The 288,358-nt window shown below is 41.8% G+C and overlaps 4 protein-coding genes across 4 annotated transcripts; 1 reads left to right on the top strand and 3 right to left on the bottom strand.

The window, feature by feature from the left end:
* Positions 1-39,549: 39,549 nt before the first annotated feature.
* On the bottom strand, positions 39,550-43,111 carry TRIB1 (tribbles pseudokinase 1). The gene is made up of 3 exons (XM_086609562.1): positions 42,803-43,111; positions 42,056-42,348; positions 39,550-40,018 (listed from the first exon to the last, which is right to left on the bottom strand). Exons 1-3 carry the CDS (start codon positions 43,109-43,111, stop codon positions 39,550-39,552), a joined length of 1,071 nt encoding a protein of 356 aa, XP_086465688.1.
* An 11,438-nt stretch (positions 43,112-54,549) lies between these two features.
* On the bottom strand, positions 54,550-189,805 carry NSMCE2 (NSE2 SUMO ligase component of SMC5/6 complex). The gene is made up of 7 exons (XM_086609561.1): positions 189,779-189,805; positions 186,592-186,739; positions 158,982-159,088; positions 127,412-127,565; positions 58,634-58,734; positions 58,207-58,313; positions 54,550-54,875 (listed from the first exon to the last, which is right to left on the bottom strand). The coding sequence occupies exons 2-7, from the start codon at positions 186,722-186,724 to the stop codon at positions 54,725-54,727; spliced, it is 753 nt and encodes a 250-aa protein (XP_086465687.1). The 5' UTR covers positions 186,725-186,739; positions 189,779-189,805; the 3' UTR covers positions 54,550-54,724.
* Positions 189,806-191,201: 1,396 nt separating this feature from the next.
* On the top strand, positions 191,202-220,238 carry WASHC5 (WASH complex subunit 5). The gene is made up of 28 exons (XM_086609559.1): positions 191,202-191,456; positions 194,954-195,099; positions 196,194-196,278; positions 196,551-196,651; positions 197,592-197,784; positions 199,096-199,248; positions 201,767-201,880; positions 202,982-203,153; positions 203,964-204,091; positions 204,943-205,072; positions 206,203-206,315; positions 206,935-207,101; positions 207,729-207,804; positions 208,500-208,610; positions 208,726-208,866; positions 210,291-210,371; positions 211,006-211,107; positions 211,756-211,935; positions 213,963-214,087; positions 214,529-214,691; positions 215,440-215,542; positions 215,650-215,729; positions 216,761-216,864; positions 217,341-217,470; positions 217,586-217,682; positions 218,091-218,244; positions 218,549-218,636; positions 219,812-220,238. Exons 1-28 carry the CDS (start codon positions 191,271-191,273, stop codon positions 219,866-219,868), a joined length of 3,480 nt encoding a protein of 1,159 aa, XP_086465685.1. The 5' UTR covers positions 191,202-191,270; the 3' UTR covers positions 219,869-220,238.
* A 16,863-nt stretch (positions 220,239-237,101) lies between these two features.
* On the bottom strand, positions 237,102-252,544 carry SQLE (squalene epoxidase). Its single transcript, XM_009977795.2, has 11 exons — positions 252,241-252,544; positions 249,859-250,111; positions 248,683-248,863; positions 245,960-246,056; positions 242,815-242,928; positions 241,045-241,216; positions 240,665-240,760; positions 239,932-240,074; positions 238,720-238,816; positions 238,115-238,202; positions 237,102-237,330 (listed from the first exon to the last, which is right to left on the bottom strand). Exons 1-11 carry the CDS (start codon positions 252,532-252,534, stop codon positions 237,138-237,140), a joined length of 1,728 nt encoding a protein of 575 aa, XP_009976097.2. The 5' UTR covers positions 252,535-252,544; the 3' UTR covers positions 237,102-237,137.
* Between the last annotated feature and the right edge of the window lie 35,814 nt (positions 252,545-288,358).

Raw genomic sequence — 288,358 nt, 5'->3', positions numbered from 1 at the left:
GAAAAACAGAGCAATATACGGGTCAAATTCCCCCACCCAACCTGCCTTACCGTGCACCAGGCTCCACCTCACAAGGTTGTATGTGTCCTCCAGTGTTTGTGGCCTCGTACCTCTGCTTTCTTGCTGAATTTCCTCAGCAGATGATACAGCATGATCATTGCAGAGCTGCTGGCAACCTGCCTGGGTCTCTGCCTCGTGCAGCACGCAGGGGCCATACAAAGCCAGCAGATCCTCGGGCCCTTTCACCAGGTGCTGAGAGCCTTTCGGTGCATCAAGGTGGGCATTGCACCGTGTGCAGAGCAGCCCAGCGTGCCACCAACGTGAGTGGCATGGGGAGGAGAGCAGCTCACCCTCTGTGCATACAGCAGCCACGGAAGCGAATGGCTGTGGGTGGGTTGATTAATAAGAGCTGGGATGTGCAGCTATCCTGGTGAGAGCCAAACTGGACTGCAGTACGGGTTACTGTTTGCATATTTGCATGGAGAAAGGATGGTGGTAAACATTTCCAGGGACAAGTGGACATGACCACAGCCCCAGCTGCATAACCAGGTGCCTTTGGGAGCCCCAGATGCTGCAGCTGCAGGCAAGCAGTGGAGGAGAGGAGCACTGAGGGCTAAAGCTTGGAGGGACAGGGGCAGACAATATTGCCAGCTCAAGAGCTGGATGGCAGCAGTGGGACTCTACAGCTGGCACTTTTCCTGGCTTCAGGGCTCGATGTGGGCCAGCCAGGGCCCCCCATCAGACACTGCGGCTACCACGGGCCACAGGCACGTGGGACAGTGACACAGCTGCCAGCGCCGAGCAGCCATCTTCCCTCAGGAGCGGGAGAAGGACCAGCATCTGCAGAAAATTGAATCTCCGGCTCCTGGCAGGCAGCCTGCCCTCCTCATACTGTGCTCCCGTCGGATCACCTCGGAGGAAACGGTTGAGTGCCGCAGCTGGTGCCCAGGCAGGACAGCAAAGGGCGAGCGTGGGTGACTCACCCATGGTGCCAGATGGCTCCCTCCCCCTGCAGCAGCACCCTGTGCGGACAACCATGGCACTCGCTCCACAGGGACCCTCAGACATGATTTTTAAGGTTTTAATCCCATCAAACTGGCACAGCTCCAGCATAAAGCCATCGTGACCAACGGGACCCTCCCACCTCCCCCAAGAAGCGCCCAGCCTCATCCACGGGCCAACTGCTCTCTGCTCCCACCACTGCCCCACTGCCGCACACAGCCCCACTTTCTGCCCCAGGCTATGCCTCCGATGGGCCATTTTGAAGAAGGAACAGGAGCAGATTGCTTTTAATTACGTTGCTAAGTATTTGATTTCCACAGTTTTGTCCTTGTGTAGCTCCTACCGCAAATCCCCAGCCCCTGCAGGGACCAGGCTGCTATAATTAGTATTAGGTAAGATTAAGATAAAGAGCAGCTAACTAGCCAATTTATCAGGGATCCAAATAGGAATACACCCTGAATGTTGATGCACGTTATAGTTAAGATCTCTCGTTCCTCATATTTTCACCATCTTCAGTATTTGGGGTATTCGTTAGAGCAGAAATTTCAACAAACTTCTTCACTGGGCATTTGAGACACTCATCTCTAAAAGCACTGAAACAGCACTCCCACTTTTCCATCCTATTTCTCAGCAGTCTTTATGTAATGTATTACCCAGCTTTCAGAGAGGCACAGACGAAAGACTAGGAGAGGAGGTATACAACCTCCCTTTTAATGGAATTTAAAATCTTGAGGTTTCTTCAAAATTACAGAAATGAGAACAATTCAAGTAAATGTGTAGATAGTCAGAGAAGCAGAAAGCTCACAGCTGGAGAAATTTTATGGAACGTACATGTCATACCAGACATTGCATCAATACAGATCAGTGACTAGATAGTCCCAGATAATCCTAGAGCCCCAGCCTTCTAACCCAGAAGCCCATGTTTTATTCACTATATGTCCAACGTTTTGAGGCTAGTACAGTTACATACTATAGTAAACATACATACACATTTCTATTGCATTGTCATTATCATATTTCTACCTCATACATAGATATAGAATATTTTGTGTTCCCTGTGGCTATGCAGGTACTTCTTAAAATCAGAATATTTTACAACATTGCTGTACCGTGTTTTCACAAATAGATGTATAGTAATAAATTATCCTACTCCAATTTACATCGAAGCATCTTTTGCTTCTGGCTGCACGCTTGCAGTGACTTCACAACCTCTTAAACTCTATAAACACAGCTATACATCTTCTCCAGAAAAAATCCAATCTGCCATGATTTATGGGTAACTCTCTCTGTTAATCCTAATGATAGGGTTAAGAGAAGCAATTTGCAACCTACTTTAACCTTTAGATTTAAGGATCTAAAGGAGTGTGTCCTTCTGTTGCTCTTCAGCTCAAAGGCAAATGGGCAGTGAAAGAGGAGCAGCATACTTGGCCATCCAAAGCCAGGACTTCCAGACGAAAAACAGGAAACCGATCCGGTTTAAGAGCAACAGCGAACTGTAAATACGCATCTCAATGGAAACACGTTCTCAATCTGCAATGCTCTGAGCATACACCCTTATGCTTCACAAATGCCTGAAGGAGGACAGCGACATTGTAAAACTGACTCCAAGCAATCTCATCTTCTGAGCTACGGCCTGGCAGCCATATAAATGGCGCAAGAATGACATTCCTCCGTCCCTCACCACTGAGTCACTGATTCCCACCTTTTAGCTGGGGAATGGACACACAGTCTCTTCTGACCCTATATTTTATGTTCCCTGACCCCATTAATGCCTGCACAGCCCTTACAGTAATACGGAAGGGACCAAGCATAACCTTTGCATGAAAGTGAGTCTCTCATCTGTCTCCGTACCGTCTGTCCCAGCTAATGTCATTTACTAGCCTCATGCCTGCTTCTTGCTGCATGAGCTAGACTCCCTGGCTGGAGTCCGTCTCCGTAATGCACTGCAGTCATCAAATTGCCATGATGCATCCTGTCACTGTAGACAGCACGGAGACTACGGTGTGGTAAGTAAGGGTAATGTAATGCGGCCACGGGGCCAAGAGGCCCAAGAAGAGCCGAGACTGGAAGCACAGGAAGCCTTCTCCATGAGGCATTAGAGATACTCATGCAGCTGCACTGATTAATATTGCCTCTCCCAAAATGAAATATGCCATCTCAAGGTCAGTGTGAACGAAAAAACACACCAGGGTAAAACTCCCAGCTTGCTCAGATTGAAAGAAGGAGAAAAGGAGTGCAGAGCAGAGGGAAGCAAGCAGTAATAGCAATAAAGATTATAGAGGAACTTAATAAGGATTACTGCTTGTCATGTAGTAAAGAGGGTAGCTTTTTTTCTCCCTTTTCCTTTTTAATTATTTCTAAAGAAACAGCCTAGGCTGATAATTCTGCAGATGGACATTGAACAATTCGCCGATCTCAGTTCAAGAAGAAGTTCCCATTACAGATGGCAAGACATGCAGACGGAAGAAAGTTCAAATGCCTCTGCAGGAAAATTGGACAAATGGTATGTGAAGTACAGAAGTTGCCTTAAATAAGGACCTCTAAAAGTTACAGGAGGCCCTTAGGCAAGGGGAAGACAAATAACGTACAGAGAGAGGAAGGAATGGAGTAATACAGCAGGTGAGGATTTTGACATGTTTTTGCCTCTGAACTCCTGGCAGGAACATTTTTAATGGTCTGTGGGGGTGAGGTATTTTGCAGGAAGTCCAAGGAGGATACAGGAATTGTTAATTGCTTGCATTAAATTTGTTTCAATAAGTGCTGTGGTTTCACTACACGTCTGTAGATCAGGCCCCATCATGTTTGTAAGTGATCATCAGCTCACAACGCTGTCCATATGCAGTAGTTATTATTAGCACCCATGCACCGTGGATGCACAAGCTTTAACCGCTCAGGCTCAGCCTTTGGGAAGAAACAGCCTGTGTTTAGCTGTGTACATTTGCAATGATTCATGAGATTGTCTGCAATCGCTGTAAAAATAGTACTTACGCAACTCAGGAGCTACTACTGAAATCTTGACATGATTGGGTCTTCCCCTCTTAGTCACACTCATTTCAATTAATTTCCATGCCACCAAGAGAACTTCATACAGAAAAGGCATAAACCTGAAAGAGGAACTGGGGGAGTTAGGAAATGCAGCGAAAGGGGATGATCATTTCTTTGCAATTGTGATGAGGAAAGATTGCAGCTGTTATTCCCCCTGTAGAAGTGAAATGTGCAAACTCAACGAAAAAAAGGAGACGAATCTGTAGAGACCTGTTTTTTTTTCTTTTTGTATTTTGCCAAGCTGATGTTTTTCTTTACTTTTAAACTGAGCAGCTAAGGCATGGCTGGAAAGTATGAAGGAACATATGTTTTTCCACCCATTTGCTAGCAGTGCTGTCCAATCCTTTCTCCATTTCCATCTGGGCTCGGCTCTGCAGCACCTCGATGGGGACCACTTGAAGGATGGCTCCAAGCACACATAAGCACATGGGGTTTAGCCCTTTCACACATAAGCAACCTGACAGACCTCATCCACTGAGCCTCACATGGTTCACGCATGGGGACCTTGTCCCCCACACCTTGGGGGTTTTCCTGGCCCAGGCCCTACGCTTCCACTGCACAACCATAAACGCAGAAAGAGAAGAGACCTAGGGGTTTGGACAGGGTCAAGAGCTTCTTCCAGGGTTCACAGCTACCCTTAAAAAACTTTCAGAGTAGAACCTGTAGGGCCAGTGATGAGCCCCTTTCCTATATTGGCAAAAAAATTACAACTGCTACTTGACCTGTTGAACCTATGAGTATTTTTTGGTGCAGGAGCTGCTTCCTAATGTGAGGAACACCCAGAGTATCCCACAGGACCAGGCCATCAGGAGAGGGGCATCTTTGTCACGAGAACTCTGTGGATTCCTGTTCACTCTCACATTAACTCAAACCTGTGCTGTTATATTTCCATGGAGTTACACTGGTGTGAAAGTTTAGTCTCAGCACTGCAGATTGGACTGGATTTGTTCCTGGTTTCTTTTCAAGTCATCTGAAATCTAGCTGAAATTGATAGAGCTCTGTGCATTGGGCACACTGGAAAACAAGGCTTTTGGACTGCGTTCTCTCAAAATGCCCATTTTCTAGGACAGGGGTGGATTATCATTTGTGTGTGCAGGACTACTAGATGAAGGCTTTCAGAAAGTTCTTGCCATAAAGTTTGTCACACACAGCAAAGGAAACCCAAATGACAAACTGCTTTGTAGAAATCAAGCCTGAAGGATTACTGCTCAACTTCTCATTCGCAGCGAGGCAGGTGTGCAAAATGGAATTGAAAAAACAATGTACCTGGGCCAACTTGTACAATAATATGTGGTACAGAAGCCAAATTTGGGTCTCTTACCACAGTAGGTGATAATGGTCTAACATCTGCTTGAATCTCACTGTAGCCTTGCTGAGGCAGCCAGATCATTTATTCACTTTCTCGCTCTGGGATTCTTCCTAGTTCTTCATCCTGGCATGGAAATGGGATTTCAAAGCTCAAGGTGCTCAACATAAGAAAAAGTAGTGCTGGCTTCTCAGTAGGTTAAATACAACTTATACCTCACTGGGCCAACAGTTTGCCTCTTCAGGGTTACGTAGTAGAGGATGCAAAGAGACACATAGGTTTTGTAGAAAAACAAGAACGTAGCAATCAAGCACATATACTCAACACATTGGAAGATCCTTTACCTGTAACCCTGAGATACCTGCTAGGTCTCTAGGTGTTACAGAAAGGAGCACTCAGAGAGGTGCAGTCAGGGCAGAGCATTGAGTTGAAATGCAAACACTGAAAAGAGATTCTTAGGGCCTTCATGTCAGGCTGGCACCTTTTACATGAGCACCGTTTCAGAACAATTTACAAGACTAAATCACAGCCTCTCAGAGTGCATCATCAGGCAGCAGTGTGAAAAAGCATAGCCCATGGATCTCAGGAGCCTGCCTGAAACAATGAGCAACAGCAACGAGCATCTAGCTGTGAAAGAAGTAGGTAGGACATGGAAGAAAAAGCTGTTTTCTGGTGTTTCCTGTCCTTTCTAGCAATGTGATGCAATGTGATGTTAGTTAAGGACATTGGTGTAATTTAGCTCCAAAACGTGTATTTGCTTACTCTCACAGAACAGAGACAAGAGATGCAGCAGGTCAACATTCTTCTTACTCAGCTCTCTGCATCTCCTGATACTGAAACAGAGGGATGTCCTTCAGAGACATGTCCCCTGTACCCATTCAGTCTGGTCTCTAATGCCAACAGAGGTGGTGATTTGCATATAGACAGCTTTCTGCTGGAAAACTGCCTTTTCTTCTAGAGCAGAGGAGCAGCCTTCAGTTGGTAATTAATGATCTGTGTTTTCTGCAGTCAGTCAGCACTCAGTGCAATGACGCTGTACAGGCACAACCATTCAGAGGTCATGTTTTTCTACCCCACAACTGGCCTTCTGCAAGCAAGCCCCCACATCTGAACAAATCTTAAAAAAAAAAAAAAAGCCTCAGGATTGCAGAAGGAACAGAGGAACAGGAGAAGACCAAGAAGAACAGGAAGGATGACAGGGAAGGATACAGATTAAGAAACATCTGGACAGCTTAATGTGAAAATACTCCCACGTGTGAGACAAAGTGACAGAAAGGAAAGCATAAATCTTGCTTGTGCCCCACCTGATTCTCAATGTAACTGCCTAGCTGAGCTCTATCTTTTCCAGAATGCAATCATCAACACTTAGTTCATGGCAGTCAAAAAGGCCAAAAGTATGAAGGAGTAATCAAAACCTGAACTGGCTGAAGAAAGTACAAGATACTGGGTTTTCTCTGCACACAAGTAAGTTTAGGTAAGGAGCAGACATTCACAGAGGCATCCATTGCCCCAGATGCAGGGACTCCCCTGAGTGTCAAGTGCTTCCTTTCCACTCTGCTCCCAAGAAGGGTTCCCACTGATTCAACACTCAGAAGCAAGCCTGGAATTTCCATGTGGTTTGAATCCTTGTTGCATGAGCTTCTTGCTTCAAATCTCATTGTCAGAAAGCTTTCTCCTGAAATCCGTCTTCATGTTCCCTTTCCCTAACTGTCTGCCATCTTCCCATGCCGCACATTTTCCTTTGGCCGAGGGAACTGAAAATTGTGTTTGCCCACCGACCGTATTCGCTCTCCTTTAAAGGTGAAGCCATCATTCTCACCAAATAACACAGGCATGGGGAGCTCAGGGCAGTGGGAAAGAGAGCTGAGGTGTTCATGGCACAGCAGTGAGCTGTACCGCTGGGTACCACATAGTACTGGAGGGCCCTAATGAAATCCACTGGCACCAGTATAAACCATTGTCTCTCTGATTACAAAATGGCTGTGTTGAAATGACTACCAGGCCCTGCTAAAACACCAAGCTCTTATATACCACTTGTCAGCCATCGTTTTCAAAGCACTTTCAGAGGGTGGGAAATGATTTATGCAAGGTCACTGAATAGAAGCAAAATTAAACCCCTCTGTGCCTGAGTCATCTGCCAGCATCCTCACCACTGAGATACTCCAGGAAACCCTGGCTTCTTTGTCGTGTTAGCCGTCCACAGGGCAGGGTAGAGCTAGAGCAGCAGCAACAGCTATACGGCTGGGATTTGCTTAGACAGAGTTATCAGGACAGCTTTAAGCAGGGCAGCTCTGAAGCACTACTTGTGAGAAATAGATCTTCTTTTCATATGCGGCAAAGCAATGCAAGTCACAGCATATTTTTTCTCTGGAATCTATGGGACAGAGGTGCTCACAAAGGCCATGCTAATATCGCACTTAAAGTCATCAAAGCAGGAAACGAATAATTTGTGAGGTAGGAGAAAAATTGCAGACTCTACAGTTCCGTGTGGTTAATGATCTTTCCATGACCTTTCAGTTTTGCACCTCATCTTTTATTTAAGCTACCTATTTAGAGTCACAGGGCTTTGTACAAAGCACACGTCTGGATCCATTTTCTTACAGCATTTCAAGATTAAAGTGAGAGTTTTTGGTAAGGAAGCCAGAGGAAGAGGCACTTAATGTTTGTCTCTAAGCAGTTTTACAGAGCTAAGCAGGGATTCTGCACAGTAAGGCACAAAGGAGGCTGGGCAATAAGACTCCAGTCTTTGGCTTGCCAAGTAGCATCAGGTTAGGCACTTCATCACTCAGCTTTTGGTACTTTCATAAGCTGGGAAAATGGTTACCTCAGCTCCTTGTACTGTCAATGGAAAGAGGTAATAATGCTGAATTATTACGTAAACTCAGTGGCCATGGAGAAGTTAGGGTAATGTCTCTATCTGTTGTAGGGACACCCACTACTGGACCTGGATGTCCTGGCCTCATTCCTTCTGTGTCCAAGGTCACTCCTCTTGAGTCCCTCCATTTGTTTGACAAAAAAGGATTGGGAACCTTAAAATAGTTCTCAAGATACCAGAAAGTATTCTCTTAGAGGAATACATGAAGGACTGAATTGGACAGGATTAAAAAGACAGACAACTAAACTTTGAGTCAATCTCCACAGTTTTGAGAAGTGAGGAGCACTGGAAAGCTCTTTCTAATCTGCAGGGTATTTGCACAACACGTCACTTAACAGGGGCCAGAAGCCCAGGCTGAGGACATCACTTTGAACATCCCCTTGGGAAATGGCTTGGCCCAGCATCCTAGCACTCTCAGTCCCACCACACAGCCGGCACTGAAGTGCTGTGTGTCACTTCCTCGGTTTGCTGGAGCCATAAACTTATCCCATTCAGTCTTCTGGGAACTGTTTCGCAATTAAAAAATGTAAATAATAGTAGCTAAAAAACTAACCCATAAAAAGCTTTGAAGTTTGCTTACAAACAAAATACCTTCATAAACTCTCCCAATCATGTTTGTGCTAAAATATTGACTTTTCAGGGAGGTAAATATTTCTCCATTGCTCATTGCATAGTAGCTTGTTCCTGCCGTTTATTCACATGCCAAGGCCAGTAAGTACTGCTACAGTGTATATAATCCCAGTTTAGAGGCTGCAGCGCAGTTCCCAGCCTGTTCCGCAGGAAGTTAGCCAGTGGCAATACTTTCATTAACTTCATGGAGAGCCAGGATTTGTTTGCCTGCCTATAGTGCTACGCTGTGCCTTAAAGCGTGCTTCAAAGGCTGTTGTGGTCTTTAGAAAGACCTCTTTTGCAAGTAGCCTCCTGATATCTCCTGTGTCCTGTTGCTGGGCTCCAGTGCCTTGCATATGCCCTTCTACAAAGTTTGATTCATTTGTTTTTCCAGGTGACAATCAATTGCGGATGATGTTTGCAGCTGAGTCACTTCTAGCAAGGGCAAAAGGTAACGCCTGTTTGTGCCAGAGTAAGCCATATCTCTTCTTGGGGCTGTGCCATTTGACTATGAAGAGTGATAATGTTGTCTGTCCTCCTCTCCCTCACATCTCATTTAGGTTTTATTTTGCATGTTTTATTTGCAGAACAAGGAAATTCTGTTTTGCACTTTTTTTTTTTTCATTCCTGCAACTGCACCTCAGAGCAGCCATCTCAAACAGTGGACAACCTCATGTAAAGTGCAGCTGTCAATGCGGAGGAATAACCTCTCCTATCTGCCTAAGGAGAAAAGAAGATATTTCCCTGGAAATAAGAAAAATAAAATAATTTATTGTATTTCCTTGACCAAATCACTTACGTATCTTCCAACTCATAGAATCATAGAGTCATAGAATCATAGAATGGTTAGGGTTGGAAGGGACCTCAAAGATCATCTAGTTCCAACCCCCCTGCCATGGGCAGGGAAACCCTCCACTACACCAGGTTGCCCAAAGCCTCATCCAACCTGACCTTGAACACTGCCAGGGATGGGGCATCTACATTATCTTGTCCATACCCAGCTTCTCAAACATCCTCCCTCTCTGCTAAGCCAGGAAAAGAAGAAAGGCCACTACATCACTGAACTCAGGCCATTCCCAAGCACAAGGAAGATGGACCAAACCTGGTCCCCTGCAATGGAAGTCCAATGCTCAGCCAGAAGATCGCTGGGGCCTGAGATCACAAACTTATTACAAGAACAAGGAAAAGCTCCGGCAGCAGACAAGCTTACACAGCTGGTTGAGGCAGACAGGGAAGAGAGCTACACAGCCACATAACTGCAGACCTCACGTGATGGGAGACATGTGCCTACCGTGTGCAGGCTTAGCAGTGTGGAGGCATAGACAGATCTTCCTTGGTCAAAACCTTCCTCTTCCCTCTCCTGCCCTCAGCAATTCTACAGCTGGAGGGAGGGGTCAGAACAACCCAGAGAAATGATAGGGCTTAATTAAAGATATTTTCTAGGTCAGTGGTGGAAGTATGACTTGAATCAGCCTTCTGGATCACAGGGTAATGGGATAGGAAGGTTTTCTTGCCCTGCTTTTTCTCCTTTTTGCCTTCTTTTTGCCTTCTTTTTGCCTTTTCTCCCTTACTCATGCCCTCTCCAATCCTCATCCTCACCATTACTCTAGACCCCTTACCTGCCCTTACAGTCCCAGCAGAAGTTTCTGATAATTCTCTTTGCTTAGTCCAGATGGAGGATTTGGGGAAAAGTGAGTCAGATTGTTGAGATGGTGGAGACAGGATCCTGAGAGGAGAGAGAAGGGCAAAAAGCAGGATCACAACCTGGACTTCAGGTTTTCTGCAGGTATATCAGCAGCAAAAGGAATACTAGGGAAAATGTAGGCCTGGTGCTGAATGGGGCAGGGGACCTGGTGAAAAGGGCATGGAAAAGGCTGAGGTACTTGGTGCCCTCTTCATCTCACACTTCACTGGTAAGATCTCCCTTCAGGAGTCCCCAGGTCCTGAGATCAGAGTGCAAGTCTGGAGCATAGAATACTTACCAGTGGTGGATAAGGACCAAGTCATGGAATTTGAACAAAGTGAACATACACGCGAGTCCATGAGACCTGATGACATGCACCCATGAGTGCTGAGGGAGCTGACCAATGTCATTGTGAGGCCAGTCTCAATTATCTTTGAAAGGTCATGGCAACTGGGGAGGTTCCTGTGGACTGGAAGAAAGTGTATGTCGCTACTATCTCCAACAGGGGCGGGAGGAGGAACTGGGGACCTACAATCTAGTGAGCCTCACCTCAGTCCCTGGGAAGGTGATGGAGCAAATAATCCTGGAAACCATTGCCAAACATACAAATGGCAAGAAGATGACTAGAAGTATTCAGCATGGATTTATGAAGGGGAAATGGTGTTTAACAAACCCAATAGGCTTCTATGATGAGATGCCTGGCTTGGTGGATGAAGGGAGAGCAGTTTATGTTGTTTATCATTACTTTAGCAAGACTCCTGACACTGTCTCCCATAACATCCTCATAGATGAACTGTGAAGTACAGACTAGATAACTGGACAGTGAAGTGGACTGAAAACTGAACAATTTCCAAGTTTAAAAGATTGTGGTCAGTGGCACAAACCCAGCTAGAGGCCAGCCATTAATGGTCTACCCCAGGAGTGGATACTGGAACCAACACTCCAAGAACTTCATTGGTGACCCGAATGACATAACATCATCAGGGATTAATCCTACCCCTCTGCTCAACCCTGGTAGGACACATCTGGAGTGTTGTGTCCAGTGCTGAGTCCACTGGCCATACTGAAATGAATTCAGAGAAAGGTCATGAGGTTGACTAAGGGATTGGAGCATCCGTCACATGAGGAGAGGCTGAGAGAACTGGTACTGTTCAGCCTGGAGAAGAAAAAGCTCAGGGGCATCTTATCCATGTGAATAAATACCTGAGGGGGGGAGTTAAGAAGATGGAGTCAGAATTTTCTCAGTGGCATCCAGTGACAGCATAAGAGGTGACAGGCACAAAGTGAAATGAAGCAAATTGCATTAAATTAAAAAAAAAACCAAACCACTTTTTTTAATGTGAGAGTGGTTGAACACTGGGAGCAGGTTGCAAAGAGACATTCTGGACTATAAATCCTTGGAGATATTCAAAACCTGACTGCACATGGCACTGAGCCACCATCTCTCATTACCCCCATTTTGAGCACCAGGTTGAGCTAGACCATCTCTAGAGGTCCCTTCCAACCTCAGCCATGATGTGATGCTGTGATACTGGGTTACCTAAAATATACTGTCTGATACCCCAGGTAAACTGGAAGGGGAAGAATCTCTAAAGATGATCCTTCTTGTTTCAAAACAAGATCCTTTAAAAACAATAAACTGTACCTATGTAATTCTTGTCATGTTTGCTTTGCTTGCTTGCCCTTAAAGCTCTACAATTTATTCCAGTGTTTCATTATCTTTGATCATTAGGGTTTTTTTCCCAGTGACTACTCTGAATCTTTTCTAATGAAATTTAAGCCACTGTTAATAGTGCACTATACATTCAAAAAAGATTAACTACTCTTTTTGTATTTGGAGAATGCTATTGTGTTCCCCTTCAGTCTTGTCTAAGCTGACCACATTTTCTTCAGTCTCAGCATGATAAAGTAACTCTTTTCAGATCTCTGATGATTCCTGTATCTCTCTTCTGGGCTCTCCCTAGTTGACCCACATCTTTACTGAAGTGCCCCAGACTCAACATAATACCCCAGCCAAGGCCTCACCAATGATAAGTAGAGCAGAAGGATGACTTCATCTGTCTCGCAAGCTGCATTCCTGTTACCAGAACCCAATACAATGTCTGTCTTTTTTGCAATCCCATGACACAGCTGATTCATGTTCGGCATGTGATCTACTATAACCCCAGAGTCTTCTCGAAAGAGAACTGCCAGCTAAACAATTGTTCCCTGTCTCAAATTAGTCTAGTTACTCTATTTCTGCTCACATGTAGCATTTTGCACCTGCACTCCTGAACTCTTCCTTTTTCAGCCCATTTCTCTTACTTGTCTCAAACATGTTGAATTCTGACCATGGCTTCCAGCATACATGCAGCTCTGTCATCACCCAAGTTGTTACAGAAGAGGGTGACCCAGGACAGACCCTTACAGAACTCCACTGGCTACCGTTTTCCATATCAATGGTGATTAAGTCATAGTTAAGCTAATAGTGTACTTTCCAAGCACAAGCCATTTTGCTAGCTCCTACGTAGTGATTTATTCTAGAGCGTATTTGCCTATCATGAGGGACTAAGACAAGACAAAAATCAAGATGGAAGACCCTTACCTTCTCCCCATCCTCTAAACCTTTTACCCTACTATAAAAGGAAAGATCCGTTTTACACAACTTGCTTTTAACAAATTCATGTTGACTGCTGCCCATCTCTTGGGCTTGCAAACAGTTTGTTTGATACTTTTTCTAGAGTTTTCCAGGGTTTGGGAAGCAGCCATCCTTCCATCTCTTCCTTCTCCTCTCCTCTGTTCTCCATTTTAAACATATAGCCAATCTTGATATTGCCTAAGCGATGCTTACTTCATGGAAGAGTCTAGAGGGAAATGGTGCAGGAAGATGTGTCAGAGCTTTGAACTGGAACCACAGGACTGGCCAGGCTGTGAGACTCTTGTCCCAGCATCAAGTCTCCGATCTGTGAGTTGGCTCTCCTGTCTGGCATAAGACAGGGGACAATGGCTTATTAATGTATGGGTAAATTTCAGCAACACTTTCAAAATGCCCACCTTTAAATGTCAGCACTTGGAGGACAGCATCTGACCAGCAGAAATCGATGGCTCCTGTGCCAAAACCTGGAAAGACCAAGACTTTTATTATGCAGATACCTTAGACTTTCAGTACTGGAGAGTAATTGGTTTCAGAATAATATATCTACGTCCTAGCATTTTGTTATTAATCTTTTCCTGATTACTACTCTGCTTTATGGCTTTCTTGAGATAAACTGGTACATTATATCATGGGTCTTATTTATCAGATGTAGTTTTAAAAGTAAATCATGCATGGTCTTGCAGAACATGTATACTTCCAGGCCAGACTACCTTGAGCAGTCAAATCAAATCGAACTGCTCCAGGCTCTGTGCTGTGAAGGATCTAATCAGTCACAGAAAAGGCCAAAATCTCCCACTAAACCTTTCCCCTCTCTCACCTTTCCCCTGGCTGGCAGGTTTTCCCTCCAGTATTACACTTGCTGGCTCCCTGTCAGGCTTTATTTTCCAGCAACCCGCCTGTCACCAGCCCTGTTTCCCCAGAGATAACATTTCTGTACGTCAATGTTCACTATCTATCTGTGTCACATTTAGCTTTAATCCTTTCTTAGACTTTTGTGCGAGGCCTTTGCAGTCACTACCTGTTGCAATGGGGGTCTTGTAACATTTGCTTGCAAACTTAGTTAGGCAACCTGATCGTGTTTGATGGAAGTATCTTGAGTAAACAGCTTGTTATGTACATGGCCACTTGCTCAAGAGGTTGAACGTTGCATTACTCATTTACACATGGGATGTTTTGAAAATAAAACCCAAAACACTGCCTTCTTATCAGATAGCGTTTAACTCATTCATGTTTGCAAAGGATGATTCTGAAATTCCCTTTCTATAGTTCCTTTCCTCTTATGACTGTTTATAAAAGACAATCAAGCTTATGACTACCTCAGGGAGGTAACTGTAATTAATCAAAGCACAATTGAGGTACTTACATCCCGCCTATCTGAAATCTCCCTCCAGTTTCAATTGAACAAGGCTTTCCTTTCCACTTCCTAGCCTAAATCGTTGCTCTGGAATGTTAAATATTTGCCACGGATCACTCCAAAGCTGGCTGTACTTCAGCAGGAGATAAAGTGACCTCTGGGAAGTATTTGTGACATTTTCAAGAGGTTCCAAAATCCTCCAAGGAGAGGAAGAAAGGATCTGTATACAGAATAAGACTTTTTTCCATGATTAATTAATTAGCATTATATTCATTTCGCAAACAGATACACTGAATCAGAAAACCCTCAACCTTATCTGCACACCTAAACTAGATCCAATCGGAACTGAGGAACACTTTCGAAAATTTGACACTAGCACTGTGATTCCCAGTAAAAGGGTTCAAAAGCCCAACTGGAGGGTCTGCAACTACAAGCAGGGTCATGAATCTGACAGAAACTCAGTGTAATCCAGGAGTAGTGCTGAACGACCAGCACAGCAGGAAAGAGTTTGAGGAATGTAGTCCCCAAATAACCAGGCTGATCAAGACAGAACATGATAAATCACATCAAGTTGCATTCAAGATCTTCCTTGCTATTGATCTAATGTGAATTAAAGAACAGTAGGTAATGTAATGAACAGAAGAAATATGAAAAAGACATTTTGCTAACAGAAAAAAATCCTATTATGATCCTCAGTGGAAAAAAAAAAAAAAGGTTTTCTTTATAGTGTTGATTAATACTATTTAAATATTCAGTTTGAATCACCTGCTGCCATGATTCTAATGCTGTGGACCAGGTCTCCAGCAGCCAGAGCTCATGATACTCCAATAGCCCCAGGCCTCCATTTTTAACCATTCCTGTTCTTTATCCCTTCTGGACTCTCAAGGATTCCATTTATAGCTTGGCAATTTTCTCTGAAAAATGTTGAGCAGCCAATTTTCTTTACTCTCACATCCATCTGGCCAGCCACAATAAGCCACAAATTTCAGAAACTGTAATAAAGATAAAACAAACAAACAAAAAACCCCAACCCAATCCACCATGGAAATAGCAAAGTCAACTGCTCCTGTTGAATTCTACCAGCCCTACACACACCCCTGAGGCCAGGTTTTCAAGTGCTTATTATGCACCATTACTGCTTCTTTTTTTAAAAAAATGGCGCATATTGGGTGCTGAGCACCCACCTTTTGTTAAAGATCTGGCACACACAGTTAATCCGTGCGGCTATTGTTCAATCCTAACTACCTGTTTACACTCATTTAAACAAGTGGTCACAACCAAAGGCTGTATCTATACTGGTAAAATAAATGTGCTTGGGACCATTTCTGGCCCTGAGGCCAACTGGCACGGAACAGCATGTCTGTACAGTTAAATTCCCTTACCCATCAAAACAGGGTAGCCATGTCCAGTCTGCCCATTGAGAGCTGAATAGCCTGAGTTGACTCCCAAACAACGGTGCCTGGGAATTGTTTGGAAGCCTGCTAGTTAACTTCGGCCAGCACTGCACGAGGTAATATTTTAACTATTCAATAGCATGGATAATTGTGTATCAGGGCCCAGGAATGTGAGCTGCTTAATAGACTAATATGGACACAGCCTGAGAGTCGACTACTACCTGAAATCTTTTTGTTAGATGGTAGTTTTTTTTTTTATTCAGAACAAAAATAAATGTCCCACTGTAAAACGAGTGAAGTCTGTCTATGCCTCTCTATGGACTTCATTCAATTTTGGCTCAGCTGCTAGAAAATACATATTTATAGTGCATATTGTTAGCATTTATGTTGCAGTACTGCCAAGGATTGCCAGTCAAGGACAGGGACCTTTGCACAAGCTGCAAACACAAAACGAGATGTGTCTCCTTCAAAGGTTTTGGGAGATAAGCGTTCTAGCAAATCCAGGCTATATTATCAACATCTACGGGACCGACTGCATTGGCTGTTGCAGATAAATGGGAGCTTTCTCTGCCCGCATGGACGTGTGGGAAGCATGGCGTTGAGAGATTCATTCGGGCTGGCCAGGAGCCAGATCGAGTCCAGATGTAGTCTAGACAAATCAGACTGTAGCTGCCAAGAGCCAGGGCTTGGGAGCTCGTAGGCAGCGCCGTGTAAATACAGTCGGGCTTCTCCAAGCCGGAGCCAGCCAGACCCTCGCTGTCCCCCGAGGGTGTGCCAGCTGGGTCCTGGTTACCTCGGGCAGCCCCACACTGAACCCTGTTTCACAGTGTAGTTGTGCTCTTGCTCCACATCAGTCTCCTGGTGCAGCTCCTGGCCACCGTGGTCTGGAAATGTCCACGTTAGAGCAACTTGCCTGACTCCAGCCAGAGCTCGGCGCAGGCTGCAGAACTCCCCTGTGGAGCTTTCCCAGCTATTTCTGTGCTACGGGCAGCACCGCAGGACTGACCACAGCATGAAGACTGTGTCACTGTTGGGGAGAGCCCGTGGTTAATGCATGTGGCTGAGGCAGTGAGTGACAAGTTTGCAGCTGCACAAACCTAAATTAATCTTGAAGTGTGCGCATAAATGAGGTTGAATTGCTCCTGACCCGTGAATGAATGAGAATTATATTTTACCAGAGGCATTAGGTTTGTTTTGATACTGCAAAAGATATATTTTATAAAAAAAAAATAGGAGGGTCTTTGCCCTTTATCATATCTTTTGAAAGCTATTGCGTTTTTTTTCCTGTCTGTGATGAAAAAAAAAGCATCACCAAACGATCTGGAAATATTATACTGTCTGGTCAGCAGAAACCAGTGTGCCCAGCCTTCGGCAACATAGCCTTAGCTGCTGCTGGCCTATTTGCAGCCTTAGAAGGCACTGATTACATCCTCTGTATCAATTCCTGGATTCCATTGAGCTGCTGCTCCCGAGAAACTCCTGATCTCATAGCTCAGCTGTGAAGCCCACATCCACGTGAGTCCCCTCCTACGGCTGTGATGTTGGGGCTGCTGTCAGCCCCAGGGCAGCTCATCCCACAGTCTCCCCGGGAACCTCTGCTTCCCACTGCTTCCTCACCAGGAAAAGCCTTTTCATCTTAACTCCTCACCTGAGCTCAGAACGGAGCCTTTTGATGTCCTCCTCTACTGTCGAGGAGCTTTAGGGAGGTCTGAGCCCAGGTGAGAGCCACCAGCTCTGCCCCACCGGTGCGACTGCATTTCATCTTCGGAGCTTCGTTGCACTACTGCAGCTGCTGAGGTTTGTGTGCTCAGTAACACCAGCTGCTAAACCCAGGCTTGCAGCACCACAGAAGGAGAGGTTTGGAGTTTGCTCATTATTCCCTCTAATTCCAGTGCTTCTGAAGGAGCTCAGAGTAATTAGTATTATTTACAAATACAGCAGGAGATGTCTTAGCATGCAGCACACTGGGGTGTCTGTGCACCAGATGGAGACAGAGAAATGCCGCCGCTCCAGGACTCTCCCATGAATCCGGTGTTCTTGAAACTTGTGTTAAGCTCTGCCTGGAGGAAAAACATCAGAGTCAGGACTCCCTACGCACTCTCACAGTGCATCATCTCAATCAGGAGCCAGCACTGAGACACACATTTATTACATTTAAATTTAATTTCAAGTATGGTATTGTGTCAGGGGCTGTAATGTGCTGTTTGCAGGAAAGGGTGATTCCCACTCAGACGAGTACCTGAAGGAAGGGAGAAGGATTGGCCATTAGTTTGTGAAGTACATACAGCGACAGAGCTGAGTCCCGAGGAGGTGAACAGGGGCTTAATTCAACCAAGGGCTACCAGCCCATCCCCTGAAAAATGAAGAAATCAAGTAGTTTCTGGGAAAATGGGTAAATGCTGCCAGGTCCTCTAAGTGGATGCCCAGGGGCCGGCAGGCTCTGAAACTACCCCAATCCACCAGGAAGGCAGATGGTGTTTCCAGGATGCCCCAGGGATGTAAGAGCCATGGAAAGATGGCAGCCTCCACAGCAGGAGAGGGAGCACACAATGGTGGTGTCCATTGCAACTTCTGCAGCTTCATCCTGGTGTAAGCATATAAGGAAGAGGGGTCTCCACCTCTGCCCATTAGAAATGAGTCCTGGCTATTTTTTTTCCACTGTGCATCGGAGCTTTTGTCTGCGTCTCATGTCACACTGGCTGGCGTTGCAGGTGATTTTGAGATAACTGGGAACAATAAGGCTTTCCTCACCCAAGGGTGTGGTGAGTGAACAAACGGGGGTATTGGGACACCTCGGCAAGTGTCCTGGTCCTCAGCATGCCTTGCCCAGTCATGCCACCTCAATGAAGGCATCTCCAATGACCAGAGGCAGCATGTCACTCACAATGCAGCAGCTGCACCCGAGCCCTGGGAGGATCCCGGGGGGGTCCCTGGGAGGCTCTCCCAGCCCTGCCACAGTCTCTTTTGGTTATTACCTTGACAAGATCTGGATGGGTGCGTGCTGGGATCTCCAGAAAAAGCCAGCCACTACCACTACAGGGAGATGACCTGAGATTCAGTCCTGTGCTGGGACCTCAGGAGGCAGCAGCAGGGTGTGCCAGCTCTATACCTGGTTTTCATTGCAGTCATACAGCTGGAGGGGTTAGAGTTTCTGCTGATTTTCCCGGGCGATTGGCTGTAATTACAGCATGGAGAGTGCTGTTACTGATAAAAACAAATTCAGGACATACTGTTACAAGGCTGCAGCCAGGTAGGGCTTCCTGGCTGCCCTCTGAGCTCGGCACCTCGGCTGCCATGTGGGCAAGTGCCGAGTTTCAGCTCCCCTTCCCCGGGGACACCTGTGCCCAGAGGGGATTTCTATCCACCTCTTCCTTGCCACTGCTCCTGCTGCTGTTCCCAACACCACCGGTGTTGAGGACAGGGGGGGACCTACCTTCCCTAGGGGTGGGAAATGGCCTATTCAGGGAGGCAGGCACTGGAGCCCAGCACTGGACCCTGCCCTTCCTGGATCACCCGCAGTATGATGCTTTCTGCCCTGTGTTTTGTTTATTAATCATAGGTGGTTTTTTTCTCATGAAAGGCCCAAATGGGTCCAGCTGTCGCTTATTCCTGCTCTCAGGGTTGTTGATCCTAAGGGAGATGTCATAGCTGGCAGCTCTCCCACATCAAGCAGAAGCACTGCAGAGGAAATTAAATGAATCTTGCTGGTTTCCAACAGATAATAAAATATTTGCAAACCAGTTACTTTACTTCATTTCCCTCTTATTTTTTTAATAAAGACTGTCTCACCCTCGCCTTGACAACAGCTACCGCTTCTCACTCTCCCATGCACAAGCCTGGCAGGGAGCAGTGCTGGAATGGAGGGTGCAGGGTGGCTCTGCCATAAGCCTCATCGGCCCAAGGGGTTTCTCATCTCCTCTCCAGCCTTCCCAGGACAGAACTGGGCTCTACTTGCAGCCTTGTAGACAGCCCCCAGCACTAAACCAGGTACCAGCTGCTGAAAGGTTACTGGCAATCTCAGATACAAGCTTTTTTGCTGTGCTGGCTGTAGAAACAAAAAAATAATGCACATGATGAAGTTTACCTTACCCGACTTCTTCCTACAACGCTGTTTAACTGTCACATCAGCCTGTGTGGTACTCTGCAAGCTGATGTTTCCTGTGAACAGTCAAGTTGTTAGGAGAGCCAACAAAGCAAGTGAAGTGGTAAATTAGGAGCAAACACTTGATGAGTACATTAGCATACAAGAACTTGTTTCTTTAATCTTCTATCAAACATTTATTCATAGATTTCTAGGTTGGAAAAGACCTTAGAGATCATCGAGTCCAACCATCCCTAATCCCCATTAAACCATATCCTCAAGTAGATCATCCACCCTATTCTTAAACACATCCAGGGACGGGGACTCAACCACCTCCCTGGGCAGCCTATTCCAGTGGCTGACAACCCTTTCAGAGAAGAAATACTTCCTAACATCCAACCTGAATCCCCCCTGACTAAGCTTATACCCATTTCCTCTTGTTCTATCACCCAACACTAATGTAAAGAGCCCTTCCCCCACCTCCACACCATCCCTTCTCAAGTATTTGTAGGCTGTAATCAGGTCTCCCCTCAGCCTCCTCTTCTCCAGGCTAAACAGCCTCAACTCCCTCAGCCTCTCTTCATAAGTTTTATTTTCCAGCCCCTCAACCAGTTTAGTCGCCCTTCTTTGGACTCACTCCAGGAGCTCAATATCTCTCTTAAAGCGAGGGGAGGGTTTTTTAGTAACGGAGGAAGGGTTTTCTTTTCTTAACGAGGTGCTGGTCCAGTTGTTTGATGGTAGAAGCTGATGTATGTGCTGAGAAAAGAGCAAACAGTCAGTGCTGGCCAGTGAGAGAAGTTCTTTTGGGCTCTGCTGATGTCAATGCCTGCTCCCTGCATGGAAGAGATGCAACATGTGTAAGATAAGTGAGTCATCACGGGTCAGGCCTGGACCCAGTGACTGCTGAGCTCTCTTCCCAGCCTGCTACTAATTTGCTTGATGGCCTTGGTGGGTTTGTCAGGTCAGAAATTTCATATCGCCTGCCCAAACTGCCCCTTAAGAAAGCAGCTGATTTCTCAGCATCCACTGTTTCTCACAGCTTCCTAAAATAGAAGCCCATCTCTGTTACCTCCCTGCTTTTCTACCTGGATAACAGAATCATAGAATCATGGAATGGTTAGGCTTGGAAGGGACCTCAAAGATCATCTAGTTCCCATGGGCAGGGAAACCCTCCACTACACCAGGTTGCCCAAAGCCTCATCCAACCTGTCCTTGGACACTTCCAGGGATGGGGTATCTACAACTTCTCTGGACAACCTGTTCCAGTGCCTCCCCACCTTCAGAGTGAAAAATTCCTTCCAATCTAAATCTCCCCTTTTTCAATTTAAAGCCATTGCCCCTTGTCCTATCACTACACGCTCTTGTAAAAAGTCCCTCTCCAGCTTTCCTGTAGGCCTCCTTTAAGTACTGGAAGGCTGTAGTATGTATGTACTATGTACTATCTGCATAATGGAGATAGTTGCTTGGATGCATCCTAGAGCTGTACAAACAGACAAGACCTTGCCAAGACAAAAGTGCAACATTAGGCACTCCAATCTTTTACTGCAGGATGGAGATGTTTGGGTTACCCAGACTGAAGCTATAGAAACTCTGAGCTCCAGGTGACCAACTTTACCCCTTCGAACATCCCTGGCCTGCTGTTATTTCCCCATTAATCACTACTTTTTTACATCTGTCACTCAGACAACATTTAATCCAGGTAGTGGGTGCCCTATTCATCCCGTGTAATTCGAGTTCATTAAATCAACCTGTCATGTGGTGGAGAAAGCCAAGAATACCATTTCAACCAGGTCTCTAATCTTGTCTGAAGAAAAAGACAACAGGTTTCTTTGTCAAGACTTACTTTCCACAAAACCCTGCTGATTAGCATTGGTTTTATTGTTAGCCTCTAATGCCTTGTTCTTGGAGGCCTGAATTAACTTTTGGCGATTGTGTCAAAGGATACTGTCTCACTATTGCCCCCCCAGAGTGTCCCTTTTACGCCTATGGGGTCCTGGAGCTACCCTGGCAGTCTCCCATGTATTTTGAATTTTCTCAGATTTGTAAATATAAAACTTCACCGAGTATTTTAACCAGCTCCTTAAAGACACAAACATAGCCAGGCCAGACGATGTGAAAAATGTCTAATTTTAGCAGATGTTGCCTCACATCCTCCTTTGTTCCAGATGGTAGATGCTGTACTCCATCCGCGACATCATATGGGATGAATATCCCGCTCCTTTCCAAACGCAGAGCAGAAATGGCTGTTGAACATTTCTGCCTTTTTTTTTTTTGCACCACTGTTTTACCATCTGCATTTAGCAATTGGTCTATACCACCATGGGGATGGGTTTGGGAGAGAAAGCAGCATTGTTCCTGAGATGATTTTTTGAATGTTTTCTGCATTTCTTTCACTCCACTAACTGTTGATAGTCTATTAATCCTTTGGTTTCCTTTTATCAATCACATTGTTTTAACTTGTAATTTATAATTGTCATCATTTCTTTTCCCGGGTTTTTTTGCCTGCTTTATATGTAATTTCTTCATGTTATTATTGCTCTTTCCACGTCTCTTTTTAAATAGGCTGTTTCTTAACCCACATGTCTATTTTCCATCTCCATGATATCATGGATTTTTGAACATCCAGCAGAATTGGATGATTTCCAATTTTATTGACACTTCTCATTTTACATTTATGTTCCCAGTCAACTATGCCAGCAACTGCTTTAAAGATGTGCACACGCACACATACATGCACACATAAACACAACTTAGACACAAGGAGACCACAAAAAAATGGTCATGTTAGCAATAATTTGTATGAAGTGGGAAGACCAAAGAACAGGCTTGGCAACGCGTTATAATGACACCAAAGTGAGAGAGCACATTTAACACATTCTTGATATGGTGAGCAGGCTTTCAGTCATGTCATTACTAAAGAAAGTCAATGATCTTTGTCTCCAGGATGATGCTCTCTGCTGCTCTGATGAGATCTTGGTTCCATCAGTCACAGTGAAGTAATGTGATGTACCAGCCTGTGTCTCCAAGAACCGACAAAGTTTGTCAGTGTGTGCGTGGGCCTCTGACAATGATACATGTTCTTCAGGTCTGCTGACTTCAGCAAGGGCACTAGCATCACTTGAATTTTCTCCTGAAGAGGATACAGCTACAAGTTTGACCATAAGGTCACAAGGGCTTAACTTGCCCCATGGCTACTAATGTTTCATTGGCAGAAACCCAAACTTTGATGAAATCTCTACAAGTCCTACAAGGCTATGCACTTGTCCATGGCTTAACTGTTGTTCCGTCACCACCGTAAGCTTTGCCAAATGCTCCACCTCCAAGATACCATCTTTATGGACAAGTCCAGATATCTGAAGCATCAAAAGCCATTGATGAAGTAGAGATTGTCCAGCACCACAGATGTGGAGATCTTCCTCCCCGTGCAGGGGAGCATTAACCACCACTTGGGTTGTGTGTTCAACCTTGTGTGTATTTGTGAACATAGAAAATTATGGGTGTTTATGTTCACAGATGTGTGTGCACACTGCATACATACACTGATAATTAATGCTCTAATCTCCTTACATGAGATAAATTTAATTTGATTATAATCTGTGGTACAAAAACAACTTCTAATTTTTTGATTGAGTGATTAATCCTTCCATTTCCATCAGCAGAAGTCTCTCTTTTGAGTTATTCAAAGCTGTCTGAAGTTTAAGAAATGAATCCCTATTTTTTAAACTCTGGGGAACCGCCATTGGCTGGATGAAGTGACCCAGCTAACAGTGAATTAAAATCCTGGTGGGGTTTCCTCCTCTTAGCCGTGAAGAGGTGACTGGAGGACTGAACATCTCGTTCTCTTGCGCAGTGAGGTGGTCTTTTCACAGCCACCCATCGGTATCTCATTTCCAGTTTTGTTAAGTAGAACTTTACTCCGTAAATCACATCTTGATACTTGCAGTACCAGAAGAAAGACATTTCCTGCTGGTACTGGGCACAAATGCTGTGCAGGCTTTTAGAGCTTGGCAACTGTACAGAGCCCAGTCCTGGTACAGAAGCGCAGAGATCCTGGGTTTCCCAGGACATCGGAGAGGGTCTGATTCTGCAACTCTACAACTGGTCTCAATAGAAAGCATGAGTCGATGTGGATGCTGTTCAATTGATTCAAATCAAGAAGGTAGGACAAGCTAATACCAGTAGGAGAGAAGGACAACAGACAAGCTCCTCTGGCCTGCCTCAGTGCCCAGAACATCTATGTACGCTTTGGAGTTGAGTTTCCATATGCTTCCAGGTTGAACATTTACCTGTGCTTAATGACCGTGTGACAGTAGCTGCTGCATTCCCCAGTACAGTGTTCCAAGCAGCCCCCTCAATAGTACAGTAAACAGTTGCTTTGTCTTTTGTCTTTATTAGTCCCACAGGAGACAATATTGCTTATGACCCTGTGCTCTTGCTGGTACAGCTGTCTTCCTGCCAGAGCACGTATTAGTTCCTGAGCTCAGGGTGCATACAATGTGTTTTGTTATGTGTTGACATAGACACACACACGCTGGTTTACCCTAATGATCTAGGGCCCTCTGAAAACTGAGAGCTAAATTCCAGGCAGCCATGCAGGATCTCCCTACATGTCAGAGCCGATTTTGGAGGGACAGGGAGGCCAGAGCAGGGGGTAAAAAAAGAGAGGAAAGAAAAGATTATTTACAGGCCTAAATAGTCTTCTAGCATCAGTGGTCATGACTGAGCTTTCCCTTGCCGGGAGATGGACTTTGCCCAATGGAGCTACCCATCCTGAGAGCATGAGGGCATCTGAGCTGCCCTCGGGTGCTGCTCCAAATCCCTGGGTCACAGTGACATGGCCCTGCACTCCGCTAGCTTCAGTTTCGTCATTCCATGCATCTCCTGGCGCAGGCAGGCATGGGCAAGCAATTCTTGGCAGCTGCCTCTGGAACCACATTAGTACTGTACTATGGGAGTCACTGCCACCGAGATGTCCTCGTCTTCATCTGGCCCCCACAAAGGGCACCGCTGCCCTTCCGCTGGGAGCGGTTGCGGTGGTCAGCAGCGCAGCAGGTACAGAAAGCGAAGCCTAGCATCCGCAGGGAATAGACATCTGCTTCAGCTGGGAAGCCTGGCTGCCTACAAAGCAGCTTAAAAGGTTATCCTAGGTAAAAGAAGGCAAACAAAGCAAACTTGTGGGCTTGTTTCCGTGGATACTTGCCTGGAAGTGGAGGCATCCTTTAGAAGTCTTCATGGCCTCAGTGCCACAGATTGTTATGAATCACTTGGGACAAATATATCCTCAAAGCAACAATGACTTTTTAGTCCATTGTAAGTAGCTCATGTGTTGATGTTTTAGAGAATAACATTGCTTAATGTGTTTATACTTTCTGAAGGATGACGCAACAAAGTCTCTTTATAAGGTAACCAGCTCTTGTGGAAAGACCCATATGGCAGGTACAGCATCCTCGGCACTATTATCCAGAGCATCCTGTTGTTGTTTGCACAGAGTTTTTCTTTTGGGTGTTGGGACATACGTTTTTCTCCCTGTTACTTTCTTACACTCCAGCAGATACGTGCATGGCACCCATTTCTGGACGATCCCGATTTTGCTTGCCGCAGGGGCAAAAGTTTTTTCAGAACCTCTAAAAAAATTTAGTAAACTCCCTTACGTGTGTTTATGTAGCCTTTCATCAAAGACTATAGAAAGAGGCCATGTGGTCTTGTGGCTAGATCAAAGCTAGAAAGCTCCTGAGATCTAATCTGGGTTGAGCCCATGACTCACTGGGTGGTTTTGGCAAGTCACATGATCTCAGTTTGCTTAAGTCTATCCAGCTGAAAAATGCAGGCAAGAAATACATGTTGAATCCAATCTGAGCTTTCCAGCACAGATGTATTTACAGGAAAGAATCTAAATTGATATGCCACACATGCAGGCTAGAGTTAATACTCCATAACAAACATGCCAGGCTCTTGGTTATACGTATTGACTTTGGACCTGTCGCTCTTGCTTTGCATTTGCGGTTCTCAAACAACCTCATCATACGTAGGATTACCTTAACAAAAGGCTGCATGTATGCATGAATCCTTGGGATCCTGTGCTGCAGTCACACTTTTCACTCCATTCTTTAACCCACCTCCAATAGCGGGTATCATTCGTTGTCCGCTTCGCTGGCAAAGGAGTGTGTTCGGTTCTTTTTTCCATTATTTTACTAACATTTTACCAGAGTCTCTCGGGACGCGGTGTGTGAGTGCAGAGGCAGTTACCATCATGCACGCATGCAGCGGCATTTTTGCTTTGCACGGGCGGGCAGCCCATAATGCTGCTCCCAGGCTACCTCCGAGTGGGAAAAGCCCAGCTCAGCAGCTGCCTGATCCCAATCTCCAGTTAGTATTTATCCAACAATTCCTCCTAGGGAGATTCTCCACTGGCAAATAATTTTCCTCACGTGTTTTCCCCTTACACCTGTTTTGAGGCTGAAAACATTAGGAAGGCAATCCTGATCCTAATCTATATCGTAATCCTTTGAACCGAGCATGGGATGGAGTGAGCAATCTGTTTGCCTGATAGTTGTAATATCTGGAGGACGATTGTGTGCCTGGAATTATGCTGCCGTGCGGCAATGGTGTTGAGTCACAGGTGGGGTGGTAAGGGGAAAGTAAAAGGCTAAAAGTAAAAAGTTCCTACACGAATCTGAGATTTTTGCTATTACTGAAACCCTCTCGTCCTCTGTTCACATTTGCAAGCCCAGAGAGTGAGTCAAAGAGCCCTCCTTGGCTTTCAGTAGGCTGGGTGCAACCTCGGAGTCATCCAAACACGTGCCCTGTCACCTTCTTTTCTCCCATCCCTGGTCTGAATCAGCCTGCGGGCTGAGCTGCAGTCACTTACTGAGGCAAGGGGCAGTGGGAGCAAAGCGGCCGGTGGCCTGGATCACTCACACAGTGATAAAACATGACCAGCAGCCTGGGGAACCCTGGCATCACCCACAAAATTCCCATCCTCAATTGCTCCAGTGGCAGATGTCACCTCCACATCCACACTCTTCCTCTCCCTGCCGCCATAGGTCCCAGTCTCACCCTCGTCTTCTGCTGTGTCACTCGCAGCACGAGGCCTAGCACCATGAAAGGCCAAGTGCAAGGTCCTGCACGTGGGTCGGGGCAATTCCAAGCACAAATACAGGCTGGGCGGAGAATGGATTGAGAGCAGCCCTGAGGAAAAGGACTTGGGAGTGCTGGTGGATGAGAAGCTCAACATGAGCCGGCAATGTGCGCTGGCAGCCCAGAAAGCAAATCGTATCCTGGGCTGCATCAAAAGGAGCGTGGCCAGCAGGTCGAGGGAGGTGATTCTGTCCCTCTACTCTGCTCTCGTGAGACCCCACCTGGAGTACTGCATTCAGCTCTGGGGCCCCCAGCATCAGAAGGACATGGAGCTGTTGGAGCAGGTCCAGAGAATGGCCACGAAGATGATCCGAGGGCTGGAGCACCTCTCCTATGAAGACAAGCTGAGAGAATTGGGATTGTTCAGCCTGGAAAAGAGAAGGCTCCAGGGACATCTTCTAGCAGCCTTCCAGTATCTAAAGGGAGCCTACAAGAAAGCTGGAGAGGGACATTTTACAAGGACATGTTGTGACAGGACAAGAGGCAATGACTTTAAACTGAAAGAGAGTAGAGTTAGATTAGATCTAAGGAAGAAATTTTTTCTGATGAGGGTCGTGAGGCATCGGAACAGGTTGTGTGAAGAAGTTGTGTTCAAAGCCAGACTGGATGAGGCTTTGAGTAACCTGTTCTAGGGGAAGATGTCCCTGCCCTTGGCAGGGGTGTTGGAACTAGATGATCTTAAAGGTCCCTTCCAACCCAAACCATTCTATGATTCTGTGATTCTATGATTCTATCATCTTTAATCTGCCTTCCAAACTAAATCATTCAATGTTTTTATGGAATTGCTTCGTGGGGCAAAGGTTGCCCAGACATATGTTAAATGCACAATCTATGATCTCACCTGATGGGAGCCACAAGGGAGAAGCCACGTTCTGACTCAAAGCACCGATGGGTTCCTGAGCATCTCTCATACCATCACACACATCAGCACAACACAACGCTTCCAGCACCAAAATATCTCAGAGAGCCAAGGCAGGGTGTCCCTGCGTCTCTTAAACCTCAGTAGTTTTACTGCCAAAATCTCCATTTTTCTCTTATTTTCAAGGTCCTTTGCAAGGGAAGCCACAGCTGAAGATCTCAAAGGGATGTCTCACAGTTGGAAGTGTTAAAAAAATGGAGCCAACCTTTGAAGATCTTTTAGGGGGCAAAAAGAAATTCAGACCTTAAGTCTGAATCTCAAAAATTGCTTTGACACACTAAGGAACTACCCAGATTCATCTGCAGTAGAAGGGAAGGGAGTTTTGAATGAAAACTAAGCAGAGCACTTAAACACATATTAACATCCACTCCTAATTAACACCCTGCAACTGGCCATCCTGCCAATTTTATTCTAAACCCAAAAGAAATGATGCATGTGTTTGCCCCAGGGGAAATAAAACCAGTTTTCCCTGAAAATACGTTTGGTTTTGCCTAATGGGCACAACGGGGCTGCAAGTGACTTCTCAGTACTGGGCTCGTCCTTCCCATCACAGCAGCTGCCACTGTAGCCGGACACTTGTCCCTGGCAGCTGCTGCCTGGGTTAGATCCAGAGCCGTGGGACTGCCCTGTGCAAGGTCACAAGTCAGGGTCTGAGGTGAAACCAAACGTCAGCAGGCTCCAATGGCGTTGGCACCTCTTGTGCTCTATTAAATATGTTAACAAGTAATGGCATAGTAAATGCCAAGATGCAGTGGAGTAATTAATACAATAAAATCTTTAAGGCTGAAATGATGCCTTTTGTTGTGGGTGGAAGGTGAGCAGGAAAAAAAAGAGCTTTATATCTCCATCAACTCTTTGAAGGAGATTCCTGAAAACAGCCTGGGAAGTGGTACCCTTTCCCTGCATAGAAACAAGAAGGGACGGAGAGGAGGTGAGTCCTTAAGGTAAAGCACATCCCTCTGCAAGGGTGCAAACATGTCCTACTTCTTCCCATCTTCCTATTCCTCTCCAATAAACCTTCAATGCTGGGACTCGTCGGATCCAAGCAATGAGCAGTCCTTGCTTTTTGCACATGGCTGAATTTCACTCCAGTGACTGAAAAAAAAACCCCAACGGTTGAATTTGGTAAAAGGAACTACTGCTCCAGGGTGTCAAACATGGGAAGAGTCACAACTTCTGCCCTGGGCTCGTACAGCTCTGCCCTGGACGGAGAGCCCAGAGCAGTGCCGCGCTTTGCACAAAATGCTGATGCCAACAAATACCGTAATAGTGGAAGTAACTTTAACAAAACACTGCTGGCTAGCACAGCAGTTCTGAACCCTAGCTGCTTTTTTTTTTTCCAAGCTGTTTTGAAAGTTAATTGTTGAGCCTTACACGAAAAAAAAAAATATTGAAGTTGGGCAACTATTTATGCCAAGGTTAAATTGGGTCAAATCCTGAAATCTTGACTTCAGGCCAGACTCTACAGTTCCCATTGATTTACACAGGAATGTTGCATGCACTGGAGAATTTCTCCCTGGGTTGCTCCTCAGGCTCTGCTGGGTGAACACTCAGTTAGGATCTCTAGGTCTGACCCAGCACACAGTAAGCAGGATGGCAATGCAGTGAGCTGCTGGGCAGGCCAAGCCTGACTCTGCTCCAGATTACAGTGGTTGCATTATAATTTATGCCAGAGCAAAACTCCTGAGTAGATCCTAAACATAGTTGTGTTACGGTTCATGTCAGAGCAAAACTTCTGGATATACCCTCATGGTCTGGCTGGGGATTTTCTGCATGCGGGATCTGAGGGACCAGATGCCCCGTGTATGGAAACTGTCTCATCCCTGCAGAACAGGCAGTGGGGCTGCCAGGGTTTGATTGCAGCTCTCTGCTTTCTCAGAGGCATCTGGTTCCAGTGAAGCCTTTCTGACTTGCACCGATGGGGTGGGACCCACAAGCGCTCACAGCAGACAACCCAGCAACGTGCTGGTCGTTCCCATCCCCGGTTGTCTTTGCCTCTGTAACTCCCTGGCAGTTTTTGACACTTTGCTAGCAAAGGAGGAGCAACTGGGATATGAGATGGCTCCACTGGTATCATGCTGTGTGTCCTTGTCATCAGGAGCATCCTCAGCTGGCCCATAAAGGGAACTCCAGCTCCTTTAGGCTGCCCAGCATAGCAAGCAGAGATGAGATGAGAAGCTGTTCTGGTGTGTTCTCAGACCATGCATTTTCTATACACACACAGAGTGATTTATTTCTCCGTACTTTGAACCGCTGCAGCAGCCTGGATCATGGCTGTATCATTATCTGCATACTTTTTCTGTTTTGGTTGATTGCTTTCCAACTTCACTCCTTCCTATTAGATCTTTAACTGAAGAATTTCTCCCTTTGCTTTTGAGGGCTACACACGTCCTTCAGCGGCTGCAAACATACCAAAGGAAAGTGCATTATTCAGCGCATTGATGCATTATCCTGTTGGGTGTTTTATGTGATGGTCACTGGAAGAATCTCAGTGCTGAACTGTACTTTGTCTATGTTTGGCACGTGGTGAGACTAAATAATCCTGTCTGTTACGAAGTCATTCCTGCTAGTTGTTTCCGAATGAATCAATAACCCTTTTAAAGCTACAGCTGCGGGACCGTGATCCATCCACTGCTGGCTTTTGAACTGCCCACAGTCATACCCGGTGTGTGTTACTCTGTGTAAGTCATCCCATTGACTCTGAGAAGCACTGGGGACATTCAGGGCTTCGTGTTTAAATGCCAAACCATGGACACACTTCCACTCACCCGGTGCTGGGACTCCATTGCAGCCGAGGTGCCTTCCAAAATGATTCATCCTGACCTTTGCTTGAGACACGCAACAACTTCCTAGCAAAGATGAACTTGATTTCTGGAAGAATCACTCTAAGACTGTAGTGGAAAATTTCCAGAAATAATTAAATGCAATCATTTGCAGGGGTAAAAAGATCTGGACACCTGTTTCCTGGCAAGGCAGCGAGGGGTGCTGGACTATCGCTCAGCTGTCCCAGTGCCTGAGAGAGATTAACACCTGGGTAAAAAGAGCAGCTGACAGGTGCTGACGATAGCAAGACCGAGGTCAGGCTGGTGGGAGGAAGAGAGGTAAGGACTGCATTGCCTTTCCAGAGGCCTCCGCCCAGCATAGAGTCATAGAACGGTTTGGATTAGAAGAGACATTAAAGATCATCTAGTTCCAAACCCCCTGCCATGGAGAGCCTTCTGCTTTGTCAGGTTGCTCAATGCCTCATCCAATCTGGCTTTGAACACTTGGATGGGGTATCCACAACTTCCCTGAGTAACCTGTTCCACTGTCTCACTACCCTCACAGTAAAGGATTTCTTCCTTATATCTAATCCAAATCTACCCACTTTCAGTTTAAATCCATTGCCCCTTGTCCTATCACTGCATGCCCTTGTAAAAAGTCCCTCTCCAGCTTTCTTGTAGGCCTCCTTTAGATATTGGAAGGCTGCTAGAAGGTCTCCCTGGAGTCTTCTCCAGGCTGAACAACTCCAGCTCTCTCAGCCTGTCTTCATAGGAGAGGTGCTCCAGACCTCATCTTTGTGGACCTCCTCTGGACCTGCTCCAACAGCTCCATGTCTTTCTGATGCTTGGGGCCCCAGAGCTGAATGCAGTACTCCAGGTGGGGTCTCATGAGAGAGGAGTAGAGGCAGATGGAGTTGAATCTGCTCAGCCTTGCTGTGCCTTCTAGCTGCGAGCAACAGGCAGTGACTTGAGACGTGTGTGCTGGGAGCTCCCAGCAACTCCTTCAGCTCTAAGGTACACAGAAGCCTAAGGACAGTCTCTGAGCCACCTCTACAAACTCATCCTGTAGCGTTTGCATTGAACCTCTGACAAGACGATGGGAGACCTGGTTAGGTCCAAGTCCCCTTCCCTGTGCCACAGGTGCAGGGATTTTGCCAGGGGAGGCTGTCAGCAGCAATAAGCAGTATCTCCTCCATCAATGCACAGCCCAAGCTCCCTGCACCGCTTTGCCTGCCGCTGGGTGAGGCCTCTTCCTCTCGGGCTCTGACTCATGCCCACATGTGTGCGCAGGATGTGCATCACGGGCCAGCCCCGGGCCACCAGCTCGGCCTCCGGCACCCTGTGGGAGCAGCCCTGCCTGTGTCCGGCAGCCAAAGCCCTGCCAGAGACCCCCAGCCATATTCAGCGCCAGGGACCGAAGCTAGATGCAACTCTAGCATCTTCCCTCCAGCATAAAAAGACTTCCCAGGATGGACCAGCTCTTGGCCATGGCTATTAAAGGCGGTGTTGCCTCCAGCACGCATGGCTTGCCCGATGAGCCTGCAGGCAGGGGGGTCCCTCCTGGCTGGAGTCCAGGTCCCACCCAGATGTGCCAAAAGCACTCTCCTTGCAAAATTGCCCTCGCCTCATGCTGGAGATAGATTTTCCAGGGCTTGCGCTGCAGTTGGCACACGCACATGAAGCGCCTGGGCCCCAGCACAGCAGGAAAAGGTGCTCCCCCTCCGACTGAATCACAAATCCTGCTTTTCCCCACGCGCCTAGAGAAAAAGAAGAAGAGGAGATTGAGAAAAATGTTACCAAGTCAGGAAATCATTCTGGAGGAGGGGGAGTAGTTCCTCCAACCTTGCGCATGGGGAAAGAAAACTATTTGCTGACTTCGTCGTATTTTTTAATTTACTGTTTTGCCAGCTGCTCAGATAAAAGGACAAAGCTCTGCCTGCTGTAATGAGGCAGCCAGTCAAGCATGCCTTTGCAGCACTGAGCATCCGGCCAGGACACCGGTGATGAGCGGGGAATAGTCCAAAGAGTTCAGAGGACACATCCTTTCAAATCCCTCTTTGCAACAGTGAGGACTGGACACTTGCTCGTTCTTCCTCACATGAAAGTTTGACATCTCCTGGAGATCATTAACTTGAGTGGACAAGGTTCTTACATATTAAGGATCACAAGACCCATGATAAAAAATCCTATGAGTTTGCTGATTAAGCATTTCTGTCTGCTGGGCTCAAGTCCCCATCACCCCGAGCACCACGGCCGACTCCGAAGGCTGTTGCCCTGCACAGAGCATGGCCACTACACGTCACCTCTCGTCCCCATGAGAAGCGAGGGCAGCACGAGCACGAATTCCCTCCAAAATTGGGCCAGTTGGTCCTTTTCAGCAGTTACAGTCATCTCCTTGTGTTTTGGAACACATCCCCTTTCCAAGGAAGGTAATTTAACTGAGCAGCACCAAGCTTAGCTCTGGAATTCACTGGCACAGGATTTCGAGACCCCCAAAGTACAGACACGGTCGAAGGCAGCCAAGCAACTGATAGGAAGGTCTTCAGAGGATGGTTGAACACCACAGTGGGCATCAGTGGGTCATGGTGTCCCTGTGCTGCAGTGGGGATGTGGCAGGGGGAGCCCAACAGGCACCTGCCCTGCTCCCATCCACATCTGTAGGCATCTGCTGTTGCTTCTCCCAGCGCTGAGTGGACCTCTTGGCCCGACAGCATCCTGTCTTTCTCCCCATCCAGGCAGCTCGGGCACAGGCATGAGGGTGGGAGGAGCATGGTCCACCACCATGCTTGCCAGCCAACAATTTCACACAAGCGCCAGGGTGGGTTTTACCCTTTCACCCGGGGCTTGAGGGCTGTTGTCCCCCTGCTTTGCAACGAAGGCTGCCAGCTGACCTTTGGGAGCCTTATTCTGCCACCTTTACTCACCGGGGAAACACTTAGTCACACCAGGCATCCACTGCTCATCTGCAAAGTCATTGTCATTGGGCATGAGAGCCTTGCGCAGCCTTTCGCCCCGAATTCTGTCGGTACTTCGCCCCCCGGTTGCTAGCACCGTGAAGAAAACTCGCAGTGTCGGAACCTCAGCGAGACTACGAATCTGACAAGTCGAGACTTGACAGGGATGTTATCACAAGGCCCCGCAATGGCTTTACACTCAATTACATTTATGGTTTCTGTGATTCACCTGAATGTTTATAGCTTTGTCACTACTTGGAAGTTAAGAAAAGAGAAGGAAAATGAAAAGAAAAAAAAAAAAAACAGCCCTGTAATGAACAATTTTCTGGTGCAAGACACTGGGTGACACAGGAGAAGCTGAGCAACTACCTTAGGTGGTGGGGAAGAGTCATTTTCTGCGGTGACCGGAGCTATATTTGATTTCTTAGGCAATGTCAGCTTTTGCATGCTACATTCTTTGGCTAATCGCCAGCGCGATGTGTAATACTTTAGCCACACTGTTGTTACTTAATCCTTTCCTAATCTGCAATTTGCGCAAGAGGAGTAAAATCTAAGCAAAGCCACTGAGAACATCTCCACTAATAATTTATCAAACTCGACTTCTGTTGTTGGCAGGAGACAGTAGTCGGTGGAGGTGGACGTTTCCCCACAGCAGCGCCGTACGATAAACACGGGGCAGCTGATTCATGCCGCACTTATTTTCTGTCATCCACCCTTCGTGTCACCCTGATATTCCCTCGGACGATAAGCTCAACACACCACCGAGGCCCCGGTTTCGTCTCTTTCTGCAAATTACACGTCAATTACCCATTAATAACAGGGGGAGTTGCATGCAGAAATCCACACCCGCCGTGATGAGACCGTGCCCTCGGTGAGCAAGTGCCTGATTAATCACCTGCGCTTCAGCGCCGGAGCTGCCGCCGCAGCCCCGGAGACGAACATCCCTTGGGATCAGCCAGCCCTGACCCTGCCGTAAAGAAAAGCGTTACCTCTTGCTCTATGAATTTTATTTATTTTGGTCCTCTGGGCAGTGCTTGCTGTTGTTAGAAACATGATTGCTTCATACAGTTATGCTAATGTTTTGCGTTTGACAGCGTGTAATTGATACTTCTGCTGCTCCGGCTTCAAAGCCAAATTAGGAAATGAAGTGCTGCGCATTAGCTTGTTTAGCTGGTTAAATACTGTAAATAAATACATACAGTGCAATGAAAACTAATGAGTTTTCTTTAAGGCATTTTCTAAATAGCTGGCTTCATTAAAAAAAAAAAAAAGTTCCTGCTGTGAACTCATATCCTGAAGGATTTGTCGTTTTGCTGTAACAAAAATCGATCCTGGCTGAAATCTGAACTCTGGATTTCACTTGGAGACCAGGATTTTGCAAGTTACAGAGGAATCATGGTAAGAACTGTTGCAAATTTCACAGTACTTTTACCAACAATAGTTTTGAGAGATGTTGCATTTAACAAAGCCATTTTTCGCAAGGAATTAATTCAGACCGTGGTTATATGTCAAGCTATTCTTAATGCTTGCTAGGAAAGCACTGTATTTGTAAGAAGCATTTGCATAGGATATTTCTTTGTGCTGCTTAAGCTGTGCAATGCCATAAGGCTGAATGTTGGGTTTTTTCCCTGACAGAGTGCAATAGCATGAAAAAAGTGGAAAAAAAATCTGCTTTTGTATAAAGAGATAATCTGAAGAGATTTGCTTGGCAGAACGCACTCAGCACTGCTCAAATAAAATGTGTTTTTCAAGTTATCTCTCAGCCCTACATTAAAGCAGAGCTAGAGAAAAGCAGCACACAGGCTTTGCCATCCAGCCAAGCGCAATGAATCTTCGTCTTGCACATCTTTATAAGAAATTGCTCTTTTCCCCCTTTTCTTTCCTAAATAACTCAGTGATAAACAAGCACCTTCGACTGACTCCAAGGTGTTCTCCTAAAATCAGGGCACTCTTTAGCCTAGGTAGAACTGAACCTCCACCAATCCTTCTTAAATAACTACAAATAACCTCAGCAGTATCACCTGCTTGGCAAAGAGATGCTGACCTTAAACCTGAGCTTGCTGAGTTGGCTGTTTTACCTGGCGCTTTTGAGAGGAAGCTGGTTTATAAATTCTGCTGTGCTACTTTAAAAAGAAAATTATTGAACTGATGCCTAAAATGCAGCCAAAGAGTTGATAAAAATATATATCTAGGATATAAGATTTATCCTGTCTGAGAGGTGGTTTGATGCTGGTTTAGGATGGAGCCCAGGATGTAATGAAAAAACTCTTTTTTTTGGTGTTTTCAGCAGCCAACAGAGGAGGACTGAAGGCTCTCAGCACTTTTCAGAGAGGCCAGCAATATCTTGCAACTTCAAGACGAAAATGGTGACCAGCTCTGAGAAATACGTAAGAGATTAACACAGTCCGCATCCAAAAGGTCCATTTAAAAATAGCCAAATTATGACTCTCTCAAAAAGAAATGTATGCATTGCATAAATCAAAGTTCTCACACCCACCATCAAAGTTTAATCACTTAATATGCTGGTTCTTTCAACATGCTCTGAAACTTTGTATACAACAATACAAACGATGGGGTTACGAAGCAATAGCAATTTATTCTGCTGTACAAACGGATGTTGCATTATAATCCCTAAAGCAACACAGAGGCTGCTTGCAGATGTTACTACAATTTGGCATTTATTTTAATTGCTCTGCAGCGTAGCTCGTGTGAAATAAAGTCATGGGATGACCTACACGTTTACCTACTCAAGGTGACTTAACTGCAAGGAAAAAAAAAAAGAAGTGGTTTGAAAGTTTTCAAGGTTTCGTCAAAGCGTGAACCTCCCGCCGTTGTTTGAAGAGGATGCATCAGGGCTTCTGTCCAAGCCCGAAAGCGTGGTAGAGCAGGGGGTAATTTAATCAGCCAGGCTATGTGGCGCATGCATTTTTACAAGTCTTGCAAGAATAACATCAGTAAAGTAACTTGAGATATTTTGGTGTCTGACATTCACTCAGCAAGTGCTAAGAAAATATGCTTACTGCACAGATTGCTGCTTTCTCGGAGTGGGAGTCAAGGTGCCCAATGAAAGTCCTCGGTGCACTTTGCCTCATCACTGACCAGGTCCCTGTTCTCTCATTTTCTCTTTCCACTCCACTTCTAAAAGCAGAGCCTATTTAAAAGCTACTCCAGCCCAAAAAGCTGCCTGGAAGCAGTTGCTCTGGTGAACAGATTTCAAGCAAAAGGACAAAGTTAAACATGAGGCAAAGTATAAATAAAAATCAAGACTCTCTTCCTCCTCCTCCTCTCTACTTGTGAGCGATGATCTCACCGCTCCGGGTGGATTACAAGGGTGGCTTGATCTCTTTCAGGAAAGCACATTCTCTAACCTTGATACTGCTGCTATTTATACTCTCTTCTCACCACAAAGAAAAGCAGCGCTAATAGTCTTTCCCTTCATTTTTAACGGGAGCACCGGGTGGCGCCCACGCTGCCGCCCGGGAGCCGGGTCAAGCTCTGTCCCACCAGCTCCGGCTCCCGGTTAAACCCGACGCTCTCGACCGCTGCCTCTGCTTCTGGCTGCTCACTTTTAGACACCCGAGATGTGATTTTCCACCGGCTCGAGCATCCCACCGCCGTGTGTGCAGGTGCAGGGTGACAGCCCCGCGGTGCCACAGCGCTTTCTGCTCGCGGGGCGCGGGTGGAAATGAATGCATGTGCTGAAAGGCAATAGAGCTCCTGAAGTTCAGAGGCAGAGCTGTAGCCCCTCTCCCCTTCGTTTATCAAGATGAATAGGATACCTCGTTTCATATAGCCCTTCCCATCCTGCAAGAGGCACGAGCCATCCCCTGTCCTCACTCATCTCCATGGGGATTCCTCCCGGGCAGAGCTATGGGCATCAGGGCTTAGACCCAGCGGCTCAGGCACAATGGGGCACATCCTCTTCAAGGCCAAATCCTTTTTTTTTCAGATTAAACCAAACACGCTCGAGCCGCATTCCCCTCGAGACACCGAAAGAAATGGGGACGAACATTATGAAACCAAGTTTATTAAAACTTTCTACAAGTCAGACTTTATCATCCAGGTTTCCACATACATATACATATTTACAGGATGGACATAGTGTTTTTAGCTTTTCTGGCAGAGTTTTCTACCAATATATACAAAGGTACTGTTTTTCATAGAAGGGTTAAACTGTATCACAGATACAAATGTCAAGCAATCATGAGAGGTTTAGTGCAACGGAGAGCTGTAGCGCCCTGCTCTTAATGCTCATGATTCTGTCAAGTTAGTATTGCCAACAATAATTCACATTAAATTGCTCTTCGACACCTCTTATTAGGACAAACAAAATACAACAAAACAAGAAAACAAACCCCCAAACAGTCAGGTATGTACAATGTACACAGTCCATGAGGTATACATGGTATTCTCGCAAGGTGGTGGGACTGCAGCTTGCCAGGGATTAACCCTTACAACGGCTTCATTCAATCTGTGCCGTGTCGGGACTTACGTTACCCACCTCACGGCCATTTCAGCAGCCGCGCTCTCGCCTAAGGCGAACAGACATCTCTTTGCATAAGCCACTGGACACAAATGTGAAACGAAGCAGAAATTTTAGGCAGGACTAAGCTTTACTTACCCCCAACCCAGGAAGCTAATGATTTAGATATATTCATTATCCATGCACATTGGAAAGATTATGAATAATCATGCAAAAAAAAAAAAAATTTAAGAGGGGGGAAAAAAAAAATGTAGCCAGAGGCAAACAACATACCTGAATAATCAACTAAGGGCATATGGAGATTTTACTCTTAAGACTGAGTTTTTTGGGGGTGGAGGGGGAAAGAGGAGAGGGGATGTGATGCTTTTAAGAGTTGAGCCTGTAGGAAAACACGACCGTGTTTACATGTACTGTACAAGATACCCCTTATCGTTTTCCAAGGGAAGGCGTCCCAGCCGATAGTGTTACGGTTTGGTAAACGGATATGTTTTGGCACTCGGAGCTAACGAGACCTGCTACTTGACAAGCTCACTGAGGGCACAAAGTTACATAGGCTATGCCATGGTAACACGAGGCTTAAGTCTATTTAAAATGCTTTCCCGGTCAGTGAATGGAATTGGAGGTGATCTGGCTGGGAGATCCACCGGTTTCTGCTTCAGAAAGAGCCACAAGCAGGGATTTGTCTTACGGGTGGATCTAGGAGCTTCACGTCTCTGCAAGCAAGATGAGCTGGAGCAGCAGCAGCGAGCGGGCGGCGGGAGAAGGTTTCCTTCCCTCCTCCAAGTGCGCCTTCCAGTCAGAAAGCCACTTTGCCATCCAGTCGGTGCGGCGCGCCGAGTCGATTCCCCTTCTTCCCCATTTGTGTCAGACTGGCTCAGTCAGAGGTGCCCCTCGTGCCCCCCCACAACCTACGCACCGTGGCCGGGGCTCCGCGCCCCCGCAGCCAGCGTGGGAGGGCAGAAGGGGCTGCCTTTCTGCCTCACGCCTCGCCAGCCCTAAGGCTCTGCGGCCAAGACGCGGACAGTTACGCCGGTGGAGGATGTGGGATGCGGGAGAAAAGTGAAGCAGCTCTGGCAGAGCCGCTCGGGTCCTCCAGGGCTGGCGGGACAGACCTGCCGGCGGAGCAGGAGGATGAAACTCTGAGCATGCTGAGGGAGCGGAGATCTACGTGTTGGTGTTCGTTTTGAACAAGGTCACTTTTCTGACCATACTGGCACTTTAAGATGCTTTTGAGTTTGCAAACGTGGAAAAATGAAACCCTATGAAGATGCCGGAGGTGAGAACCGCCGAGGTTTTTGAGATTTCAGGGTTAGCAGAAGAAGGAACTAATATCGTCACTGTCTCCGTGGTATTCTGGAACCATTTGATCCGAAGTTCTCGTCTCCTGGTCTGTATATCCAGGCTCCAAGACCGCCTCGAACCAAGGGTGAAGCAAGATCTCTGGAGCAGTGAGTCTTTCAGAGGGCTCCCGCCGCAGGAGGCTGCGGATGAGGCATCGGGCCTTGGGGGAGACGTGGTCGGGAATACAGAACTGCCCACGCCGGATTTTGGAAAACAGAGTGCTAGGGTCCGAGTCATGGAAGGGATAGCGTCCCACCAGCAACGTATAGAGCATCACTCCCAAACTCCACACGTCGGCCGATTTTCCAGAGTAAGTCCCCGTGGTGTTTAGGATCTCGGGGCTGACGTACGCCGGGCAGCCGTGCTTGTCTGAGAGCGCATCGTCTTCGCCTTTGATGATGTGCGTGTCTTCCAGGCTCTCCAGCCGCAGCTGAGTCCTAGGGAGAGCAGGAGAGGAAGCCACAGCTTAGAAATAGCAGCACGCAGGCACAGGCAAGCACGACGAGCCCCCCGCCACGGTGAGCCCCACTCCCCTTCTTACATCGGTGTAAAGAAAAGGAGAGGGAACACTTTTTAATTTGCAGCGGAGAAGTCGCCCGGACTCCTGGACCCAGGTAATGGAAGCGCAGCTACGTGCATCGCGCAGGTGCTGAGGAACACCTGCTTAATGAATTTACTGAGGATTTTAACAGCACAGAGGGCTCTCGAGGAACACCAGCAAGTCACCTTCTGTCTACGCAGGCTGCACCGCAGCTGCCTGGGGGTTAATCGGCCACAAGGCACCGCACGCACCGCTGTTTGCGGTTCGGGCTTGGAGCAAACGGCGCCCGGCCCCGCGTGACTGTGCAAACCGCAAAGTCCGTCTCCCTTCCACGCTCACCGGCTCTCCTGAGTTTTGTACCTTATTTTTCAATTTTATTTTTTAATTACTATTGGTTTTGCCTTTCCAGAGGATACCACTGCACCTGTCACCTCCTGGGTGGGGATGGGTCCACCCCGACCTCCCATTCTGGGGGGAAAAGGGGGTTTGGCACCAGCGCGGAAGCCCTGGGAGCCCTGGAAGGGCTCGGCGCCGCCGTGCACCCGCCGCCGGGGTGTAGATGCGTTGGCTGCAGCCTGTCCTCAGCGTGACCTCGTCAAATACCCATTGGTTCTGCAAACGGAAAATATGACTCAACACGACCCGTGGGCCCGGGATTGGCTGCGGGAGCCCTGAAACTGCACCTGTGCCGGAGAGCCCGAGTCCGCCTGCCATTGCTTAACCCTCTTCTTGCCAAATGGGATGCACATGACACTCGCCTGTGCAACGCGTTATTTCCAAACGAGCGAGACTGTGTGCAATGTAACATTTCAACAAACGTTTCAGCTTCTTATGGGCGGGAAAAGCTGCAATAGTTTCCTTCAAAAGAATTGCTTTCTTTGCATGTCAACATACGGTTGTTTCAGCTCAAGAGGGGCAGTGCTGGTTAATTTTCTTATCATGTTCATAAACGATATCCTGAAGAAGCGTTAGCCCAGTGAAAAAAAAAAAAAAGAGTTTCTTCTGCCTCAGTAATATAATCTCCAGTTTCGTCAGATTAAGCACAACTCCATTACAGCTTTTACTTATTTTTTTAGCTTTCCACAGGGTACACAGCTCGTCAGTCAGTTTCGCTGATTAAAAATGTATTTCTGGCTCTGCCACGTGTGGTGAGGTACTACAAGAGCAGCAAACACTCCAGGGAAACACTGAATTATTTCCATAATCTAAATTTAACAACTAGATCTCCTTTCCACAAACCTAGGCTTTAGGCTAAGTTTTACCAAAGTGCTTTTCTTCCTTGCAGGATTCCCAAAGCAGTAGTTAACCGTGTCCCACCTTCCCTCCTGCATGTGCCCACATCCATGGGCTCAGGGGGCACAAAAACCACTGTCACTGGTAGTGGAGGAGGGATAAAAGCCTGGAAGGACGCACTTTCATTAGCAGCATCACCCTGACCAGGAGGGGATTTCAGCAGAGACCCCTCCTGAGCACCAGAGCTTGGCCCCGGGGCAGCTCTCCCAGGCCTGAGGAGGGACCAGAGCTCCAGCTCCTCACCCCTCCTGCTCCCCTAGCCCCGGCACAATGCCTCAGCCTCCCTCCTCTCCTTCTCGCTGCCTTTCAGTCACTCCACACTGAATGAGTGGCACACATGACATCTTCTGGTGCTACGGAGCATCCGAACTATTGTCCCTTCCTCTACCAGTGGGTTTCACTGAACTTCTGCTGAATGAAAAATCGAAACTTTCATCAGACGAGATGTAACTAAGAGTAAGCGCGCACTGGTTAGATCCATGACCTACTACACACACGCAACAGGGTCCTACTCGGATCCCTCACAGGTGATGCCCATCCGACACGGCCGTTTCCACTCCTTGGGACGCTTTTTGCGTCTCTGGATGTGGCATTGCTCTCTCCCCCCTCACCCCAGGGCTGGCTGGTGACAACCGCTTACCTTTCTTCATTAGAGAAGACAAATTTCCTGAGCTTGAGGTCACCAAGTACGATGGCCGACTGGTGGCAGTGGGCTACAGCGGAGACGATCTGCTTGAAGAGCCGGGCAGCCTCCTCTTCCCTCAGCCTCTTGCAGCTCCTCACATAGGAGTGCATGTCCCCAAAGTCCTTTTCAAAGAACACATAGGCCTTGGTGTCCCCGAGGATGACTTCGACAACCCCGGTGATGTTTCTGTGTGACGGCAGCTGAATGTAAGGCCGGATCTTGTCCTGGTAGTGTTTGAGGGGGAACACCTGTAAAGAGGAGATTAAACCAAAATTCATTCTCAAGGGCGTTGAAAGCAGCCGCTCGCGTAGCAACTCTCCCCAAACAATGACGAGGGAGCTGGAGGGGAGCCAGAGCTCGGCAGGAGCGCGGCTCAAAGCGGTTACCGAGACCCTTCCTGTTCATTTCATATTGAAAAAGGGGGAGAAAAAAAATAAATAAAACAAACTCCCATCCCCAAAGCCTTTTGGGGAAGCTTACTCCGAGGTAAACCCGAGTTACAGCTTACTTCCCGAGCACGTAAACCCCCACCGGCGGTGGGTCAGCCGTTTCTAACCGGGGAGCGGCGGGAGGATGTTTCACAAGGCTCTCCGCCGGGTCGAGCGGCTACGGGGCGCTCCGAAACACCGGCAGGATTCCCCCCCACACCCCTCCCTCCTCGGACACGCTTCCCCATCCGCGGCCGCGGAGCTCCGCGCTCACCTTGCACCGCAGCTCCCGGCCGGAGCTGACGCTCAGCGCCCTGGACACCTGCTCCCGCTCGGCCAGCGGCAGCAGCAGGTAGGAAGCGATGAGGCTCGGACCCGCCGCTCCCCCGCCGGCGGCGGGAGAAGCGGGGGAACAGGGTGAGCCGGGAGCGCTCAGGCAATCCGGGGGTCCGCAATCGGCGAGGCGAGGGCACTTGGCGGCCGGCGTTTCCTCGGCGGCGGGGCCGTCGTGGAGAGGTTGGAGCCGCTTAGCCGGAGCGCTGCGGCAGCGGGCGGCCGGGAGGAGAGACGCGGGGCGGCTCATGGAGGGGAGCGGGAGCGGGCGCGGAGCTAGAGGCGGGCGGTGGGAGCTTGGCGCATCCCTTCGTTGTCCCCGCCGAAACCTCGGGCCGTGTCCACCATCTGCCGCCGACTCGGCGCTAAAGTAAGTTGGAGGCTTTTTAAAAAAAAAAAAAAAAAAAAAAAAAAAAGAAAGGAAAAAAAAACCCACCATGTATCTCCTCCTCCTGGCTCTGACGCATGGGGAAATGGGAGGAGGGAGGGTTGGACACGCCTGCTCCGCTCCGCCCGCTGGCTCGCTGCGGTCCCGGAGCCAGCGGGTCACGCAGCCGGGCGGGGCGGCGGGGATCCGCCGCCCCGCCCGGCTGCGTGACCCGCTGGCTCCGGGACCACGACGGGGACCTCCCTCCCGTAGTTCTTCAGCCGGTCTGAAGCAAGACCGTCTCACGTCCATCCATCTCCTGAGGATGGCAGCGCTTGGGGGGGGTCACCTTTTGCATTTGGGGTTCTCCCCTCGCAAGCTCAACGTGCTCATGAAACTCTCAAGCTTCCACCACCCGCTTGTAAGCACAAAGATAAGAGGCAAGGAGGCGTTTCCAGCAAATCTGAGTGAAAAGAAAGTCACCAGCACCTAAGATGAGGGTTTTTTTTTCTGCAAAGGAAGCCCTGGGAATGGCAGCAGAGGGTTTATCCACGACCAGCGTGTGCCGCTGGGAAAGGGGCCCAGAATTTTCCAGTGCTGCTGTAGTGCTTTTGAGACAGCGTTGCCTTGTGATGTGTAAACCCAAAAAGTTAAGCCAGAAAGCGAGCCCAGCTCCATGCCCAGGAGCTTCTCCTTCATACATTTGCCACAGCTTCTCCCCAGCCCCAATTCTTGCTTTTCACTAATGAACCATTGTTCATCCCAAGGTTTGCATCATGAAGCCGTTGTGTATTCACCACCGGACTTAACGTGCACCAGCAGAAATACTCAGCGCTGGGTGTTTCCCATGTTAAAACTAACTGCTCTTCGAAAAAGGAATAGCATGGAGAGCAAGCAGCAGCTGAAGTGACTCGTGAGGAGCAGAGAGTCGAGCTCAGCAGCCACCATCGAACTCAGAAGTGTGGGTTGAAACGAATAGTAAATAGATTTGCAGCCAGGGCTGTTAGTAAGCGGAAGAAAAATGAGAGAAAACCAGACAACAAATCATCCCTGGAAAAAAAATGCAGACAGCTGTAGTTTTGACAAGAGTGCTTCAGAAGGAAACTCTCCAGCTTTTCTGTTTACATACATGCAAATTTTCTGTAATTCAGTGCCGAGGCTTCCCTAATAACGCAGGGAGCCTGCATTTTATTATTCTGTAGGATCAGTTCCTGTCCTGTTCTGGTTTCCCCAGCCCTGGTCTGTTTAAGCAGCAGAGAGGGACCGGGACGGGCCCCCCCAGCTCCGAAGCCCGTGATGCCACACGTGCAGGTATTCGCTCAGATTCCTGACAGATAACTGCACGGCAAACCCGTGCATGCCTTCAGCTACTTCGAGTGTATTTTAAGAAACACATGAAACTCTTGTGCAGGATGACTCATAGCATAGCAGTCCTATTAATGCACTTAAACATAAAATGCATATGCCATAAAGGGATATCTCAGGGCTTGCATTTTCCTTTTCTTCTCCCCCTCCCTGAAATGCAATTCTGTCAATGTCTGCAGATTGTTTCTGAGCAACTCACCACAGCTCTCAAAGCGCGTTATTTTGTTTCGTCCCTCTCATAGGTAAAACACGCGCGAGCATCCATCAGACCTTTGTTTTACTTTTCCCTTCCTGGAAGTTTTGTGATCAGGATGCTGCTGCCGGGTGAATTTAGGTGAATTCTGCAGGCGTGGGCTGCTTCCTACGTCTGAGATAGCGTGAGGCGAGGGGGAGGGTGTCAGTGATTTTGGGGACAGAGGAATGGTGTAGACATATCAAATTAGTAATAGGCCTATATAAATGTCCTCACAGGTGTTAGTGGGTCACAGCGTCTCAGGCTGAGAAAGTGCACCTGGTGTAAGTATGTGCCTTTGGTCCTCGCCCTCACAAAGATCCCCCTCTCTCAGCTCCTGTGCCAGCTCACTCTCCCTGTTGAGGAGAAGGGCCATACGCATCGTTGGAAGCTGTATCCTTCATCTTCCCAGCCTCCCACCAGTTTGAAGCCTCTTGGAGTCCATGGCTGGTCACCTCATGCTGGCCCCATGCCACCAGGACCAGCACAGGTGCTTGGTTCAGGCTGCTGGCAGCCAAAGAGGGGATGGCACCCATTGGTCCTTACGAAGGGCAAAAAGTCCCCCTCATCATCCTGTCCCCCAAAAAAAACATCTGGAGGGTGAGAGGAGAGCAGAGCACAGAGGGACACGCAGCATTGCACCCCACAGCACTGCCACAGGCTCCTGGTGTCTCGGCAGCCTCTTCTCACAGGGATTCCCCACATTCCACGCTCTGAGGGGGTGTCCCTGCCAACTGGAGCACAGAAACTGGCCATACAGTCCCCAAAGACCAGGAAAAACATAGCCACTGGGCAATTCATCCCAGAAGTGCTGCTAGGTGCCCTCTCTCAGCTGATTGTAGAGACTAAATTTCAGTCGTCTACATCTGGCTGAGACGAGCCCAAGCTTAAATCTCCCAAGTGTCAGGTCTTTGGAAAATGGGAGCATTTCCTGATCTTAACATCGGGAAACCTTCATTGCTTCTTTAAAATGCCTGGCAAGCTTTCGGAGCATTCATGTCATGAATAAACATATAGTAGCAATTATTAACCGAATTAATAATGCTTACTACCTTATTCTCAGTCCTATGTTTTGGGTATGGATCATAAGAAAAGGTCTGCACCCATACTCCTCTCCATCCCCACCAGATTAACTCCAAAAGGCAGAGAAGTTACTTGCACTTTGGATTTTTTGTGTTTTCTAATTTTGGCTGATACACAAAATGCCAAAAAAAAAAAAAAAAAAAGGATGTTAAGGATGGTGTCTGGTGACCTGCACGACATGGTGCTTCTCAGAAGGTTGAAACGTTTCCTCCTTACCCATCTCCACCTGTGCTTGCATGCAAGCCTGGCTTGGTTATGAACCAGTGCAGAAGACAGGAGGAACTCCAGGGAGAGGTTTGTGAAGAACAGAAGAATTGCAGCAGCATTTCAGTATTAAAAGATTTTTTGCAGAATGTGGGGCTACCCCACTTGCCATAGAGGTCTCCTGTACATTGTAGGTCACACCACAGGCTTCTAAGCATCTGGGCATATCTCCTGCATTAGTCTCCTCCTGAAATCAAAAGCCATTGGGGGTCTTCCTTTATTCCCTGCACAAGCCTTCATCACTCCATCTCCCCCTCCCCCCAAAAAGATTTTTTGGGGACTACCTGTTTAGCATACACGAGATGAATACTAGTATGGCAACTCTCGGCTGTGCCTGTGGTGAATTTGAATCTGGATGGCTTTACAGCCCTTCCAGTCGAACCAAGGCAGCGTTACACGTATCTCTGATGGACAGCACGGTACATCATTGCAGAGCATAGATCAGTGCAGAATTACACTCACAGACCTAACTTTGGGGTAAACCATTGACTCTGTGGATGAGTCTTGCTACCCAAGTGCCAGATAAATCATAGAATCATAGAATGGTTTGAGTTGGAAGGGACCTTAAAGATCATTTAGTTGCAACCACCATTCCATGAGCAGGGACGCCTTCCACTAGACCAGGGTGCTCAAAGCCTCATCCAACCTGGCCTTGAACACTTCCAGGGATGGGGCATCCACAACTTCTCTGGGCAACCTGGTCCAGTGTTTCACCACCCTCAGAGTGAAGAATTTCTTCCTTATATCTAATGGAAATCTCCCATCTTTCTGTTTAAAGCCATTGCCCCTTGTCCTGTCACTACACGCCCCTGTAAAAAGTCCCTCTCCAGCTTTCCTGTAGGCCCCCTTTGAGCACTGGAAGGCTGCTGCTATAAAATGAACCGGTGAGCCAGCAGGCTACGAGGGACCAAACGCCCATCCTTGGATGCTCTGACAGGGACCCGGTACCAGGGAGGTGGGGCAGGGATGGCCTCTGGGAGCACAGATCAGCTGTCTTTGTGCTTGGCAAAGGACAACAGTGTGCAACAGGCACCTTCCAAATGCTCAGGAAGTCTGATGGGCTCCCAGTCAAAGGATATTACAAAACTATTATGAAAAGTAGATCCTTGGAAAAGGGTGGCCCAAGCAAGCAGGACTGCCTGCTGTCTCCTCTCCTCCTGGAGTCCTGGCTGCTAGGTGAAGAGCTGGGACTGGAGCAGAGATGAGATCCTGTGGGATGTGTATCACAGACCTGGCACGTGCCACCAAAGGGAAGGGTCTCGCCCAGCACAGATCTGCCAGAACTGTGACAAGCTGAGTGTTGCTCTTCATATATTTTTTCTCTCTTTTTTAAAACAGACAAGCAGTGCTATTGCATCTGACAGATGAAGAATCCAGAATTTCTGGTGGTCAGGTATCGACATTTTCTCTTTTCCTGGCATATTGTTTTATTTAAGGGGATTTTCGTTACATGGTATTCAAGCCTGTCTTGCCCTCAGCCAGTCCCTACACTCACCTGATCAGCTGCTTTTCCTTAGATGCTCACAAAATTATCTCCGCTGCTCCAGTTCTCTGACCCTTTATCTTTGTAACTAGAACAGCCGGAGGGAATGAGAATTGTGTAACCATCTCCCCACTTCCCAAGTGCTTGGGACAGGTCTGGTAACTTTGATAATATGTCTCATGGGATACACACAGAGTAAATCTCTATTAGATTAGGCCACTTATAAATAAACTGGCTGCATGTTATGGGAAGAAAATGAAAAAGTCATTATTTTAGCTATCGGACGAGAGAGGCGTGACACACAAACACTTCAGCTAATATTAAACTATCAGGCGAATGGTGGAAAATAAAATCTTTAATAAAACTTAAACTACTGCTAGATTGAAAGCCAACAATTTAAAACCAGCGTGTTGTCTATCATGTGCTGTGTGCAGAATCCCCCTGCACAGACAGGGCTCGAAGAGCAGCTGTGTGGCCAGGTGATAAAGATCTTAAAAGTAAAGTTTTTTGTAGCAGGAATGGCATCTGTGATAAACCCACAACCATCCCTAGACACTGCGGAACTCAGCGGCAGATTCACTGTTAAGATATAAAACACATGATGAGCACATAGTGAGTGACATCAAAAGAAGTGCGATGTAATGGTGTTCAGATGTCTCCCCTCAAGGCCGCACAGAAGCTGCTCTGAGGGTTGCTGTTGCAAGGAACTCCAAATAATTCCCTTCTGACAAGCCAGTTGTTATAAAATCCAAGGAGTCTCATGAGCAGCACCTCCTGACTTTCTTCCTTTGCAGACTGACGAGTATGAAGGCTTCTTCTGTTGCTTGGAAGACGTGTGAAGGCTCAGGTTTTAAACCTCAAATCCTGTTTTCACTTCAGAAGTTGATTGCACAAGCGGACAGTGAATGAGTGTCTCCCCATTTCCCTTGCGGTCAGAGAAGATCCTATTCATACCGAGTTTACAAGCCAGCACTTCCTTTGGTAAGCTTCCCATGCAATCCAATTCATGTGCGTGCTTTCAAGCTCTGTCTTCACGTCTGGACTGGCATGAGAATAAGCGAGTGAGGCGGGCTCTCTCCTCAGCCCACTGCAGCAATATTCTGCAGCCTTTTGAAAGGATGAAACCCAGTGTTTTCCGTAGGTTGCTGCGGCCCTGTTAAGTCGCTGAGATGACTCGTGCACCAAGAGGCTAAGCACACACACGGGGACCTACTGTGCGATGTACACGCACCCCAGAATTTTAGTTGCTTAACAATCAATCTAATGTTTTTACTTCTTGTACTTACTGGCTGGCAGCCTAGAATCCGCTGGCACCTACACACAGGATTCTCCTCTGAGCATTGCTGTGACCACGTCGTGTGTTTGAAATACTACGTATTAACAGTAAGTATTTTATGACCAGAAAATAAATCATTATTTACGGAAGACCTGGAATCTGCAGTCAGTACTAGTCTGTACTTGTAGGGAGGAGCCATCAGCTTAAGGCTTTGGTTGTAGCAAGAGAAAGGCAGACCTGTCCTTGGGATATTCTAACATTTTCCACCCCAGGAAGTCCCTTTCCTAGGTGTATCTTCTTCACTGCGTAACGGAGCACTATCCATTATGGAAATGTTCAGTTAATGGACCACACAGTACCTCAGGGTCCATATATGGAGATTTTTAGGGAAGGTGGAGATTAACATTCCCTTCACATGGCAGCGGAAGTTAACCAAGTTGCACAGTGAATTCTAAGCTAGTTTTGGCCACCATACCAGAACTATTCTTGAGAAAAACGTCATGAGGTATTTGTGACCATGGGTAGGTGTGGTGGGTTGATGCTGGCTGGACGCCAAGTGCCCACCAAAGCCGCTGTCACTTCCCTCCTCAGCTGGACAGGGGAGAGAAAACAGAACAAAAGGCTCATGGGTCAAGATAAGAGCAGGGAGAGATCACTCACCAATTACCGCCACAGGCAAACCAGATTTGACTTGGGGAAATCAGTTTATTACCAATCAAATCAGAGTAGGATAATGAGAAGCAAAGCCAGATCTTAAAAAGCACCTTGCCCCACCCCTCCCTTCTTCCCAGGCTTAACTTTACTCCCAAATTCTCTACCTCCTCCCGCCACAGCGGCGCAAGGGGATGGAGAATGGGGGTTGTGGTCAGTTCGTCACACGTTGTTTCTGCCTTTCCTTCCTCCTCAGGGGGAGGACTCCTCACACTTCCCCTGCTCCAGTGTGGGGTCCTCCCACAGGAGACGGTCCTCTACAAACTTCTCCAATGTGAGTCCTTCTCACAGGCTGCAGTTCTTCACAAACTGTTCCAGCGTGGGTCCCTTCCACAGGGTGCAGTCTTTCAAGAACAGACTGCTCCAGTGTGGGTCTCCTGTGGCGTCCTAAGTCCTGCCAGCAAACCTGCTCCAGCGTGGGCTCCTCTCTCCACAGGGCCACAGGTTCTGCTAGGAGCCTGCTCCAGTGTGGGCTTCCCACAGGGTCACAGCCTGCTTCAGGTGCATCCACCTGCTCTGGTGCGGGGTCCTCCGTGGGCTGCAGGCGGATCTCTGCTCCTCAGTTAACCTCCTTGGGCTGCATGGGACAGCCTGCCTCACCATGGTCTTCTCCACGGGCTGCAGGGGAAACTCTGCTCCGGCACCTGGAGCACCTCCTCCTCCTCCTTCTTCACTGACCTTGGTGTCTGCAGAGTTGTTTCTCTCACATATTCTCACTCCTCTCTCCTCTGGCTGTAGTCGTGCAGCAACTTTTTCCCCTTCTTAAACAGGTTATCCCAGAGGCGCTACCATCATCACTGATGGGCTCAGCCTTGGCCAGCGGCATGTCCGACTTGGAGCCAGCAGGCACTGGCTCTATCGGACATACAGGAAGCTTCTAGCAGCTTCTCACAGAAGCCACCCCTGTAACTCTCCCGCTACCAAAACCTTGCCATGCAAACCCAGTACAGTAGATAGGACCTTTGTCATCAGCCACTCATGAGGAAACATGAGTATGTCCAAGAGGACATTGTCTAAAATAAGGCAGTGTGTTGGCCTTGGCAGTTGAGTCATCGGTATCACTTCCTGCAGCCCCTGCCTTTGCTCCGGGTATTTCTCAAGGGAGCACTGACTTAGCCTAGTCTTTTTGATTCTTCTAGAATGAATAAGATCACACCTCCGGAGCAGTAATGATGAATATGTCCTTGATTCAGAGGAATGTGCACTCCTTTTAGCACAAGTGTGCTAAATCTTCCATGAGATGCCTGCCTGATTAGTTTTTATCTTTACACGTCATAGCTCCACTGATTCGAAAACTTCAGAGTCTCTAGTTGTAAAATGGAGAATTCTGCTTCATGGGGAGAATCTGTTCAAGTGAGCGAGCCGCGTTAATGGCTCGTGCCTTGGGGTACCACTCAAAGCTCTTGCATATGGATCTCTCCTGCCTTTTCTTTATTTTAATGTTTGATTAGATATTTCTTTAATCACTCAAAATACTATGTGGAACTTCTCCGGCAGAGACATTCTCACCAGGTTGCCGTGACAGACCCTTCTCAGCCACATTGAGGTTTGCTGCATTTGTGAAGCACCCCTTATGGAAAAGAAAAAAACAAACCAAGCACCTCACCTCTGAGTTTATTTCCTTAAATATTGTTGCAAAATTTCTGACGTCAAACAATGAGACAGAAATTACCCTGTGAACTGTTAACATATGCCTGTTTACATATGATATCTTATAGCCAAAACAGATTAAGATTTGAAGGCTTAACTGCTGTTGAGTTTCCACTTCTGTGAATCATACAGATCAGCTTATTCATCACAGATACTTATTTTTATTCTTTAACTCTTTCAAGCTACTTCTATCCAGAGCGGAGTTTATGGGGGACATGGGACACATGGGAACAGAGAGGTCACAACTGTGTAACAAACCTCAAACTTCACAAATGGAAGAGCAAAGAGCTGTCAGTAAGTACAGCCACCCCAATGAATCAGGACCGGTTTATAACTTCCATCAGGCCAGTTGACAGTCACAGAAGCCTTCCCCAGTTGCCAAGGCTAGTCTGTCCTTCTACCTAGTAAAGTGCCAGCTGCAATTCATGCTGATGACTAAGCCTGTAATATTTCAATTTCAGAAGGAGAAAGAACCAACAACAAGAGAGAACCAGACATGAAAAAATCAACAGGATGGCTCAAATTTCAGCTTCAGTGAAAAAAAATTCAGTCATCATACCAGGATTCCTTAGATGTTATGATACAGCTTAAATTCAGAAATGCCAAATGTTTTGGGGATTAATTGATTTCAGTAAATACAGGCAGTTTTCTCTAGCAGTTGAATCTAGGTGGTACATCCCTGATTTTGAGGATACTTGTTTAAGTACTCTCCTCAGCAATCCTCATGTAAGCGCATGAAGTATTTGTCTTTCTCTGGATAATATGGCTGTGGCCATACTTGAAAGGAGACATCTCTGATGATAAAAGAAAGAATCATAGAATAGTTTGGGTTGGAAGGGACCTTAAAGATCATTTAGTTCCAACCCTCCTGCCACAGGCAAGGACACCTTCTGCTAGATCAGGTTGCTTAAAGAAACCTACCTCTGTTTAAATACACATGCCTCGTCACCTCATATGTGATTGTTATCAAACCCAAGCAAGTAGGTGCTGCCAAAAATCAGCTCATTCCTTCCAGCTGAAGACTGAGAAGGATTTCAGGATGTAGGCTGCACCCGTGCTTGCTGTTCAGGCTCTCTGATTCACTGATGCTGCCTAGCTCAGACTGGCAAAGGAGGGGAGGAAGATCACGTATTTTGAGGCAGGAATGTGAACATTCAAAAATACCTTTCCACTTAGAGTAGCAATAAGTGAGTGCTTGACTATTTGTTCTCTTCTCATGTAAAGTGTTGCTTCAGATTTGATTGTTTTTCCTCCCAGCTGCATCATCTTAAGCAGGCAGTTCACATTATTACCTGTGGATTAGCTAACACAGAGACAGAGTGCAGCTTCCACTAGGGCCACGAGCACTTCTATGGGTCAAGCCTCTCGTTAACGTACGACAACAAGGTGTAACCAAGACAGCAATCTCCCTTACAGCATTACTCATTGGAACATGAGGGTAATGACTGTATCAGGAACTGCAGCTATCAAGGGTACACTGGTACAAACACCACACGTAGCAAACCAAACCTGCTGCCACCAGTTTGTCGGTACGAATTAATCTGGATATAATTTAGTATTTATAATGCTGTGTGTTATTGGAAGGCACGCTCAAGCATCCAGACACCTACACGAACTAAATCTGAGGTGTGACACTGTGGCCATGTAAAATGCATGTACATCTTTGCATCTGAAAGCCTGGGAGACTTGATTACCACTAGGGATTGAATTAGATCCATGAAGACAACATTAATGCACCTCTGTCAGAAACTGCAGAGATTGTTTAACTAACGCAAGTTTCTGTTTCTGAGTGTTCTGCCTATAAAAGGCACTGGAGTAAATTTAACCACAAACTTAAAGATGAAATAAAAAGCTATGAACAGTTTACGACATCTCCCCCCCTTCTTTTTTTTTTTTGGATGATTGCTATAGTTAACATCCTCCCTTGTAGTATTTAACTGAAAATCGGTGACCCATCTTAAAAACCATAGGTTTGAGACCTGAGATATCTTATAAGGGATCTGATTTTTACACACAAAAATACAGACACGTATGCACTGCTCAGCTGCCCCCCAGTCTCTTTCACACTGAGCTTCCACAGACAGAAACACTCATGATCACTGCTCAGTTTTGAAAAGATGGACCTTTGGGGTTAGACCACATTATGAAAATTACCCAGCTAATTCCCAGGAAGTGTTTTGAACACAAAAGCTCAGTGCAAATAATAATGGTTCAGTTCCCTTTTTTAGCTATGAAATCAGTTTGCAGATTAATATTCTTCAAATACAAAATAACAATTTCAGTTTGAAGTGGTTTGCACTCTTAAGTGCAATTGGGCTTAATAATGGTCTACGAAAGGAAAGCTATTAGCAAACTAACCCAGAGTGGAAAGCTTAGCATTTAGGTACCTTAGCTACATTTTACACTAAATGTTAGACTGTAAATTCAGAAAAATGACCTAGGAAAATACCATCTAACCTGCTAAGGATCCCAAAGCTCAAAGAAACCTGTATTTTCTGCTTCACATATGCCAAGAGATAATTGCCATCTGACCACGAAGGCAGCTCCTTTTACCTACGGCTATTTCCAATTCATATATGTAGTGCCTTATCTGCTAGATGTGTTCAGATCAATTTAGGTAATAAATACAAAGTGTCACAAAGTTTAAGTCCTTTTTTTTGATCTGTGCCCAAATTATATATTTATTATATAAAATGCAATTAACTGCTTTTCAGCTCAAGGCATATGGTTACAATGTATCTGTATTATCTACAAATTATTTACTGAAATAAACTTGTAAATAATTGTAGTATCCTAACCTACAGTATTACCTCCTGGGACTTCCAGACGCAAAAAGCCTGAAATAAAAGCTTCTGAATCTCAAAAGAAAAGCGTAAGTTAGGGCAGAGTGTTAATAATTACAAGAACGAGGCCAAGATGCTCAAAGGTGAGTGATAATTTTGTGTGTCCACACACAAGGTACAGATGTGTAGCCCTTCCTGCAAATTAAGCTCTATTAAAGTTTCTTGAGGTTTGTGTTAAAACATGGATGTGCTTCCAAGCAGGATATGTGACTTGGGTAAATCCTTGGTGAGAGTGCCTTACTCCGAGTATTCCCAGCCGTTTCAGAGACAGTAACAGAACTGTCTGCAATATTGAGCAAAGCAATCACTATTACAAGCCTGCAGAATCTGTATCTCTAACATGCTGAAAAAATTAGCACACTGACAAGCAAGGTTAAATGCTGCAAAACACGTTTTATTTATCAAATGCAAGCTTTTAGAATTTCAGGAAGGTTAAAAAAACAAGTTAAACTGGAATTCCTCATATTCAGCAGTTTAAAAATGCTTTCAGTGACAGCTGAGACCTCCAACTTTGCCTATAAATGAAACACTTCAAATAACAATCAGTTACACAACCTACTTACAATCAGCAGCTTATCTCACAAGACCTCTAATAACAAATTTCCTTTGTGGCAGCATCTGACTTGTCCAGTGTTGACCATCTTTGTTTATTCTGACTGTCAATCGCTCTTTTAAGTGCTTCATCTGGCACAAGATCTGATTCTTTTACATCAACATGGCTGCAGCCAATTTTAGGGCATCTGTTAAAAAGAAAAGAGAAACTCCATTAAATCAAAAGAATTGTATTTGTCAGATATAGGCTTTTACATAACATCTGCTGGTTTATTGTATTTATCGGGGACTCACTCCCTCTGTCAGCCCCTCGTTACTCCTCTTCCTCTTCACAAGCACTCTGTGGGGAAAAATAAATTCATTTATCTAAACTGGTGGGAATCAAGGACTGAAGAAAGGAAAGAATATGGCGACAGACAGAGCCTCTCACCTGTAGATCACTCTCTCGCTCCATGTACACAAGCTGCCTGCACCAGAAATGATACTAGCATTGCATGGACATCTTTCTGTGTTGCTTTCTCTCTTTGCAGTCCTCTACAAACTGCAGGTAACTACCTCTTACTTTATGAATCTGCAGTGGAGAAGTATAATCTTCACTGACAGATAAATAGGGAAATAGATCAAAGAGAATGAGACTTGCAAAGGCTGACTGGTGAATCAGTGGACTTTCTAGTCAGTGTAAAAATTTACCTGGCCTTTTATGAACTGAGAAGGCACAGAAAGGAGACATGAGGTCAAATTAACAGCCCCTAAATGATAATCAAATACAAAATGTCTTACAACTACTTGAAACAGCCAGATAAAGACAGCAGGGTGAAAGACATTCAGGAACCAAAGGTCATTTTCCTTTGGCAGTGGCCCAAACATGCATGGATGGTACCTGTAGTCAGAAATAACACTTTTTCTGAATTTTTCCTCTATTAGGAGTAACTTTTGTCCGAGGCATTGAACTTATTTACACTCAGTACTCATAGCTTTTGCTCCAGATTTCTCCACAGTTTACTGTGTTTGTCATGGACAAGTCACTTAATTGCTCTGTGCCTCAGTTTTCCCATTTATCACCTTATTAGAGCAATAGCTTGCCAGATTAATGAATAACAAGTGCTCAGAAAGCTTCCCGTGTTTCCTGTAAGCATAAAGTATTAGTATGTCCTTCCAGGCAGTGGAAAACAGTGAGCAAACCGAGACACGTAAGAGTTGCCTAAAGGAGCCTACGGCGAGTCTATCAGCACAAAACCGGTGGCTGTGCGTACGTCAGCCGAACAGCTGACGTTCAGCCAGCGCAGTGCCAAGCGCACCGAAGGCATCCCGTGGATTCAAGTCGGAAAGTACGTGTGAGGAAACAGCCACTTCTCTAGCTCCAGAGCGAGCAACAGCCTTGATTTCAGGGACAGGACAGAGAGGATGCCCCTAACCAAACTCTGCTCTGTCAAGCCACCTGCTTCCACTTGAATGTCGCTGGCACGAGTGCAGCCAACTAGCAAAACCACGAGAACAGGGTACTCGAATGAGGAACTTGTTGCATCAGCTGGCCTCTCTTCCCACCACAGCAGACTATGGTTTTTCAAAACTGACTGCATTTTCATGAGAAAGGTTAAAATTACAGCTGGTCAGTGAGACTGGGTAGAGAAAACCAAGCAGACTTAATTTAGTTAACAGCAAAGCCGACGTACAGCTCTGCGTGTGTTTTTCTAGCATACTGGAATAACTTCTGTAAAAATTGTAAGGTTGCAAGCCAAAAGCTCAAAATTAAGAACTGCCAGCATTCAGACTGCACAAATAGCTTCAGTTTGGGTAAAAGGCAGCTTTTGAAGCTAGATGTTGTACTGCTTACATGCTTACTGGACCCTGACAGTGCAGGGTGAATGGTTGAACTTGATGATCTTGAGGGTCTCTTCCAAACAGATGATTCTACAGTTCTATGATTTTTTTTTAATACTTTAGAATTGCTTCAAGTTTTTAATTTCTTAAAAGGTAAAATAAAATTCAATCACTCTATTAGTTTTTCAGCAGTGCTGAAACTTTTGATCCACCATGACAATCTCTACTACCATGACATTTTCCTGATGTGTTAATAACACAGAGAAATATTTAGATATGAACATCCTAAATTCAGCTCCGTATTGCAGAAGGTGTTTTTGTTGTGGCTTTGGGCTGTTGAGCACATGCTTCCTAGCTTGTCCCTATCCTCCAGAACACTTACTTTCTTCTCTCCAACTTGTGAGCTATTTTCCAACTCCCATTCATTTTTCCAGCCAAGCTTCTGTCCATCCATGTTGCTGGTTTTGTTGTTATACCCAGGATATTGCACCCACTGCACTTTTTGTCCCTAGACCTCATAACACAGGCAAGGTACTTCCATCTTGTTCTTCAAGCTGTCTTGACACAAAGGTAGTGGCTGGACATCCTAACTGATGCTTGACTTCATAGCAGTGCTTTTCTGCAGCCAGGAAGGAGCATGGAATAAAAAGTCCTTCTCCACCTTTGTACCCTCTGTGGTGGAGTATGTAGAGTCTAACAGAAATGCAAGAGCAACAGACAGAGGAAGTAGGCTGCCTGTGGCATTATCTTTGGGGAAATCAGGTTGCTAGTCTCTGACAGACCTTCCTGAGCATGTGCAACTGCACATTTATTAACAAGTCCACAGCTGGTAAGTTTCTATGAGGTCATCAACCCCAAAGCATGAGACTCTAGCATATATGGTGTAAAAACAAATGTGAAATTAGTGATGAAATGATATGTCCTCTATACTTGCTCTAAAAAGTGTTTGAGCCCCTTCCTCTTCTCCTTCCTTTTTTTTTTTTTTTTTTTTTAAATCAAAATCATCCTAAATTTGAAATTTACAGGGGAGAATTTCAGGTTTAAAAATTCAACTGTTACATCTTTTCATCCAAAAACATATGTCCTGTGTGGAAAGTGGCAGGCTGCTTTGCTGATATAAAGTAAGAATTATTTAATTTCATCGTAGGAGGAACTGCACAATCCTGTCTGATCATTCTTAAAGCTCTGCCTGATCATTGTTAAACTCTGTACTACTTAAAAAGTTGTGTATTAATATTTCTCACTCTAACACTCATTTAAGTGTTTTAATATTTCTCAGTTGTACTGGAATGTAACTGCAAGAGAGAGTGCACAGAGGAGACGTTTATTTTTTTTCATTAACTTCAGGGCTTGCTAAGTAAGCAGCGGGAACAAAACGAGCAACGGAATTTCAGGAAGCTGAAGTTTCTCTTTGTTGTTCAGGGCTATACGAAATCTCTTTGCTTCTGTTGTGCAGGTACCATGAGTAGCTGTAACTTCCCTGCACACTTCCTGAATATTTCCTTACACATGGCTTTCATTAAAAAGAAAAGCTCCTTCACATCTACAGTACTAATGAGGAGACTGTGACTTGGGCAGACACTGAAGTATTACTTCCTGCAGCCTTGCCAATCCAAATACATTTCCTAGAACAAGTGGAGTAAAATTCCACTTACACAGCAAAGCAAACAGCTTTTCCACACATTCTTGTTAGCTTACCGGACTTTTTTCTTTTGCTGCTTTCGATTCTGGATAATTTTTAGAATGGCGTCTTCTTCGTAAGTATGTCCGCAGACTTTGTTTCGAACTGGCTTCTTCATCTCCATCTGTAATCAATCAGGTTTGATTTAAAGGAACTGATAATGCCCATGAAAGTGCTTCTTATGAGATTTTATGTAAAATGGCAGGAAGCATGTTTGCCATTCACACATGGCATTCCACTGAAATTACGGGGTCAGGTCCTGCACGGTAAACTGCATTCCTACTTACATGGGGGTTCTTCCCAAGTAATGTTGCTCTTCTCTGATAATGCTTGTGATTTATACTGCCTGATTTTTAACAAGTATTGCAGACTTGTAATGAACAATCCAGTGAAGAATATGAAATAACTATTTCCCAATCGATTACAGTAGCAGTGATAGCATACCTGTGTAATGGGACAAATAAAGTTCATCTGACTCTGAGTCACGGCTATATCTTCATCGATTTGTTCAATGGTCTCATTATCATTATCTGATTGACGACAAACTATAATGGGAAACAAGACAATTTTCATTTAATATTTAATATAGATAGCCAATACTTGAAATAAGCAAATAAAATCCAGCATTTGCCAAGCATTATCCCACACTGATATCTAAGATGCCATGACATATTTCTGTACCACTCCCTGAACAAGATACTGCAAAAAAATACTGTACTGTGGTCTCTGCTAGAAAATGTGGGGTTTTAAATGGCAAGCACTTGTGTGTGTGTTTGTGTGTGTGTGTCTGTTTATAGCCAATGCTAGAAAGGAGGGCTTGGAAGGAAAGCAAGCTGGCCTGAATATATGCAAAGACTTTTCCAATCTCTGTTCAAGTTCATCAAAAAACAGTAACATTCAGATGAGTCCTCAAAATCTAACAAAGGATGAGGTGGAGCTTTTGCAGATTCAGCAGTCCTACCCTGAATATCAGTTTGTGTTTGAATGTCATAAATGAGCTTGCTATATAGCCTGTATACACAGTATATACCTTAAAAGGAATTTGCACTATTTATCATACTGCATCATTTGTAAAGTAATGCCACTGTATTTTAACAAGGCTATAATTAGTGACAAACAAAAGCCAAGAAAGTGTTATTTGAGACGGACAATAGAAACGTTATTGAAGCAGCCTTAAGGAGGAGGGGCCGAAATGCTGAAATCTCCCAGAAAACACTTGATGGCCCAATGCCAGGGAATGAGGGGCATACAAACAGGAAGAAATCCACCTTGAGCTAGAGAAGATGCAGGTCCCCACCTTTACCAGTTACCAGAAGAAGAAGGCAAGGTGTAAGCAACTCTCCGTACCCAGGGGCACGCCAGCACAGGGCTCCGTGCAGAAACTAATTAGCCAGAGCCAAAAGCTGAGACACAGGAGCAGCTAAGGAGGATATATGGCTAAGTGTAACCTTAATAAATGTATACATCATGTTTTATCTTTTCCTAACCTTCCTCTGTTATTGTGCATCTAGGCTTTTAGTTTAATGCATTTGTTTATCTTTAAATCTTATCTGGTAATAATAGCAAACTTAACACCTGCCATACTTTCCATTCCTTTGGGATAGTTCTGCAGTGTTTTTTCAGCAGTGCCCTGGGTGTAGCCCTCGAGCTGAACAGAGCATTTTTCTCTCTAGCTGCACAACCTAGTTTGCAATGTAGCGACACACATGGCCTACAAGTACTTGAGAAGGGATGGTGGGGAGGTGGGGGAAGGGCTCTTTACATTAGTGATGGGTGATAGGACAAGAGGAAATGGGTATAAGCTTAGTCAGGGGAGGTTCAGGTTGGATGTTAGAAAGAATTTCTTCTCTGAAAGGGTTGTCAGCCACTGGAATAGGCTGCCCAGGGAGGTGCTTGAGTCCCCATCCCTGGATGTCTTTAAGAAAACGGTGGATGCACTACTTAGGGACATAGTTTAATGGGGGATTAGGGACGGTTGGACTGGATGATCTCTAAGGTCTTTTCCAACCTAGAAATTCTATGATTCTATGATTCTATGACACAGGGTTCGGAGAGGATGAAATCCTTCAGTGGCCTGCGATGGCTTGGACTGCCAAGAGGGCAGCGAGAAACACAAGTGAACACAGAGGGTTTAGAGTTACTTCATGATTTGCCTTCTGCCAAGTCTCAGCCTTGGTCTCCTTTGCTGCTGTTGCACACTATCAGCCAATCTTTGCATTTTTGCATCCCTGGTATTCGGTCTCCCACATCTGTTAAGGACCAGTGTTTCCTAACTTATGGTCAGTCCTGCATGCCTGTATAACACCATCACCTTCCGGGTGGTAACAGCAGACATCACTCCTGGAACAATCACAATGTCTCACACCCAGTCTAGACCGAGCACGCTGCCCCGTGAGCCAGCACATCTCTGCTTGAAGGACTCTTGGCATTGGTGTTGCAGCCATCGCTCCACCACAGCACCTCTTGGTACGCCGATTTTATTTGCCTATTTTTCCTTCCTCCTTAACAGAGCTTGCCCTTCTCTCCATTCCAATATACCAAGAGTTTTCCAAGTGTTCAGGAATGTTTCTGACCCAGGTAGTCCTGCAAATACTTAGGCAATACTCAGGCAAGCATCATGGGTATTTCTGTTTCTATTAGTAAGGCCTCACTCAATCAATAAGGTGTGGATGCAGGGGGAAAAGGAGCTCAAATATCCAGTGTCAATAATAATTTTAAGGCCTTCATCTGCAAGAATATTAACGTACCTTTATCAGATACTGATGGCCCTAACAAAACTAAACACTTGCAAATCAGAAGGAAAAAGTGGGCACAATTTAACCATAAACACCAAAACTGAAATGGTATTGGCATCAGAAAAAGACTTGCATCAGATACCAGTTTTCAGAAAAGAAAACTTTCACATATTATTCTTAGATTGCTCATATATAAGGTTTATTCTATCATAAACACCTAGTATTTTGAAGAAAATACAACTTTTTCAGGGAAAAGTGTTTTTTTTTTTAGTGAAGCTTTTGAAATACAAAGCAATGGGTGAAATCCCACTGAGACAGCAAGGCTAAAGAATATTCCAAATATTGGTAGGTGCCAGCTTCTGCATGGGCTGCTTTATTTAAATACCATACTGATTTTTTTTCTGAGAGTAACACCAACAAAACCCAAGAGATTCAGAATTTCCTTAAATTCACGTATCTGCAGATTTTGACATACTGCAGCTCCAACCTTTCCTGCTGAAAACATCTGCAAACTCACATTTTCCTATGTTGTACTTTGTTTCAGCTCATGAACTTGGCATGTAGTTCCAGTACACCAGTACGTCATGTTGGTCAGTACGGTTAGAATGCAGCAGTACTGGCCAGATCTTGGACAGGTGATTGATTACAAAGGATGATTTTTTTTTTTCTATCAGTAATATGTAGATACTAAAGAAGTTGGGTAAAGTTTTAAAATGTGGGGCTTGTGCCTGTGATTTTAGTTTTAAAGCTCAGCACTCCAAGTTAGGCATGTAAGTGGCCTCTTCTGGAAGACTGTTCACCTTGTGCAGCACCTTCTGACTTTGCTAAGGAGTCACCACTTCACTCATCACTTCTGTGTGTACTCAGGTACCAACACAAGAATTTAGGAGAGACTACGCTGAAGCACCCACGTTTGAAAATATGAGCTCAAGCTTGAGTACTGGTGCTTGAGTCTCCCCTGAAGGTCTCAGGTCTCTAAATTGTGAGGGCTAAATCACAGGCTGAGTTCACCTCTTTCTTGTACTGGCTCTGGAGGTGATTTACATGCCTCATGTTTAAAGGCTGAAATTCCGTGAGTTGAGACCCACTCCTTGCAGATGGGATATATTAATCTTCCTGGATTCGAATCTTCCTCTTGCTGCAAGCTTATCTTAAACACTTCAGGTTGCACTTCATTTGCAATGATTTTGTATACAGTCTACCAGAGCGGGGCCCTGGTTTCAAGAGGTTATCATGGCACAAATGAATAATTAGTTAAAATATTTCCTTTTCATAAGCAGCTAATATTTTTAATATGCAAGACTGGGATGATGCAAGTGATACCTCAAACATGTCAATAGCAAATTAGCATAAATCAGCTAAACCACCCACAGATTTGTTGCTATTGCTTGATGTTCTAGATCACAGGAGGAGAGAAGAAAATATCTTTTTTTCATTAAATTTTTCATTAAATTTTGCAGAGATTACTCAAGACACACATACATCCTGAACTGGTCAGTAAGATGCTCTAAACTGTAGATCTATACCTGTAAACTCATATTGGAAGGTGTTTTTATTAAGGTCAAAGGAATTTTTTTAGCAAAGGAAATGTATAAAAGTTTGGAGGATCTAACTTGCAAGTCTGACTATTCTATTGAAAGAAAAAGTAAAAACACTGGGTCATACATATTTCAGCTAAGTCAGGTTACATATTTCTAAAATTGAGTTTTCCTTGCAAATTAAAACCAGATGCAGAAAACACTAAGTTATTGTTCCTGAAATTCAGATCTTGCCTTAAGTAACAGAAGTACATACATCTGTTTTGGAAGTCTGAGAGATTACATTTTAGGAGTCTTGACAGTTTCTAGTTTTCCATTCCAGCCAATTGAAACCTGTTATGAGTATTAGTAACACATTTTCTATCTGGCTATCTCAGCAATGATGTTTACAGGTAATTAGTGCCCACTGTTGTAATAAAACTGCATTCTCATAAAGGTATCTATTTTTGGTAACACATCATAATGAATTTTGCAACTGCCAACTGTTTTTTACTTATTCAATTTTAATTAAAAGCTGGTAGTACTTTATATCTCTATCGCTTTCATCTCTTGATAAAAATGTGACTAATATGTCTTAGCTCAGTTCTCCCCTACTCTGCTGAGAGAGACTGAGAAGTTTTAAGCCAACTTTAAAAAATAAGAAAATCATAGTGTGGAGACATTAACTGCTATATTGTGATTTATACGAAGCACGGATAGTATACGCATTAAAAAAGTGTTAGAGGGAAGATTTTCTCCGTTGTCATTGTCACTTCTGTGACAGACAGACTGCTGTCTGCTCCCTCCTTCCAGTGCCAAAAACGTCCTCTACCCGACTCCTGTTTCTCTAACCTGGCCCTGGGTGAGTACATGCTGCAATGTAAACTCAAGTGATTTCTCTCCTCCCGTGCCGCGCCGTTCTGCCTTCTCACCTGCCATCAGCCAGACACTAATCCCGGCAATCAAAGGGCAACGTTAAGCACGCAGGATTGAATCTTTGTAAGGCTGAGCCACTAGACCGACAAGGTCTTGGCTCCCAAGAGGGTCTATTGTCCTGCTGACTCTATAGAAATAACAGCAACTCATCCAGGCTGGGACAAATCCTATCTCTGAGAGCTCCAAGAAAAACATGACTGTTACGAGGGCAAGTCAAATGCCAAGTGTTCCTGCCAGCAGGACATAGAAAATAATGAAAGGTGGGGGAGGCGAGGACATCATCACATCCAAGAGTTTTATTTTAAGAGTCAGAAGGAGCCTGGGGCACTGCTAGCATGGGGTGAGGAAGGTCCAAGGAGAAGTCTAAAGGAAGGAATGAGCCCAAACACTGCTTTCCACAAAACACACTGCTGAGAGCAACGTGGGCAATGCTTAAAAGTTGCCCATGCTTAAGAGTGGGTCAGGATGCCCATTGGTGCTCTGAATGAATTTGGGTTAGACTTCAGATCTGGAGGAGCAGACAAGAGCAGCTGTCCAGTGTCCTGCCCCTGGGACGGATCCCCAGTAAACACTGTAGGAGGAGTGAAGAAGAGGGGAGCACAGAGTAACACCTTCCTGGCAAACATTCCCAGTCTCTAGCAATCTGTGGCCAAGGACTTCCTGAGTCAGAGGTAATATCTCTACTTAATAAGCCCTGGAGTTTTCCTCCAATGAATTTGTCTAAACTTGGAGAGGGGAATTTGGGCCTGGACTTTTCAGCTTGATTAGAGACAGTTATCTTTGCTAGAAAGGTTAGCAACAGTTTAATTTGCCTTGAAACTTACCACAGAGGCTGCAGGTTACAGTTTAATTTGATTTTTAAGAGGGAAAATAAGGTGTGCAAGCTACAGCTGCAGTCAAACAGTTCAAAGGCTTTCTGCTTTTGCCAGAGGCATGTGATAGTTTAATTTGCCAACCAAGCCAAACTAGGCTTTGCATTAAAGTGCATTACAATTTGATTACGTGCTGGTGTTGCAATACACAAGTTGATCTAAGGAAGGTGGCCTTTAACACGTTGCTCCAGATTGCAATTGCAAATTTACTTGCTTCTGCCCAGACCAAGCAATTTGCTGGTAATTTACTGACAAGTCCCTTGAGTGTGCCCTGTTTTACACATACTTGTGTAAGAAGTACACAGACATGCATTTGGTCAATCCAAAACAAAATGGCAATCCTGTAGATATAAACCATTCTGATTTTCCTGGAGTGTGAAAGACAAATTAGATGAACAAATTAGCAAATTGTTAGTTCCTTTACATAATAAGAGTGGAAAAGGAAAGGGCAGTATCCTGCACTAAGCAACAATCCTCTAAAAACTCCTTTAATGCCATCAAATTCACAGCACTTGCATATGTTACAGTATTTTGTTCCACTAAGCTACAGGTGCTCTAAAATACACTATTCCAAATGGAAATACTGTTCCAGTTTTATCCTACAGTTGGTTGATGCCAGTTTTCCAGAATGACCTTAAAATGAAGAGAGACTATGATTTGATGGAAATGTTATGGGACACGTTACAGAAATGTAAGTGAAGGAGATGGAAAGATGCTTGAAGTTAGACACAGTTTGCTTTTTAACGCATTCATAAATAAAACGTGACTACAAATCCCACCAAAAAAAAAAAAAAACAACCACAAAAGAAACTCCAGAGGTGCCCTGTGAAACCTTCAACTTACACACTATTTGAAGTGAGAAGTAAGACATCATCTCTGCCTTTAGATTTTTGGAAATTCAGACTATTGTGCAGTGGGACTCGTGTCCCTGGAAAGGCAAACAGAAAGGATATCTTCGATTATAAACCACGCAGCTCAAACAGTTTGGTAGGCGAACACACAGAGGCAGCTTTTTTACTCCCTCATTATTGCAAACAAACAAGAATCCACACTTCAAAGTCCGTGGGTTCAAACAGCAGTTTCCTCATCACTGCAGTCTGGACTCGATCTGAAGAAACTCTTGAGGGAGATGAAGATTACCCAAAAAGATGCCATGAGGGCTCATCAGTAAGCTCAGAGGAGCCATCGTTTCTGGAAAATCTAAAGCAGCCATATTCTTCCTTCTTAACTATCATCACCCACAACGGCATGTAAACTTCATAAGCAAGGTAAACACCAAAGGCTTGCTCAAAGTAAACCCAACTGATACAAAGATACTTCAATGACCAGGAAACTCTCAGTCTACATGAAAGCGTGCCAGGCATGTGACAATAGCGCAACAGTGTTAGGGCGCAAAGCAAGACAAAAACTGGAATATCTTATGAGGAAAAAAGATATCAGACACAAGCTACTAAATTGCAAATACATGTAAAGAACGTTTTTATTACTTGGATTTTCTCCTGCTCTTCAGAAGGAAAAAGGCTGAACAATCACTGCTTCATACAGCATACTGTATAAAGGCAATTTCCATGCTTAGAGAGCATAATTTCATGTATCAGAGATGAAAGAATATCACACACATGTAAAAAATGAAGAAATTCTCTCCAGACACATGAAAGAAAAAGTTGCAAAAGATGCAACCAGAGAAAAAAAAAAAAAAGGCCTACCATTTCATTAGGAGATGAACCACTTTCCATTACTAACGTTGTGGTCAGAATCTGGAATGTCACTGATGCAATGCTAACCATCAAATGACATGAACATGTAGGGCTTGCCTACACAGGGAAGCTGTTGCAAAATAAGCGAGGGTGTGAGTGCAGAATGCATTAGCTGCTTGGCATCAACTGACTGTGCGGACGCTCTCATTCTGCACGAGGAGCGGAGCGCCTTTGGGCTGTTCAGCCTAATCCACTTCCACAGTGGACTTGAGAAAGGCACTGTTAATGCTGGGGAGCAGCAGTGAGGGGAAAGCTGTCAGTACTGACAGCAGTTTAGAGCCATGTCCGTTTAGGCATGAGTCCTTAGCAGTCCTTGGATGGTCCCTTCTGTAAATTTAATTCAAATTTTCTCAGAACAATCCATGCCAAGTATTCTCTACATATTAGCTCACAAGCAGAAACCATGTCTACGACATCTCTGAACAAAAAGTGACATCATATATCTTGTTTATGGTTGGAGGTCGCTTTACCCATTTCAGTATGTCATTCTTGTAGTCATTCACTTCGGAAAAGCTGAACTGGTGACGGATTTTCAGGTGGAACAAGCTTCTGATAGAAAACACTCCTGGACAGAACTGTTCCAGGGTAACAGAGAGCAGAAGACAAAAGGAGCAGTGCTCAGGCAAGCGGACAAGGTAGTGTAGCTTCCCAGCAGTCCATCCAACAGGCTGCTATGGAACCAGTGAGCAGAAAAGCCCCTAGCTAGCTCAAATGGTCACACCCCTAGGAGATTATCATTCTGATTATCGTTTCAATCTGTCTCTTCATGTTCTCCTCACAAAACTTTTTGACAAAGACTTCACTGTATTTCTTTCCTAAACAGCCCTGTTGAAGAACACCTTTAAAAAGTCACCAAAATAATGCCCCCAGCCCTGGTGCCAGGAGAGTGATGAACACAGATGCCTGTCCCTGCCCATGGCAGGGGGATTGGAACTAGATGATCTTTGAGTTCCCTTCCAACCCAAACCATTCTGTGATTGTACGATTCTACACAGTTTGTCAATCATTGGGGCATAGGTAGGAATATTTATGAGGTATATTGTGGGAAGGCATGAAGCTATAATCCCTGAACATTAACCTGTTGACTTTGTCATTGATGAGGATGGCACTGACTCAGCAGCTCTCTGAAACTGCAGAGAGAGCACAGGAAAGACCAATCTCTCACTTTCGGGAATCAGCAGGTTTCTAGTACACGAAACCAGCTCCACTGCCTCCTTCACCCAAAGGCATCTGGAGAGACAGATCTGCCTCTCTTTACCAGGAAAAGGCAGATGTACTATATATCGCTCTTGACTAAAGACATGAGCATGAATAAGAAAAAACAAAACTGATATGGTGAGGACAAAATATTCTCTTCTCCACCCCGAAAGCCCAATGTTGAAACACTTGAAAGAAACTTTTGGTGAGATATTTTATTTCAAAATTAATATTAATGAAGAGAGCAACATTTGCAATTCTGTTCTTAGTGAGGCATTTCAATCCTTCAGAGTGCTTTCTAAAACTCTGAATTACTTCAAAAATGAACTTACTTCCTTTAGAAATATATGACATCAAGTGATTACAATTCAATGTGAAGCACTATATATATCCACATAACTTACTGGAATTATATTATTGAGATATATAACAAGAGAATTTGTGTTCATTTCCCAAGCTTTTTCTGCAGAAATGAATGTCTTCTCTATTTTACATATAAACTTTACCACTCTACTTATTCTGAATTCTGCAGCTTTGCACAGCCCGAAATGCCTCTATTGAAATGGCCCCTTGGATGGGCAAGAAGACTCAGCTGTCCACCTGTCATGGTCATTACCCCAGCACCTCCTCAGAGCTCGTCCCTGCTGCAGTCACTGCTCTGGGCACTGGCTGGGTACCCACTTGGGGCTGCATCTCCCACTCTGCTCCTGCCTTTGGTCATCAGCCTAAGGCCCCAGCAACTTCCTCAGAAGAGGAATTTTCCTAAAGCAATGATTCATTTGTGGAAGTAAGAACACCCAATTCCTTCTTCTCTTGAACACAAAGCACTATAAAAACCGTCAGTTTTACTTCCATGACTGTTTCCCTGGTGGGAGACTGAGGCACAGGGCAAAGATACATCCACAGTCACTGGCACACTTTGTGTGCTAGACCGTTGTCTTTCCCATTAGACTATACTGCCTTCCCGCTGAGTAACTAAGGCTATGCACAGTCTCCAAATACATTCTCAATGAATGCACCAGTTCCATGTTAAAAGCAAAAAATACAGTACAGAAACCAGTATCTTCTAGTAATTGCACAATGTCTGGTTGTTTATTTTGAGAAAACTAACACTTGCACTGAAAAACACATCATGATTTTCTGCTAAGTCATATTTGTAAAATAATGTTTCTTTGCTAAACTACATGAGAAAAGGAAAAAAAAATCAACATTTACTATCATATCGAAACAAGTTAAGAAATGAAACTCACAGGTTGGTTGTTATTTTAAAGAGGAACTTACAGATCTGCCATTGCTCAATCGTAAAACTGCAAAGTTTTCATTTAGGCTAAGGCAGAGTGACATATTGTGTGTGTGTGTGTACTAAACTGTGCTGTGCACACTGAGCAGATCTTCACTATAATCACCTCGGTAAACTGTTCCCTAAAAGAAATAAAAAATATTGCTAATCCCAATTTATACAGCATCCTCCAAAACAATGTCACAGGGGGTTCTGCAGCTAAACACAACGCTATCATCAGTTAGGAACAGCTGAACAGTTATTTTTCTCAACCTGTCCTGTGATGTAAGATTAGGCTTCTTGAATGGCAGTCAGTAGAAAAAATCTAATGCTAAAGTCCTGAGCTATAAATACTGCAGCAGCCTAGTAGCTTCGGATGGTAATTAGTAGTTAATTTTAAATCTGATCGATATTTATTTTAAATCTCTTTCTGCAGATTCTCATTTGCCAGGAGTGCACTGGCAGAGTGCATCTTCATTAATGCTACATGCATCAGAAAATCATTACCATTCTATAGGTGTCATTTATATAGCAACACATGCATTTCCGACTTCACCTTGACATTTCTGCATGGTGGAGATATAGACAATCTGGGAATGACTGTGCTTTACAGGAAGACTGTGAGGGGCTTAACTAAGGTCAAGCACAAGACAAAGTCTTTTAAACGCTCAAGGTCTCTCTATGTCTACACTTTCCTCTCCAGATCAGGTTTAATAGGGTAGTGAAATGGGACAGAGAAAGGACCTGAACACCCACAGCAGCAGAAACAAGAACAGCTAGGCAGGACAAGCAGATCAAGGGAAGCTCATGTTGAATTGATGGGGCAGCAGTTGCAGTGTCACTTGTGCTTCTTAATAAGGATAACGGGCACATAGCTAAATCACCTGGCATTCTGCACAGTCTTCATCTTTCCAGCAAAGCCGTTAACGTTACCCTCGTTATTTCAATCTTATCATTATTACCAGGATGAAGTAACATTACAGCTGTCCTCTTAAGAACTATTAACTGCCCTTGCACTCTCTGGCTGGAACATTTGCAGAAACACATACAATCCCTACATGTATGCTGAGAAAGATCAAGAATTTCTATCTCGAAATAAACAGCTTAATAAAAGTGAAACAATCTAACTGCACCAATTAAGGAAGGAAAACAAAACTGAATATAACAGAGCTACACTAAGGAATCACCATTTCAAACAGTGAAGATAAGGCACAGCCCGTTTTTGTCAATGCTCCTTTCCCATCAGAAATCAAGCACAGCTCCACAACCCAGAATTTAGATTAGGTCAGCGTTACTGAGACTCTGGTTTGTACAGGTAATTGAGATTCCTCCTTTTCTACACGCTCGGCTACAGCTAGTAAAAATATGTGGGAATTGGGTCCAGTGACTGGAAGGAATGGAAAACCTTCAAGGACAGAACCAATGCATAAATGGGGATTATAAGAAAGACGGAAAGAGACTTTTTACCAGGGCCTGCAGTGACAGGCCAAGGGGGAACGGTTTTAAACTGAAAGAGGGTAGATTTAGATTGGGAATGAGGGTGGTGAGACACTGGAACAGAGAAGCTGTGGATGCCTCGTCCCTGGAAGCGTTGCATGGGGCTTTAAGCAACCTATATAGTGGAAGGTGTCTCTGTCCATGGCAGGGGGGTTGGACTAGGTGATCTCTAAAGGTCCCTTGAACCCAAACCATTCTATAATGTTTCTCTGATTCCAAGCTTTTATTTGCAGATATCAGCACTGGCAGTTACAGCTCTTTGGGATCAAATACTACGTTGACATGGTGCGTGTGCCAATACACAATACATGTGTACAATACAACGTGTACATCTAACACAATTTAGGAAATTATTTGTTAGATTAAGAAGCTGAGAAGCATTTTTAGTAAAGGCCATAAAGGGACTCTATCATTAAAAAAATGCAGCAATTGGAAATGCTAGTCACAGACAAATGACATAGTTAAGCTCTCCCCATGACAAACCACACTCAGCCTTAACTGAATACAGACACTTACTACAGGTGTCTTGCTAGCTTTTTCATTGCAAAGCTGATCATGGCACAGCTCCTCATTTCATATAAAGGAAAACACACGAAATATCAAAAGAGCTCTTCAGAGGGCACATACTTGAACAACAAATAATTCTAGCCAGGGAGTACAAGGGAATCCGGAAAACAGCAGCAAGTCACATGCCAATTTTGTAAACATAGGAAATGATCGCTTCAAAACTTTCAGCTGCTTGAGGTGCTGTCCACCCATACATGACAAACCTACCAGAGAAGAGTCACCATGTTAGTGACACCCACAGGTATGTGGAAAGGGCAGTCATTTAGCAGCAAGCAGAGTTCCTTGGGAAGTGACAGTCTTTGCAATTACGCATTCCTGGGTTACTACATTTGGCCTCTGGCTTGTACAGCACAGAGCTTGAAACCAGGAGCTCGATTATCACTGACAATGCTGATCTGGAATTTCAGGAATGGGTTGTAGTGGGTCCCGGGAAGCAAACAGCATTTATGAAGCAAAGAAGCACTCTATACCTTTGCCAACAGAGAATGTTATGTTGCTCCGAGATGTTGCAAGAGCATGCAAGCAGTGTGGGAAAAGTGCAAACAGAGCTGGTGCAGTAAGAACTACAAACGGCATCACGTTATTTACCACGGGGGGCAGGAAGGTGTACGGAATTCCACACTGCTCAGCGCCTGAATATATTCTTCAGCAAATTATTAAACAATTCGACTGTAAGCAGCTAAAGGATAACAAGGTAGTAAGAGGCAGTCAATATGTTTCTTGCCAGATCAAATCATGCCAAACTGATCTAACTTGCTTCTCCGATAGATTAACTGCCCTTACTGGACGAGAGAACCCAGCTGACATATATATGCTGACTTTAAATACAGCTTTTGATGTTCTCCAGATGACATTCTCCCAGGCAAACTAAAGAAATCAGCGCAGAACTTCACCCAGATCCGAGAAACAACACAATAATTAAGCTTTCTTCTGATTAGAGTTTCTTTTTTTCTAAAACAGATCACTGGTGTGACAATCATTACAGTAATGCCTAAAAACCATAATAGAGATCAAACAAGTCTGTAGAAGACACTATGCACATTCATGGAAAGACAATTTCTGGCATTGCAGAGCTACAGTCTAAACAATAAGGATAGACAAGGCAAATATCTTACCAACACTGTCAGAGACGGGAAACTGAGGCAGAAAAAGATTAAGAGCCCGATTTTCAAATGAGCTCAGCATATTTGTTGCTGAGCTTGTTTGAAATTCTGGCCATAATCAACACCATGGAAATCACTAGATATTGAGCTCCTTTGAAAATCAAACTTCAATATGGAAATTTGGCCCAGAGGTCTTTTGAAAATCTACATCAAGAGGCTTACCCAAGGTCACCCAGGAAGTCGGTGGCAGGGCTGGCAACTGAACTTACATCTTCTGACTCCCACTCTGGTGCATAACTAATGTCACTCTGTGTTCTGCTTTAATTAGCTCTGGGGAGATTGCAACCCAGAGAATGCTTTTGAAATGAAAGAAAAGAAAACCCTTGCAAGTGCGTTCAGTTTCCTTTTAGAAGCACCAGCACAATGGGGTACCAGCGACTCACAAGCAGTAGGGATTTCCAGCTTCTTTAACAAGCTTCTGTTTTCCTTGGAGAAGATAAATTGTTTGTTGTTTTCTTCTCATATTCATCTCAAAGGGATTCATTGGAGAACTGTTCATTTTTTCTCTAGTAATACTTTTTTTGACTTGCACTATGCCTCTGACCCATACAAATATTTTTCCAGTGACAAATGAGGATAGAAAAAGGAAGCCTGCAGAGTGCAAAGGCTCCTAAGGATTAGTAGACAACCTCTGGGGCAAGGAGTGGAGACTTATGCTATTGCTTATTATTACTACATTTTTCCTTAGGTAGAGAGAGTTGTTTGAAGTGGTTTCCTTGCTAATGCAGTGGCAGAGCAAACTATTTACTTTGCATGTATATGTGGTTGCCTCAGTACCTCTCTTGCTGTTCCTGTGGAACACCTAAGATGCACTGTTTTCAGCAGTCCACAAGTTCTTTCTGGAACATCTAGATTCTCCATATTTTCCCTGGCTTTGGTGGCATCCCTAGGTCTCTAAGCATCTTCCCTGACAAATCTTTGTTGGAGAACTACTGCAGCCATCTCACGAAGAACAGAATATAGAAAATTATAACAAAGGTGGAAGCTAGAGTAGGTGTCTGTAGCAGCTTCTTTTAGCCCAACACACTTAGCTAAAACCTAGATGTGGCATTATGTTGTCAAAGACAGAATAATAGGTTAGTATTTCTATTAATATTTTTGCCCTCAAAAGCTTCAGCCTACTTTCCTGTAAAAGGCTATGCAGGTTGATATGTTGGAAGAGCTCTTCAAATGGAGGAGCAGGTCATTTCCTCAGCTCTCTGACCCTAACACGCTATCTCTGAATACAGAGGACTTCTGAATTCACTTTGTTGTACATTGGGAATCTCACTGATAAAAACCAATGAGAATTCTGCCCAGTTTTCCTCAGACAGAAAGCTACGTGGTGGATAGGATCAGAAATCCTGGTTGGTGCTAACGGCTGGAGATTTCATAAAAGAGGAGCTGCCGAGCTCATTATTCCCAGATTTCTGTCAAAAGTAGAAAAATGGCTGTATTCCCTCTTTCCAACTCTCAGCCTTCTTGTACTTCTTTAGTGCTATTTTCAAATCTGCTGCCTCCTTTGGGGTATGTTTCTCTTGAGCTCAGAATAGTATCTTACTTCCCTGTCATATGCACCTTCCACTTGACTTCCTCACCATTTTTTACTGCTGCAACTTTATGTGTCCAGCTGCAAAGCTTTGTAAGTTCCAAAACTACTTTATCTAGAAAAACCAAGAAACGCTTCACTAAAGACAAAACTTAGTAAGTATGTGAAGCAAACAGATGGTGGAGTGAGAGAGATGGTGTACAAGCAGTATGTTTGTTTCTACAGATTAGCTGGGCACACAGTTTCTACTTACAGAGCATTTTTAGTTTCTTTCAATCAGTAAAAAGATATTATTAGCTTTAGTTTAGCACTGGTTCAGGGATTACTAGTGTTCCTACAATGGAAGTCATTAAAGGAGGGGCTTTGAGGGAAGGCAAATTTATTTCACAGGGCTCCCTTCCTCCTGGAGAGTGTTTCTCACTTGAGGGGTGGCACAAGAAAGAGCAAAGGGGAGCTTCGGGGAAAATAAGCGAAGCGATGATCGAGGTCGGCAGCTCTGCCCAAGCAAGGGGAAGCAGGTGACTCCACCAAGCCCCAGAGTGCGCAGCTGGGTGCAGCAGCAGCCCGAAGGTCCTCACCGTGAAGCATTCCCAGAGCCTACTCCTGCAAGAGTCCTATCTGGCAGGTTCTTTTTCTCCATCTTATCTGACTCTTGTTTCACTCCACGCCCTCCTTTTCTTGTATGGCTTTCTCATTGTCTCGTCTCACTTATCTTGGATCACAAGCATTCTGGGGCAGGGAAGGCATCTTTAGATAGTAAAGAGGCAGTGCTTTTATGGCACTATATGCATAATTAATAATAATTCACTCAGTACATAAAGTGAAACTTCTCAAATAAGCATTAAAAATCAGTTGTCTAGAAGAGGGGATCTCTTAATTTAATGAAAAACATTACTGAAAATCTTGGGGTTAACCTTAAAGCGTATGCTTAAAACAAACCACGACCACTGTTAAACACGCAGGTTGCACATGTTCTGGAATGCTGATTGAGCAGGCTTATGTGGGATCATCCAATACCTTGGCAAGCTGATGAATCTGAATAATTAAGCTCTCCCTCATTATAGGTCTCCAAAGCACACTAATCAGGTCTCCACAAGAGTAAAGTTCACTCCAGAGACAAGAATACATCTTTGACTAATTGGGTGTTTTGATCAGCTGGATTTGGTAAACTGAGGCTGCATTTGAGATATCAGTATCGACAATACATGGTATTACATTCTGCCATATAAGTTATGCATCCTGCTGTCTGCTGACCCAGACAATAGATCTTACTGACCCAGCAATAGATCTGACAATGTACAGGTGACTCTAATCCTCTGCTCTGCTGTCGGGAGACCCCACCCGGAGTACTGTGTTCAGCTCTGGGCCCCCAACGTAAGAAGGACATGGAGTTGCTGGAGCGAGTCCAGAGGAGGGCCACGAAGATGATTCGAGGGACGGAGCACCTCTCCTATGAAGACAGGCTGAGAGAGTTGGAGTACTTCAGCCAGGAGAAGAGAAGGCTCTGGGGAGACCTTCTAGCAGCCTTCCAGTACCTAAAGGGGGCCTACAGGAAAGCTGGAGAGGGACTTTTTACAAGGGCGTGTAGTGATAGGACAAGGGGCAATGGATTTAAACTGAAAGAGGAGAGATTTCCATTAGATCTAAGGAAGAAATTCTTCACTCTGAGGGTGGTGAGACACTGGAACAGGTTGCCCAGAGGAGCTATGGATGCCCCATCCCTGGAAGTGTTCAAGGTCAGGATGGATGAGGCTTTGAGCAACATGATCTAGTGGAAGGTGTCCCTGGACCATGGCAGAAGGGTTGGAAATAGATGATCTTAAAGATCCTTTCCAACCCAAACCATTCTATGAGTCTACAATTATTTTACTCGACCTCTTTTCATTTTTGACAAGTGTGAATTTCTAAGGATCTTACGAAATACTTTCTTCTCTTCCAATAAAATCACAAATGAAGTGTTTTGTTTCTTGTTTGTTTTTTTTTGTTTGTTTGTTTTGGTTTTGGTTTTTAACTAGGAATTTGACTCTATATTATGATCCTGACCATGAAACGAGCTCCACAAGGCCGGAACCAGCAGTCTTGTCAATTGTGCTGAAGAATCATCTTGTTGTCCCCAAGCTCACTGAAGGATGGAAATTCCTCTTTACATATGCTGCTGTCATAGCTAACACCTTGACAAGAATTTTGTGTAGTCAATCACACAAAATTTAGAAACCAAGTAACACTTTGACAAAGCATATCCACGCATGAAATATCAAATACAACTACAAATATCAAATAATACAAAAATGCTTTTGAAGTTGCAGGGGAAATTTTATTTGGAAGAATATAATGAGAATCCTGCTCACACTGATCTGAAACCCTGAAAAAGGAACAGAAATCAGACGGTGCTAACATACTAAAACTTGTATAAACCAGTAGCATTAGTAACACTCCGCTGCACTCTTGCTTTAACCCTGCAAACTTGTCTGGCATAGGTAGCCACAGGCATCTTTTCTCATATGCAACACCGTAAAGATCTAGTTATTGGATGCTTGAACATTTAAAGTGAGTTGAGCATTACAATATTGTAAAAACAAGTTTGTAACTGAAATCTTAGTTAGCAGTACATCACTCATTTCTTTCCAAAATGAATTAACGATCTTGAGATAATGCACAGCTCTAATGCTTTATGTAAAATTTTTTGAGATAGAGCACCAACCAAGAGCAACTTATGCTCAAATATGATTTGAAATGATGAAAACTTCCTTATCAGAGGCCACCATCAGATTTAATCCATTGAGCAATACTTGTGATTAGTACACAAATAGATGGGTGGAAATGCAGGGAGCTATTAACATTTGAGAAATCAGGAAACCTTATAACCAAAACATTATTTTACAAATTGATTTAAATACAGAAGAGGAATATGTTCTGGCAGGTCTTCTATTTCAGAGGTTTTTCCCTTTGAAACTTAAAAAGAAGAAGAAGCAAAAGAAGACGACAGACATGTCAGTGGCTGAATGGGTGGGTGGGTCTTCCTGTGAAATTAATCATACTTTTCATTCAGTTTTATGAAAGTTTTGCTTCAAGCATGCCTGTAATTACTATTTGTTGCAATGGCACACCAGTCTGCCATGCAGTAGAGTTCACCAGGCTTTGCTAGTTTTCTGAGGGCACAAATCTCTCTTGGCAACACAAATTGCAATGCAGGTCCCTTCCTCAACATGCACACATGGGCTGGGAGAGCTGATAAAGAAATTTTAGTATAGGATGGTCAGGAAGGTTCTTTGTTACAATAGTCTGAATTGCTAATTGAAGATCTATAGTAATCATCAGCACAGACTGAGACAACTATCTAAATCCTGTGGCTAACGTTAGCTCTGCCTTGCAAGCTGCTAGAGCAAGAACACACAAACCAACTCGGATTATGGCCTGTCTTTGTCAGTCTTGATGTTTTGAGTAACTTTCTATTAATGCCTTGCTAGAGTACCTGCTATGCAAAATTCAAAGTGGTTCTTTTACGAGCCATTCCACCAAAGATGCCCAGCCACTGCGTTGGCAGAGAGAGCAATGAGCTAGGTCTTGAAGGGTCTTACATAGAGCTTCAGGAAAGTCAGCTAACTAGCAAAGGGATCTACAACTATCACCGACCTTGACACTGCTGAAGATACCACACAGCACATGTTGATGACAGCATTGCAGACCTCTCATATTTGTGAGTCTGATGCTTTATTCTGCAAAAGCCTCCTACGACAAGAGATTTCGAGTTCTGAGACTCCTCTGGAGTTCAAAGATTTTTCTTTCAAAACAATAGGAGACAATATTGTTTCTTTCAAAATATGTCAGGAAGAGTAACCAATAGCACCACTCTTTCTCTTTCTTTCAATAATGAAGAAGACAGAAAAAAAAGTTCAGTTATTCTTGGGTAGCTTGCAGCCCTACTAAGGAAATAGTAGGGGGCCACTCTGATGTCTTCTGCTGAAGCTGGACCATTGTGCAGCTGGAGCAACGGGTTGAAAACGAGAGCCAAAAATCTAGAGCATGATTTTGCAGCTCTAAGAACAAGGCATTCAACTGAGAGGGAGAAAGTTCTGAGCTTCTCCCTTAGCTCCCTGGGTTATTTCTAGTATCTGTTCACATGCTGTCTAATGTAAAATGCAGCCCTCAGTATGCTGGGAGCAGGACCGGTGCCAAAACCTAGCTGCATGCCCCAATCACTACAAAGCAAAAACGTTACTTTTTGCTTGGTCTCCTCCGACCACTCCTGCTCTTTTTGAAGAGAAGACAAAGATGGAGGTCTACATCCAAATAAACAAACGCAGTGTCTCAGTTCAGGCTTTCGGATTGCTCACTGGAGATACGGAAGTGTCTCTCAAGGGAACAGTATATGGCATGACATACTAGCTGCATCCCTGAACAAGGTACCTGTGTCTAAGGGACAGACACTGTGTCATCTCCATGTAGCAGTCCAGATCACTGAGGTGTTCTAAGTATCCTGCTGCTTAAGCTTGTTACATGTTATAAATCCTATCCTTAAAGGTCTGTTTTCATTCATTGTACAGAACGTGTAGGACCCTAACTCAGCATCTGGCACTCTATTACATGATTTGGTCCTCTGATGTTTTTAAGAAACATATATCTAAATCTAGATATGTCTCCCTAATCACTCTTTCTTTTTTGTCTCACTCTTTCAGGATCTAAATCCTTAATGGACTTCATGGAGTCTATGGCACATCTCTCTTCTAGCACAGATTCGTGTTTTCTATGGCAATCTCATTTAAAGCGCAGATTTGGTGTGCTCATTACAATGAAAAAAAAGAATGAGGGGGAAAATAATAACAGAAAATCTTATAATCCAAAATTACACTTGCTTAGAAACTAATTGTGGAAAACATCCAACAGCTGAGCTATAGTGAACGTTTTTTACTGTGTTGACTGATTCATTCAATTATCTTTTTTTTCTTTCTGCAACTACAAATACAGGAACATACTTTTTAAAAAAGATTTATTCCTTTTGCGGGTTATCTGTGTTTTATAGATTCAAAATATATAAGCTATTTAATGTAAAGTTTTAATCGCTGTGTCCTTTTAGGTTGCTTCATTAGTATGCAAACAACGACAGATCCTTTAGAGGTAGTCTGACAAAAACCCAAACCTTTCACAGACTATAATTACAGAACTCTGCTAATTTAACATTTCTGTGTCATGGAAACAATCCATAAACTTTATTTTGTCACCATACTTTTATCAGTGAGTGACCTCAACCACCCACATAGCTTCAACTACTACCTGTCATTCACACATGTGTCTTTCCTCTTCTAACCTTCCTCTTTTCATTTGGTCCTATATCTCAACTCATCTCTCTCCCATCTCATTTCACATACCTCAACACTGAGATCAACATAGAAAGGTCTGAAATACAATTTTTAGGCCAGAATCTATTGTTAAAACAGATTTGCACAACAGCCTACAAAATGCAGAATAAGAAAGTAAACAATATTTAAGCTCTTTAGAGTCCAACATCAAACATGAATTAGAGAAACCACATTGTCTGCCTGATCTTAAACAGGGCCACCAATGACACAATGGGCTATTCTGGAGCCTGGTGATGACAAGAACACAGAGATGCCTTTCCAATGATGGACCCTTACTTCCAAGAAAGTGACAGAAGTATCTGTTATGCTCCTTAGAACTGGGAGTCTAGTGAGTGAATAGCGGTTTTACACCACTGAGAGAGAAAGCATCCCTTACATTTCCTCTCGAACTCCTATACTTCTTCCATTAACCTTAGTGTTCCATCTTCGATAACCTGTTTTCCCATGGGCATGTTTGCCTGAGCTGGGCTAAAAATTCTGTTATCAGGATTTTCACTACCCAATTTAACAAGCTGCTTCTGCTCTTGTTGTGATCACAGCATACACACACTCACTAGGACAAAACCAACATCTGTGTCTTTCAACATCTTCTCTCAACTGCTGACAAAACTAATGGGGAAAGGGAAATAAAGATGAGAGATACTGTTCAACAAGCAAACATGGAATACAAACTCATTAGAGCCAGAAGATAAAGAAAAGTGTGTAAATAGAAAACCTGTAAGAAAAAGAAAATTATCTGTAAAAATAGAAAACCTACAGAAGAAAGATCAACACCTCGAAATTTGTCTAACATATTATTGCAAACCATTTTTTAGGAACCTGAACAAAAACGTCCTGATTCTCAAGGCTCTCATTAAGCATAATTCCTTTCATTCGGGCCTCAGTGTTTCTAGAAATCAGGACATCTACTCACATGTCTACACTCTGGGTCAGTTTATGCCAGTAAATGCCGTAACAGCGAATCGGCATCTCTTCTAAGAAACAGTATTGCCAGTTACCTCATGCATTGAATGAAACCTTATGTTAAAACTGGCCTTTGGATTAGAACATTAGTTATCTACAAGCCCAAAAGTAACTATCCATACATTATTTTCCTGTCTTCACATAAAATGTTCCAACAAAAGTAATTCTTTATCCTCATATGAATGCAATTATTTACACAGGAGGAACACAAAGACTGCTACCAAAAGACCTTCTTTACTTTCCAGAAGTCCACATTTTCTCAAGTACAAAACAGATCCCTTTCTGCTTATTTTTTGGGCAAGAAATAAAGACAAAGAATATAAAATAGCAGTATTCTCCAAAGACATAATGAAGTCATACATGTCATTAAAGTTTCGTCAATCTGCTCAAAATCCTCTAAGGCAAATACATCCAAGGTTAACACAGTCAGCTCTGCTCTTCTACTGATTATATGACTTGATCTCCTCTGAGAAATGTAGATTTGACCTTCAAATTCTGCAAGTGACTAGGAATTCCACATTGAGCATACGTAGCCAGTTTTTCACACCAAGAAATCTTTTCCAGTAAAGTAGCTGGGTAGAATGAAACAGACTCCCAATTCTGATTTTGTGTTTTCCCAACAGCAATTTTCAGTTATCTAAGTAGCTTTTAAAGCAACTTACCTCAGTGTTTATCCATCTTTCTCCCATAAGTCTAGAGCTGCTGACCTAATACATTTAGCTTTTTAATACTTCTGGGCTAGAAATATACCATACTGTATCATAGATTTTACTCCTCACACTGACCCTGATTTGTCTTAACCTTAATAACCAGACTGCAACAACAGTGCAAATAAAAAAATCAGATTAACTTACACATTTCAATTTTCAAAATAAACACACAAAAAAAGATGAAATAGGAGAGCTGTAAAGCTGATGGAAATGCACGAGCTGTAACAACAATTATTACAGTGTGGATTTCACCAAATCATTGTAAACACACTTCATGTTTTCAAGAAAGGTTTTTGGTTGAATAGTGGATTTTGAGACTCAGGGAATTCTGGCTTCAGCTCATAATTCTACTACAAAATCCTTTTCTCTTGTTCAATAAATAATCAGTTTCTCTCAGACATTTTTCCCCGTAAGTAAAACTGGGAGCATAAAAATTTTCTTCCTCACAGAAGTGTTCTCCTGTTGAGGAGAAGTTTTGGGCATGAATGAGCTAAGGGTTTAGATCAAAAGCAGGAAAATTAGTATTCCTCGGTTACAGAGAGAGGTATAGAATAAGCTTTAACAACCAGATCTTTAATAGCTTACCAATTCTAGTGTTACTGAGAATAAAACAAGATCTCTAAAAGTAAACAGTTACAGTTACCCAAGCATTTTTGCAGTGCAAGAGTGGATTAACAGAAACTACTGATCTCAGAGTGCTCAAGATCATTCCTAAAGTTCAAGGGAAAACAGCAAAGAAAGTTAAGTATTCCTGCCATATTTCTAAAAGCACAGTAAAAAATGTTTGAACTTCTCCCAAGCTTTTAAATATTTTTGTTCGCAACGCAAATTAGCATTCTTTGCTCTTGATGATCCTCTCTTGGAGGATCTGCTCTCTGCACCCTGCCAGTTGTTTCTGGCGAAGCTCAGCAGGGCCACGGAGCAATCTTGCTTTGCCGTTTGTGGAGGCCTGCCAGAAGAGGCCAAACAGGAGTTAAGACTTGATTTAAACAAGTCTCAGTTTCTGTACAGCTCCCTGATTAGCTCCTTTGGCTAGTTACCACCATAAATTACATCCAAGAATTATGCTCTGGAGTGGGCAAAGTGAGAGGGGGGAAGGTTCACTATGTATTTTACCTGGTAGATACATGAAGAAGGATTTTAAGTGCGAGACTAAAAGTGAATTAATTTGTCCTGCTGAGATTGTGAAAGGCCACTTTTATACAATTCCAGCAAATATAAAGACCCTCTAAAACTCTCTGCTCCTCTAAACTCTCTGCCCTTCTAAAACTGTTCAAGTAACAGATGACTTTTTAAGGATTCCTGGACCTCCCTTAGACCAGAATAATTTTCAAGAATGATACTTCATCTGAATTAATTAAACCTCACACTATCACTGTAAATCAGCTACCTTTCTTACCAAATTATATTTTTAAAATTTCATACTTTTAATCCTTTGCATCACTTCCCAGTAGAAGGCAGGCTCTCTTGTAATGTGAACTTAAAACCAGAAATTATGGGCAGAATGATAGCAATTTTCAGCAGATATAATGCTGTTAAATCATAAGAGTTCAGACGGAAATTTTCTGAGCCAGCTGCCTGACTCTGGATGATACGTATATTTTGATACCAAATCCAGCAAATGTGGTACAAATCTGTTCTGAGATGAAATTAGGCCAAGACACACAGCGAGAATTTCAAAGGTTGGCAAAATTGTTTTGTAAAAGATGATTTCAAGAATCTCCAGTATCAGATATTTGGCAATGAAAGGGACACCATCACGTTATGGATTTGGCACTTGGCATCCCCACAAAAAACTGGGCCTATTAAAAGCTCAGCAAAAATAAAAAATAAAAAATTTGCACATATCTTAACATATTATCATTACTTAGGAAGTTAAAATTTCTAAGGATTTCCTCACAAGCAGGTGCTGAGGTGTAGAAGGTTCCACTCCAAAGATTATTACAGAAATTACGTTTCTGCAGGACTGAGGAAAAAGTCTTTTACGCACTGAAAGTTGGAGAAGAGTCAGCAGTAGGATCAGTGATCGCTCCTAGGGATCTCTGCTGGAACCAATTGTATTCAACATCTTCACCAGTGACCCAGAGAAGTGACAAGGTGGTGAAATCTCTGAGTGTGAGGATGCTATTGAACTCTTTCAGGTAGTCAAGTGATATCATTCCTGATAAAGAGGAACTACATTCAGACTTTGCAGAAGTAAATGGTCAAAAAGGTGACAGAAGAGCTTCAATGTAGACATATGTAAAGTGATTAATCTAGGGAAAAATAATCTAAACCATGCCTGCACAGTGCTGAACTCAGGCCTTGTAGTTACAAATCAGGAGACAGATCTGCCACTGTCAGTCCGGAAGCAGCTCGATGTGCAGGACAAGTCAAGGAAGACAAGAAGCTGCTGAGCATCACCAGGAATGGCATTAAGAACACGACACTGGGCGCCTGCCTGCCTGTGCACAGAACATCGGCGCACCCACATCCAGGGTACCATGTGCAGTTCTGTTTTTTCTGATTCAAGGACAAAGTGAAGTTACGAAACATACAGAAAAGGGCAACTAGAGTGATGAAGAAAAGGGACAAACTGCTTCACATGGAGAGACTAAAAATGCTGAAACTCTTCTGTAGCCTAGAATCTTGAGTCTGCAGAGACTTCGAGTGAATGAAAACAGGAAACTAGGAATAGGAACAGGAAGGGGAAGGGAGGCAGATCTGGGTACGAAGTAAGAGAAGTGGCAGGACTGCACAACGCAGATGAATTGGGCAAGAATTAGGATGGAAAATATAGTAGCAGTCGGGTTGAAGAAGAAGAGGTGGGAGTGACAGGCACAAGCAGGGGCTGGGTTGCAGAATGTCAGGAAAATCTGGAAAGGGAAACAGGGAGAAATATTCAAGGCTGCAATAGGAGAGTTTCTACAAATATAACATTTTTTCCCTGAGTCTGAAATTAATCTTGAAATTCTGGAACCTCACCACTGGGAAAATCTCTCACGAGTGGCTGGTCAGAAAAGATAACCATAAACTGTTGCTTCTGCTGGTATTTCTTTGCCTTTGTGGCAGGGGACACCACATACTCAGACGTTCCAAGTCAGCTGATAACATGCAGGCTCAATACAATTTTATCTTTTCAATCTTTTCTGTATGGTTCCACGTGAATTAATTTGCCTGTAGCAACACACTGAAAGGGAATTTCTTTGACAGTTCTTGATCTACCCCCCAGCAGGTTTGGGAGCATCTTCTTGAGAGGTGAGGACAAGCCAGTGGCACCATTCTGCTTTACTGCTTATACTGGAATACAATTATTCAAACATTTCTGGCATTTCTTTTCACCCCCGTGCTGTGAAATTAAGTCAAATTTACTAGTTTTTATTCTGAGTGAGAATAAAAAGTTAGATTTTTTTTTGGTCAACCAATTCTAATCTTAATATATCTGACATCAGATCAAAACCAATTTAGAAAAAAAAAACAACACAAAATGCAAAATCAAATAAAAAACAATGCCAGTTCTTGTATTTCATAAGTTTAAGTGCTAAAAATTTAATCTTGCAAGTCTTGTAGGAGTTTTTTCATGTTCTGGCATGATACTACATATGAAGTGGGGTAGTGGGCTGGCAGAAGGTTGGTAGGTGGAAAAGAAGGGAGGAGTAAGGCATAACAATGAGACATATTTCTGAAGTTTTATAAGGCTATTTCTGTGACATTTCAATGAATCATTTTCCAACATCAATAAAACTTACAAATTACTCAAGCCTGTTTATAAGCTGTTGCAATAATGGATAATAAACTAAGAAGAGATTCCTTACATCCCGAAGCGGGAGTTGCGTAACTCCACACAGGCTACTCAGTATACTGTCTTCATGGAAATACAATAGCTTTTGTTACATTTAAAAAAAAAATCATATATTAAGACTTAAAAAAACCAGTATCTCCTTGTTGCAGTTGAAATACTAGTACCATTTGTGGTAAGCACTCCTTATCCTCTGTAGAAAAGTGGGAAGCTCTGTATAATTCTGATAAGATCAGTTTTACAAAAGAGTATGTCTAAACACTGCTTACATGAAAGATTTCAGTTTACAGGAAAGAAAGGGAAATCCCCACTGAAGGAATTGCACAAGACATGCCAATTACAAGGTATAATGTTATGACATAAGGATATGTTTTTATTTTGGTTTCTGATGACCATATGAACCGCAAAGACAAGACTTCAACAGGTTGTACTCTGTTCATCTAACTGGCGTCAGGAGGCAATAAACTCACTACAGCCACCTTATATGGACAGGGATTGTTAGCACTGGAATAAAAAAAATGGGTATTGAAAAAGAGAAGGAACACTTATGAATACAAAATGCAAACCACCAGGCATAACATTAACTTTTTTTCTCATCAGAAAACAGATTTACTCTGATGAAAACTGGGACAAATCTAGTTCTATGAGCTGCTTATGTGCTCTCTAATAAAAAATACTCCTAAATAGAAAATAACACTTTTACTATAATGTACATGGCTGAGAATTTTATTGAAAGCAAAATCAAAAAAGCATGGAAATTAAAAATGTTGAGCTGTGTAGATATATTTGTGGTTTCTCTATGCATTTAGAATTTACCCTTTTGACCTCATGTTTGAGTAAATAAATGTCTTTATTCAAGATATTATCAAACTAAAAATTTTCTAAGTTGATTAGCCACATCCAAATACAATTCCGTTCATATTTATTCATATCTATAGTTTTGACTTGAATAACAAAATATTTCGTAACAGCAAGCATGATTAAATACTTCCACCTTGAAGTGCTGGAATTGTGCAATATTATTCTGAAACATCTTGCTAGAATACTCCTTGACGCCACTTGTGTCCTGTCCTTTATTTTAAAATCATGCAATTAAAAAAGTATTCATATGAATCTTTCAGTCTTGTGTGATCCTATATGTTCACTTAGAAAGACATTATCCACCCCAAGTAGCCAACACAAACTACTCTCTGTATATATTTCTTCTCAAATTATGATTTATTATGCTGCCTATATTTATATTTCCAAGACTATTTTCGTAAGTCTTGGAATCCAAAGAAGAGAGTAGGAGAGATCATATCGAGAATATTTGTTAACAGGATAACTGTCTAAAGTTAACAGTATTTCTACACACTATAAAACTCTCAGGCAGGAAGAGAAATCTATTCTCTTGCTACAAAGAGAACTATAACGTCAATTAACTTCTTCCTGGGATTTTAATGACTACCCATCTAAAATTCAGTGATGTAAAACATCAAGTAAACCTTAATAATAGCTGCACTGTATTCACGACACGAGAGTCCTCCAGTCTTCTGTTCCCATTACTGCCCAAGTATTTCACAATCATTTGGACAGATGAGTGCGAAGAGCTATCTAACTCTGACAGGGCCATCATCTCCTACCAGGACAGATTAGGATCTGTTTAATAGTTTTGATATTCTAAATGCCTCAAACATAACTTCATGCATCAGTTGTTTCACAACTATCCTCTCAGGTTTTGTCTTGACTTTTTCATATTAAAAGCTTCTATGTAAGCCCTTTTTTTTTGAATTAAGTCAATAATTTAACTTTTAGCCTTATTTTCTGCTTTATTTTAGCTTATTCCACTTATTTTTGCCTTATTTTATATTTCCATTTATCTTTTCAGAAAAAAAAAAGAGTTGTTCTTGTCTCTCTCTTTCCTGCACTGAGATTTTTTTAAAAAATAAAGCACAACAACATTAGACTGCTTTAACACAATGAAAAAGAAACTCACTGATTTTACCATTTTATTTGCAGAATCTAAATTTGGGAGATTAGCCCTTGTCCACAAATTCTTCGGGAAGTTATGAAAAGAGAGAAAGGTGAAGATTCTCTAATACACATAATTTATGTTTTTGCTTTTAAAAACCAAGTGCATTTGGCCTTTCAACTTGAAGCTAAATGAATATTTTATACTTGTTTTACAAATTTTGAATTTGTTTATTTGCATCTTCTGAAGGATCACAGTGGAGCACATCAAGAGTTACTCGTTCTCTTTTAAAAAATACTCTAAAAACATCAATGTTCCTTGAAGATAACCTGTCATGTGCATTACAAAACAGTCTTTTAATTACAGTTTCATGCTTTAAAAAAAAAAAAGTCTGTTATTGACAGCAAAAGAGAGCTGCAGAGCAATAAATAGATCAGACTTTAACATTTCCTTGTATCATCATGACTCAGTATGTGGTTCAATGTCTCATCCACTAGAGCCATCAAAACCAGAATTATGGAAAGATTCATTTCCTCCTAGGCTTTTTCTTGCCATCGGGCTGTATTCCTGATGCTGCACCGACTGGTGGGGTGACCTCCAGAACATAACTTTCTCTTTCACTATCTGAATTTCTTCATTTGAGATGCCTTTAGTGGTAAAAGACATCAAGACCTAGTGATTAATAACAAGGTATATATGCAGAGTAATTAAGTAAAAGCCAGTTATCTTGTACGTACAGTGAACCGGCCTGTAAAGTCACCAGCATGCCCACCAGTCTTGACAAAACGGTACCCATGATAACGACCACTGTTACTGTTAATACATGAACACCCAAGAAGCTATTTTCTATATATACGCTGACAAATAACTAGACTAGAGTGAGGAAATTCAACATCAGGTAAAGACAGATACTAAAAGCAGTGGAGTTCTGAAAGTGCATTCATCATCTGTTATGTGCTCTAAGTGAATCTACTGACAAGGACCTAATTTTGCTAGTTTTTCTCTGGTTTCCAGCCTTTTAAAGAAACTCCAAAATATATGCAATATATTTAATGGAGTTGTATGTACAACCAAAAGAAAAAAATAAAAACAGTAGCAATGACAGAAAATATTCAAGTAATGGAGTTCATTGCTGGTTCTCATTCTAAAAAGCCCATTGGTGCACGGACTCTCACAATGGCAATAGTGATAGACAGAGGTGTAAGAGAGAACAGAAGAGCAGCAACTTGCCCTGTTGCCACCAGGGAAGATTTTGCAGATGCCCTCCATTAGACCCCCATAGAAGATTATCTTTTTGCATTAAAATATATTCTGCAGTGCTAATACTTTCCGTACAGTAAAATGACAAAATTGCTGCTAGAAAAACGGACGGCTGGATATTTAAGTGTATCAAAGAGAGCTCATATTACAAAAGACTCAGAAAGGATGTGAAACCTCACTTCCAAGTACTTATGAAATAAAGCATGCTTAATGAAACTTCTGCTGAAAATGAGTAAATAGCACATGATTACGCTTTGCTTCTCTATTTTAATCTAAACTCTTCAATCTAACGAGTTGACGTCAATTGAGAAATTATTTCTGTGACCCTTAGTGTTCTGTCTTACAGTTTCTTACAGGATACTTTTGCTTGGTTAATTTAGATTTGGATCTTCCATTCACCATTTTCCACCTTGTTTTCAGCACATCACTTCAAAGTGTGTAACTAATTAGTTACAAAACCAAACAAAACTTCTTTTCATCTCCCTCTTCTCCTCCAACCATTACAAAGTAATATTAATGAAAAAAACCTCAAATAAAAAATTAGTAGTGGCCATCAATATTTCTCCCAAGGAGCACCCCAAAGCAAGCATTGTCTTGTTGCAAAGGAATAGTTTGGGACTCAGAAGACCTGGGCATTACCACATGTAATCTTTGGGATTTTGCTTTACAGAAATTAGGAATAGTAGTGAATTTCTCACTGTCTGCTCTGCATCTAGACTGTAATCTATTCTAAGCAAAGATAATTTCTCATTACGCACAATACGTAGCACCCAGTATGATGGGACATAGATCTTAATTGAGATAAATGGAATTTATTCCTGTGAAAATCATGAATGCATACATAAATATGAATAGTACGGCTACAGGAAAAGATTGGTGGGTGGAGAGGAACTTGAAAATAGATGCAATAGGAACAACAAAGCAATCCCTCAAGAAAACCCTCCAAACAATACTGAAGATTTGCCTAATAAGCATGCAGACCACAAAATATTGGTAGGTGGCCTTAGCTTCTGCAAAGTAGAAATACAAACACGCGCACAAACAGTGTGCTGCACGGCGCCAGTGACATCGCTCGCAGTATTTCTACAGCGCAAATGTACGCAGTGCTTGCAAGTTTCACAGTAAAAACCAAGATATTGAATTCTTTTTCTTTTCTTTTAATTTATAAGTTACATCACATCTTTTTTAAAGTACGTTGATTCTCTCTTTCGAACCCTCCAACAGTTTTCTTATTGCAGCAAACATCTACAAATGTCAGTTAAAGATTCATTTATTTCCTGGCTGATTTCCTGTAAAACTTGTGACTCGGCACGTCATCTGAACCTGTAACCTCTGTGTACTGAGAGCACATCGAGCACTTCTGCAGCCATGCTCCAGCTGCACACTTTCCACCTCCTTTTCCGTGAGCAATGCAGAAGTCATCCCTGAACGGGGGTGATCACCACTGCGTCACTAAACTCAGCCCCACGTGTATGAATGTGTGAATGCACACACGCTTTGCCAACTGTGCTAGAATTATTGGTCATCTTTATTCATGATAGATGAAAATATTTTTTCTTCTATTCACTAGGGAAGAATGTTTTTTTTTCCTCTCAATAGTTCTGATGTTAACTACAATCTTGAGTAATTCCCTTGCATCACTGTCCTCCAATACTTTTTGAATGAGATCTACTTTTAAAAATGTAGCTATCTTTTCAAACGCAACCCAGAAGCATTCATGTGTTAATTTTTGAGTATTTACTAGAAATATTTGTAAGACTTTCCTTTTCACATATTTATGTTGAACTCTTTCAGTCTGAGTATCTGGCTATTTCGCATCATAAACTTTGGAGTAAAATCGTTACGCCCTTAAAAAAACCCTTCTCACATGACTTCTTCCTATTTGGGCTTTGAATTTCTGTAAAGGTTTGGCTCCTGGGTTTTTAGAATATCTTTTGTTTCCCAATGTTACTACACTGGTTTCTGGAAGCTACTTACAAGGTTCTTTCATTTTATTTGAGGAGGTATTCAAAATACATAGTTTAATTTTCGCTTTTAATATGGAATTACTCTAAGCCTCTGCATTTAAAATGAAGTGAGTGCTTCGCTCTGCAGGTTTAAACAGAACCCACTTGAATATTGTAGAGTATATCTCTATCTGAAATGAGGAGTAAATTGTGCTAAGTTGCTTTCTTGGCATGATTCATCACTTTACGGGCCTCTCTTCTGTCATTTCATTTCCAGTCTAAATTCTTCATACAAGAAAGTTTTTTGTGCCTTTAATAGCTTTTCCTCTCTCTCTCTGAACTTTACTTCAACTGGCTTCTCTTTGAAGATAAGATCCCTGCAGAGGAATACAGCATTCACTGGGAGGACACATAATTTGTATATAATGTCTCAGCTTTCTCTATTCATTTTTAATATGATCCTTTTCCTTTTGCGGTACTGGGCTGATTTTGGGCACCCAAAATCAGAAAGCACTTACTGTTTTGGGCCTTTCTTGTCCATTTGTTAGTAACAAAACAAGGCAACATCTAGCTGGAGAGGTTTAGGCTGAAATTATTTCTTCTCCTAAAGAGTTTGGGAGGAAAAGCCTGCGATCAAGGCGGCTTTATATAAGAAAGCTAGTGTGCTGCCGGGATCAGTTCTTGGGAAAGTCTGAGCTCTCCTCCACACAGTTATTCTAAAGAACAAAAGTGCAGAGCGACAAAGCCATCTGTCTGTAACATCTACTTGACCTCATGAGCTAAGTCTGTGTTTTGAAAGTGTACTTTATACTGACTTTAGTAAGAAAATCTCTTACAGAAAATAACAATTTCTCCTTCTGAAATGCCTTGATTTTCTGTACCAAGTCCTTTGGAAGAGGAGACTGCTGGCTGCCAAGCAGAAGCACCTCGTTCCACTCCTTGTGCTTGTGCCAGGCTGTGGGACTCAGGCTGACACTTCCCAGCTGTCCTTCAGGCAGACAGAAGGTTTGGAGTCTAATCACACGTATGCATACTTGAAGTTCTCTTTTCTGTAGGCATTATCCCTAAATTTATCTGTGCTAGCTGGAATTAGTCTACGGTAATGCTTACCACAGCTCACACGGTTTTTCTACTCTGGTCTAAGTTAATTATTTCTTTTTACATTTACTCAATAAAATAAGTTATTGTGTTATGACCTTTTTTCTGAATGGACTTTTAAGTCACCTCAAATTGACTCTCCTTCATGACAAAATGTGTTACTTATTCCTGTTCTCTATTTTATCCTCTCCTGGTCCATATTTAATTGCTTTTTTAAATAAAAAGCTTCTCTTGTGCCATGGAAAGGGACTTAATTTTTTCAAGTCTAATAAAGACTTTATTATCCACAACAACTTCAGATTTTGTGCCACGGGTCAGGAGGCCAGACGAATTCCATAGTTCAATAGTACTCTATTGAAATTATTCTCACGCTTAGAAAATTCAACAATGTTAACTTGTTCACCACCTGAACAGAAATACTTTAAAGGCTTTCTGAAAGCTTTACGGGTTCTAGCACTCTAATACTGAAAATTATGTCTCTGTTCATTAGGGGTAAGTTCCATCTGCACAGCTTTTCTCCTGGCAAGCAGGCATTTTACTAGGGCTCCTTGTGGCCAAAGATACTGTGCAGCAAGTACTCTTCAGGTATATGTTTGGCTTTAAGGTGTGTCTAGAGACAGACTGACAGGGAACATAAGGAAATATATGATTAAGAAAGGATGATTGGGAAGAAATAGTAGTAGACTGTGACAGAAGAGAAGTGGATTCAATTCTCTATTCTGACATACTTCCTGAAAGCTCCTGCACAAATCACTTCAACCCAGATCCACAAAGAGAATGATAATGCCCAACTTCCACAGAAACCCCTGAGAGTTAAGGCCCCAAAAATATTTTTATGGAAGTAAGTCTTGTTTTTCTGGGTCTCCAGTATCCATCCACAGAACAGATATAACTGCAAAACAGCATTTCTTGCAAAGCAGCTCACATATTCCCCATCAGTATCCACGGCATAGAAGAATTTAAAGACAGTACTGGGTGCGTGGGGTATTATACAAACAGACAGGAGAAAAAGAGACCTAGAAAAATACATTTCAGTCCTGAAACTGTACTTGTCTTTAAAATAAACAGCCTCAGTGTCTCAGCAGTCACAGTTTCTCTGACACACGCTGCTGCACTAGGAAGATTCCAGAAAAGCAAAAACCTTAGTAGCTCTACTAGCATGAGAAAAAGAGACATAATCAGCAAGCGTATAGCAACCTACCCTTCCTTTCAAAAATTAATAGAAAGAGGAAACATTTCTACATTTGAAACAGAATCAAAGATTTTCTGCCAAAATATTGTTGTCATTAAGTTTCATGTGTTTGATTTATTGCTACTTCCTGCTGCTCCTATTTAAACTCTCCTTTCCAGCAGGCGTGTAATCAAAATCATATTAAGTGTTCCAACAGCTTGCTTTTCGTGGCTATTTATAGTAAATATTTACTGATAGATACTTTAAGAGAAAAATAAAGTCCTACACATGACAATTATTTGGAAGATACTGATCAAACTCAGTTGGAGCAACACTTCAGTATAGGATCTGAGGTTCAAGGCAGAATTAAATTGAGTCACATTTTGCTTATTTTTAGCACCTATTTTATATTGCCTCACTATGAATCTACAGTGCAGTTGCATCCTAGCATGTCACAGAGATATGAAGCTGAGAGACATTTTTGCTTCACTGAATTATCTCATTAGGTATGAAAAAACTTTTCTTTATAGGAACTCTCACATTGGTGAGAGCAGTTGTCATTTGCTCAACTTATTTACAATTTATTCTAATAGTGTAAAATGGGTCTTAGTTTTGATGACAGCAAAAGTTTTTGAAAAGCTATACTTTGGAGTTTGGAAATTCCACAGCCTGCTAGAAAACAAAATGTGTGTGTGAAGAAGTTCAGTAACATACAGTGGAAATCACCATGTACAGTGTTTAATCGTCTGCTGAACAGCTGGAATTTTAAAGCTGCAAGATTGTAAATTAAAGAGCACCCAAGCAATGTTTCAAAGAAACACATTAACACAGCAAGCTTGTGACAGTGCCAAAACCCCTTATTTTAGGGCTTTTCAGGACCCACATCTCATTTCATGATTAAATTGTCAGCTGAATTTGTTTCATGCTAACTGTCTCAATACACTAAAACTGTGATCAAGCTGATGACTTCAGAAAACATCACAACAGGCTGCCTAAGAGGCAGGCAGCATGAGTACCTGTGCCTCCACGGATGAATCTGATGAAAGTTTCATGTACTAATGAATGTACTAATGTGAGGGTAATAGATACCAGAACAAAGAGCTCAAAAGAAACAGATACACTTCCAGAAACCGCTTCATTAGAAAGAAATGGTGCAACTCTACAGCCAACCTGTTACTCTGGTAACAGTTAGTATAAAGAATCCAAAAACAAGTCATGGGTGCACGCAAACTGGTGAGCAGCTGTGTTGGCGAATCATCGACTTACAGGCATCAGAAAAGCACATCCATGAGCACTGATGCATAAGGTATATGCTGCTATTCTGACACGATTACCAAAAAAATAAACCTTAGACAGCACAAAATGAGTAGTGAGAAAAAATACATCCCAACAATCCAACACAGAAGACTGTGTGAAAAGGGCATGGTCCTAAGAGATTCTGAGATCTTTAGCTTGGCTTTGTTACTTGTGAACACATAGCCTGGATAAACAGGGAGACAAAGGCAGAATAAATCTCCTTATATCAGTGACCTTTACTCAGCAGCAGCACTTTAGCTTTCCCAGGGCTGAAAATAAGGTGGCTTTAACACAGGCAGCTGGCAATATCATCCAAGCATTACTTCACAGGAGATGCTGAACTTTCAGGTTCTTCTGAGTAAAGAGAGACACGTCTGTATTTCACCAGCATACTGATGAGTCTCCTTTCTAAATTCTGGTGTGGTGGCTCTACGAGGCATCATATTAAACCACCTGAGAAGCAGAATATGGCCTTAAGGACTGCTGCATTTCAAAACAGTTGATGATGACATACAGTAGTCTGCCAGTACCTGTTAAGCCCTTTCTCAGAAGTGCAGTGAAGCACAAGAAGAATAGCCTCCAACATATCAGCAATGTCCCTCATTCACCAAAGCAATAAACCACAATCAAATGTTCTTTTAGATATTCAGCAGAAATGTATGATGAGGCAACCTAGATCTGAGAGTGAAGAAATTAATGCACAACCAACACACCTAGTTCAAAACACAGAGGAAAGCCACACTTGGCCCAGAACTTTTCCAAATGCTATTGACAGGCAAATTCAAACCATTCTCTACTCTTTTTTTTTTTTTTTTCAAATGGATGAAATCTTGGTCTTACTGAAGTTAAATGCAAGCTAAGAAAGAAGTTAAAAAGAAGTTAACTCTCTATTTTAAACAGTGTTTGCAATTCATCTGCAGGAAATTAGCTATCAGGCTTTCAAGCATTTTTCCTCTTGAGTAACATTTGAAACATTCATCAACTGTGTAGCAGGATCCCAGCATCTCTGTTTAGTTTTTCTCTTGGTAGATAAAGATTGCAGCAGCTTCCACATTGCTGCATTCATCTACATTTTGAATAACAGTGTAATAATCTTTCTACTTGCCCTATCAGGATGGCCTTTTTGCAGTCTGAGTTCTTCACGTTTCCTCATCTGCAGCTGTTAGTAAGTGAGAAGCTGCTTTGGATCCTTTGAGTATTCTACCACTTTCTGCTTAGGAAACATGATTCTAGGAACAGACAAGTCAGCTGTCAAGACATTATTTCACAGATGCACTTGGCATCATGTAAAGCCATTTTCAGCTCGCAATAGCTTGAATAAACATGTAATTCCACCACAGAAAGAAACAGGCTTAGGAAAAAGCGATGATGAAATCAAGAGTAAGCAACGTGCACTGCTGAACTGTTTTTTGATGTTCAGCATGCCCTTCTGGAACTCAATGCGAATCTCACTTCTGTTTAGCCCTACAAGTCTGCACTCCCTTTCAGGAGGCACCAAGCACAGAGGCAAAAGGAGATTTAACAGACCAAGGCAGGGAAGTACGTAAGGGTACCCACAACCTGGGCAAGTGGCACAGCGAGCTATGTAGCTTTAGTGCCTTGTTTCACCTATCAAACTCCACATTTTATAGGGCAATAAAAATATTTCCTTGATTACACAATAAATGGACATTCAGTTTTGCTGCTTACCTCAGGAACATATTTACACCCCAATTTCTGTTGTGTTAACAACTGTGAGACTCACAAGCCTAGTAAGTGTAGAGAACACAGAGCATTTCATGTCCAACAGTCTACTACCTCGCCAACCACAGTCTACACTACAGATCGAGTTCGATTACAGACAGGTAACGTTTCTCACAAGGATGTTTTATGAGCTGAAATATTTTCTGATCACTCTGTGCAGCTGGAAGAGAATAAGAGAGTTTATTATTTGCTATTTTCCAGGTTTATTTGTATTCAAGTAGCACCCAAGCTGTGCAAGGTGTTTTATCTGGAATTTTTGCTTGTGCTGTCCCAGAAGAGTTCCCAATCAAAAGAAACTCAACAGAAGAAAGATCCAGCCTACAGAAATTTCAATCAAGCACTTTTGCTTCAAACAAGAGGCTTATTGACAGTGCTGTAAGAAGACACTGAAAACGCACACTACACTGTGTGGATACTGAATCCATAGCTAATCTTATATAAAGGCACCAAAGTGAACATTCCAGAATTAACAAACTGTGCATTTTCTCTTGCACATTGCATTCCATAAAGTATTTGTACTGTAAGGTGCTTGGAGCAGAGGCTTGTAACTGTTAATTAGTCCACCAGAACTATGTACATTAGGGACCGCGTTTAAGACTTCGTCTTCCTTTCAGAGTTCCAAAGAGCAGATTTGATTTTACAGTTCGCTTATGAATGAGAGGCTGAGGAAAAGAAAGCAAAATCCCATTTTAAAAAATGTAACTGATTACTTGGGATTTATGTTGATTATTTTATTTATTCATTTATTTATTTATTTATTTATTTATTTATTTATTTATTTATTAGTGTAATTAATGTAAATGATAGGACAGTAGTTTTTGGTGTTTAATTTTTAAACAGGTGTTCACATAAAAAAGTCTCCAGTCTCCTCCAGCTACACTACCTGCATAATATCTGGAAGAACTTGCAGAATCACATGTTCAAGACACATCTTGAGCGTTATTTTACATTCACAATTTCTACAGTCATTAAGGGGTAAAAACATCTCTTAGATAAAAAGATTTTTTTGAATGAAATAATTGGTTGGGAACTACAGAAATAATAATTACTGGAAGGCCACATTTTGGTGAACTTTGGGCTATATTTTTTTTCTTAGAAAGAGAAGACAACATAAGTACAAACTTCCTTAAAACTCAAGAAGAGGAAGATAAAATCTTCCAGATGCCCAAATTTATAACTAAGTTGAAAACTGATCTTTGAGAACAATAAAAGTCGTTAAAACATCAACAAAATCTTTTATGCCCTTATTGTTCCTCCCATACTGACTCCCATACTGACCACACTGACTCTTTCAATATGCAACTCTGAAGGAGCCAATCCAAAAGGAAAATATTTCTGAAATGCGATTTAAAAACAGAAAAGAGGAACCAGATTGGGCATACACATTTCAAAAAAATATGACCTTGCATGTAATTTTTTGAATCAAAATCTGATGTTGTTTAATAGCTTTCACAAGAATTACTTCCATATCCAGAGCAGAAAACTCAACTGAAATGATCAAACTACGATGTGCCTTTGCCCAGGCATTTTCTGCTGAGATTGCTCAGAGGATAAAATAGCATGTACCAACTGCAAAGTGCTTTGATGTACAGGTAAATCCATGATTGCTCATCTTGTGAAATCAGCCTCTCGTGTAAATGCGAGTCTCCTTATGGACACAGCTGCAGCAAATCAGACTTTGTTCTAATTGATGCCAAGAAAAGGTTCCCACTCCTGCAGCTTTAACCACACTCCCTCCCCAATCCATTCTTCTCAAGCAATTCCAGCATTTATCTCTCCTCTGATACCCTTTGTTTGCCAGAATGGCAGCACTGAAGTTAAGATTCAAACCTAAACACTCCCCAAGGGAGCTGAATACCTTTAATTCCTATGCATACATAAAGTTATGAATCCTTCACCTGAAAAGTTTGGGGCCAATACTGTCGTGAACAAAAGTACTTTTTTAAGAAAAAGCTCAACTTTGAGTGTATTTTGCTACACCTAGAGCTATTGCAAAAGCAAGTATTTTGAACAATGGGTGTCTGCATACCTGGAAAGTTAACAGACGAACCTTAGGCAATTAGCAAGTACAGAATGTAACTTTCCTTTAAAAATCTCAAAATACTAATTTGGACAATTAATCTTAAATATAATGGACTTTTATATATATATCCGGTTATGCTGTATAAAGCACTGTGAATTTTTAAATTCTGAAAGTTCCCTTGGTAGTTTAGTACTGTTTATGATACAAGTCCTGAAATGCTGTTTACTATTGCGGTGCTTTGTGCATCTGTGCCATTTAAAAATGTTTCAAAATTAACATTTCTGTCTTCAAAGATTGGCAAGCTAAGGTCCCGTTCACTAATGGGCCGTAGGTGAATGGTTTTCAGTCTGTGGTCTGTGAGACTGCAGAGTGGAAGAGAAGCAAACTCATCTTCATGAGACTTAGGCTTCTTTTCTTCATTATGTGAAGCCTGCATTGGAAATTGGTAACTATGGCATTAGCAATAGACAAATCACACGGATACTAGTAGGACCAGTATCTATAGAGCAGCCCTTCCACAAACAAGAAGCAGCGTATGAGATTCTAAGTGTCCTGGAATTCCCCTAATAGTCTCTTTATTATTTAGTCCATACTATCTACTGGATCTACTAGCTCATCAGGCTGTTTTGGGGGATGGGTCGAGACTTGTGCTTGTCAAAAAATTTCACTACCTTCTCTTTTTCTGCTTTCAAAACTGGGAAAAGATCTCAGTTCTTACAGCTATCAGTCACTACTCTGAACTTGCCTTAAACCTACATGTGCATCTCTTTTCAGTTTGGCTTCAGTTAGAAAGGTGAAAAATCATTTTTCTAGTAAACCCTGTTAATCTCATTACCTTTCTCATCCAGCACAAATAAACCCCATGACAGCAATTCAGCCCACCAATGCAGAAGCTATGAATGGCTACACGGTAAGATTTTGCTTATAGTACTTTCAGACAAACAAGTCATTTGTTACAGATGAAACTTGTGTTCTTTTTCTGGCCTCACCAAACCTGATGCCCAAGGAGTACATTTCTGCTACTAAGAATACATTCCGTAAAGGTATGAGGGCATCATGCAGAATTCTCTAGTATTTCTGCTGTCCTGCCAACACTATCGGTGCTAAGATCTGGATGGAATAGTTGCATAGATGAACACATGGTCTGAGACAAGACTAAATATAACATTCTTTACTGTTAAAATATGGATAAACTCTGATCTGTAACCATTCCAAAGTTTGTTACTAGACTCTTGCAAGTGCTACAAGAGGATCAACCCTAGAACATGCCATCACAGAGGATAACTATATTCTATATCAGCCCCAAGACTGTGCTTCTCCTGTGGATACTCAGGTTTTTCTGCCACTTTTCTGCTGTATCTGAGAAGAAGCAAAAATGCTCTACTGTACACAGTGCAATAATATAGTAACAATTTAATCAAAGATTAATTACTAAAGAAAAAGAGATCTATACATTTCTTTCCTGTCCCAATGTAAAGCCATCTGACAAAGCTGGTATCAAGCAAGTTTAATTAATGATATTTTGTTGTCAAGCATATACACTAACAGATCACATTTAGCAGTTTTATTAGAAATAGCAGTGTTAGTAATACAGCAATATAGGGCTTAGAATTTTGCTAAAAGGTATCCACTTGGACTGAAACTGAATGACAGAATTTCAGTCCAAAAAGTGCATCCACAGCACCAAAATCACAAAGCTAAGGAAAATCACAGTTTTACCTCTGTAATTCTGACAGTTTGTTTTTCGGACAGCTCCAATGTCCCTTTGTGCTGAAGCAGGGACCTGAAGTTAAACTCAAGTCATCTCTGTGTTGGGAATAAATTTTTGTCTTTCCTATAAGAATCTGTTCATTTTACCCAACAACAACTTTCTGAAAAGCTGAAATCTACACATGCTCTTTTGGGCTTAGTAATATTGAGAATTCATGAGTCCAGCAAGAAGAAAGGAAGATGACCATTCCCCTGCCTAAACTAAGTGGACAAAGTGGAGGAAGAGGCTTTCTGATCGAAACAGGGTAAGATGCAAGCCTTGGGGAGGAAAGAGGGAGACTGGGAAAAGCAGCCTGAGGGGGATGGAATGAATAGAAGATGGGTAGAGAAAGGAAAAAGGAAGTTAGAAAGGGAGTTTCCTTATTCCAAATTTAGACAAGGGGTGATTCGAGATGACCTGTGAAACTTGACGTAAGACTGTGGTCTGCTTTGCATAAATGCTGAAGTCAGTGGGAACTGTGTGCCATATAACATCAACGATTTTGACAAACCCAGTCCTAGGCTTCTCAAAAGCTACCAAAAACATTTTTGATAATCTTGCAGGATTTCAGTTTTCCATCTGTCAAGTGGGAATAATAATAATCCTCTCATATGGGTAGTGTAAAAACAAGTTCATTAATGCCTGCACATACTGTAGTAATGAGTATCATAAAGAAAGCACAACAGAAGCACTAACTCTGCATGAAGAACAGTTTGATTAGTCTGCAATAAACAACGAAAAGGCCCTTTGTTCTCTGTCCACGTTTACATCTTAACACGATGAAGTCTTGGTATTTAGTAGCTCATGGACTGGAAGCAATACTTGTAACAGCAGTAAGAAAGGCCATTGACCACATAGCCAACACACAGAATCACAGAATCACAGAATGTTAGGAATTGGAAGGGACCTCAAAGGATCATCTAGTCCAATCCCCCTGCCAGAGCAGGACCACCTAGATCAGATCACAAACACAGCACAGAATACAAAATACTGAAGCAGAATTGAGAGGAAAAAGTAAACTATGACTGTGTAACTTGAAGGCTCTCTGATTGCTTACGTGTGTGGGAAGGATGAGGGGATAAAACAATAATTTCAGACACTTAGTTTGTAAGGTTGCCCTTGCAGCCTTCACAATTTCCTTTTAACTCCACATTATATGTGTGCACATATTGACGTTCATGCAGGCACTCACAAATCTTCCACACTGACACCGTGTGTACACCTATATCTATACATTAAGTAATTGTCAGTTAAATCAATAAAATAAACCTAGAACTAATATATTCAGTGTTATGGCATAACGAGGTTAACAAATTCACTTATAGCATAAATTATTCATGTACCATAGCAGCTTGAAAATATATTTTTCAATTCTTTTGAACTTAGACTAATCTTAAAACAACAAATGATGAAAGTTCAAACAAAAGCTAATTTTGTTTAATGAACTAACCAAGGAGGTATTGTGAAAGTATTGTGCAACCAAACGCTAGGCTAATTATTGTGAGATCAAATAACAGTTGCCATAGTTACTGGACAGTGTTTTCCATAACCACTTTTATCTCTTCAATAAATCTTTGTGACGCAACAAATATAAAAAGTTGACTGTAAAATGACTATTATGCTTTGAACAGCATTTAGTTATGATTGAACTGTCATTCTGCCTGTGTTCCAATGTTTGTTGGAGGACAATAAAAGACAAATATCTGCTCAAGTTAACAGAGAAACAGTTACAGTTATAGCTTGGGGACTGCAGTTCAGGTTGTTGTTTTTAGCGTAAGATTTTGTCTTTTGTGTACCAAACACATTTGTGTCGATCTGTTTCTCTTCAGACTGTAAAGTAGGAGGAGGGCCAGCTTGTTGTCTCATTTTCCCCCACGAGTGCACTATTCTTTTATGTTAGTTCACATCAAATGATGCAGTGAACTCTACAGCAACCAAAAGCTAAATCCAGAATTTGGGTCATAAACAACTGAACATGAAAGCCGACACCAGAAGCATGTACCACGGCGTCACGAAACCAACGCCGCCACTCTGACCGAACGCCACCGTGAGGGAGTCCAGACTGTACCATGTCCCAGACTCAGCAGCTGGCTCCTGCAAAAATTGCCCTGAACGACTACATATTTCACATTATCTACATTTTTATGTACACATTTATACCAGGGAATTCATGATTAAAACTAATGCTTGGAATTAATCTAAATTTGAAAGGTCTTGAGAAAATACTGGGTTTGACTGGTGAGCTCCAGAAAATAATGACAAAGATGGATACTGGAGAATGGGCTATCTCAGTCGAGTTTTCTAAATTCAACATTTGAGTATATATGTTGAAATGAAATCCCCAATAGCAGAAGTTAAATGTTTTTAGACATTTGTACTAAAGGACAGTCGTCTGCTTTTCCGATATCCTGCAATTTCGTGTAACAATTCCTGCCAGCTTACACAGGACGCTGCAGAAAGTCCCAGACACCAGATGTGGTTCCAAATATGCTTCTGTCTTAAATTCATGAGCAACTGATGATCAGCTAAAGCTAGCCACAAATTCTACAATGAAAAACATAAAGTTGACCAATTTCATCTCTTTCAATAAAACATTGTGGATTTATACACCTTTTTTCATGTCACCAGCATGTTTCTGGTTTTCTAGTGAGTTGCTGGGGGAAAAGGAACTTCTCCAAACACGAAACAGTCTCATTGAGAGTTAAGGATGTTCAGCCAGGAGAAGAGAAGGCTCCAGGGATACCTTATAGCAGTCTTTCAGTACCTAAAGGGGGTCTACAAGAAAGCTGGAGAGGGACTTTTGATAAGGGCGTGTAGTGATAGGACAAGGGGCAATGGCTTTAAACTGAAAGAGGGGAGATTTAGATTAGATCTAAGAAAGAAATTTTTCACTCAGAGGGTGGTGAGGCACTGGAACAGTGCCTGGAGAAGCTGCGGATGCCCCATCCCTGGAAGTGTTCAAGGCAAGGTTGGACGAGGCTTTGAGCAATGTGATCTAGTGGAAGGTGTCCCTGCCCATGGCAGGGAGGCTGGAACTAGATGATCTTTAAGGTCCCTTCCAACCCAAACCATTCTATGGTTCTATGTCCCAAATTTCCTGCTGTGGACTCAGGTGTCTGGCTATTGCAAGGCCCACAAGATCCCACTCTTGCCAGACTTTGCAGTAGTAAGAGGCAAGGAAGCCCAAAGGTCTTATTCAAAGCCATGCTGCATGGCAGAGGCTCCGTTGCTGTCGCAGTTTCTCTGACTGCCCTAACAAAGGACTGTAGGTGTTCAAGACTTGGAATATGGCAGGCCAGAGAAGCAGGAGGTAGGTCTTGCAAGGAGAGGTTGCTTTAGAGCAGTGTTAGGGCTCTTGAAGCTGGAAGTGCTGTTCCTCCCAGTTTCACAGTGGTTACACAAATAAGAACACCGCAGTTCAAGTCACCACTGGGACATTGTGTATCGTTTCAGAGGAACAACTTGTCTGTTTTTTCCCAGCACGTATTTTCAGAATTTTGAATATATTGGAAATTTTCTATTTTAATCAGTTCAACAAATGAAAACCTTGGTTTTGGCTGTTTTCGCCGTATCTGTCAAACACAAGGACAAAAGAAATGAGATGGAATTTACGACCCAAAGAAATTCCAGTTCTAAAATAAGTCTAAATAAAAAAAGTTACATGGATTTCTATCAAGCTTGGATCTGTGCAGTCTTCACATAGTTTTTTAAACTTTGCAGTACAGCTGATACAGCTCAAAATATCACCATTCCTCTCCAGGGCACTTGCACGGCTCACAGAGGAGACGAGTGGCACAGGCCATCTTTGCATTCCACTGATTTTTGCTGCTCCTATGGCCCCTCCAACAGCCTCACGGCATCTGGGCAGTTCAGATCTGAGCCTAGAACTGAGAATCAAAGCCCTGTGCCATTCATCTTTGTGCTTCTCAGGTGAATCAGAATCTAATGCATTGTGTTAAATAAGACAAGAAAATAGATGCATATAAAAGCATCCAATCAGACAGTTAATGGAGGAATGAGGTAGCTGAGAAGGCACAGCACAGAAAATAATAGCTTATTAAATAAGATTTGAAAACAGCAAAGAAGAAAGAGGAAATCAGCCCTACAGAACTACAGAAGAGAAGATTTTCATAGTGCACAAAGGGACTCTAATGCTGAATTTTGTATCACAAGTCAAAGATTCATGCATTGCTGGGTATTTTTTTCCTCTATTCTCATTTTCCCAGCCTAGTAAGAAGTTTCATTATTAATTTACCTAGGTTTCAATGCTCAACTCAAGCTAACCTTTAGCACATTTTTCCATGTTTCTGTAACAAAGCTGCCATCTCAATATCACATGCTTGCAATTTAAACTGCCATTTACTAAAACTCTTTTTCATGCAGAAAATAAAACACTACATGTGTTCCAAGGATAACTGTTTAAAGAAAGAGACAAATTGGTTAGTTACACTCCTGCCACCTCGAAACAATGAAATTTTAGAAAGCTAAAAAACCTTGAACAAATAAACAATAACACACTCTGTCAGTAGCCTAAATGCCCACAGTCCTTACTCAAGACAAATGTATGTTTTGTTAGAGAAAGGATAAGGAATTGTATTCATAGGAATGCAAGAATTGTATTCATAGGAATTACAATATCAGCTAATTTTAAAGTAATTCTATATAGTGCTTGAGAACATTCATTTTTTTAATCCGGGATATGTTGGAGGTGGAGATACTTACTGCAGCCAATAAAACTTTTTTTTCTTCAGCTGTTCATGCGACTAGAACACTGTGCACATCTAGTGCTGTGATGGATTTTAGCTTTTCTGATGTTAAACCGCGAAGTATTCAGTGTATTACAGAGAAATTTCACAAGGTGAAAAAATTTAGTCTGCGATCCCTGTTAATGGGAGCACATTTGCATTGTGAGCTGAGCTGCAGTTTTGAAGATATTTCTGTGCTTTTTGCGTCTCACAACACTCAAAAGCACAAAGTTACACGGACTCACACAGTGCACCTCAGAGACAGCATCTCTTTCTCTATGCATCACAAAGACCTTGATTAAACTTTGAGCACCAGCTTGTAGGGCATTTTGGAACTCATTTCTCCAATAACTTGGCAGAACAAACCCCTTATGAACGCCGATGATAAGACCGTATAACCCCTGACAACACAAGCTGCTCCATCGTGCCAGACAGCCCTAGAAAGCAGGCAGCCTGTTTCAGAGAGCAAAAGAGGTGAAGTGAGGAAGAAAAATTGAATAGCAGTTGAAAGAAGGAATTCAGACTTCAGTGGTTGGGAAGATATTTAGATTTAGGTCAACAACCCACTGCAGTGATTCCTAAGCTTTTCTTTCATAACCCCTCTTCTAGGATTACGACCCTATTTTCCATGCAACTTTTGGTAGCATCCATACTTGTAAATCACTGCTCTTAGTAACAATTTTGAGTTTTTTACAAAATTATACCAAGTTATCCCAAAGCATTGGACACAAGAGAAACAAAATACCCAGCTCCTAACTCTGTACACACTTGTATGACTTCTTTAGTGGAGTTCCCTCGAGTTCTAGCAGAAGGAGAGGACGGGGCTCTGCATCTCTTATATAAATAGAAAACATTCTTTTTACCATTACATAAAACTCATTTTGCAAAAGACTTTTTCTAAAGCTCTTATACTATTTTACTTATTTCCTCGCCTGATTAGCTTTTAACCAAATGTAGATGTTTTCCCTGACCTATTTTCAAAGCTAACTAATCCCTAAATCCCCCAGTTATGCAATCTCGAAGGATTAAACGTTTGTCATGAAAGAGTCTGGATTTGTTTAGACTGAATAAATTTCAGTGGTTTAAATACAGTTCATTGATTAAATTACATTCATAGAATGCTGGCTCTTGTCACAGGGAGTCTGCCAAAGCAGCTCTATTTAGATGTATATGATATAAGCTTCTGCTCATAGTTAAGCCCACAAAATATTTGCATGTGGTGAATCTTGGAAGAGAATGAGGCTCTTTTTATATAAAACACTTGTTCCATCTCCACAGAAATATTACAATTATATAATATATATATATGTTAAAGTAGCACCTGAATGCCAGCCTGGGCAGAGCAGCATTATACTAGGCAAAACGACAACCTCTGCTCTGAAGCATGCAACCTAAAAGGCAAGACAAACCAGGTGGAGGAGACAAACAAGTGGGTTGGTCTGGGGGTGGTAGCAAAGCCAGGGTAACAAATAATAGGATGCACAGGATTTTCAGCCAATGAAGAAGAACAATCACAGCACGCCATCTGCCCACCCACAATTAGATTACAGTTCTCTCTCTGCAGTACAGAAGAGCAGTTTTGAAGAGACACTTGGAGGAGCACAGGACTTTGTCTTGGAGCTTCTCCTGTGCTTAGCAAAGTGTCATGAGAGGAAGGATAAAGTCACCCAAGGAGAAAATGAAGATGGAGACCAGCAACAAAGGCAGGTGTCAAGCACGTATTGAGATAACACGTCACTGACAGAAAGGGCTAAATGGTCAGAAAGGTATATTCTGCTTGTTGAGGTTTTGCTCACACAGTCAGAACAATCTTTAAGCTACCTTCATGGCAGTTTAAGCTAACTGGTTGTACTTCTCATTTACAATGCACTAGGAACTGCTATTTCCAGTTACACTATCTTAGTTGAAAGAGTATAACCTCAATCAGTTGGCATTGAACAGTTGCTTTGTACTTCTTAGAATGCACTGAGATCATTTGCAGTGAAATGAAGATGTCTTTATTGGAAGTGTGAACACCAAGGAAGTGATTTAAAAGAACTGAAAACATATTTCTTCAGCATTATACATGAACCTCTCTAAAAGAAGTCAAGAATGTTTCTTTTCCTTGGACATAATGATCTGTGCTTGGGTTTCTATCCTTCCTTCCAGAACAGTATGCCTGTCTCTCTCAGGACAGGAAACCAGAATATCTGAACTGCTTTCATGAACTTCTGCTTTCATTTACTCCAGCAGTTGCGATTTTAAACAGTTCAAACAGAATGGTCATACACAATTCACCTTCAAACCTCATAGATTTGTAGATTTAGAACTTTTTCAATACATCTAGATTTGTGCCCTTCACTTCTGAAGTGAAGAACTTGACATTTCATTTTCAATTCATTCTGATAAATCACTCCATTACGTGTGCAGGGACTACGGATTAAACAGTCGTGAAATTCAGGTTTAGCAAAACCAGTTACAATAGCATTGCAACATAGCTACTGAATATAAAGATGCAAAAATTTTACTTTCCATGTTTCATGAAATTTTCTGTAAATACAGTCTTTTGCATAATTTACATGGTCCCTTCTTTCTGGAAATGTTACTCATTTTCAGTTTCTACTAGGACAGGAAAAGGAGCTCACTGACCTTGAGGCCTCAGTATTGCAAAACTCTTTACGGATAAGCCAGCTCTTAAAAAGAAAGTCACGCTACTTGCTCACGTTACGGGTGGATACCTTGAGTGGCTGCAAGATAGACTGCAACCATCACCCTGTAGCAAGCAACAGATAACCACAGCTTTACAACAGGTACTGACAACAGCAGATCTGCTGTATTTAAGACAAAACCTGGAGGAAATTCACAGCTGTCACAGCTGTGTGTCTGCATTTGTAGTATCTCAAACCAAAAATACTAATCAAGGATGAAAAACAACTGAGTAAAACTGAAAAAACTCTTGAAAATAATGGAAATGAAGGAAATTAAACTGAAGGGAAACTTGGTTACAGTGAAGCGCTAGCAGGGATATCTAAGGCCTTGAGAAACCTTAGGGAGGTGATTCTCCCCCTCTACTCTGCCCTCGTGAGACCTCACTTGGAGTACTGCGTCCAGTTCTGGAGTCCCCAACATAAGAAGGACATGGACCAGTTGGAGAGGGTCCAGAGGAGGGCCACGAAGATGATAAGAGGGCTGGAGCACCTTTCCTATGAGGACAGGCTGAAAGAGTTGGGGCTGTTCAGCCTGGAGAAGAGGAGGCTCCGGGGTGACCTTATAGCGGTCTTCCAGTACCTCAAGGGGGCCTACAGGAAAGATGGGGAGAGGCTGTTCAGGAGGGCCAGTTATGATAGGACAAGGGGTAACGGTTTTAAAATAGAGGGAGGTAGGTTCAGGTTGGATATTAGGAAAAAATTTTTTACCATGAGAGTGGTAGAACACTGGAACAGGTTGCCCAGAGAGGTGGTGGATGCTCCATCCCTGGAGACGTTCAAGGCCAGGTTGGACAAGGCCCTGAGCAACCTGATCTAGTTGGAGATATCCCTGTTCCTTGCAGGGGGGTTGGACCAGATGACCTTTGAAGGTCCCTTCCAGCCCTAACCATTCTATGATTCTATGATTCTATGAAACAAAAGAAACTATGCTAGTACATGTGCCTTGTGCTGGGCAGCCTCACCATGCAGTCTCTGAGCAGCTAATACTCATCAGAATATGCCTTAATCAAAACAACTTCAAAAATCATAAGTGCTGGTGAGCAAGAGGATTTAACACAAAATTTATTTCCAGGAAAATTAGTTCACAGAAGTAAATCAAGACCACAAGATTAATAAAAATAGCAGTAAAGGCATTATTTTGTGTTTTATTTTCCTAACTTTTAAAGCAGGTATTTTGAATCCACTGTGGTTTTTTTTTTTTTCCTAAACCAATGCAGTCACAATACACTGTCAAAGCAGTTTGATTTATTTACTACTACACAAGCTAGACTGTACATTGAACAGCATTTACTGTAGGCTTCATACAGAAGAGTTAAAACGCCTTGCTGGATTATCAGCTGAATTTGCAAAAACCACCCAGAGCGCACCTCCTGCTGTTCTTACTTCAACAGCAGGCAGGATTTAAGAGCAAGGCTATAGGATTTGTCATGAGAGATCTCTCAACGTAACTGAAGGCTGATGCACGACTCTCCATGTACCTGCTGACACACCACAGGGGCAGTGGGCATCTAGATTGAACATCTGGAGAGGGCTCTGGTGCCAGGCTGTTTCTCAAGAAAAGGACCTTCTAGGAATGGCTTTAAACTGAAAGAGGGCAGATGTCGATTAGATATAAGGAAGAAATTTTTTACATTGAGGGTGGTGAGGCAGAGGAACAGGTTGCCCAGAGAGGCTGTGGATGCCTCATCCCTGGAAGTGTTCCAGGCCAGGCTGGATGAGGCTTTGGGCAACCTGGTGTAGTGGAGGGTTTCCCTGCCCATGGTAGGGGGGTTGGAACTAGATGATCTTTGAGGTCCCTTCCAACCCTAACCATTCTATGATTCTATGAAGATCTTCTTAAGCAGTGGATCTAGCTAGATGGCCCTGCCACTGTGAGAGCAAAACTTCAGAACACATCCATTGGTCATTGACCAGAAAAGGAAAGATGGCAGGGTTGTAAAGCAGAGCAGTCAGATACAGGCACTGCAAGGAAGGCATGTGAGACAGGGCTCCAATCAGTGAATCCCCATGGCTGGCACGCCACTTGACAGGAGTAGGTAGCAGGCACAGTTATAGAAGTGAATGTATGCACAGCATGCAACATACACACCATCTTAAAAACATTAGTAAAAGGGGAAAATTTCTGCTTAAATTGACCACACTGGTAACTATAAAAGACCATAAACACAAGTTTTAAGAATAACAGTGCTGGGTCGAGTCCAACAGTGGCCATGGGTACAGACAGGCTTAGGTCATATATTTTGTATTCTTCTGTGTTTCTGGACAGACTTTGAATTTGTTGATAGTATATTCAAACTTGATACGTGTGTTTTTCTAACAGCACTTCAAGTACATCAGTATTTCCTTTGATGTGTGCTTAAAAGACTTATTTCTGAACATAAAATCCATACATCTCATCCAGGAACAGCAAGCCATTTATATATATTCACTCTCAAATCACAGCAAAATGCTACACTTTTGCTAGATTTTGGAGAAAGAGCAATCAAATAGCTTTCAGTTCAGCTCTTGAAGAAAAGCTGACCAAGAAGTAGAAGACTGTCAATGTCAACGGTTACAAAAAGATCCCTGCACACAATGCCTAACCAGTTAGAAGATGCAATTTCTGAAAAGTGCACTAACATCTCTTTGTCATGTTTACATTCATCAGGTTTCACTTAAATATTTACTTTCACCTGAAAATGTCGAAACCAAGCATTAAACCAAATGTGTGTGGAACTTTTGGAAAAAGTTCACTACAGAGGGGGGATGACATCTGCCTCAATGTTGATGACCTGCATAAAATCTAGGCATATTTTATGATGGTGTGAAGTGCTGTGGCACATATTTCCTGTAGTGTCTCATAATACTTAGTCCGTGCAATATGCAAGGTTTTCCAGATTAAACTCCAGTGCTGCGTATATGAAGCATCCCTTATTATTTAATTATTGTTTATGAATTAATTTCTATAAAGGAATTACATTTTGGTGTTACAACACTACCACCAACTTAAAGAGAACTGCCTAGAAAAAGAGCAGAACAGAAAGCATCATTTCAAGTTAGATCTTTTGTTCTGAGTCTCTGGCTGTTTATTTTAAAGACAGTATCTTAAAACCATTTTTTGCGTAAGGATTGCTTTTCTATTTTAAGTCCTAAACAATCTGTTCCATGAACCTCCATCCCTGGAGACGTTCAAGGCCAGGTTGGACAAGGCCCTGAGCAACCTGATCTAGTTGGAGATATCCCTGTTCCTTGCAGGGGGGTTGGACTAGATGACCTTTGAAGGTCCCTTCCAGCCCTAACCATTCTATGATTCTATGATTCTATGAACCACCTGGAAAAATGTGTTGAAAAATAGTTGCAAAACATCCTTTCATTATAATTCCTGGAAAAAATGTGACAGTCATTATCTATGACGAGGCTTTCGTATGTACAAAGAGTTAATTTAAATATCGTGTTGATCTCTCCTGCCCCCTCCAAGCAATACTGAGCAATCAGAATTCATTACGTTGCCTGTTATAAATCAAACAGCATTATTTCTTGTTTTTATAATGAAGACAGCATTAAAAACACACCAGAGTATAAAATATCACCTGGTAAAACTGAAATGACATTTTACATGAAAAATATTTTTCTGTCCTTTATACTTGGCTCAGACCTGCACAACAGCGCACTGAATAGTGCCCCACAGTTTTCCTGATCGACTGACCCAAAGAGATAGCATCAGGGGTTACGTTACTCAGCCACACATCCTAATGAGAAACTTTCCCATTCCTGTACCTGCAACCACTGACAGCTTGGCTCACAGACACACCTTTCAGTGCATCACCCAGGCAGGCCAATGGATTGTACGGATGGTCTGAAAATACCAACGCTGAGAAGCCAGAGAATGCTGCAGTGCCTTACGTTTCAGCATGGAGACGTTCTGTGCTTTTATGCAACTGCTTGTAAGGAGGTTAAGGAGCTGTAATTAGCACACATCACCTCTCTGGCAGTGCAGCTAATCAGGCTGAAAAATCCCAAGCGTCTCCACTCCTGAGCAGTCCTGCTTCTTGCAATGGAATTTTCAAGCTCTTTCTTGCTAATTGCGTACACTGCTTTCAGACTCACTGGCACCACGGAAAGCTTCCTTTGGGTGTGGAAATCAGGGGGGAGACTTTCGTTATGAAAGTGACCTTTTTTCTCTGCTAGGAATCTCATTAGAGCCACGGACTCTTCTGAAGATATTTATTGACACTAACAATACAGAGCGTTTTGAAGACGGTGTTATACATTCAGTGTAACTCTCACTGAATTTCAAGGGTAGTTCCTGGCCTCTGTCTACACTTTAAGGTCAACAGCTGTTTGAAAGCAAAGTATTCTAGGTGTCACAGCTGGTAGCATGCTGCCAGCTGCCAGCACAGCTGTAGCTCAGGCTCAAACCATCCAAATTATGATTACAAACAGTTATGTGATCTGCTGGTGAGTTGTGGTTGTTAGGTGCTCAAACCTACTTCCACCTGACCAGATCAGACCACATGACTGACAGCTTGGGGTCACGCTAGCAGCCTCAAGCCTCCCTCACTGAATGCATCTCCCAGCATCAGACCTAAGTCTGCACCGGAGCACATACCCAGCATGAACAATGGGGATGATGGGCAAGTCCGTAGCCAAGGGTGGGCTTAAGAGTTACTTACTATTCAGTTATCATGAACGGGCATTTACTCAGGCTTCAGAATCTATATTCACTTAACGCCTGCTCAGGTCTAAAGGTGATGTTCACAGTCTTTTGATCTAAGACCCAGCTGTTGTAAGAAACTATCTATCTAACTCGCTGCTCTTTTCTGGTTATGGCTAGTGTCTGTTGGGATTCTCTCTACCTTGCCTTCCCAGGACCAACAGTAAAATATTTTTCATTGCAGTTCTGGCCTTTTCAGCTTGCTCTCTCAGGTTGTTGAAGACTCTATTCATTAATCATCTTCAGAGTAGTTTTTCACTTAAGTTATTTTGAAGATTACGGAACTGTTTCACACTATGAAGTAAGAGTGTACTTGTAGCAGAGTGCTTCATGTTATTAAAATTCAAACTCCAAAATAAGTCACTATGTAGGGAATGTTATGAGTGCAAAATGAATTGTAACAGCCAAGAACTAAATAGTATTTAGATGACTTTTTATATCCTTCTTATATCATATCATGCTAACATGATTTTATTTTTGCTTTGTAGCTATTTTTTCAACTAAATAATTTTTAGAAATCAGGGCTTCAAGAGTTCACCTTGAAAAAAATCCCATATATAAACTAAACCATAAATAATTTTGTTGTGTTGAAATATCAGAAGGATGATATAGACGTTCCTACACCAGGAAAACACATTTTTAATGTCAGTCTCTCAATATCTGAAAGTACTGTTTTTTACAATTAACTGTATTGCCAATGTAAATGCAAATCTTAGGTAGATCAACACATTATAAGATTAATAGAAAGGTAGAAAACACAAAAGCTTCTGAATATTTTACGAGAGGATACAGTTTAAAAACATCAAGAATAAAATTTGCTATGTAGTAGGGCACTGCACTATATCCTCATTGAGTTTTTAAGTTAAAAAACAAAAAAACAAACAAGCAATCTCTCTTCTTTATTGAAAGGTCACTGTAATGCAATGGGACACAGCAAGTAGTTGTGAAATTAAGCCCTCCAGAACCTGGTTGCAGCTCTGGAATGTGACCATTGTTGTGCAATGGAGTTTGTCACCATCATATGAAAAACCTATTGGGAAATAAATCTTTTGTTTACCTGCTCATCACAGATAACCATCGACTGATTCACATTCTGTAGTATTTTACTAAGGTCTAAAACAATACCTGAACTACAAACATCACGATCTTTCTCTTTGAACAACTCTATTCCAGCAATTAGAACTAGGCTCATACATCCCACATACAGGATGTTTTATTTTTGTGTGTGTTCCTCTTTAAAGAGAAGGTATGTCGACATGTTCACATCCTATTAAAAGCTTCTCATTTCTTGCTACCTATTTTTACCTGCTTAAAAAAGAACCACAGTAATGATGCTGTGCTAGATATCCAGTGTAATATTAATAATGCTGATGTCTCAAGCAGAAGTTTGATCTCTTGCTCAGAAGGAACAGGTAGTAAAAGCAAATTAACCCACATGTAGAGACATCTATATAAGCAGAAATATGAGCGTATTGTTCTAATTACAACCTTCATTCTCTGGAATTTTGGAGAATCTGAGGGCACATCGACACAGGTAGGTGTAAACAGAGCTCCTTTGCCCATTCTCTTGGGTGAACCGATGGAGACTAGTGCTGATTGGGAATTTGTATAGCCGCATTTGCAGGGCACTGAGCGGGCTAGATGTGGAGACAAGGCAGACAGAGGAACTCAATACGCCTGCACACGCCTGTAGACACTCATCCTGCGCTGCAGGCTTTCCCCGATACACAGAGGGCAACACAATAAAGATGATAATCAAGTTTCTCAATCAAGGAGCTAAAGCAACACTCCAAGTTTATATATAAACTAAAACTGTGGCTCCAGATTTAGATTCCTAAATGTGGATTTAGGAAATTTACTTTGTAACGTGCAGTGTTGATCCAGAAAGTTACCTTTCAGTATCTTAAATTTCTCAACTGGCACAGCTGATCTGAAATACACAGTTTAAGTGTATTTCTTAAATCTAGTTATGCCTTAAAGCAGGAGTTTCTAACCTGCTTAGTGAAAAGCATGTCTCTTCACTCCCATCCTCTCTGGTGACTTGACTCTACCATGACTAAGACTCTCATGACTTGGAAGATCTTTTCAATTGCAAATAATCTGTCTGCAGTTTCTGGTCTGTAGTTAATCTCAGGGCAAATTTGTCCTCTAATGCTTCACAAAAACACCTGCCACCGTTAAGTATAAGGCTTGCCATAGATTTTAAGTGTGTAAAAAGCAACAAACAGAAGCAGTGGAATCTGCTAGACTAATGGCTTTTGAAAAAGGAAAGAATTTGGCAGCTGTTTAGAAATGAGCAATTTAACATACAGTCACTTCTTCTCAAAAGGTGACAGTGATTAACAGTCAGTCCAATGATGCTACTGGATCTTGTATGACTGTGCTTGTGAATCAGCCTCAGACAAACTGTAGCAAAAAAGGCTATTTTTAAGATTAAAGGCTCACAGGACAACCTTAGTCAGTAAGGTTGGTTCTATAAGGGCACAGTCACAGAATAGTGGAACAGATAAAGAACAGTTTTTTCTGGCCATCTGTAGCTCATGCTGTGCAAGCATTACATTTAAAGGCAATTTTGTTCAGTAATAACTGTATTTTTCACAACTCGCGGGGAATAAGGAATTACATCCTAAGCATTTTTAATTATGTCCTCAAGTTTGAAGGGTGGGGAGAAAAAAAGGCACGTCTGTTCTGCTGTTGAAAGTAGTGCTGAAACTGAAAATATCCACAGAACACAATTTGCTAGTGCAAAATTCCTATCACTTTTCTACTGACATCTCACAGGCATATTGGTTCCTATACTGTACCTCAAACACACTTTAAGACCCAGGAGAAGACCGCAACAAGATGGACACCGTCACAGCCTGTAGTGGTTAAGTAGATATGAATTCTTTCAGCACTGTGCATCACTTACAGCTTTACATAAGGTGTTCTGTTTGTTCTATCATATGAAAATATTAAAGAAAATCATCTTGGATTCATAACTGGAACAGAAAGTGCCTGGAGAACTGAAGAGTTTTCACCTGCCATTTTAGGATGCACATGTAACAGGACACTGGTTTCAGTTCAACAGAGTATTTCTTACGTATTTATGGAAAACAGTCGTACTTTGTAATGAAGTTCACACTCAGTGCTAGACTACTGTGCTCCTGCGCGCTTAATCTAGAGCTCAGCACATGGTCTTCTGGTATGTCCTAAAGAGAAACTCCGCATCACTGCCCTGCCCACACTCTCCGTGTCAATATGTGCAGATGTGCACACAGCAACACACGCATATGTGAGGAGAATAATTTGCTACGGCTTAATAGAGGCATTACTTACACGACGTGTATGGAGATGCCCAAGAGATATCATGCCTTAGGCAGCTCCAATCTTTCTGATGATCCTCAGAGCAGAAAAACCTCCTACACAGAGCTGTCTTGTAAAAGGCACAGTCTTACTCCTAACATAAATTCTCATGTCTATATTCTGCATAACATGTCTGGAGGTGTGGCTGAGGTGCAGCCTATTCAGTAGCTTTGAAGAGATTGCTAAAGAGCAACCATTTCAATAACAGTGATTTGGGGGTCACTGTCAAGGAGGTAACAGAAAAAAATCAAAACCTTGTCCCACTTCACACTGTTTGACATAACACAATCATTTTTTTTATTCTACGTTTAGGAAAATAACACGGTATCATTTTTTAGTCTGACTGTTAGTCAGGAAAACTTAACGAAAAACTACTTTAATGTTATTTAAGTTTACTGAATCATTTTCAGTTTTAAACAGAAGTCTCTTCAGTGCAGTTATGCCTGTACTTTTATTCACAAATTCATGTTGAAATAATGTAGAATAGTGCACATGAGGACTATGCATAGGATGCCACTGTTAAGCTTAATTAATCATTCTTATTTCTCTCCTGAGTCATCATAATGAGGTTTTTTAATAGGGAAACCACTTCAAGAGAATTTTTTGAAGTTGGTGTTCTAACAGATTAGATAGAGAAAATGCTTCAGCTTATAAAATCCTGCAACGGCATGTATTATTAAATGGACAGATGAATGTAATGTACAGTCTCTATTTTCCTCATCCGTAGTTAAAGGAAGAGATACACAGCAAGCTTTTTAACCATATCCAGATATTTGGGATTTTATTTTTGTAGATGTTTTGACCTCACATTATTAGTATTTTGGTTTGATTCATGGTACATCCTTTAAACACATGCAGAAGGTTGTATGCTGATAGCATAAGATTTTTCTTCAATTACCATTGAAAAATTTTTTTAAAGTAGAAAAAATATGGAAAATATTAAAGGATTTTGGTATCTATTGTTCTAAGAAGTGGCTTTTAGTTAGAAATGACATTTAGCTGGAACCAAAATTTCAGCATACTGAAGAGTGATACTTGGCCCTGCCAGGGTACTTCAGGATATCATCACATGGTTGCTTCAGGAGGTTGCTTTTGGTTTCAGCCCTCTCTCATTACTCGTTCCCATTCGACTGAAATCAGCTGTTCTTTTATAGGCATTCCCGCTGTCAGCCAGCAAGCTACTCGCTGTCAGATACCAAGCACCATATTTAGGATGTGCCTTTTAAATACAGAGGCCAATAGGAATACAGTTGCCTGGTTTTGTCTGCCCCTTAGAGTTGACTGCCTTCCCATCATAAAACCTCTGCCAAGAAAAGAGAAAACGTCCTCAACCTACAGGCTCAGCTTTCTGATTCCACATATGCCTTCGCTGCAAATGCAAATAAATTAAAAAAAAGAAGAGACTTTGAAATGTCTAAATTAACTTTTAACATCCATGCAACATAATCTGGATAAAATGTAATTAACTTTTAACATCTATGCAATCATTTTGTTATTGCAGCTAAAAAATATTTCTCAGAACCCAGCTCTTCCAGAATCTCCAAGAAAAATACTCTTTGTTTCACCATTTTCTGATTCATTCGACTTTGGAAGCAAAATAAACACATTGCTGTGTTTAACATGGTTGCACAAGAGAATTCACAAGAATGAAATGTGTTCAAAGTTCCTAGAAAAAAATGTAGCAACGCAGGCTGCCAACTTGTTCAATGTCAAGCTCTAGGCAGTATAGCAGGACTAGCAGTAGGTGACTCATGGTGAGTCACGCTTTAGCTATTTTTGCTTTTAAAGTAATGCCAGGCGCTGTGTTAATATTCAACCCAGAGTAAATTTAGCAATGCAAGAAAACAAGTGTTTCCATGGTTGCTCCTTCACAATGTTTATGGTATATACACAGCCATTAGGCACAGGAATTAAGCCAAATGAAGAATATGGAAATGTTCCTCTTTCATTTACAATTGAATTTTGCTACATTGGGTTCCATGACTCACTCAGCTACCAGATTTTCCAACTCCGCCAAAAACGTAAAGCCACAGCTAGCACAACAGCAGCTGTACTGTTAGTGGTCAAGAGCCACTACTTTCCTTTAAATTATGGCTTGTGCTGTGTACGTAACTGAGCTGGGAGCGTGCTGGCGTACCAGTAACTGTGCAGTCGAAAGCAAGTGTAAACGAACCAAACGGTTCCTCGAGGTAATGAAGTTACATGTATTTTTTTCAGGACAAAACAAGACTGACACGAAGGCCTCACTAGTGAAACTCAGTACGCTGATCACAGGTAACATGTTCTGTGACGCTTCTAAGGAGGAGTTGGCAGGGAGGAAGGCCAAAGAGGAGCACTGAAAGCAGGAAGGAGGTTGTGGCGTCATGTGAAAAGGGAAAGCAGCTGCAGAAAAACGAGGAAGGATGCTGATTCAGGCTGGGGAGCAGTTGGGTAAAATGAGAGAAGTGGTAAAGAGAGTAAGACAGAGCTGGAAAACATCTTTCCATGACACACGCATGATGTGACAAAACCCATGTGCAGGCATGACTTCAATGGAGCTATCTGCACAGCCATGTTTTCTTAGGTGAGCAAGCATTTGTGAAATTGTGGAACATGAGCCCAACTATACAGGCATCTGACATGGCATAACAAAACTGCTGGAGAACAGGAAGGAAGAATGTAATCTGGCTTCAGGGGAAAAAAAAAACAAACCAAAAGACAAAACTGGAAAAACCCAAAGCAATGAGTGCTGCAGCAAAGGCTAGGTAAATAGCTTACTTTGCCCACACTAGTAACAGAGCTGCCACATGTGATTGCTTGTTAAACTTTTCTGTTCACATTTTAATACAGTGATTTATTCATTAGTCTTAAATTGCAGTAATTACTATTTTTACTGTAGAGCCTGATAAAGCAATCAGGAAGCTTTTACCTTTTTTCCCCTCAAAAAAAACCTCTTTAGCTTTTCCGCATGAAGTCTTCTTCCATGCTGCGATAAGCTGGGCTTTTTTTCCCGTTTTCCTATCTGACTGTAAACTAGCCACTTAGTTTATACCGCAAGTTTATAGACAGATCCTGATGAACAGCCTTCCTGGAATGACTTTGATTTCATAAAGTCTTGGATTGACCCATAAAGTTCCAAATAGAGAGTAAGAGAGAATACTTAAATCTGGGCCAGATCCAAAGAACTGAAGCAAACTACAGGCACTAAAGTTCAAAATTATGAAAAGTCCTGTTCAGTGGCCTCCTAACCCTGAAGGCATCTAACTCTGGCAAGCCCTTCCCAGGTTCTCTAGGGATCTGAAGGTCTGACTTCTGTACTTGCCCAGAGCTGCCCCAGCCTGAGTAATAAGGGATGTGTTGTTTGTCCTGCAACCTCTTTGGCTCTTGAAAGCAGGCACAGCTCCATCCAAATGGAAGAAGAGAAGGTGGTGATGGAGATGTAGAGAACCCAGTTTCCCGTTTCTTGCTGAGTGAGTTAACTACTGGAGTACGGACTCATGCACCCTCTTCCCATCCTTCCTGGCCCCCTTCCATCTCCAGCTGTGCAGGGTGCCCATTTTGCTTCAACCGAAGGGCTAAAGAGTGCCCTCTATGGACCAGCCTACAGCTGAGGGGTTGCTTAAAAGCGTATGACCAACTGTATGATGTCAGATGTAAGGCCCATCCCATCCAGCAGTCTTACTCTGATGATGAGTAACAGCAAATCCCTACAGAGGGCACGAGGCAGGGAAAGCCTACAGCGATGTTTTCCTGGTGTTCTTGTCCAGCCTCCAGTAATGCAGTCAGGGGCATTTGGCGGATCCAGAGAGCAGCCAAAAGTGACATCTTCCCCATAAGGGATTTTTATTACATGCTTATTTGTGAATTTATTTGCATCACTTCCTGGGCAACTGCTGCAGACACAATGCTATGATATAAAACATAAGCACTCTTACCATCGCTCCATTAACTGTTTCTCCCCTCATAAGGTAGTTTTGGTGCCTGCTGGAACACCCATTAAGCAACTTGCCTTTAATCCTGAGCTCACTCGCAGCAAATCTGGTAACATAACAGATCTACATCCCTGTCTGAGATGATAAGACACGATAAACCTATCAACACTTGTAAAGTCAGATGCGGTATCTCAAATGAGAGCTAATAACAGCTGAAAGATGACAACTCAAACCACTCCTCAGTTGTGACAGAACATTTGAATGCCCTAAGCTTGGTTTAGAGTAAGCGTAAATGCCAACAAAGGTGTTTGACTTCTTTGACTTTGTGCTAATGGTGACTGAAAGCAACATATCTCAGGTTACCCGTAAGAGGCAGTATACACAATTATCACCTCAGCTCCCTGACAACATCCGTAACTGTTTGAGCACCTGAAATTCCCAAATCCACAGATTACAGCCACGGTCCATTTTCTTTCCAGTTACATAACATAAGTGTGTGTGCTCAGTCTCACAGTAAAAACCCTGATTCATTCCTTTTGCGTTACTTTACAGTTGGCACAGTTTTAGTCATCTTATGTAATACCATGATCGACGTACAGATGTAAAGCACGCTACGCTGACAGAACAGATTCATCACTGGACAAGGCTGTTCATGCCCAAACCCTTCTTGTGGGAGCCAAGGCACTTAATTCTGGGCCCTGGTGCCCAGTCTGAGGTCCATAGGCCTAAAAGATGGGTGTTGCAGTCCTTTAGCACTTTTCTAGCTTGCTTCCTCCATTTCAGATCAACTTATTTAACAGGTTTGGGGTAATATGAAGAAGATCTCCAGTACATTTAATGGCATAAAATTAAAGTTGGAAAGAAATCATGCTTTACTGCGAGGTTACTGGTGCCTATGGCTTTCAAGAGGAAAATGAAAGAATATGTATATCAAAAATTATGATAGGCAGCCAATGCACATGAACTTCTGATGAGGAATTAGAGGACGTTTATTAATCTTTCTGCACATTGGTAGTTTGCCTGTTACTGTATGTTGCAAGTATAGATCGGGGAAATTCCACTGATTTCAGAAGCTACACTGATACCAAAGCAAGATCCAGCTCAATCTGCAGCTTTTCTGAGGGACACACCAAAGAGCTACATGGTAAATAGTTTCTGGAGCCATAAAAACAGCAAGTGTTTCCCTTTCTCTGAACTGGAGTACTCCGAAGTTACCACGCAGTGTGATATGGACTGACGGATTATTATTTAGTCAGCATTATCACAGATCCACTTCCCTGTTCTTCCTCAAATGCTTTTTGTGCAGCACTCAATCTAAATGCATTACTTCGAGAAGAGTTCTTCTTGAAGTGGTATTTTCTTTGATCCCTGTGCATACTGGTGGCACAAAGTCCCATACAGAAATTATTAAAATGAACATACAGGAAGGGTAAAAAACCTCCAGAAGATACGCACTCAAGTAACAGAAGAAATGAGTAGATAAAACAAAGTCCCCTAAGTTTAAAGCTCCATTCAGCTTTATTTTCCTCCTTCCTCTTCAATATCCTAACTTCAAAATGAGAACATATAAACTGAAAAACTGTAAGACAGGTGCTCTCCCTTTCTTCTTTCTTTGCTTTCTTCTCCTTGGACCGTTCTTCACCTGTTTTCCTGTGATGACACTTGAAGTTTAAGCTGTAAGCTCATGGCACAAGAATGGAATTCCTCCATCCTCTATCTTTTATATTTGTCTGAACAGCATGCAAAAGACATAATGGCAAGTAAAATTGTACTGAGCTGGCAGAGGCAGCCCTTGCATTTTCACTGTTCAGAATTTTACAAGAAAAACAGTATGAATTATCACACCACCAAAGAAGTGAATGAAAACTTAGTGAAATTGGTCATGTTTTACTACCAGAAAGTAAATTTTCCATACAGTATAACCCATCTATTGAAGTTTTCAGAATTTCAGATACAGGCAAGATTTAGCATCTATCTCTATGCTTCTTACTCATCTGAAATTTATAAAACATTTCTGATGTGTTCAAATATGGTCACAAGACATGAGATTTCATCAGTTCCTATGTTGCACAAATGGATTACCATAGAGTCGAGAAATACAGGAACTGATTGATTTGAACTAAACATCATTGAGGGAGAACATCTATAGATGCACAGACTTGCTTTGCCTGAAAATTTCTCACCATCTGAGAAAGGTTTTTCATCACTCTCCTAATAGACGTAAAGAGGAAAAAAATAATGTATTTTAAAATGGTATTTTATTAGATAATGTGATTGACTGCCACATCGAGGGAACGGAATCAGCATCCAGAAGCTCCCCTCCTGACCTGTATGTTCTTACAAACAGTAAAAATGCCATGCTGGTAGCCATCAATGTGCTCACTTAAGAGAGAATTATCCCATGACAGTAACAATAAATTACCCAAAGTATTATCCCTAAGTGTATAATAATAATAATAATAAAATATTTTTATGCAACACTCCATTTCCTTTCTAGTTTTTATACACTCAGTGCTGATCTGACAGACAGGCTAATATAAAACCAAGAATTATTTATTGCTAAGACTTTTGCAACAGAATAAAATGTAGATATTTTAAGAATACATGTATAGATCAGATGAGTGACACAGAAAGAGATAAAAACAGTTTACCCTCAAGTATTCACTGATTGGAAGAGCAGATATTTGTAACAGGAGACACCTACATCTGATGCTCTTTCTGATTTAGATACCTCCCTCAGCTGAGTGCCTTTACTACAGGGTTAAAGGGGGTGGGTTGATTCCTCTTTCATTTTAACTACGAATTCCACGTCAGAGCTCTAAATGCCAAAGCAAGAAGCTTCTTATTTTGATCAATTACATTAGAAAGACAATCATTTCATCAAAGAAACCCTCATCAGATCCATTGGCAATTGATGTTCTTCATTAATCCACTAACAGAACTATTGTTAATGCAAGCTTCTGCCTATTACCTTATCAACATAGCTAATTTTTGACCTGGAAAAATTGTCCCAGATTGCAAAAGAAAAGTTCTGACGGTTTCATTCATTCCAGAGTTGGTCTTTCTTTGCAAACTAGCAAGGACAAGATCTGTGATAGTAATTTTGCAACTTGGATATTCATCTTGGGTACTGTACAGCTCCCATCGCTATAGTATTTGAGCATCCTGTTTATCTGGTTTGTTTCTCTAGCTTGTTTCTCTTTCCAATAACTCTGTGAAATGGAAAGTCAGACATAATCATCATCACTTTAACTCATTCCATTTCAGTCCCAGGCCCTGATCTCCTAATGCTTCAGAACTACAAGTGGGCTAGCTCATTCCTGAGCAAGCCAACTAGTTCCTTCCACAAAATATCCAGACAGGACAGTCCCAAAAGGACAAAACCATGCCATGTTTCTCTCTCAGAGCAGTCCTTTAATCCTACCCAAAAGTCAGATCTCATTCACACAAATGCCTCTAAACATATTCATATCACTCCTCAGGGGCTGCAATTTGCTCCCTCAGCATCAAGCCATGAAAATACTATTCTGGAAGACTAAAACACAGTTATGTTGTTATTTCCAGCTCTTTGAACTGAAAAAATCACAAAAAATAATAACAATGGCTTAGCGTCACAAGAGACGCAGGGCAATTGAGTGTTTTGCAGTGCGGAGTGGACATGGTTACTTTGCTCCATAGGGTACTGGCCCAGAGCAAGTGTGGATATGAGCCCATCCCCATTCACCAGTTTCTCCTTGCACAGTCCACAAACACAATACATAAATAGCTGAATTCCAGACATAGGTATAAGGTTCAGACTCACAAAGATTTTAGGCACCTAATTCCCAGCAATCTGTTCTGAACCTGAGAGACTTGATCTAACACAAGAAGATGGTAACAAAGCAAATAACTAAACTGAGGTCTCCTAAACTTCAAGCGATCTTCCTAAGTGCTGGATCATCTTTCACTTATTTCCTAGTCAAAGGGCTGTCTATAAGGAGTTTTACATAAATGAGAAGTGCATATCCCCCACACGCCACTGAACTGTCATAACACCAATCCCACCTTCAGCTAGAATTTTCAACTTTTGCGCTGAAGTTGTTTTCCCATAATTTAGTCAGTAAAGGGATTTTAAATTATTATTTTAAAGTAAAAATTCAAAGAAAAATACACTAATGTTATTTTTCAGCTGATCCTCTGCCAACATAGCTAAGTACAAAGATGAAAACAGACCAACTAAGAAGTTAGGTACAACTGAAGAGAAACCCAGATCTGCAAATCAGTTATGTGACTCCACACAAGTAACTCCAACTACTTACTCGAGTTTCACCTCTGTTATACGGTGAGGAATAAAATTAACTTGCCTACCTCAGCGTGATGTTGTGAGGATTAATTGGATGAAACTTGTCAAGCTTTATACTACACAGTGTCTTGTTGCAGCCTGTTTTCTTATCCAACTAAAAGCAAATCAAAGACTTTCTTGGAATCTTCAGATAGACTGTTTTATGAATTTAAAGAGAATTCCTTTTACAGTATCACTTTTTCTACCCCAAACTGCATCTAAAATAACATTCTTTTACATCCTTATTTCTCAGCATATGCATGGCTTAAAATACATTGATCAACAGGGCATAATGGTATCTACTTGAACATTAAATACTTAATTTTAAATCTTCTTCTTTCAAAACATTTGGTTATTGATAATGACAATAAATCTGTCCTAGCAAAACGTTAAATCATGATACATACTTTTTGCTTTCAAAACCTCTGAGACTTTTTTCCTTCAGTGGGGAGGGCACTGAAGAGCTTTACAACTGCCGTGTTGCTACTTTCTAAACCACTTTACAATGACTGGTCACCTATGACAAAAAGCTGCCTAAACTACTATCGCGTCTCAAAATGATTTGTTCTCTATCAAAAAAATATCATCTTCCCTACATTTGCCAGTTTCACTCCCTAAGTTGTTTGGCATAACCAGCAACATTGTCATCTACTCAAATCCTAACACTTTCTCCAAAATGACTACTGAAGCACGCATCTGCTGGGTGTTCGTACAGCCCGCGGTTATCAAGGATTCCAAAGTGCACGTTACCGGCTGCTATAAAAGGGCTATGAAACCTGCCATCTTCTGTGCACTGAATGTGAAACTAAAGAACCTTCAGCAAATACAGCAGTGGCAGCCAGGGTCACAGGGGTAGAGATTATACCTTCTGATTAGCTCTTTTCTCAGAGTATCAGAAATTTAAACTGATTCATAGAGATTAAAGATAGATCTTACTTTCATTTTGCAAAGGCAAAATTCTCATACTCTGTGCCAGAAGATGCCTTTGATATGTATATACACACTGGCACGAAATAAAAAGATTTGGTAATACAACTTTAAACAGAAGGTAGGATTTAAAATTTATAGAAGATACAAAATGCAAAGTTACAGTTCCTGCAGTAATCACGACTTAGCTCCTATGGGCTCAGTCCAGCAAGGTTCTGTGCTGTGGTTACACTCCTATAAGGAAGTGAAACATGCCAGCAATCTCACTCATTTCAAATGATCTACTCATGAAATTTAATTTAAGCAACTTGCTTAAGTATTTCACTTAATCAAAACGAGATCACCAAGCATTTTGCAGATCCAGGACCCTTATGTGTAAGGAGAGCATCAGTCATGTCGTGTTCAGATCACAAAAATTTTTCCTTACAAACTATACATGCAATCATTTAGAACTTTCTGATATTACCAGATTTAGTGAATATCCCTCCAAGTGCTCAATTACTTGGAAAAGATAATGTAGCCATTTTGGGGTACAAGAATTGTTTAAAAAAAAAAATTTAAAAATCAACACTTCTTTTCTACTGCTTACATTCTAAGCAGGTTTGAGTGGAAAAATGAGAAGGTTTTCCATTAAAACTAAGAAGTGGGAATTTAGGAATGTAAGATAGTTCTGAAAACAGACTTCAGAAAAATCACTTGCTGTTCACATAAAACCTGTCTGACAGTGTTTTGACACGTACTATCAGAGGTAGAGATTTTGGATCATTCTGCACAAGTTCCAGCAAAGTAGCTGCATAATAAAGGCTCACAGATTGAGGAAAAATGCCTGCAAAGTGTCTGAAAGCTGAGCAGAACAGAAAATGGTCTGAGGCATGATAGCATCCTTACTGCCACAGAGCTGCACTTTCCCAATTTCATTCCTGCACCGTTGCTGTGGCTAAAGTTCAAAGCGCAGAAGGTCTCCTTCCTGCAGAACTGCCTAAAGTGGACAACCTGAAGGTGATCCAGTGCCTTTCTCCTCCCCGAGTATTGGAGCGACCTACCGCGCTGCATGTCACCTGTCAGGTGGCAGGGAACAACCATGCCGCTTCCCTTCGTCACTCTGGCAGCAAATATCAAGAGAGAAAAGGTATCAGACTTCTTAATTCTCTGCTAAAATAAAGTTCTATTTAACTGCTTCACACTCTGCACCATACGTAAAAACTTTGTGCCAGGAAAGTTTTTCTCTCTCAAGTCCTGGTTAATTTCTAAGTAGCAAGACAACGTGAGAATATAATGGGGTTTTGTTCAGCTATTCTAGAATACAAATGTCAAACTCTGCATAAAAGAGATGTAATGATTAATTGTAACTCACCATGGAAGGCAAATCATTTTAGCATCTACCCCATCTGCTCCTTTGAGATAGAAAAGGCTGAGATAAAATAAAGCTCCAGGAAAGCTCCTCTGAGAAAACTTGGCTGGAGTTTTGGTATTTTATCTGATTTAGCAATAAAACCAAATCCCAGGAAAGGGCTAAAAATTGGACTGTACTGTATATGTGTGCTTGAAACAGGCCAGGAGTCATGCACTAAGTTGTGCCCAAACCTGGCAAGACTAATATATGAAACAAAATATTAGCCAGGTAGCTGTTGATGCAGTTATTGATATATGCAACTCACATCAAGTAGTTTTAAAATGTGTCCCAAAATTTGCAGACACGTTATAATATGCTGTATTATGGGACCTGTACTGTAGGACTCAATGCTTTTGAAATCATACCTCATACGGGAGAAGCTAAAGAATACACAGATGACTTGACTTGAGCATGACTGCTGCATATTTAACAGGGTGACCTTAATGTTCTCCTTATAAAAGAAAAATAAACTACCATGCACACATGGTGTGTTTATTAAAACTAGTAGATGTCTTCTAGAGACTTCATGAGTCTTCAGTTCAGTTGGCATTGCAACCCAGAAGTTCCTGCCTCTGAGTCTACTTCTTCTCTACAGTAACACTACTTTCTACGTGGCATATGTGACATTTTAGATAATATTGACAGTGCTCAATCATACATCTCAGCATAGTAATTTACTACGTAGAGTCCAACAATGAGTAGAGGCTTTTTGTACCAGACGGAATACACGTGTCAGCTTAGTCTCTCACAAAGCTGTTAAAGACCAGAGGCCCTGATCCTGCAAGAATGTGGGTATTTTTAAGCTCGTGAATAAATTTGTGATATTCAATTCTGTGGGCCTTTTTAAAGGCTAGCTATGAGTGAGAAAAACACACAAAAGGAGTGAGAGGATAAGGATAATGGCAAGAAGATCACATAACTATAACAAATAGAGAAACTGGACAGTCTTACTGGTTCCATGTCACTGTACCATACAGAAGCAAATTTACATATGTGAATATAAACAGACTCCACTGGTTTTCAGTTATCCATTATTACTGAAGAATTCTGGGAGCCTTCCTGGTGAAAGAGTCTTTTGAAGAGGAAAGTAAAGTAGGAAAGTGACTTTATGGTGGATCAACAGATTATTTAGGCAGAAGAGACAACACTGATACAAGGTTAAGGCAGCAGAACTGTGCTTGCTTTGAAAGATTTAACTTTGAATTTTCTGCCTCTTTCCTATCTGCGGACCCAAGGTGGAATTCGGTTATCCATTTCAAAAGGAGGTGGGCTGAACCAGACTGTTTATTTGACTACATGATCATTATATTGCATCCAAGGCTCTGAAAGCTAGCTAACAGTTTTCCATTCGACCTTTCAAATGGCATGAAATGCTGCAATAGGAGCAAACGTGACAGATTTACTCATCAAAAACATCATGAATCCTACAAAACTCAAGCTGACCCAGCTGATCAATAGCCCATGTACTGAACACAGAAGTCCATCCAACATCATCATACATTTCATTCTGGCACAGCCTGACCTCTGTGCACAATAAAAACAAAAGTCTAAGCGGCTAATAAGGCAAATCGAGATCTCAGGTAGCGGCAGCAAAATGATGTTGTAGCACTTTATGTTTTTCAAAGGGTAACTCTTATTGCGCATATTTAATTTGGTTTTTTTTCAACAGGTCTACCAGTTAGAACTCAGTCCCATAGCCTGAGCTAAAAGTATTACTAGGGTATACACCCCTTCCTCGGGCAATTACAGGATGGAAAGTAAATCCAAAGTCAGTTATCAAGATTTCATCTTCTTAGTTACAAACACCTGGAAATTAGGAATTACAACATAATGGTGGGGCAGTAATAATTTTATGGTTATGTAGGGAGTGAAAATTACACTGTTTTGTGGTCTGCAACTTGGTATTTTCATTCTTAGAGTAGTGCCAAGAGCCTATTAAACTCAGAGATCAGTGCTAATACTCAAATCCAAAATCTTAAAAACCATAAAGATGGGAAACAAATATATTAAGCCCTCAAGCTCTAATCCTAGGGAGTCTTGAGATATCAGATCTAAAATTCACCTTGTCAAGCATGTCCTCACACTTCATAAATCTCTATAGGGAAGTAATCCAAAGTCCAGTGAAGTCAGCGGGAAAATTCTTTCCGCTAGTTTCAGCGGGTTTTGGATAGGGCTCCAAAAAAACAAAACTCAAGGAGAGCTACAGGAGAGCATCCAGAATATCATTTTCCAATGGTATAAATCATTAATCTATGACTCCTGAAGTTCCTGAGATACCAGTTTATGTTGAAATCAAAATGTAGGGTGGGAGGGAATAGGTACAGGGGTCAAGGGACAGCACGCAGAATAATATGATTTCAAAACCTAATCATGATTGGGGAAGAACAGCACAAACAGTGTTAGAGCTCATGAATTTTCCCGGCAACAGTAATCAGAGGGGTATTTTAATGGCTGCTATACATGCAGGGCAATAAAAGCATATAGTTTTGTTATATCACATAAATGCTAAAACTGTTCACTCTCCAACTTTTCTGGTAATTCAAGCACAAATAACTTAAAATTTTAACCCCTGATAAATCACGTGAATTAAGAAAACCAGATTTTAGTAAGTTGCAGTGTTACATGGTGCGTGCATAGGAGTTGTAAACCTGAGAACATACACAGTAAGCATTTTCCAACAATATAGTTCTACGATTAAAGCAAAGGTCTTCTCAGAGTTGCAACACATCCTAAATTGTGAAACGGGAGCAATTTGTTTAAGTGACAAATGAAAACAGCTTACCTAATCCTTTCAGAAGATCCTATCAATTAAGCAAAAAACTTAAAAAGTCTTCAAAAGAAAAAGTCCATCTTACAAAAAAAGGTATGAAGCCAGATTTTCATTATATTTGTATTCAAACACAACAGGAACTGTGGGAGTCTAAATAAAACTACCAAGGTAATTACACTGGCTTTTTTTCTACACAGATATCAAATCAAATAAGTTTTCAGATAAGAATGCTCACCTCAGTTTGAGCCATAATTGACAGTTCCGTATTTTATAGCAGTTAGTCACATCTTACCATTTAGCATTCAAAGAATCTTATTTTTTTTAAATAAGACTTACATTGTTTTCTCATCTCTTTCAGCTGATCCTTAAAATACATGTATTTTTCATTCTTTTGCAAATCTGAGTCACTGTTCTGGCTCTCCAGTGCAGTAAATTTTTCTTTCACTAAATATTTTAGATCTGGAATATTTTCTGGTTTTTCTCGTTTTATCTGTAAGGAATAAGAAATAGAATGTTATTTATTATGACACATATTTTAATACAAAGCAAAAGACATCAAACAAAAATTCATAAGCATAGTCTCGGTTTCTTTTGACTCCAGTTGGGTTTCCTTCTCTGAAACCATAACCTCCCAGTTATCACTTATTTCAGCAAAAGTAATTATAAAATGTAGTGTTTCAGTGTCATTTAACTCAGCTGCTGTATACAGGGTGTTTCTCACACTAACAATAAAGTAAACTGAACCTCTGCAGTCAAATTTACTTCCCTGAGTGGTAAAGGTCAACATGTTAACAACAACCAGCGTAACACTGAACGTGAATGAAAACAAGAAATATGACTCTGTCCAAAAAGTGAGAAGATGACTGAAAAACAAAAACAACTTTTTAAAGAATTTTCTAAAAGCCTCCACTCTCTCACCATTTTTGAATCAGCTTTGCAGAAGCTTATAATCTACATGCACGATTACTGTGATAAGACCAGCAAGAGCAGTGCAGATAGCTAACACAAAAGGAAACCATCTCCATTTATCTGTGCTCTGTGAACAAGACACATAATCCCATGCAAGCAGGCAGAAACAGCTTCTTGAAAAGCTTTTGCTTGCAGTAATTTCATCTGGATAATCTGAAGAATAAATGACTGGAAATAAAGGGAAGTCATCACATAAGCAATATTAAGATATTCCAAGAATGCAAAGAGCAATTTGGGAACCCCCAAAAACAATAATTAGGGCTTCCCTTCTGTTTCTGAAGCCAACATTGAATTCTAGGGAACTGCACCTTTGACAGGCCTTCATAAGAACTAGCTTACAGGTGGTGGGGACTGTGCTATGCAACGAAGATCAACAATAGCACAAACTCCGAAAGGAGGTGGACATCTGTCAAATCCTTAATGCTAAGCATTTTCTGAACCAGATAAAGGCTATTTCTATCCTAAACATATGGCAAAACATGTCAATTGGAAAAAAAAAAAGAGGTAAGCACCATTTCTGATGAGCCACTCTTCCCCTACTGCACATATTAAATTCTACCCCTCACCAGACCACCGTACTACTCATTGTGAAAGACAGGAAAAGAGCCTGCTGAGAAAAAAATGGTCCACTTCATCAAATTGCTTACAGGTTCCAGAGTTTACAGAGACCCTGGCAATCCTACAGAATATATTTTATTTCAGGAGCCAAAGAAATAACAAATGTTCACGTAAAAATGGACTTTGCAGATATATAAGATGCTACACAGCCAAGGAAACTTTACGTTCCTTTTAATCAAAGCAAAGCAATCTATAGAACTATTATTTCTTCCAAGAGTAAAGCCAGTTTGGCACATTTACATTAGCCAGATGCGAGTTGTGGCAAGAAGAAAAATAAGAAAAAACCATGCACCACCAGGTGATAGCACGCAGTTTTCAAAAGCACCTGGAGATATAAGACCACCTACCGCAACATCCAGCTGCGAACAGGAAAGACTCAGGAAGACCTTGGTACCAAAGGAGCATAGTGACTATGAAAGACCAACAGCATGTCCTCACACATGCTCAGACCTTTGCATAAAGGCAAGCAGTAGCACACAGTCCTATCCTACGAAATCTGACAAAAGGAGCAAAGGAAAACAGAACATCCTGTGTCCGGGGCAATGGGAGCAATCGTACGCACTCAAATGATTTGCCCGTGACAGCATCACCGCAAACTGCTGTGAGAGGCCTATCACATCCAAAACCAGCGTTGTTCAGTACTCAGCTGGAGAAGACACTTGGCCATCAGGTGTATGCAAGCACAAGAAAGCAGTTACTAAATCAAAATACATTTAAAATCCGAGACATTAGAAAATAATGATTTGATTTGATTTGGACAACACGTAATGCAAACATACTCCCTTCTGCAACAACTCCACCCGGCTGTTTTTACAGACATTCTCTCTTTAACAGAAAAATAACACAGAAACACAGGACCATACTCACAAGCACAGCCCACGTAACAACCCACCACTAAGAGCTGCCCTCATCACAAATGAGAGCGCTACGTCCACATACCATACAGAAGATCCAGCTGTGCATTCTTAAAAAAAAACAAAACAGTGCTTCTAAGTTGCTGATACTCACACAAAGAGTAAAAGAAATTATATGGACATTCATTACAGACATCCATGTGTAGTAAAGACATTGTCAATAATCTTTTCCTCCCCACAGGGACTATGTCACACATCGATATAGTTACATCAGGCTCTTTTTATCTTTTTCTTGACTCATGGAAGATTTGAGTACAGAAATTCACTAACATAGCAACCTCAATCATACTCTCAGAGTAAGAGGTGAAGAGAAGGGCACAGCCACGTTCAAACAGTTCACAAACAGTGGTTGTCAAACCTCCAACTTCCAGAATTAAAGGACTTTACACATGTGAGCAGAAAAAGAGCAGGAACTGTAATTTATACTGTTATGTTAGCAAAAAGGACAGGTGTTTGAGAAGCTGCATTATGTGCACATGAATAAGCTTTGCCCCTGCCACTGTGGAGCTACAAAAATTTGCGTGTAGACATCTGTACTAACCTGAAGACAACCATTACACAAAACCCTCCCTTGGCTACATAACTATAATCACACAGCTTCCTGCCATATATCTAACAAAATAAGCTAGCATGCTATCTGCTAAAGGCAACATGAACAATTCCACCAGTTATCCAGAAAAAAAAGTCTTTCACACCAGCTATTTTCCTAACAGCAATACATTAAGTTGTGAGCATAGCACAGCAAGGCAGCACGTATAGGGTAGGCTCAGACAACTATCTAATACAGAAACATAGAGAGTCAGACGACAGAGGTGCTCACGGAATGCTCTTTCTTGTAGTTTACCTTCTTTCACGTTTACAATTTAAATTCAGTTTCTGTTCACCTCCAGACAATTGCTTTCATTAAAATGATTAGTAGAGACACCATTCCTGACCACACTCACTACTGTACCATCACACATGCTATTACTGAAATGCCAGGTAGACCTTCTGGAAGGTCAACACGTCACAGGTGAATAATAAGGCATGTCCACCCACTGTAATAACAAGTAAATACATTTGCTTTGCACCAGCAATTTCTCATTGGTGCTGCATATCCTATTCCATGAAGACTGAGAATGGTCTAATCCAACAACATAAATGACAACAAATGAAAGAAAACGTGACACCAGTCCTAGTTCCTCACAGTGGGACAGCATTGCAACATCTTATACACTGCATCAGCACAACACCCTTACAGGTACATTACAGTTTTCTTCAGTTCTCATCACCCACTCCTACTCTACAGATTCATGATGGATGTAGTGATGATGAGATCAGCGTAACAAAATGTATGAGGACAATACAAAAATAGGGTATGGCTAAGGGACAGGGCAAAATTATCAATATTCAGAGCAACAAATTGGGGTCATACTTCTTTTTGGTCTCAGCAGCATGTCAGATAGATGCTTACCAGCAAACTTGAAGTCATTGGCATGTTCAATTTGTCAGTAAAAGTTACTTCACACGGGAACCATGAAAGACATGTTAAGCAAACAACTCTTCATTTAGTAGCACTGTCAGCCAAAACCAGCATGCTAAGTAACACCTTGCAGTCATTAGTCAATCCATTGAGTTACATTGATTTTGAAATGGGGTGGAGGCATACACACCCTGCAAAGCATCCTGGAAATGACATACAACTATGAACTGGGAGTGTTCAGGACATATGGTGAAAAGAAGTATCAGTCACAACAGCTTGTTTACAGCAACAGAAAAAGCAAAAGCATCTGCTATGACAGTCCCATAGCAGCAAAGAATCACATGGGTATTTACACGGGAGCTCAGCAGTAAGAGGGAGATCAGACATGTTATACATGTTAATTAATGATACTCCATACATGATCTACCAGCAGTGCTGAGAGGAAAACACATTTAGAAACACTAAAAAAAAAAATTGTTTAGGAAAACATAGCTGTGGTTTACCTATCAAAAGATACATTTGCTCTTAGCAACACACCACACCACCTGGTCACAGCTGATATAGGCAAAGAGGTTTCTACATTTGATGGGCAATGCTTATGTTCATGGCAGGTCTTTGACATCTGCCGGTATCTGTCTGTAAAGATGAGCCTTCCTTTTGTAGATTCTTTCATGGCTACTGTGTGTATTCCACGCATAAAATGTTAGACTTTGCCTCCAAAACTCAGGCTTTTTGAAAGGCCAGTTTGCACAGCCTAAGACAATTGTAAACTCAGGGTATTCCAAGGAACAGTCAGGGGAATATTTGTTTCATCAATTAGCATAACCACCAAATGGGAAGCAAATTATCCTGTTCCAGACCAGTCCCAGAACCAGTGAGGTCAAAGGTACCACTGACTAAAATTGGACCAACATGCGGTATTAGTCTACATACAACAAGTGATCAGTGCCTAAAAATGCAGTAATTATCATAGCTCTGCATGCAGCAGCACTTAATAATTTGTCCTTCCCAGTATTACGTCCCAAAACACTTGACAAACATTAAAGAATTCAACCTCAAACACCCATTGTGACATACGTACCATCAACTGTGTTTTACAAATGGGGAGACTGTGGCACGAAGAGACAAGTAACTTGGCCCAAGGTTGCACAAGGAGACTGTGGCAGAACCAAGAACAAATAAATCCCAGGCCTGTGCTTTGAGCACAAGGCCATCCTTTTGGCTCCTCCTTTAGCTGAGAGAAAGTTCAAATTAACACGTGCATTGGGTTCACTTTCTACAGTGAAAGGCACGAAACAGCTTGTGGCTGCTTGGCAAACTTCGTGATAAAAAAGCAGCATTCTGCCTACCACGAAAATGCTCCACTGGACTCTGCAGTGCAGTGGTTCAGCATGTGACACTCCACAGTTATTTTTTAGCGTTTTTTTCTGCTCTCTCTAGCACAGAAGTCCTTTCGCTGCATGGTTTTAATCCTGTCGCTATTCCTAGGTATCCTTTCTCGGGGCTATTGTTTATGTCCCTTGGTTTTGGGGAATTTGCCTGTGCCATCCATTTTATTTCTCAGAAATTTCTTGCCACACCTGAACCATGTTGAGGTTTCCTCAAACCAGTGATGCAAAGAACTGTATTTCCAAAGAATTCAGAATTCTCACCTTAATCTTTCAAACCACACATTATTTGTTCCCTGTAATTTAATCCCTACAAAATAGGGACTTCTAAAGTTTAATTTATGGACACTATTGACACTTAGTATTTGTGAGGCAAAGAAACATTGCTGCTTGCTAATGAGATTTTTAATAAGTCAGCTGACATGGCAGAATTTCTTCATTTTCCAGATTCTTTGTTGTTTCATTTATGAAAGGGAGGGTTATTAGTCACTCAGTGCCAAGAAGCTCAGAGGTATGTAGTTAACCAGATATTTATATCCTTTTGGGACAACCTGAAAAAGTATACGCTGACATCTCCAGTTAACTCCAAACTCGTAGTAATTTAGACTGTATTTACACTACAGCCATGTGCCTGCGCATGTGCTTACAGAACACTGATAGCAGCTGCATCTTTTGAAGAAAAACTCAGTGTCTTATAGCTCCTGTTGGGATAGAATTTCTTATCTCTGTGAATTTGATATGGTCAAGATTTTTCGGACAACTTCAGGTACTTCAGGACTTGGGGTGAGTAGCCTACGACATCCTAAAACCCCAGTTTTCAGAACTTGTGCACCTCATACTTTCTGAACTGATGTTACTCTAAAACGTCTGACCCAGACATGGACACACCTAAAACTACTTATTTCAGAGCACAAATGCCAAGAACTGGCTGGCTATAGCAATAAGTACGGACACTGCCAGAGCAGCCTCTCTGAGCACCTCCGTCAGACAAAAATAACTATTCTTCCTGTATATACATCTGCTATGCAACAAAATCAACCAAAATGCACGTCACATTTCTTTCTTGTTTAACAATTCCTACGTCCTATTATTTCATCCTCACCTCACTAAATAATTTATTATTACAAATACGCAGCCTTTCGACACACACATTTATTTTACCTCAGGGTAAGTCAAAGTTTGCTGTGATTATTTATTATAACCAATTTTTTTCACTGAGAGGGAAAATAACATGGGAGCTAAGTAAATTTGTGGGTTGAGTCACCCATACACTTTGTGAATCATGTGAGAACCAACTCTCAGTGAGTCACCACTGTAACTGAATCAGGCTGCAAAATTTCAGCGCAACCTAAACAGTCATTTATTATTCTTCAATGGCTGGATTCAAACCCTTAGCAAGTATCAGATCATTTGTTGATGCACAAATAAAACACAGCTCTTGGAAACATCTGCAAGGGCACTCAGAAAGGATATCATCATTCAGCAGCAGGAGCTGCACCAGCTTGAACACAGCCCTGCTGCAGTCAGAATGGCCTAAGGGCTCACATCTGATTCAGGAGATTCAACACCTTTATACACCGTGGCTGCAGGGCTGGGACTCCAGTTGAGCAACACCTTCGCAGACAATTGTGAAATGCCAGGAGAGGCATATTTATGAGGGCTGACCCCTACTTATGACACATCCTGCCTATTAAACTGGGCCAGCACAACAGAAAATGACTGTCAGCACGTTTCAAATATCTCAAAACTCTGCCAGAGTAACAGTCTGAAGGTGAGGCAGGGTTGCCATGGCTCAAAAGCAGCACGTCAACGTGGTGCTTGTAGCGAAGGTGACCCCCATAATGAAATTTCTAGTACCTTCCACAGTTTCTTTTCCCTACTTCGAATGCAGCTGGAGATGTTGTACCTTTATAAAGAAAGCAAGCACAGAGGGGCACAGGCTGCTCCCATGTATACTGGGGTAAATCCAAACTAACTCCTCACAAGCCATGGCACGTCAGATTCATCTCGGTAAGGCAAGAAGCAGACTGTGGCCCACCCTGTTTGCTTTCTTTCTCTTGTTTAGAAAGGAATCATACATACACAGTGGGATTAAAGTAAATGAGCACCAGGTGAAGAAACAAAATTGTCTGGGTGCAAACGCAAAGTTTACAGCCTAAACAGCATCTCTTGGGGTTCCCATCTGTTAGAAGTTTCACCTCAGGTAAAATGCTTTACTCTCCAGATGTTTTAACAGAAAAAAAACCACTCTTTGTATTTTCCTCAGTTACCCACTGCGGTAGCGAGAAGACTGTGAATATCTTTTTGTTTCTCTCCAAGACCCCTTGTGCGCTGCTTTGCAGAGTGCAAAGGGGTAAAAGAAGCAATGAAAGGGGATCTTACTGAAATACTCGTATTGAAATGACTTGCTAGCCATAGTGTAAAACTGGCTTATAAAGACGCAATAAATATGAGCATTAGAGGTAAGGTTTTCCCAAGGTACCAAAGCGAAGAAAGTTAATGGTTATTTAGCACCTCAATCCCTTCAGCATTTCTGAAAACCCAACTGCTTGTGGTTTGCTGTGAGGGCTAGACTGAATTTTCTTAATGATTTAAACCAAACAGAAGTCTGTCTTCATCTTGTTCCTCTGTAGTTTTTCAATATATGAAGTATGAATAGGATAAAGCAAAAAATTCTACACTATTTAGGAGACTTAGATTAAGGGAGTGGAGCATCTCCCTTATGAGGAAAGGCTGAGGGAGCTGGGTCTCTTTAGCTTGGAGAAGAGGAGACTGAGGGGGGACCTCATTAATGTTTATAAATATGTAAAGGGTGACTGTCATGAGGATGGAGCCAGGCTCTTCTCAGTGGCATCCAATGACAGGACAAGGGGAAATGGATATAAGCTGGAACATAGGAGGTTCCGCTTAAACATGAGGAAGAACTTCTTCCAAGTAAGGGTAACAGAACACTGGAACAGGCTGCCCAGAGAGGTTGTGGAGTCTTCTTCTCTGGAGATGTTCAAAACCCGCCTGGACGCGTTCTTGTGTGATCTGATCTAGGTGGTCCTGGTCTGGCAGGGGGATTGGACTAGATGATCCTTTGAGGTCCCTTCCAATCCCTAACATTCTGTGATTCTGTGACATTTGTGAAAACTCCTTAAGAACATGGTTCAAGACACAGTGGAGGAGCAAGTACATAAATTGACTAATTTGTTTGTCTCTAGGTACTTGAAAGATCTGCCGCAAACACGGTTCATATGCAAGCTGATTTTGGTGCACTAGAGATACAAAGCATCTTGTTCTAGGTAGTTTTGCCTGAGCACAGATTAAGGTCTGTAACAGCAAAAATAACTATTCTTATAAAAATGTTTCTGTGTTTTAACAGCATGTTAGAAACTGTGAGGCAGATGGTGCATCTGTTTTAACATGGTTGATTCAGCAAATGCATCAGGCTGTTGAACCAGTTTACCAAGCTGCTGATTAATTCATATATTTAGAAAATACATTAACATGGATATTAGAGTGGTTTTTTTTGTCTTTAATACCCCACTCAAACCGATGGGAATTCAGACATTGATTTCAGTGGGAGCAGAAGAAAGCCCTAAGGTGATTTCACATTAACAACCTGTTTACTCTTGTATGCCTCTGCTTGGTTGACTAAGATCACTAAAATCCATGTTTTCCATAGCACGGAAATAAAGGGCTAAATCCTGAAACAAGTACAATTCGGTGTTATCTTCAACAGCTCCTACAAAACACTGTTGATTTATGCCAGCTGTGAGGCTGAACCCTGTTTAAATACAAAGTGTGACTTATGCTTCGGAGAACTACATACAGCATGTATTGATAAAATCAGCTGATTTTCCAGAAGGATGTTTTCCATATTCCTCGGGTATACCTCCGCTGAAAGTCAAGCAGACTTTTTCAATTTTCACTCCTCTCAGTTTTTTTCATTCATCTGATGAAAATCTTGTCCCCAAAAAGTTCTTCAGCACTGACAGCATTTCTTCTTCATACTCTCCAAAACAGCTATGTGAGTCATCTTGTCATTTTTCATCAAGACTAAATGTAACCTTTAAGCTCTTGGGAAACAGCAATAAGATTTCTAAGTACAAACTCATGTTTTATTTGAATTGACATGAGTTGAAAAACACATATTCTGGCTGACACTTACAGCCTAGACTCACCGAATTAATATATCTGTATTAATACAGGGATCAAGATGCTAATACTTCCATCAGGGTCAGCTCCACCTTTTAATACAGAACATTGAACTCAGTGATGGTGCAGAGCTGCACTAACCAGTAAAAAAAAAAAAAAAAAAAAAGAAAAAAAGAGTGCAACTGCAGTGCACCCCCCCAAGTTTCCTTATAAGAAGGGAGGACATACCTTACACTGCAGTGGGTGCCAAACACCTCACCAGTATGACAGTCCCAGTCCGTGCCCTGTGGCAGAACTGCATTTTACTTCACACTTTACCACAAACGCCTTAGGGACAAGTGTCTCCTTTGAGCCTTTCCACATATCACACTCTTCAGTCGTTATTAGTGATGTTTTCTTATCCAGCTTCCTACTGGGACAGCCCTCAACAGAGTTATTAGCCACAAAATCCCAGACCTTACTTCCATTGTTATCCTTCTTGATTTACCAGTTCTGGCTGACAGCTTGCACCTCTTCCCTCGTCTTGGCAAACACTATGTGCTTGCCTAGTACACGCACAAGTAATACTTCTCTGTTAGGTTGCACAGGACACGCTGGAATGTTAACACGCATTTTTTGCTAGATAAATGTCCCAGGATATCTCAGTTCCTTAGTTTTCATAGCTCTCCGCAGTGAGTATATCATCTGACAGAAAAGGACAGTTTCAACTGCAATTCTTTTGCCCCTCTTGCTTACAGGTCCCATCTTTGTTATTAACACAGTTTCAGCAAAGCCTCAGAAACAGAACCGTACCAGAAAATTAGCATCCGAAGGGCCTTTGCCCCTAGTATGGTAAATTAAGCTGCTCATACCTTCCTCTATAGTCACCAATTTTTGCAAAGACAACATGTGCCGCTTAACAGCCTGGATTAACCTTGTCTACATTACCACCCTACATATCCTTCCCACCAACTTTTCAAAATCCTTGGAGTCTATCCACACCTTTCCTGTTACCTATCAGAGCATCGAGAGGCTGGTTCTTGCCAGCAGATAAGTGATGATGCCCGTCCCTGTCACTCTACCTGTTTCACTTTCGAAACAACCTTCATGTTTTCTCTCTCCTGGTCCTTCTGCTGTGGAAAAGCTCTTCATAAACATTTGGGAATAAATCTTTAAATCCTTCTTCAAATCCTTGCTTAAAAACATCTTCCTTTATTATGATGCCCATAAACCCCTTTGCAACTGTTTTTGTGCTATGACAGCTGTGTCCCCTGCACAACTGAGCCCAACTTCCTGATTCCAGAGCATCCCTTTTTATACAGAGACTTGCAAAACTGGGTCCTGAGAAATCTGATGAAAACTGAACAGCTTTTTTGTTATAGGTCATTACACAGATTTCCACATCTTAGCTCAAAACCAACTTGTTTCGTACTCTCCACTGAAATCATATTCCAACTCTCCAGCCAGTATAGATTACTTCATTATATGTAAGTCCTTGATTTTTACATGTTGTTGGAACTAATTAAAATCCAACTTTAATTTAAATCAGTTTTTAAATAGTTCATACTTAAAATAACAATCTCTGTAAATGAGACTGGTGTGTGACAGCAGTATTAACTTACTCATGTCTGTACAATGTGACAGCAGGGTGAGAAGAAACAGGGTAAAAATAAGAGTCCACAACTGCAGTTATAAGGCTGAAAGAGATGGTGCTACCTGAGTTTGCCTGCATGGCAACAGGAAAAAATGGAGCACGAAACAGAATTCCTAACTGGGGGTACTACTCACCTATACTGTTGAAATACTGTTTGTAGAGCAAAATAAAATAAAATCTTAGCCTCAAATTTAAATACACTTTTCTTAATACTGCCTCAGCTGACAAGAACAGGCTACGGAGTAGAAACCTCATTTGTCTCGATAAGAACTTACACCAGTATGAGTTTGCCCATAGCACTAAACAAACTCAGTACTTTTTTTGTCTATCAAAAACATTCTCACTATGCTGGCTGACAATCCCAGAAATTTGATGTTGTCCATGACTAGAAATTGTCACTTACCATAAGCTTTAAAAGCATAAAAAAGAAGTAATTTTCTTCTGAACTTATCATTCTATGTATGCAAGTATTTCTCTCTGTAATTTTCAAACTCAATAGATATATTTTTTTCTTCTTCCTCAGTTTCTGCAACGCTATCGCATTTGTCTCCCCAAATTCTCTCAGGCTGCTAGCATAAACCCTGTGCCAGCCAACTCTCCTGATCACACCTCCTCTGTCACTCAAACTTCTCCCTACATCTGCCTGAATTTACAGTTGTAGCTCTTACATTCAGTGTTGGTTTTGAACTCGTCCTTCCTCTTTCTCATATTACTTTGCTTCCCCTGTTTTAGCTTCTTTCTCATCGCCATTCATCATGTTTTTTCAGTACTGCACTTTCCTTCTAAATCTATCAAACTCACTTTTCCTTCGTTTCTCTGACTCATTCACTGTATATCACATGCTAAACTGATTCCTCTCTTATTACTAGCCCTAATTATGGGATGCTTTCATTCTTCCTTTTATATATGACATTCTCACCAAACGCCAGCTCCTGAGTCACTGGCAAAGGATTTGGGGAGCAGACGGAGTGAGTGACTGCCTGCCCTTTGCACACGGGTCAGCAAGTAGGTTGTGCTGACCTCTTTGCAGGGTATTGTAGTACATGCTCTCCCAAGTATACCATTGATACCTAGGAATATTTTGTCCTGAGACAATTGTCAGTGACTTCCTTAAGTCAGCTCATTATAAAGTGAAAATACACCATTCAAAGTGGAACAGCATAACTCAACATAAGTAATGAAACCTTATAATTCCATCTCACGCTTCAACAGAGATCTTCTCTATGAGTACAAATCACAGCAAAATATTTAAATTTGACTTGACGCTACTCTGTAGTTATTTACAATCAGACGAAATTTCAGCCCCTTCTCAGCCGACCACTTGCTGTTGTGGCCAGTTCCTGCAGATCAACTATTATCAGTCCCCATCATGGTTGCTTCCCTTTGTTTTTGTCTTCTGCCATGCAATACACAGTCACATGGTAATATTTCTTGCTTCATGAGTTTCTCTTCTCCACCAGCCTCACCAGCACATTCTCTTGTCCAAGGGATTTTAGTTTTGACAGCAGACACAGCTCATCTCTACAAAATACAGGGCATTTGATATCTGCCCTTGTTTCTCAAGTTCATGACAGACTCCTGTGACGAGCAATGAGGAATCTCATCTTGTTATATAAAATACTACATGCAAAAGAACCCAAGAACAGGACAAACAACTCCCTGAGGAAGTCATGGATTACAATCAGTAAACAGATGGATCATTAACTGGTCAACCGTTTCGTCGTTCGCATGACAGAGCATGAGACATGCCTACTGCAAAGCTGGGTAACAAAACTGAAAAAAAAAAAGAACACTCTACTCACTGAAAAAAAAAAACCCTCTTTTGCAGGGTCACTAACTCAAAATGGAATAATTAAACTCCCACTTCAGAAGCTACCCCTTTGAAGTGGAACTGTAGATCTCTATTTGCATATTAGGAATGCTTGTGTCGATTTCCATGCTCCATCTGGGCATGAGATTGCAGATGAGGATGACAAGGCTCTGAATTAGGACAAATCAAATGGATGCGGACTAATGAAATCCTGTAGAGATAATTATGAGTCTCTCAAGGTGATGTAATAAGTTTATTAGCATGGTTCCCTCTTTTAGCAGTAAATATTTTTTAACAATATGTAACATCTTTATGTCTGCTATTTAATATGTCAGCCTTGCTAAAAGTCCTTGTTTGCTCCGTGGGCACCATTTTAAGTCCCTACTTTGTGGCAGACAACTAGATCCACAAAAAGACCAAGCACTTAAGATCCTGCTACCCAACACAATCCCCTCCCTAAATTAGACAGACTTTTCATAAAAGGGATGGAGAAAGCTAAGTGTCAAAAAACAGGAATGACAAAAGCCAGCTACATAAGCAAAGATTGCTTAAGAGACAGGGAGTCCTATTCCTCCCATGGCAATGGGTGCCTCCACCACAAACCCTTTCCTTGAGTCAGTTGCTTAAGCCAGGCAAATCCTTCCTCATAAACAAGGATGACAGAAATGCACACACTATCAGATTTAATATCTCCGTGGTTAAAACAGTCATCAGTAAGGTGAGTGACCCGTTTTCAGATCTCTGCTCATCCCATGTTAGCCATCCTAGCCCATAGGCTATTGAGTATTCAGCGGTAAGACATCTCAATCTCTCCTGTTTGAAGTTGTTCCACTTTGTATAACTAATCAAAAGATAATTGGAGTAAGTACTTGAACCTGACTCTCCCACATCCCAGGTTATTGCCTAACCATTCAGCTGCAGATTCAGTCTCTCATTTTGCTTCTGCAAGGTTCTTAAATTATGTAGGCACTTTTGAAAATCCTATTCTCCACATTTTACGTACAAATATTCACAGAGCAGAAAGTCACATTCATTTCAGAATTACCACTACAAATATCTCTCATTCTTCTCATGTATAGCACCAGCTCTCTAGCTCAATGGTGAAAGCTAAGTGTTTCATTTGTTTGTTTGTTTGTTGGAGAGGTTCTTTTTCAAACTCTGTCACGATACACCACCAACTTTTTCTGTGGTTCTTAGTTTTGATTCCTTGCTTGGAGAAAGCAACAAGAAGCTTCAAACAGTATTCATAGATAGCAGAATAAAAGGGATATTGGTCTTTCACAATGACTGATGATAGTTCTTTGGATTCTAAAAATATGGCATGGGCTTCAAAAAGCACATGATGCGATGAACAGTGCTCTGCCCTAAAGAGCTCGCAAAGTAAATGATGGATCTGGCACACACGCAAAGACACAATACAAACCACACATGGGGAGAAACACAGATTACAAATCCAGGATAATGAAGCACAAGTGAAAGCTTGTAAAGTATTTCAAAATAATGACAGCCTGGTATAACAGGCATTTGCTCAAGGACTATAAGGGCATCGTGAGCTGATAAGAGAGAGATAGCAGACTAGGGAAGAAGTAGTTCAAGAAGTAGTACACATGACAAAGTAATTCAAGGAAGGCTGTTCAACTAGTCTACACGAGCAATAAATGTTTACATTTATTTTAAAGTTATCCCAGTATAAAACTTCCAGATCCTTTTATTTCATTTCAGCTTACATGTCCTATATTAGAGTTGAACAAAATAAAACAAAAGAAAACCCCACCAAAAAAAAAAAAAGGCAAAAGAACCCCCACTCATCTCAGAGCAAGAATGCAGAGAACACTGATACAACTTTTAGTTCTGTCACTAAAAGCTTCCTCATAAACAAAGCCTTAGTTTGAAAATGTGAAATAACTTCAGTCTGAAAAAAGATGAAGGAAAATTTTAGAAATGTTGGGTAAATAGTGGCTTAGGAAAAATTAAGAGTCCATCAACAGTATTGTGAAATGTTAAATGCAAGAACACAGCAAGCAGGGGAAGATCTGATTCCAAAAAACCAAAATTTTGACACACTGGCTCATTTATGGTTTCCAGAAATGTTTTTTCAATACAGCATTCTGATAGTCTTTAGCTTACAGGAGTTCTTCCCCACAGCAGAGGCTTGTGGTGATATAATACAGGCACAAACTAACCCCCAGAATAAAAGGTTAAAGTCTTTTACAATATTTAATTTCTGTAGAGATTTAAACATTTAAATATGTCATTACAAAGCAAAATGACTCAGTATAGATGTAATTCAGACGTACCAAAACGCATTAGTCATTCAATAAAACAGGCACCGAGGATTTACTAAAAATACTTTACAGAAAAAAATAACAACACATATTTACTTTACTGAATGGTTGTTGTGGAAAACACATAAAACTAATCCTGCATAAATCACCTTAATTTGCCTGCCCTGAAACTAGGACTGGTAGTCCTAGTCCTAAACAGCATGGCTAACTCACAGCCAGTTTCCGACCCTTGTTTTGAACATCGGTGCAAGAGGAAGAAGCGTGTGACGGGATCACAAGGCACGCAAACAGGGTAGGGAACTAACTGACTAACCAGCAGCACGAGGAGCTCCCTGCCAGGTGGGAGTCTCACTAGGGGCAGAGTTAAGTTGCACCAGCTTCCTACTCATCTAGACATGAGATGGTGTTCCTAAGGGAACACCAGCAACAAGGAGCCCTGACATCAGGACACAAAACCAGACGAAAAGCAGATAATCAAAAGCTGGACTGCAGAGAGAGTGAAGAAATCCCAGAGATGCCACCTCAGAAGCTGCTCCTAAATGGTGGTAACACAGGACAGGCCATCAGTACAGCCCTTCCAGTCCTTTGGTAACCTCAGCCTCCATGGAAGCGCTGAGGGTGCATTCTGCCATCCAGGGCTTGGACTGCTCAGGGAGCCGGGGACGTGCGTTTGGATCAAGTCACTACTGTGCTCAGCGAGGAGCTGCCAAGAGAGCTCAGCAGACTTCACTGCATCAGGGACGCTGCACGGGAAAACAGTAGGAATTTTTAAGAAATTTCTCCAAAACACAAGATTAAGCCCCATTGGCGTAAGAGGAGAGGTATGACTGAAGGTCCAGGAAGAGGACACAAACTTGCAGAGGGTGGAAGCTGGAAGCTTGTGACTTCAAATCACAGGAATAAAGTTCTGTTTCCTCCTCCAGCTGTGCCTAGCTAAAAGTTTCAGCAACAGTAGCGGGTGTTTTGGAAGAAAATTCTGAGTGGATTAGTACCAGTACTAAAAAAGGCACCAGTGTTAGTGGATGATGATGCTCCCCTGCGTGAAACAGTAGAATCCACCCCTGTTATCCAGGTGGGTCTGTTACTTGTCCAGAGCCTAGATCACTGATGTTGCAGAGAAATTGCCAACACTCACCCAGCCTTCCAAAGTCTACCTCTGGCTGCTAACCATTGTGGGACAGAGTAACACTGCCAAGCGTAGCAGCTCAAACAGAACAGAGAGCTCAGCACAAACCCGAGAAGGCAGAAATCCCAGTAGTGCTCCCTTCAGTCTTTCTACTCAATGGAGAGTAGATGGCTAGCAGATGCAACCAACAGACTGATGCCTGGTTGTACAGCTGCTGTCACCAGCAAGACTTTGGTTTCTTTGATTATGCCTCATTCGATGAAGAAGGACTGCTATGAAGATATGGAAGGCACCTGACAAAGAGAAAAACATCTCTGTGAAGAGACTTGCTAACTCAGTGAGGATGGCTTTAAACTAAATTCACTGGGGAATGGGTACTGAGGCCCAGAGGTAAGGGAAGGCTGCGTACGGAGGAGAACGTGTGTGTGAGAAAAGGCCACAAGGGAAAGCTACATATTTCTACTTGGAGGGAGGGCATGCAGAGGCTTACCTCGGGTGCCTGGGTGCCAATGCACAGTGCTTGGCCAACAAACAAGAAGAACTGGAAGTCTATGCACAGTCAGAGAGTTCTGATGTGATCAGGATCACAAAGATTAAATGAGATGGCATCCATGACTGGAATAGTGTCCTGGAGGCTGTTCAAGGAGAACAAGCAATGAAGAAGAAAGGCAGTTGCACTTTCTTACAAAGCTCCTCCTTCTCTGCAGAGGTCCAGTGTGAAACCAGAGACGTATCTGAAGTAAATTTTCTAGTCAAAAGCAAAAGTAAAAGCAACATTGGCCATGCAGCAGTGGAGGCCTGTTACACACCATCTGCCCAAGAGGATGAAGCGGAGAAGGCTGTCTACAAACAACCACCAAAAGCAACCTGATTACCAGCTTTGGTCTTCATCAGGGATTTCAACCACGTGGGCATCATCACATTGTGCAAGCCATCCAGGATATTTCCAGACTGCATTGGTGATAACTTTTTAATGCAAATGCTAGAGAGACCAAACAAAGGTAACACTCAATGTGACCTCTGTGCACAACAGGGAAGAACAAGTGGCAAATGTGGTCACAGATAGGAGCTTGGGAGCAGTGACCACAAGCTGATTGTATTCAGGATCCAGAAGAAGATCAGGAAGATAAGCAGAAGAATTAGGACTCAGGATTTTATGCAAGTGGACTTTGGGTTTTTCAGGAAATGGCTCAGCAGAATCTCCCAGGCAGTTCACACAAAAGGCGCCTAGGATGGCTAGTAAATTTTTATAGAAAAGTTATTGAGAACTCAGGAATAATTCATCCTGTTGTACAAGAAGACTGGGAATTTCAGGAGAAGACCCACTTGACTAAGCAAGGAGCTGCTTAGAGAACTGTAATGCAAAAACACTGCATATGGAAACAAGAACAGGCAACAAAAAAGGAGTACAAAAGCACTACTTTGGCCCTTTGGAAAAAACCTAGGAAAACCAAAGCACAATATGAATTAAAACAAGTGAGGGACATAAAGAGCAGCAAGAGGGAATTGTCTAAGTTCAGAGGAAATGTGAGGACGTTACTGAATGGGGGAGACAACATACTGGTGGTTTCAGATGGAAAAAGCTGAAGTACTCAATACATTTTTGCCTCAGTCTTTGCAGGCAAAGATTACTCCCAGATTTTCAAGTGTACCAGAATGGTCTGGGAAGGAACAGGTTAGGGATGACCAGAAAGGAATGAGTTAGAGCAGCCACATGTATTAAAATCCATGAGGACAGATGAGGTTAATCTGAAAGTGCTGAAAGAATTGGCTGATGTGACTCCAAGAGTCCTGCCTGTTATCTCCAAAAAAGGCATGATCATTGGGGCAGGTCCCTGAAAACTGGACAAAGGCTAGCCCTATGCCTGTCTTTAAAAAAGGCATAAGAAAAAGAAATCGGGCAACAACAGGCCGGTTAGCCTCACCTCAGCCCTTGGAAAGATTAGATACCACATCCTTTTGGAATCCACCTCCAAACATGCAGAGAATAAAAAGGTAATCAGCAACAATCAACATGGACTTACGAAGGGCAGATCATGCTTGATCAAACTGATTGCTTTATGTGATGAAATGACCTGAAATGCAGATGTGGGGAGAGTGGTGGATGTAAACAAATGGTCTGGTAGGTAGATTGAAAATTAGTGGGGCAGCTGAGCTCAGAGGGTAACACTCCCAGTAAACATTAGTTTGACAATCACTTGGTAGCCAGCACCCAGCAGAGTATTCTACTGATGAGTAGTAGGGCTGGAAATGTTCAGTCCTCATCAACGACCTGGACGATGAAACACAAGGCACTCTCAGCAATCTTCTAGACAATACCAACCTAGTGGCGTTTGACACATCAAGCAGTAGAGCTTTAACCAAGAAGGATCTTGAGAAAATTCAGGGCTGGATCAACAGAAATGTCAAGTTCAACAAGAAGAAATATTCCGCGGCTTTTCTAGGGGCAGAGTAACCCCATGCATCAGTGTGTACTAGGAACTGACCGGCTTTGTAGCAGCTCTGCTGAAAAGGACAGGGAGGTTATGGTAGATGCCAAGTGAAATGTGAGGAAACATTCTCACTTCTAATAAGGCAAACTGGATACTGGCTACATTAGGAGCAGTGTGACCAGCAGGATGAAGGCAGTTTTCTCCTCCTATGTGAAGCATTGATTTGGCGATAGCTGAAATATCGCATCCAGTATCAGACCCTCTAGTTCAAGAGGTACATGGAGAAACTGAGGTCTGGGGAGAGGCCATGGGCTCACAACTCAGAGAAGTTGAAAAAAAAAGCTGGGCTTTTTTAGTCTGACAAACAGCAGGCTAAGAGAGGCGAAAACTACTTGAAGAAGAGTTACAAAAATGGTGGAGCCAAGCATTCCTCAGGTAAATGAAAGCACCTGTAAAATCACGATTTTTTTTCTGACAGTGCTATCAACTTAGTGCTTTCTTTCTTAAAAAATAAGACATGCTTTTTTGTCTCTGATTCGGTATCTCCTGTAATAAGTAGCTCATAGTCACAACTTAGTTGACCATATATATAATCCCAGTTGGACCACCTTTCTAGTTTATAACACTGTTGATGAGGATATAAAAAGCATTTTCATGTTCACCAATCCAGGAATCTCCAGGACTGATCTTAAAAGTTTCAGATCCTGATCTATTCAAATAAGTAAAAAGCCTGCAATGTATGGTACCTGGTACCTAACCATCCAGGAAAATGTTTCATCCCAGTTAGTGTGGTTGAGATTAGTGCAGGTACTTAAGTTGAAGTTTCATCAAATTAATAAGAAGGGGTCCCAACAGATACTCACCCGGAGCTGTAGTTCACCTCCTACTGCCAATACTACAAGCAAGATTTGTTATTTAGAACAAGTTATTAAGTTTTTCTTCGGCATTAAGGGAGAAAACTGGCTCCAAGACAAGGATCTAGCTGAAGATTCCTCCCTTCTTTGGTCCGAGTGGGTGTAGTTCTGCAAACTTCAAGCAGGATTTTATCTGCTGGTACCTAATTATTAAATGGTTTGTGTGGTTTTATATGATACAGATTTGAAGTGAGCTTTGAGATTAAGAATTTTCAATTATGTAACGATGCCCAGAGCAGAAGATGTTCATTTACTTATTTTTAAATCATCAAATGTAAGAGTAAGAACACAGAGATCAATTATTAGATACCCTGAAGACTTTCCAAATATTAAAATTATGGAGGCAAAAGGTAGTTTTTATATAGAACCAGGTTTCAAAAAGAGTGTAAACGTTATTTGTCTAAAGCTACATAGTCAGTCAACATAAATTTCAGAATGCAGTAGTGCTTGTGGACTCTATATTTTCTGTGTAGTTTGTTTTCTGCTGCATAAAGATGAGTACTGCATCAGACCAAAGATCCATCCAGTGCATTCTCTTTGACAGTGACAGAAGCAAAAAGCTGGAGTAGCAGTATGACAAGCGAGTCAAATAGAAAGATCTTCCCGTGTTTCTCACCATATACTTTCCGTACTTCTAGCAACGTGCAATTTAGGGATTTCCCAAAACAATGACTGTATCTGAATCTTTACATCTAATAGCTGTCGATGAGTTTTTCTTCCATTAATTTGTCTAGTAGCTTTTTAAACCCATTAATGCTTCTGGGCTACATAACATCCTGTGGTAATTAATTCCACAATTTAATTATTCACTATGTAAAAAGTTACTTCCTTTTGTTGGTTTAAAATCTGCTGCTGGATAATTTCATTAAATGGCTCTTTGTTTTTATGTGACACATTGTGAACAAGCATTTCTGCTCCATCCATGACTGTACACATTGCTGTTACAGTCACCTCTTACCTGAACTAACTGGCCATTTCTCCTTGAGCAGAAGTAAAGCCACACCTGCCATGCTCTATAGGTGCCTTTTGCTTTAGCTGGATTTGCTCCTTACCATAAAACACTGTCCTATTAAAAGTTTAACAGACAAATAAATAAGTACTGAAAAGAACTAGCATAAGGAGGGACTAGTGTAAGGAATTTTGTGGGGTTTTGAAACGGCCCAGTGTGAGCTCCCTTTAAGCTGTAATACACCTTAGAACTATAGTTATCTATGCTATGCACAAACCTGGCTGATGGGATTTGTCTGTACACACGTTAACAAGCCTGACTGATGAAGGAGGCCAGTCGTATGCAAACTTAACTGGTAGATTAAGGAGGATGACTAGCTACGCTCAGGCCTAATTAGCTCATAGAGGCTTAGCACAGACATACATCATTGTAATTGATGGGGCAGCTCTGCGCAAATCCGACTGACGGGCCAGATTCTGGCAAGACACTGGTCAGCAGGACCTCCATGTTCTGTCAGATTCTGCCTGCCAAGACATACAATGCGCTGCTGTGGATGGGAGAAAAGGCAATGCTTCTGTAAGTCTTCTCCAAGTGCATGCCACCAACTAACAAGAGCCAACTCTGGTTTTGGTCAAAAGAGGATGAGAAAGGGATTCTAAAGCCTAAGCAGGCTGTAAGAAGGGAAGCGAGGAGAGGAGCTGCCCACCAAACAACGTAATCAACGTGACCCAGGGAGAAGAGGTGGTGAGGAGGGTTGTGGCTCCAGTAGTTGGAGGAATTTAGCAGACAAGTGGGGGAAGGTGGGGCTGTTTTGCAGGGAGTAAGGGCGTACAGTGACGTTGCTAACAGCTAAGCCCTGAAACGCCCTGTTTCAATAGACAGTTTAACCAAACTGGACCAATCTGCCTCCAGTGCAGCCCAGCCTTTACCTGTATCCCTCGATCACCTCCAACTAAGCATAAAAATATCCATGGAGAATCATTTCATCTACAGCCCACACTTCATCATTACAATTATCACACACCACAAAACCACACCCCATAAGTTTTCCCTACTAGAGTTGCCACCTTCCCAGCAACCTTATAAGCTCATCATTGCATCCAAGCCCTTGCTAGCCTATCCTCTCTCCATACAACAGACTGCTGGGGAAAACAGCATTGTAACAGCTGTCAACAGAGAATGAGTATCTATTCGAAAAAAGCACTGTGAATTGTTCACAACGGAAGCAGCATGCAGGAAGGCACAAACGTTTGAAAAGAGCCAGAAGAGTCACCAGTAGTAACATCACTGAGCTTTTCATTTCTCTGTTTTTGCAGAGTTTATCAGGCGTACTATGTGTGAGTACATGTCAACGTGGGAACTTTATGCTTTACAAGGAAGTTTTGAGTGCATCATCTGATCAACACGGTTATTTCCTTAAGTCTTTTGAAACATTTTTTATTCACTACCAGTGTTAGCACTCAAGTCTAAGGATAAAAGAAATACTTCAGCCGGTTAAATCAGCTTAGTCAGGCTATGCACTTAGCTCAGTTAAATAAGATGAGAGCCCAGAAATCAATCCAACTTGCCAACCCTTATTATCAAGCACAGTGTTTGTAACTCACAGTAGGTTATCAACAATGGGGCCATATTTGGGACATACCATGACATCTGGTATGGATTTCTGGCAGGATTTAGGTCTTTTTTGAAACCTCTACCTCAAGTTGGAAAGATAATTAAATGCATATGTACTGTTTAGCAGATTTTTTTATGTTAATAGGCATTAAATAGGCATAGTTACATACTGCAGCAAATCACAAACACAAAGAAGTCATGCTTATTCTTTTAAATCAAAGCAATACCTCCCATCAACATGAGCAACATGAAGGATGAGAAAGACAATTCGACATTTGCAAAACAGGTTGAGTGCATGTGTTAAAAATTATGAGAAAGCCATTATATAATGAAATAAATGTCAAAAAGCTGCTCTTAAACGCCCAACATCAAAAAATAAAACAAAGAAATACTCCACAAACCTTCAGCTCTTTCCATTTTAACAAAGGCCCTAAACATGCAGTTCTGTAAAAGTTGAAACATTCAGAATAATCCACACTATGAAGTTGTACAAATTTGGTACATTCTAAACTACATGTAACACATCGCATGCACACTCCTGCTTACACCCAGTATTGGATAGCTCACCAAGAAAAAGTCCCAAATAATATAATTTATGAGGAAGCTAGGAATGAGAGTAGCAACCTACTAACTCCTTCTTAACTGAAATTCTTTAACAAAAACAAATTCATGGTAGCAGCAGCCACAAAAAAGCATCATCTAGTTAATGCTGTAAGCAACATTTTATCTGTGATTCATTATAAAGCTGTTCAGAATTTTGCGGAGGGAAAATCTGTGTAACTGAATATTTTTATTGATAAAGTCAGTTAAAAAACATACTTGGAGAAAGAGTAAATGTTTTTAAATGAGTGGCCTAACATTTAAACTTTTGAGGCAGGAATATTAAAATACCCAACATACACATATAATCTCTGCAAACAATTACAGTAATTAAAACAACACTGAACATTGGGAGAGAGACATTTTATGGAAGGCATTCCAGAACTGACTACCCAAAGACCCTGATCAACTTGGGTGTGTTCAATTAACAGGAGAAATTAATTTCAAGTCAAAAACCCCTGCTGCTGAGAATCATCCAGCCATTAGCACTTCCCCCCCTCACCCCCCAGCCCCAGTATTTAAATCCTTGGACTGTCAGCAGGAGCTTTCTAGATGAGATGGTTAATTTGAAAGACTATTTTCACTGCCGATCAACTGAACCTACAACTCCAGTGTTTCCAGTAGTAAGTTTCATCAACAAAAAAAAATAATAATCCATGATTTGAGATGAAGATGGTCTTTTAATTTGCACTGGCTATCTACCTCAACACCTACCAATTTCATTACATTTCATAATTTATCTTCTTCCTCTAGGCTAAGCTAAGCCAGACAGAGTTAACTCATGTTGACTCTGAAATGCAGACGTTGCCTAGAAAAGCAGGGATCCAAACCACAGAGACTGTCAGTCGCTTGCTCTTGCGACCTTCTGGAACTCCAGAAAAAGTTCAGGCTGCCAATTACAACTCTGAGTATTAAAACAAAATCATTAAAAAACTGAACTCAAATTGCTTTAAAATCTTCAGGTAGGAAAAAACCAGTATTTCTTTACAGACAGAGATACGGAATGCTGTCCACATGACTGAGATCGCGGTCAAACTAGATAGCAAATTCAGTTTCAGTATGTCTAGTACCAGATCAAAACCACCACAGCTGCATGACGCACTGATGAAGTGCAACCCACTCCGCCGATTCTAATTTTGCACAGAGTTGTGCTCCATCAGGTAGCGTCTGTCCATCTGCAACCAGCGTACAGCCAGCAGAAACACGATGTCCTGTGATCTGGCTTAGTTGATGAGCATGTCCTACCAGGTGATTTGGTACTGCACAAAAGTGGTACTAATGAACGTAGGACCATAGCCCAAAGCACGGAGTGAAACAATTTGCCAAGGTCAACCATGTAGGCTGCTAGTAGACCTGAAAATAGTATCCAGTCCTCCTTAATCCCACGCTAGTTTACTACCTACTGGGCAGCACTGCAGCCCAACATAACAAACATGGTTTTCAAATTATGATGGAGCTCTGAGGATTTCTTTGACATATTTGTTCTAAATACTACCCCTACTGCCACCCTGTCTATGCAGTTCCCAGTTCCATGTCATGGTCCTAGGCCAAGAACATTTCTTTTCACCCAAATCCTCACTCTGCTCACCAGCTGTGGCCTCTGCTGCCCCACTCCTACCCACACAAGCCAAGGGCCATTTCAGCAACTACAGTGTTGACACTGCAAATATTTAAGAAAATGTTTAGCTTGACAAATGTAAGTAACCGCAGTGAAGTCAAATAAACCTACGTTTGTGTGCAAGGGTTTCCAGGGTTCCTGTCTCCAAAAAGCAGGACATGTTTTTATGCTTGCTATGAGACAGACACACAACCCAGGATGTGCTGTATAACCCACATAAAATCAAACACTACTCCTACTTCTTTACATACTGCTTACTAAAAAATATTTTTATCGTGGCTCATCAAATGTGGACTCTAACATATTCCTGCAGTGAGCTATACACACAGTTAACTAATTCTGGGAAAATAAAAAAGCAGCTTCCATCAAATGCTTATCCCAACACATATAGATACAGACACAAAAAAGTAAAGTAAATATTAGAAAGCAAATATTAGAAATGTGTTGAAATGCATCCTTGTCCCAGTTTCTGCAGGAAATGAAGTACATGATACAACAGTGCAATACTGGCTGAATTACAGTTTGGAGATGGCAGTAGGACAGACTGAGCATCGCACTATTGATTATAAATTATATCAAAGAAACTGCACTAAAGAAACTTTAAAATGTTAAAGAACGCCATAGCCAGTAAAAGTCAGAATTAAGTTTGTCTGTAAAAGTTTTATTAAGCCCTATGGCATTATATAGATGCAGAAGCATTACTGGAGAGTCACGTATTTTTTTCCTCTACTATCCTGCCTGAGTCATGATAAAGATTTGACCCAATGTCCGTATTTTGCTTATTCTATAAGATGAATTATTAGTCTAAAGTGCCTTCATTAGTAGATAGCAAGTAAAGAGCAATCCCAGCTAGCATTCAAGGTACCAAAATAATGAATGGCCAAGGAGACATCCATTGTTAACAAAATCTTGAAAGATGAAGCAAATCTCCAGAAATCTATTTACTGTTTGATCGGAGAAAAGACACTGCACAGGTACAAGGTCTTTTACCAGGGGACTGACTTGTTGCTGCTGATGGTGCTCCTCAGTGCACTGTCAGTGAGCTTCAAGATAGATTCACCAGCTTCTCCAATTACTGAGTCAGAATAAATGCAGTGAAAGACTACAAGAGGTCTCAAAATTTTCATGGCTAGCATACAAGATTTCAGAATCAAGAAACACTGATGCACTGCACATACCAGAGAAGATGCTCTGAACTCTGCTAGAACAGTACAGGTCACAGTTGCAGATATGGATATCATCAGTGGATTTTGCCCTAAAACATGCTGCCATGACAGCAAGAAGGAAAAGAAGAGCAAAGTGCTCATTAAGAAAACATCAGCACCAAACAAGGCTGTTTGTTCCATGAAATCAGGAAGTCCATGTCAAAAATGGTTTCACTGACAACACTGTAATGGGTATCACAGTGTCAGTTGCTGGTGGAGAGTCCTGAATAAACTAAAGCCATCTGAATCCGATGGGATTCGTAGTCTTCCTGTTACTCAGCCCTACAGAAAACTAAGTCACAACCTGATTTTGAAGCACAGCCTTGTCTCTAACAGGCAGCAGAGGTCATGGATGACACTGTCAGTGCCTGCCACACAGACTGCACTTGGTCATCACATCAGTTCTGCTGCCATAGCTGTACCACCGAGGAGGATGAGAGCTGAGTGGAACTGCAACCCCTGGTTGACCTTGCTGTTCCTTCAAAATCCACACTGCAGGTGGTGTTGCCACTATAGATGTTTTGTTGGTTTGGTTTGCTTTGTCGAAAGCAGTCTTCCAGGTCCTAAAGGGGGTCTACAGGAAAGCTGGAGAGGGACTTTTTGCAAGAGTATATAGTGATAGGACAAGCGGCAATGGCTTTAAACTGAAAGTGGGGAGATTTAGATTAGATCTACGGAAGAAATTCTTCACTCTGAGGGTGGTGAGATACTGGAACAGGATGCCCAGAGGAGCTGTGGATGCCCCATCCCTGGAGTTGTTCAAGGCCAGGTTGGATGAGGCTTTGAGCAACGTGATCTAGTGGAAGATGTCCCTGGACCACGGCAGGGGGGTTGGAACTAGATGATCTTTTAGGTCGCTTTTAACCCAAACCATTCTATGATTCTATATATTGGCAGAACCTTCCCCAACAGAACCCACAGCCAACACACGTACACTGGCAGAGCCCAGGCAAAAAAGATGTTAGTTTTCAGTCCCTTTTGTTTTTCTCAGACCAAGGAAGACTTTCCATGTCACTAAAGCATTATATTATAAGCTTTAAGTGAAGAAAATGGAATTCTTAATAGTTTGTGACTCAAACATAGCCCATGGACTTTCCTGTACAGCAGTTTTAAATAGGATCCTCTCTTTTTCTGCAGATGCTCCTTAGATCATTCAAAAGCTGCACCCTTGGAATGAATATGACCTACATCACTGAAAGGAATTATTCCTCTGCAGGATTAAAACCTACACACTTGGCCATGAGGATAACAGACCCCAATACTAAGTAATCTGCTCTAAAATACTGACAAAGTCAACAAACACCCCTTCCTAGCCCCTGCCCTATGAACTTCCTAGTCTAAAGGGAACCATTGTCAAAAATACAAAACAAAACTAAGAGTAGTTCCTGTATATTCTGTAGAAGCAAAATCGCTCCTGTGTAAGGAACGTGGTGCGTTCCTCATCTTTGCCAAGGGAAGACTGAACACTTGACAAGGTGCGAAGTCACACAGGCACGAATGATCGATGTATCCAGACTTCAGCCCCTATGTAAGTTACACACATACATCAGTCGTATGTACTTTTCCAGACAAAACCCAACAAAGAACACGTTTAATTTCACTTCCTGTGTTCAAACTATAATTATCTTTGATCTAACTTACAGTTACAATTGCTCAAATTAGTTTTCATTCAGGACAATCAGAAAATGAAGATGTCGGCAGCCACTGACATGGTGATAGAAATGACTCACCTAGAACAACAGCGAAAGCTGTAGCAGAAGTAGGGATAAAATCCAAGCACCAACACAACTTCTAATATTTCCATCTTTTTCTTCCAGCTCAACACCACCTCCTTCCTAGCACTCTTTCAAACAGTCTCTTCCTCAACTGTCTACATGATCTCATGACTTCCCAAGTCCATGTCTTTTACCTCTCGACCTGCCTCTTCCCACTCTTAGTCCTTCCTTAATATGGCTCTTAAAATTTTTCTTGAACACATTTCCTATGTTTTTCTTCCACCTCACTCAGGTGTAGATTTTATTCTCCCTCAGTGCTCAGGCTTAGCAAAAGGCAGACACAATTCAGGCAAGACAAACTGATATTTGGCAAAAATCTACAACAGGAACTACTAAGCAATCTTTGCCAGAGATCCCACTACCACATTCAACACTTTGCTGTCACCTGTAAAAGAAACAAAATAGCTGAAGTTCTCTTTCCCTGTAGGAGAAGAAAAGAGAAGTGGCAATAATGCAACACAGAGAGCTAGTTATGTCTTCCTCGTTCTCTAGCTAGATCTACAATACATTGTCATTCATTTTACTTAGAGAAGTCTGGGGACTTCAGAAAACTTACCCCAGCTTTTACAGTCCCAAACAAGCCAAATGCTTGAAAAGCTGAGACAGTGATCAGAGTCCATCACCAACACCCCTGCTAGTCTAAAGAGCAGAGTGGGAGAGAGAGCAGGCACAATATGCTGGCGCTCTGGCCACTTGAGCTCTTCCAGAGTAGGGGACACTTGAACTGGCTAAGTTAGCCTGGGTCCCAACCACTTGGGTCCACTTCAAGAGCATAAAGAAGTCTGCAAGACATACTCCACCTCCATCAGTCTTTTACTGTTGCTACACTAAAAGTAAGAGTGCTGTCCGGACTTTGCATGGAAATGATCCGAATATTGGCTAATTTATTTTTAAAATACCCGTTAAAAACGAAAAAAAGAAACAGCAGTAGGAGTCCAGTCATTACACAGGTACAAGAAAAGCCAGTGGTATAGGGAGTTTCCACAGACAAAGGATTTCCCACAGCCTATTGTTGGAAACACTGTGATTTAACTGCTCATTTCTTGCTCAACAGGCTGCTGATTCAACCAGAAGAGGATGCTGATATGTTTCACCTTCTGCATTCCACCTACTGCAGCCTAAATCGACAAAAAACTTGGCTTTTAAAACATGTGACTATACCTCATGCTAGTTCCTAGTTATTTACATTACCTACTTGTGTTGTACAATATCATCTTTTTGTCAATGTTCTTTAAAGGTACACATAATAAAATAATAAATCAGGAATTTTAACTGCTGCTGTCTCCTTATCTTGTTAACTTCCAGTTGGATGTTTCACTGCAAGCAGGTGGTTAGAAGGTGAAACACGGAATATAACACACTTTCAGATTCACTGCTGCATGAAGAAACTACAGACCAGAAAAAATGACAACATATAAACTCACGAAATAATCAGATAAAATGTGTTTTGCATCTTGAGATAAATACTGTTAACACCGCATATGAAAAACAGTCTGCTTGTGAAAATGAATGACCTGCTGCAACACCCCAGAGAAAGCCCTCAGGTAAGGAATTCAGACGGAACCAGGGAGCAAGCCAGCAGAGGCTATTTTAAACCCAAGCCTTTCTACAGCTACCTCCAGGTGCAGTTCTAAATTCAGCAACAATATCTGCTTCCCAGAAGCAGATTTTAAGCTGTTTCTGACAGGTAACTGGAGATAAGTTGCGCAGTTGTAAACGCATGGCATATAGCTATCCTCCAAAACAAAGCCCTAGCTGTTATTTTTTAGAGAACAGACTGTATCTCTACTCTACTGCACAAGCTTATATACATTTTTTTCTCTTACTCAGAAAGGTTTGTTCAGGATGCTGGCAGTGGTAAGCACAGAAAATCCCCTAGAGCAAGGTAGGAAACAGAGATAGGAGAAGTGTGGCTAGAGGCTAATAGATTAGACATTACTGACTTTATAATGCACATAGACTCTTAAATGTGTTAAATGTCTTGGAGCTGCATTTTTAAAACCTTAGGAATGAAAGAACAAGGAAGGAGCTTGTTTTAGCAAAGCAAGGAGTCTCTGACACAACATAAATGAGCTAAGTTAGGGAAAAAGGGGAAAAATTTAAAACCAACCCTTCCAGGACTTTTTTTTTTTTTTTTGCACACTAGCACAGATATGCACACAACAGATGCTGCTGAATCCAATCCTAAAAATGATGAATGTATCATTGCCCTACTTAAACCCACAAAAATATCTTCACTTCAGTCAAGCAGTTAAACCTGTGCTTAAAAGATCGTGAGTGAATGCTTATGAAGTAAACAGGATTTGAGTGTTTTGTTGGTGCAGAGGCTTCTTCTTTATATTCCTAAGGATGAAGAAAGTGTTTTGCTGATACACAGGAATAATGAAAGAAGTTACATTGTCAAAAATTACTTGAAATTCCTATTACAACAATAGCACATCAATTAGTTAATAGCTTGCAATCAGTATAAACCTACTATGTTTCACTCAAGTTTGGATATACATCATTAATCTCTAATAATGTGAGGACTATGTTATGTTTTACTAGGAAAGCTTTAAAAATCATGAATATTCCAAATAAAAGGAAAAAGTTCTGATCCATCCAGTCTCTGACAAATATAAACTAGGAAGTCTGCAATTATGGTGACATGTGAGTTGAAATGTATATTTAAAGACTGCATGGGGAACAGTGACTGTATTTAATGCCGTCCAACATTTGCTGATGGAGATATAGTTTTTGACTCCTTTCAAACATGTAACATTTAATTATTTGGATGAAGATTTTCCAGTTAAACATCTGACTCAGGATGACTTAGAAAAAATATTAAAGGAAAAACTTTCTACAAAATAAAAACCATGTAGGCATTTCTCAGAATAGGACTAGTGAAAAAGCATTGCTTTGCTCTCCTGTTTCTGTTTTAAAAAGAGCAAAAAACAACAGCAAGATAAAGCAAGACAGGTTTAATTGAAAAGCTTTACTACCTTCAGGGTTTGAAACACGAATATCACATCCTGAAGGGAAATCAGGGATGCGCTTTTGCCTTTTCTGGAGAAATCCATACAAACCCGACACCTAAAAGTCTATTTGCAGACACTAAAATAGGTTACTTAGAGAGCTGAGATCTCCAAGCATGATGTGGCCCAAAAATGAAGTCATCAAGTACAGACTGCACTGAAATCGACTCTTTCACTGTCCGGACCTGCCTTGCTGCTGGCCGGGCTGCGGCGGTCAGAGAAGGGAAAACTAAGGAGTCATAGAATCACAGAATCGCCTGGTTGGAAGAGACCCTCAAGATCATCGAGTCCAACCATTCACCCTGCACTGTCAGGGTCCCTAAACCATACTGCTCAACACAAAATCTACACGGTTTTTAAACACCTCCAGGGACGGGGACTCCACCACCTCCCTGGGCAGCCTGTTCCGATACTTCACAACCCTCTCTGGAAAGAAATTCTTCCTGATTATCTAAAATATCAGTCGCTTCAAGAGCGGTCAGGGACAGCCCGAGCGGGCACGGAGGCGGCAGCAGCCCTGGGATGGGGGTGCGAGGCTCACGGAGCTGAGCGGCTCTCGCAGAACCACCGCGGACTGACAGGGCGCCAATCCTGACGGAGCACGAGACAACGGCGGCGCGGGACCGGCGCGCGAGGCGGGCGGGAAGCAGAGGTGCCGCGGCGCCCCCTGGCGGCCAGCGCCGCGCCGCGCTCCGGCCCTCGGGGCGCAGCGGGGACGAGGACGGGTTTTTCGGACGCCGGCGCCCGCCCGCGCAAGGCCGGGAGGGAGGCGCGCTCCGAAAGCCGGGGTCCAGCGGCCTAACCCCGGCGTCCTCCGTCGGGCGCGGGCTGCTGCCGAAACGGGGCTCATGCAACCCATGCTGCGCGCGTTTTGCTCCCATCGCCCCGGCTCCATCCGAGCTCGACACACTGCGTGCCGCAGTGCCACAGCTCCTGCAAAAACGAGCGGCCAGGCAGCACACGAGACCCTAGCGAAGTGAACAATTAACAAGCTCGCCCTTCATTAAGCACTAGCAAATCCATGTGGCAGGCACTGGAAACCAGGCTTCGTCCACTCCCCGCTGCCACCACCACTTGTTTATTCCTGAAATCAGCTGCCTCATTCCTTGCGCAGCTGCCACCTTCCGCAACACGAGAGGCAGGGATCAGATGAGATGACGGTGTCTTAACTACACAGTCCTCAGTCATTGCCAAAGCACTACGCATCCCATATTCCAACCGGTGCAAGAGTTTGGTGAGGAAGAATGAGAACCCGGAGCACATTGCGTGCGTGCTAGGAAGAAAAATTAATAGGTGTACTGGCAACTTCAGTGTTTTATACCCGTCAAAGGTCTATCTTTCCAACTATATATTGTTTTAATGTGACATTTGTATGAATAAAAAGATAAACTTAAATAAGGATATATGTTCCTAACTTTAATAGAAGTGGCAGTTTACCTGATTTACTGTTTCTTCAACTGCTTTCATATAATGATTAAGTTCTCTGTCCATTGCAGCATATTCTAACATGACGTTTTCCATACTGTTCACATCCTCTATGTCATCTGCAAAACAAAATGTTTTGTACGTGGAGGATCAACTGTATTATTTTCAGGCAGCATTTTTTCTGTACAGATACGAAGACAAGTATCAATGCTGTGAATATCTAAACATCTGTGAGGCACAGCAAGTGTTTTCAAGCTCCTCGAGCACACACTTTTTTCCTATTTTGCAACTGTAAACCTTGAAATTTCTTGGGTAACTTGAACAAACAGCTTACTCAGAAAGACACTTCCCTGGTTTCATGTGAGCAAGAGAGAGTGTGTGTAATTTCATCTACCAACACCTAGTCATTAGGCAATCAGGATATTTTCTGCAAAAGTTATATTTCGTGACTCATCACATTGCCTCAGAAATAGTCAGAAGAAACTTAAATGCCCTCTCAGTACAGTACAGTTCACAGCTATAATTAGGCCCCTTATCCCCAATAAACATAGCTGCTGCAAAATCAGAGTAGAGCCAGCATTTTATAACTCAGGAGATAATGGGAAACTGAAGAGCATTGGTGAATCAACCAGTAAAAATTTAATTGCCAGTGAAAATCAATGAACGCAGGACATGTGCTTAGTAATTCACATCCACTTTTATTCTCTTCTGCATTCCTCCCAGTTTCATTCTGTTCATCTCTAACTACACCTCTGCCTTCCCATTCTAACGTCGCTGTGCATCTGCCTAGCTGGATAAGGACTCTTTGTAGATGCTACAGGGCTGAACAGCCATGGCTCTGTCTCCTGATACAGCATGTACCACACCAGATACTGCCAACTGTGGGAGGACAGCCAGCCACAAGCCCCTAACCCATTTAGGAAATTAAGACACTGGGAAACATAAGTTTCTACTTCTCCTGCTCCCATTTATTCCTACCCTGCAGTTTCCAGGTATAGAGAGAACAGCTGGAAGCTGTGAAAGAGCCCTAAAGCCCGCCGTGCAGCATTAGGGGCTGTCATTTACCAGAGTATTCTTCTTTACCAGAAGTTTAAGTAGCCAATCTGTGCTGTAATTTTTAGGAAGAAAACTGTGCTATAGCTTTTTAAATTACTGTGAAGAAAGGAAAACGTCTTCTGATCTGGCAAGCTGGTGCGCTTCCTAAGTTGCTAACTATATTAGTATTTTACAGCACAAAAATCTGTCTCTGCATAAAGCTAACATAAAGCATTGTATGCGGCCGTCTTAGCTTGAGAGCAAAATCTGAAACTGTTGCTGAAACACGTCACTCAGGGATAGGAGCTTCATACCATCTGAAACAGTGATGGATCAGGAGACAGGAGGAAAAGCGCTAAGATATATTTACACAAAAAAAAAGTTACATAATAAGCCATACTATTTTGTGAACATAGCAATTACAGTCATGATGTTTCCCTTAATTATATATAGGCTTGGTATGTATCCATTTTCATTAAGTAGATGAATGGATATTGCAGACAGAATCTTGGCATTCCTGCAACTAACTTCTGAATAATCAGCATTTCCCTCTCCCCTTTCCCTTCCCTCCCACCCAATTTCCATATCCTATCTGGTAACTATGATCATGCTCTTTTTCCTTCCTGCTAGGAAGCATCTGAAGTGCCTCCTTCAAGGTTGACACAAATGGCACTCCATGAATCACAGGAAAGGTTTGTGTAGCAAGTAACTGTCATTCTCCTCCCATGGACAAAATGAATCATATCCACGACATAAAGAAACTACGGTGTCCTAAATCTTTTTTTTTAGGGGAAGAGAAGTGCAGCGTTAAACACCAAGAGAACTGTATTAACATTGTCTTTCATAAAAGTTAAAAAAAGCTTTAGATAAACAAAAATAATGTTGCAACTTGAGAGATGCATCAAAATAAAGCTCAAAGAAAGAGGCGGAACACAGCTCAGGCAAGAGAGACATAATCTGTAACTACATCCTGCCCTACATTCCTCACATCCTCACCGTCCCACCCATCCACTGGGCTGTTTTAAGTCTCAGTGATGTTCACTCTGTTTCCCTGTTGCTGCTCTTTCATGCACATGAAGTATGTTATATATACTGGGAATTGCTGAATGCATCACTAACACGTGATCATAGCCTGCCTTTGAAGGCAATATGGACATAAAGATAGATCTGAAGGACCATATACAGGCCAGTTGTTGTCTATCCTCTATTTCTGCTCTTTGACAGATGACTAGAGTCCATTTTGTATCCGCAGTTCAATCCATAGTCCAAGGCGCTGGGAGCTAAGAGGAAGTCTCCTACGTTGTTCCCTGCCACTCATCTCCTAAACATGATTTAAAAGAAAACTTACATTCCAGGCTATTCTATTTGCCTTTAAAACCCCCTCATTGTCCCACATTACACACTGCGACAACCCGCTGTGCATGGCTCCTCTGCTCCCAGCACGCTCTCCCTTCCTCTGATGAGCAAAGAGCACTTCTGCCCCTCCCTGGTGAGGAGCAGATGCAGAGCAGAGCTTGGGTACACGTGACGAGGAGCTGTGGGTGACTATATGGGGATGTAAAGTTTTACAGCTCATCAAGGCAGGGATCCCAGCACCTTCAATGTTTCCTTACAACAGGCTCCACCATAGACTAATCAGAACACATCAGTTGACCTGATTTCACTAGGGAACAAGAAATTAGAAAATGAATGGCTTCCCTCTCCTCACCACCATCTCACAACTCACTCTCCCAAATCCCACCAACCCATTAGTTTAAGAGCACTAGAATATCAAGAAGAGTCAAAATGTAATAATTATATCAAAATTTAATAATTATATTTGAATCTTTCAAAAGCCATTCTCCATTATCCACTCCGTAAGCCCCGCTGCTACTTTTACTTCAGTTGTGAGGAAGGCAGTGGAGATTCACGGTAAAGGGATTCAAGGCACTCTCTCTTCCAGCAGACTGTGACCACGTTATCTACTGAATACCCTCCAGCCAGACTCCGGCTACAAAGCCAGCTAACTCTCCAAAGTACTCAAACCTTTCACTCTGCAGGCCAACAACCTAGCTCAACACCAAAATCAAATGCTTTGCAAGTGCTGGATCAGTGCCTTCCTGTTATCTAATCCAAATTTATCCTAATCTTGTTTCTAATTCATATCTAAGGAATGCATTCCAAACTCTCTGCATATGCTTTTAGCTACTGCCACAAAATACCATCAAAGTTGCATACTGTAGTTGTCTCCTTGTTATCTAAGCTAAATATGTTGAGTTTAGTAAGCAATTCCCCACAAGTCACCACCCAGAGATTATACATTTTGCAATATTACGTCTTCTACTCACAGAAAGCCCAGTTCAAGGCCACAATTTCCATTTTCAAAGGTCCATGTGCATTATGTTAAAATTAGCTGGCTGAATATGCACACTTAATGATTATGAATTCCAGCTTGCATGACTTTATGATCTCTTTTTATAATGGAAACAAGAATATTATTCTGAAAAGTCTCCCTAAATATTAAAGAAGAAAATTACTTAAAGACACTATCAAGAGCTCAACTTCTCATTTCTAGTAAAAGACCAAACTGGTCGTGCTTAGGTGCCTTACTGCTGACCCAAGCTGCACTCGGTCAGGGCTGGGTGCCATATCATGAACCCCACAGCTGCAGTAACAGGGTAGAGTCAAGTCAGCGCTGGTTTAAATGTTCCTATATTAACACTCGTCTAAAATGTCACCCATTTATCCAAAACTTGCATTTCCTTCTAACATCTGAGTTCATACTTACTTTAGCTCCCTGTATAAATCCACAAGTTAGCAAAATTTCTGAAGATTTTTCACAACTACCTTTTTCTGCGCAAAAGTTACAACATCGGTATTTGCTTATTTAGGGTATCACAGCTGTACTGCAGCCAATACGCAGCAATTCAAACCAGCATTCACTTCCACCGCAGACTATCTCAAACACAAAGTAGTCTGGGATACCATGAAATTACCGGAAGGCTCTAAGCCTACAAGTATAACAGCACTTAAAATGAATGCTTAAGCACAGACAACATGGTTTAACAGAAATGTATGTATACTCTCATATCTTTATAATATTGGCTAACAAAAGTCAAACTTTCAATTTAAAGAAAACAGGATGTTGTCAGTTCTACCTCTTGCACTACATATTAGGTTGCTTTGAATTCCAAGGCTACATGCTGTTTTTTCTATCAGATTCTCCCATCATTCAAGGCAGAAGAGGAATGGTACACCATTACCCACAAATTTTGACAGTAGATTTCAGACTTTCAAAACACATACAGCACAAACATCTGTCACTAGAGCCAACAGCAACAGCAGCAGTAGGCAGTTGTCTTCATATGCACCAGCGGCAGATAAAACACACACTTTGCCAGCAGGTTTCAAGTTACTGCTGACAGCAGAGGAACACAAGCTCCCGGACTCCTTGATTTAATTCCATCTTCTGGAGGAGAATGTACATTCTCAATTCAGGATACAGCTAAGCATTTTTGCTGGTTTTAGCAAGTACTTCATTTTCAATACCAAATGTGCGAAGACACTTCCTCCAATTTTGTGCTCCCAATTTTGGTCTACTCAAAACTGTTGGTTTCAAGTTGGACAATATATCCGGAAAAAAAAAAACAATCGACCAACCCAAACTCTTTAAAAACAGATTCACAAAACACTCAGGACAGCAGCATGATGTCCCTCTACTGTCTAGATGCTCAGTAGTAAGAGGATACAGACCTATGTAGGGGGCCACTGTCTTATTTCCCTCCTCTGTCTAGATACACTTGAACCCTGCCGTGGTCCTCCAGACTATAGAGACCAACAGGAACTTAAACAGGAGACTGGTTCCTTCTGCAGCACTGAGGGTGCATCTTCATCTGCATCTTTGTTACCCCCATTTACAAAAAAGGGCGGAAGGAGGATCCGGGGAACTACAGGCCTGTCAGTCTGACCTTGGTGATGGGCAAAGTCATCTCCCTGACCTGTAACATATTTTATCTATTAGGCTGAAATAAGAGCAGAATGGTAGCACAGAAAATTCTAAACTAAAAGACATTAGAATCAATACAAAGGAACAGCAAAAGACAGGAGAAAACCTATTTGATCTACTGAATGCAGGTGTCCTCACATTTAAAACCAGAGAAATGGTTGAAAGCAGAATGCCAAAAAACCTCCATGGAGCCGTTTGGATAGGGAACTAACCACTGCAATTCATAAGAGAAGAAAAATTATTGTTGATTAGAGGGCCAACAACCATACAGTGAATGGCAATTGGTGGAGTGAAGGGGAACTCAGGGCAGTAATTGCAAAATTTCCCTCCATGTAACAGTCAGAAGCTACTTACTGCTGAAGCTAGTCCTAAAGAAGCCTCCAGCTTCTCAGGAAATGCCTTAACTGGGCTGTAGAGTATTTTGATCTGGAGTTCCCTCGCTGTCCCCTAATGAAGTCCTACTTGCATGCAAAGCTTTCATATAAATGGAATTAGAGACTAAGTGTGCATCAGTGATTTTACAGACCAGTACTTTCACCTAGATACCAACATTCCAGTGAAAAGTAGGTATGTCTTACAAAATGAAATTACATCAATGAGACAAAGAGAAGCCCACTGTAGGTGGCCCTGCTTGAGCAGGAGGGTTGGACAAGATGACCTCCAGAGGCCCCTTCCAACCTCAACCATTTTGTGATTCTACGATGTTCCTCAATATCCAACAACCTCATCTCTAAACCATTCTTCTGGAAGAGAGCTGAAAATGAGTTCAAGTTCTCTCAAGGAAAGAAGGAAGTTGAATCTGAGTTTCTTATATTCTATCGAAGAAAAAATCTGAGTAGAAGGAATAAAAGTGAGAGGAGTGTGGGAGACAGGAGTACTAGAACTTGTAAAGGAAAGACCAGCACAGAAGAACACCGTTAGTTGACTGTGCCCACAGTTGCACTAGAACTACCGCTTGTGAATGACTTCTAAAGTTTCATGTAATTTTCTACTTAGCTGATGTTAAGAAATTGCAAAACAAACTACAATACTTGGATTCAGGTCAAGCATTTTGCTGTACCTGACTAAAGTCTTCTAAGGTTTTATTTTGGAAAGGAAAGGGCATTGCTTTTCAGTCTGGATTTAAACATTTGTTTTATTTAGCAAGTAACTGAAATAAAATCTTCAATTATCCATTTCTTCCTGCTTATTTTTTTTTTTTTTAAAGTAGATGAGCCAAGAGTGTCTGTTAGATCACAGACTACTCCTGACAAAAAAAACCCCTCATCTTGTGTTACAAGGCATTTCCCTGTAGGCTATGACAGTCTGAAATGGAAAGAGACAAGACTCGGTGACCCAGGCAGCTGCTGCCAATCCCATGGAAATGAAGGCCAACTACATTACATTGTACAGAGAGTCAGAATTTCAACAGAAATAGACCATGCAGGGTCTGAATGCCGACTTTGAAACATCTCAGTTGCTAAATGCCCAGTTTGACACATCTCAAGGGGCCAGCATTTCCAGAGAGTGGGTGTTGCACACATTCTGAAAACGGAGTCATCTCAGAGTGGGCACAGAGAAGCTGAGGCACTCACTATTACTAACCACTTTTGAAAAAAAATTACTATTTTTCTATAATAAAGTATTCATGAAACTTTTGCTCAACATGAAACTCCCTTGAACTCCATTGCCAGCAGAACTAGGCCAACAGTGCTTTTGAAAGCAACTTCCTTACAGTATTTTTTTTAGTTCAAGACTACCAGAGGAAGGCTAAAAGTCATAATGATCCCAGTTTAGTCTTCAGAGAAAGCTCTATCTTACCAGATATTTCTGCCACAGTATCCAAACAGACTGCAAGGTAAAGAAGGGCAATACTTCTGAACACCTATTGACACTGTGGTAATACCTAACGAAATAAACAGCGTTCTCACAGAAAGTTTGATTTAGCAAAACACTCCAACATGTGCTGACGTGCTTTGCTGTATAAAATCCAAAGTAAAATATTATTCAACACAAATAGAGATGGTTTAATTCAGGCTGAGGCACATAAATAATAAAAAGACATCGGCTAATCTCTCATATAGGTAAACAGAGTTTGCTACGGAACAGAAAGAGAAAAGAGTCTTTATATCATATCTACGTATTTTTTGCTCCCATAATGTCTGTGTTTGGTGCCACACATACAGCCCGGAGACAGGTAGCACGTACACACTTCCCCAAATAAGGCTTGCTTGACTAAATAGTAAGGCCCATATAATTCCCAGGCTACTTCTCTCTCTTCTGAAAAAAAAGACCAGCACCTGACCAATACCTCTTTTGTCCTTACTAAATTCCAAGGTCATACTGAGGTTAATCTTTATTTTACCAATTAACACCTACTTAATTTTGCAGAAAGACCAATTTAAAGTTAACAAAGACAGTTTAACTAGCAAGCAGGAGCACTGAAACAAGGATAAAGCATTTATGAGATGCAACAGTTTGGAGAAGAAACTCAAGCTCTCCTCTGTCGTAATTCTGTATCAGTTTCCTGGCATTATGGTGATGTTCATCCAGAACTACTCTGTGCTGTTCAACAAATGAGTAAATCAGCATTCCCCAACACTAGCTACATCCACAGGCCCAAGGAGAACAGAAACACAAGTTACGTTGACAGACAAGCAGCAAGAAAACATCAAGGCTGAGGATCATGTACCTTTTCTTTTGCAACAAAGGGAGTTTCATAATTCATTTTCCCAGGCACTCATCCTCGCTGTTCCTCTTCTGCTGACCCTCAGCTAGGATAATACGACTTTTCACAGGGTAATACTATAAATTGGATGAATGAAACAATCCAAGCTAAAAATAGCATTCCATCCTCCAAAATTGAAACAAACTAAAAAAAAAACAAACACACGCTATTCCAGTAATTGAATCTGAAGTGGGCCCAACACAAGAAGGACATGGAGCTGCTGGAGCAGGTCCAGAGAAGGGCCACGAAGATGATCCGAGGGCTGGAGCACCTCTCCTATGAAGACAGGCTGAGAGAGTTGGGGCTGTTCAGCCTGGAGAAGAGAAGGCTCCGGGGTGATCTTATAGCAGCTTTCCAGTACTTAAAGGGGACTACAGGAAAGCTGGAGAGGGACTTTTTACAAGGGCGTGTAGTGATAGGATCAGGGGCAATGGATTTAAACTGAAAGAGGGCAGATTTAGATTAGATACAAGGAAGAAATTTTTCACTCAGAGGGTGGTGAGGCACTGGAACAGGTTGCTCAGAGGAGTTGTGGATGTCCCATCCCTGGAAGTGTTCAAGGCCAGGTTGGATGAGGCTTTGGGCAACCTGGTGTAGTGGAGGGTTTCCCTGCCCATGGCAGGGGGGTTGGAACTAGATGATCTTTGAGGTCCCTTCCAACCCAAACCATTCTATGATTCTATGATATACAAACAGTTGTACCAGCACAACTGAGGGGGTCAGAAACTGTAGCAGGGTGGAGTTGGGGGGAAAATAACTTCCTAAGCCCTCTTGTTTGCCAAGAAAAAGGTAGAGGAGCCACACCTGTATTTTCTAAGCAAGTACAAGGCATATGTTATCTTCACACAGAAATCTGCCCAACCTTTCATAAAACAGATAAAAAACTAACTATATATACATATATCCCTCTCTTAGTGGATTTCAACATGCGATGAAATTAAGGCTGAAAACAACATTCACTAATAATTTTAATGGGAAAGGATTTTCCTATGACTAACAAGCTTCTTGCCTGTGGAGGCATGGGCATGTCTACACCACACAATAGACCATGGTTCAGAGCCCCGAGCTGCTGCTGACCTTGCCTTCCTCAGAACGAGAGATGGGAAGGCTGGGAATATTTAAAAACAAAGAGTCTACTGCTGTCCTCCTTCTACTCACTTTCTCCTCTCAGAAATGGATATGGTAACATACGAATTTGGGCAAAAATTTTCTTGAAATATTTTCCCTCACAAGGAACAGTGAAATATTTGTTAAGGTGTTGTAATTGCTACTCTTTCATCCCTCCAAACACTTTCTAAAACTGCTATTTCAAAAGAAGTATTTTATTTCAAGACTTTTAATGGGCATTTACAATTTCCATAAGAGGTTCACAGGCTACTTTGTCTATGATTTCCACTGGAGAGGAATACCAGCAACATTTTTTATTATTTTTTTATTATTATTATTTTTTTATTATACCAACACGTTGATTTCCAATTTGTTAGAATTTTTTTTTAAGCAGCACAATTTCTTTTGTATTACACAAGGTCTCTACTTGCACATTATGAATTCTACAGCGATAATCCTCCCCTTTTTTGTTTACAAATCAACAGTGTTAATGCTTTCTGTTGCCAATAACCAATTCTTCTCATATTTCAAATCGCATTGAAAGGAGGAAAATAAGTATTTTAGTGTGAAGTGTAAGTCTGTCTCTAATAAAAGGCGTGATTGTTATTAGCCATCAGTAAACAGTATCATTAGCTTTTTCACAAAAAAACACTTTGCGTGTGTTAATGAACCTATTATATTTCTCATCTCAGAGAAACTCATTCAAAGCAACCTTCATTAAACTAAATGCAGCAGTTACTTAGAATTTCCTCCATTTGGGGGAAACAGGAAATGGGTTGGAAAGACATTTCAGTAAAAAGAAATCAGTAAAGATAGGAAAATTAACCCTTTTCACTCGAGACCTTGAAAATTCTCAGAAACATTACTTCTCTGTCCAGAATCAGAGGCAGCCTAGCTCAGAGACCAAGCCAACAAGCCCTCATCAGAGCTTATTTAATCAGATATAATGTCTCAGTAAATGCAACTATCTTGGTTCTGGGCTGAAGCTACCATAATATCTGAGCCTGGTGCAGATGTATCAGATTTGAAATCTAATTGCACAGACTCAACATGCTGCATGTGGCACCACAAGAACCAGGAGTCACATGGGGCATCATCACTGGCCTGGCCAGAAAAGAGGGCCGTGACGCAGGACGGAAGCATGGGAGAGTCACCTCGCAAAGCAACAGAGCGCGGGTTCAGTACGGAGGCAGTTGTCACTCTTGGTCCCTCGTTGCACACTCCCTTCGTACTCACAGGTGTCAGTACTACTGCTCGTGCATGAACTGCTCAACAAACTGGTCCTACTAAAACCAAGAGTGCTGGTCTCCCTAACACAAGCAAACTCCAATCACCAGACTGCGCTGCGCAGGAGCTCTAGTACCAGTTAAAGCAGTAGAACACGTATCAAACAGGAAGGTAAGACCAAGACAATCCTTCACTTCGAGACAATCTAGCAGCAGCTTATTTCAGCTCGGTTCAGTGGTTGCAGTTAATTTCCCACACAAAAAGAACACAGAATCCAAACTAACTTCCATAACTGACAGTTTCATGCAGACACAAATGAATGCACTTCCAGCACTGAAATTTTAACATTATTGACCTAAAATGAAACAGCTGGGGGAGGAAAAATGCCCAAATACGTCTGGTTTTTAAATGTCAAATATTTTGATTAGATATTTCCAAACATAACATTTTTTTTTTCCTCTGAACCCACACAGTCTCCCATTCTAAGTTTTCGTATTTCTGCTTCTACAACCCTTGGCACTACTGACTTGAGAATCTAGAGAAGTTAATCAGTAGCCCCAGACAAAGCAAGGCTGGACTTCAGCTAAGTAGCTGGAGGACTAGCCGTACTGCAGCTGCAGCAGCAAGCAGCTCAGGATGGAAAAACAATTCAGTTTTATAGTCAGCTTTTTAGACAAATCTGGCTGGAAGGCAACTCCACGTTCTACATTGCTGTGGAGAGAGCAGTGTTGTGTCTTACAACAGAGCTGACGCTGGTCCGCATACACAGAGGAATAAACAAAAGATAAGTCAGATTCGTAATATACCTCTAACAATAGAAAGTTTGGGTTTTTTAAATAAGAAACATTGACCTGTGAGATTTTCAGAAACGGGAAGGTTAGTAGAAATAGATATGAGTATCATCTCCAAAATTAATTATTTGTTGAAAATGTAGATACTCCCATACTCTTTGGATATTTTCTAGTTTCTATTGAAGAGAGGTAACAGAGAAAAGGGAACTAAGGTTGGACTGAAGGAGTCTAGAAAACCAATGTCTCATGCAAGCAAACGTCTAGTGATGTTCTCCACACGAAACATCCAACTCAGCATGAACTGCATATTGATATGATAAAGTGAAGTGCTAACCATGCAGCAGTACTAAAACTAGGACTTTCAGAGACTGTAATTCCCCAATATGACCAAAAACCCCAAACAAACCCAACACAAAAAAAAACAGCCACAACCTTATCCTCTTACACAGACAAGGCAAAGGCAAAGACTGGACACAAACTGCAAGCACAATGACAACCAGCAATTCATTCTGCCTCTAGCAGGCCTCCTTTGCATAAAACCTCTTCTGGGAATTGGCAAATCTCCCCTTTTCAGCATGAATCGCTGGTATGTGGCGTTCATTCTGTTGATTGTATACTGGTAAGTGACAGAGCTGTATTTTTCCATTGCTGGAATTTAATTTCCCACAAACTTCATACAAAAATTTCTCCTGCTATGAGGAGCTGCTACTTTGTTATCATGCAGAAAGCGCGCATCTCTGTGCAAAAAAGGGCAATGCAATTCTGTATTGCCTGGGTCTCTCACATACGCACAAATATTTATGATTTTGAGAGGAAACAGGAATTTGTTTGATGGCTTACAGTACAGAACGGATTACGGTCTCTCAGCATGTTTTTTAGATAACCCTGTTATCTTTGTCCATAGTAGGAAAGAAGTAGCTTTGTGGGGGCCTCATGGCACTTAAGGGAGCAATTTTGAAAAAGAACAGGAATATAAATTGAAATTGAGAGTGGAAATATTCTGTAACTAAATAGGAAGACATAGAGGGCTCCCTCTGTTCAGTACTTTAACAGAACTGGTAAACTAACACATGGCTATCAGACGTTATGTTACTAAAATAAATGAAATCCAGAACCATATGACTAAGCTTGAGATCTATGCAGCTGAAACATACTGGTCAAGAGAATTTCCTCCCATTATACTGATACGCTTTTGCATTTCTATTTAAAATCTCATTTTCTATAAAAGTGACTGAGCCAAATCTGTGCACCAAAGTAAGTATGTTCAGTGGAAGTCTTGATTACCTTGAGACATCAGGACAGACTACACACCTCAAACAAAGCATAGATAAAAGATTGATCTAAACATACTGAAGAAATATAGAATTTGAATGAGTGATGGCATACCTAATTCACTCAAAAAACAGCTGTGAATTAGATCCACACCCACCAGTAACAAACTTTTAAAAAAAAACCTCTTGGGAAAATGTCACATTAATCTACCCATACAGTAAAAAGTCTACTCACCCACTGCTTACTAAGATGATTAGTAAGGAAATCACAAGTTAAACTTTATTCATCTGCTTAAGAAAAATAGGAAAGAGTTTGCAAGGTTGATTTAGCTCAGAAGATATTATTGTCACTTGACATTTACGTGCAATGTATAATTCCATTCCCACTTACAGTCTGGGGAAAGCCTGTTAAAATACTTCCCTAATGTGTGAACACGTCTTTGAATTGTGTTCTTTTCATCTGTCACCTTCTCCTTGAGCCAGCTGGCTCCTTTTGTTAAGTCTTTTTTAATAAGAAAGTTCATTATATGTAATTTATGGAGCAGTTTGAGATTGTCACCTTCTATTGAGTGCTACAGCACATGAATATTTCAGAGCACTCTACAGCATTTGTTGATAATGTCCAGAAAGTAAGGAGGTTCACACACATATATCCTGCACAACTCTAGTGTGAGACTAATCAGAAAGACCACATCTCTCATCTCATTTTCAGCCACATAAACCAGTCCTCCTTCCATTTATATGCCAGACTCCTCTTCCCATTTGCAAAAGCTAAGAGCTTAAGAAGTTGCTTACATGGAAAACATCATTAGGAAGGCATTTAAATAGTTTTCGTCATCTGCAGTACTATCAGCATGCTGTCCTGCTTAATGCTTTTGCTGTGCCTTTCTTATTTCTTACCTCTCCTTCGCCTTCATTACACGTGTATCTTTACCACTTGTTCCTCTCCCCTTCTCTTCTTCCTCAGCCACTTCCTCCATTCCTGCTCTTCTTTCCCCTGAGCCTGCTTTTTTATTCTACTAGCAAGTTGTATCTTCCTGGCGATCGCAATCTTTGGGGGTCACCTCCTACTTGCTTCTATCCTTTTATATAATGGCAGCTCTAACAGATTCATGGCTGTTGATTTTCTTTTATTGGCATAAAGGTCCATTAACAACAAAAAGCCCAAACTGAAACAACAATAACAAAAAAGGCATGAGCTCACCAGCCATTAATAGTAACTGTTATGTAGTGCACAGTTTGGGAACTAACCCAAGGCAGACAACACCTGAAAGGGTGGCTGGGGCAGCAACGTGAGTGATTACCTGCCTATTGCTGTATGCCCTGCACAGAAGGTTGCGCTGTACATCACTCATGATGAATGCCAGGTCCTTGTTCGACATCTAAAGAGGGGTACAGAGATTGTTCTAATTTATTTTTTTAAAGGGGCGGATCATATGCTGACAATTTTGCAGATGCATCCCTATCTTTGTATGGCATATAGTATATAATTTGGCTCTTTCTAGACCAACAAGCATGAGACCAAATCCTGCTAATTGCATTTTCCTTCAATAAACTCTTTCAGTATTTCAAAGAAAGAGCAACACAAATTACTCAACGCCTGGAAAGTGTGACTTACATCAAGACTGACTAAAGCAGCTCAACTTGAGAAGTTTAAGAGATGCTAAAGGTGACTTGTTCATGATCTACCGTTACCATCCTGAAGATTTCTGAACATACTGGCTTCTTTGATTATCAGACAAAAACATAAGATCCAGTGCCTGAAAACTGAAACAAAGCTAATGAAGAAAGAAAACACAAGGTTCTCTGTCAAACAGAGTTGAACTGTTTATTCAGCGATAGAATGGATTCTCTGTCACTTCAGTTGACTTTTTGCTGAACTGTGGGTTTCACTGGTAAATTTTCTTTCCATAGCCGTTTTATTAGCACATTTTTTGAATCAGTATTTTCTCTCTTCACATAATATTATTTATTGACCTACTAATAAACAACAGACTATCCTCCTGTAGACATGGCTGAAGGATCCACTGACAAATTTCATCTAAGTGCAAATCTTCCCTTAGTGTCCTGTGTATATTTCAGTAGTCCAAACCATTTCACATCACCTGTAACGATTCTTGGATATGTGATACTATCTATTTGTTAATTCACAAAAGGTAAAGACGACATCTTTGCTAGGCTGTTGCTTTCTGCTGCCTTTTATTTCCACTGCACACATATTTTTCTTGGGTACCTATTCCTTACCTTTTCTAATCATCTTCTGCCATTATAGACAACCCAAATTATTTCTAGATTCTTGCAACATAATTTCCACAAGCACAGAAGACACAAGCAACAACAGAAGTGAGTACAGAGGAGTTTGAGATACTCAGATGTTCGTACATCCTCTTAAAACACTCCTGACACCTCTTTTTATAGAAAGGAAACTGATGCCTGGTGAACTTTAATGACTTGCCCAAGGCCACGCACTGGCAATGCCAGTTTGAAAGCACAGCTGTTCCTAGCCTAAAGGCCTCTAGCAAAATCAGAGTTGGAGCATCTGTTCTATTATCTCTTTCATATAATGCTATTATAAGTTCCTTGTTATTCTGGAGAGAAAATGGGAAAGAAAATGAGAAGAGAAGCCAAAAAAATCTATGAAAATTATAATAAAAAATATTCTAAATCTACAGCTTGGACAATCAACCTCTGCCTATCCTCCAAAGGATGACATTTTTCATAGGTCTCAGTGTCAGCAATCATAAGGAAAACACAAGTCTTACATGTAGTTCTGACTGATAAAGCAAACATTCCCATTTAAATTCTTGGAATTTAGTCACTACATATTATAATCTTCATTCTTCAGTGAAGTGTCAGCATGCTATATAATATTGGTGTAAATGGAAACATGTCATAAAACCTGGATTCGAGTCAAAGTACATTTTAAAGTTTTCGTTTTTTGATGATCTTTATCTGAAAGTATTAAAAACCTCTCATAATTAATTCTACATGTACTGACAAAAAAGTTACCTGAGTATAAAAAAAAGAAAGGTAAAAAAAGTCACAAGTTCTTGAATTCTTGAAGAGAAGTATAAAGAAGAGAAAGGAAAAGAAAGGATAAAAGAAAAAGAAAAAAGAGATGACTGTCCTGCGTCTATTGGTAGAGGATCAGGATGAAGGTTTCAGAATGATCATGTCTACATAAGGGCTTCTTTCAACGTGTCAGCACAATGCTTACTTTTAACCCAGATAAATCTTTCCCTAATGGAAAGAATCAAAAAAAGAAATACAATTGCTTTATATTCTTAACCTTTCTGAATGCTGCCAACCTCAGATTTTTTTCTACTTTTATGGGTTCCTCCTCCCTCCCTAAGTTATTCAGGCACTCAATTAGATCACTGAAAGCTAAATACTGATCTACTCAAATTGATAAAAATTAAAGCCTTCAGAGTGGGTTCTTCAAAGCCCACACTACTTTCTATATATACTGTATGCCTCTACATTTAAACAGGAGTTAGCGGTATTTTCTTATTGCCACATTTCTGTGGCAGAAATATGACGATAAGAAAATGACAGATTAATATACTACAGAGAATATTTTCATACAGTAAATTACTCGGATAAAATATTCCTCTCTGGCTTTTGTTCAAAGAGGTTGATTTATCTTTGCGCTAAAGAGCCCACACAAGACCTCTGCAGTACTTCATAGTATTTTGAAGCTGGAACAGACCATTAGGATCATCTATTCTGATCTCATGCATAGCAGAGGCCAAAGAACCTCACCCAGCAATTTCAAGCCTATAACTTACAGCTGTAAGCTCAGTCATTCTCTCAAGGTTAACATCACTAGTGTGCAGAGGGTCTGCAAAAAGGTCTATACAGCATTTAAATCTCACTTATGATCTATTTTGAAGACTGCTGAGAATTTATGAGGTCTAGGACACCGAGAAATTTATAGTGGCTATGGGTACGTGAGGTAACCCACCAGGTGACTGCAAACCTCCCTAACTCATAATAACTTTTAGGGGACAAAATTACCCACTTCCTCAGGAAAAAACATAAGAAAAAAGTATAAATATACACACATACATTTGTGTGTATATATTTGAAATCGGACACTGTGAGAATACCACCCACTGAAACCCGAGAAATAAAAATTGTGCAGTTTTCCTCTGAGTACTCTCAAGAGTTCTGACAAAAACTGAGACTGTCCAGAGTACAACCTTGTGTTTAGGTGCAAGCTGTCAGTACATTTCCATGAGAATGCACTGAAGATAGTTATTCAGCAAGCTAGCTTTAAATCAAGACTCTGAACAATACTCTCTAGTTCAACCACAACATGCCAACTTCACGCAAGAATAATTGTACAAAATGCAATGATCTGTACTATGCAGAAAGTCAAATCAGTAGATCATGCTGGTCCCAAACAGCCTTAAAAAGCTATGATTTGATAATACTAATTCTCTTTCTCCACTGTTCTTAATCATTTATATTTTAGGGTTACTAAATGCAAGAGTACGGTGATACGGCAGCAATGCCTCTAACTCCACCTTAGGAGTGAGCTCAGGTAGTGCCACAGTTGACCACAGCAGGTGAAGGAGCAATGGCACAAGCTGCAGGAAAGCCTGTGCTGCCACCTCATGGGTTTCTCTTTCCTCCGAGAACTGCAAAAGTTGAGGAAGGAAGATACTTGGAGGCACTCAGCTTACGGAGTACCCAAACCCACACAGAGCCAGCAGAACAACATGCTCTGCTCAATACAGTGACTGTCCCCTCGCTGCACCGTGTTCTTTGACAGCCAAAGCTCAGCTAGGAAATGGTAACAACCCCACGTATTTGTTCCTTCCCACTTTGTAAGATTACATACTACGGTCAGGGTGGGTTTTGAACAAATATAAAAGAACACAAATCTTTCATTACAAGTCATATTTTTCCAGATTTTGAAACAAGGCACATTTCCAAATTCTCAGTTTTCAGACAGCTGCTTTGAAGAACAGCCTTCAGAACCAACCAGTGTATTCCAGCAATGGGCTCATCAGTGCTGGCTATAAATGTTGTAAGTAATTTATACACTGTAATTACTGCAGCACAAAGGTAGGACAAAAAATTAATCCAATCTTTTCTTCTCAAAATTTTGGTATTGACTGAAGAGCATAATGCACAAAACGTTATCTTCTTTTTTTTTTGTCTTCAGAAAAGCATTTCACAGGAACCCAACCAGTTTATTTTTTTTTTGTTTCAAAAAATAGAACTACTTGAAGAAGAAATACTTAAAGTGTGACACCATTTACCTACCTCCGTCAAGAAAACATACATATCTTCCTCACTGTTAGTTGAAAGGTTAAATAATTAGAAAACAATCCAGGAAGCACAACATAATAGAGGACAAGCGTAAGTTAGGATAAAAAAGAACATCCTTCCTAAAAGGATGAATCTTAAGCGAGATTTTAAGGAAAGCAAAATGAGTACTTTTTAGAAAGAGAATCTGAAACATTTTATCTCACATACCCCAAAATACAAGTTTACTTCAAAGAACATGAAAAGAACCTTCCCAAGAAGACAGACATAATTTTGGTGCCTACGATAAATTTGTGCATGCCACCAATTAGTACCACAGACATTGATGTAGCAACAAAGCAGACCAGTTAACAAGGAGCTTCTGGCAGATGAATGCCTGGGGTCAGAAAGCAACTTCCTCTGTGAACAGCTTGGTATGGTGATGGAATTCTTGCAGCTTCACAGGAAGCATCTGGTAGAGGCTAACACAGAAGGGTTACTGAACTTCATGGATCGCTGGTCTCTCTTCGTTTTCTACAGTACCTTCTCTCATAGATAGAAAACATTTTTGTATAGCAAGCACCAGTGAAAAGCCATCTCCAGGATGCACTTTGACATTCTACACTTATATTCTCCACCAAGAAAAAAAATAAATCCTGCAACCCTTACTTGGAATATACTCTAACCTAAAGATAAAGTAAATTTTGACAGACTGAGGTACACTCTTGGGAATTTCAAATCCAGGTAAGATTGCTCCCTCGTACCCATAAAGAAGTAAGATTCTTTATGCTCAATTCTAATGCTATTCCTTCACTGCATATAAAACTGTTTGCTATTTGCTTTCCATGAGCACCTTCGCAGACATATGGGCTCGCACAGAAAAAACAAGGTCTGATTGCTCCTGTAGGGTCCCTACAACACAGGCCACAGCTTTGTCCACCATGAAGCCACTATGAGGTGGAGAGCCACCTAACAGAACCACAGTTCACATGCGAAGGAAGGTAGGATGTGGAAGAAAACATCTTGGCACAGCTTAGCTTCCCTGGACAAGAACAGGATAGCAAGTCAAAGCTCATTTCACTTTCATTTTGCTCATTTCCTCAGTCAGCAGACCTTCATGCCACCTCCCACTCGAGTAGATTGCAAAGTGTCATTCTAGACTATATACTGCAGCCTGTTCTCAGGACAAGTACCTTATGTTTTGACTATTATTGTGAAGCACAATGATCTCTAACACCATGGAAACTAACTGAGCATGAGAATTTTAGAAGCACAGGTGTTGGCAGGTTCATTTCTGGATCCCAAAACAATCACATCCTGGTTATATCATGCACAAGAACTTGCCAATGTTAAGATTCATGTCATATTATGGTACTGCAGGACTCCTGCATTTGAATTTTCAATGAAAAATAAACTAGAAAAAAAGAACAAAGGAAACACATTAAGCAAACCATTTTATATTCAAACATAGCTGCAGAGTCCATCCTTATACTAGAGTATGCACCATTCCAAGTAGGAGAAGTTTTAGGTCAATGACAGAGAAACTTCCATGGAAAGGTCCCCTGCTCTCAGTGATGAACAAGCTTAACGATCTTCGAGGCTGCTGCAATGTGTTTAGAAAGCCACTGCATGTAACAACAGTGGATGTTCCACAGAAACTCATGAACCAAGTGTCTACTAAAAGGCTGCCAATAATCTAATAGAACTAGGCCGACCGCCACGTCTATATGCTCTACACTCCTTCCTATGTCAACAAGGGTCAGCAATGTTTAGAGTGATTCCTGTTTAACATAATTTTAAGAGAGCCATGAGAGAAATCAAAGTGCTGTGGGTAATCTCACAGAGTTAAATCCACATGGAAAAAAGATCCTACATTACAAACTACTGTCTGGCCAGTATTTAACAGGCATCATGACCCAAGTGGATGCCAAGCAATCTGGAGAAGAGAAAGTAGTTAGTAAAGGGAGGACACCACACATGTGAGATGCAGTGCAGCACACAAGAAGAAAAGTGCAGGGACAGCTCTGGAGCAAGGGGAACAGACAAATAGGATAAGCGGCTGGATTTGAGGTAAGCTCTGCTGGCAGAGAGAGCAGGTTATGCAACAGGAAACAAGCAGACAAGCAGGAAAAGCCAGAGCTGTAAAGGGCTAACTTGATCTAGGGCACATGCCAAAGAATCGTATCACTAACGCTCTAGAACAGAGGCCTTCCCTGTACACACTGGTGAGCAGAAAAATCCTTCCAAGTGTGGAAAAAGAGGAAGAGGAATTCTCACGCAGATCCAGATTTTGCTACGGGAAGATCACTGCTATGTCATACAGATGGCAAGCAGCCATGGGTAGCAGCTGAGCAAGACATTTTAGGGCAAGTTTTTGAAGAAAAGAAAAGCAGCTCAGGTTTTTTCTCCAAATATTATTAGAGTTCGGGTGCAATAACTGCTTCCCACCCAGCTATTCCACACTCCAGGGCCTCTACACTTCACAGTGGGAATGTGATGTGCAGTTGGAAGAAAGTCCCAGACATCAAGGAAGCATCTTACTCTCTACTAGAAAATCTGTTCAGCTAACTAGACTAAACCCTATCTGTTAATGCTTTAAAATGCTTTTCAGAAGTTTCATTCTAAGAAATTCTTATCATCTTGTCTGCAGTTAGCATACTCTCCAGCCTTCTCAATTATTTCTCATTTGTACTAGACATTCCTCCCAGTCCCACTTAACTTTGGCTCCAGCCCAGACAAAAGCAACAGCCCCTCTAAAGAGCAAGCTGCAGGGCTGGAAGCCTGGAGATGACCATGAGCTAATATCTTCTTCATTCCGATATCTACAGCTCTCCATACTTCACAGTCCCATATTCTTGAGAAGGTTCTGCTGCTTTCTCCCAACGAGTCAGATAAAACTGTCATCCTCAGCAAGCTGACAGAATTCACATCCATAACTTTGAGCAGAGCTGGGAATGGATGCCTGTCTTGGATATGGCAGATCTATACTGAGCCAGCATATGCATTATCAGCACATTGGTCAACACACATAGCAGGTTACACTAATTCCAAAACCAGAGAATAAGATTTATCCTTCAAGTACTTCACATGGATGTCCAGCAGTGCTTTCTAACTCTATAGAACTACTTTAAGTTGTTTAAGTAAAGACAGTTCAGTAACTAGGAGAAGTTAAATTAGATGTTAATTAGCAGTGCAAACAGCTGTTCCTCAGTGTGCAGATGTGTCAACACAGGGCTTAAAGTTCAATACTAAAGAGTATTACCATTGAGAGATGTTCCCAAACAAGTACTGACTTAGAGAATTCTTTTTTCAATCACACTACTTATGGCATCCAGTCATTATTAGCCATCTGGATTGAGTTGAATATAATGAACTACTAATTAACTAATCAACTCAAGGTACCGACCCTGCCTACAAGAGGCAGGCCATTTCCTCCTGGCTGTGGAAGATGCAACAGTGTCCTTGGTGCCGCAGCCCAGGCTGGTGAGCAACAACTGGTGACCCTGACGTGATACATCCATGAGACCCTGGGAAGCCCCGACTCCCTCGCCGGAGCTGAGAGCCTGAGCCAAAAGAGCCGGAGCTGGGAGCCCGAGCGAGAGTCCTTCGGAGAAGAAGGTAAAGCCGCAAGCCCCGATGCAGTATTTGCGGGAGGGAAGTGTGCTGGAGTTGGATGAATGGGCCGGGTCTCTGCTCACTGTAAAGCCTTCGTGAAAACAAAAAATTGTAAAACGAAAAGGGGGAATTATGGCATCCAGTCATTATTACCCATCTGGACTGAGTTGAGATAATGAACTAATTACTAATCAACTCAAGGTACCGACCCTGCCTACAAGAGGCAGGCCATTTCCTCCTGGCTGCAGAAGATGCAACAGCGTCCTTGGTGCTGCAGCCCAGGCTGGTGAGCAACAACTACTAAAGCTCAAACAACAGACCGAGGCTAAAGTTAGGAAGATGCAAATTACAGTAGAACTTAGATTATTTTACTTGCATTGTAACTGATTTCGAACAGCATCACCTTCCAGTTTACATATCTATTACGACTCCAGTCCAGCAAAGGATATAAGTATGTGCTTAAGCTCTAAAATACACAGACCACCCTGAAAGTTGGTGGACACTCAAGGATTTCAATTTATCCTTTCCTTCAGTATTTTGCTAGGTTGGGCCACAGAACATCCGAGAGTGTTTTGAGCATGGGAAGGACATACTGAAGCCAACTGTGCACAGTCTGTTTTAGTCTGTTTTTCTGCTTACATGTGGGGTTTTTTTATATAGTAACATTTTAAAATGTTTATATACCACAATGGCATTCTTGAAAGAAGAGAAAAATATGACCTTTAGACAATGTCAGTATCTAAAGATAATCAGAAAGACTGATGTGGACATAAGACTTACCTTTCTTTTTAACTTATTAAATAAAGTGAGCTTTTAAATTGGCTGTTTCCCTTTCACATTCAGTTTGGTGAAACTAGCTTTCACCTCTAGATACGGATCCTTAATCCCTTACAGGATCTTTTCAAATTTTGTCTCTTTGCCAGCACATGTGCACAACACACCACCATGAAGATGCTCAATGCTAAAAGTGCAGATTCTCAATGGACAGGGAGGTTTTAATCAACAACTTAACTTCATGGACATCAACAAAGTTATTCGAAAAATAAAGGGTTTTCAGAATCAGATGCATTAAAATTATTCTTCACCTAAATAAACAGCAGTTAATAGAAACTCTGCCTTATTTTGCTAGAGATCGTACATGTTCATAAATGAGCAATGCCTGACCTGAACATTTAACATTAGTAATTTCTTTTCATAAATCTATACAGGACTAGAACGGAATGGATGTAAATGTATTAGTGGACTAAGCAGAGCACAGAATCACCAACGAGATTAAGACTTGGTTAAGTGCAATGTTGGCACTGAACCTTACAGTAGTCTAAGTATCTCATCCTTACAGCACATGGTGAACAGCGAGCTCCTTAGAGGAAAGAGACTGGGAATCACTGTGGTTAGAGCTAACTTCAGATCTATCTCCAGAGTGCAGCGGCAGTGAACAAGATGCTAGAAGGCACAAAAGAAAGGGGAGGTAGTACAAAGCTGGGAACAGATTCTGAGTGTTTATATAATTAGAAGCCTCACAGACATTTCAGACTCTTTTAATTCTACTGGGAAATCTTTTCTTTTTGACTTCTTCATGTGAGGTCTGTTATTATTTACAATTCCACAGTAAAAAATCCATACTTCGACATTATCTCTCACTGAGATTCCCAAAACATATCACAGCATTAAATAAAGCTTAAATGGACAGGAATAATTTTAAATTTACTATTGTGTGCTGCAAACAGATGTCAGGAGAACTATATGCATAAGTAGAGATGGATGTTAATCTGCCTAGAAGTATCAGATATTAAATCTTTCCATTATTTATATGAAATGGGAAAGCATTGTTTTTATTAGCATTATTATTTTGCATAAAATAGTAAAACGGACTCATTCAAGGTCATGGAGAATTAGATTAATTGGTACATTCTGTCCTACATTTCAAAATGTGGGACCATGTGACAAGAGGCAATAAATCTTTAGATCTTCAGAGTCATCTGAATTGCAATTCATATATGAAACTGATTGCCTCACTTTTCTAGACTTCTCTGACCATTATTTATTGCAGCACTACAATGTATAAGTATTTAGTTGAATGTTTCCTCCCCTGTCAATTTCTCTAACAGTTGTATACTCCTTGGAATAGCTATGTCCGGTGAGATTGCTTTATGTTTCCAGAACAGAAAGTCAAAAGCTACAGGGGAAAATATCAAGTTAATAGGAAGTTCTGAGCACAATTAATATGTAGGAGAAAAAAAAATAAGCAAAGAACCCCAAACACGAGAACTATATCCAAACTAAAAGTCTCTTCTGTTATGGCCAGAAAATAATGGCCTCATGTATGTTAACTATGAAGAGCAAAAGTGTTCATTTTTAAGAATATAATGAACAGATGTATATAGGGCTCTTAAGACAGAATATATGTAACTACAGCAGCACAGTAATGAATAGTAGGCACAGTAATCAATGGTAGCATCAGTACGTGTACTGGCTTGCAGCCATGCTGCCTTTACCCAGAAACAGATAAATTCCATTTAAGCAGGACTGAAGTCAGTAGGTAGATGGCAACTTCCTAAAAGAAATTATGGTGCAGAGAGGAAAGATAGTCTCAATTAAACAGGAGGCATTCTCCATACAAAATTATTGTTGAAACCCCAATGTTTTATTTAGTTCTGAAGCTTTCAAACATTATGTCAAAATAAATGTGTAATATTCTGATATTTATTCATGAGTGAGCAATTTAATCTGATGTCATAGAATCATAGAATGGTTAGAGTTGGAAGGGACCTCAAAGATCATCTCGTTCCAACCCCTCTGCCATGGGCAGGGACACCCTCCACTACACCAGGTTGCTCAAAGCCTCATCCAACCTGGCCTTTGACACTTCCAGGGTTGGGGCATCCACAACTTCTCTGGGAAAACTGTTCCAGTGCCTCACCACCCTCACTGTAAAAAATTTCTTATATCTAATCTAAATCTCCCCTCTTTCAGTTTAAATCCATTGCCCCTTGTCCTATCACTAAATACCCTTGCCAAAAGTCCCTCTCCAGCTTTCTTGTAGGTCCCCTTCAGGTACTGGAAGACTGCTATAGGATCACCACAGATGTCCCTGATGTCCAAGTGAAAAATCTCTTATCTTCTCTAATAAAGTTTTCTCATTTGTTTCAGTCAGTTGAAGGAAACTTTATTTTTCTCTTTTGGATTATCGCACAGTTGCAATGTTTCTATATAGCAACCATTATTCACCTAAAAGTTTTACTTCAGTGGTGGTGAAGTAAGTAATTCCTGTAACCATTATTTACCTCCCAGAGAGTTGAGAGGCTTAGCCTGTGTTTGCAAAGCATCTGAATGTCCGAAGAAAAGTTACTATAGGTTATGAGGTTACTACAAATCATGGAATATCCTGAGTCAATTCCTCCCTACAAGTCTGGCACCTATTCCTATCAGCAGCCCTCTGGTTTCACAATCAAACAAGTAGTTTTATTCCGTCTTTATACTATGTAACACTACCACTATCTGCTTACAAAGCTTAAATTCAAAATCATTCTGAGAGGATTTTATAGTTTTCTTAACCAGTGTAAGAGTCCTTTGTTCTCTGGATGGTTTTATTGCAGAGGACTTTAGGCCACTCAAGCATCACGGCCAGAGTAACAGAGAGGTAAAGAGAACAGTTTCTTTTCAGTGCTCTTTGTAGCTGCAATGGAAGTACTACTTACTTCCTATCTTCTTCTGCCCCCTAGTGAGCGTTTTCACTCCACCGGAACAACCGTGGCTGCTTTCTCACACACATGCATAAAAGAGCCGAAACATCACATTGATTTCTGTTTACATCCTTTAGAAGCGTTCTTCGCACCGTTCTCCCTAAACACGTCAGAAACTGAAGAGCCTTTTCTAGCCCTACAGTGCTAATATGCGGGAACTGATTTTTACTGAACCGGGGAACAGTCACAAAATTGGCATACCATAAAATCCCTTTAAATATGTCAAAGAAAACTTACATTTCTTAATTTATATTTCTCTGCTTTACTAGAGCTCTGAAGTTAGAAAAAAATCACACACAGGTTCTTTCACATATCACACTTTAATTGTTAAAAAACTCACAACTGTGGTGTTTGCTGCCTACAAAGCACCTCCAATACAGCGCCAGAGGAAGCACACTACAAACCTCAGAAAGTAGGGGAAAAGTGATCCAGTCAGATCTGAGCATCAGGAACGTTTACAGGTAGTCCCTCCATGATACTGCATTAAACAGTAGCCAGTCCAGTAAACACTACTGTGTACTATCTAACAAATACGCTTACCAGTAAATGTTTTCAGGATTGGGCTTGTGGAGAACAGCAATTCAGAGAAGAAACAAACATCACTTACTGCACTAACTTTGCCTGTCTTGTCAGTTATTTATCTTCAGATGTAAACATAACTTCTCTCATGTACTTGCTATGAAAATTTATGGTACTATTCCCAAAAACAGAGTTGTCAAATATGAAAGTTCAAAGGAACAAAATACTTTCACAGAAATAGTGCTTGTAAACCAAAATAACAGTCACAATAGAATTCTTTGCTACTGCAAAGCCTGGTAAGGAAATCTGTCAGAAGCTGGACAAAGTTAGATTTTGTAAAGGTAATTAAAACAAATGGCAAATAAGACAGGAAAAAGAATGCAGAAACATATTATCTAAGGCTGGCACAAAATTAATATTTTGCCTCAGAACATGAAGGCAAAGTAGGACAGATGAGTAACAATTCTAGAAATAGAAATCACCACATATGAGTTGGAGGTTAAGAGCTGAACAGTCGAGTATGGTGGACCAGATGATGCTACAACACCAAAAGTATCTGTTTACCGAAAGTATGTCATGCCACAAACCCCCTGTATCTTTCCTGATCACATTGTACAAGGAACATAAGAACTTCAAGTCCAAGTGGAATAGTTAGGGGAGTGAAAACCAAACCTTATAAAAGTGAGGAGCTTCACTCATTTGTTTGTTCCATGTGCACACATACATACAGCTGCAAGGAAAAGCACAGGAGTGAAGACAACAACTATCGTAAGTAAAAAGCTAACACCGTAACAGACCAAACAGATAGAAACTACAAATTCAAGTCTGGAATACCTTTCCTGTAGAGCAATGGGATGGACTATGTTAAAAGGTCGTGCTTGATAATTCTCTAACTATGATTCTACAAGGAGGTTGCCCCTGCTAGAATAAAATGAGCGCTATGGTCTAGGAGCTGTTTTACAGTCATGTGATATAACTGTAACAATGACCACAGGTGTTTCGTCAAGAGTAATCTCCTCCTCTCAGGACAGAATGCTAAATATGGTCCTTTTGGTTACTGAATGAAACGGACAAAATAATTTCAAGGTTGTAATTAAAGATTAATGTGTCAGACGCAGGTGAGGAAGATAACGACATTTCCTAGGAGTATAACGCACAGACTTCCAGCCGCAGACCTGCACAGTGGAGCTTAAGTTGCCTTTCGCCCCTCCACATCAGAATGCAAAAGGGGGTTCTACTGAAAGGTGAAATTAATCAAAGCTTTTAACTTTTGTACAAATAACTGATTTCTGTGGATCATTCTGCAGTCTTGGGACTGAAAGAGCTCAGTACATTCGGTGTATTTCCATGTATCACTTACAGCAAAGTAGGAGAGATGGTGACTGCAAAAGCAGAGAGAAAAAAGAACTGGTTATACCAGTTTTACCTCAAAGGGAATCCCCAGCTGACTGTTCAGACCAGCTTTCGATTTCCGCTACCCCACTAGAAATGGCATGTCAATTGTCCCTGACAGCAGTATGGATAAAACGTCAAAGCAGAGAGAACTATCACACAAGAGAAAGAGAAAAGCATTCATCTTGTTTGTACATAAACCTTGGCTCAGTTGAGTGCAACGGCAAAACTTTTCTTTCAGAGGATTCTCGTTCTCCACCCTCCACTCATAATTAAAACTATTGGGGTTTTGGAGCTTTAAAGTTTTTTTTTTTTTTTCTTAGTGAAAGCATTATCACAGATCTAAAAAGACTGACAAATGGGATGCCTACTGTTTGTCTTTGAAAAGTAGCTTTGCAGCAGCTGTTGCGAAACAGCAATGACAAGACTATTAGAAGTGATTACGGATTTAAGGTACCCCACTTTGCAAATGCCCAAACTGGAGCACCCTAAAAGGGCCTGATTTTCAGCAGAGTAAGAGACAGCATTTAAAAAAACTGCATCTCCTAACAGGCGTTTCGAGGTTTGTACTCAAAATCATTACCATTATTGTAAAGTATCTTGCCCTAAGCATCGAATAAGACACACAAAGAAGCAGTATTAGAATGAAAAGTCATTTTATTCACCCACTTAAGAGGCCTTCTCTTCCTTGTTAGCAACGTTAAAGTTTTTACAAAGCTGTAGGGTAACAACCACTGGAACTTCATTACTCTTGGGTGTTATAAAAGCTGGGACAATGTTTGCCTGGTATTTACATTTTCACTGAATTTATCATTTAAGTCAATGAAATGATTGGAATGAAAACACCCTGGTCTAGCCAGAAGAGCTACAGTTCCTTTAACCATGATAGATATTGACAGAAACTAAATCAAAATGTGTGGGCCTAGGACTCATCTGTCAGAGTCAGGATGCAATACAAGAGAGAACATACTTACTGAAACTTTCCACAAGGTCAAAGGCAACGCGGGTAGCAATATCCATTCCCGTATTTATGTAAGACTGGCAGTTTTTCAGAGATGAAAGATTGGAATTCACACAGTTGAATGAGATTCTTGTACCACCTGGCATCTCGAAATCGTTACTCTAGAAATAACAGATACAACATTTTGAATGGAGTTTACTCCCAAAGAATCTGGGAGAGAGAGTAGAAGTACAGACAGCTAACCATAAAGCAGTGCCAACAGAACTACTGAAACATCAAAGAGCAGGGATGAAATCTTAGCTCCCAAGATGTCAGTAATTTCAGTGGAACTGCAATTCACCAGAGGTTTTCAACTCACCTTCTATTCAATATTAAACAAAACTACACCACAAAAAGCAACTTGCCGTTTTCATCTGCTCATTCCTATTGCTAAACCACAATGAGGTTCAAACTCAATGATTATGTTCACTTGAAAAATGCAGCTCTATTTCTGATCCAAAGAAGTCCACATGCCCAAAAACTTGTCTGTGTTTTCTAGGCACGTTAGGAATTAGGCAAGAAAGAAATATGACTCCTCACATCCAATCCAGCTTCATCAGCTACAAGCCTGTTTCAACAGTTGGCCCTTGGAAAAAATAATCTAAAAAAGGGCCACTCTTCTAAAAATGAAGTTAACAGTAAAACATCTAGCACCATTTAAAAAAAAAAAAAACACCTTACAAATACTACCTACTTCCCCCAAAGATGCCTTGAACTTTTAGTACCAGTGTTCCATGAGCACAGAATAGTGCTGCACAGGAATCACGTTTATCTTCTTTACCACCATCTGTCTTTCCAATACAGACTCACAACCTACAGCCTTGCGGGGATTAACCGCTTCTCCTCTGTCAGTAATATGACCTTCAGGTGGGTTTGCTTACGCTGTGCCTATCCATACTGCTCATATCAGTTGGTTTCTTCTCAAAAATTCCACCTTCTGCTCTTCCTTCTTCATGCTTTACCATAACTTGCCTGGACAACATGTAGCTATTTTAAGAAACATGAACATGATGGGCAGAGTTTTGTAGTTTCAGTTGCTGGAGATAAGGAAAGTTCTGCTCAGCTTCAGACACACAGTTGTTTACAAAAACAAAAGTCTTGGATAGAGAGAAATACTGCATTAGTCCATGCAAAGAATAACTGGCACGTTCAAGGACTATACTGAGATCATATTGGGGAAGGGACAGAATGGAATCCACAATGAAATCTGGGATATACGAGAAGTTTTATCTGAATTCTACACAAAATACCAAGGGGATGAATTGTTCTATCAACAATAGGCTTCAACAGGCTATAATCCAACAGAAATATGAAAAATATCCAAACAGAAAGGACAAAACCTTGCCAAAGCTTTGCATATCTAAGGCTGTATCTCCCTCTACTACTCTCCCTGGGATTCCAGAACTAAATCTTGCTCACTTTAACCTGAACAACATTGCCACATTCCTCAAGAATATCACACAGACTACAAGACTTGAATACCTGCTGTCATGCTTTCTTCTATCCTAATGTTTTCTTTCGTATCTTTTTATTTTTTTCCCTTTAAATAACGTGCTTGGCCACTCAAGACTATCTTTTAGGACACTGTTGTTAGGTCATGTACTTCCAACATTATTTTAACAACAGTGATGGTTCAAGTTCACCACAACTTGAACTTCTGAATTACATACAAATTGCTTTCCTCTCTATCCCCTTCTGAAGGTGCATCCTGCCACAGAGGAGGCAGTGGCCTTCAACAACAGCTTCAGTTATGTCAGTTCATGCTCTCCTTGTCAAGACAGTGTTTGCCACCTTTAGAAATCTTCAGTAGCTGTCAAACTGACAAGGAAAAAGTTCCTTACAGAACTCATTGAAAGAAAACAAAAAAGACACTCTTAAAGATTTAATAACAAATGCTTTCAGCTATTACATCATTTAACTTTTTTTTTTTTAAAGTGCCTATTTGCCATCTAAGCAAAACTGTATAGAACCTCTGTGATTCAAATATACACTGTTAAAAAGTCACATAATAGCAGCTTTATCTTTCTGGGCCCATTTAGTGCATCAAAGTTAACAGTGAGAAACTAATTCCTTTCTTGAACTTGGTAAATCTCCCTCACTGAGAAAGCCTGCTGTTCTTTTGCAAATTGCACAGATACACACTGTGAAAGGCAGGAATCTGAAAAAAAAACAACAGTGAAAAGTTAAAAAGGCTTCTTCATTCTCTTGGCATTTGTGGAAGCACTGAGTAAACTATACAGGAATAGAAGTTGTTTACAATATTAAATCATTCCATTACATTGGTAGTTTCATCTCAATTTGTCTTTTGGAAAGTCAATTAAGTACTTGGACAAACTTTCCTTTTTTTTTTAAATAAAAGATTATTTTTCTTAGAAACTGCTTATGATCTCAAGCAAAGATTTCACTCTTGAATTTTCTAAGTGAATTCTCCAATTTCAGCTTGCAGCTGCCCATTCTGCCTTCAGAGGAAAAGCCACATTCCTCATTGGAATTCGTTTCACAGCAGTGTTTTTAGAGCACTTCTTTTTTTTTTTGCCAGGAAGGTCTTCAATGGGCGCATGAATGAAGCACTTAAAATTTGCAACTCCCAGCCCCCAATCCCCTCACTTCTGGAAAACACAATCAGCAAAATCAGAGTTGAAAAGGAGACCAAGTGAGTCTAGCGAGGCAGGCTTTTTTCCTCGAACAAGTGACTGGATGGTCCAGACAGGATTACCAAACAAACTGGAATAACTGTTTCTATTCTGTCACTTATTTTAAAGATTCGAGCGAATGACTTCATCTCCCTATGCATCATCCCAAACTATAAAGCAGAAATAAGGGAAAAAGTGTTACTTTTGGAGGACAAGATCCATACGTGACAAGTGCTCACTGACTACCAGGTTAGTTTCCACCCTCTGGATTCGCGCGGTGACCATCTATCCCAGGGAGACGCTACTTCCCCGCCGCGAAGGTCGGAAGCGGAGCTCACCGAGCGGGAAGCGCTGCTCTCCCGGCCCCTCGCCCTACTCCCCTGCCCCGTCCGTGCCAAACCAGCCCGCCCTGCCCCCGTCAGTCACGCACGGCGGGCAACGGCCCCGCATCCCCTCCGCGCTCCCTCGGCCGGGAGAACACCGCTCGCCCCGCCCGCGGGGAAGCGGGCGGCGATGGCGGCCACCCACCTAGTCCAGCCGCTGAGGCCTGAAGAGGCTCCTGGCCCGGCGGTGGCCCCGCACCGACTCTCCCCTCGGCAGGAACAGGCGGGCGAGCGGAGGCGGTCCAGGCGGGCAGCGGAACCGCCTCATCAGCCGGCGCCTCTCCACATGACGGCGCCGTCATGTGATGGGAGAGGAGCCGCCGCCTCCTTCCCTCGCTCCCTCCCGGTCCCGCTGCCTGGTGCTCACCTGCTGCCGCAGCTCCTCTCAGGCGGCCGCCGTTCCTGCCCGCAGGCGCTGAGGGAGCGGAGCGCCCTCCTCGCTGCTGCCCACTCACCGCACCGCACCGGCGGCGGGGGAGGGTGAGCGCCGCCGAGCGGGGGTGGCCCCGGAGGGGAGGCCGCTCGGCGAGGGGAGGCGGCGGGAGCGGGAGCGGCGCCGCTGCGCCGGGGCGTCGGTCTCGCGGCGGGGCGGTTGCCCCGAGGCGGGGTTCGGACCGGGAGGGAGGGAGGGAGGGCGGGAGAGAGGGAGGCGGCAGCGTTCGAACGGGCCGGTGACTCGCGCTGGCGGACGGGGACAGGAACAGGGACGGGGATGAGGATGAGGATGGGGATGGGGATGGGGTGCGGTTTAAAGCCCGATCCGACTGCGGTGGGTTCGGGGCTCGCTCCAGGCCCTGCGCTGGAGCCGCAGCGGGGATGGTGCCCGCGCCTCGCGCGGCGGGAAGGCCGGGCTCCCGGTTCTGCTTTTGGGGCAGAAGAGGCACTGTCCTCTTGAATTTGCCTCGGTGGTTCGGAAGGTTGTTGGGGAAAAGTCAAGTCAATTCATAACCTCCCACAAGTGTTTCTAAGCATAAAAACTTATTTTTAGCAGTGCCGCACTCCGTATCTTGCAGGAAGCATGTCAATAAATAAAACTGACCAGGAAATGCAACCACAGCACAGAAGCAAACCCTTTAGCCATAAATAAAGGAACGGAGCTGGATCGTTTCCATTTGCTATAGAAGTTTTCCTTGTTGCTAAAGCCTATTACAGTCGCTTTGTATTTGTTAAAGTGATATTATAAACACAGTTTATAACACGTTTTTGCTTTCCTTGCAGCCATCTCCTTGCGTAGTCTCAATTGCTTCAGTATTTGTGATCGTTTTGTTCTTCAATAGTTGTCTTTGGCTTTTCTGGTACAAAAGGTCATGCTTTCCTGGCCTGGTCACACAGGTGACAGAGTCAAGCACAGTGTATGTGCTGAACATGAATTCGATGCCTTTTTTTTCCTTTTACAAAGCTGTGGATAATTTAGATTTCATAAATGGAAAGATTTGAGAGTATGCTTAAAAATCCACAGAGATTAAAGTATCAAAAATATGAATATGAAGCACTCTGAATGTGTGTGGGTTTGTTTCTGCAGGTTATTAATGGAGCAGCTAGTTTTCTTATCAGACTTTCTTCTTCAAAGAACATAAAGGCTGACGATAAGAATCTGACTGCAAGACTTCTGCTGCTCTGTCACATCCAGCTCCACAATGGTTGATTTTCTAGCTGAAAACAATCTCTGTGGTCAGGCAATTCTTCGGATTGTCTCCTGTGGAAATGCCATCATTGCAGAACTTTTGAGACTTTCTGAATTTATTCCTGGTGTTTTCAGACTAAAGGACAAGGCTGATCAACAGAAGTATGGGGATATTATATTTGATTTCAGTTATTTTAAGGTAAATATTTTTAAACTTCTCCTTAAGACATTGCTGTCCTGCATGAGAGTGCTTCAGGTTATAAAACAGCCTTTCCTGACTGTTGTGTTTATTACTAGCATTCTTCAGAATTGAATGTCACTGCTTCCTACTTGCTTAGTTTTTATCGAAAATTCACCAAACTGAAGTAGCAATTGGGATATGCTTGCACGGTAACTTTCTGCTTCTAGGCTGTCTTGTATATTATATACCTCTGATCATATTCATAGAATGGTTTGGGTTGGAAGGGACCTTAAAGATCATCTAGTTCCAACCCCCGGGAAAAGTCCAGGAAAATGACATCCATTGCTTTACCCACATCAACCAGCGCTGTAGCTTTGTCGTAGAATGCCACTAAATTAGTCAGGCACGACTTGCCCCTAGTGAAGCCATGTTGGCTGTCACCAACCACTTGGTTATTTTTTATGTGCCTTAGTACAGCTACCAGGAGAATCTGTTCCATGATTTTACCTGGCACAGAGATAAGGCTGACTGGTCTGTAGTTTCCCGGGTTGTCCTTGGTCCCTTTTTTAAAGATGGGGGTTATGTTTGCCCTTTTCCAATCTGTAGGAACCTCACCAGACTGCCAGGACCTCTCAAATATGATGGCTAGTGGCCTAGCAAATTCAGCCACCAGTTCCTTCAGGACCCGTGGATGTATCTCATCAGGTCCCATGGACTTGTGCACCTTCGGGTTCTCTAGGTGTTCCCGGACCTGATCTTCTCCTACAGTGGGTGGTTCTTCACTCTCCCAGACCCAGCCAATATCCTCTGTGATTTGAGTGGTGTGATTCGAGTGGTTGCCAGTGAAGACTGAGGCAAAAAAAATTGTTGAATATTTCAGCCTTCTCCATATCCTCAGTAACCAGGTCACCCGTATCCTTCTGGAGAGGCCCCACATTCTCTCTCGTTTTCCTTTTTTCTCTCACATACCTATAAAATCCTTTTCTGTTATTTCTAATATCGCTGGCCAGATTTGACTGTCAGGGCCTTAGCTTTTCTAACCTGGTCTCTGAGTACACGAGCAACTTTCTTGTACTCATCCCAGGTTACCAGTCCCTGCTTCCATGCTTTGTGTATTCCCCTTTTGTATTTGATTTTAGCCAGGAGTTCTTTGTTTATCCATATAGGTCTCCTGGTGTTTTTGCCTGATTTCTTCCTTTTGGGGATGCAATGCCTTTGAACTTGGAGGAGATGATCCTTGAAAGTCAACCAGCAATCTTGGGCTCCCAGTCCCTCCAGGGCTTTATGCCATGGCACACTACCAAGGAGGTTCCTGAAGCGGCGAAAGTCAGCTCTTCTGAAATCGAGGGTTTCAAGCTTGCTGAGCTTCCCCCTCTTAGCGGCCCTTAGGATCTCAAACTCCACCATCTCATGGTCACTGTAATTATTAGTATTGTTATTTCCTGCAGAAACTTCAAATTATACTTTCATGAGCAGGTTCTGAGCCTGTGCAGTTGGTTGTTTTCCTTTGGAGCGGTACTGTGGGCAGTATGCCCATCCTGCTTTGGTTATGTGTAGCTTATTCTTTGCAGCCGTGAAAACTGCTTTCTTCTTTCCTGTTTGACACTGCTGTGATTGTTAATTCACTGGACTTAACACATGCACTGAATAACAAAATAAATCAAAGAGTAGTGTCCATGAAAAACCCTTATTTCCCTTAAAAAATTAAGCTGCTTGCAGTTTCCTGTGTCATTCTGCAGCATGATTAAGAAGGAGCTACAGAGGCTACCTAATCTGACTGTATCTGGATTGTACACAGTAAGGCAATGGGGAATATTTATTTTTTTAGTAAGACCTGTAAATTTCAAGCACTAACTGTGAGCCTGAGCACAAGGGATTTCCCAGATACCTTTAGATCTAAGTGCTTGTTAGAAGTCTTTTTTTTACACAAATTACTTGAAATTTTAAAAGCAGACAGTTATAATTGGTGAGAAATACGACCATCCTTGAAATTGGAAGATTTTTGAATGTTAAGGAAGCACAACAGTGCTGCTGCTTTTCAGAGTAATCACCTCAAAATCCATAAAAGATACATTTATGAAGCAGAGATTAGTGATTTTACAGATATTTTCACTGCAAATGCGCCATTCCTGTATTCATGATTTTTAGAATTACCTAACGAGAAGAGATTGGAGATTTTGAAAATTCAGGCTGTGTACTTTGTGCATTTGAATTTCATAGGCAGCTGGGACCTGCTTTTATCATTTGTTTTATGTAGTTATTTTGCACAAAAAGAGAACCAGAAGAGCATTTTTAAAACCACACAGAAATTGTCGGCTGAGTATTAAGCTTAATACTTTATTTTAACTCTATTTTAAGCTATTTTTATGGAGTTCATGTTGACTGAATCCTTTTAAGCCATGATCTCATGCTGTCATAAGTGGTCTGAGGAACAACATTAACAGTATTTTCAATTAAATGTTAACGTTCAGCCTGGAGAAGAGAAGGCTCTGGGGACACCTTCTAGAAGCCTTTCAGTACCTAAAGGGGCCTACAGAAAAGCTAGAGAGGGACTTTTTACAAGGGCATGTAGTGATAGGACAAGGGGCAATGGATTCAAACTGAAGGAGGGGAGATTTAGATTAGATATAAGGAAGAAATTCTTCACTCTGAGGGTGGTGAGGCACTGGAACAGGTTGCCCAGAGAAGTTGTGGCTCTTCCATCTCTGGAAGTGTTCAAGGCCAGGCTGGATGAGGCTTTGAGCAATGTGATCTAGTGGAAGGTGTCCCTGCCCATGGCAGGGAGATTGGAACTGAGGATCTCTAAGGTCCCGACTCAAACCATTCTATGAATATTTTGAATTAAACGTTAATGGTATTTGCATTTACGTGGTGATGGTAAAACCAAACAGTGATTATGAGAAATGTTGACAGTGGTAAACGATGAGAAGAGTTTGTACCATTGCTTTAAGGAACTCAGGCTCTTCATCCCAACCGTTTTTCCGCCACAGTTGTTAATGATGTAGTTTCTGCATTAATTTGGGAAACACACTGAGATAGATCCAGAGTCTGTAAAAAAAGCCAGATCTGATACTTTCAGGCAATTTAAATGTATGAGAAGGTACTAAGCTTTGTGAAGCCTCGACATTATGATTTCTGTCTGAGAAATCATCAGATCAAATGTGTAAAGGAAAAAATTCCAACAGGGAGATAATTAGCACTACAAAAAGCACATAGTGGCTTCAGATGCATTGGGGCTTTACCCAAAGCATTAACTATTCTTTTCGATTGGTTACACAGGATAAATCATAATTAAAATTATTGCAGATTTTAACAAAGTGTAAAACTCATCTTTATGGAATCAGTGTTCAATCATAAAGTAGCTTGGAAAGCTACAGATCCTTGTTCTAGTAAGAAATGTTAATTCTGGTATTGCGTGCACAGTGGTGGTTGTACATGCTCTGTGCCCTACTGAAGAGAAGTAAAACAGAGGTCAAAGTCAAATATTGTCTCTAAAGATGGATTTCTTTTCTTAGGGGCCTGAGGCATGTGAAGGCAAACTGGAAGCCAAACCTGAGTTACTGGATTTGGATGAAGAATTTCGTGAAAACAACATTGAAATTTTGACAAGATTTTATCTAGCTTTTCAGAGTGTACATAAATACATTGTAGATTTAAACAGGTATGGTATCTTAAATACATTTGGATTTTTTGGAAGACTAGAGTACTGTTTCGTCTTAATAATGAGAAGCTTTTTCATTAGAGACCCAGTACACTTGCTGCTGAAGCATATTCATGTGCACCTGGAAACCTGGATTGCTGGAGTGAACACTTTTACTCCTGCTGTTGCTTACCAGCTGAGTGTATGAGTTGAAAACATTTAACCTCTCTACTTCATTTCCTCAAGTATAACCTAGAGCTAATTTTTCTTCTTTATCTTGGAGGTTGTCTTGAAGATTTTTTTTAATAAAAGAAGACTCCATAATATTAAACTAAGCTTTTTTTATGGTCTTGCAAAACAGAGTATCAGATAGGGGTTCTTCCTCTGACTTTCATTGGCAGTGTTTTCCTGAACTTAATTTTTCACTGGAGTTGACATATTCTCAAGTTTGCTACTCTTACCTGTAAAAGACAATATAAAAGGTTCATGAAATTCTCTAAGAAAATGTTCCAGAGAATCTTAAGAGTAAGAATTGTTTTTGTTACTGATCTTACATGAAAATATTAATTAAAAGATTAAATGTTTAACGTTACTTATTAGTAAGTAGTGTTACTAGAAAATCCTTTAATAAGAAGAAATCTTCTTTTAATCGAGATGAACATACTCTATTTCTAGCTCTATCTTCTAAATTACAATTGAGATAAATTTACAGTATTTCCAGGAGATATTTTTGAGGTAACTGGAAAATGACAGTTTTACTAAATCTTGGAGTAGAAGCCTTCTCATTGCTCTCTTCTCAGACTGTTATCCATCCATAAGAAAATTAAGAGAGTGTTAATTGTAAGTTACAGAGTATCCTCTAGTATCTTTCACATACACAATCAGGACATGGCAGGAGGCTTCTGCCAGCTGGTTGGCTCTAGCTAGGAGTTCTAGCCTCTCATTGTATAGTAGAGCATCTCTGCTTCTTTGTCTGAAAAACTCCATGCTGCTTGTACTAGGGAAATGTTCTGATATATCTGTTGACTTTCAGAGAAAATTAGCCAATTGAGTTGTGAGGACATATGATCTAAGAGCAAAATAGTCAATAACCAACTCTTTGTTATGATCCCTAGATATTTAGATGACCTCAATGAAGGAATTTATATTCAGCAAACATTAGAGACGGTCCTCCTTAATGAAGATGGAAAGCAGCTTCTAGTAAGTATTGAATAGTTCTGTCATAGTAGAAAGTGAACCAACTAGTTTAGTGCCAAACTAGACAGAGATTTAAATTTACCAAATGCATGGAAATGCTGTGACTCACTTTTTGGAAGACAAAGACCAAAAACATACAGCCTGCCATTTTTCACAGTGACATTGACTACACAGTTGACATTAGGTTAGTTTGCCAGTACAAGTTTGTCTTTACATGTTACTCCAAAATTGTATTTTTGTGGTTTCTTCCCTTCGTTCTTCCTTTTTCTAAACAGTGTGAAGCGCTCTATTTATATGGAGTCATGCTACTGGTCATCGACCAGAAGATTGAAGGAGAAGTCAGAGAAAGAATGTTGGTTTCCTACTACAGATACAGGTAATGTGTATTGGTTTTCAGAAGCACTCAAGGCTGAAAGAATGGAACATGCAGTATATTCAGATAGCTAGGTTATGGAATTAAGATAAATGGAAGTATCAGCAACTTTTTGACTGTCTGGCTGTACAAATAAACCGTGATAGTTCTGCAGAGCTCTCTGCGCGTTAATAGAACTCGTTGCATTAGCTGGTTTTCCAGGTCTAGCTGCAAAACCAGATCGACAGATTTTTCATGCTGTCACAATAGAAATCTGAAGTCCACTGACAAATAAACTTTCAGCTAAAGCTTTAACACTGCAAGTGCCAGCTGTGAAAGTATGACAGGTTCCCAAATGGAACAAATCTTGGCAAAACGTCCTGAGTACCTAGACAGCAAATGTATTTCTTGTAGTTGCAGTGCTTGATTAGTCAAATCGATAATGAGATTTCCAGGGTAGGCTGGCAGCATCGTTATATGACAGGTAGAGTTTCAAGGGGTTTCAGTGCAAATCCTTTCACAAGTACAAAAAAGGAGGTGTCCTGTTTCTGTGCTTCTTTGACTATGTTTATGCCTCTCAGTATATAAGGAGAGATTCGTTAACTCTGGATTGCAGAAGTGGATCAACAAGGGGAATTCCAAAATGAAGAGGAAAAAAGAAAAAGAAAAAAAAAACGCAAACAGAATAGAACTCCCCCTCTGAATATAAAGCTACTTGTTTCTGTTCCTGAAATGAAGTTTATTTTTCTGTTTGTGCTTTGTGTGCTTATCTGGGATTCCAGTGTGGACATTTATCAGTGTCCTCCTGTAATATGGTGAACATTATGGAGTAAATAACTAAAAATCTCCCAGACCTTAGTATCTGATCATTTTCTTGGAGGAAAGGCATGGTCACAAGGAGAGGGAGAAAAGGAAATGGGTAGGTCATACAGCTCAATTTTTGTTCCTTTCTTTTGTAAAACAGTGCAGCCCGATCCTCTGCTGATTCCAATTTAGACGATATCTGTAAACTGCTTCGAAGCACTGGATACTCGAGCCAACCTGGAGCTAAAAGACCTCCAAACTACCCCGAGAGTTACTTCAGCAGGGTACCCATAAGTGAAACGTTCATTAGCATGGTTATTGGCCGCCTACGGTCAGATGACATTTATAACCAGGTAAGTTGCTGTGAGATAAAACAGGGACCTCAAACTGAACATAAAATGGTTTCTCAGGTTAGTTACTCAACCGTGAAGCCCAGAAAAAAATAAATCACAGAGTCATGGAGGTTGGAAGGAACTTCTTGAGATCTCCTACTCCAACTGCCTGGCTCAAGCTGGGTCAGCCAGAGCAGATTGCCCAGGACTACGTCCAGTTGAGGTTTGAGTATTGTCCAGAGGTACAGACTGCAGAACCTCTCTGGGAAACCTGCTCTAGTGTTTGGCCAATCTTACAGTAAAACAAACTTTTTTTATTTAAGGTCTTTAAATCATACATGATTGGCCACTCTTAGTAACTCTAATTCTTTCAGAGATTCCCATTCTTTCAGTTACTGCAAAGAGATTCATCATCCCTTAGTAGACAGTGTGTCTAAAAAGGAACACTAATATCGCAGTTCTTAACTATGAGAATTATATTAATAAAAGAAAACAAAAGTTGAAGCAAGATATGAGTAGTGGCTGCTATGTTTAGTCTCTTCTGATACGACTCCTTTGAGAGATCTTTAAGAAAACATTTGCTTTTGAGCAGGTTTCAGTCCTTAGCATGGACAAGCAGTATTATTTCTGTAATTACTGGCACATTTTTAATGACTCCTGGAAAACTGAAGCCGTTTATAGATGCCATAAAACAAGCATTGAGTCAGGAGTACTAAATTAAAAGTAGGGACCTTATCAAAGACATTTGCATTCTATTGACAGACATGCTAACCTTCAAAGGGGAAAAGATGCCTTTTCAGGTACTGTACTTTAAGAATTTTTTAAGATGTGCAGAGTTCTAGAAACAAAAAAAAGAGAACTTGGCAAGTTGTGAAGATACCCCTTTTATGACATAATCTGTGTCTCTGATAGGAAACTGAAGTGTTTTTGAGACTGTGCTCTTGTAAAGTACTTAACCTAGAAATCTTAAATCAGCTGATGTTTTTTATCAAAATTACCTTTCCTCTTTTTAATATAATGTTGGTTTATTGCCTTTGCATTCAAATATTGCAATTTGTGATTTTTGTTTTGCAGTGCTTACATTTGATAATGAAAAACATTAATGTTTCTATACAAAGCATCATTATAACCTATGAACTTTTTTCCAAACATAGTACAAAAAGTAGGATTGAAATCTTCAGCTCAAGTCAAACCGAATACAGCGTGTTTTACTGAATTATGTTATGTCTGAATTATGTTATACTGAATTATCAGTATGTCTTGTTGAATATGATTTTGAGGCCAACTTTTTCTTGTTAGCGTGTTCAGCTTTGTTTTGTTTCCTTTTCCTAGGTTTCAGCATATCCATTACCAGAACACCGCAGCACTGCCTTGGCTACTCAGGCTGCTATGCTCTATGTGATACTGTATTTTGACCCTTCTATTCTTCACACTCAACAAGCAAAAATGAGAGAGATAGTGGATAAATACTTTCCAGATAATTGGGTAAAAAGTAATTCTGTTTTAAAACTGTTGCCTGGATTTAATGTTATAGGAACAATTTTCTTTCTTTTTACAGCATGCGTTATAGAAAATAATAATATCCTAAAACTCGAACAGATTCTTTGGGGAAATTTCACTTTGTTCAGAATGAAGCAGTCTGAGTCAAACCTTCTGGATAAGTGTGGAAAGCTATCCTTTGAAAACATCAATTATTGTCTTAAATGCTTAAATCAACCACTGTGATACCATCGTGGTAAAATGAATCGTAGGAAAACGTAGACTGGAAGGTAATAGAGCCATCTTCTAGTCTAGCCTTTTCCTCAAAGCAGGGTTAGCTTCAGGGTTAAATAAGGTTGCTTGGGCCTTGTCCAGTTGTTTTGAAAATACATAAAATGAAGATCTACAGCCTCTGCGGGCACCTGTGGCTGTGCTTAATCACTCTCATGGTGAAGAATTTATTCCCTCTGTGCAACTGGAATTTCCCTTGTTGTAGCTTGTGACTGTTGCATCTTTTCACTGTGCACGTCTGAGATGGGTCTGGCTTTGTCTTATTCATAACTTCCCTTTAAGAAGTGGAAGACCACAGTCAGATCCCATAGTCTTCTTTCCTCCAGCTTAAGCAAACCCAACTCCCTCAGCCTCTGCTTTCTTAGTGGGTGTCCGTAAGTGTCTTAGTGGCCTTCTATTCAATTCATTCCAATTTGTCCATGTCTGTCCTGTACCAAGGAGCCCAAATCTGGACATATTACTCTAAATGGGACCTCATGAGGGTTGACTAGATGGGAATAATCACTTCTCTCATTCTGCTGGCTACAGTGTGGCTGATGTATGTGGTTAGTCTTTGTTGTCATAAGGTGACATGTCTGATTCATGTTCAGTTTGTCCACCAGGATGCTTAAGTCCTTTTCTGCAGAGTTGTTACATGGGCAGTTCCAGCTCCCAGATTGTGCTAGCCAGGGTTTTGGTTTTGTCTCATGTGCAGGACTTTGTATTTATCATTATTGAACTTCATGTGGTTTCTGTTGGTGAATTCTAACAGTTTATCGAGGATGCTCTGGATGGCAGTCTTGCTCTCCAACAAATCTCATATTGATGTTATTTGAAAACTGGTTTAGGGATTCATTCTGTGCCATTGTCCACACAACTTAGAAGCAAAAGCTGCCACTCTGTGCAGTTCTGTAGACCTCTTCTGATGCAATGATCAAAATGGGATTACTATGTGTCTCAGTATTGAGATTTTGAATTTCTTCCAGAAGCCCTAGTCTGCAAAAAATGCTACTGAAATAGGCCAGCACATAACGATAGAGTTGCAGGTAGTCTACATCAAAGGGAAATGGATTTCACAAAGAAGATATAAATTGTGTATATCCCTTGGTTTCAAATTGTATTCTTCTGTACTGTGAAGAAAGGAGGGAAGAAACTGTAATAGTTGGCTATTTTAATAGACATCAGAACCCATCAGTTTCTGAAAAACTGCAAGCTTATTTTAGAAATGAGAACTTGACATTGTGAATTTTTGATTATGCCAGTGTTTTTATTCACCTGTCTTCATTGTACAAGCTGCTACTTTAAGACAACACCTATCTTCTTGTGATAGGGTATGGATGAGTTAGCTGCGTTGTACAGAATACTTGACTCTTAGGCTGGTTTCAAATGACTGTTAGCAGTTGAAGTGTAGCTTTTTGAGGAACTGTCATTACAGGAAATAATGAGCTTCACTTCAACAATATGAGAAGGATCCTCCTATCAGCAGACCAGTGTCCCATTTGCCTTTACTGGCTTCCTTTTTGACACTGTCAGAAGAGCTCAAAGGCTGACAGTGTCCCCCTAGATGTGATCACTGCTGGCTGAAGGAATATTGGAGCAATAGTGTGACAAAGCTCATAATGACACAGCTCTATATATCCTTCATCTGTCAGTAACCCAAGACTTCCATTTTTAATCCAGTATCTTACAAACACTTGTAAGTCAACCAGAATTCTGTATTTTTAATCACGCTTAAACTTGGGCTAGGGGTCTGAAATCGATTCCTCTTTACTTCTTAAAAATCACAGCATGGAATCATGGTTTCCTTGTGTTTATGTTCACCATAGAAGATGCATCACATTTCAGTTTTGTCATTTGAGCATTCTTAGAGTAGGATTAATTCAGATTTTTTTCTCCCCTATCATAGTAATTTCCCCAGTTGCTTTTGTCAGTCTTCTGTGTAGCATCATGGAAATGAAAAAAAATCATAAGTTCATTGGGAAAAACATAGAGGCAAAGGATCATACTTAGTGACTGCAAGAATTGTCTGTTTTCAGAACTAAGCCTCTATTTAACTGTATGCCTTTTATTTGAAAGTCTTCTTACTTCTCGGTTTCCAAAAGTGGTGGAGCAAAAAGTACAGCTACCAAAAAACTTCAGTTATCTCATATTTATACTCACAGCATATGGCCTTCTACTCATATTGTTAAATGAAAAGTGTGTCTTTTTCTTAACAAAAATATAAATGCAACTTCTTTTCTACTTCCAACTTTAGGTGATTAGCATTTACATGGGAATCACTGTAAATCTAGCAGAAGCATGGGAACCCTACAAAGCCGCTAAAACTGCCCTCAACTACACACTGGATCTTTCAAATGTCAAAGAGCAGGTACGTGAGCCACAGTTAAGTGTTTTTAGCAAGATTCAGGCTGCGTGGGCATCTCAGGTATGTTATATGACGTCAATAATGCATGGGTCTTTTTCTCTCAAATACAATTGTTTGTTTTGCATTCACGTGCAATCCTTTGAGTACATAACTTTGTACATAACTTCAAGTTAAAAATACATCAAAATTTCAAAATGTTGTCTTCATAGCACTGCTTGTTTTGCTTCCTCTTGCAGTCTTTCTTTCCCCTAAAAGTTTCAGGGTTGTGACTTGACTGAATAGATGCTAGCACTCATCACCATGTTATTCAGTATTGGGATGTCTTAAGCTGGCTATTGTGTTTGGTGTTTCATAGATAACAGTTTTAGAAGTCACACATTTATGCTGACAGAGTGTGGCACTCATTCAGTTTTAAATGGGGCCTCTCAAATTAAATAAACAATAATCTGGAAAAAGGATCTGATTTAAAAGGATGATACAGTTACTTCTTTTTATGTGAAATCATTTTTTCCGTGCCTAAAACACAATGAGTAATATCGGGTTGGTTGATTGTTTGCCCCATCAGTTGACTGATGATAGCTAAAAGCCTCCTTAGAATGTGACCGTAGTGTTCAGGAAAGAACACACAGAAGTGTTTAATTAGGAGAACTCTACTATATATTGTCTAGTAAACTTAGGGAATACGAGCAGACATTTTTACCTAGGGAAGAAGTTCGCTAAGTAGAACTGACATTTAATTCATAACAAGTATTTCCATTCTGGAATAGGTTTTTGTTGTTGTTCTTTCTCATTAGGCATCTAAATATTAGTACCATTTTTTAGGAATAATTTCTAGAGAGTACATCAGTGAATACAGGAAGTTTACAAGTCTGCATTTTTGAAACATTATGCTTCCTGTGTAGGCTCTTTGCTTTAAAATTTAGCTTGCATCCTTTGCCATGCAGTTGCAGTGCGTGATATTGCCTGTTAGAAACGATAATAGTTTTTATGGCACTTCTTTGATCTGCGTGCCCTCTAAGTTGTGAGGGAGCCACAGTCACATTGTACAGGACCTATTCCATTTGAGGCAAGGATTAGACTGATGCAAGCTTTGTATATTCTAAGGCAAGCAGATACGCTGCAGTCACTGAGCGAGTGCACGCTCAGGTGCAGCAGTTCCTCAAAGAAGGCTGCCTAAGGGAAGAGCTGGTGCTGGACAATATTCCCAAGCTGCTGAACTGCCTCCGAGACTGCAACGTAGCAATCCGCTGGCTGATGCTTCACACTGCAGACACAGGTAAGACTTCATACTGGACTTTTATTATGGAGCTGTCAGTCCTGCTATAGTGGGGCTTCAGGTTATGTCCCTTGGGAAGTTTTTTGCTAACAGTCTCCTAAAGTCTTTGGCTGAAACAGCACACATGTATTTCCTTAACTCTTGTGAGCTAGACACAGGTATAAAAAGTAGTATGAGAAGTCATGATCCTGTTGAATAATACTTTGCAGAAAAAGCCCGGAAACTTTTTATCTTTTTATGCCTTATCACTTAAAGCATCATTCTGAAGGCTTTACCTTGTCCCAAAAGGAAAGCAGTAGCCAACTTCTTAATACCTTAGTAATTAGTAGTTTAAAACCAAGGTTTTTATTCTGTTGAATTGAAATTCAACTGGAGCTGTTGAATAATGTCTCTGAGATGAGTTTGGGTCTGTAACCTATTTAGACATTCTCTTGTTGAATGCTTGTGCTGACTTTGAGGCCTCTTGGTATGTGAGAGGGCTTGTGTTACACCTCCATGGGGATTCTGCAACAATTTCAGAAATGTTGATCTCTGGGCTTGTCAGTCAGGTGTACTAAGTTCACATTCAGTTTGCAGAAGCCAGCAGCAGAGTTTTAAGAAAGCTGAAGCACCGCAGTTAATTATTTCCTATTCTAAGGAAGGGTTGTACAAGGGTGGTGAGACCCATGTAAATGGCAAACAAGTGGGGACTTACATATCAAAGCAAAATGTTTTTGCTTTCAAGCTATTAAAAAAAGGGTCTATTTACAAGGATCGAAAAGCTTGGCCAAATTCGGTAACCGTGGAGAAACGTTGTCTTTCTGTTTTCAGCTTGTGACCCAAATAACAAACGTCTCCGCCAGATAAAAGATCAAATTCTAACAGACTCAAGGTACAATCCCAGGATCCTTTTCCAGCTTCTTCTGGATACAGCTCAATTTGAATTCATTTTGAAAGAGGTAATGTGCTGCTGCCTTCTTCAGTGTTTTCCCCGGAATGGCAGAACAGAGCTGGAGACTTGAATAGTAGGCGTACATTTACTGCACAGTTCACTTATGTAAAGAATGTTTATTTTGATTTGTTATTTGTGAGTTTTCTATGGAAGATTACAAGCTCCTATTGCTTGAGAGTGACTTTTGCAGTCTCTTTAATAATTGGCAGTTTTTATTCTTACCCAACATGTTTTTATTTACTCAGAATTTCACGTGAACATCCTGATAGCAGGCAGAATAAAATCTGTTGACGAAGCTGCATAAGTTTCTATCCTGCCATACTTCCTTTTTCAGACTTTCTGTTACACAGATGTGAAAGCCTGTGTGTGTTGAGGATAAGCTACCAATGAAACTCTTAGACCTACGTGTGAAGTTCTGCCATTTCTAAAAGATTCCCCATTAATGCTCTGGTACTAAGCTGGTAGAATATACAGGGTATGCTTAACCTCAAGCACATGCTTTTTTGAATTGGGTTTCTCTGCATAGGCTGAGATGACTGTGCAAAGTATAAGTCAACATTAGACCAGAGTCTTCTAGAACCTCTAAGCTAAAAAAGTTACTGGTTATTTTTATAAGCGACTGAAAATCAGCGATTTCTGTATCATACTGTTTTTTAAAATTAACTTTTTATCACTGTGTGTCCATCATGCTGTCTGTATTTCTTAAAGGTTTTAATTTTGTATTTAATATTCTGGCAAGATCTTGAAGTTATGTAGTAATCACTGTAAGTCAGTTCCATCCATTTTCAGTATTTTATTTCATCTATTGTAGTATGCCTTCTTGCCAGTTTTGTAAGCCAAACGCTTTCTTTGTCACAGATGTTCAAGCAGATGCTGTCAGAAAAACAAACAAAATGGGAAAACTATAAAAAAGAGGGATCTGAAAGGATGACTGAGCTTGCTGATGTCTTCTCAGGAGTTAAACCTCTTACTAGAGTGGAGAAAAATGGTAATTAATAAAAATTAATTATTTTTTCTTATTTCTAAGCTAATATCAAAAGAAAATAAATGAGACTAATACTGATAATAAGAAAAATTTTTGTGTCCCTCAGCTGCCACAGAGGTCTCTTACCTGCTGCCTTGTTTAGGTTTTCTGCATATATTCCATGTGTAAGTGATATTTAGGTACCTGATGTTTAGATGGCCTATTCTTAAAAATATTTTTTATCACTTTATTTAGATATGCCAGGTAAGACCATGAAACGCCGGTTCACTTTTGTATGTATAACAGAGTTCATGTTACTGTGTTCTGTGTACAAAGGAGTGCGAAGATAATGCCCATTAAATGTGGGGATGGTTTAACCTCTACTGTCGTTCTTTACCTAGTTGTAACCTGGATTTCTGTTGTATCAGTGTTTTTTCAAACCTTCTTTTACTTCTCATCTGCACTGAGTGGTGTTCTCCAAGGACTTAGAGGGTTGAGTCTGTATTTCTTTCCAAATTTCTTGCTCTGTTTTTTGAAACATTTTTTTTTTCTTGAAGTGGTGTAAGAATAAGAATTATAAATCACTCTCTCATTTGATCAGGAACGCTACATGAAGTGTCAATGTAAGGGCAACATTTGTGATCAATCCAAAACAACAAAAGTTAGAATACAGGCAATTTTCTCACTTGCTTCCACTTAAAAGCAGAGTTACCTTACTGAAATTTTTCCCTTTTGAAACATTTATCTTTTATGATGATGTCATAAAATCTTTTTATGATTATCTTTTTGATGTCAGCAAACTTGTAGCTGAAACATAGAAATTGTCACTGCCAAGGCAATTAAAAATGTGAAACTGTTCATAAAACACAAATTTATGATTTAAAGGGCTCTATCATCTTTGTATAGATTTTATAGTACCCATTTGTGTTGGTAGGGTTTTTTTTTTTAATGTTGTATATGAAACTTACGTGAGCATTTTCCCCTTTACAAATGTACATGTTGAAAGACTAGAAATGTAAGAGTAAGATAAAGACTTTTTAAATAAAATCCTACATGTGTGGCTTTTTGTTTGTTTTGACTAGCAAAGTTCCCTGTGTCTTTGTTCTGTATCATACATGGAAAGATTTGATGAAATTTTTCTTGTTCTTACATAGAAAATCTTCAGGCTTGGTTCAGAGAAATCTCCAAACAAATAATGTCTCTAAACTACGATGATTCCACTGCAGCAGGCAGAAAAACTGTGCAGCTAATACAGGCACTGGAGGAGGTATGGCAAAGAAATCTTGAGATAAAGGACCTGATCTGTTTGAAAAATAGCATCTGATACACATGCACTGACTTCTGATAGATGAGTTATAAAACAGATCTGCATTTTAACAACTGTTTGAGTCTGTAGATCTTTGCAGTTTTATATATACAGTCAGCAGGACTTGCTTATAGACCTTGTGATTGTAAAATAAGGAATATAGCATGAAAAATCATGCCACCTGCAGCTGACGATTAGTAGGGGGTTTCAAAGAAATTAATTCAGTATTAAACATTATTTAGCAACATTACTCATTTTATTAGAAATTCTGAAAATAAATTCATTTGAAGTTAGAGAGGGTAATTTGAAAGACAAAATAAAAATATCCATATTTGTCATTTGTACATTTCTTCTCCTTCCGGGGTATAAAAGTATACTCAGCATGGTGTTTCACAGTACACCTCCTCAAGTAACTTCATGAAATGTATTATTTAATGCACGCTAAAGTAGGCCAGGATTTGTGTCTTACTGCAATAACATCCTGGAGAAATATGTCAGTTCAATGATTGTATTTCTGTCCTTGAAGATGAACAGAAAAAAATGAATTGTTTTATGGGGTTTGTTTGGTTTTTAAATATAGGTCCAAGAGTTTCACCAGCTGGAAACTAACCTGCAAGTTTGCCAGTTTCTGGCTGACACCCGCAAATTTCTCCATCAGATGATCCGAACTATCAACATTAAAGAAGAGGTCTTGATCACCATGCAGATAGTTGGTGATCTTTCTTATGCTTGGCAATTAATTGACAGGTATCTTAGCAGAAGCTTTTTCTTCCATGTCACTTGTCATTTGCGAAACTTGTGGGAAATAATATGCATAAATATTATTAACATTATAAACTTTCCAATTTAAAAACAGTCTTGAAGCCTTGTTCTACAAGTTGTTGAGTATATTTAACTCTTATCAACTTGAATAAGAATTAACAGCCATCCTTGTCATGTTGTTAGCTGCAGGTTCAGTGATGCTGTAACTTTTTACTGTCTGTCCTCTTCTGACCATAGCAGTTTCGTTAAGCATCTATCGCCAGCCTTTCATCTAGTTAAGTGTTCTCCAAAATACTGGAGTTCCTATTTTGACCAAAAACAAACTAGGAAAGACAAATGTTAGAGAACTCCTTTTCCATGGTGTGATTTTGCTAAGCTGCTACTTCATTATGTTGGCAGCTAATACTCCTGGATGCCCGCTTCTTTTGTCCCACCTTTCCCTTTATCATATAAGTTTTTTTCTAACCAACATCTCTTCAGACCAAAATTCTTCTTTAGTGAAATCCTGAGCTGTTTCTAGATTACACTGGTGGTGGTAACATCTGATTTTGAAGTTGAAAGTAGGAGTTTCAGGGGAAGAAGCTGATTTGTTTTGTTTGTTTCCTTCCTCAGCTTTACATCCATTATGCAGGAAAGCATAAGAGTCAGTCCGTCCATGGTAACTAAACTCAGAGCCACTTTCCTAAAGGTATGTGTGAGCAACAGTGAATGTGCTTGAACACTGCAGGTCAGCCAGAGCATTTGTTAAATAGGCCTTAAGGCTGTGAAGTCACAAAAGAATAAAAACTTCCTTTTACCAACATCTTCTGTATCCAGATTTTTTAGACTATACTAAATTAACTCAAGGTTAGTTTTAAAGAAAATAAGACCAAGTTATGCATGTTTTTGTATGCAACCAGTTATATTGCTGCTGTTAGGCAAATCGGTCTCATCACGCAGCCTCTGCTCATTACAGTTATTTTCTGGAGAAATTGGTGGATAGATGGGATGCTCTGCATATGTATCGGAGGAGGCTGAAGGAATTGCAAAACTTACATTGGCTGTGCCTTTGTGTGTCATAATGAAGGTCTGGCATCAGATGAAAATATTTTCTGTAGAAATAAGAATGGGAAACAGCATGAGGGAGAGTGTAAAATTATGAGAAAAATATCTCATGCAACTGTTAAGATTTAAAAAAAAAAAAAAAGGGGAATGTAGCCTTATAGACTATTGGACTTTTTAGACTTTTTTTTTTTTTTCTATTGGCAAACCTGATGTAACACCTCTTTAGGAAGAATCTAGTGCTTTGAGTTGCAAGTTAAGAGCCTGAGCAAGAGAATTCAGGCACGTGATTTATATTAGAAAAACAGACACGTGAAGTTAAAACATTGACTTTATTTCTAGCTCGCTTCTGCTCTTGACTTGCCACTTCTCCGCATCAATCAAGCAAACAGTCCCGATCTTCTCAGTGTGTCACAGTACTATTCTGGCGAGTTGGTTTCCTACGTAAGAAAGGTAGGCATTTGAAGAGGCATAATTGTCTTGTTCTCTAATTACTTTCTCTCAGTTGAAGATTTTTATTTTTTTTTTAATGAGAATATACTGTTTGTTTCTTCTCTCATTTACAAAGGTTCTACAGATAATTCCGGAAAGCATGTTTACATCTCTTCTCAAAATTATAAAGCTTCAGACTCATGATATTATTGAAGTGCCTACTCGCCTTGATAAGGACAAGCTACGAGATTATGCTCAGCTTGGACCAAGATACGAGGTGCAGTTAAAATAGGGAATACTGAAAAAACTTACCTTATAGGGGGCCAACTTCAACCTAAGTTTAGATAGATACAGCTTCACAGAGTTGTACTTAAGCAGTGAACTTGGATTTGTTGACTGAGTAAGAATTAAAATTGACTAGTGCTACCATAAGTATACCTTAGGTTTCCTGAGGACAGACGAGTAAGTTTTGCTCTCCTGTTTGTAAAAGTTAAATATTTGATCATATAGAAAAGGGGAGAAAAACTAAATATATTTATAAATGACCGTAAAGATTTTTTGATTTACTGGGGGGAGAACCCTAAAAACTCGAATCTGAAATGAAGCCGTGTACATTTGGAATGCTTGTTCCAGGAGAAGGAGAAGGTCAAAGACTGAATAAGCCATCAGGGTTAAGTTTTTTGCTGCCCTCAAATGTGAAGACAAGCTGGAGGCGCGTTGATTTGATCTGATAAAGCTGCTATTACTCATCTACTTTTTGTGCACTGTTACCAGTCTGGAAGAGTGAGCAAACATAAAATTACTTGGGTTTATTTTTAGTAGAGGAAGATGAGGAGCAAAAACCTGAGTAAACCAGTAACTCTTTCCCTCAAAGAATATATCTCCAATTATCAGTTAAGATGCCAGCTTTTTCCAGCAGTTCTTGCCAAAGTGCTGACTTGTTAGGTGTTGTATACAAACCAGCTGTGGTCTCTGATTAAGCTGATGTTGAGACCTGAACACTAGGTTTAGACTTCCCCCATTAAACTTTGTAAAGTCAGTTTATTTTGTGTGGAGGTAGGAATGGAGGAGGAGGCAGAATTCAGTAGTACTTCTTTTATTTTGAGGACGTGAAGGGGGAACTGCTTATCTTACACAAAAGCTTTTCCATTTTGATTTCTGTAGAATTGTAAGACTGAACAGTGTTGTCTCTGTATTGTAAACGTCTTAAAGGCAAAAGACTGGTTTGTCTGAGCATAAAGATGCTCAACTAATAATTTAAAGCTTAAGTGAATGTGCTACTGTATTAGATCAGTGGAAGTACTGAAGTGGACTCATTGCTGGCAGCAGGCTTTATTACAGAATAGCTACTTCAAGCTGTGTCCCTAGCCTGCTCAAAGTGACCAGCTTAAGAGTTTAGTCCGTGATGTTTTGTACACACATGATACAGCCAGCTACATCTTTCCTCCTGTAATCTCTGTGAAGCCTCTGAGAGGTACCTGTTCTTTCCTACTGGTAACACACTTATATTTATCTAATGAAAAGAAAGATAATTATTGTACTATATGTCTAGAACAAGATGTAAAATTGAAAGTGTATCAGTGCAAATTACTTTAATCTAAAACAGGAAACTACCACTGGGAAAGATGTATATATTCTTAGGGTAATTATTTGAACCTATTAAATCACTTCAATAAATTGTATTTTCTCTTTCTATTAAAGGTTGCCAAGCTAACCCACGCAATTTCAATCTTCACTGAAGGTATCCTTATGATGAAAACTACTTTAGTTGGTATCATCAAGGTAATGTTTCATCATCCAGTAGGAAAAAGTCATTTGGTTACATTTAGCACTTCAGCACAGATATTTCAGCACATTAACCAAGACCTTGAGGAAAGATAAAAAGACAAGAAAAATAAGTTTATGTACGGATTTTCAAAGAGTGATGTCTAACTTGGCACCCAGATAAGAATCCACAGTCCTCATTATAAATAGATTCATCAACCTTAATTGATGATCTTTGGGGTTTTTTTTCCTACTGGAAAGCTTTTCTGAAGAGCTGTTTCTTCCATTGGCAAAGACTACTCCTCCTACATTAAGATGCCTCTTTCGGGACCAAAAGCAAGTATTCTTGAAGAAATATACACTTCTTAGTGCGTAGTGGCTTCTTATAGTTGTACAACATTCTCAATGAATCACGATCAAAGGTTGAATATGGGAATTACAAACATTTGCCATTCAACTTAAAGAAATCATTTGTTATCCAGAAGTAGTACTTAAATATTTATATTTTGGACAAGCACTGGTGGGAAAGTGCATCTGTTAGCAGTGCTTTCCAATTCATCGTAAGTATTTAATATCTCTCTTGGTACGACCTAAATCCTTTATATTTTTTATACCTTTCTGACTTCAGTAGAAAAAACATTTTTTTCTTTAGGTGGACCCAAAACAGTTACTAGAGGATGGAATAAGGAAGGAGCTGGTAAAGCGGGTAGCCCGAGCTCTTCACAGGGGACTCATCTTTAATCCAAGAGCCAAGGTGTGTAGCAGCTTGATTTGATTTTAATTTTTTATGCATCTTGAGTTTGCTGGGACCTCTTTTATTATGCTGCCTTCTAGAAAATAATTTGTAGTTTTCTGTGTGGATTTCCTTTTTGTAAAAAAAGTACACTTTTTGAACTTTTAAAGGTTATTTGAAATGCCTTATTTGATGTTAAAATGAGTTTATAAACTGCTAAGAGTACATAGAATTCAAAAACATATTTTTATTGTGTTGCCAAGTGTCCTATCAATTCTGAATTCACAGTTCTGTCTTTGTCTGTGACAACTGATGACAACACGTGATATGTATAGGCCAGGTAAACATAGAAAGGCGGTGATGGAATAAGGAACATGACCTCCTTATTTTCATCCTGTCCAGATTATTGAGTCTCCTAGATCAATCAATAGTACCATAGAAGCCTAAAATAAACATTAAAAGGGGGAGGAAGACATAATTTATTAAGAATTACTTCAGATATCAAACAACCTTTGATAAATTTCTCAACGCTTTTCAGTTTTGGCTGGAGCAGAGTGAAATCCTTTAGAGTTTATTGTGTAAAGGCATTTAGAAGCCTTTTACATTTTCTTTGCATTCTACTTATTCACAGTCTTGTTTTTTTCTTTTTTTTCTTTTTTTCATCTGCAGCCAAGCGAACTGATGCCCAAACTGAAAGAAATGGCAGCTACAATGGATGGCTTCCATCGATCTTTTGAATATATCCAGGATTATGTCAACATATATGGTTTAAAAATTTGGCAAGAGGAAGTGTCTCGTATTATTAACTACAATGTGGAACAGGAGTGCAATAACTTCTTAAGAACAAAGGTGCTAGTCAAAAACAAGAACAAGTAAAAAGTTGATAGATCTCTTTATATTTAGATGTTAAAGCTTGTGATTGATGTAGTATATGTACCCCATTGTGCACAGTCCATACTGTTGTGACTTCAACTAAATGTGCTAACTACTGTGTAAAACATCTGCCCCCAGCTTTTTCTGAATTATTTCAGCATCCTCACTGCATTAGTTGTGCATAAGAAGAGCAAAGTACCTCAAACAGAATATTTTAATATCGCTTGCCAGTGAACTCCTGGGAACCATGCTGAGGCACATGGAGAGCAAGGAGGTGGTGGGTGACAGCCAACATGGCTTCACCAAAAGGCAGATCGTGCCTGACCAACTTGGTGGCCTTTTATGATGGGGTGACAGCATCGATGGACAAGGGTCGACCAACGGATGTCATCTACCTGGACTTGTGCAAAGCTTTTGACACTGTCCCGCACGACATTCTTCTCTCTAAACTAGAGAGGCATGGGTTTGATGGATGGACCACTCGGTGGATAAGGAATTGGCTCAATGGCCGCACTCAGAGAGTAGTGGTCAACGGCTCAATGTCCAAGTGGAGACCGGTCACGAGTGGTGTCCCTCAGGGGTCCGTGTTGGGCCCGGCCCTCTTCAACATCTTTGTCGGTGACGTGGACAGTGGCATGGAGTGCACCCTCAGCAAGTTCGCTGATGACACCAAGCTGTGTGGTGCCGTCGACACGCTGGAAGGGAGGGATGCCATCCAGAGGGACCTCGACAGGCTGGAGAGGTGGGCCCGTACCAACCTTGTGAAGTTTAACCAGGCCAAGTGCAAGGTCCTACATCTGGGTCGTGGCAATCCCAGGCACAAATACAGACTGGGCGGAGAATGGATCGTGAGCAGCCCTGAGGAGAAGGACTTGGGAGTACTGGTGGACGAGAAGCTCAATATGAGCCGGCAATGTGCTCTTGCGGCCCAGAAGGCCAACCGCGTCCTGGGCTGCATCAAGAGGAGCGTGGCCAGCAGGTCGAGGGAGGTGATTCTCCCCCTCTACTCTGCCCTCGTGAGACCTCACTTGGGGTATTGCGTCCAGTTCTGGAGTCCCCAACATAAGAAGGACATGGACCAGTTGGAGAGGGTCCAGAGGAGGGCCACGAAGATGATAAGAGGGCTGGAGCACCTTTCCTATGAGGACAGGCTGAAAGAGTTGGGGCTGTTCAGCCTGGAGAAGAGGAGGCTCCGGGGTGACCTTATAGCGGTCTTCCAGTACCTCAAGGGGGCCTACAAGAAAGATGGGGAGAGGCTGTTCAGGAGGGCCTGTTGTGATAGGACAAGGGGTAATGGTTTTAAAATAGAGGGAGGTAGATTCAGGTTGGATATTAGGAAAAAATTTTTTACCATGAGAGTCGTAGAACACTGGAACAGGTTGCCCAGAGAGGTGGTGGATGCTCCATCCCTGGAGACGTTCAAGGCCAGGTTGGACGAGGCCCTGAGCAACCTGATCTAGTTGGAGATATCCCTGTTCCTTGCAGGGGGGTTGGACTAGATGACCTTTGAAGGTCCCTTCCAGCCCTAACGATTCTATGATTCTATGAACGATATTCTTCCTTTCTTTTTCAAAGAAAACAGAAAATAATTACTGACTCACAGTTGTCCTCTGTATTTATTGTTAGCCATGAGAATAGAGGCTTAGAAAGACCGCAGTAGTTACCAGCTCTTTTTGTGCTATTTCACAAGTGGTGGAGTGAATAGATCTTAAATTTAGCAAACAAAATGGTGACTAGTCTTAATGCAGAAAGGAGTAGATGGAATTCTCACCAGAAGTCTTGATAATTCTCTCAACCTCTGCACTTATCTTCTGCTTGGTCTTCGTCATAAGACTCATTCTTCAATTTGCTTTATTCTGTTTTTACAGTATTCTGCTCTGTGTAATTTACAGTTTTGTTTTACAGTGTACTACTTTTAAATTAAACAAAAGGAAGAAAATTTCTAAGCTAATTAAAAATGTGCAATGGTAACACTGCAACTTACTCTAAAACTTATTTTTCAGATTCAAGACTGGCAAAGCATATACCAGTCTACTCATATTCCTATACCAAAATTCACACCTGTGGATGAATCCGTAACATTTATTGGCCGGCTTTGTAGAGAAATCCTGAGGATCACAGACCCAAAGTAAGTACTGTGTGTCACAAGATTGTCTTATAGCACCGTGCATTAGATTGTTCCAGTTCCACCATGCACAAACGAAATATGCAACAAACAGTTTTTTCCTTAGCTGTCATATCACCATCTTTATCTAAAACCAAATTTACCTGTGGCAGGAGGATTGGAACTGGATGATCTTTGAGGTCCCTTCCAACCCAAACCATTCTATGATTCTATGAAAAGTTGGGGTTTTAGTCTAAGAAAGAAAACAATGTGTTACACACATAGAGGCGAGAGAAACCAGGGAAGGGTGACAGAACCCTTGTGAAGAGAGGAGTAACTACACATCACCTGAGATACGTAGAGTCTTTCAAATCTCTGCCTGAATGAAGTAATTCATTACTCAGATTATCACAGGAACTGCCCACATCTTATTCTGAAGTATTTGTTTGTTTAATTTTTCCTCAGAGTCACGTGTTACATTGACCAAATGAACACCTGGTATGATATCAAAACTCATCAGGAAGTAACCAATAGTCGTCTGTTCTCAGAGATACAAGATACTCTAGGTACCTTTGGTCTCAATGGTTTGGACAGGCTGCTGTGTTTCATGATTGTAAAGGAGCTGCAGGTAATTTTTGAACTTCTCAAGGTCACGATGCTTTTATTGTTTAATAACTTCTGGTGAAATAAAAAAAATCTGTTAATTTTTGAAACGGTAAATTGAAATCAAAAGCATTTGAAAAATGTATGTTCTAACCCAAAGGTAAAATTTCAGTTACACGTGTAATTGTGAAAGTTGATACTCTTGAATAATGGTGCTGTGCAATACCAGGTTGTGTGTTACATTAAACGGTGGTTTGCAAGGGATGCCTTTTGAAAGGGTACACTTTGTGCATACTGAAAACTTAATCTCAGGTCAACTTCTATTTTTCTGTCTCAGTATCAACAAAGAATTAGACTGTTTGGGTCTACCATGATATAAATAAGGTGTCAATTCTATGTAATGACTTTTTCCTAATACTTCTCTGTGAAATGAAAAGAGAGAAGTATTCTTCTCTTTGTTTTCTGAGAAGAATCCAGTTCTAGCCTGGTTAAAGATTTTAAGGAAAATAAGTATCGATGAAGACATTTTTTCCTCAAAAGTTGAACTAATAGTTGTCTACAGTGGGTATTGCATATTGATGAGGAGGATCTGCTAATTGTCCTAACACTGATTAGCATAACTCCGAAAAGCACAAAGTCTAACTACAGAATTCCTCAACTCTTCATCTGTGGAAATTTTCTTTCCCTGCTGCTAAAAAATCTGACCACAAAGGTTAAAGCATAGAGTACATCTGAGGATTTTACTTACTTATTTCTTTCTTTCTTTTATTTAGAATTTCCTCAGTATGTTTCAGAAAAATATATTGCGTGACAGGACAGTACAGGATACCTTAAAAGCACTTATGAATGCTGTCAGTCCTCTCAAAGGAATTATAGGTAAGTGCCTGCTGGTTAAGATGGAAGAGCAGCGTTGTCTTTATACACTTGCATTTATTTCTCTTCTTAATTCTCTTCTTAATGCTTCACTCTACTTCTTTTCCCAGCAAATTCAAACAAGATTTATTCCGCAGCAGTTGCAAAAACTCAGAAGATCTGGACAGCATATTTAGACTCCATAATGAAGGTAGGAGTACACGAGTTAGTGATACGCAGAATTCACTCTAGGCTCTTTGGTTATACACTTTAATCTACCTATTTTACAGTGTTGTATTATGTTGACCTGGAATTCTGTAACATCACAAGTGAAGCAGGCCTGGCTTTGCAAGAGCTCCTGAGCTTCGTTTGTATGGACAGCTCACACGCCACAAAGTGCTTAGTGCTGAGATTCATAGGTAATAGTTTGCCAAAAATGGAGTCTGGCACTGGAGATCCGATCTGGGAAGACCGAGTTAGCTCTCAGCATCAGGAGGTCTGAGGCTGCCCACAGTGCCTTGTGAACCTAATGTACTTAAGGCTAAAGTTTGGAGCAGTGTCATTGCCTGAACTTTCCTTGTTCACACATAATTCAATCTACTGTGCGGAAGATGTAAACAAGCTATTCTGCTAACATGTCTCCTTATTTTGTCTTTGTCATGATGTTTGGCGACCAGTGTTTTTCAGAGTGCTGTGAATGCTTGTTTATGTTACTGGAGAGAAGAGGAAAGGTCAGGGAAGGAAGGGGAAGCTTGACTGCAACAAGCATCTCTGTTGGTTTTTATCCCTGCCATTGCTGACCCTAAGGTCTAGGAGAGATGGGGAAAAGAGTCCAAGCCTTTTCACTGACCAGTGAATAAAAAGAAAGTAACTGGGGTTTTATACCTGTTACCTTTTCAGTGCCCTTTTCACACAGTTTGCATTTGCTACCATGAAGTGTGTGTAAATCTTGAGCACCGTGACTGCTCCTCTCCTTTGACTGCACTGCACGGTTGGGGTCTGGCTCTCTGACTGCACATGGTGTGAATCAGCGCTCTGTTACCAAAATAAGGAAGTAGCTCCAACCACTACACGTGTCCCTGCTTTAGGCAGCCCTACAGCTGTTAGGTGTAATGAGGAATTTGTGTCATCCTTTTAACTATAAATTGTTATTCATTAAGTTTTTCCATAGTTTGGCTTTACTCTTCCTTCATTGCATTCAGTGTAACACCCCACCCTTTGTTTGTTTGTTTGTTTCAACAGGTTGGTCAGATGCAGATTTTAAGACGACAGATTACCAATGAATTAAATTATTCCTGCAGGTTTGACTCCAAGCATTTGGCTGCTGCTTTGGAAAATCTCAATAAGTAAGAAGCAAAATGTGCCGAAGAGCTGCATGTATGACTGTGATGTAATTATTATCAGCTCAGCAATCTTTAAAATCTAAATTATAGCAAAATATGGAGTCTGTACACAGGTTTTGGTTGATCAGTGTTTGAATTTGAACCCAACAAAAACACTAAAAATAAACAACTTGGCAAGTAATATATGTATGCACATGCTAATGGACAGCACAGCTTCTAATTTTGGTTGGCTATACCTGGATTTGAGGTCATATCTGGATGAGAAGTAAGAACAGTGAAAACGTTGGGCACTGATTTTGAAACAAATAGAATGTTTGTAAAAATATATTCAAAAAAAGATGGTTTACTCTTGCATGTAACCATATAAAGGTTTTGTGTCTTGGAATTTTTTAAATTAGTATGACCTGTGGCATTGTGTAAGGTTAATTTGGGGATAATCTGAATAAGTATTAAATATAATCCATTTTTTTTCCTTTTAGAGCAATACTGGCTGACATTGAAGCACATTATCAGAACCCATCACTACCTTATCCTAAAGAAGACAACACACTTTTGTATGAAATCACAGCTTATCTGGAAGCAGCTGGTATTCACAATCCATTAAATAAGGTCAGACTTAATTCCAGGGCTTAGTACAGTTTACTTTTTATATTTTATTGATTATTAACTGAGCAAAAAAAAAAATATGTGGAAGAACCCTGTTCCTCTTTTTTTTTCCCCTCAGATCTACATAACAACAAAACGTCTGCCGTATTTTCCCACTGTCAACTTCCTATTTCTCATTTCCCAGTTTCCGAAACTTCAGTGCAACAGAAATTTAGGTATTGTATAAGTTGTTGTTTGTCTAAATCTAATGACAACCGACGTGAAATTACCTGTAGAGAAGATAATTTTACTATCTGCACGGAAAATACTTGGTGTCTGACTTTAGTCCATCATGTCCAGGCAGATTTGTTATAATATTGCCAAATACAATGGAGTAGGAATCAGAATCCAAGCTTCTGACTTTCTCATTCCCCATCCTGTGCCTTATTTAAAATCATTAAGCCATTTGCTACAGAAGAAATGCTGTTGTTACATTAGTTTTTAATTCCTATGTGTGGGCATGCAGAAAGGGGGGCACACCAAAAAATCTCATGAGAGTGTATTATATAAGTTTGCCTCTGCGCTAAAGATTATGTTCTGGTTTATGATCGTGTTGGTTTGGGTTGGTTTTTTCTTCTGTGCAGGAGTGGTGTGCAAGCGGCCAGCTGATCAAATTGACTGGCTTCCCTTAGTTCTGGGACTTCTTACCCTGTTGAAACAGTTTCATTCAAGATACACAGAGCAATTTCTGGCTCTGATCGGTCAGTTTATTCGTTCAACAATGGAACCGTGCACAAGGTATCTGTGTTTTACTTTTTCCCTGAGTATCACATCTGTGAGGAGGGCTTCAGTAGTGGTATCACTGGGTTTTCAGTATGTTTTTCTGGCACAATATATTTGACATAGTAACAACAATATATTTGACTAAATAATAACAATATATTTGACTAACTATGAGATTAAAATGCCATTTCTTTTTGTAATGGAATCACATGGTACCTAGCGGAAATGCTGTTATTTGAAGGCTGACGTTTTCATGTAATTTTATCCAAATAACTAATCGGCTGGTAAGAGTATGATCTTCATGGTGGTTTAATTTTAGCCAGAAGATACCAGAAATGCCTGCTGAGGTAGTTTGTGCCCTCATGTTCCTGGAAGATTACATTCGCTACACGAAGTTACCAAGAAAGGTAAGGAAGAATTCCATGTCTCCCATATGTAGCATTGAGCAAAGGTCCTGTTCAGAGAAGCTAAATCTTGGTTTGTGCTGGGGTTCCGTACTAGCAGTTTGATCACGCATCTCTCCTCTGGAACATGGCGTCATCTGTAAACGAATATCCAAAATAATGGACTTGTTAAGCTTGTCCAAAAAGCAGCCTTGGCCCTTTTCAGATAGCCTGTAAAAGACTGCCGAAAGGAAATACAGGTGAAAAATCCATTACCTGATAGGAATGAGTCGTAATGATTCTTTTACCCTGCACAAACTACAAATTGTATTGCTTGCATAACTTTGTGTAACTATTCATATATTAGTCATAGTATCCTTATGGAAAATTTATTTTCTAGAAAATAGAGATGGGATAAAAAATACAGGAAGGCTTTCAGCTTTGTGTGGATTTAAGAAGAGTCTGTTCCATTTAATCTTCAAAGAGCGTGCATGTTGCTGGAGGGCTTTTGGGAAGGGAAGAAAAAGTTTGGAGATGTTGCAGTATTAAGTAGTAACAAACTTAGTATTTTAAATGCAGGGCAGAAAGCTATTTAGCAAGTCTAAATTTTGGTGAAACACCATCTCCAGTCTTCCCTTCCCCTTCCCCTTCCCCTTCCCCTCCCTTTAACTGCATTTGAAGGTGATACATTATTTGTATGTGGTATTAAAAATGAATCATTATCCTATTTGCTAGAGGCTGTACCTCAATAATTCTCAAATAAGCCATTTCCCAACCAATACAACTCAAAAGAGAGAGAGATTGTTCCAGTTTCTCTCTTCCTCCCAGCCTGCAGCACAATTTAGTAGAAAGTCCCTGTGTCAGTCTTGCAGCTGATGTACCTGGAACCTGTGCCAGCTTCCGCTTCAGCCTGGTGCTATGTGGAGAAACAGCAGAGAGGGTGTCAGCATTCCTCCAGTCTCACCCAGTACCTGTGATCTGGGCGCTGTCTCACAGCCCGGGACGTGCCTTACCTGCAGGACATGGTGTTCCTTCCTCCCTTTGTGCATCAAGCAGGAGCACGTCCTAAAGCCGGGATGGTTCAGGTCAATAATGTTGTGTGCTTGGTTCACAGGTTAGATAGGCTTGTTAACGGATGAGTGGAGCGTGCGGATGGAGAATGAAGGCAATACCTAACTGTGCCTTTCTGTTTACTTCAGGTTGTTGAAGCACACGTGCCTAGCTTCATTTTTGATGAGTTCAGAACTGTTCTGTGAACACGGAGGAGGACCAAGTCTTTCCCCTAAACCTGAAGCGGAGAGCTGGGAACTGAGATGAGACAAGTACGGCTTTTCAGAACTGTACCTTTTCTGTGCTTCAAGGCAGTACCTACAACTGTCTCTGTGAAATGTACGCATCAGCACTAGTCTGTGTAATTAACACCTGTTTCAGTCTTGGCGTGATAAACAATTTGTATTTCAGCCAAACAGTGTACCTTTTGTACTGCACATGACAAAGGCTGTATGTAATTGGTTACGTAGAAATCATTTAGTTTTCTGTTCTGAGAAACTATTTGTGGAAGTCTGAATTTTGTACAACAAATGGACAACGAAATTGGAAATAAAGGTGTTGGATAGCTTGCCAGGACTGATGATTCCAAAGTGTCAATTTTCCTGTTAAGAGGACCACTAGTGAGAATAAATATAGAGTGAAAAGAAGTTTAGTGCCTGCCTCTGTACTACAAAAAGTTAGTTTTCCTCTATAGAGGACAGAAGTATAATTAAATACCGATAGCTGAAAAGTCTGATCATGCTCTTTAAAGGCACAAATATTTCTTTCAGTGCAGCTGTAACATGGCTAATGTTGGGGGCAAGGTGTTTATTCACGTAACTTTCAGTCCTGATATGAAACCTTTTACACCTGGTGTCGTTATCTTGCCAGTATCCCAATTGGTACCTGACAAGCTCGAATCTGGGACCTTGTGGCAAGAAGAGCTGTGGCTCCCACCACTGTGCTGACCTCCCACTAAGCCTACAGCCTTCAAGCAGCCCCGGCTGCTGCCTCAGGGGTACGTGCACAGCCCCATGATTTGTCACAGGGTTGTGGCTGAGCCCTGGGAGGAGTGCAGCCTGTCCCCAGTGTGTCACCCACTCCATTATGTTGATGACATCCTGCTGACTAGATCTGCCCAGCAGGATGTCACGGAGGCACAGAGCACTGTCATGGGCACCATGTGAGGGCATGGTTGGGAATTAGTATAGGGACCAGCAAATGAAGTAAAATTTTTAGGCATCGTCTGGCAAGGAGCCTGCCAGATTACAGAAACAAAACTTCATACAGCTTGAGCCCCAAAACAAAATTGATGTGCAGCACTTTGGAGGATTACTGGGGTACTGGCACCAGTTTATCCCACACTAAGAATAGATTTTAAGGCTCATGTAATCATGCAATGAGGAAGAGGAACCAGTTTGTATGGGGGAAAGATGAAAAAAGAGCTTGCCCATCAAGCTGGCTGCCCTGCTGCTCTGCTGGGTCCTAAGCCCCCTTGAAAACCTTTTGAGCTGATGTCTTTGTTTCAGGAGACAATCTTGCATGTTGGAATTTGAGGCAAAAAGGTGAAGAGAGGCTGCTACCTTCCATCTGGGCTCAGGCAGCCCCACCATACACACAGCCTCACTGACGGACACACAGACACACACACACATCCTCCCCCACCTCCCCACCCCAGCAAAGTATGTGAAGGAATGAGGCGATGGAAGGATGCTGCTGCCTGTCATCCTGCCAAGCAAAGCTTACTTAGCAAGGTGGGGGGAGAGCCAGCCTGCAGACTTAGCAACCATGCTCATGATATTAGGAGAAGCCCCCCCCGCCACTCCTGAGTTATATACTGCCCTCTGGGTGGTATGTAAGGGATTAACTGCAGCGTTAGTGGTCAGCGGGCAGCTGGACATACACAGGAAACCTCTGAGGGGAGTCAGTATTCATGGAAGCTGTTAACCCAGAGATATGTGAATTGAAGCCTCTGGGTTTGACAGGCTGAGGCTCAGGTCGCCTGGTGTGCTGGGGAAGCAAGGAGCACAATGCTGCAGCTGATCGATCAGGTCAGATTCATGGTGCTGCTTCCTGATACCCCATCCCCTGGGGTATGATGCTCTACTGCCTGATGGCAAAGCTCTCACTAAGTGGACCCACAAAAAATTTGGGCACCTGGGTGTCCATGGCACCTACAGATGGACTTGAAGCCAGGGCATCCCGTGTACCTGGATGCCAGTCAGGAACCAGTGCAGTGGGGAGGCATCTGTAAGGTATTGAAAACCAAGAAGTTGCTTAGCAGCCTTATGGGCAGCTCCAATGAGGCCAGTGAGCAACAGGAGGCTGAATGGTTTCATGCAACGGTAGCAATTATAGGACAGACAACACCGTGCTCATACTCAGCTTGCTCCAGGTCCCTGGAACATTACATTTTATTGGCTTTTTATTACATTTGTGAATTTAATTCTAGCATACCATGAGCAGGCTGGCACAGCCATCTCCCCTATTGCGGCTGAGGGAACTCAGGTTTAGGCTGGAGAAAAGAGGCTCAGGGGAGACCTTATTGCTTTCTACAGCTACCTGAAAGGAGGTTGTAGCGAGGTGGGTGTCAGTCTCTTTTCCCAAGTCACAAGTGATAGGACGAGAGGAAGTGGTCTCAAGTTGCACCAGAGGAGGTTGAGATTGGATATGAAGAAAAATGTCTTCACCAAAAGGATTGTCAAGCATTGGAACAGGCTGCCCAGGGAAGTGGCTGAGTCACCATCCCTGGGGTTATTTACAAGACGTGTAGATGTGGTGCTTAAGGACATGGTTTAGTGGTGGACTTTAGCGTGAGGTTAACGGTTGGACTCAAGGATCTTAAGGGTCTTTTCCAACCTAAATGATTCTGTGATTCTATTTCTCTGTGCTTTTACGTGCAAGAAATTGAAAGCCTAGGGAGAAAAAACGCTAGAAAAAGAAATGGGGCTGAACTCTTTGATGATTTCCTGTTCAGTCAATCCCTGTTTATTCTTTGCAGTGCTGGGCCATGCCCTTCTCATCTCCATTGGTTTGCAATTAAGTCAAAGTCCCCCATCGGGACTGTCCAGTCCTCCCTCCTGCTCGGAGCATGGCAGCTGACGCAGGGTGCTCAGGGACATGTTCAGTTCAGTTTTGAGTATCTCCAAGGATGGAGAATCCACAACCTCTCTGAGTCACCTGCCCAGGTGTTTGACTACCTGAACAGTGAAAAAAGTTTTTTCTTATGTTTAATTGGAATTTCTTGTGTCTCAGTTCATGCTTGTTGCCTCTTGTCCTGTCACTGGGCACCACTCAGAAGACCTTAGCTCTGTTGTCTTTACTCCCTCCATCCATCAGATGTTTATCCACACGAATAAGATTCCCCTTGAGCCTTCTCTTCTCCAGGATGATCAGTCCCAGCTCTCAGCACCTCTCCTCATATGACAGATGCTCCAAACTATTAATGGTCTTCATGGCCCTTCACTCCAGTATGTCCATGTCTCTCCAGTACTGGGGAGCCCAGCACTGGACACGACACCCAGACATGTCTCACCAGGGCTGAGCAGAGGGAAGGATCACCTCCCTCGGCCTCTGCCTGGTGCAGCCCAGGAGGCTGGCCTGGTAGCCACTGCTGCAGGAGTGAACTCGTGTCCCCCAGGACCCCAAGCCCCTTTCTGCCAAGCTGTTTTCCAGCAGTTGTTCTGCTGCCCGGGGACATCCCTCCCTGGGTGTTGGATTTCACACTTTCCTTTGCTGAACTTTCTGTCTGCCCGTTTCTTCAGCCTGTTCAGATCCCCCTGAACAGCAGCACAAGCCTCTGCTATGTCAGCTGCTCCTGATGGTTTTGTAGCACCTGCCAACATGCTGAGGCCCATTGCCCAGGTCGTTAATGAAGACCTTACACAGTACCGGCGCTAGTACAAACCGCTGGGGGGCATCACTAGTGACGGGCCTCCAGCTGGACGTTGTGCTGCTGATCACAGCCCCCTGGGCACAGCTGTTGAGACATCTGGTTAAACTTGGTTTTCCCCTCTGTAAATGCACACTGACTACTCCCAGTTGCCTTCTTGTCCTTTGTTATGTTTGGGAATGGTTTTCAGGTCTATTTGCTCCATCACCTTCCCAGGGATTGTGGTGAGGCTGGCTGTCCGGCAGCTTCCCTCATCCTCCTCCTTGGTGTTCCTGAAGACAGGACTGATGTTTGCTGTCATCCAGGCCCCAGGATCACCACTACCAGTCACAGAGAATTGAGAATGGTCTCACTCTGACACCTGCCAGCTCTCCCCGCACCCAGGGGTGCATCCCACCAGCTCCCATGGACTTCTGTACACCCGCATTGTTTAAATATGTTCCCCAACCTGGTCCTCCTCTGCTGAAGGACCAAGTACTGATCTGTGGGGTTCAGCACCACCGAACATTGTTGTTTCCCAACTCAACCTTTGCAAAATCTGAATCTGTGTCACAGTAACTTGGCTTTCAGAGGGAAGGATTTTAGATCCTACATTCTGTGCCAGCGGCTGCCTTCATTAGGAGTACGGCCCTTCCCTCTCCAGCAGGCATAGGCTTGCCCAGCACTCATCTCTCTGCCCACGCAAGAGCTTTGGTGTGTTCGTGCCAGCTGAGACAGAGCGTAGGCTTCTCCACGGGCAGCCAGTGCCCTTCCGGCCTCCACGTCTCCCTCCAGGCATGACGGATGCCTCCACTCTGGGTGAGGGACCAGCACTTTGGTTCAGGCATCACCGACAAGAAGGGCTGACTGAATCCAGCCCCGCTGTGCAGACCATGAGACCCGTGCTAGGCTGCATCTTCTGTTGCCTAGAGAAGTTGTGGATGCCCCATCCCTGGAAGTGTTCAAGGCCAGGCTGGATGAGGCTTTAAGCAACCTGGTGTAGTGGAGGGTGTCCCTGCCCATGGCAGGGGGGTGGAACTAGATGATCTTTGAGGTCCTTTCCAACCCTAACCATTCTATGATTCTGTGATTCTATGATTCTAAAGAGTCTGGGCCACATCTTGTCAGGAGCTGAGAGTATCAGCCCAAGCTGAGAGCAGACGTAATTAAAACTGCTGCACAGCTGCACTCCTGATATACCAAGATCCACCAAAGGGGTTTTGGCAGCAAGTCAATAGCTTTACGCTACAAAAGCTTGTAGCCCCCAAGCCCACTGAGCTCTCCTGCACAGCAGCGGGTGGCATGGCAGTGGTCTGCCCCTTGGACCGCTCACTGTTACTCCTCGGGGTTGACAGACCCCTTACCCGGCATCTGACATCTGGAACGAGGTAAGCGATGTTTTACGTTAGGCCCAAAGGTATATTGCATGCTAGCGACGTCTCTATATCCAGCTATCATTAGAAGTGTAGTAACGAGCAAAGCGTTTGACTGCTGTCTAATCACCTCCTAAATCATCGTCAAATCACTGTTTAACTAACATTCAATTATTGCTTAATCACCATTTGATTGCCATTTGATTTTCATTCAGTCATTGATTAATTACCGTTTGATCGTCATTCGATCGATAATGCAACCCTTTCAGTTAACCCCATAACAATTGCTTCTCCTAATTATTCACCTGCTAACACCAGACGAGCAAATGGAGACATACAGGGGGAGAAAGATGGAATGCAATGGTAAGATTGCAGGAAAAAAATAAAGGAGAGAGTGGAAGGGGGGAGGAGGGGAGTAGGTATCACCCAGCATTCATAACCTGAAGCCTTTAATGTCTAACCCACGCTACAAACACGTACTCCTACTTGAACAGGTAGGAAAGCGAAGAGCAACAGAGGAAGAACAAAAACTGGTGACAAACTGTTTTTCCCTATTTGAATTTATTTTTTAAGCTTTTCATTTAGAAAGCTCTAAACTTTCCCAGAACAAATGCAAATATCCTGTCCCCACCACAGAAGTACAGTTTCCTAAAGTTGGTTAAAATAAGTTAAAACACACAGAAAACTCTTAATGCGTTAGGGCTGTCAAGGAATGACACAGTATCAGACCAACAGAGGTCAGTTCAATAAAAATCAGGGGCAATTTGACCAGTCTACCGGTTTCCCAAGAAAGACGTCTAAGACCCTCGTATCCGACCCGCCTGCCCCTCTGGGCAGCCTGCTAAGTCAGAGAGGGTTCACCTGACCTATTCAGGGACCTCATGGGCAGCGCGATGGGCCAAATGCCTTATATTCTCTGTATCAATTATGGAGTTTCCAGAAACTTTTATTTTTTTATATATATATATATGATAAATTTTATTACATATGCTCGTGACAGGATACAAATTCAAAGATAGCCGATGATAGGGACTGACTGTGAAAACGGATTTGATTTGGAATAATATAAAACTAGAACTGATCAGTGATAATGCTAAATAGCTAGCAAGGTGTTAGTAAGTAACTGCGCATAACAGAGCTCTTACCCAATAGGCATCCCTATGGGGGGGAGAAGAGAGGTCCAGCCCGTTGACTGATCCCAGATGTTTTGATGGAGGGCTTCTCCCTAACATCCCCCTTCTCTTTCACCATTTTATACTATTTCTTTACTTCCAGGTGGAGCTTGAGTGATTCTAGTCATACATATTACAATGACATTATAATGAGCAAAGTTCAGCTTCAGGGCACGATCCCACCATTGTTGCTGAGGAGGCAGTTGCGATCCATCTTTCTTGACAGCAGCTGTGCTGTTATCTTTATCTCTGATAACAGGGATGAGCCGTGGTACCTCCCCACCACTCTGCTCTCGGTTTCAGGGATATTGCACGTTCCATCTGGCCAGATGCAGGCCTTACCCATTCACACATCTGTTCCCACGCACTCTGTTCCTGGGAACAGCAACTGTGTATCACCTCAAAGCTGCTCTAATATTACAGCTCATTCTTTAAGATGTAAGCTGAACTTTGGGGACAATATTCTCCCATTCCCCCAATTTCTGTTATTTTTCCCCAAGGGCTTTTGTCATTAATGCAGTTATGGATGACTAAGCTTCAAGTTTAGGGTCTTGTATAAGAGTTACAATGGACCCTGGGGGAAAAGCAGATCACGAGGAGCAGTTCGAGAGCAGTCTAAAACACTGCTGTGACTTAGCAAGAAGAAAAATCAATAATGATTCTATTATTAAGGAAAACTAGGATTCACAGGCAGACTGAAAAAAAACTCTGGAAAAATAGATGTAATTAGTTTCTGCAGCTGAAGGAGCCCATAAACATCAGCAGGTGTCTTTCCTATGCTTTAGTTCATCACAGTACTCCTCAGCAGGGGATATACCCCTGCATTTCTTCTTTAAAACAGATTATACTACTCACAAAGTCTCAATAATGTTTTATGAAGACCTGATTCTGAATGTTCCATCTGCTTTGGGCCATACATACAGTAACAGAGTTCACCAGCATTCCTCCCTAGAAATTATCATCTCATGCTTTATCTGGGTATAACCAACAGTGCAGGGATTCCCTTTCACTTCGAGCAGGTACAAACTGAGCAGTATGTATCGTGCCACAGAAGTCAAAATCCAAATTATGCCATTTTTAATTATGATGTTTACTTTTAATGCCTGTGGCTCTTCAGACAAAAAAATGAAAAATGAATACTAAGAGTAATGATAGAGCTGTAACTCTAGTAGACATCAATTGGTTATACCCATGATATTTTCTTTTCCTTCTATAATCAAAATAAGTAGAATCTGCAGAAAATGAGGTGTGCAGCTTTCACATTTTGTATTTTTGAAAAAGTAACTACAAATCAGACAATGAAAATCCAGATATATACAAAGTAACATCAGACAATGTCCTCCATCTTATAATTCTCCGTCTATCAAACTTTTGTAATGCAAGAATTAAGTATTGCACAATAATTAAAAAACTGAGTTCTTGTTTTCCAGGAAACCCCACTGGAGCAGAGACTCAGGAACAAGCCAGCTGTTTTGTGCCACTGAAATCACTGATCTGTGCAGAGGGTGCTGGTCACTCCATGCCACAGCAAACCCCATCCCTGAGACACCCGACAGCAGTGGCAGGAATCTTCCCACGAGAGGGTCACGTCCCGCGGCTGCCCGGAAACCAGAGCTGCCGTGGCTGTAGCTCACCCTACAGCCAGCTCCACTGCGAGCTGTTTGGTTCCTATTAGCATCGGTGGGAATTAAGAACAAGTTATTAGCAGCTAAAATATAATTCTCAGTTCATGTTCCGGCATGAAACAATAGACCCAATATATTGCACTTACTCCTAAGTTTGACAGCGGCAGATGGTGTTGTCTCGCAGCACCATTATCCATTGCTTAATTGGTTAACCAGGCCCGGGAAAGCTCATTAGCTGGTTTGAGACAAGCATGACTCCAAGACTCAGACCCAGATCGGCCCAGGGGTAGCTTGCATTGGTTTAGCCTGCATGTTCAAGGGGCATGTTCAAGGGCCTTCCTGGGGAGAAGAGACATCTGAAACGTGCATCTCCACCCAAGACACGCATCTCCATCTAGACACTCCCAGGGTGCAGGACTGGCTACGATCCCAGTGCTGCAATGTCTGTATGAGGAAAAAAGATTTTGAAGCCTCAAGGATCTTACTGGCTGAATCACACCAGGCTTCTAAAGCTGATGTTTTACACTACACTAACGCGGATACAATCTTGTTTCTGTGTGCTTGTGTCTTACAAGCCTTTAAATGCTGTTCTTCTCTATTTTGCATTTGGCAAATAAGGTCCTTCATTCACTTGTCCAAATATAATTGAATAAAATCAAGATCATAGAATCATAGAATGGTTTGGGTTCAAAGGGACCTCAAAGATCATCTAGTTCCAACCCCCTGCCATGGGCAGGGACACCTTCCACTACACCAGGTTGCCCAAAACCTGGCCTTGAACACTTCCAGGGATGGGACGCTTCTCTGGGCAACCTGTTCCAGTGCCTCGTCACCCTCAGAGTGAAGAATTTCTTCCTTAGATCTAATCTAAATCTGCCCTCTTTCAGTTTAAAGCCATTGCCCCTTGTCCGGTCACTACATGCCCTTGTAAAAAGTCCCTCTCCAGCTTTCCTGTCGGCCCCCTTTAAGTACTGGAATGCTGCAATAAGATCACCCTGGAGCCTTCTCTTCTCCAGGCTGAACAGCCCCAAATCTCTTAGCCTGTCTTCATAGGAGAGGTGCTCCAGCCCTCGGATCATCATCTTCATGGCCCTCCTCTGGACTCGTTCCAATAGCTCTATGTGCTTCTTGTTTTGGGGACTCCAGAGCTGAACACAGTATTCCAGGTGGGGTCTCACAAGAGCTGAGTAGTGGGGCAGAATCACCTCCCTCCACCTGCTGGCCACGCTCCTTTTGATACAGCCCAGCATACAGTTGGCTTTCTGTGCCAGTGCACATTGCCGGCTCATGTTGAGCTTCTCATCCACCAGCACTCCCAAGTCCTTTTCCTCAGGGCTGCTCTCAATCCATTCTCCGCTCAGCCTGTACTTGTGCTTGGGATTGCCCCGACCCATATGCAGGACCTTGCACTTGGCCTTGTTGAACTTCTCACAGGCCTCCTTTCTACAGGTATGACAGTCCTTAAAAGCAGGTTAGAAGGACATTTTTAAGGTGTGCAGCTCCCCCTTGTTCCAAGGCATCGAAACAGTTGTCTTAGCAGCATTGGGCAGTGATGAGTGGTAATGCAGAAGTCTGAGAGGAGAAATGCCTTCCTGTTACAGGCTTTAATTTATCTGATTATAAAGATGGTATGTGACATATACAGTAGCTCACAGGTACTGTGTAGGCACTGTATGGAATAGAATGATGCTGGGTGATGCTGATGTGATCAGACACATGAAAACAAGAGACCTCTGATTTAAATGCCCCAAGCTGGGCTTGCAAACAACATCTATACGCACTATCTGTTTCCAGATGTTATTGGCAGGAGAAACTAGCTCTGGACAAGATAAAAAATGCAGGCACCAAATACAATATTGAGGACAGAGCAGGTCCATGTATGCTGTACAGCAAATAGCAAGCATACTTTGTGTACAAAGGAAACCATGGTAGGTCAACATCCAGTTTCCACCACTGTGTAATTACCTGTGGTTACGGAGTTACCGTGTGGCCAAACCTGAGCCATGGTGATGTCGCTTTACAGCTCACGTTTGGCAGAGCCAAGGCAACTGGAGTTGAAAACTCAGGTGCTGAATCTGATTCCTGCCTGGTGAAGGCAAGAGCGATGGAGACCTTGGAGAAAAATGCAATACAGGCAGCAATCATCAGTCAGGAAAGCTTTCTGGCACGGGGCAAGGTACCAGGGAGCACAAATGACCCCTGGCATCTCAAGGCAGCCTGTGGCAGAACCTTCTCTGGTCTCCTGTTGATTCTCAGTTGAAAGAGAAAACTTGCCTAGAAAAAGCTTTATAAGGCTCAAGGTTACTTCCAGCCACTGGAGATGGCAATAGGACTCAAGAGAAGATGGAGGCAGGGACATTCAAGACAGTTTCCTGCACATGATGGTATCTTATATCAAATGCTCGAGGGTTTTATGTGCCTGCAACAGGATGTGCACTAAAATAGTATCGTTGTCAATAAAATGCATTTCAATCCACATTTCAAAAAGCAAAGCAAAAATTAGAATCATAGAATGATAGAATGGTTTGGGTTGGAAGGGACCTCAAAGATCATCTAGTTCCAACCCCTCTGCCATGGGCAGGGAAACCCTCCACTACACCAGGTTGCCCAAAGCCTCATCCAACCTGGCCTTGAACGCTTCCAGGGATGGGGCATCTACATCTTCTCTGGGAAACCTGTTCCAGTGCCTCACCACCCTCAATGCAAAAAACTTCTTCCTTATATCTAATCGAAATCTATCCTCTTTCAGTTAAATTAGTCAAGGTCACAGCACATTCACTGCATTCTCAAAATAGCAACCAATTGCTTGCCACCAGTCTGCAAGAGTTTCCTCCAGCAGACACAAGGACAAAGCACTTGATAAAATGACCACTTTCTTGGCATGGAAAATGCAGAGGCAGCAAATACATCCAATCATAAGGAAGGTGGTAAAGCTTTGTAACCTAAAACTTGTTAATAACAGGTTTTTACTTATGTTGAAATATATGTGAGGGATATGTTTATGCCATACTCCCCCACAAAAAGTACATGAACCAGTTGTTGCTGGGCTCAGCACCATGCCCAGGAAGCCCTATGTGGGCATTTGGGTCCAGGATCTCAATATTCACTCCACAACTTCATAAAACATGTCAAGACCTATCCTGTGATGTAGGAACCACCTCGCACAGCACAGCACGGCTCACACTCAAACCAGGGCAGCCTGATCCACCCAGTGTTGGCAATGATCCATACTCCACATTGATCCCCTTGCCCTCCAAATCACTCCCAGGAGGTGCTTGGGAGAGCACAAGCTGGCCTGTGCCCAGACCATTATGGACAGAGCACTATCAGCAAAGGGGGACAGCTAGCCATGGCCCTGGTGTGTCTCCAAGTATAGATGAAGCCTTCATGCCAACAAGCCACAGCTGGGACTATGGACTCTCATCCCTCTGGTGCAAGCTTCCCTTTCCTGTCCTGCCCTCAGAGAATCCAGTCTCATAGCCTAGAAGGACCCATAAAGTCAAACCCACACCAACACTACTGCCAGAAGCATACAGACAGCACTTAGAAGAAGTTGATATTCATATATATAATTCTGTGTACTTTTACTAGCCAACGTCAATTTTCAGCCCCATATATGTACCAGCCCCTATAAGGCTATCAAAAGCCACACCTGGGAAGACAGCGTTAAGATGCCGATGCCTGAAGAACGCGAACCTGCAGCTGAAGGAAATTAGCTGCATCACAGAAACCTGAAAAAGGAGTTACCTAAGAATGACCCACAGGTAAACAAGGCCTTGAGCTGAAGAAAACCCAAATGTTCCCATGGAAAAATAAATTAGCCACTGTAACAGCATAGGTGGAACTGTTTAAAATCATATGTGCGAATGCAACACACCCCACTAAGTCGTCAGGATGCTTCTGCAGAATTGCTCACTATGTACCTACGTGCCTATTGCCTTAACATTAACGAGTAGCTCAGTATTTGGCCCATGGTTCACTGTTTGTGTTTGGTGGCCGGGTAACCCCTGCTTGAAGACCAGCTCTACACCCCAGTGTGACACCAGAAGCCCCTTCTCCACGGCTCTTCACTCTCCCTTTACTTTCAGAAACTGATACCAGCAAAGGCCCAAAGCTTTGCTCCGCAGTTGCTCATGCCTCTGCCCGAAGCGCTACCAGCTCCCGCCCTGCCGTACCGCAGCTGGTGCAAAGGTTCATTTCAGGCAGAATTGTGGGGTTTTTGCTTTAGCCCTTCGCTGAAAACTTCCAACATCCTCTTTACCTTTTTGACTGCCTATGCGAACTGAGTGGAAGCTTGGAGAGGACCGGTCATGCTGATTCCAGGACACTCACAGCTGGGTTCCACCATCAGGATTATTTTTCCAATTTATTTTACTTTGCTTACATTAACAGTGGATTTCAGTTACTATTTAAAATATTCCATCAGCTTTTATTTTCAGTACCTTGAATAACTTTATCTCAGCAAACTCTGTCATGCTGCTGCTCGCTCTGCACAGCACAGAAGCTTGCGCAGCTCTTTGGAACTCCACTGGGAACAATTTAGGAACTGCTGACGGTGCTTTCCATGTAGTAATGTCATGCTGAGCAAGCCAGAATTTCAGGATGCATAATTTATCGACTGCCCATATTTATTCTGGATTGAATGGGTTTTGCTTTTGTCCAGAACACACAAGCTGGTTCCAGAGAGCAGTATGTGCAAGCACCATGAGCCAACCCTAAATTACTGCCCTACTGACACAAAACAACCAGTGCGCATCAACAGTATTACAGTAAATGCTGAGACATCTAGGTCTCAGGCGATGCAAGCAGCCTTTGAAGTAGCGCAGGTGACAGCTTCCACATGGAAAAGCAGTACAGGCAAATACACCCAACACATATTTCCTATCTCATCTTTCTTTCTAACCTTTCCTATTTGTCCCACATGGGTCAGGCAATCCCAAGCAGAAGTACAGGCTGGGCGGAGAATGGATTGAGAGCAGCCCTGAGGAAAAGGACTTGGGAGTGCTGGTGGATCAGAAGCTCCACATAAGAAGTATGGGGATGCTCCACATCAGAAGATGGGGCATCCCCAGCTTCTCTGGGCAACCTCTTCCAGTGTTTCACCACACTCATTGTAAAAAATTTCTTCCTTATCGCTAATCTAAATCTCCCCTCTTTCAATTTAAATCCATTGCCCCTTGTCCTATCACTACACGCCCTTGTAAAAAGTCCCTCTCCAGCTTTCCTGTAGTCCCCTTTAAATACTGGAAGGCTGCAATAAGATCACCCCGGAGCCTTCTCTTCTCCAGGCTGAACAGCCCCAACTCTCTCAGCCTGTCTTCATAGCAGAGGTGCTCCAGCCCTTGGATCATCTTCGTGGCCCTCCTCTGGACCTGCTCCAGCAGCTCCATGTCCTTCTTGTGCTGGGGACCCCAGAGCTGAATGCAGTATTCCAGGTAGGGTCTCATGAGAGCAGAGTAGAGGGGCAGAATCACCTCCCTCCACCTGCTGGCCACACTTCTTTTGATGCAGCCCAGCATACAGTTGGCTTTCTGGGCTGCCAGCGCACATTGCTGGCTCATTCAACATGGAGGTGTTCAAGGCCAGGCTGGATGAGGCTTTGGGCAACCTGGTGTAGTGGGAGGTGTCCCTGTCCATGGCAGGGGGTTGGAACTAGATGATCTTTGAGGTCCCTTCCAACCCAAACCATTCTATGATTCTATGATTCTCCAGGGCAGCAACCAAATCCTACATCACAGCAGGCTTTGGGCTGCAAACGCAGAGCAAGGACCAGAAAACTGAGTAGTAGAAGGCAGAGATCAGGCGTAGGACATGAGCACAAGGGAAGACGACAACACAGAAACTGGCATTATCAGGGAGGGAGTAATTGGTTTTAATCATCCCCTTTTTTTAGATTTCCACAGATGTTTGTAAGCCCTAGTAAGAGCACTGATGTTGCACTGACTTTGGAACAGCTTGATTGCAACCAAACTCAAGTGTGGTTCTTCAAAACCAAATCATTGTTCAACTGAAACAGAGCTGGGGCAATGCAGATGAGGAATAGCATGTGTTCCTTGTTTATGGTTGGTGGGTTTTTTCCCCTGAGCATACGACAGACATCAATGTGACAGTGTAAAGTCTTCAAGTGCTATTCAGACATCATTAACAAAGGATTTACATCTTCAGAAAACGACGCACTCCTCTTTTCTTCAGTTGCAGAACAGACTGTTTAACCCTCTATTCATACACTTCCCCAGAGAGGAACTGTAATGGTGCTTGAAATTTCCAACATCACATTATACTACCACTGTCTCAGAAGCACAAGCAAGTCATAATTTACAAAATCCATCAGCTGATCCAGGACTGATCAAGTGCTTTCTCTTTGTTCCAGGTGATTAAAGTGAAGGTGAGAGGAAAACTACCACAACTCTGCCTTTTACTTGCTTGCACTGGAGCCAGAGGAGGCCTTAAACACACACAGCCCAAAGAGGTATCACTGCTCACATGAAATCCAACGCCGCGTGCCTGCACTAGCAGGCATTTTAACGCTGTAATAAAAAAACCTCTTATTGCCCCACATATTTTCCAGTGAAGGGCTTGTTCAAAATAAACCAAACCCCAAAAACCAGAAGACCAAGGACACTTAACCTGCATGACACGAAATTCTCAAACAAGCTCCAAGAAACGCGACACTTACACTCATGAACCAACTCTCCACCTATGAACAGGCCTCCAGATCACTTACTAGCAGAGAAGGCAACTAGTTTCCTCTTCTCCCCACTAGTAAGTTTTCATACTGCTGCACCGTGTCACAAGCTACGATCTCATCACTCTGTATAGCTGCATTTCTGGTTCCTTCTGCCCTCTCGGTTAGCTGCCACTGGCCCTGGAACATAGGGATAACCACAGGCACACGATGCCTGTCTCGTGCCACACCACTTAAAGGGTATAGGATGGTATTAAACTTTGCAGTGTACAAATTGTATGCATTTCATACAACTTGTCAGTGTCTGCATTGTGTTCCTCAGGTTCTGAATCATGCCTGTGACATCTCTTTCCTGGCGTTCTGCTTCCCTTCGCTGCGTACAGATGTAGAAAAAGAAAACCAGGACTCTCACAGACTGCCTGCTGCATCCTTTGGCTAGCATTAGATGTTGTTAGATTCCATCTGCCAGTCAGTGGGCAATGTCCTACAGGTACACTTTACTCTTCTTACTCTCATTTGGCTCAAGAACTGTTTCTTTCATTATTTCCTCCCCACCTCCAACCTCTGTGTCCCTGAGAAAAACACGGCAGTCAGGGACTACAGAACAGAGCTTGAAATTCCGCCCTGCGACTCTTCTTCACCGGGACAAAGCGCTGCTGCGTGCCACTGACCAGCTGGAGTAGGAGCCTGGCCAACGCTGTCAAACACCACCGATTTCACTGATCAATGGTTTCAGTTAGAAGCCCACACCCTGGGCTGCCCTGTGTCCAAATGATCCCAGTTTGTTTGATACTCCAGAGTAAGCCCTTCATCTTGTCCTGAGGACAAGGCGTGTAACCATGTAACCATGTCTTGAGCCGTACTTTCACGTTGCTCTTCCTTAGACATATATGCAAGACTTTTCTCTCCTCCATGGTAATTTCCAAGAAGTGATCGTTACCCTGATTGTCAAGACACTTAACTAGGCACCGAGTTCAAGAAAATAAAAGAAAAAAAGTGCTTAAACATATATGTAAATTTAAGCATACTGGTATATCCTGATTAATCAGGACCTAACAGAACTCATTAACTGGAGATACACAACAACAAAAAAATCTGCAGATATCGTAACTTTTTATTTAAGTTAGCTGAGAATGCGTATTTGGCTCAGGACTGTTTATCCTTGACTTAAAGAGATTGACTGCAAATAATATAAAAAAATAGAAAATGTAAAATTAATCAATACTTTCAAAATCGTCACAAATTTTGAAAACACTTGTATAATTCTGCAAACTTCGTGTACCCTTAAAGAGGCATCATTTAGTTACCATATAAAATGATATTTGAAAATATTAGTACTTTACCCTAAAGTTTAAAGAGAGACATATTTATGATGTGTGTAATTTCAAGACGGTATCAAAAGTGATAATGGTTAGAAAAATATACATACTTTTGCTTTTGGAAAAGAACAAGTCATTTGAGATATTCGTCAAATTAAATACTCAAAAAGCCTCTCCATGGATTTTTTTTTTCACAGTCCAACATAAAATGCATGTTTATATACAGCTTATGCAATCCGTCACTTTTGAGACATAGTCAAAGTTTCGCCAGTACAGACAAACATAATCTGTTACCTGCTCTCTAACCTGTTGGCTGCACTGATGCGTGATTCTTTAGGGAAGCCAAAATCGGAGAGCCATACAGCGACACATAAAGCAACCATAAGAAAAGTAAGGAAAAATGACAATACACAAGAACAAAGGAAAGCATACTGAGAAAGAGAACATTGAGAGGAATAGTGACCAACAGTGAAAGACATGAACTCTTCCGTAGCATGCAGTAATTTCTACAGGGAAAAAAAAAATACTCCAGGTATTAAAAGGACACTTTCATGGTACTTGTCATGAATTTGAAGAAGTAATATGAAATATTACTGTCTACTGGAAACAGCCTGGACTGAATTTGTTTCAGCGGATTCGGTTTGTTGCTGTGCTTCAGTTCGTGGCAGTGTTAAACTTCAACTGCACAAGCACCAAGTAAACCAAAACAAACCCCTGAAGTTTTTAAAAGGAAGTGAGATTGGAAGAAAGTCTCCAAACCATGTGCTTTCAGTACCTGAGTGCAGCGCAGAAGCCAGCATAACTATGGTTTGGTTATTACTTGTTTAAATAAATCCTAGTGTAAAGAATGATTTCAGAAGAGCAACACAGCACTTGCGACAGTGACTGAAGTTAAAGATATAGTGACACCTCAAGATCTGAAATCCTTTACAGTGTCCTTTTAAGCGTCAGTAGACTGGTATCTTAGCTGCAACGGAAAAAGGAGAGGCAAATCCCAATGAAATAACCCAAATCAAGAATGTTACAATATTTCACAGTAATAAAGAAACAGTCTACGAAACTACTGAACAGAAAAAAGCATGAAGGAGAATAGCAGCATATGGTTTACAGTTTTCACTTTTCAGTTTATTCATATTAGTGGTGCACTCAGCAATGGATAAAGCAAGGAATGAAATCTGACAAAACTGGCAATTATCTACCACATGTCACCACTTAATTACAGCTCTTGTAAACAGCTAACTCCTTTTTCAATTTTAATTTCAAAGAAAAGAATATTTACATATAATATATATGTATATAACCACAAAACCAAAATCAAGTCAAATCCTTATCAAGGAAATTGCATTTTGAAGGGAAGAAAACATAATACAATATTAAATAGTACATGTCCAAAGATTTTGAAGGCATCACGATTTTCATGTTTTCTTCCTCCAGTCATTTCCCCCTGGATTTTAATAGACTAAATACTTCATTTCAGAGTAAATAAGTGGAAATATTATAGAGCAACTCCGGTAGAGAATAGCTCCACTACTGAAAAATGCTCGAGGGGTGGTGATCCAGGACTCTGACTTAAAGCAAAAATAAACAGCGTATAATGCCACAGCAAAGAAGTGGCCAATCAGCACCATTGGTTTAGGAGATAACCTGTATTAAAAATAAATAGATAAAGCATGTAAATAAACAGAATCTGAAAGCACCGACCAATTTTCATTTTACAAATAGACATCTCCACTCAAGATTACACATCGTCTTGCGATTTAGGCAGCTCTGGTCCTGTCATCTCAACTCAAAAACATGAACTTGGTTGTCTGTCTTGGCTGCTACACACCTTGTATTCCTTTCTACAGTACAGACAATTTACATGGCTGCTTTCATTTCCAGTAGTCTGTGTCTGCCTTTATCAACCCCCAGGGGATTATTCTCAACACGCTCTATCACTTCTAGCTCTCATTCCAAAGAGGGAGATACAGAAATGCACACATCCTTACACGTTCAAAGTACCAGGATTTATTGTGCATTCACTAGTTTCTGAGGGGTCATTCAAAACACCTTGATAGTTACCGATTTCCCAGTTCCTTATGCTCTTTTACAGAAGACCTCATCCTTTACTACTCTCAACTTGTCAAGCATGAAACACATCCATCAGCTCCTCTGCTAGTCTGGACCCCTCTACATCATCCAAACTCCCACGGCACCTACATTAACCTCTCTCCAGCTTTTAGTGGCAATTTTTATGAAGAAAAAAGAGTCAGCGTTTGAAGACACAGCTTCTAATAAACTCCAACCTTTAGTACAATCCTAAAAATATAAGCTCATATGGACCATCCTTGCTGTGCAGAGCTGACTGGGAGCAAAGCAGATCCTCACAGAGGCTCGCAATGCTCAACCCAGTGCACATTAACTATTATTATCAGCACACTGAACTTACACAGACAACAATCCAACAGGACCTGAGACACATTCTCCACCAAGTCTGAAGTAGTGGAAACAGGCCTTCTTTAGCTGATGCAAGGAATCTACAAAATGAATTAAAATCACTCAACAAATATATTCAACATATACCAAAAACTTTTTCAGCATGCACAACAGCGATATTAAATCCAAGACTTCAGTACTTTGGTAGTTGTCATTCTGTTAAATTCAGCTGGATTTTGAGCTAGTTTTGTTTAAGTAAAAGATAGTTTTATAGAATATCTACATTCTCTCGAATTAACTGACACAGAACAAGTGTTTTCTGTTTTTTTTCTTTCTTTGTGGGGTTTTTCTTTGGTTTTGTTTTTTTAATACTAACTCGAGACTTGCCTTTACATTGCTAAAACTCAGTTTACATAACACTAGAACTAAACAGCTAAGCAGAGAACACAAGCTAACTCTTTAAAATCCTTTGACTGATATATTTTTAATATAGATCAATATACATATATACATACATGAACACATGGACTTACGCTTACACACATGTACATTCCTTCCCCAGGCATATTTATTTACCAAGCTGTAATTAGTCAGAAGTGATCTTTAAAATATATTTACCATCTGTGCCAGCAAAGAGTTCATAAAGTGCCTGGGCAAGAACGTTCACTACAAAAGAATGAGATTTTTTTCTTGACCAGTAAAATGTTCTTTTTGCCTGAAAAAGGAAAAAAAGAAAAATTTAATTTTGTCAGTAAATACAGAAGAGCATTCGAAAGATTACCTAAGAGGTGGTAAGGGTCATACTCATGAAAATGCAGGGTGAATTTAGTGCCAAGTTAGATTGGTTCCAAGCTAGGTCATTAAGGAAGTTTGGAAATGGAACAAACCAGTTATCTAGGCTTCTCTTACATTAAATATAGGGAAAAAAAAAAGAGTTAGTTCCAAGGTGTGCTTCATCTCATCCTATAGTAGGTGGCAGGGGTAGGTCAGGAACTTGACCTTAAACACTCTCCTAGTTTAAGGATAAGTGGGAAATAACAAAGTCTGAGGTGACTAGCTGAGATGCAAGTATCTGCATTTGGTCAGGTAAGTCCTGTATTGTTCTGACATTCAGGGTCCCTCTAAGTGCTGCTCAATTGTCAAATACACTTGTTGAATCATTTACTTGTAGTCTATAATTATTTCAGCTGTAATCTAGCCAACACACTATGCCTAACCCGATTAAAAGCCATAAACAAATAAATAAGCAATCTTATTATCTACTCATCAGAATTTTGGGTATAAATCCCACCGAAAAAATAAACTCAGCATCAACACTGATGGTGCCGATTCCTGGGAAAGAAGGATGTCTTCTAACTTACTACTCTGAGATTAACGCAGCAGTCAAAAGGTTAGTGGAGCATTGAGATGCATCTTAAAAAACTCGGTACACATGCTCATTATTCTGTAAGCACCACTCACACAAGTGCAGTGGTCCAAACCCACCCCATTTAAGATCAATCTATATCAAAAATATACTGCTAATATTGGAACATCAGTTCACACTAGCAAAGCACGCTGACCAGACGCAGCACACCAGTCTCCTTCAGCAAAACATGACGGGTCAGTAAGCACAGTTCTGAATCTGCCTTTTAGCCACACAGCCATAGTACTCACAAATCAGAGCTCTGTGTACTGGTGAATGCCTAATGTATGATTTATCTGTCCAAAGCTTTCAAAATAGCCATGCTTCACTATTAACCTGCATGTCCCCAAGTCGCATAAAACTTAAAAGTGTGTCATTAAATTGCAGCAAAAGCTGCCTAAAGTAAGTCCAAAACAAAGCTTCACCTTAAGAACATCAGAATCTTCATAAAGGTCTGGAATATCCTGCAGCAAACTTCTCCATATTTTAATATCGTTTAAAATAACACTCATTCCTCCACCAGTTAGAGGGTGTCTTATATTATACGCATCTCCTAAAAGAAGAACACCTACATAGGAGAGAAAAATTAATGGGATACTGCATGACCATTATATAATCTTAGAACTAATACCCTCTATTTTTCAAAAAAATGAAACAGTAATTACTAAGAATCATTCCCATCAGAAAATGAGATAAATAACAACTAGAAATTAAAAAAGAAAAAAAGAAAGGAAAAGAAAAAGGATGTCTTTAAATTAACAGGCTTAAAAAGGCTTTAAGATGATCAAGATCAAAATATCTTTTCCCTATAGGTATGCATGTGTGTGTGTCAAAGAACACAAACACACACACACACTTTTCAAGGTAATTTTCCTTTTTTAATCAAGTTTTGCTTAAAAAGACCACACTTGTATGAGCTTGAGCAATTGTGTGATTTAAACTTAAAAATAAAGCAGGCACCGATTTAAAGTCTGATGCCAATATAAACTTTCCAGTTAAGCTATGCCCAAGGTGCACGTTTTCAAAATATTATTTTTCACAGAGGAATTATGAGACAGTTGTATCGAACAATGAATACACATCTAAGACAACAAAGGCCTAAGTCCCAGATGAAGTTCATAACGCCTTTTTCTCCTCCTTTTATTTCATAATACACACCTTTTTTGTTAACAGCTGAAGGAGGCAAGAAGCTGGCTGGCATAGTCCTTAAGCGATCGTTCTGAACAGCTACCAAGAATGGTTCCTTTATGTGATCTGCAATAACCAAATTTTTAGTTACACTACTTAGAGTCTAGAATAATTTGCACACAACCCATTTTAGCCTCCTCTTAGAGATACAATCCTTCTGAATTGCCAACCTCACAGACGTGAGCTGAACAAACTGTGATTTGATGTGGAACTGAAGAAGGGTGAATGGTTACTGAAATAGTAACTGTGCACATGGAAAAAGCCCACACAGTTTAACAGATACAATGAAATGTGCCTTTTTTGACACATTTAATAGCGACAATTATGGATGGAAATCTTTCTAGACTTACCAGGCAGTTGTGGATGAATGTTCTCAATCATATATTCTTTTAGATTTTTTGGCATTTCCCCTCGAATATCAACAAGGACTCGAGTCTCAGTTGAAGAAATCTGATAGATTAGTACTGGACTAGTTTTAGCTAAAACAAGTTCAGCATAATTAGTTTTAAACTGTGGTGCATCCTTAAAAAGAAAAGAAGAGAGAGAAAGATTGAGACTGATTAATGAAAGGATATTAAACTTCAGATATACAAAATCATTTTCTGAAATACTTTGAAATAAAATACCGTATCATACTATGTTTGTGCTATTTTTCTCTTTAAATGAACAACAGAAGTGTTTTGAAAAAGGAAGTTCTGCACTTCAGTGTAGTTGCAATTCTTTTGGCAAGGCATTTCAATATTTACTAGAATATATATTAAGTTATACATTTCATTTGAATACCTCACTAATATTTCATATATGCCATAGAACACCTGTAATGTAATCAATGCAGCAGTCTACTGCAAGATCATTTTGGTTTCTTTTAATAAAGAAAGTGGTGGGAGGGAAAGAAATACACTAGTCTGTACACAACTACATGGAGATACCAGCTGAGGAAGAATCAGGAGGTCCTATCTAACCAGGTCTTAAAACAAGTTTCCAAAAAGTAGAGAATAGGAGGCACCTGGGCAGCAGTAACTATAGGGGTAGGGACCCAAGAACTGCTGGAGTTCCTCCAAATCAGTGTTCCCAGTCCAGTGAAAGTTCTGTAGTTCTGGTTCCTTCTCCCTTAATTATTTTTGCTGTTAATCCAACGCTTATTACAGCAGCTACAGAGGGCAACACCCAGCCAGGATTCCTACCTGGGTTCTCCATCCACCCAGTTACCAACCTAGATTCGCACTTCCTGTCTTAAAGTCCTGAAGGTGTAGATGTGCCTCGTTACAAGGTACCCCACCTTCAGGCAGGAGCACAGTTTGGCATTATTCTGGAGTACAAAACATAGGTGGTTTGACCCACAGCTGCCAGCATGATCTAAAACTCAAGATTTCCACTCCCTGAACAAGTGCCCTAAGTACTGTGAAAAAATTAGTGTCACCATCATAGCTGCTGCTATCTTAACACAAACCAGTCAAAGCCTGGGAAATACAGGGAAATAATGTTACAAATTGGGTTTGAGCTTTACAATGGTGCCTACCTTTAATCCACAGATTAGTGCTATACAAGGCATAGCACTAATAGTGCACACAGCATGACCTTATGAGATGCCGAAAATGTTTTTCTTAAATGAAAGTATTTCCTATGAACTGGTCTAGTGAGTCCAGTGCTCAGTTTAAGCTAGCTATGTTGAATCCTAATCCATCTTTTTTAAACCCTCCCTTGTCCAATTATATGTTTAAGATTAACACTGTACTTCACTCTCAAAACCAGAAATCTAACTTTTAACAACAATATCCATTTAAAACAAAAAAACAAACCCCAAACTGGCTCACAGTTACTTAAAAGTGTTTTAAGAGTTGAAAATCTGATCTGTATCAAATATGCCAAGTCTGACACAGCAAGTTCAGCTATCCAAGAGCTGGGATGGAGTATGCATCAGTAATTTAAGAGCTAAAAACATAGACCAAAATTTCCAAGCACTCCTCAGAGGGACACAGAAACTGGATAAATATCTAAAAGCACAGTTCTAATTGATTCTGTTGGAAAAGATAATGAACAACAAAATGTTCAGTGAAATTCAGACCCACATTAAGAAGCGGTAGCATACTGGCTTACATAGTATTATACATAAAAGTTACCTTCAAAATGCAACCAACAAAATGAGATGAAACAGTAACTTTGTTGGAGATCAAGTTTTTTCTGAACTTGGAGAAAAGTCCATCAGCTACAACAGTAAGTGGTGCATGGAGTTCCTGCAGCATGAATTAAAAATAAAAAAAGATATGACATTTTCACTTTTGTTTCAGAGCAGTGGGAAACAACTTCCCAGCTCTCATTTTCAATTGCACATTAGATGTTCTACAAAACGATACGATCACAGACCATATTTATAATATATGTATTAAGAAATATAGTATTTTTTTTCCTTCCTCATATTCATATTTAACTCTATTTCCTCCAAAAATTGATCCAACAACATACTCCACCTTTTTTAGACATGCAATCAAATAACATAGCTACGGGGACTGTGTAGGAGCTTGGATAAAAAAAAAAAGACAAGAAAGTAGAATAATTGCTCCCTTCAGCTATAAAGCTCTTCAGGAGAAAAAAAGAAAAAGAAGGAATTTTAATTTAAAGAATCATGCATAAGGAAGTAAACAAAAACCAACTGAAGTGTAACAAACTGAAATGCAGGAAGCATACCAAGAGCTTCTTTAAACGACCAAGCAGTGAACTCTGAGGAACTGTAAGAACAAGTAGTGTATATAGACAAAATAATATCTGAATAAACTGATTAGGTTCAGCTTGAACATATGCACAAATTCCTAATGTTTAACAAATGCATTGTTCTCTAACATAAGTAAATTATTCTAATTATTAAAATATACTTTTAAGCATTTTACTGTTTTGCTAATGTAACAACATTATTATACTAGAAAGCATTTAGAGATAGATGTTTCTTTCTACCTACAGCTTTCTCAATGTCAGTATATTAAGTGAAATTTACTCTAAATGGCTATAGATTTATACTGAGCATTAGTGCTTGGCCTTCAACAACTTCACACATTTGGCATGTGCCGAAAAAAAAGTTTTCCTTTTAAGCTTTCAGGACGTAAGCAACAAGGCAGAAAAGCACGCCGTGTTTCATCGGTACTCCTGGAGTATATTTTACTATTGGATGGAAGCACCTGATGAGCCAGTATGTGAGTGGGTTCCTCTACAAGCCGTTTTCTCCTGCAGAGGAATGGACTCAGTCACTTGCGTCACACAATCCTTACATCTTTTGCTGGGTGAAGGGCAGTCAGGCAAAATCAGATGAGAGTAGAGCTGAGTAAAATATGTTTATGACGTCTGAGCTCATAGAAGCGAGCTCTCGAGTAGAGCTAACGAAATCTCCTTCTACAGATTCTTATCTCAGATTATTGTAATACTATCTAATTACTCCAGCAATTAGAGCAAGATCACCTGCCCAAATGGGTTCCCTAGGGTCTAATGATCTGAACATTCATGCTACGGTTTTTCTACAGTCAACATACTAAGACTTTTACTCTATTCAGTTGCCTTGTTTTGATGATTTTTTTAAGTTGATTTTTAGCATAGTGGCTAATTTCAACCTCATTTAAGAGAATAAAAATCTCAAAGGTAATGTGGTGGACAACGAGGACTGAGAGAACAGAGAAACACAGACACACAACATAGATCAGCCTCTTTTATGAAAGGTTGTCCTTATTCCTTAGTAGGCTAAGGAATGTAACCAGGCTATGGTTTTCTTGTTGTTTGTTGTGGGTTTTTTCCCCTAAGTAGTATCCCAGCTGTAAAAAGTCACAGCTAGGGACACACAGTTACAAATAAATGTTTAGTAGGCATTTCTTACACTAGATTTCTACAATCAAAGGAGATCTAGGCCAGCAAACGAAACAGCTCTTTCCAGACACAGAATTTAAGCAAATTCATGTTTTGCTCCAAATGCTGATCTCCATTATACAGATAGGGAACTCAAAGCCTTAAGAACATCCGTGTTCTCAGGAAAGGTGCAGGCTAAAACACTGGTCACCCTGCTGCTGGTCCTATAGGTCACACTTAAAATTACAACAACATCATCCATAAATGTATAAAGCTTAAAAACAAATCTCAAAGCAAAATGTGCACTGTCTCTCTCCACACCCAAAAAAACCCAAATCCTTCTGCATTGCTGGATGATAAAGCCAACTGGATTTGAGAAAAAAACCCTCACCAAACTATCCCACCCCCCAAAAAAACACCTCTCCAAACTACCTTTCCAGTACCCACGTGTGATTCAATGGCTTGTTCTACTACAGTGGATTTCCTAGTATGGTTATTCATTTTACATGACATTTAAGACAGACCAAGGAATAGGACTTGGAACTCCCCCTTCCTCCAGCTACCTCAAGAGGAGTCAAGGATATTGTTTCCACTCAGCTCTCTTACAGCTTCCTACTTAACAGCACTTTGCCATCAAGTGGTGTCATGGTTTGAAGTGTGGGGGGAGAGATGATACCCTACACAAGTGGCCTGAAATGCCATTTGCCTGAGGAGGGTCTAAAACCAGCTAGCTCTCCTACATCTTGGGCAAGTACTTTTAAAGGGCTCTCTTACATATGGTTTTATACCACTATTTGCACTTCTAAATGACCTAAAGATAAGAGATTTTGTCAGCAATGCTCACAGTAGGATCTTCCAACTACTCAGGAGCTTTCTCAATCTTGCATGGAGGGCAGCAGAGCATAGGCAGGAGATTCCTGTCTTCCCCATCAGAGGACATCTGAACACACTGGCTACATAACTTTAGGCAGCAAAGGAATTTTAAAGTCAACAAAGGAGATGATAAATTTGGCTTTTCTAGAGAATAGGCAGTATAGCCAGAACTTCAGCACATAGGTTCTACCTAGACTGGTTTTCCCTAAACTTTTTATTATAAGTTCACACAGTTTCATATCTTAACATATTGTTTTTTCCACCAGTAACTCTCAAAAGATTTTAAACTCCAGACATAAGAATATTGAAATAAATAATGAACTGTATTCTCCAGAGACACTGAAAGCAGAAGCTGCACACGCAGTTGTAACAAGAATTCCCATATGCCAAGACTGTATCCATGAAAAAGTAATCTCCCTTTATTAAAGCTTTCACTTTCTTGATAACTGCATTATTTCTGTACTAGTGTCCGAAACAGAGGGTTTAAAGCGTTTTATATATATACACACACACACCCCTCCCAACCTCAATTTTCTCAACAAGGATCGTAACAGAAAACTGCCTCACCTTAGTGTCTCCGGTCTCTTTGTCCTTGTACTGAACACCCACGACACAGTCGTCTTCCTCAAGCAATTGTAACACAGTCCCCTCAATGAATTTTGCACTGAAATAAAATAGAGAGATTAGAACAGAACGGAGTAGGATTAATAATCCCAACATTTCAAGGCACTAGACACAAAAGGAAAAAACAGATTTTCTCTGATCTTGTCTCTGCCAACACAGTTTGTTTAAATTTCCAGACAAAGATGTGTTTTCAACCACTTTCAGAAGCCACTTTACACATGAAAAAGTGCTTGTCATTAATTTCAGTTCAACACTACCATTTGGTTTGATACCTGAGAATATTCTAAAACTGCAGTGCTTATCTTAAACACCCTACCACTTAGCAGACTCCCCAGTTGTGCTGCAGGGGCTCCATGGCCATGTGAGAGATGCAGAGAGGAGTCCTGACGCCTAATAATGGTCAGAAACCAGGCAGCTGAGTGAGTCACCCCTGCTAAACCGTGGGAAATGCTGACAGTGCGGGTGAGACCTAACTCCAAGCAGAATTCAGGAGCAAGATCTGAAGTAGCACTTCGACACTTAACGTGTACACTACAGAAAAGTGACGTACCTAATTCTCAAGAGTAGTCCAAAATAGTCTAACCTGTTTAGCACAGAGTTTTTCATCTCAGGAATTCAGGATACACTTTTTTTTTTTTTGTACTTATGCTTTTAAAGTTCTGCTAATGCTTATGTTCAGAGTTTGAACCGAGCATTCCTTACTTCTACCTCCCAACCAGAGCTATTTGCAGTTCACAAACTAAATCTCTGTAAACTTATAGCCCTTGCTGGGTCTGAGCTGTTAGACCTGATCCCAGCAGTTCAGACTCAGCAGCTCGAAATGGACACTCTCTGTCCCTCACAAATATTTTCACATCCAGGTGGAATTCCACAACTTGGAGAAATGAGCTAAAGGTCCACGTGAGAAAAAACCAGCTTGGTATTTTAGGCTCTCAGAGGGAACATGCGCAATTGAATTAATAATGTCTTTTCTACGTGTCAGCCAGCACAGAAATTTCAGAGCAGATTGTGTCTGGCTTAACTTGCCAGGCCACAGGCAGGGTGGCTGTATCAAGGTATGAAGGGTTATGCGTAAGCACACTGAGAGAAACTTCAACAGCAAGGGAGTGCAGCAATATGTCACATTAATAGCAGGTGAATCACAGTTCTACAGATCCTACTGGCTTTAAATTTCTTTTATAGTTGTCATTTCAGTTATCTGAGTAAGTGCTCATTTCTTTTTCTGGTTCTCACCCACTATAAAAATAATTAACTAATGATACTCCACCTCATTCCTCAGCAAAATTAATTTTACTCATCTGAAATAAATTCATATTGCCTAGGACTTATAAAAAGGATATAATAACTAGTAATAGTTATCCCCCTATATTTTCACAAGCTTTGAGAGGAAAAACAAATCCTCATGGCACTAGTAAGAGTTCTTGATTTCTTCTGCACACTAATTTAACATGTAGCTTTCTATGCTACAATTAAACTGGAAAGCAAACATACACAAAGCGAACATTGAAGGCAGTGTGCAAAAAGGCAAAAGAATTAAATTCAAGTCACAAACATTAGCTTTTTTAAGTTTCTGCTTCAAAGACTGTGTACAGCTACCGGAGTTTTCCCATAAGTTGAACAAACAGGTGCTCAAATTTCACTGAATTTGAAGCCTCAACAAAAAATCTTTAGTTTTCATATCTAGCAAATGCCATTGTCATTAATTTTAACTGTACTACTGAGCTGCTATCTTTCAGTACTACTTCAAATAATTCACATGATACAACAGGTATGACAGGAGAACGCAATTTTCCAGTTCAGAATAAAGACAGTTAAGGTAAAAAGATGATAAAGCCATGTTTCCCTTGCACGCATTATTCAGGGGGAAAACAAACAAACAAACAAACAAATATCTCACAGAAAACAGCACCTAGGATCTATTGTTTCAATAAAAGTTTCCTTCTCATCTCTTGTACAAAAGAAAGCTACCAGTTAAAGAGGAAATACCAAACACTAATTTTTATTTCATTAGGAAGAGAAGGTGTCTTCAAGATTCTGCAAAAACAAGGTTAATAACTGGAAAGAGCTACTTTCATTTAGTGTTCCTTTCTAGTTATTTCGCTTGACTTCTTGTTATCAGAAAAAGCAGAACATGCAAACGCAAAAGCAGCTTGATTTCTGCCATCGCAGGTAACATCAGTGGAAGAAATAAACATCCCTGCTCATTGCAGGAGGGTTGGACTAGGTGACCTTTAAAAGTCCCTTGCAACCCGAACCATTCTATGATTCTAAGAAATCATACCAGATTTGCCACTTGTTTCTTGACCAAAGTTCATCACTCACTGAGAGGAGGTTGCTGCTGGTAAAAATGCCAAACCCAAGAATCAGTAGAAGAGAACCCTTTGCCCTTAAACTCTTCTCTCACATGGATGGACCAGTACCTTGCCTAATATTTAAAGCCTATATTCCTGTAGTTTAGAGATTAAATTTTCCCAAAGGCAAATGTATGATGTATACACAACTCATGAAATCAAAGTGAGTAACTATAGCTGTCACGTTCTCTCAGTCTTGTTCATTGCAGCCTTCTGTGTTGGGACAGAGTGAAGTGGTGAAGGAACCTCATGGATGCTGAGAACAGTGCTTCTGAATCTCAGCATCCCAACTGTGATGTTCACAAGGTGACTCACTTGGGCTCTGCCATAGCTGCCCTTCGGAGACCCATGATGAACTGGCCATGATGAAAAGATCTTCCACTGGCCACACGGCCATCCTCAGATGTTGGATAAGGAATTTCAACCTCCGACTTGCTCTCTAGGTCATGAATTATGTATCCATTTACTATTTGTGAATCAATACCTTCTACTGTATCTGAAAAATATAAGCCAATAGATGACTTAAAAAAAGTCTTTAAGAAAGTTTAATCATGCATTGAAAGTATTTCTTTAAATAGAGTCCAATTTTCTTAATCAAAACACATGTTGAAGGACAAGTATTTTCAAAATGGCAGACTGGAAATACGCAAGCAATTTTAATTCAAATATTAAGCATAGATAATCATAACGTATTTCTTCACTTTCCCTGTAGGCATGTGTCCGGGTTTTGGCTGGGACAGAGTTAGGTTTCTGTTTAGTAGATAGAATAGCGCAGGGTTTTGGATTTAGTAAGGGATTTGTTATAAGAAGAATGTTGATAGCGCACTGATGTTTATAGTTGGTGCTGGGACATCAAGGACTTTTCAGCTGCCGTGTTCTTGCCAGTCTGCAGGAGCACAACAGGCTGAGGGGGAGCATGGCTGGGACAAAGCGTCCACAAGTCCCCTTATGATTTGAACTTAGGCTTAGATGGAGGCTCAAATTGGACAATGGAACACTCCATATCATGCAACGTCATGCCTAATATATAGATGAGGGTTGACTGGGAAGTTTGGGATGCTCTCAGAGTTCTATCTTTCTCTCACTCTCTTTTTGTGCCTCTCGCTCTTCCAAGATTGTTGTTTTGGGACTTATCTGTTTCAGGATTGCTTGCTGGGACAGGACAGGCGTTGGTTCATGGGTGGTGAGCAATTACACTGTGCATCACTTGTTTGTATATATTATAATTTTATATATTATCATATATTATTATCATTATTACTTTTAATTATTTAATTATTTAATTGTTCTTATCTCAACCCACAAGTCTCCTTCCCTTTTCCCCTTTAATTCTCTCCTTCATCTCCCAGGGGTGGGGAAGGGTGAGTGAGTGGCTGCCTGGTGCTTAGTTGCCGGCTGGGTTAAACGATGACAGCATGCTTTTTCTAAAAATGTATTTGAGTGTAGTAACTGTTGTGTTATAGATATACTTACATTTTAAAATGCACTCACCTTCAAGACCCAAGTCTCTAAGGGCATTAAAACCTCCAGGTTGCAGCAATTCTCCAACTATCCTGTCAGGTTCTTTCAGATCCCTCTCTATCACAGTCACCTTTCTTCCATCCCTTGAGAGCACTGTGGCTAAGGAAGAACCAAGGACTCCTGATCCCACAATGATGATTTCTGGATCGTATTGGGGCAATGATGTTGTATTTGGAGCAGTCTCTGACAGATATGTATCTGAGAAGTTTACTTCTCTTTTGCCCTTGAGAAAAAAAAGCCAACAAAGTTACATGTGCCAATGTATCTGTACCATAACCTTGTCAGAGGGCTGACTTTGGACTGGTTCTACTTTGACCCAGGGGACTGAGAGCACATCGGTAGCCGGAAAGCATCTTCCAGTTTAGTTTTGCCCAAAATTGAATCACTTGTACTCTACAATGCAACAAAAACAAGCAGAGAAAACACACCTCCCCCCCCTCCCCAACCCAACATACTTGCTTAAAACTGCCCTGCTGATCAAAGATACATGACGAACACAGTCTCAGGGAGACTGAAAGTCAAGTTCCTATAAAAGGCAGTAGGCCAAGGCTGTCCCGTATTCTTGGTCTACACAGTAACACACCAATGCCTTCATACCACTGGGCCACTACTACACGGAGGCCTTAGCACTTTGCAATAAAAAAGTTATCAGATTCACTGGAAAATGTCTTTCTCTTTCATTTTACTGTAGGTGAATCCACCTACCAAAACAACAGCTTAGAGTAATACTTTGCATGGAAAAGCGTCAGCAGACGCAGCTACCTGGGAAACCTTACAAACAAGTGGTCCTGAAATGAAAACTCATCAGATAGATAGTCAAAAGTACAGGCAAATTACCATTCATCCACATTTAAAACTGTTAAGAATTGACATATATCAGGTTACACATCAGTTAACATACAAACCAGCACCTGAAGACAAGTTATGTTATAGTACCTTCCCAACAGCATCTAATCACATAGACTTCAAAGTGAAAAAAAGTTGTGAGGGCAATTCCAGTGCAAGCCTGCAAGTCATTTCTCCAGCTGGTAGGATAGAGTTCAATTCACTCTTTCACAAATGCCTCACTGCTACAGTGCTGACAGTGATAAAAACACGATTGCATCAGTGAAACAAATGCTCAGAACAACACTGACACCAGGATTTCTGGTGGCACAGTGTCATGTTTATATCTGCAACACAGCAAGGGTGTGCAAAATTATCTGGATTCAGGTAATACAAGAAATTGGGTAAAGGCAGACTTTACCAGAGAAACAAAAATCCAGAACCTTTGACTTGCAGCCAAAAAGTAGTTTCAAGTTCTTTTGTGCAAAGGGCCAGTGTCCCGCTGAAAATGCCCAGAAGCACACAGGAAAGCAGCAGAACAGTGCTGACCCACAGATGTACTGAATATGCATGTCCGGTCAATAGTCTTAGATGGCAGGACTCCAGCTAAGGTCCAGCCACGAGCTACAGCTCTCTCCGCTGTCTCTCACAGCAAGTCTCACACTGGGCTCAGTGGAACAGACTGATGATCAGAGCTCAGGCCCTGTAGCTACTGTGCAAGCAATAGTTTAGCAATCATTTCCAAATAACTCTATCTGCAGTTGCCTGCACAAATTTGTTTTATACAGAAGTATTAGGAAGCTGATCACAGAACCACAGAATGGCTGAGGTTGGGAGAGGCTTGTGGAAGTCATCTGGTCCAAAGCCCCCTCCAGCCAAGTGGGGTCAGTTAGAGCAGGCTGCCCAGGACCATGTCCAGCTGGGTTTTCAGTATCTCCAAGGATAGAGACCCCACCACCTCTCTGGGTAACCTGTGCCAGTGCTTGGTCACCCTCACAGTAAAAATCTGTTTCCTGATGTTCAGAGGGAACTTCCTGTGTTTCAGTCCGTGCCCATTGCCTCTGGTCCTGTCAGTGGGCACCTGTGAAAAGAGTCTGGCTCTGTCCTCCTTGCACCTTCCCTTCAGGTATTTACTTCTATACATTGATGAGAGGCCCCTGAGCCTTGTCTTCTCCAGGCTGAACAGTCCCAGCTTTCTCAGCCCTTCCTCATAACAGAAATAGTCCCAGTCCTTCATCTCTACAACAGATTGGCAATTGAAGATGTTTTTTTCTGCAATTACAATTCTTTCTTCAAACACATTTGATTTGACTCTACAAAACCCCACCTCTGTCACTTCAATAAGTTTCACTGTTTCTTTCATCATCCAAAACTAACACAAAACATGACAAATCAGACAGCCAGCATCTAAAGACCCTTCTCCAACCCTTTCTTAGCTCCTTTCCCTCACCAGTGCAGAGGGTCAGTGGTCTGAGGGAACAGTAGGAGTACATTCCACCCCACGTGCCACATCTGAATTGAACGTACCTTTCTGGATTTGGGTTGTTTGACTTGCTGAGATCCTGGGGTGGGTTTTGCCCAGAAGAAGCCAACAAGTGGCAAAGCTGAGAGAACATCAGAGAGCATTCCCAGGTGGGTCTTCCGCTGCTGCTGCTGCTGCTGCTGCTTGGGCCCCCTGAAGTGGTACCTGTACGACAGCAGCAAGCCAAGGGAGAAAAACACCAACACGGAGAGTAGCACCTCCTTATTAGCGTAAGTCATGAGGTCTCCGCACTTTTTATACACGTAGATGAAGGAGGCGATACCCAGAAAGGTCCACATCGTGAGCGGACTGGTCACTGCTCCTGGCTGCCTCCTCTGAAGCTTTCCTGCTGACTGATGCTCTCCAAAACGGATTTTTGAGCAAAGTAGGAAAAATGTATGTATAGAAACGCAAAGATTTCCTTTGCAATGATAGGGAGGGAGATCTCAATGAAAAAACAAGGAGCTCCACAAACCCCTGTAGAGGTATAAGCCCCACCGCGCCGGGCTGCCACAGGAGCCCAGAGAGAGGTTCCAAAAAAAGAAAAAAAAAAAAAATTAATATAAAACGTCTTCATAAAAGTCACCGCGCTCCGCACAGCACCTTAAGGCAACGCACGACGCCGCTGGCCACAGGCGATGCTCGCGGCGCTGGAGCTCGTCCCGCCGCGGACCGCGGGCTTCCTTCCCCACCGCCTCCCGGGGTCGCCCCTCCGCCGCGCCCAGCCCCGCCGCGGCTGCCGGGACGGATGCGCGGCCGACGGCGGCGATGCGGCCGCAGCCTCCACGCCCGGTGAGTGAGCAGACGGCGCTGCGCGGGGACTGGCTCCGCCGCTGACGCACCGAGGCGGGCGGAGGAGGCTCCCGCCCCGGGGGGGCGCGGCCGGCGCTCCACCTGGTCACGTCAGGGCCCCCCAGAGCCACCCACGGAGGGACGGTGCGGTGCTGCCGGTGCTGCCTTCTTCTCCTCCTCCCCTCGGCCCGTCCTCCCGCCCGCCAAGCCCCCGCCCGGCGCCCCGCACCCCGCGGCGCCTCGCCGCGAGCACCCCGCGGGCACCGGGAAGCGGAGGGAGCGCGCCGGCCGCGGGGGCGGCGCTATGCTAATGAGCAACCGCCTCCGCGTCCTTCGAGGGACCGCGCGCCCCGTGCCTCAGCGGCAAGCAGCCAATCAGCGGTGCTATGCCGAGATGGCGCTATGTCCAGGCGTCCAATCCGAGCGGGAGGGAGGCGGGGCTTGCGCCCGCCGGGCTCCTAGGGCGATGTGACGACAGGGAGGGCGCGGGCGGGAGCGCTCGGGTTGCCATGGTCACCGGGCGAGCGGCAGTCGCTCGCCGTGGCGGGCGGGCGGAAGGCGCGGCGGCCCTCCCGCCCCCCCCGTGCCCCGCGCCGAGCGCGGCAGGTGCCTGAGAGAGCGGCTGGGGCGCCGAGGGCAGCGGGCGGGAGCCGGCGGGCAGCCCGGAGAGTGGCGGGGGCGTCCCGGCGTCCCTCCTGCGGGGAGAGGAGGCTGAGGGTGAACAGCCTACAGATGAGGGAACGGCAGCGGTGGTCACTGCGCTGGTCAGTCCGGAGGGGTGGCACCGTCTTGCAGCCTGAGGAGGTTTTAAAATATTTTCCGAGAGAAAGGCGTAAGGGTGCGGCTGCAGGAGAGCCCGAGGGGCAGCGGCAGGCTGGCGGGCACCCGTTTCTGGACCCAGAAATGCAAAACCCGTGGGAGAAACGGGAGGGAGGTGAAAGAGAAGACAGACCTCCTGCTGTGCCCCAGCCTCGTGAGTGGGAAGGGGAATTTGGAGATTGGCTCCTGGGATGATTTGTATGGCTGAACGAAACGGAATCCATTTTTCGCATTGAGCTCCTCAGGGGCACGCACCTGTGGTCCTCCCTTTTCCCTGTGAGAGGGACCTTTCCTGGGCTGTGTATTTGTCACAGCACAATATCGAACGTGTCTCTCTGTCGCAGTATAATAATACTTAAAAGTGGTGAAGCTGTGAAACACGTCAGGACTCCACGCTAGGCAGAATTGGTGAAAGAACGAGCAAAACCAGTCACATGCAAACGGAGTGAACGGAGGTGGGATCCTCGCAGTGGTAAAACAGAGTGGATTTTGAAGAGGGGGAAAACGTTTAGTAGTTTCTCACGCAGTAAGAAGGAGGCTGGAAACAATTTGGTAGACTTGAATAAATACAGGTGAAAATGGGAACCAGTAAGAGAAAGGGCTTTGGTTCATTCATCAGATCAGTCAATTCAGGCTAACCGTAAAAGATCCTGTGAGCTCAATGGTGGTAAAGACACAGGTCTTGCCCAGCAATGATGGTTATTCCCTCAACGAAGAAATAAGCTCTGGTGCAGCAGATGCATATGTAATCACAGGCATCTACCTGTAAAAACATGTTCACAGCAGGAACTGCTTTTCCCCAGTTACAACTAGGGTTATTAGAGCTGTCAGCAAGTTTTATGTTTAAACCACTGAAAACTGAACCTCTTTAATATATCTGCACTTGATTTCCTATGTTCAGTTTACTAATGTTCCCTCTGCCTGCTGAAAATGCTTTTTTTTTATGGACTGAGCTCTACAGATTCACTCACATTGTGAGACCAGATTAAACTGTATAACCCTTCTGGGCATTTCGTGCTAGAGACCAAACATAAGAAGAACCATAGCCTTCAAGTTTCTGAAAGCAACACAAACCTTCTAAAGACTGAGATACTCCAGTTGACATACCCGAACCAACAACTACTGAAAATGATACCAGAGTAATGCAAGTGCATAATCGGAACTGTATCAAGGGCCTGAACAAGCCAAGTAGCTAATAGAAAGGAGGATGGTGTTTAAGAAAACAGAATGGAGCAGAATTGTGTGAATGAAGATAATGGTATGATGATTTTAGGATTAGAGTAAAATTTCATCTTCCACTTTACTGCAAACTACCGAAAACCCGCTTCCTTTCTTCACCCGCTGTGGATTCTGCTTTAAGCAGCTGTGAGGTTACTTGTGTTGACTCAGTGACAACACGTAAGTGCAACACACTGCAGGACATCAACTTTCTGTCTCATTCAAATCACTTTGTAGCCACTGCACCAGAGCCAGAGGAGAGGGCAGTAGTACATGGCTGGTACAGGAAGGAGTGAGTGTGGGTGTCTCTTCGGCTGCAGGCTGTAATTAGATCTTATTAGGTGACCAACGAAACTATATGCTTGCTCTCCTTCCACCCCAAGAAATCATATTCTGTTGATGAAATACTCATGCAAAATATCTTTCAGGATTATGTAATCGGTGAGTCATTTTTCTCGATACTTATATTTGGAGTGGTTAGCGCTGGGAATTGAAGCAATTACAGAATTCTGGTTTTGAATGCAGCTCTCACAGATGCATCTGTTCAAGGATCAGATGTTATCAGGACATATCTGTATTTCCAGCCAAGAAAGGAGTGGCTCCCCACTGCCTCTTCATTTACTCTCACTGTCCTGGCTATGGTGAAGAGCTTGACATATTTGCATTTCTCTGTTCACTGTAAGAGCTATCTTTTGTTGCTTATATTATTGTAAATAAGAAAGTATTTCTGTAGATAATTAGATAGAGCTACTGATTTTTTGCTATGGCTTTATTTTCTGACTTTACAGAACAATTTGTTTTTTCTGTTTTGTATTTATGTGCATTCTTGAACTTTGTTAAGAATTTTGGTTCTAGAATAAGAAGCGCCATCAAGGGGACTACTATAAGATGTCTTTTAATGATTTAAATCTCACAGTGGCAAATATGAACAGGCTGCAACAAGAATTTCTAAAATTCCGTAAGAACTTCACAACCAGGAAACGAAGGCGCACAAGAAGAGGTTGGAGTTGAGCAGACTATTCTCTTAGCCTTTGTCCAGAAGCAGCTTCACTCAGTGAAATGCTGTTTTCAGACTTGGACAACCAGCAGTTGGCAGGACAGTGATGTAGTGCTGGAATAACCAGAAATGGTTGGCTGAACTCCAAGGTATAAAAAATAAATCAATTGATGGAGACTTTGCTGGTTGTGCAGAAGCAGGCATCATATGTATGCTGTCTTCAGATGCAGACCCATCAAACACAAGACATGCCGCTGGCTAATGGTCACAACTAACCTGGCAGCGCATGAATCAGGACAATTGTCTGAGGTATCAGACCTGTTGCTTATATGCTGCACAACTGACCAGCATGTGCTGTATGAGACTGATTCTTGCTGTCCACAGACATGCTACACCTGATGAAGAGCCTGGTTTCACTGTACATGCAATTAATGGTCATCTAGCTGCACTGGTAGATAGATGGAGAAAGTCTCGTGTATAGACTGAAAGAAAAATATCTATCTTTATGTTTCACTAATCATCATGAGAAAAAGCAGAGCCTGGTAAATGTTTGGAAGAGGAAGGTGGTAGGGCTCTTGAAAAATGAGAAGGCTGTCCAGAGGAGGGCCATGGAAATGATCCAAGGGTTGGAGCACGTCTCCTATGAAGACAGGCTGAGAGACTTGGGGTTGTTCAGCCTGGAGAAGAGAAGGCTTCGGGGAGACCTTCTAGCAACCTTTCTGTACCTAAAGGGGGCTTACAAGAAAGCGGGAGAGGGACTTTTTACAAGGGTATGTAGTGATAGGACAAGGGGTAATGGCTTTAAACTGAAAGACGGCAGATTTCCATTAGATATAAGGAAGATCTAAGGAAAAAATTCTTCCCTCAGAGGGTGGTGAGGCACTGGAACAGGTTACCCAGAGAAGCTGTGGATGCCCCATCCCTGGAGTTGTTCAACACCAGGTTGGATGAGGCTTTGGGCAACCTGATCTAGTGGAGGGTGTCCCTGCCCATGGCAGGGGTTTTGGAACTAGATGATCTTTGAGGTCCCTTCCAACCCAAACCATTCTATGATTCTATGAAACTGCAATTATTCAGAATTAGAGGTGCTTTGAGTTTTGAAGCAAGAGGCCACTTGCATAAAAAGCTGTAATTGTTGCGTATATATCATTATGTGCATGAAGGAAAACAAAACTGTTATCCTTCATGTGGGAATTTTATTATATGGAGAAGTTGGTGGTTTAACTCATTATTCTAACAAAGTAGTGCAGCACAGTTGGATATTTTCAAGACTGATCACAATGAAGAACTATGCGGATGTTTTCCGTATGTTTTTAATAAATGTCATAAAAACAGCTTAATATCTGAGCAACAGCAAAAACATTATCAAATAAGGCATGAATTGGAATTCCATTATGAAGTTTAAAATATTATGCAGTACATCGTGGAAGTTCATCCTGATGACATACTGTATTTATAAAATGTTCAAAGGGATATTTAGCAATATCCCAGTAGGATGATTGCAAAATAATTTGTCTCTTATTAATGCATAATTAGGGAATTAAAGCAAGTAGCAATTATATTCTTTGCAGTCTGATAGCACAAAATATTTAAAAGGGCACCACTTTTAGGGCAAAGCTGTAATGCTTGGGGAGTCCAAGCTGTAATTTAAAGTTACTCATGCTTGAGGCATAAAGGCAACATACAGGCTGTGGTGCCGACAGTGGACACACACCCTGTGTCAGCCCCAACAGCTGCATAGAATCATGGAATCATAGAATGGTTTGAGTTGGAAGGGACCTTAAAGATCATCATGACTGGAAAAGGGGAAACATAGCCCCCATCTTTAAAAAGGGAAAAAAAGAAGACCCAGGGAACTACAGGCCAGTCAGTCTCACCTCTGTGCCCGGCAAATCATGGAGCAGATCCTCCTGGCGACTATGCTAAGGCACATAGAAAATAAGGAGGTGATTGGTGACAGCCAACATGGCTTCACTAAGGGCAAATCCTGCCTGACTAATTTGGTGGCCTTCTATGATGAGGTCACAGCATTGATGGATAGGGGAAGAGCAACTAACATCATCTACCTGGACTTATCCAAAGCATTTGATACTATCCCACACGACATCCTTGTCCCTAAACTGGAAAGACATGGTTTTGATGGATGGACCACTCGGTGGATGAGGAATTGGCTGGATGGTCGCACTCAAAGAGTTGTGGTCAACAATTCAATGTCCAAGTGGAGGCCAGTGACGAGTGGTGTTCCTCAGGGGTCAGTACTGGGGCCAGTGCTATTTAACGTCTTTGTCGGCAACATGGAGAGTGGGATCGAGTGCACCCTCAGCAAGTTTGCAGATGACACCAAGTTGTGTGGTGTTGTGAACACGCTGGAGGGAAGGGATGCCATCCAGAGGGACCTTGACAGGCTGGAGAGGTGGGCCTGTGAGAACCTCATGAAGTTCAACAAGGCCAAGTGCAAGGTCCTGCACGTGGGTCGGGGCAATGCCAAGCACAAGTACAGGCTGGGTGGAGAATGGATTGAGAGCAGCCCTGAGGAAAAGGACTTGGGAGTGCTGGTTGATGCGAAGCTCAACATGAGCTGCCAGTGTATGCTTGCAGCCTGGAAAGCCAACCGTATCCTGGGCTGCATCCAAAGAAGCGTGGCCAGCAGGTGGAGGGAGGTGATTCTGCCCCTCTACTCAGCTCTTGTGAGACCCCATCTGGAATACCGCATTCAGCTCTGGAGTCCCCAGCACAAGAAGGACATGGAGCTGCTGGAGCGAGTCCAGAGGAGGGCCATGAAGATGATCCGAGGGCTGGAGCACCTCTCCTATGAAGACAGGCTGAGAGAGTTGGGGCTGTTCAGCCTGGAGAAGAGAAGGCTCCGGGGTGATCTTATAGCAGCCTTCCAGTACCTCAAGGGGGCCTACAGGAAAGCTGGAGAGGGACTTTTTACAAGGGTACATGGTGACAAGACAAGGGGCAATGGATTTAAACTGAAAGAGGTTAGATTTATATTAGATATAAGGAAGAAATTTTTCACTCAGAGGTTGGTGAGGCTCTGGACCAAGTTGCCCAGAGAAGTTGTAGATGCCTCATCTCTGGAAGTGTTCAAGGCCAGGTTGGATGAAGCTTTGGGCAACCTGGTGTAGTGGAGGGTTTCCCTGCCCATGGCAGGGGGGTTGGAACTAGATGATCTTTGAGGTCCCTTCCAACCCAAACCATTCTATGATTCTATGATTCTATGATCTAGTTCCACTCCCCTGCCATGGGCAGGGACACCTTCCACTAGATCAGGTTGCCCAAAGCCTCATCAAACCTGGCCTTGAGCACTTCCAGATATGGGACATCCCCAGCTTCTCTTGGGACTGTTCCAGTGTTTCAGCACTCTCCTTGTAAAAAATTTCTTTCTTATATCTAATCTAAATCCACATCGACTTTGCTGTGAGTGAACTTTTCCTGCTGCTGAGCAAACTTACTTCCCAATTGCCACTACTGAAAGAGGGTAGATTTCGATTAGATCTAAGGAAAAAAATTTTCACTCAGAGGGTGGTGAAACACTGGAACAGGTTGCCCAGAGGAGTTGTGGATGCCCCAACCCTGGAAGTGTCCAAGGCCAGACTGGATGAGGCTTTGAGCAACCTGATCTAGAGTGGAAGGTGTCCCTGCCCATGGCAGGGGGGTCTAGATAATCTTGAAGGTCCCTTCCAACCCAAACCATTCTATGAGTCTATGATTCTATGATTCTCTTTACAGCAGACCTACCATGGATCCTGGAGGCCATTGCTCTCCATTGTTTGCTCAGTGAGCAGTTTGTTTTTACATAGCTGGAGCTCAGATTCACCCAGAAGACAATCAGATCTTCAAGTTCAGTATGGAGCAATGCTGAAGCAAGAGGTGCACTAGCTCTATAAACAGCAAAGCAGCTCACATGTGTGAATTCCCATGAGATGGAATTGCAAATTACACATCAACAATAATCCATCCGTGCACTAGAATTTCAAAACAGGTGAGCTCTCGAGGGGCTGATAGAAAGGACAAGCCAGACAACCAGAAGAGAACAGCAGAGACAACTTTGCAAATATGAAAAAAATCTTATGAGACAGAAATTAATCCACATCGACTTTGCTGTGAGTGAACTTTTCCTGCTGCTGAGCAAACTTACTTCCCAATTGCCACATATTAAATTCCACATGACTTCATAACGAAAAATATTGCTTGCCAATAAAAGTGGTTTACATATAAATCATTTGACATCTATAAATGTCAAGGATAGATGAAGTTTATGGCTGAAAATTGCAGGTTGGAAATGTCAGTAAAAAGGGGGACAGCTTGTAATTACAGGCTCTGGAGGGGCACATTACAGCAAGGCGCCTGACCTACAAAACCTGGTAGAGAGAATCCAGGCAGCTGGCGAGTTCCATTTAGCAGGTTTTTTTTTTGGTTGGTTGGTTATTCTATAAACCAAAGATTGTCTCTTTAGACTGTAGGAGCATGTGATAAAAACTCTTGAAGATTCATCATCTCAAGATGCAGATAAGTTCTTCCACTCAGTTCTGTATGTTTTCCCCACCATCCATCTTCCCTGTTTCTTTCCAGTCTTTTCTGCATCTACTGAAATTTTTCATTAGGAGGTGCAATTGGTTCTTAGTATTTTAAAACTGGAAACAGTACTCCTAGGCAAAATTCTCTTTGGGGTTGGAGAACTGAATATTTTCCTCTGAAGTCCAAGCTTAATTTAGTGACACTTCTTATCTCTTATTCCACCTCCTTGAGGATACTGATCTTTATAGTGATTTGCTCTGACCAGATGAGGGTATCAGAGGCTACTTTATTTGGGTAACTTTTACTGTCTAAGCAAAAAAATCTTTAGGCAGGATAAACAGAATTGAAAAGCAAACCCCAAAAATTTGTTGGCCAAAATATATAACGAATACAGAGCTAGAACTAATGAGCTGCTGGGCTAAGCATATGCTCACTGCCCTACGTAAGATGCCCTGTGGCTCTTTGCTTTTCAGAAGAACATCAGCCAGGGGGGAAGAGGCTGACCTTTGTTGCTCTGTGGAGCAGAGATGTCCTGAGCATTGCTGACTTGCTCTCTTCTGATCTCCTGATTTGTTTTTTAGGATTATATACCTTTCATATCAGAATTCTCCTCTAATCCTTATGCTGCTCTTACCATTTCAAACTTCACTTCTGTTTTTTATTTTTCTTATCTGGCAAGGCTTTAGTTTATGTGTTTTTTCACATGTTAACAATTTTGTCGATAAAAGTGACTGAAATTCACTCAGCTGTGCTACATCAAACTTGGCCTTGGATGAGAGATGTAGAAACCCCTAGAGGAAAGGCTGCACTGCCTTCTAACTTACTGTTCCTCCGCTGGAGGGGTGTTACCTGTACCTCAAAGGAAGCTCACTACGTAGTCTCTCTACCATGGGACTGTACCATGGCTCAAGCTTGCTTCACTGCTACAATTATAAATGGACAGCTGCCAAAACTGCTGCCTTTCTCCACCCTTCTTGTCTGCCTCACCATCTCTAAATGGTGACTGCTGGATGTCCTGCTCTAGCTCTACCTCTGCTCTAGTTTCTTCCACATCTTTTTGTCAATGCCAAGTCTGTGTCCCATGGATTCTGTCTCCTCTAGCTCAGGACAGGTCCCTGGCTCCCAGATTTGTTCTTCTGTGTATAAGACCAGGCTGGTTTTCAAGAACACCAACTTCTTTCAGTTCAGTAAAGGCTGATGAGCAGAATCAGGTTCACTGATGATCCCTCCTAGCTTATCTCTTCCTCTAGGGAGAGATTTGGTCCCTCACAAATGAAGTGTGGGGCAGGCGATGGACATCCTCCGTACCACCACTGAGGAGGTCAGCCTTTGTAGAGCTGCTGTCTGTATCGTAGCTGCCCACTACAACCAGCCACAAACACAGGCACTGGGGACTGCGGGAAGGCCAAGAGGACTCACACTCTAGTTGGCTAATCTCCCTTCCCTGACTCATTCACTGAGAGCGAGGAGAAGAACATGTTGGTTAGCAGATACACAGCATGGACTGGTGGGATAAACAGTGTTTTCAAGAGTGCTCTACCCATGGTAGAGTGTGGTCACTCTCTAGATGCTCTAGAACCTCGCTGTCAAAGTGTAGATGAAGATTCCTGCATGAAACCCTTGTAAGAAGCACTTAAACAGCATTTGTGGCCTCCTACAGGACAGGACTCTCTACTTGCATATAATGAGCTGATAATCACCTCTAGTGGGGCAAGAGCCCAAATCCTTCTCCTTCAGGCCAGGATTTTAGGCTACATTTATTGCATTTCCCACTGAAATCTCTTGTAATAGGTCCAAGTTACAACAGCTGCCAGTTGGCGCAATGTCCAGAACAACAGCAGAGGTAACCAGCAGTTATGTAGCTTTCAAAAGGAGAAAGGAGCACAAATGTATTGCAGGGGAAACATAAACACGTTGGATTTACCTGAAATTACATGTTTCTCTAAAAGTACAATCCCAATTTTGGTTTTCTTAGCTAAAACTGGGATGATTTTCAAGAACGCTGGTTGCTTCCAGCTTCCATCAGTGCTGGAAAAATGGGTATGTGCTGGATTGTCCAGAAATGAGCCCAGCAGGACCCTAAGATTGAATTTTTTATTCCGCAGATACACAGCTCTCACAGTGTCCTGATTACAGAAGTACTTCTCTATAAGCATTCAGCACTGAGAAAAAGAAAACGGAGCTGCGCTGAAAATCAACCTGTAAAACAGATTTTACAAGACTCAAGCTTTAGACTTTCTTTTTTCCAACTCTCAAGTTTGGAAAAAACCCACACAAAGTAGGGCCAAAAGGTAAGGAAAGGGGTTAAATATGGAAAATATGGATTAAAGTACTGCTCTATATGGTGCAGTCTTATGTGAACGGTGTTGGCTTAAATGAGATCTGTAGTTTTGACTCAGTAACGTTCCCTGTAAAAAAAAGGGATATCTGATTCTTTTCATTTCTTATAAAAGCATGGGAACCAATTCTTCTGTTAAATGCTGCTGTATTTCTTTCTAGAGTCAGACTTCATTTTCTGTTATCTCAAAAGCTGAAGAAACTAATAGGGTGTTTTCAATCAACATTTACTTTAATACATGTAATTATCAACTATTTTATATAGAAAGTTTTTGGCTATTTTAGAATCTTAAAAACAACTAAGGTAGGGCTGTCCAAGCAGCAACCACGCTGGGGCTGGAGCTCCACCTCCGGAGAACCCCCAGAAGTGCTGCCATGTCAGTTAAGCCTCACTGCAATACCCTTTGCAGATCAGATCACGTTTACGTTTCCCGAGCAGGCTTTGCTTGTGGCTAGTACCCCCCTCTGGTGGACTTTTGCTAAATTACATACCAAAACGCTCTTATTTTCTCTCTAAATGAGGTTCTGATTCACAGCCACGCTGCTGCCTGCGTGTGCTACTTTGCGATACAAACAGGCCAAAATTAGACAGGAAGTGATTTCAGTAAAGGCATTTAACTTATTTTCAATTTAATCACTATTTTTTTTTTTAATTGGGACTCCTCAATCTGTGTCTAGCTTTTTCTGCTTTTTAGTTTTCTTTTGGCTGCTTGATGCAGAACTTTTTGAAAATCTAGTGGGTACTTGAGGCACATCTCATGCTTTATGTATTTTTAGGGTCACAGATCTTCAAAGCTCTCTTGATGCTTCAGCCAATATAAAATGAAGGACTGTGTTGTGGAAAGAAGTAACTGTGAAAATCACTAAGCATGCATATCCATGTCAGTGCTGTAGCAGGAGGTATTAAAGTAGTAATCTTTGGATGTATAAATGAGCAAAGTAGGAAAAGTAAAATTATTTTACTGCGGTATATGGTGTTGCTGACAATGATATCAGAATGGCCTGTGGGAATTTGGGTTCTGAAGGGCAAAAATCAACCTTAAAAATGGAAAAAAAAGATAAGCAAAAGAGCATTGCACCTGATTTTTTCAAGCTGGAGAAAGTGTGTTTCACTAGGATATTTGAGAAATTCATTGAGTTGAATTTGTCAAGTAAATGACTGAGAAGTGACTGGATTATAGCAGAGAAACACCTTTCGGTAAAAAAACTTCCGTGTGCCAATGGGTTCTTTACTCAAGCAGCAGTGGCTGCCAGCTGATCTGGAGTCATTCAAATGAGGAATAAGGCCCAAATGTTTAATGCTGAGTGTGATTAATGCCAGGCACCGACTCCGAGGAGCATTGGTAGAGCCATCTCTTGATGCCTGTAAATCAGGTGTCACATTGTGCATATTTTAGCCAATCACAAGCTCTGCTTTTGTTCAACACAAGTAATCGGGTTAAATACAGAGGTAACTGGTTGACACAAGATGTATTGTATGTGACAGTTTAAATGACCTAGAACTTAATTCTATGAGTTTGTATTCTCTTGTGGTTTCAAAAAAAACAGCTGTTTACCAGCGTGATAGGGAAGTAGAGTTAATGAAGGAAGGAGTTCTCCTCACGCTCCTGAGATACCTTGTGACCATCTACAAAATGCCAAGGGATACCAATTAAATGAAATATTAAGAAAAAATCCCAAATGCAAAATCTAAGTACTTGACTGTAGCAGAGACACCTGTAATGTCAGATTTGATGGTACAAGCAGAGTGGCAGGTGAGTGTTGCAATATCCTATTTGGAAATGCTAGCTGGCAACATTAAAGTAAAATCAGCTTTGCCTCTCAGAGGGAAAAACAAGTTTGTTACTTCTTGATAGGTGACATAATGAAATGAAGATAAGCATGACTCTACCAGTGGAATGATTGGGAAAAGGGAGGGACTGCTTCCTCCATGAGCAAGTGCCTGAGCTGAGCTTGTAAAGAGAACTGCCAAACATACAGTAACTGCAAGAAGATGAGAAAACCCAGGGCAAGTCTTAAGCAAATGCATCAGAGGAACAAAGAATCTAGAAAAAGGGAATCTTCCATTTTATTGCCTACAGCAGTTCCCTTTTACTAAAATCTATTTTCTATTTACTCTCTATTGCTACAGTCTGGGATTGAATGTGAAAAATCATAGAACAGGTTGGGTTGGAAGAGACCTTAAAGGTCATCTAGTCCAACCTCCCTGCCAGAGGCAGGGACATCTTTCTCTGGATCAGGTTGATCAAAGCCCCATTCAACCTGACTTTGAACAATTCCAGGAATGGGGCATCCACAACTTCTCTGGAGAACCTGTTCCAGTGTCTCACCACCCTCATCATAAAAAGTTTCTTCCTTGTGTTTAATCTAAATTTACTCTCTTTTAGTTTAAAACCATTGCCCCTTGTCCTGTCACTACAGCCCTAGTAAAAAGCTTTTCTCCGTCTTTCTTATAAGCTCCTTTTAAATCCTGAAAGGCTGCAATATGGTCTTCCTAGAGCCTTCTCCAGGCCACTCTCTCAGCCTGTCTTCATAGGAGAGGTGTTCCATCCCTCTGATCATCTTCGTGTCCCTCCTTTGGACACGCTCCAACAGGTCTATATCTTTTCTGTACTGAGGACTCCAGAGCTGGACCCAGTACCACCAGAGTTCAGCAGAGGGGGAAAACGAAGAAGATACTCAGAATCAGTTGGACTAGATGATCACCGTAGGTCCCTTCCAACTGAAATATTCTGTTCTTTTTTTACTTTTTTTTTTAATTTTAAAAATACTTTGTTACCCACGCCGCCTCTTGTCCTGTTGGCTGGTGGCTGGGATTCTTCAAGAGTGAAAGCAAACAATGTGTTGCTGGACAACAGCTTCTGTGCCAAACTTGCAGTGCTTCTACTAGAAGTGGCTGTCAGTGACAAAAGTCTCATGTTCCTTATTTACCAAAGGACCAAACACAGGCATCAGAAGGGACAGAGAGAGGGGCTCAGGGTGCCCTGACAGGAAAGCCAGCAGTAGTAGGACTGGACAGGTAGGGATCACAGAGCCTGCCCCTCAGGGAAGCGGACACAGGATGCTCCCTGATGCCCAAGCAGCCTGTGCTCCTATGCAGAGTGCCTGCTGCACCGCTGGCTGAGCTTTCCCTGTGGTCTTGGTTGTTCCTTGGTCTTGCCAGGCCTTGATAAGCTGATTTTTCTCACAGTCTGAACACAGACCATGTTCTGGCATTTGAGGAATCCTGGTCTATAATTACCTAACGGGCTGTAGCAATGCAAATATTCCTGGGAGATCTGGTTTGAGAAAACACTGCTAGGACTTTACTGAGAGAGCAACAAAGACAGAACATGGTCATTAGACTCATGTCAAGTGAGGTTTGCCCCATTAACTTCCCCTATGTGGGACACCAGCGGGCATTCTTCTTATTTGGAGCCAGAGCCAAAGAGAATGTCCCGGAGAAGTCCTAATTTCACATTCAAAACCGTGCAAAGGACTGTAATGACAAGCAGACCGTGCAAGGAGTGTCTGAATTAGCAGGCAGTTCTACTGTGAAAGAAGTCATTAACTAAGGTGGAAATGGTTTTGGCCACATTCGTGCTACTGTGCTGTAAAGAAAAAGTTAGCTACATGAATAAGGGTGTTTCTTGGCTCTTCTACATCCTGTTCCCAAATACAGGTGATGGGCTAAATAGTTAAATTAATACCTTTTACAGAACTGATTTCCCCCACAAATTTCAGCTTTTCTGGCTTGTGCTTTCAGTATGTTTTTCCTCACAGATCAGACTGAATATTTTTTCTCAAGTTTGTCTTGTCCAGTGACATTTCTTGGCTGAAGTTTCCTTTTCTCTGGCAGCAGCAGAACTGCACTTAATTCTTGAACACAATGTGATGGCAGATTAAAATTGACGGCAGATTCAGCCCACCCCTACATATGTGCCTCACCCTGCCTTGGGATAAGTAAATGGCAAGCGAAGTATCTTTGGGACTGCTGCAGTTTTCAGCCTGCTGTAATAAGGCAAGTTGTGTTTAGGGGTAGTTTGCTTTCAGATTTTAGATTTAAAACACTGTGGCATTAGCTCTGCTGTAAAGGTTCGGCAGACAGCCAGAGACAGAACAATTTCAGCCAACTGGATTCAATCTGTCACTGCATATGTGTCAGAGATCTAAAGGTGAATCTGCATCTGCAAGAAAACCCTGTTTTGATCTGATTTATTGTCATCAGTGAAAACTTTGTATCAGTCCTTTTTCTGAAGTAAATGCATGTGGTTTGTTTTATTAGTTTCCTGCAGTTTGAAATTTTCCATCTATAAATAAGCCATATAAATACATACACACAAGTATATACTTGCCTTGAAAGTTAAAAATTATCTCTCAGTATCTTAGAAGTGTTAAGTAATCATAAATGTCAAGAATTCAGAAATTTATTTTTCTAAAATTTTCTTCTGCATTTCCAATTATCTCTGTAGAAGTTCCCATTATACATAAGTCCTGCCTTTGCTTTAGCAGTACCAAACATGTTTGAGATTTCTAGTCCATTTTCAGACTTTCTGCTGGTTCTTGTTGATTTCTTTCCCAAACCTTTTCAGTTTATTTGCTTGTCTGCTGTGTCCAGATTTGCCTGCTTTGAAGATCAGTTTGAGGAATTCTCCTTTCAATCTTGTAGTATTGTACATAACCACACACATTGTTCTTCAGTATTTGAGAAAAAACAGAAATGCAATTTGATGTTTCAGTTTACTTTGTGACTGTTGCATAAAAAACAGAAACTAAAAGAAGTCAACTCTCCAAGAGTTTTGCATTTGAGATGTTATTGAATAGTGTTGCCCTTTTTGCTCAGGTGGGTCATCAAATTGCAAGGTGTTGCAAGGATTTTCTTTTCTACTTGAATAAAAATTGCTGATGCAAATTAGATACATTCTTCGTATAACCTTGTTTATCTGCAAAAAATGCGCATAATCCTTGTTTTTGTGTAGGCAGAAGAAGCAAACATTGGTAGGAAGTTTAATCAATCACCCATGAAAGTGGATGGGTGTGACTCCAGGGCCTAGACCCAGAAAGACCATCCTTCAGCTTCTTCTCAAGGTCACACCCATAAGTCTTTCTCTGCCTTCCTGTGGTTGATGTTCACAGCTTACAGGCCATACTCCATCCTCTTTTTTTTCAGTCACTGAAACCTTTCTTATTTTATCTTTCTTAGTTCTGGTTATGCACGTTCCTGTTCAATTGAAAACATCTGGACTGAAGGGCTGTTCAAGCTGATCTTCTCAGGGAGGTAGTCTGGAACTTCTGATGCTTTAAATTCAAAATAGGATGGAGAACACACTATTTGAGATTAACTTAGTAATTTTATAATTGCCAATTAATATTATTCTGAATCTTCCATTTGGACCTATAGTAGTTGTTTGATAGAATTTGTGTTGGAGGGGTCAAGTTACAAAAATAATCACTCTATGTTTTGGTAGATGTTTCATAAAGGACAAAAAAATTCAGTCCATGACTCTTACATAAACCCAAAAGCTACCACTGGAAAGACAACCTATTAATCAGACTTTTACATGCTTTTCTACCTGGCATTCTTTTAAATCCTTCATTGTAAAATTAAAGCAAGTGTTACAGCACTTCATGAGACTGTAGAATAACTGGCAGATCCCCAAAATTAAATCACCTGAATAATGAAACATGCACAGTCAGTAAGGCTGCGCTGGCATGGGTAGTTCAAAACAGAAAGTAAACAATGGGTAGAAAAATAATGATCAAATATTAGGAGAAATTAGGCATTCACAAAGCCTCACATAAATTAGGGAGTTTCCTGATCTTGTAATTTTGGGGCTTTCAAAAAATCATAAATGATATAGGGGGAAAAAATAAAAGTTGTTCTGTAAGAATTTTTGTGACTTTTTTCCCCAGCTGTCAAATTAGGCCAGTCTCAGCTGCAAAAATGGCAACATTCTTAGTGTGGAAATAGTATAAAGCAAAATCCAATTTTTAAAGTTCACAGAAGATATTGAGTACCTTCTTTTGCATCATAACAACCAAGTGAGTCAGCCTTTTCTTGCTGTATAGAGGCAACCTGAAAATCACCTGAAGATGGCAGAGCCCTGCTGAACAAGGTCAGCTCCCGCAAGATCTTCTCTTGCCTTTGATTCTCACCCTCAACATGAGTCAGAAAAACAGTAACAAGGTTGAATGCATCCTGGATAAAATCTCAAGGTGATGACCCTTTCCAGGAGTGGGAATAAACTAATACTCTCTGGCCCTAACGTATATGATGGAGGGCAGCGTAAGCACGCAGCAGGAGGTGTGCATGTGAGCAGGAAGCGCTGCGCTTCATTACACGGTGATGTTTGTGCATGTGGAGTTGCTGCACATCACACGGCAGGTGTCAGGAAGACATCGGTACAGTTTGGCCATTCTCCCCACACTTTTGTGCTGTGAAGCTCTCTTATCCCCGGAGACCTGAGGCAGGTGTCTCCTGTCTCCGGTGAGCCACTTCTGCTGTGGTCCTTCAGAAAGTGATCCAAAGTTTTTGAGGATGCTGACTGTTCAACTAAACTGTTAGATAAGGCCCAGCTGCTACTTGCTACATTCATGGCTGTCCCGAATCACTGTCATTTTTCTAGGAAGTCTGAGGTTTATTTTAGAAAAAATCGGGAGACCTTCTCTTATGATCCGAACTAAAGCACTCATTTTACATAGGGTTTCAGCCTTTTATCTTGCTTACTTTTAACACCGCCTGGCCAAACAGGACAGCTCGATGACTTCAAAACACGTTTTTCCCTGGATGAAACTCCAAAGAACCACCGTTAAGTATGCCTTTTATACCTAATTATAGCAACCTCGTTTGCGCAAGCATTTCCCCTTTCATGTTTTGTTAACACCACAGCGTCCCCTGCTGGCCCTGCGGAATGTAACTTTGGCCCAGCTTTGATGGGGGAGTTGGACCAACCTACCTCCAGAGGGCCTTCCAAACTAAATTATAGCATGACTCTACGAGGCTTACCTGCTGAAAAATCACTCAGTTGCATTTCTGTCACTTTTGCTTCAGCAGTTATTATCTCACCAGTGTGATTATCCTCTTATTCCATCTTAACCTTGCACTTGCTTATTGGCACAAATTTTAGCCAACAAGGTGAGCTTAAGAAAAATCTTATGTCTGTGTTTTCTTTGCTAATCAGCAAATCATAGAATCATAGAATCATAGAACGGTTAGGGCTGGAAGGGACCTCAAAGACCATTTAGTTCCAACCCCCCTGCCATGGGCAGGGAAATCCTCCACTACACCAGGTTGCCCAAAGCCTCATCCCACCTGGCCTTGAACACTGCCAGGGATGGGGCATCCACAACTTCTCTGGGCAACCTGTTCCAGTACCTCACCACCCTCAATGTAAAGAATTTCTTTCTTATATCTAACCTAAATCTCCCCTCTTTCAGTTTAAATCCGTTGCCCCTTGTCCTATCACTACACACCTTTGTAAAAAGTCCCTCTCCAGCTTTCCTGTAGGCCCCCTTGAGGTACTGGAAGGCTGCTATAAGATCACCCCGGAGCCTTCTCTTCTCCAGGCTGAACAGCCCAAACTCTCTCAGCCTGTCTTCATAGGAGAGGTGGTTCAGCTCTCTGATCATCTTCATGGCCCTCCTCTGGACTCGTTCCGGTAGCTCCATGTGCTTCTTGTGTTGGGGACTCCAGAGCTGAACACAGTATTCCAGGTGGGGTCTCATGAGAGCAGAGTAGAGGGGCAGAATCACCTCCCTTGACCTGCTGGCCACGCTCCTTTTGATACAGCCCAGGATACGATTTGCTTTCTGGACTGCCAGCGCACATTGCCGGCTCATGTTGAGCTTCTCATCCACCAGCACTCCCAAGTCCTTTTCCTCAGGGCTGCTCTCAATCCACTCACTGACTGACTGTCCAAATAAGCTCACTCATTGACTTTCTCAGATAATTTCATAGAATCATAGAATCGTAGAATCATAGAATTAATAGTTAGGGTTGGAAGGTACCTCAAAGATCATCTAGTTCCAACCCCCCTGCCATGGGCAGGGAAACCCTCCACTACACCAGGTTGCCCAAAGCCTCATCCAACCTGGCCTTGAACACTGCCAGGGTTGGGGCATCTACAATTTCTCTGGGCAACCTGTTCCACTGCCTCACCACCCTCGGAGTGAAAAATTTCTTCCTTATATCTAATCTAATTTGTTTCCTTATGAATATTAATATGTGTTCAATAATTAATTTATGCCAAGCAGTCTTCTCAGACCAAAGCTTTCCTGCTTGTATTTCTGCAGAGCTTTTAAAATATCATGAGAAAAACTTTGCAGCTGAGAAACAGAAGCAACAACACAGTTCCCACTAAATTTAACAGGCTTTAAGTTATATTGTTAACAAAAAGTGTGTAAGAAAAAAAAGCAATAAAGAACAAGTCATAGGTAACTTCATAGCTGAATACTATTCTTGAGCTGTTGCTGGAAGAACCAATGAATTTTTATATCTGTTAAATTTACTACATAAAATTGATGTAACTTGCATTTTTAGGTATCCCTTGCTAAATTTCTTGCTGGGTAGTTTTAAGGAACTAAAAGCTACAGCTTAATAATAAGGCTCCTGTTGGGATGAACTCCTTTGAGATAGAATGAAGGTCATCAGCCCTTTCAAAGGATAGCCAGGAATTGACCATTTACCTAGATGCTCAGGGTAATTATCTAGCTGCCTGGGTAACACAGCCAGGATGTGGGACACCAAAGCCCAGGTGCCATTAATCTGGAGAGGGTTTAAATCCAGAGCTCCTTCCTCTTTGCTGTCACTCTACTTGTCTGCTGCAGGATATTCTGGTTGCTTGTGGAAGTTCTGCTTTGTATGGCATATCTGAATATGTAGCAGGACAAGGAAAGCAAATCAGTATAACACTACAATATGGTCATTAGAGCATTCAAGAAGTGAGTGTTGTGCCCAACTCTTATTAGTATTTAAGCCTTTTATGGAAAACAGACTTTAGAACTTCTACCCTGAATAGCTGGGTGGTCATAACACTTACCTAGCCACTTCCAATGTCCTGGGACAAAAACTGGAGAAGAATTAGGTCTAGGTGAATGCCTCAGTTCTGAGCTATTGTCGAAAAAAGTCAGACTTGACTTTTCCATGGCTGCATGGAATTACATGCCAGCATACGTATCATATCAAATCCTGCAGGTGAAATAGAAAGGGCAAAAATATTGTCCTGTGAATCTCAGTGGGGTTTCTGTTTAAATTCAAAGTATCTGGGTGCTATAATGACATAGATGTTGGTATCAAGGCACGATAAACATCTTCAGGTTTTGGCAACATCTAAGTAACTGTCACTAATTTTCTCTTTTTAAAAATGTATTTATTTATTTGTTATAACCAATAGCATCTATATTTTGGTCAAAAGAACCTGAAATTCATAGAATCACTTGAATCCCAGTTGAGTAAGTTCAACGTTCTGTAATGTCTTAAAAATTTTCAGAATTGAGTGCCAATAAACCAGGAGTAATAATTTCTCAGATACTTCTCAAAAGAAAAATTAGGAATCTCAATTAAGAAGAATTCATAAGTTAGGAAATGCATGAAGGTAACACTTGCACAACTCTGAAGTGTTGAAGTTTCCTAAAAAAACTCCCCAAAATAATCTTACTGAGTCTAGCTGTCAGGTAACTTAGTTTTTTTTTCTCTTCTTAAACCAAGACATTCAACATGAGAAAAGCTTTAGTCTAATCTGCACTGCTTTGTCCAACCAGTGTCAAACCTGGGACCTAGAAATACAACATTCTCAGGCAGATAATACATCTGCCTCTGATACCACATTTCAGCATTGCAGCAGTATAGTCGTAGTGTCCTGTTACTAAAATGCTTTTTTCCCTCCTTGTAATTCTATGAAAGAACTGCACAAACACACATAATTTTTCCAAGAAGCATGAAGATATGCCATGAACAATTAAAGACAGTCCTTGGCTAGAAGGGAAGATTTGATACAGCACACAAACATACAAAGTGCGGAAAGAAGAGAATGAAAACAAAAAAATCATCCCTTTAAGCCAACTTAGGACAGCAGTGATAGTTCACTAATCCCTACATTTTTTTATTCATAGAAGTGAATTCCTGGGAAGGTTTGAGTGTAGGAAAGAGATGCCTGGTGAATAGCTTTGGGAGTAATACTGTAAGTACACCTTCTGCCAAATGGTATCAGCAGTAAGAGAGAGCTAAATTTAAATATCAAAGACATTAAAATTAACACACACACTGGCTGCTGGCCAGAGAGCTAGGGAAAGCTGTGTTGTTGGGTTTGTTTTTTAATGAGTTCCTTTTTTGGCTCTCAGTGAGCTTGGTAGCAAGCTGTCTGGTAAGATGGAGCACTACAGAAGCAGCGAGATGCAAAACCAATGTGTGGAAGATGAGCAGTAGATAAGTATTTTAAAGGTAATAATTACATCTATATCAGCAGAAAAGGTCACCCAAGGACAGAGAACTGAGCGTCGAGGGGAAGGGGCACCAGGATGTTTTGAGGGGGCTCCACTTTGAGGTGGGAGGAAAATCTTTGGGGAGAGATGCTTGAGAGAAAACCTAGACTGAGGGAAAAACAGCATAGAAAAGTCATGATGTCCGATCCAAGAAGGTATCAAAGCACAAGCATTTAACAGTAGTGTCAAGGGCAACAGGTACATCAGAGAGGATGAGGATGATGTACAGGCTTGAACCTTGGTCAGGAAGTAGACTTTCAGTGATATTGCTTGGAGGATATCTGCGAAGTCTGAAACTGGTCTGAGATTCTAGAACGCTGCCATCTTTTCATTCCCTTATTGCCACCCCAGTGACTTTGTTCATCTGCTTCTTTTTGTAACGCTCTTAGACAGCGAGAGCTCTAGGACAAGGTGTTTCAGTTTTATTCATTTGAATAGCACCAAAGGCCAGAGATGTGAAGAGACACATAATGGGATAGGAAGATGTTTTTTTCCTAGGAAAAATTAAATCAACGAGGTAACTGAAGGATTAAAGCACTGAGCAGGGGAACAGGGAAGAAATTACACAGTCAGCAATATAGGAAAGGAAAGGAAAGGAAAAAACAAAAGATGTTGATTATCATGTTAAATTGAGGTTAGTAGGCCAAATTAACATTTTTTACCTTTGCTGGGTTTGTTTATGAAACCTGTAACATCACTACAGAAAGTTGCATGTTAATTTAAAAGAAATCAAGAAGCACAGATATTATCTTTTATTGCTAAAATCAAAGCAGTCACTTACTGGCTTCTCTTGATAAGACCTTGCTGAAGCAGGATGGCATCTCATCCACAGACAGCAAGCTGAGGAAACCTCTCAGGAACCGCTCCCTTAATCACGCCTTCCTACGCTGTCATGGTTTTGATGCAGCTGGCAACCAAACACCACGCAGCCGCTCGCTCACTCTCCCCCACCCCGGGGGATGGGGGAGAGAATTGGAAGGGTAAAGGGAAGGAGACTGGTGAGTTGAGATAAGAACAATTTAATAAGTGAAATAAAATAAAATTAAAACTAATAATGACAATAATAATAATAAAAAGAATAATAGAATATATGAACAAGTGATGCACAGCGCAATTGCTCACCACCCACTGACCAATGCCTGGCCCAGCCCTGGCTAGCGATTCCAGAGGAGTGAAATTTTGAAACCTCAATCCCAGAAAAGAGAGGACGAGCTTCCCGACCAACTCTCATCTATATACTGATCATGACATTGCATGATATGGAATATTCTATTGGCAAATTTGGGCCTAAGCCCGCATCCTAAGCCAGGCATTGTGGGTCCACTGCTCTGGCTATGCTTACTCCCGGCTTGTCCACCTGTACACTGGCAAAGCATGGGAAGTTGGAAAGTCCTTGATTTCTTAGCAACAACTGAAAACATCAGTATATTATCAACATTCTTCTCATACCAAATCCCATATTAAATCCAAAACACAGTGCTATTTTAGCTACTAAGAAGAAAATTAACTCCATCCCAGCCTTATATTATTTATTTTGCATATAATTTTCTAAGTACTTCTTAATTGATTAACATCTTTTAAAATACATTAAGCTATAGCTAATACTGACTATGCAAATTCACTTAATCAAAGTACAACCAGCAGCACACCTACAATACATTGAATTTATGTGAGGCATCTTCCAGTACTTAAAGGGAGCCTACAGGAAAGCTGGGGAGGGACTTTTCACAAGCGTGTGCAGTGATAGGACAAGGGGCAATGGATTTAAACTGAAAGAGGGCAGATTTAGATTAGATATAAAGAAGAAATTTTTCACTCAGAGGGTGGTGAGGCACTGGAACAGGTTCCCCAGAGAAGTTGTAGATGCCCCATCCCTGGAAGTGTCCAAGGCCAGGTTGGATGAGGCTTTGGGCAACCTGGTGTAGTGGAGGGTTTCCCTGCCCATGGCAGTGGGGTTGGAACTAGATGATCTTTGAGGTCCCTTCCAACCCTAACCATTCTATGATTCTATGATTCTATGATTCTTCAACCTGCCTTTCCCTGCTTGCACTTCTGCAAAGCTGAATTCAGCAGTAGGGAAGGACGGGGTGAAAGGATATCTCCCAGCCTTTCCTTCCTTGGGGCCAGCACCTGAAGAAACACCACCAAGTATCACACTGTAGGCAAGGTCAGACAAGAGCTTATACCAATCATGCTGCTGAGAGACCTGGAACCTTCTTCTGACTTACTTTCCAATGCTCTCTGCTGTGAAACGACCATAATTATAGTAACTTGCTTTGCAAAACTTCAATGTTTTCATTAGCTAATACATGTCTAGAAGTAACTCTTGGCTTGTATAAAAGAGAGAGGGAATGTATATAAAAAGAGAGAGAACACAAAAGCAACAGAGATCTCAAAAGATATGTTCAGAATGAGACCTTGTTCTCAAATTAAATAGGTGAACTGCGTTTAAAAGTACATTGGTGATATGAAAGATTGACAGCCAATCTTCCTGTTGTGCCTTGCAGGAACGAGTGCAGAATCCTTCAGGATGCAGGAACAGGCCGTCAGGTGGCTGTAGGTGCCAGCAGCTGCTGTGGAGTGGGGCAGGCTCCCAGGATGCCGTGCCAGAGGAAAACTGCAGTAAGTTCACCAAAGTGATTAGCACCAGGTACCTTTACAAGCAGCCTTATGGCCGAATCCAGTCCTTAGTTATCCATGGCCCAAATAGGCTCAGCCAAAACGAGTTTCCCCTGTTCCCGCTCTGTGCCGTGTTTTGATGTCCAAACCACTCACACCAGGGAATTTCTACTTCAGAAGTGCCTACCAGCGAGTACGTGGTTGCTTTGCACCAAGTAAAAGGCTGTGGGAAATCACACATATGCATATGAAGGCCTTTCTCAACTCAACGAGCCAGTTACATCAATTCTTAACTAACCTGAACTCGTTCACTTACTCGGTGCTTTCGTACTCTAATCTTGACAGGCTCTGGATCAGAAACGTGGGTCCTGCAGTCTACCAACCACACTTGTCTTGTTACAGCAAGCGGGATTTCAAGGAGAAGGGAAGTGGCTTGCGAAGCATTCTTTCCAGTCTCACCGAGGGGGTATCAAAAGGCAGAAATCTTACAGATTTTCCTTAGAAAGTGATTGGGCAAGATTTTGCATTGATCTGCGCGTCGGACTGCCGTGCACTGGGATTTCACAACAAAGTAGTGCTTTTGGGGGTCTGTCTGTCAGAACGTTCCCATGTCAAAGGATGAAGAATTCACCAGGACCAGTGAGGGCATTAGAGAAGGGAACAGACTGGAGCCTTTCGTAACGGCACAAACCAGCACTAAAACAAGAGAATTACACAAGCATTGATTGCACAAGGGAGGCTTCGCTGCAAGTGTTGCCTCTGGCTCACATTCCTTCTAAGCAGTTATAAAACTTTAAATACGATTAATAAATAACCAGGCCTCTCAAGCAGAGATGAGTCCAAAGCTCTGCCCCCTGCATGAACCGAGTTTGTTATTTCAGCTCTTGATACAAAAGTACAGCGTATCACCGTGAGCTATAACGAGACGCTCAGCTGTAGGGTCACCACTGAGGTCCGCCAGACCCGCCAGGCTGCATCACTGCTGCAAAGGGAACACAAACCCAGGCAGCTTAAACAGGTGGGGAGGCTAAATCAGGGACCTAATTCCAGGGCAGGATGAAGGCACCTCCTGCCAGCTGCTGTTTGGATACAGAGTGAAGAAGACTGTGTCTTCCCGTTGCTGCTACCCAACCTGACTTGCTTTCCTCCTCCACCCTTCCCCTTGCAACATCAGCAGTGGCTGAGAACTCCATGCTCACAGAGCTGGGAGATCAGCGTGGCACTTGCAGCCTTCACCCCAGTGGCCTGCAGTCACAGAAAGGAGGGGCAGGAAGGACTAAGGAGTAACTGCAGCAAAGGAAGAAACCTCCAGCTGTGTGACGAGGAGTCCTCGCCTCTCCTGCTATGTCCACCAGGCAGTTCTCGAAGGTCTCTATTTTGACAATAGGCTTCTCCTCCTTTCTTTTATCAGCCTTTACAAAGTTATTGGTTGGCTTTAGAATTCAAATATTCTCAAATTCTTTAAGCACGTAAAGAAAAATTTTGAAGAGCCATGTTACAGTTTGGTATTTTTATCCACTCACATTCATTTCTAAATTATTAGACACCTGTTCTCTGAGATACTGGTTGCAATTCAATTATTGTTATGACCTGGATTATGGTGTCCCTTTGGCCACTGCTGTGAAATAATAATCCCAAGCTTAAGAACCACTTTTCTAATGTAACAGACTGTTTAATGGGCCAAACTGCTCCTGGTGAACGAGGCATGACTAGACACAAACACATGAGAGCATATAGAGACTATTGTTTCTATTTGCTGATTAGGAATGCTGATAATTACTCTTCATTGATTTCAGTTGGGAATTTATTGGGATTTTTATGTTTCTAAAAATCAGATCACTTTTATCTAAGGGTATAAATAATGGATTTAAGAGTGCAGCTTCTGACAGCTTTGAAAACATCAGCTATGGTTGCTGGTCTGTAGCTGAGACAACATTGACTCAACAATTCCCAGAGCTGGGAAATCTCTGTGGGTGTCAAATGCCACAGAGAAGGTTAAAGAATGAATATCATAATTGCATGCTTTATATTGCAGTATTTTTCCTAGTAAGTACAGACTAACAAATTCAAAATTTGAGAAGAAATAAGCACTGAGTACCAAATATTTAGCAGCCAGACGCCTACAGGTAGAGACGAAGAACAGGAATATCACTATAGCTTTATAAAATATTTGGCTGCTGTGAAGTAATAATTAATATCAGTCTTGTTTAGACTTGCAAATTAATGATGCATGACAAATTGCAGCTCTAAATTGACCCGAGTGCATTAAAATTAACTGTAAAACATTTTTTCAGGATTATCACAGAAGATAAAGCCCACAGAGAACATTAGATGGCTAATTTGTGACCTCTGGTTGATGATCCATGATTTCAAGACTAACTCTTGTAGCAATGTATTCTTATAATAAATTAATTTAATCTTTTACCATGTATAAAATAGTGAAAGGTGGCTTATAATCTATGAAGAATCTATTTGCAAACTTTGGCTTTGAATTTGGAAATGTGAGTACACTGTAAGAATCCATTAAATTTCAGATTTTACCTAAGAATATGATACAGTAGAAGTCAGGAAGAGTAGAGAAAGAGGAGTCAGAAACAGTAAGCAAGGTTTATACCAAAGATGATGGTGTCGTCACTCAGCTAATGCATTTACATATCATGAGACAATAGACTTGTTGGTTGTCGCATATTTTCCTTGTCTTCAAAACAGATGTGGATTAAGTGTCATTATTGATTCATATCCTGGGGAACCTAAGAACTGAGACACTGAGCTTGGAATAGGAGCGAAGAGAGGGCACTGGTTTGGGACCTTCATGTACTTCTTAAAACAACACTCTCTTAAAATCTATCTGTACCTGTAGTGTCCAATATAAAGCACCTTAAAAAAAAAATTATGATGCATAGCTATATCCTATGGATGATATGAAATTGCCTTCTCTGCTATTCCCTCTGTTTAATAAGAAGCTCTATGAAGCTTGGATGACCACAGAGAACATTTCAGAAACACTCTATATAGGATTTGTAACATCACTGATGCTCCCCATTGTGTCCAGAAAAGATGAAAAAAATTAAAACAGAAATATTGTTCTGCTCCTTCTGAAAGGAAACAAAGAAATTAATAATTTTGCAACCAAGCTTTTAAAAAAAAACAAAAAGAAAGAAATGAAAAAAAAAAAGACCCTTAAGGCCATATACAGCAATTCTTAATCAACAATATTATTTGTGGGAATACCCTGATGTATTTTTGAGGAGACAAGAAAAGGTTGCCCCTTTCTCCTTCGTGTCTGCTAACAACCCCTTGTTGCCCTTCCCTGAAAGCATCTACACTACAAGACGAATTGTATAAGCTCTGTAAGGTTTCTGCTAGCCATATTTCCAAACAAAAGTGGCAGTCATCATAGGAAGAGAAGGATGTTGTAGGTGTTCATTAAATGAGCACAGCAATTGGATTAGGATCTTCAGGAGAAAGATTTAGGTAGGGGGATGACCTGCCTGTAAAGCTTGAGTGGTGTTTCTGAGCAGGCTCAGAAGCAGAATTTTAAGTTGCTGGAAAAGTTTATAAGTGAAAGTTTAAATGTCTACAGACTTTCTATCTCTGTCGTGCCAAGTGAAATTTTTGAGATTTGCATATTTTGAAGTCAGTACCCAAACACCCCCTAAGTCTAGCTTCAGGTATTTATGGCCCTTCACAGATCAAACCCAATGAGTTCAAACAGGGAGATTTAGAGGGAAAATCATAAACCAGGTAAATGACAACATCTGTAATACACAGATATTGTATGTGTCAAAAATATTCAAGAAGCTCAATCTTTCCAGTTCTAGATCAGATGCCCTCACATCTTCATAACTGATTTTATTGTGGTCTGTCTGTGAAGAGCAGGAGACTGAATCCATTTCTATAGGCTTTTTAATATTTCCATCCACTAAACTATCAACTTCTGATTAAATGATCCATTACAGAGAAAGGAGGAAGAGGCAATAAACCATTACATCCAGTTTCACAGAGAGCCAGAAAATAAATGAAAACTCAGTTGCCATGTTCTTCCAGCATTTCTTAAAAATTACTTGTCTAGATGACAATATATACACTTCTCAAAAATACCAGAACATAATCCTGATAATTCCTTCTTGAAGTGGTTATATGCTGAAGAGTGGCTGTAAAAACATTTACAGTGTACATTTTCTTTCACACGTTATTTGAACATCATAAAACAGTTCTCCTGTGTGTTCCTGGAATTCTGAACTGGTGATGTGGAGGATGTTGGGTTTCAGTGAACAAACTTTCATTATAATATTGTAATATTTGAAAGGATGGTACAGAAGGATTATTTTTCTCTTGGTCTTTTTGCTCGTACCTCTATAATCTTGTATCTTAAAAAAAGAAACCCAACTTTAAATGAAACTAGTCTACAGTAGTGTGATGGACAGAAAACTGATCAGGGAGAGACAAGGATCTTCTTCCCACTGACCTCTTGGCTGGCAGAGTATGTCTTTCACTTCTCTGTCTACCAGCTTCCCAATTGTTTTCCCATAGTGTTCATTTCAGTTGAAGTGTGCTTTACGATCTGAGTGTACCAGTGAAAAACACTGCTTACAATCAAGATCTTATTGCTTGATGACTCATAATATCACTCGTGTTTTAACGTTGGTGTCTATCTAAACAAGTGTTTTATCGTTCCTATGAACAACCTTCGTGATTAGAATTCATTCACTATTTGCATGGCACTAATAACAAAAAAGCCCTCCCACTGACTGGAAAAGGGGAAACATAGTCCCCATCTTTAAAAAGGAGGAAAAAAGAAGACCCAGGGAACTACAGGCCAGTCAGTCTCACCTCTGTGCCCAGCAAGATCATGGAGCAGATCCTCCTGGCGACTATGCTAAGGCATATAGAAAATAAGGAGGTGATTGGTGACAGCCAACATGGCTTCACTAAGGGCAAATCCCACCTGACTAATTTGGTGACCTTCTACAACAGGGTTACAGCATTGGTGAATAGGGGAAGAGCAACTGACATCGTCTACCTGGACTTGTCCAAAGCATTTGATACTGTCCCACACGACATCCGTGTCTCTAAACTGGAGAGACATGGATTGGACGGATGGACCACTCGGTGGATAAGGAATTGGCTGGATGGTCGCTCTCAAAGAGTTGTGGTCAACGGTTCAATGTGCAAGTGGAGGCCAGTGACAAGTGGTGTTCCTCAGGGGTCAGTACTGGGGCCAGTGCTATTTAACATCTTTGTCGGCAACATGGACAGTGGGATCGAGTGCACCCTCAGCAAGTTTGCAGATGACACCAAGTTGTGTGGTGTTGTGGACACGCTGGAGGGAAGGGATGCCATCCAGAGGGACTTTGACAGGCTAGAGAGGTGGGCCTGTGAGAACCTCATGAAGTTCAACAAGGCCAAGTGCAAGGTCCTGCACGTGGGTCGGGGCAATGCCAAGCACAAGTACAGGCTGGGCGGAGAATGGATTGAGAGCAGCCCTGAGGAAAAGGGCTTGGGAGTGCTGGTGGATGAGAAGCTCAACATGAGCCGGCAATGTGCTCTGGTAGCCCAGAAAGCAAATCGTATCCTGGGCTGTATCAAAAGGAGTGTGGCCAGCAGGTCGAGGGAGGTGATTCTGCCCCTCTACTCAGCTCTCATGAGACCCCACCTGGAATACTGCGTTCAGCTCTGGAGACCCCAACATAAGATGGACATGGAGATATTGGAGCGGGTCCAGAGGAGGGCCACGAAGATGACCCAAGGGCCGGAGCACCTCTGCTATGAAGACAGGCTGAGAGAGTTGGGGTTGTTCAGCCTGGAGAAGAGAAGGCTCTGGGGTGATCTTATTGCAGCCTTCCAGTACCCAAAGGGGGCCTACAGGAAAGCTGGAGAGGGACTCTTTACAAGGGTGTGTAGTGATAGTGATAAGGGGCAATGGATTCAAACTGAAGGAGGGGAGATTTAGATTAGATATAAGGAAATTTTTTCATTGAGGGTGGTGAGGTACTGGACCAGGTTGCCCAGAGAAGTTGTGGCTGCCCCATCCCTGGAAGTGTTCAAGGCCAGGTTGGATGAGGCTTTGGGCAACCTGGTGTAGTGGAGGGTTTCTCTGCCCATGGCAGGGGGTTTGGAACTAGATGATCTTTAAGGTCCCTTCCAACCCTAACCGTTCTATGATTCTATGATTAATAACTAGATGCTGTTCACTACAGAGTAAATATTCTTATAGATACTGCTACCAAATCAAGCAAGCCTCTTTTTCTTTTAAATCATCACAGATGTCGAAACTGAGTCGTCCTACAGATCTATGAGTATTCTGGATGCTCAGACATAGAAATGTATTGAATGGCAAAGACCTTTTTTTTCCCCTCCACTTACAAAGAAGAAATGATATAATAAAACAGGAAGAAAAAAGGTTTATCCACCTTATGTTACACCTGGCATCAAAAAAGTAGATAATATAACCTCAGGCATTTTCACTCACACCTCAGCTGTTGATCACTACCAAACACGCTTTGATGCACCAAGAGGCAGAGCCAACACTGCAGTCTTTTATGATAGCACCTGATCTCACTGGCTAATTAGAGACACTTGAAATTGATTCTGACCGAAGAGTAGCAACAGCTGGTACATTCGAACCTGCATGCAGCAACCCTAGTGCACATAATTGCCAGAACTGAGAACTGACACACCCCCTAGAAAAATGAGTCCTTACTATGTCAGTGCTTTTTTTTTTTTAATCAGGTGCAGTAATGTGCTGTTTTAGTATTACTGGGAATAATGCAAAACCAGTAATAGTAATTTATGCAGAAAAAAGCATAGCTCTGATGAGACTTCGCTACCTAGAATAGTGTGTTTTTCTCTGTAGCTACTTAGCAAAACTATTTCTCTTCTGAATTGCCTTGTACCTTTTAGGTTGGGGAAAACTGTCAGTCTGTCCTTGGTATGAGGGTGTCTATAAGAAAAACTTTTTATTCCTTCCCCTCCACCATCCTTCAGAGTCTGTACTGCCTGCGTTATGTTACTGCCTAATCTTGCCTGTTGCTGGTTATTCAGGTAATGTAGATATTTACAGTTTGCCATTACAGAGGTATGAGACGAGATATTTTAAAAGCTTAACTTTTCTTATCGATGCTGATTTATAACAGCCTTATTGTTTTCTGCTGCTGATTAGCCTTTGATGAGATCTGGTAGCAGTGTCAGCTTACATAACCTACCTGGATCCTCTTGCCTTTGCTTTGAGATTTGCTCGTGTTGCTGAGAACAGAATTAGGCATGTTATTTGTTAGCTCTCTAAATACAGCGTAACTTCTCATGTCTTAGAACTGAAAGAAACAGCACAAGAAGATGTGAGATTTCTAAATCATTACAATTTGCTCAAAGGCAAATAAATTCCTTCTAATTTTGGTTTGGGTTACTACCTGCTTTTGTTTTTATCAGCCCAAAACACTGACTACTATCTTAGAATGCAGCTGTTGTTACTATTAAGATACGTGTATGGGTTCATAGTGAAGAACTGTGTGAAAAGTATAACTATGTGTTCATCATTAACCCAGATCTTAACTCTAAGGAAAAAAGATTCCTTATGTAAGAAATAGAGGAACAAAAAAGGCTATTGGATCTATTCTATTAAAGCTCAAATCCATTCAGAAAACATTTCCCTGCAGTCAGAATCTAATTGCTTTCTGAATAACAATTATGTATTTGCCTTTGCCCACTGGGCCATTCCAAACGTGACATTCCTTAGAGGGGAAAAACAAAAACCATTCAGCTGCTTGGTTTGAATTTCCTTTTTGCTAGCATGTACTGATATTTCATCTAAGAAGCTATATTAGAAGAAAATTGAGTTCCAAATGGAGTAACTCTGAAGATAAGTGTTAGAATTAACATTTGCCATGTTACTTTAGTTTATACCCTTTCTATGCATTATGATACGAGGTTTTATTGCATGACTCCATGCTGTATTTTCCATATGATCCTTGCTTTGTTCAGTGCAAAAGAACGATGATGTCTGCTGAATGATCAGCTTTAACAGCTTCACTATGCAGCTTTGGACCATGTGTCAGTGGGTTATATTTAACACTATGCCAAAGTCACAAATGTTAATTTCCTAGTGGGCTCTTCTGTGGTTCTCAGAACTATCACTAATACTATTGAATTAATTTTCATACCTTTCTGGAGATGAGTATAATTCCTTGTTTTACTAACGGAGAGCTGAAGCCCAGATAAGCAAATATCAAATACATGCAGTTGTTTTTGATTCCCATTTTGAGGCCATGAGAAGACTAAGTTTCTTTGGGTTACATGTGCTGTACATAAGAATATACTACCATAGAGAAAACCTGGAGACGAGCTGAAAAGTGGTCAACTGTCCTTCCAGTACAGCCCCATCACAATTGCTTTTCTTTAGAGAGTCCTGTTTGGTCTGGACTCTTCCATCTGCTGTCCTAGTCACCTAAGCACTATTTTCCTTGACTGTCAAAGTCAAGTCAACCCACTGGCATTCTGGTCTTCCTTCTGCTCAGTCCCCTCTAATTCAATGTCATAGGCTATGTCCAAAGGAATTGCCAGGAAAAGGTATGCTGCAAGTATCCTAGTGTCAAGACTGCAGTTGTGGCAGTCTTTGAAGATCCTGATGTTTACATGGTAGCTGGTATCATTTGTATGGAAGGCGTGAGAGGGACATGAAGCACCAGCAGAAATAGCAGGTGTAAAGTGGAGAAGTGACTGGTGGATGAGTCAGGCCAGGACTGGTGCTGGAAGAAAGCAATAACTGTGGTGTTTGGTTTTATTTGGTTTTGTACTTCTAGTCTGAGGCTTATGAAATAGCAGCAATAGAGAGGAGCAGGTGGGCAGGTGATAAAAGCAGCAATCTCCATGGTGAGCAGATACAGCTAAGACAGCAGTAACCGAGTTGTGACCCTTGAGCCACACATGGCTTTCCGGAAGTTCCTATGTGACTCCTGTTGTCTGGGTCCAGCACAACCTTGCTGCCCATCAGAGACCTCGTCTGTGGGAGGAAGCTAGTCTTCAGCTGCTGGGGTTGGTATTGTCAGATCATCCAGAGGCCTGCTGGGCACCTAAGATAGGTTTGTTTGGCAAGGAAGGATGAAGTTTTGGAACCACTATTTTCTTTTCCAGGAAAAATCTGTTGGAGCTCCCCATCCTTCATCTCTCTGTAATATCTTTATATTGCTGATGGAGGCAATTTCTCAACAGATACTTTACTAAGGTCAGGAAGTTTGGGTTCCCTGGAACTGGAAGACAGGCTGTGGTGGAGATAGCTGGAATTCTCTTAAAGGAGAACTAATCTGTGTGTCAAACCCTATTGCTCTCTTCCAATGAATCCTGCAATCTGAGACAGGACACATCTGCGAGTTGAGGGGCTGTGTTTTAGCATTTTTACTCCTGAATATCCAACCATTGTGTCCATTCTGATAGCTGCTGAGATTGTTTGGGTTTTATCTCCATGTATCTTCTAAGGCTGTGGTTCCCTACTCACAAGTAGAGCCCGTGCCCTCTTGGATGATACTAGTGTGTAGGCTATGAGTGTGCTTTTATTCAACTTGCAAAGACTGCCAAGAAGAGATTGATGCTGGTTTTGGCCAGCTACAGGAAAACAGACAGCATGCAGTGCAGCATACTGCTTACCCCTGCCCCATTAATCTACAAAAATGTTTTTGATTAAAAAAACCCTAGCAGATTGAGGGGGTTTTATTGAAACAGTGCTTGTCATGATATATGCGTGATATTTGAGATGTAGTACTAGGACCTCAGACACAGAATCTAGCATCTCGTCCAATTGTAGTCTAGATTGTACTAAAGCAGTCCTGCTGAGCTTAGCCTGAAAAGTAATTGGGCAATGGCTTTAAACTGAAAGAGGGTAGATTTAGATTGGATATAAGAAGGAAATTTTCCACTGTGAGGGTGGTGAGGCAGTGGAACAGGTTGCCCAGAGAAGTTGTAGATGCCCCATCCCTGGAAGAGTTCAAGGCCAGGTTGGATGAGGCTTTGGGCAACCTGGTGTAGTGGAGGGTGTCCCTGCCCATGGCAGGGGGGTTGGAACTAGATGATCTTTGAGGTCCCTTCCAACCCTAACCATTCTATGATTCTGTGATTCTATAAATATAGGCAAATAAATACATTCTGCTGTTTTATGATAGAATTTAGTGACATCTTTTTCTTTCTCTTGAAAGAGATGATGTATTTCTTTATAACATACAAATTTTTCATCTGAAAGATAAGCAGCTACAAAAATAAGGTATATGAAAGTCTCAGCAGAGATCTTTTTGAAACTTCCAAATAATCATTCTAGCTTTAAATCTATTTTTCTGAAAATATAGATCTGTCATGGTTTAACCCAGCTGGCAACTAAATGCCATGCAGCTGCTCACTCACCCTCACCCACCTCCTGGAGAATGGGGAAGAGAATTAAAGGGGAAAAGGGAGGAGACTCGCAGGTTGAGATAAGAACAATTCAATAATAATAATAATATAAAATTAAAAATAATAATGATATAATAATAATAATGTATGAAAAAAGACAATTGTAATAACATACACAAGTGATGCACAGTGTAATTGCTCACCACTCAGTGACCAACGCCTGTCCCGTCCTGGCAAGTGATCCCAGAACAGATAAGTCCCAACACTGCAATCCCAGACAAGTGAGAGACCTGAAAAGAGAGAAAGAGAGAGAGAGAACTCCGAGAGTACCAGAGATTCCCCCTAGAAGAATGAGGGAATGATCAATCCCAACTTCCTGGTCAACTCTCATCTATATACTGGGCTTGACATTGCATAATATGGAATATTCCATTGGCCAATTTAGCCCTCAATCCTAAGTCTAAGTTCAAATCATAAGGGAAGTTGAGGGCCCTTTGTCCCGGCCATGCTCCCCTCCAGCCTGTTGTGCTCCTGCACACTGGCAAAATGTGGGAAGCTGAAAAATCCTTGATGTCTCAGCACCAGCCATAAACATCAGTGCACTATCAACATTCTTCTCATAACAACAAAACACAGAGCTCTTCTAGCTGCTAAGAAGAAAAAAAACTAACTCTGTCCCAGTCAAAACCAGGACAAGGTCTAAGTTTAAATGTTGGCTCCAGGCAAACTGTTTGAATTGTTCAACTATCTAAAAATATACTTAAAAGCTGAATATGAAGAGACAAGAAGCTGATGTAGAAGCAAAGGAAGAGACAGAATGTCAGGGCCTTTGGGAAGCTGTAGCACAAAGACTTCACAGATGTTCCTTTCAAAGAATCCCTCATCTCCCTGCTCTTAGTGCAGACATTCATGTGAAAGGAGCATGCCGAATTTTTCCATGGAAGTTACATAAAGAGAAGTAAGCTAAAATAAAACTTTATGACCAGGAGACCTAGAGGCAATGAAGACTGGAAAGACACAAAATATTAGAATTAGAGAAGGTATTTTGCTTCAGACAATCCTTCTAGTAAGTAACCAGAGTTGAAAAAAACAGCCCCGTTTCACATAGCCCCTAAACACAGAAGACCTTGCAAGCTCCTTAGATTTTTCCTTGCAACCATGAGATAGGAGACAGTAGCAAGACTTGTTTTCTTGAGTGCTGGGTCTGCTAGATCAGGAACTGAGGAAGACAAAAGGAAGAGGATTGCAGCAGTGACCGAAAGGGCAAGGCTGATGAAATGGGCTCTTGAATTTTGTTCTCTGAGGCGAAGAAGATCTTGCAAGGCAGATCACCTGATTCCTTGCCCCATGCAATCTCTTTTCATTCAGTCACTAGAGGATGGAGATAGTTTATGTTTCTTTATATACGGCTTTGAAAGATTTCTGATCTGCCGTTAATCGGGTTACCACCCTGTCTTTCCCTGCTGTTCTGCGTGAAATGTTGCTTTGTGACATACATTTCCTCTTCCTTTCTGTACAAAAGCAGGAGACGAAGATCAAGTTATTTCTGAATAACAATGTCTAGACTTTATCCCTGGACTCCATCCAAAAACATTTAAACAGGTCAGAGCTTAAGCTGGTGTAAACTGGCACAGCTGCATTGGCTTTGTTCTAGTTACTCTGACTAAGGCAGGTGAGGATGTAGCACATGTTAACCTTCGCTTTTCTTGGTCCCTGTACTCTGACAAAGACTTTTCTGAGCTTTACTCAGGCTTATTCATTTTGGGGTATTCTGAGTGATGGTTTAATGTGAGAAATTATGAATGGGCTTTAAGTGCATGACACTGTGTCTAGACTATTGCTTGCACTTAATCTTCTGCCTTCCATGTAGGCATTGTTTTTGTATTTTTTAATGTTTTACTCCTGTTCCTACCTGTGTGTTGGACTACGTGCTCATTTGTATGTGCAACTTAAGGAATGCACGTAGGGGTGGCTCAGGATTGCAG

Source organism: Tauraco erythrolophus, chromosome 3 (genome assembly GCF_009769465.1).
Source record: "Tauraco erythrolophus isolate bTauEry1 chromosome 3, bTauEry1.pri, whole genome shotgun sequence".
Taxonomy (NCBI): Eukaryota; Metazoa; Chordata; class Aves; order Musophagiformes; family Musophagidae; genus Tauraco; species Tauraco erythrolophus.
The sequence above is the reverse complement of the archived record's forward strand: the minus strand, read 5'-3'. Positions and strand labels throughout refer to the sequence as shown.

What these genes read in the sequence shown, in the direction of transcription:
- TRIB1 (XM_086609562.1), bottom strand. Translation starts at nt 43,111, where the DNA reads ATGAGCCGCCCCGCGTCTCTCCTCCCGGCCGCCCGCTGCCGCAGCGCT. An exon ending in GCCGGGAGCTGCGGTGCAAG is followed by an intron (nt 42,349 to 42,802) that starts GTGAGCGCGGAG and finishes TCCTCTTTACAG; the next exon opens with GTGTTCCCCCTCAAACACTA. An exon ending in GTCTTCTCTAATGAAGAAAG is followed by an intron (nt 40,019 to 42,055) that starts GTAAGCGGTTGT and finishes TGCTCTCCCTAG; the next exon opens with GACTCAGCTGCGGCTGGAGA.
- SQLE (XM_009977795.2), bottom strand. Translation starts at nt 252,534, where the DNA reads ATGTGGACCTTTCTGGGTATCGCCTCCTTCATCTACGTGTATAAAAAG. An exon ending in AAGATTCTGATGTTCTTAAG is followed by an intron (nt 238,817 to 239,931) that starts GTGAAGCTTTGT and finishes TTCCTTTTTCAG; the next exon opens with GCAAAAAGAACATTTTACTG. An exon ending in ACTCTTTGCTGGCACAGATG is followed by an intron (nt 238,203 to 238,719) that starts GTAAATATATTT and finishes TTCATTTTGTAG; the next exon opens with ATTCCTTGCATCAGCTAAAG.
- NSMCE2 (XM_086609561.1), bottom strand. Translation starts at nt 186,724, where the DNA reads ATGCCAGGTGGTACAAGAATCTCATTCAACTGTGTGAATTCCAATCTT. An exon ending in TGACCTTGTGGAAAGTTTCA is followed by an intron (nt 159,089 to 186,591) that starts GTAAGTATGTTC and finishes TTTGTTTTGCAG; the next exon opens with ATGACATAGAGGATGTGAAC. An exon ending in TTATTTGTCCCATTACACAG is followed by an intron (nt 58,314 to 58,633) that starts GTATGCTATCAC and finishes GATTGATTACAG; the next exon opens with ATGGAGATGAAGAAGCCAGT.
- WASHC5 (XM_086609559.1), top strand. Translation starts at nt 191,271, where the DNA reads ATGGTTGATTTTCTAGCTGAAAACAATCTCTGTGGTCAGGCAATTCTT. An exon ending in TCAGAGCCACTTTCCTAAAG is followed by an intron (nt 207,805 to 208,499) that starts GTATGTGTGAGC and finishes CTTTATTTCTAG; the next exon opens with CTCGCTTCTGCTCTTGACTT. An exon ending in CTGAGGATCACAGACCCAAA is followed by an intron (nt 214,088 to 214,528) that starts GTAAGTACTGTG and finishes ATTTTTCCTCAG; the next exon opens with AGTCACGTGTTACATTGACC.